We start from the raw sequence: 288358 nt of genomic DNA on the forward strand, positions 1-288358 counted from the left end.
AGCCAAGCAAAGTTGGACCTTACAAAAGAAATTGAAAGCAATAGTAAAAGGTTCTCTAGCCATATAAATAAAAATAAAAGGAGGAATGAAGAAGTGGGACCACCAAGTACTGAGGATGAGGTGGAGATTAAGGATGAGGCATGGCCCAACACTTAAACAAATACTTTGCCTCAGTTTTTAAATAAGGCTAATAAAGATCCTGGAGCTAGTGGCAGGGTGGCTACTTGGAAAGAGGACATGGAAGTAGAAATTACCATACTTCCATTCCATTCCATGGAAAACCTACCTTATGAGAGGACAGTCAAAGAGACTGGTCTTCTAGTCCAGTCCCCTGCACTGGACTGGGTGTAATCAAAAGAAGGCTGAGGGGAGATATGATTACTCTCTATCAATCCATCAGAGGGATAAATAACTCCTCTCCCTCCCTGGTAAGTGCCAATGTGGACACAAGAACAAATGGATATCAACTGGCCATCAACAAGTTTAGGGTTGATATTAGATGAAAGTTTCTGACCATCAGAGGAGTTTATGGAGGGGATGGTATGATGAGCCTGCCTACAATGGCATGTAGCTGATCTGTGACTGCTAGCAGGAAATATCTCCAGTGGCCAGTAATGTTAGACGCTAAATGGGGAGGGCTCTGAGTTACTACAGAGAATTCTTTCTCAGGTGTCTGGCTGGTGGGTCTTGCCCACATGCTCAGGGTCTGACTGATGACCATATTTGGGTTTGGGAAGAAATTTTTCTCTGAGTCAGATTGGCAGAGACCCTTGGTTTCTTTTGTCTGACTCTGTAGCTTGGGGCATGGGTCACTTTCAGGTTTAAACTAGTGTAAATGGTGGAGTCTCTGTACCTTGAAGTCTTTAAACCATGATTTAAGATCTTCAGTAACTCAGCCACAGGTTAGGGGTCTATTACAGCTGTGGGTGCATGGGGTTCTGTAGTCTGCAAGTTGCAGGAGGTCAGACTAGCTGATCATGATGATCCCTTCTGGCCTTAAAGCCCGAGTCCATCAGAAAGGAGGTCCTGATTCAGTTTACACTGTCTTGGGAACCTGATGAACAGGAAGAAATGGGAACTGAGTGTGGTATTTTATAACCTTCCTTATGGTAATAATACGATTATATACTATATTTCAGGGGTGGCCAGTCTTAATGACTCCCCCGATACCTCCTTGCCTGCTGGGCAGAATTCCCTAGCCCTGCCACAGGGCAGAAGCTCTGTGCTCCCTACCCTGGTCTGGTAGGTGGAGAAAGAGGGGAGAGGGGGCAGGCATATGGGGCTCTGCGAGCCACACTTTAACTGTAAAGAGCTGCATGCAGCTCACGAGCCACAGAATGGCCACCCCTGCTATATTTGATCCTTTACCCAGATTATAATAAGGTCAGTAGTTGCCCCTGTCCATATGTGACCTTTGGGGTGTCCATAATTAAGCGTCAAGCATTCATGTTCATAATTTGTATTACTTATTTCTTAATTCCCATGTGTAAATGCAGTCTGACTGCTTAGATGCTGCATAGCAGTCTAATTGCTAAAGCCTCCCCCCCAACTCCTTTCTCGAATCCCATTTGTGGTTACCCATTTGTGTCTCAGAATGAGAGCACAAAATAACCCCAGATCAGATATCTCCCTAGGCCTACACTATTCAGCTAAATCACAGCCTCTGGCATACAACAGGCTGTCAATCATAGGAAGCCTAATGCAAACATGAGACAGACATGAGAGGGCTTTGTAGAAGTCACTGCCTCTTCCAGTGGGGCTTTTTTTTGCAAGGTTGGGACTTCTTAAGGACACTTCTATGAAATGTTTGACTAAAACACAGTTATGTTAAATGTAGTGGTCCTGTTATACACGGATTGTCTAACTCTAGCAAAAGAGATATTAATTTTTTTTGGCAGTATTTATTCTTTATAAACTTATGCTGCTTATTTCTCATGGTTATGTTATCATCAAATGCATCACGAAATCAGTGCTACCTGAGATACAACAATGATATTTTCATCCTCTGGACGCACGACCTAAACTCCCTCATAGATTTCCGCCACAACTTCAACAACCACTGCCCATCCATCAAACTCTCTAGAATGCTCCCACACCAGCATCAACTCCCTGGACAGCACAATTAGCTTTAACAATGGAATCCTACAGACAACTATATACAAGAAATTGACCGATCACCACAGCTACCTTGCAGATCCAGTGATCACCCAAACTTATCAAGAAATCTGTTATCTACAACCAGACATTCAGATACCACAGAATGCAGGCCGGGGAGAAAGTCTGGGATACACACCTTAACACACTTAAACCAAACAAGGACCTTAACACCACTTTCACCACACAAGGACACTTCACCAGAGAAGTAGATTGCATCATGGAATGGATCACCCAAATACCCTGAGAGAACCTGCTTCAATGTGGAGGGGTGGGGGGCCCTCCAACTGCATACCATTAGTTGTCACCTACCACCCTCCGCTAGAACCCATACAGGGCATCGTTAAATAATTACAGCCCATACTTGATGGGGACCACTTATTGAAATAAATCTTTCCCGAATTCCCTTTTCTGGCCTTCAAACAATCCCCCAACCTCACTAAGCTCATCAGAGAGAGTTCCCAACAGACTAAGACCCACCACCTCAAAGTGGCACCAGACCCTGCCATAACAACATATGCAAAACTTGCAGACATATCTGCACTGTTAGGATGATCAGTACCTCCCACAACAGACCTTTCAATATCCATGAGTCCTACACATGCCTATCACGATATGTGGTGTATCTCATCCAATGAATCCAAATGCCCTAATAACTAAGTGGGTGAAACAGGATGATCATTACACTTTTGAATGAACTTACAGAAAATGGATAAAAGACAAATGAGTGAACATTTTTCACCCATGAGTGAACATTTTTCACAAAATGATAACTCCATATCTGACCTCTTAGTACTTGCCCTTAAAGGAAACCTGTACAACACCTACAAAAGACAAGTCTGGGAATTTAAATTCATAACTCTTCTAAACACCAAAATTATGGATTTAAAAAGACACTGGATTTATGGTTCATTACAACAATCTGTCTGTAACTCACTAACCTTTTTTTGTCTTAGGACTTTAGGGGTGTTTAACTGCCCACTTCACCTTGAATGGTCTCTTGCAATGTGTGTTAACTCCTTATCTGTTCTACCTTGTATTTAGCTGTGACATTCTGAGTACCTTTCCCAGACCTGAAGAAGAGCTCTGTGTAAACTTGAAAGCTTGTCTCTTTCACCAACTGAAGCTGGTCTAATAAAAGCTATTACCTCCCCCACCTTGTGTCTCTATTGCCACTTAAACATTTTGGACCAGGTTATCAATATGTAGTGCCCATAATTGGGCCATATTTTACAGTGCTCAGTATTCAACAGCTCCCACTGTGACATTTATGGCCAGATTTTCAGAAGAGCTTTAATAATGTACTGAACTCTTCTGAAAATCTGGCCACTTATTTTGATGCCTAAATGGGAGCTGAACTCTTAGCAAAATGTCCTTTTGTAAATCTGTCCATTTCTTCCTAATTGCATTTTTAGGATGTCTTTTGTTAAAATTAATGCTGATACCTCACTTTGCAATGTATTTGCAAAACATTTCCCATAATAATCATTCTATATTTAAAACTTCAGAGTGTGAACATTTTAATATCAAGCTTTTACATTTGTGAGTGTGCTAGCCGAAGAGCATTTTTCTTTTACATTTTTAAATTTAAAGAGCTTAGGCCAGACAAAGTAAATCTTCTGGCTACTATTGCATCCATATTATGCTTAGTTGAGGTTAGCGCCTTTCTTTCCATATATTCAGTGAATGGGTAGCAGACAGTGAAATGTATCTCCCTATAATTTCTTATGACATATACAATATTTATAACTCCATGAGGCATTGCAAGATTTCACTTGACCATTCCCTCTTTGATGGGGGATTCAGCATCTTTCAAATGTCTGGTTACACCTTTTTTCTGCACAACCTAGCATAATTAAAATAAGGTTTCTGTGTCTCCTCACAATCAGATGTATCTCCTGGGTGATGAAGTATTTTATACAGGTCTAGAAATAATTCAGGATAGGACGTCAACAGAATTTGAGTAGGCTAGTGCCTTTGGCAATATGGGAGTGCCAGAAAATGTTATCTTCTGTATATCTGGAGCTGGGTGAGATTTTTGGGATGAATTTATTTGTTTAAAAAAAAATTAAAAATGCAGTTTTGTATTGACCAAAACTATTTGTGAATTTGGGTTAAATCTGGCAAATAGTTTTGGCCAAAAAATGAAAATTTTTGAAAAAAGTCAAAATGTTTTGTGTTGACATTTTCAAAATAAAATGTTTAATCTTCTAATTCAAACTCACCCCCAAAAAAGTTAGTTTTAGGTTGAGCAGAATGTTTAGACTCAAATTGAAAATTTTCAGTTTTTTTTCTTCATTTCTATGGGAAACTGTAAAATTTCTGGTTTGGGGCTCAATGTGAAATGAGGATTTTTTTTGTTTTTTGTTTTGTTTCTGCATTTTTCAGTTCAGCCATTGAAATGAGAAAACCAGTTATTCACTCAGTTCTTTCTCTATCCCATACACTTTAGTTGACTAACCAAAGGATTCATAAAGACTGTGTTTGAGATGATAATGAAATATATAGTTCTTTCGTTTTTTGAGATGTTTTGTCTGATAGTGGATAGTTCCTTCCTGTGTAGATGGAATTTCAGTCTCTAGCTTAGTGTTTTATATTTTGGTAACTACATTTTCTACACATACATTTTGTGTAGTTTACATGCTACAGTTTGTGGAGTTCGGTACGTTTGGAAGATTAATATTATGAATGAGATTCCAGTTTTAAGAAAATTCTCTAACAGGGATAATTCTGGACCATTTCTGCAATTTAGTGATTTAAGTGGACATATCACTAAAGTTGTGTAAAAATTTTTTAAAGGATTTTAAGAATTATTATTACTCCTATCTCTTTTTAGTCCAAAAATATCACTATAATAGTGTGTCCCATCATGACACAAATTTGCCTTATTCTCTGACTTTATTTCTCTGAGTGTGATTTCTAAGGTATATTTCCTTGCCATCAATTTTGTGACTCATTCTTTATTGATGGAAAAATTTTAAGCTCTTTTACTTAGCCAGAATTCCATTCCTTTTACAAGAGACTGATTGTCAAAATGTTCTTTATTTCCTGCTTTCTATGTTGGTAAGAGTATACAATACTCTGTGACTAGACAGTGGAGAGGAAGGAAGGTGGTCAGAGTGCTAACTTGGGACTTGAAAGATGTAGGTTCAATTCCCTGCTCTGCCACAGACTGTGTAACCTTGGGCAATTCACTCTGGATACATCTATACTGCAGTTAGATACCTGCAGCTGGCCTGTGCCAGCTGATTCCAGCTCATGGGGATCGGGCTAAGGGGCTGTTTCACTGTGGTGAAGACGTTTGGGCTTGGGCTGAAGCTCAGGCTCTAGGACTTTGGGAGGTGGGAGGGTCCCAAAGCTCAGGCTGCAGTCTGAGGCCCAATGTTTACACTTCAGTTAAACTGCCTCTTAGTCCAAACCCCCGAGCCCAAGTTGGCTGGCACACGCCAGCTGTGAGTGCCTAATTAGTGTGTAGACATACCCTGAGTCTCTCTCTGTCTCAGTTCCTCATCAGTAAAATCAGGGTATCTTCTTACCTCTCAGGATTGTGAGGATAAATATAGTAAAGATTGTGAAGTGGTCCCTTATCACAGTAATGGGGCAGGTGAGACTTGTAAGTATCTGAGAAATCCAATTAATACATAAATAAATTACTCTTTTTTTGCTTCATTGACTGAATATAACAGTTTTTATCTTATATTTAAATAGGTGGTTGAATCCTTTATTTGTTACTGGTCACAAACGAAAGCTTGAAGAAGATGATATGTATGAAGTGCTGGCTGAAGATACATCAGAGAGGCTTGGAGAGGAATTGCAATGGTAAGGAAAAAAATCAACACTTGATTTAGTCATGTCTTCACTGTGAAGATGAGCGTTCTGGGATGAAAGGAGGCCATGCAGCCTAACTGAGATCCTGTCTACGCTTCCCTCTGAGATTCGGTGGCAGTCAACGGGAGTTACACAAGCCACGCAAAAAACATGCGTAACTCCCATTGACTTCTCTGCTTCTCTTCTGCACGCTCTCCTCACTGCACTGCGCCGACAGGAACTGCATTCCCGTTGATGCAGTGCTACGCCACTTGTGAAGGTGGTCTTAGTATGTCCATTTCTGGATTGACTGAGCGGGTCTTCACTGACCGCTCAGTCGATCCAGAGAAATCGATCTGATGGTGGCGACTTCGCTGCCGTCAGTGTAGCCATAGCCTGGGTCTTCTCAGCTATTTTGCTAGTGTGATTGTATTATTTTGTTTCCCTCTTGAAGTGCTTGTTTTCCATGCAAGCCTCGTTATTTTTAATGAAAACACATAAAAGGATTTGCATTATTACCTTTTCTTCAAAGGTGTTTCATTTGAATGGCACGCTACAAAATGCTTGGAATTGAAAATTCTGTACTCTCCCATTCCAATAATGATCCATTAATAAAGCAATAAGATTTTCTATGCTATGGTAAAGATATATTACGCAACTTACCTGCTCTCCTTACAGAGAGAGGGGAACAAGTATCTGCTTTCTACCTTTTTGCTTGAAAAACAGAACAAACTGAATTAATAGGGGCAACAACATTCCCTTAGTATAGGTGGAATGTGTCACTGATTGATAGAAGGTTACTTGCCCTGGGCATCTAAGGGCTTATCTATAGTAGGATTTTTTGCACTGGTATAGGTATGGTGGTATAAATAGATTTGGCAGAACTTAATTTTTATTTTTTTTATAACTTGACAATATCAGTGTTTGCTTTTAAATACTTTTTTATTTTTATCCATTTAAATTTTCATAGTTGTGCAGAATTATGGGTATTAAACTTTTTTTCCGTTTTTATTGGTTTTAAATTTTCACAGTTGTGGGAAGTTATGTGAGGATCAGACAATAGGAGGAGTCAGACAATAATTATTTAATGACAGACCCTGAGATTAAAAAAATTAGTTTTATAATCATTAAAACACAAATGGTCAACATCATGTCAAAATGTACAAAGTAAATATACCTAAATCAAACTCTTAAGTTTTCAGACAGCGTGTTTCTTACTCTGCTTATCTGTAGATTTCTGTTGTTGTTGCTGAAAATATTTTTTCATTGGTTTGTGTGTGTAGGGTGAAATTGATTGTTTACTGATGTAAATCTAATCCTTTCAAGCCTAGGTATAAATATCCTATTTCAAGGCAGGCTTAAAGGTAAAGAGAGTCCTTTCCAGTCATGTGCTGGGATCATGAACCAAGAGTGTGTCTTTATTATAACATATCTTAAGAGAATAACAGTTCATGCAAGTAATTTTCTTTCTCAAGGCTGCTGCAGGAGCCTCATAGTACCTCTCCTATAGGTATTTATTATGTTATAACTTATATTCAAACGCTGCTTGTTTCATTTGGGGAGGGCTTTCCTACTGAAAGATCCTCTCCTCTCTACCATAGGAATGATGGCATGGCCTTTCAACCTCCTACAGTTACATGAGGAGAGGCAGCTATGAAGGAGGTGGAGAGAGTCCTCTGAAGGTCTAATCATCATTCTTAACTGGATTGGGAGTAGGGACATTCTATGGAGGAGAAGGAGCAAGGAGTAGTGACAACTTCTTTGATCCTGAGTTAGTTAGAGCAGAAGTATAGTTAAAATGATAATCCCCTTGGAATGCAGCATTTAACATTGATTCAGCAGATCATTGCTGAATTCCAAGAATATTAGCCTAGTAGAACCTAATTATAGTGGAGGTGAATGTCAACATGAGTGAGTCTTCATTATAATCAAAGTGACATGTCTCCAAGAATTCAGGGCTTTCACTATAAAGGAGGGTGAAGTCTTTTCAGTGACTCTTGCAATAATTGAACTTCCTTCCCATGCTTGCACAGACATAGTAGAAAATAGTGGGACATTTAACAGAATCCACGGGTCTATGTGTGCGTTTTCACTTTCTATTCTATGGCAACACACACAAGGAGAGTAATTTGTAAAAATTTACTTAAATTTACTTAAACAAGCAGCGTTCACTACTGCGAGATTCAGGCTTATAGAAACTTAACAACATTCAACAAACTGCACCAGGGAGTCTGACATTTAACTGATAGAGTAAAAGTGGAATCCATAGCATTATTTCCCCCCCTGTAGAGAAGAGAAAAGGCCACAGCAATCAAAGTAATAACCTTCTGGTGGCTACTGCGCATGCTCGAAGTTACTGTGCCATCTTGTAACAAGTTTGACACCTTGGTGTATTCTCAGTTCTCTGACCAGCAGGGTCTGGGAGCACAGCAGAATGCGCTCAACCTCCGGAAACGAGGGAGGCACCTGATGTGAAAATCCTGTGCTTCGAGAATTGTACAGCGGTGCTGGTGTGTTCTTGATCATGTTATATGAACAGAATGATCACTTGTATTCTTATTGTCTTTTGATTGGCTTTGAACAGATTGTGTCTTGCTCACGTGCAGGCACCCAGCAGCACAAGGAGCCCTGCCACTATGCAGAGGTCAAGCACAGTCACAGTCTCTGCACTAGGAAGGAGCACTTGCTGGGGAAGCACAGGTGGTGCCGCTCACCCCATTATGTGTGCCATCATCACATTGTTCATTCTGCTCGTGTGTTATCCTTGTTCCTCCAACCTGAGTCTGTCTTGTCTATTTAGATTGTAGTCACTGCACTGAAGAGCTTATATTTTTGTTCTGTGTTTGTACAGCACCTAGCACAATGGTGTCCTTATTCATGACTGGAGATCCTAGGCAATATGATAATACAAATAATAATAAAATCCACCTCCCCGTCACCTAAGTACATGATGGTGAAGATAAAAGAGCATGCTTCACAACCTAATGAATTGTGGAAGTGCATGCTCCTCTGTTCTTCTTGGAGCTCCAAGAAAGATTATGCCAAAGTGGAGCATCTCCACAGTGCCTCAATGCAGGCTAGTGCCGGGAGGCATATTATATCTTGGCCCTTAACTAAGGTCTAATGCATGGTAAGAACAAAACAAGGACTATGACTTACTAGCTCTGCCTTTGTTGTATGTTTCTATAAATCAGCAGCTAGTCCAAGGTTTGTTGATATCATCAGTGTGTTCTTGAGCACAGAGGAACAAAATGAACCTCTGATGCTAAACATAGGCTTTCATGAGCCGGCCAAAAAAAAAAAAAAGGGGGGGGGTTGTTTTGTGTCAGGTTCTTAAAGAGAAAGTATATGATTGTGTAGGCTGTAGAGTGACTGACCAGATAATTTGCTATTTCTAGCTCTCTGTTTTGCTCCTTTAGCAGATTATGTTCTGTTTCTATTGATTTTTAAGTTAGACTTTTCTTGTCCTCTAGTCTCATTTTACTTTATTTTCTAGGTACTGGGATAAAGAGGTGCAAAAAGCTAAAAAAGAAGCAAGAACGCCACATTTAACAAAAGCAATCATACTTTGTTATTGGAAATCCTATTTCATTTTGGGATTTTTCACATTGATTGAGGTAAGAGATGGAAAAGACAATACAATGTATCTTTGGATATACTTTTTTTTCTACTAGCAATGTAAATCTTGTCCCAGTGGGCATTTGTGATCAATACTGGTGATTTTGTTCTAGAAACCCTCTCTTTCCCCATTTATAATTTTCTATCTGCCCTATAGTAGTAGCTACAAATTCTGTACTTTTGTTTTTCAGAGACTAGAACGTTGCTTCTTAGCCATCTCACTCTCAGAAAAATACAGTCAGGCCATACTCTGATTACTAGAAGTTGAAAACACTGGGCTAGATTCTCCTTTCAGTTACAACTGCATAACAATGGGGTTACACAGGTATAACTAAAAGCACATTATTTCTGTGGCATTGCCAGCCCCATCGGTCAAGGAGTTGTTTCTGAACAGGTATCTGCTGCTGCTGTGTACATTGCAGTATCTATAGGTTTGTGGGATGGATACTAAATATAAAAATCTTTTTGCTAAATATAACTATGTCACAAAAAAGTACCATGTCACCTTCAGAAATTAAAAGATACTTGTATTTGTGTAACTTTTTATGGTAACATGAAAGATTTTATTGGTGGCTTAGAGAACGTTTGAAAGTTTTAAATATTTTAATTTTAACACTATTAAAATACATGTTTCAGTACAAAAGTCCATTTTTTCTGGGTTATATGGCAATAAAAACTGGCCTGGGTATTTAAGGCAAGATAACAAGGGGAAATGGGTGTGCCAGGAAGTTCTTTCTTGCCTTGGAACAAACTTGGATAGAAAACCACAAAATATATTATTTGTATTTGTTTCTTCCCCCCCACCCCTCTTCTTTCTTTCAGGAAACCCTCAAAATAATTCAACCAGTCTTTCTGGGAAAAATCATTAACTATTTTGAAATTTTTGATCCCCTTGATACTGCCGCTTTGAATTTTGCCTACTGCTATGCAGCTGCTTTGTCTGTATGTACACTGATTTTAGCCATAAGTCACCACTTATATTTTTATCATGTACAACGGGCTGGCATGAAGTTGAGAGTAGCGATGTGTCACATGATTTATCGGAAGGTAAGCAACCTTTCATGTTTTCAAATGTTGCATGGGTAGATAAGTTAGCTATTCTAGTAATTAGTTTAAAACTAAGCATTTGCATTATTTGTCACTCTTGCAATAGTTCTGAAGTTATGGCCATTCAAGGAACAGGATATAAGTCAATATTAATGAAAATCAGAGTGTGTGTGTGTATTGGGTTTTTTTTATACTGCACTCAACACGTGGATGCCTATATAATGTTGTAGGCTACTGCCTGGGGTCCAGAGGATGTGGGAACAATCCCAAGGACTGGGAGGAGCTGTTGACTGTTGCCTGTTCCTTCTCCTCCACTCTAGAGATGTATGGGGAGAGAATGCTCCTCCCCCACCCCAATCCCCAAGCCTTTCTGTCTCAGCAGGGGAATGGCCAACTCCTGGAAAGGGAAGAGGAGAGCTCATGTCCAAACATGCTGGAGCGAAGCCCCTCCTTGTGTCTCAAAGTACATGTGGGATTGTGCTTGCGGGAGGGGCTTCTCTGCCTCCCTTTGGCCAGCCTGGGAAGGCATTAGGGGAACTGGTTGGCTCTCACAGCTCCTTCCTTTCTGTTTAAAGCCTCCCTTGGTGTCCATGGGCCACTTGCCTTATTACTGCCCCAGCCTTCCTCCCTAAAGTTAAGGTATATAGAGCTCAGGATGCTGAGAGTCTGACTGATCACCAGTTTCTGGGATCAGGAGGGATTTTTTTCTTGGCAGGTCCAGAGGGTTTTTCACCATTCTTGCAGCCTTGTGCAAGCGGAGTTCAGATGAAAAGGAGTAAGAATAGGAATTTAAAATATTAGGAGGAATACGGAAATGTTAGTTCATTGCAACATGTTCCTGGTGTCCAGGGTGGACAAAGGCTAAAAGGACTAGGTCCCAGAGGTAAATGAGACCTGGGATGTGCCTGGTGAACCTGTTGCTGTGAGAAGGGGAAACCTGAAGTCTTTGCAGACTGAATTCCCCCTTGGTACTCTCTACCTCCCTTGTGGAGGGGAGGGTGAGAGGAATCAGAAATGAGTTGAGTCCTAGGGATTAGACTGCAGAGGGTCTGCCCTGAGTTATTGGTTATAGTGCGAGCCCTGTGACTCTGTACTGGACCCAGTTACATGTCTGGTATGTGAGCGGGGGTGGGCAGATTGAACTCTTCCCCATCGTTCAGTTACTAAAGTTATGGCCTGTCCTTAGATCTACCCCGTGTCTGCACTTCTTTCACCTACATGTCCTGATCAACATGTAGTAGTCACGGTCGAGGGAGAGGAGCCAGCATTGCTGTCAGCTGATGAGTGAAACAGGAGCCAGGCCAGAGCAGGCAGGGGGTGTGTAGCTAGGCAGCTCACAGGATGGAAAGTTACTTTCGTCCACTTCCAGTGTGGCTCTTGAGAAGCTGTAGCCTTACTAGCAGCCTGCAAACCACCAGGCCTCTCTCCAAACCCCCCACATTTGGGGTTCCCTCAGCCCACACCCTCAACTCTACCCCACAATGTGGCTGTCCCACCCCTTCTGAAACATTTGGTCAGATGACACTCCCCATAACAGCAACAGTTGCTTAGAAGCAACACAGGAAAAGGGCACCGAACTGTTGCTACTAACAAGCATCTACTGTATCAGAAAAAGGTGTCATTTCAGAAGAAGACAGCATTGGGAGTATGACTCACCCTAATTTCATTAATGTTCATGAATCATTCATTAATGATTTTACATAATTACAACCTGTCTGTCTCCTTCCCCCCCCTCTCCCCCCCCCAATGTAGCCAAGCCATGTATTTACAAGGAGCTGTAACTATATGGAAAATTCAAACGGTTATTAACCAAACTGTTTTTTGTGCTAGAAAGAGAGAAACATTTATAAAGTATTCAAATCAGGGTTTCTTTTTATTGATCTGTAACTCAAAAACACCTCGGTAAATTTCCTTCCTTCCAGAAGTTCTCTTTTGTCTTTATAGTAAATCTGTCATTTTTGTAGAGGGTGTAAGAGAGCTAAAATGTGTTCGTTTGTTTTTTGGAACGTGGTTACAACCTCAAGGCCATTGCTTGGTGTTTGACATTGCCACTTGCCTAGATTTAGGTCTAGGCTGGTTCTTTTTGTCAGGAAAACGTAAATGTTTCTCTAAGATTTCTTTTATGTCAAACATGTTACTTTGAGAGCAGTTAAGCTGCAAGAGCTGCCAATGACTACAGGAAGGGTTCTACCGCACTCACAACAGTGGCAGGGAATGACAAAGTGAGCAGCAGGAACTGCTATTAATGTGTCCATGTGTGCACCTTCTCTGACCTCTGGGCAGCCTTTAGAAACTATACGATTAATATGGAACATCTGGCCGATTGCTTTCTCAGAAGATATTAGCCTGAATCTTCGTAGGGTGGGCTAGTTGGGGCTGCACTAGTGAGGCAGATTAGCTGGGGTGTCTAGAAAAAGAAGGGGAGAATTGGTGAAACAAAACACAGAAAAATAACTAACAAGACATGTAGTTAAGACCACCTCAGACATTTTACTGGTTGAATGGTAGTTTGTATCTTTCCTCGTTAGGCCCAGATCCTGAAATTAATGAGACTACTTTGCTTAAAGTTGAGCACATGCTCATGTCTTAGCAGGATCAGGGCTTTCAGTTGTAAGTTTTTTGGAGAAGATTACGTGGAAATCACCTACAATATTCTGAGTGTTGATGCAATATAAATAATAACTCCAAGAACTATTTGATCTGCCTCTTAAAGATATATTTCAAGTATACAGTGGGCATCATTAAAAATCTTGGCACCTTTTTCTGTATCTTCATATTTACAGTGCCTGTACTTTGGTATTTGCGGTATTCACTATTTTTATCATTGGAAGATTCTGTGTGTGTTTTCTTTGGCAGTCACATCTTAATCACCAGCCAGTGTTTTACTAAGGCCTTTGAAATGCAGTTTCAAGAATTCTCATGTCTGATATGTCTTCATCTTAAAATACCGCATAATTCATAGCTTAGATGCCAGATTTGTCAATAGTACATCCAAGTTTTAAAAGAGACCATGCATCTATTCTGATATCATACAAAATGGTAGTTAATTTAAAATAATTTAAGAATGCTTGATTTTTCTCCACCTCCTATTTCAGGCACTTCGTCTCAGTAATACAGCTATGGGAAAAACTACCACAGGTCAAATAGTAAATCTTTTATCAAACGATGTGAACAAATTTGATCAGGTAAGACTTATTGTTGGTCTTCTTAGACAATTCTGATAAGGAGATGAGAGATGGGTCCAAACTGCAAAATTTGAGGGGAATGGGATATGAGATTTTGGTTCACAATCATTGTTAAAGTGACAACTTAGGTTCATAATTTAGTATTGTTTCCTTAAAGGTGGCTTTACCAAACATATTAATAACAATATCTTCTTGAAATTGGAAAACAATTTTCTTTTTATGAGTAGACATTCCTGCTGTGTTTATAAACCCCAGCGTAGTGCTGGTAGCATATGAGTGTACTAAGGGCAACTTTCCAGTTGGCTGACTTCCCTGAGAACCCTTTGGTTTTAATTTTTAAAAGGGTGTGATGAGTGAACTGAAAGACATTTAAAACTCTTCCTTTTAGCTTTTAAGATGTAATTCAACCAGGATTATTGTAATAACTGGGAAACACGTCCATGCTTTATAATAAGGTGTTGTGGGCTGAACTGATATCCCAAGGCAGGTTTGCTGTTGAATTAATAGGCAGCACCCCAATGTTCTGTGTGTTATACTAGAATATTTAAACAAAATATTAAACAAAAAAACAACCTACCAAAAACTACATTAAAAGAACATTATTATTAAGGTTGCAAAGTCAAACACTCAAAAGCTAGGAAATGCAGTACAGTCTCTAATTACACCAGCACATACTGTTTTTTCCACACCACCTCTGTCTGTTTGAGTGCACAGGAAGGATGGAGCTCACTGAATGAACAAGTTGTCAGTATTTTGTTTTATCCTCATCATTCAGTTGTGGCCCCAGGCCTTATTTACTGCACCCTATTCAGACTGTGCCCTGTATACAGATTATTCATTTCCTCATGGGCTCTGTGGTGATGGACCATGTAGAGTACGTTCAGCACTAGGAACTGTGGAAGGCTGGAGCATGCTCGGTGAGGATAGAATCTTTAGAGATTTAGCCCTTAAATTCTAGCAAGTCTCTGCTTAGTGTGTGTGGACTGTGGTTTTTTTCAAGGGCTTATCACTTGGCCAGATTTGGGTGGATTTTCCTGGAGACGGCAAAAAGCACATTTCTGATACCAAGCCTACTCCCTGCCACATTTCAAGTCCCTGGTCCAAAAGAAAAGGAGTGCTAGAGCTTTTCAAAGAAAAGGCTGGTGGAATTTTTAACATGGACAAAATATATTTTTCCCCAGCCCCACTCTCAGAAACAGCTGAACTGTTTTGGCTGAATTTTCCCAAAAATATTCAGCCTGGGTCAGAACCTCACCATGGAAAATTTCAGCTCAGTTAAAAGATTATGGTATCAGTCAGGGTACACAGACAGACAGAGACAGATACAATTACCTACATAGTGGTAAGTTTTGTAAATGAAGCAAGAAAATGGCAGGGCATGTGTGGAATACAAGATGCTCTAAAGTTACTAATACATAATTGTACAGTTTTCCCACGTATGCAATTCCCTGTGCTCTAGCTAGCTGAGGATGCTGATTTTTAAAACCATTATCTAGTTCTCATTCAGTAACTGAGCTGTGAATATCCCTCTTTTTCTACTCTGACTGGACGCTATAATCCTTCAGCAGGCTCATTTTTCAAAATATCTGCCAGGAGCAAAGATGGCACCTCAACTTTACATTCCCTTGAGCTGAAAGCAGAAAAAAATGCAAAAATCTACATTTTAAAATGGAAAATGATATATATTTATAGATAACATTTCCCTGCTGATCAGGGTTTTATTGTTGGTTTTTTTGTCTTTTCGATGAATGCTACAAGCTGGGTTTTTTTTGTATCTTCACTAATTGTGCAGGTAACTATTTTCTTACACTTTTTATGGGCTGGACCACTTCAAGCTATAGCAGTAACTGCACTTCTGTGGATTGAAATAGGCCCATCGTGCCTTGCAGGAATGGCAATTCTGATTATTCTGCTTCCTTTGCAAACCTGTATTGGGAGGTTGTTCTCTTCACTAAGGTAAGATAAACTTTTGTGGTGCACATTATCTGTGCAGGTTTTGAAAGTGCATGTGCTTGACACGCCTGATGGCAAAACTGCCATGAGCTATGCCCTTCGTTCAATTTCAAATCGTGGGCCAGTATTTTTAAAACGTAGCACCTAAAATAAGGGACCTGATTTGCAGAAGTGCTGAGTATCCAGCAGGTACCATTAAAGTCACTTGGACCTGCTAGGGTGCCCAACGCTTTTGATTGCTGTGTGGACAATGCAAAAGGAATGAGTACCTTGTTTTTCCACGTTTAACCTCTGAGGATGATAAAGATGTTGCAGACAGAAGCTCTAAAAAGATTCCTCTGCAAGGCTTCTCATCTGCAAGAATGGTACCTGTGACTCAGGATCTTGAAAGTGGGGAGGGGCTGTGAGGAAACAAGGGGGTGGGGGAGGAATTGGAGCCTTTGGACTGCAGTAATGCTGCCAGATTTGTAACAGGAAGAGTTTTTATGTATAATGGCTTTGCAGTAGCTTTCAACCTGATTCAGACCTTACGCCTCTCCCCACCCTGTCAGCTTCCTCCCCAAAAAATCAAATATTGCAGAAAGTCTGATAATTTTTCTTAAACTACAGTATTTTGATTTACTAACTTTCTAACTTCTATAACTACAAAGTTATAGTAATGTGTTAAGTTAATAGATAACTGTTTTTACAAAAGTATTCTGTTTTAATGAAGTATTTGGTAGCTTTGTCTGAGAATGTTATGAAAGCTCTTCAATTTGTGTTTTGAGTGCATATGAGAGCTTGGCCCGGATCATCTTTGTGGCATAACCAGTTAGAGTGTGAATAGTTTCCTGCCTTGTCTTTGTATAATATATATATAATACAAATTGTTTGGCTAGGTACTGATGTTTTTATTTATTTTAAGATTGGTTGATGGTAGAATATTGTGAAAATAGTCAAATTGCAGTTGAATGGCTAAGTCTGGAAATTACCAAATTAGAGTTACCCATAGAATGCTGTTCTTTACGCACGTTCATTATGATACAGTCTTCAGTTACATGGTCACATACTATTTCTAAAATAATGCAGTTCCCCCCCCACAACTTTAGTTACACATACATGTAGCATGTTTTAACAACTTTTTCATTCTATACACTTACACAGCTTTCTTTGTTGTAATGATCCCATGTCGCTTTATTGACTTAGGCTTTTTTTATATTAACAATAATTATAATACTTAGCACTTATATGGTGCTTTTCATTCATAGAGCTCAATGTGCTTTTCCAAGGTGGTAAGCATTATTATCCCCATTTTACAGATGGGGAAACTGAGGCACAGAGCGATTAAGTGATTTGCCCAGGGTCACACAACGTGGTGAGAAATTCTCTTCTCTAAGGTATGTATTCTAATAATTTGTCAGTGGCCATGTAACATTCAATGTTTTTCAACCAGCAGCAAATTCTTGCTTAGGCACAGCACAGGGGAAGGAACCTGTTAATGTGGAAGACATTTATCTGGGCACACGTGCGTAAGTCTCTATTTGCAGCTCAGGGAATGAAGCAGCTAACTGTGAAGGTGAAGCAGACTCCAGTCCTGCAATGAGCTGTGTGGCACTGAAGTCACTGGGGCTCTGCATGGGCACAGGGGTCATCCTGTGTGGAGCTAATTGCAGGATTGGTGCCTCCTCTGCAAATTTAGGTGGACTCTGTATGCCAGCTAACGTTCATTATTATGCAACATTTTATACTTCTGCCCCAGTCTTGCAAACACCTATGTGTATTAGTAACTTTGCTCATGCAAATAGCACCATTGGCTTCAGTACCTATTTTGCAGGATTGGACCCTTATTCTGTCATGTCTTGAGTAAGACTAATTAATGTTCTAGTCATATAAATGATATTTGTCATCTCTGGGACTCTATTATACAATACTACTGGTAGCCGCATATACACATGAACCATTATACAATTTATATATTATACTGTCTTATTTGAGAAACATTTGTGATCATGAAATTGAAGACTGTATTGTAAATATTGTAAATATACAAAAGGGAACTACCTTCAGGTTGTGTGAGTGATCTTAACGTTATAATTTCCTGACTTTTTTCAGGGCTTAGCCGTGTCATAGTAGCATTCTCTTTAAATGTACTTTTTAAAATGTACTTTTCTATGTGCTTTAAAAGAGAAAAAGTTAGAAAAGATTAATTCCACTGTTGGCCTAGGCACCACCAGTAAGCACTATCCCATGCACTGTGGCCTGCATCATTAAAGCCAGTGGGAGTTTTGCCATTGACTTCAATGAGTGTAGGGCCAAGCACTATCTGAGGACCATATTCGGGAACCTCTCTTGTACAGATTAGGATCTCTACAGGAAACCTTCAGTCCATTTCCATGGCACACCTAAATTTGCTGCGAGTGCATGCGTAGCACGGCTAATGTGTGTCTGTGTTGAGCTTAGCTTAAAAATCTGGGGCCAGGTCTTCTTCTGTTATAAATTGTCATAGCTCCATGGAGCTAGTCTGATTTACACCATTGAGAATCTGGCCTCCAATGTGCATGTGCAAATCTGACTTTGTAATGGCTAATAACTCAGCCAAATAAAAAATAATTTTCACTGGAACACTCGAAGGCACTTCCCATTGAGGGCTATTACCACAGGAACATAACTTTCTGTCCCCAGCCCCTCCAAGGATGTCAGCAGCTGCCCATGGCAGCGAGCCTCCAAGCCTGGGTCAACAGTTTCAGGCTCACTGGGCTTGCGCTATAGTGCTTTTAAGTTGTGTCTTGGGCTGGAGCTCGGGTTCTGAAGTCTATCCTTCTCCCTAGGCTTCAGAGCCTGAGCTGCAACGTCTACACAATTGTGTTTAGTGTAGTAGCGCAAGTCCTGTGAACCCGAGTCTCTAGATCCAGCTCGGGAACTCACTGCCAAGGGCTGGGTAAATGTACCCTCAGTGGAAGAATTTAAAAATCATAACAAGGATTATTTTGTTTGTTTCATTCTCCCCTTACTAACCTCCCCCGTCCAAACCTTACAATCTTTCACATACAAAATCTACTCTTGTGTGGAGACTAAGCCTGGAAAATAAGAGTCTGAAAGGTAAAAGTTTCACAGAGTTGCAAGTAAGATTAATGATTACACAAACAAACCACAAATTCCAATTTTTTTGCTATTATGTGGGGGTGGGGAGAGGGTGTTTGTGTTGTGTCTGCTCAGTAGTCCTCTGTGAAAGTTTTTCAGCTTTTGCTTAAAAAGTTTGTAACCATCATGGTGGCAAAGATAATCATCCTGACATGAAAGAAGGGGAACTGATGCTATATTGTTTTCCTGTGTTTTGCTAACAAGCTTACCAGCACAGCTCCACTAACAGCACAGGAACTGTTGGAGCACTAGCATATTCAAGGCACAAGGACCTCAGGGATGAATGACAAATTCCTTGAAATGCCAGCGGTTGCTTGCAGTTCCTTCTATATTGATGCTCCAACCATTGCTACTACTGTTGGAATTGGAAAGAAATTTCAGAGAAAATAGGCTTGTGTAGCACTTTTAAAATAAGGAATCATTTCATACATATGAAAAAATGTGTTAATTTTTCACCAGTTTAAATTGTGACTTTTTACAATTAAGGAGCTGTAGTTTTTTTTCAATTTGTTTGCCATGATAAACTAACATCCTTAGTTAAAAGCAGGGATCCTACTTTTCTGTGATAACCAAAAAAAACCAAACCAAAATTCTCCGATAAAAAACCATAAAAGTCTGCGTTTTTCCACAATTAAAATGAAACTCCGAATTTTAGTTTCCCTAGACACAATATATATATTGGTATCAGTTGAATATATAGGTATCAGTTGAACACAATGTTTTATTGATACAATGGAACCCCATTTATCTAATCTTATTGGGACGGGGGCCAGATTGGATAATCAAACATTTGGATAACCCAGAGAGCTTCAGCCCCGGGTGGTGGGGCTCTCACTATCAGCTGTGGGCGGTGGGGCCCTCTCTTCAGCTGAAGCCCAAGCCCCTCTGTCCGGGGCCGACAGCAGGAGCCCTGGTGCCTGGGGCGTGAGCTGTCAGCCCTGGTTTGATTAATATGGAGAGCCAGATAGTGGAGGCTCTGCTAAGCAGGGTTCTACTGTATGTATTTTTATTTGTTCTCACAATGTAAAAACTATGATTCTCTGTAAAAATGCAAATTCCGGGTTTTTCCGCCACAAATGGAGTTCTAGGATCCCTGTTTATAAGTAATAGGAAATATGGGGTTAGAATAGATTAATGCAACCTAAACAACAAATCCTGCTGTCATATTTTATAAATTATCAAATAAGAGTGACTATTTCTCATGGTCTCCTGTTATCACTCCTGATAACTTTTATACCGATTTTTTTAATATTATTTTTGGAAGCATCCCAGGTGATTTTTAAGTCTTAGAGTGTGGAAATATATTATACGTATTTATAAGAAAATGTCTGTCTTATAATTCTTGCTCTCAGAAGGTGAGAATTATAATAGATATGCACTCTACTTTTCTGTAGAATGAGGTGGTTTCCTTTCCCTCTCGTGTTGTATTACTGCTTTTCAGAGAAACTGCTGATTGGGGTAGTTGTTGGCTGAGTATATACTAGCTGCTCGTGAGGTACCAGTGAAGACTATTATTATATTTAAAACTGGTCAGAAAACAAGAGTTCAGGTCCCCCACCCCCTTCATTTGTCAGAAGAATTTAATCTTAATGAAAATTTTCTCACAAGGTCAAGGTCTAATTATACTTACTTTTAATGCTTAATATCATAGGTTATGTTGTGTTTCAGGCAGAGTTAGCTGCCAAAGTAATGCTCAGGGCAATCCCATTAATTTACATCTTCAGACGAGCCTCTTTCTCCACTTTGTGTTTGCAGAAAAAGCAGTTGCTTCAACATATTGTCTTGGAAAAACTCTTTTATTTGGCTTTTTTTAAATTCGGATTATTGAATGTCCAGTGTTTTCCCTTCCCCTTTTCTTATCTTGTCTTTTAAAATATATTTGGAAAATCTCTATTATACTGTATTTTACACTTTATGGGAGGTATTTTCTTTATAGAGTGTGTTTTTGTTTGTTTGTTTGTTTGTTTTTTTGGGGCAAATGTTCTATGCTCTGGCCAAAATATACTTCAGTTATTTTTGACCATGCAAAAATACATTTTCTTTTTTTTAAAATAAGGAATATAATCATAGAATCATAGAATATTAGAGTTGGAAGGGACCTCAGGAGGTCATCTAGTCCAACCCCCTGCTCAAAGCAGGACTAACCTCTGCTATATCATCCCAACCAGGGCTTTGTCAAGCCGCAGCTTAAAAACCTCTAAGGATGGAGATTCCACCACCTCCCTAGGTAACCCATTCCAGTGCTTCACCACCCTCCTAGTAAAAAACTTTTTCCTAATGTCCAACCTAGACCTCCCTCCCTGCAACTTGAGACCGTTGCTCCTTGTTCTGTCATCTGCCACCACCGAGAACAGCCTAGCCCCATCCTCCCTAGAACCCCCTTTCAGGTAGTTAAAGGCCGCTATCAAATCCCCCCTCACTCTTCTCTTTTGCAGACTAAACAAGCCCAGTTCCCTCAGCCTCTCCTCATAAGTCCTGTGCTCCAGCCCCCTAATCATTTTTGTTGCCCTCCGCTGGACTCTCTCCAACTTGTCCACATCCTTTTTGTATTGGGGGGCCCAAAACTGGACACAATATTCTAAATGCGGCCTCACCAATGCCGAATAGAGGGGAATAATCACTTCCCGTGACCTGCTAGCAATGCCCCTCCTAATGCAGCCCAATATGCCATTGGCCTTCTTGCCAACCAGGGCACACTGCTGACTCATATCCAGCTTTTTATCCACCGTTACCCCCAGGTCCTTTTCTGCAGAGCTGCTGCCCAGCTCGTCAGTCCCCAGTCTATAGCTGTGCATGGGATTCTTTCTTCCTAAGTGGAGGACTCTGCACTTTTCTTTGTTGAACCTCATTAGATTTCTTTTGGCCCAATCCTCCAGTTTGTTTAGGTCACTCTGTATCCTATCCCTACCTTGCAGGGTATCTACCACTCCCCCCAGCTTAGTGTCGTCCGCAAACTTGCTGAGGGTGCAATCTACCCCATCCTCCAGATCATTAATAAAGATGTTGAACAAAACCGGCCCCAGGACCGACCCCTGGGGAACTCCGCTTGTGACCGGTTGCCAGCTAGACATGGAGCCATTGATCACTACTCGTTGAGCCCTATGCTCTAGCCAGTTCACTATCCATTTTATAGTCCTTTCATCCAACCCATACTTCTTTAACTTGCTGATAAGAATACTGTGAGAAACCGTATCAAAAGCTTTGCTAAAGTCAAGGTATATCACATCCACCGCCTTCCCTACATCCACAGAGCCAGTCACCTCATCATAGAAAGCAATCAGGTTGGTCAGGCATGACTTTCCCTTGGTGAATCCGTGTTGACTGTTCCTGATCACCTTCCTCTCTTCCAAGTGCCTTAAAATGGATTCCTTAAGGACCTGCTCCATGATCTTTCCAGGGATTGAGGTGAGGCTGACCGGTCTGTAGTTCCCCGGATCCTCTTTCCTCCCTTTTTTGAAGATGGGCACTATATTTGCTTTTTTCCAGTCCTCAGGGACCTCCCCCTGTTGCCATGAGCTTTCAAAGATAATAGCCAATGGCTCTGAAATCACCTCAGCCAACTCCCTCAGCACCCTCGGGTGCATTGCATCCGGCCCCATGGACTTGTGAATGTCCAATCCTTCTAAATAGTCTTGAACCTGTTCCTTCAGCACTGCGGGATGTTCGCCTCCTTCCCATTCTGTGCCACCCAGTACAGCAGTCTGGGAGCTGATCTTGTCTGTGAAGACAGAGGCAAAAAAGGCATTGAGTACCTCAGCTTTCTCCACATCCTCCGTCACTAGGTCGCCTCCCTCTTTCTTTAAGGGGCCTACACTTTCCCGAATCTTCCTCTTGTTGGCAACATGCCTGTAGAAACCCTTTTTGTTCCCCTTCACGTCCCTTGCTAGCTGCAACTCCAATTGTGCTTTGGCCTTCCTCATTTCATTCCTGCACGTTCGAGCAGTGTTTATATAATCCTCCCTAGTCATCTGACCAAGCTTCCACTTCTTGTAAGCTTCTTTTTTGCGTTTAAGTTCGCCAAAGACTTCTTTGTTAAGCCAAGCTGGACGCCTACCATATTTGCTATTCTTTCTGCACATCGGGATGGTTTGCTCTGTGCCCTCAATAAGGTCTCCTTAAAATACAGCCAGCTCTCTTGGGTTCCTTTCCCCCTCATATTAGCCTCCCAGGGAATCCTGCCCATCAGTTCCCTGAGGGAATCAAAGTCCGCTTTTCTGAAGTCCATGGTCCGTATCCTGCTGTTCCCCTTTCTTCCTTTCATCAGGATCCTGAACTCGACCATCTCATGGTCACTGCTGCCTAGGTTGCCACCCACTTCTACTTCCCCTACCAAATCTTCCCTGTTTGTGAGCAGCAGGTCAAGAGAAGCACGGCCCCTAGTTGGTTGCTCCAGCACTTGCACCAGGAAATTGTCAGCGACACTCTCCAAAAACTTCCTGGATTGTTTGTGCTCTGCTGTATTGCTCTTCCAGCAGATATCAGGGTGATTGAAGTCTCCCATGAGAATCAGGCCCTGTGAACTGGAAACTTTCCCCAGTTGAGTAAAGAAAGCCTCATCTACCTCATCCTCCTGGTCTGGTGGTCTGTAACAGACACCCACCACGACATCACGCTTATTGTTCTTGCTTCTAAGCTTAACCCAGAGACACTCAACTGACTTATCTCCAGTTTCATACTGGAGCTCAGAGCAGTCATAGTGCTCTCTTACATACAGTGCAACTCCTCCCCCTTTCGCCCCTGCCTGTCCTTCCTGAACAGTTTATACCCATCCATGACAGCGCTCCAATCGTGAGAGTTATTCCACCAAGTCTCAGTTATTCCAATCATGTCGTAGTTTCTTGACTGTGCCAGGACTTCCAGTTCCTCCTGCTTGTTTCCCAGGCTTCTTGCATTTGTGTACAGGCACTTGAGATAAGTAGCCGACTGGCCTACTTTCACAGTATGAATCGGGAGGCCTCCCCTGCTGCCCCCTCCTCCTTCTGCTTCCTTGCGGTGTCCCTCTTCCCCACTAACCTTCGGGCTTAGGTCCCCGTCCCCCGTCGAAACTAGTTTAAATCACACAGTGTCTGTATATACTGGTACATGCAATGCCCTGGACGTAGACTCCTGGCATATACAAATGCTATAGTCATTGGAAATGGCATAGATGAGAACACATAACCCAAGTTTTTACTGCATGTCAAAGTTTACTGTGTATATGTGACAATACAGATTGGACAGTCACTTTTGTTGTGAATTTGAGAATTTTCTGTTAATTACAGGAGCAGAACTGCAGCCTTTACAGATGTCAGGATTAGGACAATGAATGAAGTCATAACTGGTATGAGGATAATAAAGATGTATGCCTGGGAAAAATCATTTGCAGACCTAGTTAGCAGTATAAGAAGGTAATCACTGTTCTACTGAAAGTTATGTCATGGTATTTGATCTAAATTCGTTTAAGTTTTTATATGTTAATTTTGGGTTTGAAATGCAGGCATTTCCCAGAACCCTTGTACAGCTTTGTAGTTTTTTCTTCACCTCTGCATAGGGAGTGACAGAATGAGTTTGTCTTGAGGACAGAAAAAAATATTTGATATTTATGAATTATTCATTTAGTTTCTTATACGTGTGAATACAGAATCACCATTTTTCTTGTTTATACATTCTGTTCATTGCCTACCAACCAACATATAAGCGGGGTCCTCTTCATAAAGAATTTCATCCTCGCAATCCTACTTACTGTCTCTCCTGACTTTAAACGGCAAAACTTTTTTCTCTGAGGAATGTCATGGGATTTCTCACCTTAGCTATAAATCTAGAAGGCTGCAGATGCTCTTCTGAGGCTCCTTTGTGTCCCTCTGAAGAGCACCCATCAGGTGCCCAGGCTTGTTGCTGCACCTCTCTCAAAAGTGGAACTTTGCAGTTTGATCAGTCTGGGGCTGAATATCTGGGCTGTGACCCCATTGTTTGGTACCCGTAAGCCTCTTCCTTCAGGGGCCTCTGACTGTGGCTGATTAAGTTACTTCAATCTCTGTGGTGGGAGAAGCAGATTGCCTGTTTGCTGCAGCTTCTGTGTCTCTCCCTGAATTTCTATCAGTGCACTCTCAACCCCCCACTCCTTTTCTAGGTGCAGGGACTTGTAATAGTTTAGTATACTCCTTTGATGCCAGGGTTAGCCTTGGGAAGAGTAAGCCGTTCTAGCTTGGACACAGCCAGGTAGAGAGTATTCCCACTGGTTCCTCAAGGACCTTTGGCCTTCCTTATGATAGCACCTTATCTTTATTGTTGTTTCATTTCCTATTGGTTTCTCTCTTACAGCCTCCTTTGTTTTAATTGTATGCCTTCACGCAGGATAATATTGCACAGATAAAATTCTAGCTCTGGTATCCAACTTTCAAAGAAAATAATCTAACTAATCATTACTTCATTCGACAGCTGAAAAAAGATCTAAGTTTGAAAACAATTAGTAGTAGGTTTAATAGAAGTTAATAGAAGATAAGTTAAAGCAGAAAGTTGATAGAATTAGAACATACAAAGGAGAGGAGTTCTCACATAGTTGGCTAGAGTGTGACCAGTACTGTCCAGAGTAACTACTGTAGCCCTATTATTCAGAGAGAAGAATTGCCACAATGGATGACAACCAGGCTTCTGATCATGAACTGTGGGTCAGATTGAGTGACTAATTTAGAAGTGGAAACTGAAGATTTTAAAAATAAATTTTAGTCTGGAAAACATATGCTCCAGCAACCTTCAGATCACTATGGGGAGATGAATTAGGTGAATGGTCTTGCATTCTGTGGACTGAATCAGTCTACCAAGCACCAGCTAGTGTGATGGCTGGCAGAATAGCTGGTACAGAAATCTCAGGTGTGGGTCATGGCTGTCAGGAATTAGATCTAGAGAGGCAGAAGCTAAGGAATAGGCCCCAAATCTGGTGATGGGTCTGGAACAAGAGCAGGTAGCATTGAGGGGCCTCTGATTCAGCCAGAGCAAGTGGCAACCAACTAGCTACACACGGTAATTTGGACCAGCACTCCATGGGTAAACTCATAGGTTTTGTTCAGAGTTGAATCGGTTTTTAACTCTGCAATATCTGTTGACCGTAACAGGGGTTGCATGGTCAAACAATACTGGACTCCGAGAATGGTGAGGATGAAGAGCTTCTGGATGCTCTGACTATATATGCTCTTAAAGCAAACCTTCGAAGTAAGAAATTAAATGAGTAAAGAATTTATGAAAGTTGTTTACAGATTGTTTACAGTTTCTCAGGGTGATGCTTTGTATCTTGATTAAATTAGATAAAAGAAAACACTTTATTTTGCTGTTCCTCCTTTGGGAAAAAAGTAGTTTGGTTTAGAGCTTCTCTTTCCTATAGCTGTTGGTGAAGAATCTTGCATTTAAATGTTATTTTAACCCTATTTAAAAGCTCCTATGTTATTGTTTTATTTGATACCAGTTGCCAAATGAAATACTGTTTTAGCCATCATCCTTGAGTAGATTATTTTTAACACCACATATCCATGGATAAAAACAATTAAAAATGCCAACAGTTAACAAAAAATTCTGAAACTGGGTGTTTTCCTATTATTGAAAGAAGTTCAGGATGAGAGAGCCTGTGTGAATGCTATAATATAGTGATAGCTTTGAAACTGTATTTTGTTTTGTATTTTTAGGAAGGAGATTTCCATGATTCTTAAAAGCTCCTATCTTCGAGGACTGAACTTGGCATTGTTCTTTGTTGCAAGCAAAATAACAGTTTTTATGACTTTCATGACATATGTGCTACTTGGCAATGTTATTTTTGCCAGTCGGGTGTTTGTGGCAGTGTCACTGTATGGGGCAGTCAGACTGACTGTCACTCTCTTCTTCCCTGCGGCTGTTGAGAGAGCATCTGAGGCAATGATCAGCATACGACGAATCAAGGTACATTGAGAAACTGAGAAGTTTTGGATGTAATGTCTGATGGATATGTACATTCTGTTCCATCAACATTTTAGATCCCCAACAAAGTTTGACTTTATGTTGTAATTTATAGAGTTTTGGAATTCCTATGGCATAACTTTGTTCCAAAATGGAATGTCCCATTTATTTGTATACAGTACTTTGGAAAATATCTGAATTATGCTACAGTACTCTCAAGAAATATTATATAATACAATAGACCTGTATTTCTGGAGGAGGAGGGTGTAACAGCTTCCTTTCTGTTCTATTTCAGGAGAGAATTCATACTAGAGAAGTACTTGCTTTAAGATTCAGTTAGGTCTCTTCAGTTTGCTTTGAGTGATGTAGTAATGTATTGCACTGTGTCTATACCTATATACCTATATATTCATTTTTTCTGGAGATATGATAAGGAGTTGCACAATGTTACTTTATTTAAATATTTCCTGCTAACTGCAAATTCCTGATTTTTCTTAAAGCTGCAACTTTGTTTTTATGACTAAATTCTTTCTTTCACTGCGGAGGCAGCAGTTGCAGCAAGGGTTCAGTGCTAACATATCCTCTTCAAAATGAAAGCACTTAATTTTTTAGTACAGAGTGAATTTTTTGGGAATTTACAAATCTATTAAATAATTTGAGTTAAAATTTAATTAAACTTTGGGTCCGTTAAAGACATTTTAGCCTTCCGTCTCAGACCTTTTTTGGTCCCAAATGGTCTTTGTAACAGAATAACAAAGACTCTTCGAACTTCCCATGTAGTGAAAATTCATTGAAACTTTGTGCATTGGCTAAACTTGAAGAAAAATTTTAGGATTAAGGGTAAATTTTTTTTGGCCAATATTCTTCATCACTGAATGTTTTGTTGCACAGAATTGCACAAACTGCTCTTTCAAAATGGCTGCCACCTTCTATTTTTCTCAATGGGACTGAGGGAATAGGGGGCCTTTGGTGAAGATGGCCTCAGCCTGCATGGCTGGTCCTGTGCTCCTCACAGCCTCCTCTCTACTTTCTGACAACAGAATGGTCCACCAACTTCTCTTGGGATAGCTTGGCTGTTGGAAACTATGTGGGCACTTAGAAAAAAGGCATCTTCGCTGTGCAGCCTTTGGCCTCAGTCCCACTGAAAACAATGGAAAAAGAACACTTTGAAAGAAGGGAATTATCTTTGAATTTCTCCAGAGGAGGATATTTCATTCTTCAGTCTCTGCTTACAGATAAACTTCCAATTTATGAACTTCACCTGAGACCATGTCTATACTGATGGCGGCAAATTCGCCGCCACCAGACCGATCTTTCTGGATCGATTGAGCCTTCAGTGTAGACCCGCTCAATCGATCAGGAAGTTGACGCTGGTAAACCACCCCCTCAAGCAGCATAACGCTGCGTCGCTGGGAACGCTGTGCCCATCGGCACAGTGCAGTGTAGACAGCGCGCAGAAGGGAAGCAGAGCAGTCGACGTGAGTTACCGAAGTTACTCTGCGTAGTTTGTGTAACTCCCGTCGACTGTCGCCAAATCTCCAGGTAAGTGTAGACCAGGGCTAAGTTAATGCTAGGTGATACTACTCTTTCCTTTGATAATGCTACACCACTGCAAAATAAATGTGTAGTTGAACGAATGTGCTGTGGTTGCAAACATAAATTCAGGCAATTATTAGCAGCTCAGTTTCTTTTACTACTTGTGTGGCCAGGTTTTCTAAAAGTTAGCAAGCTGTGTATTCTCATTGGTGTTAAGGGGTGATTGGTTTGGTGCTGCAGAATATGCTGGGGCATGAAAATGACCTGCAATTAGTCTTCTGTTCCCTTCCTATTACTGAGTCTCATAAAACTATAATCATTAAAGGTAGAATTTTCAAAAGTGCCAGGCACTTAGTCTAAACCCCATTGACTTTCAATGAGACTTTGGAACCTAAGTGACAAAATCAGTTTGGAAAATGGTGAAATGTCATCCCATATACAGAAGATACCAGCATCCACTCTCAAGGAAAATATCAAAAGCCCTGTCCTAAATCACTGTCTGCTACTCATACTCCTGTGGATGGTTTTTGACAGCTTAACTTCTCTCAGCATGGTAGATTCTTGAGGCCAGAGGGTGCTGAAGAATATGTTGAGATCCCGGAGTTCTTTAAACCATAAGTCATTGAGACACTTTTGAAAATTTTACCCATTGTGTTTTTCTTATAGTTTTAAATTCCTCAGAGTTAGTCAAATATCTTGTCCCCTATTTGAATAAAAATCATGGAAATAGTCTTTTTCACATGCCCCTATCTGATTTTTGTTCCTTGTCGTCTTTTTCGCTTTCTCCTTAGTTACTGTCACTCTCACTTCTGAAGTGAATCCTCGGTGTCTCTCTCATTTCATCTTCAGCCTCTCATCTTTCAGTCCCGTGTCGTCCCCCCCCCTTCTCTGTCTTGGAATCTGGTGACTTGTTACTGTGGCGTTCCCTATTGGATTGTCGGCAAAAATCTCCTTCTCGTATAGTAATCCCATCTGCATATTTTAAAAGATGGTTGGTTAAAATAGAGGGAAAGCCCTTAACTTGTACAATATAAAATTGTGCAAATGCTAAAACAAGCATCCACTTTCTGCAATCTACCTCTGGACGCCTTACCAAGAATTCAGTGTCTGCTAACCAATCTTGGCTTCAGAATCAACTATTCCAAGAGCTGCCTGATTCTCTTTCAGAATGTTTTCCATCCAAGAGCAGTCATTCTGGGGGTTCCTGGTTTATTGTGTCTCAGTAACTGCAGATCAAATGTGCTTGTTTTATAAGTAAAAAAAAAAAGATACTTTTGGTAACTGTTAACTGTGCACAGTCAATCTGGGATCTGAAAGTCCACTTTTCTTCATCCTAGATTGCACATCAGCTGTTGTTGCCTGGTTAAGTGTGTTGCAGGCTACAGTACAATTGAGGTGTATGCTTCTGTGTACAATATATACAGATATTAGATTCTAGATGTAGAAATATTAGATATAGAGATTCTGTGACTGGAACTTTACAATTCTGTTGAGGAAACATGATCCACGAAAGAATGGCATTCACTTCCTTGTATCCCCAGGACCATAGAGAATGAGTGATTTAACAATACAAATAATGTAATCTGAAGCTTTGTCTTTTTATGCTTAAATTTACTTAGGCTAAAAGGGAGATAATGTTCAACCCCTAGCCTGCCCAGTCTCCAGACAATCCTATACAATTCCATAAAATCCTGGCCCCCATGCTGAGGCCTTCATACATCACAAAGAAGGGGAGTAGTTTTAACTTTATAATTTTATTCATCATACAATTTTTGACAGGTTATCATGCCCCCTTTCCATGATACTGTGCCAAGTGCCTGTTTTACACATTATGCTGCTGCTTTTGTTTTGTTCCCTTTTTGTCCAGTCAGCAGGCTGTATGATTTTAGAAGTCTCTCCTACTCTTGCTTCCTTTTCTGAGGCTTTTAGATATCATGTTGAGGTACAGATACATTTTTTACACCATCAGCTATGTTTGAAAAACGAGTTTAAAAAAAAAAAAAAAAAATTTAAATTAAATTTATGCTTCCTGGAAGCATTAAAATTAAATGACTAGCTATAGCTTCATGCCTTTTCTTCCTTTTAAAAATATATATATGCACTTCAGTGTTAATACATAAATGTATATTAACTGCATTTTTCACATTTTTAGAAAAAAAATCTTTATTTGTAGTTAGAATATTTCTAAATGAAAGCCTTAATGTCAGAAGAATAAAGAAGTGTTAATATATACACAGATATGAATGGTGTATGTATGTGTGTATAAACATTTCTCATTTTTAGAAGAAAATATTTAGTACATTTCTAAATAGTTATCAAATAATAATATAAAGCCTTAATGTTAGAGGACTAAAGGAGTGTTATCTAAAATCATGCCTTTTTAGAGGAAAATATGTTTTTATGCAGGTAGTACAATTTTAAATTGTCTAGTAATAAAAGGTGTACAAAGACTTAATGAGAGATGAATAAAGAAGTGTTAACATGCATTTTTATAGAAAAGTATATTTATGGATTTAGTACTTTCTAAATAAAATCTGTTAAATAGTTGTAGATTGGATTACTAACAGAGGAATACAGCATAAGTGTTAGAGAGAGAGGGTGTGTGTGTGTGTGTGTGTGTGTGTGTGTGTGTGTGTGTGTGTGTAAAATCATGCATATTTATAGGAAAAGGCATAAGGGATCGGTATAGAGCATCTAAAGTTACAGCGAAGTTACACAACACATCTAAAGTTACACAGAAATCCGCTTCCTTTATATACATTTACACATTGCATCACACATTTTGGAATTGACTTGGTCACTTTGTAGGAACCAATCCGTGTATAGCAAGCTCTGTTCACGCACTGTCTGTGCACAACTTACTCTTTACTTCGTCTTACATTCCAGGCTTATCTTGTTCATTGCAAATGATTTCATGGGTGTTCCCTCTTATATTAGCTGGTACAGACATTCTGTTTCCAGCCTGCTGATCCATTTACCTTCCCAAGAAATAAGGCCTCACCCATGTCTAGTTGCTCATGTCAAGCCAGGCCTACACGCACATCATAGAATATCAAATTGCAGTACATTGGGATTATTCACTCTATCCTATTAAAACATAAACTAAAGGGGATCAAACAAAAAAAAGGAGTTATCCAAGTTTTTACAAAAACTGTATAAATTTGGCAGTTAGCCTTATTTGTTTTTTAATTCTGGAACAAGAACAAAATTTTCTTTCTTCCACACAATTCCTTTAGCATTTGTCTTAAAAAAAAAAAAAAAAATCCTGATAGAGAGACTGTAATGGAAACACGTGCCAAACCTGTACTCCAATTCCCCTTGTTCCAATTTTTCAAATTAAGGTATTTCTTCATAACCTTTAATATTTGTTGGAAATTAGCAACTGTTGTCTTCAGCTGTATGAGAGGGCTCTTAATTTTAGTGAAATTTTTGAAGGACAGAAAAATAATTTTTTTTTTTTAGCAAAACATACAACATGCAAACGCAGAGCACCACTCACAAGCACCCTCCGTGCCCTATTTCCCAGAACAGTTAAGTATACATTAAAGTCCACTTTTATACTATTTTATAGATAAACCACTATAAGCATATATTTAGAACAGGATTTCTCAACCTGGGGGTCGGGACCCAAAATGGGGTCATCAAAATGTTTCAAAGGGTCACATGGCAGCTCCTGTGGCCCCTGTCCCATGGGGCTGGCTGGACTTGCCCCCTGCTCCAGGCACTGCAACCTCTGGGGTCCCAGCACCCCTCAAATTTGGCCCAGCCATCATGATGACAGGAGTCTAGGCCAAATGTGAGTGACTAGCACTGCAAACCTATGAGCCAGGTCACAACTCCACTCACACAGATTTGATGCAGTCAGGGGGGACGGGACCAAACCTGAATGACACTGCAACCCTGGAGGTTGCAACACCTGGAGTGGAAAGTCAAGATCAGCCCGCCCCGCAGCACAGGGATTGCAGGATCTGCCACTGTGGGGTGAGTTCTAGGCAGTACTCCACCCCCGCCTTCCCTGTGGGGGCAGAACCCGACTGAAACCATCCCAGGGTCTCCCCCTCAGACTATTTAGTGGGTTGCGACAGGTCATAAACATTTACAAATGGGTCCTGAGCCCAAAAAGATTGAGAACCACTGAGTTAGAAAGCCTTGCTTTGTGATAAAAGGAGGGGATAAAGTGTAAAATGGGCACTCATTGGTGCAATATCCCAGAAAGGGGGTGTGAAAACCTGTCAAATTATGTGATGAGTAAAGGTATAGAATCAAAACTACTGAGAGGTGGGTGAAGTTGCTACAGGTGAGGCAGAGAGAGTGGGGAGATCCTCAAACCTAGGGCCACATATTGTTGTTTAAGCTTTGTCAAAATTTCAGAGTAAAAATTCAGCTGATTTTGAAGTTCAGATTATGGTATAAACTTTTTCATATGAGTTCTTAAGAAAAAAATCTTGAAACCTCAATAGAAGCATTTTTATTCCATGAAATGTACAAGTCTGGGTAGTAGTGCTGTTGGAACAATAGGTACCTGCACAAATATGGTTAGTTAATTATGGCATACTGTTTGAAGGCTACATACATTGCTTTAGAAACATAATTCCTAGGTCAGAGTAGTTTGTCACAGATCTTTTGCATTTTTGTGCAGTATACGCAGAAACACTTTTATTTCTTTAATTCACTTTTTTGTGTCCTGTTTAATCAGTCCCTATTTTTTCTTTTACTACAGAACTTTCTAATACTTGATGAGGTTTCACAGTTCAATCCACAACTGCAGCATGGCGATGAAGATGTTCTACTTCATGTTCAAGACTTGACTTGTTGTTGGGATAAGGTAAATGTCTCTCTGCAAAACCTCATGAATATAGTTTTTTTTTTTTAAATAATTGAATTTGGTGTTTCAAGTATTTTGAGTCTGGTAATGGATATATTGTACAATATGATCAATACACAGTCCTCATATATAACCTTTTTATAATACCTTCAGGTTTTACTCTTTCATATGATTCAGTAAAAAAACTGAGTGCAGATCAGCCATTGATCTAGAAGCAGCATGATGTGCTGCCTCACATATCAAGGTTGAGAGCAGGAGCTCACCATGGCAAACCTGAAGCATTTTGTTCTTTTAAATATAATGGCAGCTCTAGAGTTCATTTACAGATTGGTCTTTATGTAAAAAGGACCAAAAAAGCTTCATAAACTCAAAAGTGGCCTTTTAAAAAGGGTGATAAATCTATTACATGGATTACCTGGGTTTTTTTTTAAAAAAGATGCTAAGGAACATATTTCATTTTAAAACTAAGAATGCTGTGTCAAACAGCTATCTGTTTTGCATTTTGAAAGCTTCAGAGTTTCTTTTATGGAATGCATCCAGCAGTCCACAGTGACCTCTATCTGTAGTTATAAAGAATCTTGAAGTTCTAAAATTATATTCTATATAAATGTATGCCTCTCCTAGTCTGAAATCACCCCCCCGTCCCCAAATAAGTTACTTTATTTTCATGTATAATCATTTATTTCAGTTGTGCAGTTCAACATTAGTCCCTAGTTGGTGTCTATATTCAGTAAAATCAGGGGCATGCACAGGACTAAAAATTTGCCCATTTTTGGAGGCCTCCCCCCACATCTGGAGGAGCTGACTGCCCTCCCCCTGACCCTGCGCATGACCCTGCGCATGGTCAGTGGAGCTGGTTCTTCTCCCTCACCCCCACCCCTGGGGCCGGTGGAACTGGCTTTCCCCGCCACAGCCCTGGGGCTGAAAGAGTTCTGTGACTTCACCAACTGGGGGGGGGGGCCTGCTTGCACACATCCCTCAGTAAAATCAGTTTAATAATATTTTTGATGTGACAAGCTATACAAGCTTTTGTTACTAACATGCTTTAAAGAAATAGATGGAACTTTCAAATCTGTATCAGAAATTGGCACTGTTTTGTTTGAACATGGCTTCACAGTGTGATTTATCATTTTGTCTTACATCTGTTTGTCATCACTAGCCACTTATGATTTGATGACAGATGGCGATGTTGCATGATGCTGTCTCTGCCATCTCCTTCTGCACTCCCACAGACATTTTTAGCTTTTCTGTGTTGTTTTTTGATGAAAAGTCTTCACATTTCTTATAATGGGCCTGATCCAAAGCTCTCTGAAGTCAACAGAAGAAGAATTCCCACCCCCTCACATGCAGAACCTGCCACTTAAATTCCGTTGGTTTTGAATTGGACCCTGTGTGAAGAAATACCATTCCCATACGTCTTCTCCTAGTTTGTTGATATCACAAATTCAGTTTTGGCTTGAGAGAGGTCCAGGACAATGACAGGGGGTCAAGGTTGAAGTGCATTGCCAGAACTCTGTGGGGCGAATCTTACATAGTAACATGTGCCTGAACTTTGCGTGGTTTTGGTCAGTGTTCTCTGTGTCTCACGCTAGGGCCAAATTCAAAATACATTAAGACAACTTTGACTCCTGCTCTATTTGGTTCACTGTAAGTTTTGTCACAGACTTCTGATTTGTCACAAGATTTCTTTGAGAGGAAAAACATGACTTCTAGGGTTTTACATAGTCGTGGGCTCATTCATCCTGGTCTGATGACTACTGAGCAAGACTCTTCCATGAACGTATATACATTTAGCTCTTTTTGCATGTGATTGGCTATCTTTATGGCCTTTAAACTATTAATAATAATGATTTTGTATTTTTTATAATAAACTTAATGTTTATTAAGAGATTGTATGGCTTGAACTTTCCTTTTTATTAGAACTAAAATTAACTTCTGAATTTTTTGCTGTGAGTTTTCCCATATTGTACAATGATGAATCACCAGTTTTGGACAATGGACAGAAAAGGAAAGTTTATTCATTTTATTTAAAAAAAACAAACAAACTAGTTAAATTAACCACCTAGTGATAGGGAATAGCTTTCATGTGTGTCTTTTTAATTTGTGCCCTGTACAGTGCCAGGCACACTGTTGGCACATAACAAATAAAATACATATTGTTTTTGTTAGTGGAAACACTTCTTTAAATAAATGTTTCAATAAATAGAATATTCAACAAGCCATCTGTTGAAATCATGTTGAGTATTTACTGACACTGGTAACATGTTACAAATATTGTAAGTATTGTGTGTGTGTATGTATGTGGGAAATAATCTAGGCTAGATCAAAATGTCCCATGATATAAATGTTATAAATTCATAAGCACTGTACTCTCCTGGTAGGGGGGATTGGTAGTAAGGGGGATTTAGCCCAGTTTTTCTGTTGTGTTTTGCCCTGGAATTTTCTAGACATTAAAATACAGTTGGATTGTGCCAAGCATCCAACAGGGCATATTGTTATCTACACATTATTATTTATCAAGTTTGATTAGTGTTTTACAAGCTGGTACTATTCTGAACAACTAGAACAGTGACCTTAAGTGCATACTCTCCAAATGGCACCAATTTCCTCTGCCTCCTGCTCTTGCCCTGTATCACAGGCAGGGTATTTAGTACTCAAAATATACTGTTTATTACCTGATGTGTAATCCGTAATGCATGTACAGTTGATTATCTGGTAGCCGTATTCTAACAAAAAAGAAAATATATTCCTCAGTTGATGTTTTTTCACCAAGACTTGTGCCACCATTAATAATTCACAGGAAAAGATTACAAAATATTCTTGTAAAACAATTTTTTGCCACTTTTTCAGATGAGTTGCACAGTATTGAAGGCTAACCAATATGAGGACTGGAATTAGTTTTAATATGCTGGCTAAAATTAATCTCTAGTTACAGTTTTTATTTTAATTTTTAATTACAATAAGGAGGTGAGAATAGTCATTTGGAACAAAGTTTTCTGAAGTTTTTATTAATGTTACAAAATAGTTAATTAGAGGAGTTGCTGAAAAGATCATGGGTTCTGTGAGAGACAAATTATAAACACTTGATTTTTTTTTGAGATTACGAGTTTGATTGATAAAGGTAGCAGTATTGGTACTGTGTTGGGTATTGGGTATTCAGCTGGGACTGCTGAAAGGCATTTGACTTGGTACCACATGACATTTTGATTAAAAAAGCTTGAGCAATATAGAATTAACATGGCACACATTAAATGGATTAAAAACCTAGCTAATGGATAGGTCTCAACATATAACTGTAAAAAGTGAATTGAATTGGTTCTTGGCCTGTGCTATTTAACATTTTTATTAATGACCTGGAAGAAAACACAAAATCGTCACTGATATAGTTTGCAGATGACACAAAAGTTGGGGGAGTGGTAAATAATGAAGAGGACAGGTCACTGATACCATAGCGATCTGGATCTCTTGGTAAGCTGTGTTCAAGCAAACAATGTGTGTTTTAATATGGCTAAATGTAAATGTATACATCTAGGAACAAAGAATGTAGTCCATACTTATAAGCTGGGGGATTCTATCCTGGGAAGCATTGACTCTGAAGAAGATTTGGAAGTTGTGGAAGATGATCGACTGAACATGAGCTCCCAGTGCAATGCTGTGGCCAAAAGAGCTAATGCAATGTTTAGCTCATAAACAGGGGAATCTGGGTTAGGAATAGGGAGACTTTTTACCTTTGTTTTTGGCATTGTTGTGACTGCTTCTGGAATACTGTGTCCAGTTCTGGTGTCCACAATTCAAGAAAGATTTGATAAATTGGAGAGGATTCAGAGCCATGAGAATGATGAAATTATTAGAAAACCTTTTTTATAGTGATTGAGCAGTTTGTCTGTCTACATGAGGAAAATATATTTGATAACGGGTTCTTTGATCTAGCAGAGAAAGGTATAAAACAATCTGATCACTGGAAGTTGAACCTAGACAAATTCAGGGTGGAAATAAGGTGTAATTTTTTAGCAGTGGGGGGTATCTAACCATTTGAACAACTTACCAAGTGTCATGATGGATTCTCCGTCACTGAAAGTTTTAAAATCAAGATGGGATGTTTTTCTGAAAGGTGCTCTAGGAATTAATTCAGGGAAGTTCTATGGCCTGTGTTATACAGGAGGTCAGATTAGATGATCACAATGGTCCTTTCTGGTGCTGGAATCTATGAATGGATGAATTTAAAACATGTTGGTTAAGTAATTTTAATTAACCAATTATCGTACTAAGTTTCTCATGATTCTTTGGATCTTTGTTTCTTAGCTGAAGTACAACTGGGGAATTATTGTGGATTTATAAATTTTGTAAGTCAAAATAAAGCAAATAAAATATCACAGAAAGCAAAATAAATATTGTGGGCTTGGAGTGTTTACAATCTTTTAAAAGAAAATCTCAACATGGAATGTTGTAATTTATCCAAAGATAGGCAAAGCCAATTAATTCAAGGTCTTATAATGCTCTTGTTCCAAAGGCACACTTTAGCCTAGTTCTGTGTTATTCAGAGCAGGTTACTTTAGTACCAGCATGGAGCTATGGATCCTTATTAACATGCCAATTAAATTTATATTCTAGTTAAATTAGAATGGCAGTTCAATCAAACAATTCTAAAGTTAGAACTGAGAAATTTAAATAAGCTACTTAATTACTAAGATTATCAATTCAATTCAGAATGATCTTGCCCAGGAGATACTCATACACAAGCTTTTCCCCTTATATATAGGAAATTATAGCACATAAACCCTAAATATAATAGAGGTAATTTAAAACTATGCAAATTTCTCTGGAATTTCAGCAGTACCATAGCATTGCATGCCACTTTCCATATGTTTATACAGCTGTGCAAATATTTTAGCTTTTACCGAAGTTGAAACTTGTCTGTGAAACACCCGTCTTGCCATCTGACCCGTTTAAAGGTTTAAGCCTAAATTATGCCAAGGATACTTTGTGAGTGGGTTTGTGTGGTTTTGCTGTGGGTGCTTCGAGTTTGATATGGTCACTACCTGACTAGTAAAGACTAATAAATGGGTCTTTATAGCTGGTACAATGTATTTCTACTGAATCACCTTTTAAATAAACAAACTAATTTGTTCCAGGTCCCCAGCGGATGTAAACTGGCATAGCTCTATTGAAGTAAACACCATCTGAAAATCTGGACTGTTTTTGCCAGATTGAGAAATTAACCTATAAAAATGTCCTGTTGCTGCCACCCTGTGGGGATTAATTATTGTTCTTAAAAAGATTAATAGTTCCGTAGACCAAAGGAGTTCAAGATAATTATGTATTTAAGGCACCAACCTGATTTGGTGATGATGCAGAAATGCACTATCCCAGTGGGAGCTTTGGGAGGGATCATGTTTTCCTGCGTTTGAAAAGATTGGCTCCCATATCACCTTCTGAGAGTGCGGTGGAGATCTACTAGCTGCCGTGACTGGGGAGTGTGGCCGTTACCATGCCCCTTTCCATCCCATTTGGAAAAACGGATGCTGCTTTAAGTTCTTTGTGCAGTCCCTGAACTCAGTTCCGTTGGTACGTGTGCAAGGGTGCAAAGGAAGTCAGATTCCTTAGCCTAAACTTTGAAAAGGGGCTAGTGATTTTGGGTGCTTCAGTTTTTGGGCTCTCTCCCCTGATGTTCAGAAAGTGCTGAGTGCTTGTCTTTTTCTCCTCTTCCCCTTTGAACAGCAGCATAAGGCTGAATACAGTTTGGTCCTTAATAATGTAGCCACATCCACTTCACATAATATCTTTTATTTGTATTTTAGTCAGTGATGTGTTCAGTGCTATAGAAGATACAGATAAAGGCAGATGCTGATCCAAAGCCCGTTGATTTAATTGGAGTTGGATCATGTTCTTAAGTAGTTTACAATTTAAAATACCTGTTAAGAAAAGAAATGACTCTCCATTTTACTAGAAAATGGAGATATTACAATTAAAGCTTGGAAGGAGAGATGCAAAGCATGTGGACGACAAATGATCTGTATGAACTAAAGAAGATGTAGACTAGGAAGAGAGAAATATCTTTTTTAACAATTTCATGTTTATTAAGTGTGTGGATTTATTACTTGCTAGTTTATGTACATCATTTCACTGTTTTAAAGACATTTTTAATATATTTTTCAGTACTGAGAAAAATTAATTTATTTTTCCCTTAATAAATTCATAGAGTTTGGAAATCCCAACCCTTCAGCAACTTTCTTTTACTGTCAGACCAGGAGAATTATTGGCTGTGATTGGTCCAGTAGGAGCTGGGAAAGTAAGTCTTGATGTGTTGCTGTTTTGCATTGTTTTTCTGCAGTTCTGTTGGACATATGCACTGAAGTTTTTTGAATGTCTTATGTTGTGTTGCATAATACATTTAGATGTGCATGCTGGAATATAGAATACGTAGGCAAATGCCACTTACTGTGAAGAATATGGTTTGAGGTTCAAAATTAAGACCCCTACGTGCTTCGCTTTCAGTATAAATCTGAAGGTTACCAGTACATGTATACCTGTTTGGGTAAATGGGTAAAATAACTTACTTCATCGTGTGTTGGTTGTAGAGTTCGTTTCAAGTTTTGTCCCCTTGTGTTACAATTTTCAGGAGAAGCTTTTAATGCAATAAAAATGGAAAAGTAATTGTATTTTAAAAATGATATAACCAGCTAAGTTAAATGATGAAAATTTCAAAAGTTGCTAGGTGATTTCAAATTTCAGTCCCAGTGAGAGGTAGGTGACTTTGGAACTTACATCTCTTTGACTCTCACTTAGATGCTTTAGAGAATTTTATCCAAAATTTTTTACATATTAAAATGAAAAATTAGTTTCTGAGTCTGCAGAGAAGAGGGCACATATCATTTCATTTCAGCATTTTCTTCGTTATGTTCAAAAACTGAGTTTAACAACTTTTTTTTAACTACTAACCAAACAATAACCTCTCTTGCAGTCATCTCTCTTAAGTGCTGTACTTGGTGAACTGCCTAAAGAAAAAGGTGTGATGGATGTTAGAGGAAGGATAGCCTATGTTTCTCAGCAGCCGTGGGTGTTTGCTGGTACTGTGAGAAGTAATATATTATTTGGCAAAGAATATGAGAAAGAAAAGTATGAAAAAGTTATAAAAGTTTGTGCTCTTAAAAAAGTAAGTGATTTTCTTTTGAGTGTTGTTTTTATTTTAGCAACAGCCAAGTTTGTTTTTCACTTCAATGTTATTGCTGTGGTTTCTAGTATTTGTTGTGATATGTAATCTATAGAATTAGTTACTAATTTACTAGTGAGATCGACGAATCCCATAATTTAACACCATACATACAGTAGTTGTTTTGTGAGATCTAGGTGTAAGAGCAAATTATTGTAATTCATAATAAATTCACTAGAGGGAGATTGATTTTCTGAGAAGCTAGGACAAATTTGACAGGAAAAAGCTAGTTCCGAGTATTTTGTTTCATAATGAGTTTTAGCTTTTATAGGATATACAATTGCTTAGATGAATGTTTGTGTTTCTACCTTGTTAGCTCATCTAAGTAGTTGGTGAGCTAACAATTTAGATGAGCTAACTGCTTAGATGAGCTAACAAGGTAGAAACACAAACATTCTTAACTGACACCACTTGCCACTTCTGTTTTGCAAATAACCTTTACACAATGTACTCACTTTAAGATGCACAGTGTACATTTTGCTAAGCAATATCCATAGCTCCTTATCACTGTAGACTGGAGAACCTGCTGAGCCCTTGTAGCTCTGTGGAAAAATGTTTTTGAAAGGTAAGGGGTGCGTGCGTGCGTGCGCGCGCGCATGCATTGAAGGAGTTTGTGACATGTGATACAGAAGAGGGTTAGGCCTGTTTGTCAAGAAATAGACATTTTACTTGGTAGCTAAAAGGATATTAAGATGCATGTCCTGCTATGCTCTTCCTGTCAACTGTAATACAGGTGAAAAGCAGACTGTTACAGTGATGGGAAATCTCTTTTACAGAGGTTGTTTTTACACACTGTACATAGAACTTCTTTAATCTCTCCTGCTGTTATAGTTCATTGTCTAAAATTCAAGTTTTAGTGAGTTTATACAGAGCATAAACTACGGTTCTTAAAAACAAAATTTTTTGAAGTGCCTGAAGCTTAAAACTGACTTTTCTTTTTATGGCAGATCTGCTTTCTTAGAGGTTTTCCTCAGACTTGTGGAGCATAAAAATGTGGTGAACTTATTGAACCTGTTATATGACCCAGCATAAGACCTCTGCTTTATTCACGAAGGAAATGAAGTAGAATGTATCTATAAAATTATAAATCAGAAGTCATGCTATATGGTATACTATACTCTTGGCATATGTCATAAGAATATTAAACTAGTGTAATTCTTAGGGAAAGTGTTGGTAGAAAGTATTTACTTCCTATGGGTAGTAGATACCTTTCCGTTTTAATGATTTAATGGTTGAAATATTTTTTATTTCAAAATATTAAAATCAATAGTCTATAATATGGACTAATTACTTATTCAATTTTATAATGATTAGCGTACTTTTAGGGGGTAGTCTGAGCTACTAGCTCAACAAGTAGTTGTACGGGCCTTATAGCCTAAAGCTACATGGCATTGAGCGTAACCATGCGCCCTTCAGAAATAAAACAAGGCAACTTATGACCTAATTTTTTTTCTGTGCCACCTCTATCCCTTCTGCTTCTTTCTTGAACATCAGTTCTGATGCATTGTTCAAATATCTTATCTTGTATATCTGTTACCCTCTTTTTTAATACACTGAAGTAGGAAAATAATCAGTATCTTGGTAAAGTAATTAAATAACTACTAAATACTTTGGTAAAGTAATTTTGATTCAGAATTAGGAGGTATTGTTTTTGTAAAGAATTTATACCACTGTGTGTTCTCTCTATTCACAGGACATGGAATTGTTAGAAGATGGTGACCTAACTGCGATAGGAGATCGTGGAGTTACACTGAGTGGTGGACAGAAAGCCCGTGTAAATCTTGCCAGGTAAAAATTGTTGTTTCTCATATCTGTTGGTCTGGGGGTACCTAACATAGACACCAGTAACTAATATAAGCAAGTTAACTATAAGAATGTATTTGGCACTGACTTGACTAACATGTCTTTAAATGTTGTAGAGCAGTGTATCAAGATGCAGACATCTACCTCTTGGATGATCCACTGAGTGCAGTAGATGCAGAAGTTAGCAGACACTTGTTTGAAAAGTATGTTACTACTTTGTTTTTCTTTGCATTTCAATTCAGATTTACAGATTCCAAAAGGGAAAATTTAGAAAAATATTGTTTTTCGATACAATTCTGCTTCTGTAGCTTATATTATCAGTATTTTCTTTCTGAACTTATTCCTTAAGGTATTTGTATGGAAGTAGTTCATCTGTTCATGCTGTTTTATTCCTCACTTGAATCCATAATCTGTTTCTGAGGCCATAATAAATAGGACTATATGTTTTTTAAGGAAAAAAATGCCATTTTTCTGGGAACAAAATGGCAAATTTCATATATCAATATAACATCTCATAAACAAGTTTTAATCCCTACTATCAACCAAACATTAGTGTATGATGTTTCAGTCTATACCTGAAGAAAGAAACAAATACTTTTTATTTATTTTTTAGCTCATTAGAGCTTTATGTTGTTAACTGCTATTTGTCCAAGGGGTTAGGAGAAGGGTCTCCCTTTTCTCTTAAATTCTTGAGTGATTTTCCTCTTCCCTCATTGTTGATAGACTAACCCATCTCAAGCAGATGAAATAAGGAGTCATGTCCTGTAGACTAGACACTTGAGAGCAGTATGAGGAGAAAGGAAAAAGAAAACATAACATTTAACATAGGAGAAAGGGGAATCTGGCCCTTCCCTCATCCCCAAGGAAAATAGAACTCTTCTTTGTGAGAATCAGGTTCCTTTTTCATAAATTACTGTGGGGTTTTTTTCTTTTCGCCCATTTCTGCTTTCAGAGGTCTGCTGTGCAAGCCCAGAAAACAACTCAAGAACAGTCAAGTAGGCTATGTACATGGTATACACTCATCTCTGTTGAAAGCTCTGATTCAAGGTCCATTGCAAGTCAAAGGAAAGATTCCCATTGACTTCAGTGGGCTTTGGATGAGGCCATAAACAAGATTGTTTTTTTTGACTATATGTACATCTATCATGATTTTCTCTATTCATGCTCAGTAAGTGTATTTTTCACCTTAAGCAATAAAGGCCTTGCAAAAGTGTTCTTTAGCGGATACAAATTCAATCTTGCATGCACATCATTAGCTATGTAGAAAAGTAACATTTAAGTTAGATAATTGTACATCTGAATATCTATTGGGGTAGGCAGTTATCTCATTTGCAGCTGCATTTTCAGACCAGTTGAAAATTGGGTACCAAATATATTTTTTTTCACATTCTCATTCCATTAGACTGATTTTGTTGTTTCTTTCAGTAGCTGCAATTCACTTTGGTGAGCCAGCACTACTTGCTTTGGAGGGCTTAAATAAGACTTTAGTGGTGTTTAGCCCGTGTGTGCATTTTGCCTTCTATGATTGATGTGTATCCATGATCACTTCTAAGATTCATGTATTCTGGTGTCCTCCACAGCATTCCCATTTACACTGTCTGAGTTCCACTGTTTCCTTTTTTGCTTCTTGTGGGATGGCTATAACAGCTGCAGTTTCTGCAGTTATGTTAAATATGTGTCATGTCCACAGCCACTTCCAATTTTAGTGTGTTCAATTTTTATTACATAGAGTACAAAGAAAAAAGGAAAGGGCATAAGTACTTCAAATAGAGGTTAATCTTCCCACCTGCTATTTCCAGATCCAATTCTGGAAATCTGCATTCATACTGTGCGTAGCATAGTGGGGTCCAGGTCCATGACTGGGGCAATTAGATGCTACTGTAGTACAAATAATAATGTTTTCCTACCAATAAACACCATAAAGAGGCTAGATGACATTGGTTCAATGGCATGTGATCTCCCTTTGCTGCTAAATGGTGTCAAGCAAGGAAAGACTTTGAGATGAGATATTTTGAAACTGAGAAAAGTAGTAAAAGTTCTTTCCAGTCTTCTTTTCCAAACTCTAGAGCAAAACCTAGATATATTATGGGGGAGGAAAACTTGGAGAACAGCTTTTTCTTTTTTGAGTGATTGCACATGTCCATTCCATTTTTGGTGTGTGTGCATACCCTGAGCTCAGTTGCCGGAAATTTTTCAGTGGCACCTGTTGGGTCGGCTCTGGCACCCTCTGGTGCGATTCATTCTTAGCATTAGTAGAAAGGGTCCAACCAACTCTGTGCCCCCTCAGTTTCTTCTTACTGCCTATGATGGTCACTAGAACTGTTTTAACTTGCTCTTGCAAGCTTTTCTCAGTGGACTTTCTTCTCTCTGATTTTTGTATGCAGTTCTTTTCTAATAGTTGTTCAACTGTTGGTTAAGTTTTAGTTAGTTCGTTCAGGTAGTTTCTCAGTTCCAGTGGCATTTCATCAGCTCCCGGCACCAAGGCATGCCTCGTTCACCAGGTTTTAAGCCTTGCCCCTCTTGCAGCAAGGCTATGCCCCTAAGCGACCCACACTCCAGGTGTTTGAAGTGAGGCTCAGAGTGGAGACCTCAGCAAAATTGGCAGGGTCTTGAAGCCCTGTACTAAGAAGGACCGGGAGGCCATGTTGAAGACCTTGCTGATGGAGGCAGTGTTGAGACCTTATTCAGAGCCATGCCAGTTGGACTTGGCACTGAGCGCCTTGGCGTCAGCGAGGAGGGTGCCTCCCACCATTCGAGAGTCCCAGCACCGTTCGCCAACCCTGGTGCTGAGGAAGAAGCAGAAGAAGCTGCTGGCTGAGAGGGGATGTTCGCCAACTTCGAGGATGGCCAGCCATGGAGAGCAGAGCGCAACCTATATCAGGCCACTCCTCTGCCCTGTCAGCAAGCAGTCGGTGCCCTTGACTCCGGCTCTTACATGGGCATCATTGAGTCTGGTACTGATGAACTGTGCACACTGCAGAGTGGGCGCGGTATCTGTGCTCTTGCAATGCCATCCACGTCGCAGGCATTCACATGCTTTACTGTCAGTGCCCACCTCTCTCTCAGTACAAGATTTGGTGCCAGCAGGCAGGAGGGAGCGTGTGGCCACCAGCTACTGTTTGGTACTGGGGGCCTCGCTGCCTATCAAAGGGAAGCTGGCCATGCTGGCGCAGATTTCCCTGCCTCGGCACTAGTTGCTGGCACCAGTGGGAACCAAACAGTCGCCAGGCAGAGATTCCTTGTCTTCAGAGTCGGAAGGGGGGGGGGGGGGGTTGTACTCCTCCCGTCCGAGAAGTTGACCCCACCATTCCTCAAGTCATCCCTACCTAGCTGTGCACCAAGGCTAGAGAATGTCATCGGGTACTTGGCCTCCTGGTCACTGGCCTGTGCCCATGCCATGACCATTTTGGAACCCGTGGGTGTTTCTCCTGATGCAGGGGCCCAGTCGAGACGTTCCTATTCAGTGACCTCTGAAGGAAGGGAACCACTACCTCTTCGAGTGGCTCCCGATCCAGACTCAGGTAGTGAGGCCAATGCTGAGTACCAGTAGCCAGCACCTTGAGATCCAGTCAATGTTGAAGGTAAGGAAGAGAGCCATCAGCCGGTGCTGGCCGCCTCTTTCTCCTTTTCTGAGGAGACCGTTTTGGGAGCGAGTGCGTCGCCTCTCCTTGATAACTACAAGGATCATTAGGACTTGTTGAAAAGGGTGGCCCAAAATTTGGGCATACAGGTGGAGGTAGTCAAAGAGTCCTCGCATAGTTTGGTCGATATCCTGACTGTGGCGGGCTTGTCAAGAATAACCTCACCTCTGAGTGAGGCCATCACGGATGTCATAAAAGCCTTGTGGCAAAGCCTTGCTTCCCTTCCCCCATAACTAAGAGGTCCAAGAGGAAGTACTTTGTCCTGGCTCAGGAATATGATTTCCTGTACACGCATCCCCCCCACACCCCAGGATCCCTAGTGGGGTCTCCCACCAATGAAAAGAATTGGCAGTATTTGAAGGGGGCAAGGATTCAAAAAAGCTAGACTTATTTTGCAGTGAGGTCTATTCTACTGGGGGTCTCCAGCTCAGGTTTGCTAACCAGCAGGCACTCTTGGGCAGATATGACTTTAATATGTGGAACTCCATGTTGAAGTTTAAGGACTTGCTTCTCTAAGAGGCCAGGCTGGAATTCTCCTCCCTGGTGGGGAAAGTATAAAGAGTGCTTCACTGCAAGTGGCCCTGGATGCAGTGGATTCAGCAGTCAGAACCATGGCTTCTGCAGTGGCCATGCACAGGAGCTAGTGGCTTTAATCCTTAGGCCTCTTGCAGGAGGTAAAGCAAACCCTCCAGGATCTGCTATTTGAGAGTGCATCACTTTTCTCAGAGCAGATTGATGCGAAGCTTCACAGTCTGAAAGACTCCAGGATGACCCTTAAATCCCTGGGTCTGTACACCCTGGTGACTTCAAGAAAGCACTTTAGACCTCAGTAGTCCTTCCGGTACTTCACTCCGTGGACCCATCAGGACTCACAGAAGAGATGGAGTAGGGGTTTTAAGTGTAGACCACCATCTTCTCCTTCCTCGGCGCCTGTGCCTGCCTTGCCCAGACACCCAGGGGGTTCTAAGCAGGCCTTTTGGTGGGATGCTCGAGGGCATTATACCGGTTCCCACGTTTCTGGATCTGGTTTCCCCTTTATTTTCTCAGTGTCTATCCCAGTTCATTGCAGCATGGTCAAGTATCACCACGGACTCTTGGGTGCCGAGCACCATGGAAGTGGGATTTACTTTCCTACTATATATTTCTAACCCACTCTGCCTCCCTGTCCGTTCTCAGGGACTCCTCTCTCGAACAGCTTCTTGTGCAAACTCTCCTCCTGGTGGGAGCTGTGGAAGAGGTTACACAGGACTTAAGAGGGAAGGGTTTCTACTTCTGCTGTTAGCTAATTCTGAAGGCCAAGGGTGGTCTCAGACCTGTTCTAGAGCTGTGCCTACTTAACAGCTACCGCAGGAAGCTAAAGTTTCTCATGGTCTTCCTGGTTTCCATTATCCCCTTCGTGGACCCTGGGGATTGGGACGCCACTCGATTTTTCACATCTTCATCTTCCAAGGCCACAGAAGGTTCCTCAGGTTTGTGGTGAACCAGATAGGCTACCAATTTGCTGTACCCCCTTTTGGCCTGTTGGCAGCCCCATAGGTGTTTACAAAATGGTGCATGGTGGTAGTGGCGGCCTTCCTGAGGAGAGGAGGGAAGGGTGTAAGTCTACTTATATCTGGTGACTGGTTAGTCAGAGGCCAATCCAGGGCTCAGGTAGAAACCAGCCTCCACCTCATTGTCGACTTTCTAGGCCTTAGGCTGCTAATAAATGCACAGAAGTCTACCCTCACTCCCGCACAGAGGATAGAATTTATCGGAGTGGTGCTTGACTCCACTCAGGGCAGAGTCTTCCTCCCGGAAGGTCGGTTTTAGACAATTGTGTCCCTGATAGTACTCTCCATGGACCACCCTATTATAACAGCCCATTCTTGTCTGAGGCTGTTGGATGACGTGGCCTCATGCACATATGTGGTGCAGCAAGCATGACTACACTTCCGGCCCTTTCCATCATGGCTGGCTTTGGTTTACACACTACACCGCCACCATTTGGACGCGGTCCTCATAATATCTTCTCCGGTCCTTGTTTCCCTCAACTGGTGGCTAGATCTGCAGGCAGTTTGCTTGGGAGTTCCCTTCTCATGGCCGAATCCATCAATTTCCCTTGTCTCAGATGCATCAGCGCTAGGCTGGTGAGCTCATCTAGGGCCCCTCAGGACTCAAGGCCTATGGTCTCCAGAAAAGCTCTCACTACACAGCAGCGTCAGAGAGCTCTGGGCAGTTCACCTGGCCTGTCAAGCATTCCTGCCTCACATTTCAGGCAGGAGTGTGCTGGTGTTTACAGATAACTGTGCAGCCATGTTTGACCTCAACAAGCAGGGAGGCGCTCGCTCTTCCCCCATGTATCGGGAAACAGTCCTCTTATGGGAGTACTGTATAGGCCACTCAATTCACTTCACTTCCACCTGCTGGGTGTGCAGAATGAGCTGGCAGATCACCCCAGCAGATCTTTCTCCAGTCTCCATGAGTGGTTCCTAAGACTGGACATAGTGAGGGATGTTTTCCAGCAGTGGGGGACTCCTCAGATAGACCTGTTGCAATCCGGTGCAACAGAGGGTGTCACCAGTTCTGCTCCCTGAGAGGCTACATCTTGAGTTCACTCATGGATGCCTTCTTACTTCCATGGATGGCTGACTTTCCGCCTTATCCTGCTCGTGCACAACGTCTTGCTGAAGATCAAGTGGGATCAGGTGTGGCTCATCCTCAAAACCTCAGCCTGTCTCCGTCAGCACTGGTTCACCACACTAGTAGGCCTTTCCGTGGTGGCTCCAATCCCACTTCCTCTACATCCGGACCTGATCTCCCAGGACCATGATCGCCTGTTCCACCTAAACCTCAGCTCCCTCCATCTGACAGCCTGGAAACTCCATGGGTAAATCCTGGAGAGCTGACTTGCCAAGTTTTATTAGGGAGCAGGAAGCCCTCCACCTGGATTACATACATCTCAAAATGGAAGCAGTTCTCCATACGGGTTTTCCAGCGTGAACTCTCGCCCATACTGTCGTCTCTGCAGGACATTCTCAACTATTTGCTTCACCTGAAGCACCAAGGTTAGGTGTTCCACAGTCACCCTCACCCCCAGTGGAAAGTAGTTCTGTTTTCTCAAACAAGATGTCCATCCATTTCCCCAAGAGCCTGGAAAGACTATGCCCCCAGGTATGGGAACCCATCCCGTTCTGGGACGTAAACCTGGTCTTATCAAAACTCATGGATCCCCATTTGAGCCATTGGCAACATGCACCCTGTTATGTCTTTCCCAGAAGGTGGCTTTCTTAGGGGCCATTTCTTCAGCCAGAAGGGTCTCAGAGATCCATGCCCTCATGTCAGAGCCGTTTTACATGGTTTTCTTTAAAGATAAGTTCCAGCTGCGTCCTCATCCTAGCTTCCTCCCAAAGGTGATTTTCGAATTTCATAGTAATCAGGTAATCTTCCTACCTGTTTCCTACCCAAAACCATATGCAAGTAGGGAGGAGCAATGTTTTCACACTGTGGACATTGAAGGCACCCTAATGCTCTACATAAAGAGGACCAAACCGATCTGTAAATCTACCTAACTCTTTGTAGTGATTACTGAAAGAATGAAAGGTCTTCCTTTCTCTGCTCAGAGACTTTCGTCATGGATCGCATTGTGCATCCACACGTGTTATGATCAGGCAGGTATTCCACCACCAGCTATCCTGACTTCCCACTTCACAAGAGTGCAAGCATCATCAGCAGTATTCCTGGCTCAGGTCTCTATTCAAGACATTTGCAGAGCAGTGACTTGGTCATCTCTACACACATTTTCTACTTATTCTGCCATTGTGCAGCAGGCTAGGGATGATGCCAATTTCTGTCGAGTTGTTTTACAGTTAGTATGTCCTTGAACTCTGACCCCACCTCCTATACAACTGCTTGTGAGTTACCTATCTTGGAATGGATAGGTGTAATCACTTGAAGAAGAAAAAACTACCTACCTTTCCATAACTGTTGTTCTTCAAGACGTGTTTCACATGTCTATTCCAAGACCCTCCCTCCTGCCCGTCCACATCAGAGTTGGCCGGAAAGAAGGAACTGAGGGGGCACAAGGTTGGCCGGGCCCTTTTTACCGGTGCTATGAGCACATGGCAACAGAGAGCTCCAGAGCCAACCCAATGGGTACCACTGAGGGAAAAATTTCTGGCGACTGTGCTCAGGGCGTGCACACACCTACATTGGAATGGACGTGTGCAACATATTTGGAAGAGCAACAGTTATGGAAAGGTTAGTAACCATTTTTTTTTTTCATCCATGGTTTTCAGGGATACCTCTTTGAAAGCAGAAGTTTTCTTCTGAGACCTCTATAGCAGCTGTAGAATTGGGAAAGATCTAAAAATTATTGATGTTCAGCAGCTAGCTGGAATGAGTAACAAATTTTGGTATATGCTTTAAAGTCTTCTGGTTTCCAGCCATGCTAGAGATCTGAAGAACTGAGTTCTGTTTGAGCATGATCTTTTGTATTTATAGAATATCAAGCTGTGGAATGTTTCAAAGGCAGCATTTTTGAGTCCTGGTAATAATTGTGTGAACTGCAAAGAAAAAAGCAATGGATGGGATGGGAAAAGTGGAAGACTTTTTAATGAGAACTTTTAATGAACATATTAGCTTACCCATTCTCACTTGCTCTTCCTTTTCATTTCACAAATTCAGATTTCAATTTATTATTGCTAAATAAAAAACCGTAGCATGTATCCGGACAACCCAAAAACAAGTACAAACCCAATCTTTGAAGTTGTGGTTTGTGGTGAGCTTGCTGGTCATGCTGTGCTGGCTTTCTTCCTTGTTTTCAGATGCTTCATTGTCCTAAATATAGTTAAATGTACGTAAATACTTTCCTAATAGAAAGTAGCATTTGCTTTAGGAATGTTCTACACCAAAGGGAGATTGTCCTCAAGACAGTTAGTGGGCCTATAGGGTAGTCTCACCGCTAAAATGTGGTCCACTGTGCAAAAAGTTATGTGAATTTAGTAAACTACTTTACCCTAAAAATTTTCTATCTATTCTTATTCTCCTTCCTCATAGTTAATACAGTTTATAAAGTATTTCTATAAGGTACATAATTATTTCAGACCGTGCGCATATGTAAATTAAATTGGCAATTCACCAAATGTACTGGCATAACCCAAAGCAGGGTTTTAAAGAGTTAATGTGTGAATGCAATCTTCTTTTTACTTCGTCAGTGCAGTGACAAGTACTTCTTCCTGACGCTCTTCTATCTGCCAAGCTTTACAGTGACTAGAAACATTCGCTGTGCCAGCTGACAAATATCTTAACCTCATTCTTACTTGCCAGAATCTTCCTTCACTTTCTTAGCAACAGACAGCATAAAATTAGAGGACAGGCTGCAGCATCTTTCAAAATATGACCTTATATGTGTTTTATTTTAAATAGGACTTGAAAACACTGTAGTTAGAAAAAAGTATCAGTAATATGCTCAATTCTCCAAATAGTTAGTGTCGGAGGGATATTCAGTATACAAATTATTAAAGGATTTTTTTCCTTTCATAAGCCCCCTTGAAATCAAAGATTGTTGTTAACTCACTTTGTAACTCACATCAGATCTGTGTTCTGTGCTATACTGGTAACGGTACATCATCCATAGTATCCCACTGGAATATAGAGCCAATGTGAGAAGGGACTGGTAAGCGGCTTTTTTACACTGCAGTGGTCACCCTTAAACACTTCTCAGTTTTGGCCTTTACAATTAGAAAATGTAACGCATTCACTCAACTTTTTTAAAGCTTCGTGTAAGGAATACCCAAAAAAGAGTGCAAATATTGCAGTAGCGTTATATAGTTACAAAAGGCAACTGAAAGACTTACGGGTGTCCCCCACATATTGTGCATTTTCACAAAGTGTTTAATACCTCAAAAGATAATTTTTATTTATTTATGTAAAACTGCACAATATAATAACAAAAAAAGCAACTTATGTGACCCTCTGGATTCCAGCTACATGCTCTATTGGTGTTCTGTAGTTCAACTACACCACTAGTACAGAGCATGCTGAAGCATCTCATGAATTGGGAATATATGTAGTAAAATAAGTGTGAAAGGAGAAATAGCGTCATAGAAGTTTGTGCATTCAGCATGTCCTGTCTGTATCCCACAGGTTTTGTTCTTTAGTAAGTTGTAGAGAATTTTGATCTGCATTTGTAAAAGATTTTGTACTTGGTTTCTGAAGATGTACATTTAAATAAAGTTCGTTGAAATTTGCGGAAATATTTTAAGGATCATAGTCCATACCCTTAAAAGGTGACAGGGAAACTCAGAATGAATGAACAAACGAAATATAAATTAGTAACAAAGTCCCAAATCCTGCAAGCATTTGTGCATGTGCTTAACTTCACAACTGTATTTTTATTGAAATCAATAGGACTGACTAGAGTATAGTTAAGCACGTGCATAAGGTGCCAAAAAGAGAATGCTTAGGGGAAAAAGCAAAATGTAATATGTGTGTGTGTGTGTGTGTGTATTGTGATAGATCAAGGGCAGAGGGCGGCAGGAGAGTACATGAAGGGAGGTATATCAGCCCCAGGGTGATCAGGGCTGTATTCCCTGCAGCCTAACCGGAGCCATGAGGGGGCAATTAGGAGCCAGCTGAGGCCAATTAGGGATCAGCCAGGTGCTCCATAAAAGGGCTCTGCCTCAAACACACAGGGCACAAGCTGGAGGGAGCAGAGGTGTTGTGCTGTGTGGAGCGGAGCAAAGCAGCGGACCAGAGTAGCAGAGTGTGGAAGAGCGGAGGAACCCCAAAGAAGGTACTGAGCCCAGCAAGGGGCAACACGGACACAGGGCCTGAGAGGCCAGCAGGACTGAGGGGGGAAAGTAGCCCGGGGAAGAGGCTGTGGCTCCAAAATACAGAGCCAGCAGTCTGCAACTACTGTTCATAGGGCCCCTGAGCTGGGACCCGGAGGAGCGGGTGGGCCCGGGTCCTTCCCCCCCACACCTCCCAGGGAAGACGGGGTGACGGGCACCTTCCTGGCCCCCAATGGGAGCAAAGCATGAGATCCACTAGAGGGAAGCCGGCCATCAGCCATAGTGTTTGTGTGTATATATCTTTTTTTGCAGAAGTGAAAGAATAAAACTAAAACTTGTCTTCAAACAGAATTACATTAATGAGAATGAAGAATCTTTTTGTTGGTGCCGTCAGTGTCCACATAGGGGAGTTACAAGTGCAGCACTTTGTTGCGTGCTGCTATTCATACTCTGTAATCTGAATTGCAGGGCAATGTAGGCACAGTCTTACTTATTAGAGTGCGAGTATATAGGATTTGGAGGGAGAGAACAAAGTTACAGCTAATAAATGTAAAAACACTGACCAATTTAAATGTCATTTCTGAAATTGACTAAACTTAACTGATGTTATGGAGAGGAAAGAGTGAAAAAAAAAAACAAATTACGATCCTTTTTTCCACTCTCATCTTTCAATTATATTAGTAATTTTAGGTGCTATTTAGAACACTAGCAGGTAAAAAAAAATTTAGACCGAAGTGGTGTTTCTTTGAAGCTGGTGTTCTTTAAAAAACTTCCAAAATGACTAAAATAATGTATTTAGAAAATTAGCTTCTAAGATTGTAGTGATGTTATTATCCTGAGTCCTTCCAGGGCCAGAAGCAAGTGTCATGTTTTCCAGTGAAATCTGGGAATCCTCTTTTTCCAGTGGGACAAAGCTCCTATTCCTAGTTTGGCGAGGTTGTGAAATAATGGACTTTAAACATGTCAGTTGTGCAAGACTGGAATATTGCCAAATCTTCACTTCAGAATAATTCAGTGTAATTTTGGAGGGAAATTCCACAATCATCTTCGAGTGCTTGCTTATGTTGATTCCAATTAGGTGTGTGTGCACTTTGTGCACGGTTGCTGTAAGGTTTTTCCCCCCAGTGGTACCCATAGGGTCAGCTCTGGAGCCCCTTGGAGTCACGCGTCCATAACACCCTGTATAGGGCCCTGCTTGACCCTCTGCTTCCTCAGTTCTTTCTTACCATCTGTGACTGTCAGCTGGAATCCATCGGCTCTTGCTCTGCAAGGGTTCTCTTCCCCCAGTGCTTCAATCCTGTTGTACCTGTAAATAGTTCAATTAGTGTTAATGGTTAGCAGTTAAAGCAGTTAAGTAGATAGTTTAGGCAGATCCCTTTAGGGATCAGTCCGTTCTTCCAGTGGCCAGGGCATGCCTCGGTCAAAACCATTCAAACCATGTGAGGAGTGCAAAGCCATGTCAAAGAGTGACCTGCACTCCAAGTGTTTTAAGTGTCTCGGGGAGGTACATCAGAAAGACTGTTGTAAAATTTGCAGGGGGGTCCGCCCTCTCACCCAAAAGGGCAGAAGTCAGAGATTGAAGTTCCTCCTTATGGAGGTGGCTCTTCGACCATCTCCGAGGCTATTGGAGCCGGCGTCAGTGCATCGGCATCAATTAGGAACACTTCAGCCTCTATCTGTGACCTGGTGCCTAGGAAGGACTCAAGTCACCGGAACTGAGAATCGTGAGCGCTCAGCACTGCTCCCACTTGCCTGTCCCCAGGAAGAGGAACAAGAAGACGGATAGGGGTTGCTTGCCCACGCCAAAATCATTGGGGTGTAAGGGAGATAGTGCGGTGTGACCCGCGTTGGGCCAGTTGGGCACTGCCCCTAGATCAGTGGCACTGTTGACTCCGGCCCTGTAGAAGGTCGTGTCAAGTCTGGTGCCAACTATTCCGCCCTCTAGGGATTTGGAGGAGGTGGTGGAGGACATTGTTATCCTCCACTCTGGAGACATTTAAAGTGGACAGGGAGCTCATCGAGAGCACGGTGCCGCAGCAACTGTAGTCTAGGGGAAGACCACTGGAGGTGGTAGGTCCAGTGCCACGCAGGTTGGTGCCGTTCAAGGGGGAAGCCTGCTCTAATGTCCCAGCAGTCACTGGCACCGAGGGGCACTGCGCTGTCATGATTCCCTAGAAGTGGGTCCAAGGCGGAGCATACACCTCACAGAGGAGTTAGCACCGGACAGGAGTTGGCACCAAGTCCAAGAGATGTCTCATCCCTTTGCAGTGCCATGGCTCCCACAGTTGCAGATCCTGTCCCAATGGCCCTTCTGGACCCCGTGGGCTTTTCATCAAGCTCAGTTAGTCCTTGTACTTAGTGTTGGAGAGTAGGTTCTACCAGGCCAGATCAGAGATCCTTTCTTGACACAACACCAATATTGGTATCGAGCAAGACCTCGAACCCGGACACAGCGCTGATTATGGCTCCTACGTCGGTACCGAGTCCGACACTCCTGGCACTGTTGAGGAGTCGGATCGTTCGGTACCGTGGGTGCCTCTAGGTGCTGAAGGACAAGAAATTGTCCCATTAAGAGAATCCTCATCCACCTCACTGGATGAGGCTGTGACAGTGCCGCTCCAGCACCTGTAATAGAGGACAATAGGATGCACCAGGACCTTCTCCGTCATGTTGCACAGAACTTGCGGATCCAGGTCGAGGAGGTTTCTGAAGGGAGAGTGGACCCAATGACAGATATATTATACCCATCGGGCCTGTTGAGGGTGGCCTTGCCTTTGATTAAAAACTACTGATAAAAATATGAAGACAGTGTGGCAAACCCCAACCTCAATTCCCCCAACTGCAAAAAGAGTTGAACGGAAATACTTCGTCCCATATAAGGGTTATGAGTATTCCCTCCTCCCCCCAGCTCCATAGTCGTCGCGGCTGTGAACAAGAGGAAAGGGCAGGGGAGCCAGGACCCTACACCAGAGCCAAGGAGACCAAGAAAATGGACAGGAAGATGTATTCCATCGGGGGCCTGCTAGCTCCAGGTGGCGAATCACCAGGCTATCTTAAGTAGATACTCCTACAACACCTGGGGGTCTGTCCAAAAGTTTGCAGAGTCTGTTCCAGGTGGCTCTAAGAAAGAATTTGTAGTCTTGGTCCTGCACAAGCCGGCACCCCAAAGGAGACATTTCAAGTTGCAGGCTATTCCCCAGTTTTACCAGGCCTATCAAAGACAGGATTTTAATCACAGAAGGGGCAGAAACAACAGAAGAAAACCCTACCAGTCCTCATTGGGCCAAAACGAGGGCCTTGCAAAGCAGCCTCTGGCCCAAAACAAAACTTTTGAGGATGCGCTTGAGGACAGCATAGCAATACAGCACTCAGATCATCCATCCCTGTTGTTTTCGAACTGCTTATCCCATTTTTCCCATGTGTGGGCCCAGAATACATCAGACAAATGGATTCTATGCATGGTGTAACTGGGAGTTCAACTCCCTTCCACCCTTATGCCCCGTCCCTCTTCAGGGATCCCTCTCATGAGCAACTTCTAATTCAAGAATTTCAGTGGCTCCTGGAAGTGGGAGTGGTGGAAGAGGTTCCTCTGGAGTTAAGGGGAAGATTATTTTATTCACGGTATTTCCTAATTTCGAAAGCCTAGGGCAGTCTCAGACCGATTCTGGACCTAAGAAACTTCAACAAGTTGGTAAAGAAGCTGAGGTTCCATATGGTCTCCCTGGTGTCAATCATTCCCTCACTGGATCCAGTAGATTGTATGCCGCCCTCGACCACAAGGATGCATACTTCCATGTGTCAATCATCCCAAGACACAAGCGATTCCTCAGATGCGTGATCAGCAGTCACCACTACCAGCTTACTGTACTTGCGTTTGGCCTCTTGGCTGCTCCCAGAGTCTTTACAAAATGCATGGCGGTGGTTGCCGCTTTCCTCAGGAAGTGGTGGATCCAGGTCTTCCCGTATCTGGATGATTGACTGATCAAGGAGAAATCCAGACAACATGTGGAATCGGACACAGAGTTCATAAAGCTAACTTTTCCAGTCTAGGTCTCTTGGTCAACACACACAAGTCTGTCCTCACCCCTGTGCAGAAGACAGAGTTCATAGGGGCAGTTTTAGATTTGAACAAATCCAGAGCTTTTCTGCTGGAGTCTCAGTTTTGCGACATTTTCTCTATTCCTCTATGATAGATCATCACTCTATGGTCACTGTTGGGACGCCTGGCAGCCTGCACTCAGGTGGTTCAGTATGCCAGACTACATCTCAGGCGTTTGCAGGCGTGGCTGGCTTCAGTTTATCGCCTCTCCTGGGATTGTATAGACAAAGTGGTATTGATCCTGACACCAATGTTAGTTTCGCTTGGGTGGTGGCTAGACCAGGGAATGGTCTGTGCAGGATTCACCTTTCTGAGCCCACATCCCACCATGACCCTGGTAACCGACGCCTTGGACTCAGGTTGGGCGGCCAGTGTGGGCTGGCTGGAAACCCAGGGACAGTAGTCATTCATATCAATGTAAGGGAGTTGAGAGCAGTGCAGTTAGCATGTCAAGCTTTGAAGGATCATCTGGAGGGCAAATGCATTTCAGTAAAAACTGACAACACAACAGTGATGTTTTATATAAACAAACGGAGGATGCTTGCTCCTCTCCCCTGTGCCAGGAAGCCCTCGAGCTCTGACACTTCTACATAACTCACAGAATCCATATAGAAGCGTCATACCTCCCGGGGTCCCAGAATGTGCCAGCGGACTTCCTCAGCAGGTTGATAGCTACCCACAAATGGTCCCTGCGTTCAGATGAACGACATCTGCCAAAAGTGGGGAATTCCCCAAGTAGACCTATTCGTGACAAAGTCCAACAGCAAATCTATGCAGTTTAGCTCTTTCCAGGGCTACAGTCAGGGTTCAATATTGGATGCTTTCCTCATTTCCTGGTCAGGTCACTTGTTTTTTACACCTTTCCGCCGATTCCCTTGATACACAAGATCCTTCTGAAGGTCAAAAGAGACAAGTCAGTGCTGATCCTGATAGCCCTGGTGTAGCCACGCCAGTATAGGTTCTCCACGCTGCTTGAGCTCGCTGTAGAGACCCCCATCAGTCTTCCGTTAGTGTCAGACCTGATCATGCAGGATCAGGGTCACCTTTGTCACCTGAACCTGCAATCCCTTCATCTCATGGCTTGGAAGCTCCATGACTGAACCAGCAGGAGATGGAGTGTTCAGAGCAGGCTACGGAGATCCTCCTGGGAAATAGGAAACCTTCCACAAGGCCTGCCTACGTGGTGAAGTGGAAGAGGTTCTCCCTCTAGTCCTGGCAGAAAGGGTTTCCCCCGAAAGTTTTATCAATATTGCTTATCCTGGACTATCTGTTACACCTCAAGCATCAGAGGTTGTCACTATCCTCGCTAAAGGTCCACCTAGCGGCAATCTCAGTGTTCCATCCGTGGGTGGCGGGCTGTTCAGTTTTCTCGAATCACATAGTGAGTCATTTCCTCCAGGATCTCGACAGAATGTTCCCTCAAACCCGTCAGCCAGTTCCTCAGTGGGACCTTAGCTGTCCACACTGATTAGACTGCCATTTGAACCGTAGGCAACATGTTCTCTTTTGTACCTATCATGGAAGGTGGCCTTCCTAGTAGCCATAACGTAGGCAAGAAGGGACAGGTAGACCACAGCAGGCTAGTGCATGGTAGAGTCACATCCCAGTTTGCTGCAGTCTAATTGTTTGTGTAGATGAGCCCCAGATCTGCAACAAGAGAGATTTAGATTAGATATTAGGAAAAACTTTCCGACTCTAAGGATAGTAAAGTATTGGAATAGGATACCAAAGGACCTCCCTAGACTTCCCATTGTTGGAGCTTTTTAAGAACAGGTTAGACTGGGGTTCTCAACCTTTTTTTGAATCATGCTTTCCCCCCTTATCCTTTTTTTTTTTTTTTTTTTTTAACTTGGAGTGTCCTCATCCCTTCACAAAACGAGACTTTCTAATGTAAAAATCTAGATGGAAATGGGGCCATTAATACATTGGTTTCAATAAAGGCGATTCTACTTTAAATAAATCAGTCCTTTGATCCTGCTGTCTAATTGTGCGTAGGCTGGAAACCTTTTAAAAGCACATAACTTAATATTCTCAAGATTTTCAGGGCAATATTTCTCAGTTTCAGCATCTAAGAATGCTAGTGAGCATTGTGAATGCCACTCACTGATTTTTAGCCCAGTTATCCCTCCATCTGGGGCATGAGAAAGGGATGATATCACATAGACAGGAGAGTCCCCTTTCTGTGAAGGAGGGATAGAAGGGGATGAGCTATGCTTGAAGGATCCCCCTCCATACACACATTTGAGACATGGTCCAGGCCAATAATAATGTTCACTCCTCCTCTTTGTATTAATTACATATTCCACAAACTTTTGGAAATTTAGTTCACAGAAGTTGAATTTTGCCCTTGTTTGTGGGATAATTGTCTATGCTACAAATATGTTGCCTAACTTCCTTCTCTTCTGTGAATTTCATTTTGATTAAATAGGTCTGTGCTGTTCATAGCCCTGTTTATTTTAAGACATGTACATGTATTAATAATAGGCTTAATGCACAATTATAGGATTTCCTTAGTAATCTTTTTTTCTCTAGAATCAGAAATGTTCATTCACAATTTGGTTTATTTCACCTACCTTGTAAACACACAGTAGTTAAATAAGAGATTCCCACAGAGCTCTGTTGTTCAGTGGATTAGAAACATGCCAAGTTAACATGATTTTGACAAGTATATTATTTTGGGTGTCTGCTTATCCTATGGTGGTATTTTTCTTCTTTGAAGACAAAGTAATGAATATATGTGGTTTTATAAATATTTCTATAACATACAAAAATGTTTTAGAATATTAATATGCTGGCAATGTCTTTCCTTCTGTTTGCAGGTGTATTTATCAGGCCTTGCACCGAAAGGTCTCTATTTTAGTGACTCATCAGTTGCAATACCTCCATGCTGTAAACCAGATTTTGATTTTAAAAGAGGTAAGTGACATCACCAGCTAGCTTTTAAAACTCAGATGTTTCTACTACTCGTTCATTCTCTGAAGATGAAAAGGTGAAGAGTTAGGAAAAGTGATTTTCTGTAAAATATTAAAGTATAATTACAGTTTATAAATGTATTTGATGTCTCCTAAAGACATTCGTTAAGTGTATGTAGTTATTAATAAGAAAAGCTGAGAAGAGTTTTCTTAGAATACCTTGCTTGAAAAATCTGAACTGGCATATGATCATGTTGTATATTCTGCCTGTAAGAAAGTGATTTTTATTGAGTGTTTAAAACTTTGTTTGTTGTTAAGATTTATTTTGGTGCCTTAATAAATAGTTGGGGTAGGGGGAGGAGCAGGAGTGGCTGTATTTATTAGAATCAGTACCTGAGTTCCCTTTTTATTAAAGGCTGAGAAAAGGCCATATGCATCTGAGACCAAATAGTCTTCCAGCAAAAGCAGAGAGCCCCAGACTTGATTGTCTTCAATACTCAAGATAAAAAAAAATAAAATTGTAGGATCCTTTCCCTACTTTTTAAGGTGGGGAAAGCAGGATCATTCAACCTTCTTTATACATCATAAAGTTGCAAAAAAGGCCACAACACCCATCTTTTTCCTTGGCAGATCACCTTGAGGATACAGTAATTTCCTGCATAGGTACAAAAGGTTCTATTGTGTTGGGTTTTTTTAGGCTGAAATACACGAAGTGAAATTCTGTGTGGGTACTCTAAGAGCCCCATTAGGAGCAGGGGGCTAGGGTGGCTTTAAACCCTCCCAGTTCTGGGTGGCTATGATATGGCAGCCTGCCTCTGCAGGTGTAAGGCTATCTTCCGCAGGTCCTGCAATGAGGGAGTCCTCCCCCGTCCAGATTCGGGTCCCTTATGACACTTTGGCCCTTTTACCTGGCATGAAGGGGCTGGTGGGGGGGTGGGGGCGCGGCGATCAGGGAAGGATCTTACCAGTAATGTCTTACTCCAAAAAAAGAACAGATAATTGGAAGAATTTATTCTTTCAGCTGTTGTGAGGTGAGGGTTTCTAAGAAATATCTTGAGCTTTTATTTACAGACAGTACATGTGTCAAAAACCATGGGGCTCCAGAAATGAAGATTTATGCAACAGATGGTTAAATTCACCCTTTACAGAATGTGAACAAAGTTTTAAAACTATTTTGCTGTAGGGTAAAATGGTGGGAAAAGGGACCTATTCAGAGTTCCTGAGATCTGGAATCGATTTTGCTTCCCTTTTGAAAAAAAAAATGAAGAGGATGAACAGTCACCAATTCCTGGAACCCCCAATATGAAGTTAACAAGGAACCGTACCTTTTCACAATCCTCTGTCTGGTCACAGGATTCCTTGGTGCAGTCACAGAAAGATGGAGCAACAGAACAGCCACCTGTGAGTATATTAAATATGAATTAGGTAACATATTTACTTGTTAATTTGATTCAAATTATGAGATTCTTTTGGTAAGGGTTTGCATTGTTGTGCTTTTATATCAGTGATTAAATTAGATTTCAGTAGGAGGAGTAGCTCACCAATTTTAGTGGCTGTTACTGTCAGTCTTGACATTATGCGGTGATTTTTGTGTGTGTGTTGCATCATTTCCATGAAAGTAGGAGAAGAAGTAATGGGCTTAATATGCAGCGAGGGAGATTTAGGTTAGATACTGGAAAGTTTTTTTTTTTCTAATTGTAAGGGTAGTTAAGATCTGGAATAAGCTTCCAAGGGAGGTTGTAGAGTCCCCCATAACTGGAAGCTTTTAAAAACAAGTTGGACAAACACCAGTCAGGGATGTGTTAAGTTTACTTGGTCCTGCTGCAGTGCAGAAGGCTGGATTTGATGACCTCTTGAGGGCCCTTCCTGTCCTACATTTCTATGATTCTATAGTCTTGTGGTGACAGGACACAGCCCCGAGAAGGGACTGAAGTCAAGAGGAGAAAAGTGTGTGAGAGAAGTTCATGTTCCCAAGTGGGCCCATAGTTAACTGTGTGAGAGCACGTGTATGTATTATACACACACAGATACACACTCTCTCTTTCTCTGTCCCTTTCTCCCTCTCAAAGGAACATTAAGCTTGCAGACTCAGACACTCAGAAGTTAGGAAATGCCATAATTAAGGTTGTCTGTACATCAATGAATGCATTAAGATAAAGACTTTAATCACATGATCACATACTAGTTTTTCTACAGGATCTCAGCCTCAGTCAGCACACAGGAAAAATGGTGCTCATTGAATGGGGCAATTATCATCCCCATTTTGCAAGTAGGATTCTGAGGAACAGAGACACTTGGGAGACTTTTGACCTTAACTTTGGATGCCCAATTTGAGACACCGAAAAACTGATTTTTTTTTTTCAGAATACTTAACAATACGTAGCACTTTGAATATTAAATAAAAGCTCCCATTGGGCTTTCAGAAAACAGCAAACATACAATTAGTGATCACCTGTGAAAAGTTTGGTTTAAGTAATTTGCCCAGCATCACACAGGAACTCTGTGACAAAGGCTGCATTAGAATCCAGTTCTCCAGGGCAGCATTCAACTGCCTTAGCCATGAGAATATTCAGGGGTGACCCAATGAAATTAATAAGCAGCAGGTTTAAAACAAACATACGGAAGTACTTCTTCACCGACGGACAGTTAACCTGTAGAAGTCATAGCCAGGAGATGTTGTGAAGGCCAAAACTATAACTAGGTTAAAAAAAGAATTAGATAAGTTCATGGAGGATAGGTCCACCAATGACTATTAGCCAAGGTGGTCAGGGATGCAACCCCATGCTCTGGGTGCCCCTAGCCTCTGACCACCGCAAGCTGGGAGTGGACAAGAGAGGATGGATCACTTGATGATGGCCCTGTTCTGTTCATTCTCTCTGAAGCACTTGGCATTGACGAGTATCAGAAGACAGGATACTGTGCTAGATAGACCATTTGTCTGACCCAGTATGCTCGTTCTTATGTTCTCTTCCTACAGTCCCCTGCCTTATTCATTACACACCTTCTGCTTCTGCAAGAAATCAGCTAGGGGGCCTACAGGCGACAACCTCCTTCACTATGCAACCCTGATTCAGTCCCAGAAGCTGGTTCATCCTGAGTACTGAATGAAGCATTTAGTATATAATTATATAATTAAAGACTGTATCGTAATGTATATACACAAGGATGCTGAATTCTGACATTCTGAGTGTTTTACTCTGCAATCTAAAACATTCTTTTAACATAGTTTTGGTGTGCATTAGATATGTTTGTGCAGGAGGCCTGTGTGCTCTCCACTCCTATGCCTATAAATACCATTATTTAGTCTGCTCTAAAAAAGAGAATATGTGCATACATATAAAAACAAATACAAATGGAGGGGGCCAGGGTTCTTCTCTGCAATGTTCTGTATTTTAAGACTTTTCAGAATAAAAATTTTAGACCAAAAAAGCCTGATATTTTACTGGCATTTGTTAGTGATGAGTTACGTTTGTTTAAACTCATTCCCTGCCAACTAGTATTAAAGCCAGTGGGTTCCTTATTTTGATTTCCCATCAAAAGTGCTCATGTCATGCTGTCTGGAATGAGTCATGGCCAAGAGTGCCAACTTCAGGGCAGACTGTCAAGAAGCAGGTCAGAGACATCAAACTGATTGTGTGTGCTATAAGTAGATTTTACCAATCCAGTAACACATGTGAACTCCTAAATCACTGTAACAATCTTACCATGGAGTTATAGACAGTTCTTGGGAATTCCAGGTTGTATTGCCAAGATGGACTTGGTGATAGTTGGTTGTAGAACACCAAAGATCACACAAGATTCAGGTTGCTTCTAGTCCCAAAAAACCAGTCACTTACCCCAGGTCAATTTGTACCTCAGATCTCATATCAAAGACAACGCTTGAAGCCAATCCTATAGTAAACTACTTAAGGATTTATTAATTAGGAAGAAGAAATGAGAGCATTATTACAAGCTTAAAGCAAGTTTCCTAAAGGTGGCATAACTGTAGTAATCTATCAGCTCTGAATGTCTTTTAGGGCTAACTCAGGTTTGCAATGGGGATCACTGCTTCTGTTTTGTAGCTCTGGCCCCGTAAGAGTTTAAACAGAAAAAGAGAGATGAAAACTTTTCTTGTCGGCTATTTTTATTTCCTTCTTCCAGAATTCAAGCTGATGGGATGAGCCATTTTGCAAGTAGTCTGTTCATGGGTGTGAAAGGGCAATTAAAAACATAAGAACCACCACACTGGGTCAGAGCAATGGTTCATCTAGCCCAGGATCCTGTCTTCCAACAGCGGCCAATGCCAGGTGCTTCAGAGGGAATGAATAGAACAAGCAGTCATCAAGTGATCCATCCCATCGGCCATTCCTAGCCTCTGGCAAACTGCAATCCCTGCCTATGCTGGCAAATAGCCATTGATGGACCTATCCTCCATGAACTTACCTAGTTCTTTTTTGAACCCTGTTATAGTCTTGGCCTTCACAACATCCTCTGGCAAGGAGTTCCACAGGTTGACTGTGTGTTGTGTGAAGAAATACTTCCTTTTGTTTGTTTTAAACATGCTGCCTATTAATTTCATTTGGTAACCTCTATTTTTTCTATTATGAGGATTAAATAACATTTCCTTATTTACTTTCTCCACACCAATCATGATTGTATAGACCTATATCATATCTCCCCTTAGTTGTTTCTTTTCCAAGCTGAAAAGTCCCAGTCTTATTAATTTCTCCTCATATGGAAGCTTTTCCACACCCCTAATCATTTAGTTGCCCTTTTCTGTACCTTTTCCAATTCCAGTGTCTCTTTTTTTGAGATGGGGTAACCAGATCTGCATGGATTTAAATATATTTATATAATATTAGTTATAAACCATCCTCTTTTTCTGTTTTTCTGTTTTCCCCACTACAAGTTCCATTGTGGGCACTTATTCTTAGGAGAATTTGTTACAAGAAGTTGGCTGGAATGTTGTGGCTCTTCTGGTCTGAATTGTTTCAAAGCACTTGCTCCTGTTGAATTTGAGCCATTAAAGGGACTAGCTTTTAGTTATAGTTTTTTTTTTTTTTTTTTTTTTTTTAAGGCCTTGATTCAGAAAAGCACATGCTTTAAACTGTTCCTATTCAGGGAAAACACATGCTTAAGCACTCTTTCTTAATATGGATGCTTTCCCAAAGTGTGATCTTGGTCTCTGAAACCTTTATTATGGATGTTGATGCACGAGAGAGAAAAAACTCAGGTTGGCTCTCAGTTGAGGTTTAGTTAGCAGCACTGGCAATTAGAACAAACATCTGGTTACTTGTAAACTGAATACTTTTAACATGGAGTCACTGAGAGACGAAGATGGAACTCTTACCGTTCTGTTTTACAGAGTCAAATTCATGGAGTAGTAACGTGCTGTAAGATTGAGTTCCCTGTCTTCTCTTGTTTTTGTGTCACAATTCTAACGTTTTAAAAATATTTTAATATGTATAATCATTTTATTGCTTTATTTAGTATTTTGCTGATTCATAACTTTGACGTATCAGTAATTTTTTCTGGAACAATGAGTTTAATATGAATTTTAGGATCAGTTTTCTTATCCATTTTATTTTTTTATAGACTGAACCTTTGGTGACTGAGCTGCCAGAAGAGAGCAGGTCTGAGGGGAAAATAAACTTTAAGATTTACAGGAAATATTTTGCTGCTGGAGCAAACTACTTTGTAATTTTTATACTTTTATTTCTAAATATTTTGGCACAGGTAAGATATCCGATGCGTGTTGCAAATAATAAAGAATAGACTTTTGGTTTGTGTTTACATTAACATTGTGTACTGTCTGTTCTGATGGTTAAGTGAAAAGTTTTTGGTACATGATGCTCTTATGTCTAATCCTTTTAATACTTTGCTGTATACCTGATCAAATTTGATAATATCTGAATGTGGTTCCAGTAGTTGAAATTTGTACTCCAATGGGATATTAGGGTAGTAATCTTCAATTCAACAGTCCTACTGATAAATTTAAAGCACTTTTGTGTTGTATAATTTATTTCCTATTGTCATTCATACAAATTGCATCCCACTACCCTTTTCAGATATGCATAATGTAATTACTAAGTTAAATAAAAATAATGGCAGCCATAGATTGCATTTGAGGTATAGGTATGGGAGAAAATGTGTTTTCAGTTCAGAATTGAAATGTGCAGTATAGCTAATGAGGCAGAGTGATAGAGGAAAGCTGTTTTTGATATAAGAGCTACAGAGCAAAAGACTCTCCTGCTAACAGACAGGAGATTATGGAAAGAAATAAGAAACTGTTATTTGCCAAGCAGAGGAAATAGGGAATGGGAAACAGAGGAAGACTATATGTATGAGGCAAGCTGGAGCAAGTTTGTGAAGGATTTTTTACCAAGGAGAACAATTTTGAACTGTATCCTGAAATGAATGGGGAACCAGTGAAGTTATTTTGAGGATGGTATGTTATGCCCATGTTACTCTGTTGTGGTGAGAAGGTTCAAAGGAATTTTGTGGAAATGATTGGTCTTGGATGCAAAGATAATTTTGAGGAAATAAGACAATTTGCACAGGGTCCTTGAATTTAGAGGATCTGTGTTTGGGAAGATGGTGAATATGATCTGATCTTTCTAGGGTAGACCTACAGTATTTTAGTTGAATGAACAGAGGTAGATTTTGAGATAAATTAAGCTCTGTTACAGAGCTTGTAAGATCGTAATCATCTTTGAGGGGGGAAGATGGGCAGAAATTCTTTTAAATTTTTCCTTCTGTTTAACATTGTGTTCCTAATTATGTCTTAAAAAATGAAGTTCTGAACTGAACATCAGGAGTTGGATCTTATGCATATGAGCACATGTACTAAGCAAGAAGCAGTTTTAGATGTCTACAGTAGGGAATTTAGGAACAGAAAGACACAACAATTTGATATACAATTAACATACATTACAGATAATTGTTATATCTGGTTTTTGTTAAATGTCTTGCTTTCCCCTTGTTTCACCATCATACAGGTTTCAGGGTTCCAGCTTCCTAATACGTTCTGCAAATCACTGCTGGTCTTAGAAAAATCAGCTAGTGCACTTTCATGTGGATGCCTAGTATTTGATTTTACTAGATATGCAGTGACGTGTACTACTAATTGGAAAATGAGATTGGGCCCTAAATATATACATCATCTCCGTATCGTGCATGGGAAACAGATTTTTTTAATGACAGATTTTACCAGTGGGCATAGAAGAATGGCTGAGGAAATTTAATTCTCTTGTGTTATATACCTTTCATAAATTAATTCAGATGTTTGCCTTTGTTTATTCCAGGTTGCTTATGTGCTTCAGGATTGGTGGCTTTCGTACTGGTAAGTTGTTTGACTTCTTGCAGAGAAGTGTCAGATAATTAATAGAAATCCGTACTATATAGAGAGGGGGAAAAATCCTGTTCCAAGAAAATTCTGAGTTTGTTCAATCTTCTCTATTAATCCCCTCTTACTTTATTTGTGGGGAAAATAAAATTCTTGCTGTAAAGTGACTCATAATAGTCTGTATCCAGCTGTAATCCAAGACCACGTGAACACAGATAATATTTAGAATTGGAGATCTTGACTGAAGTTCAATTTAAAAGTAGTAAAAGGTACATGTGATTAATATGATAAATATATATGGCAAACTTCAGATATGTTTTCCAGTTTCAGAGTTATTAGCTAATGCCTTGCTTAAGTGATCTTCCTTTTGTATTGATTATTTATCTTTTCCATACATTTCTGTAGGTCAAACCAGCAAGAAAAGCTGAATGTCACATCAAATGGAAATAATGCAGTAAATGAGACTAGACATCTTGATCTTAGTTACTATTTAGGAATTTATGCAGGTAAAAAAATATTTTAATCATTTGCTCCATTATAATAGAGAGTTTTGAAAGGAGCACTTTAAGTAGCAGTGCGGGAAAATAGGATTTCTAACAGTGATTTAGTAATGTCTGAGCAGATTAACAGACTGAGCCTTGTTTCCTGACTAACTTAATTGAAATAATTAAAAAAAACCACCTCTAGTAGAAGAAATAGGTTGAATGCAGACTCTTAATTTGCTTTGTACTGGATTTTGGAAGGTAAACTAATAGATTGTTTCAGCCAAATCTAAATTGTTATATGGGTGGGCAAAAGGGATTAGAAATTGATCCTCATTCTGCAGCTCTCTGTTCCAGTTTGTGTTTATATACAGTGCTTGCTTTTTAAAACTCAGCATGCGTGTGTGGGTTCCTTCTGAAGCTCCATAGCAAAATAACCAATAAAAATGCATCTTTGATAGGTTCACAGGGCCAGATTTTTAAGGGTATTTAGATACCTGCAGATGCAGATAGGTGCCTAGTGGGATTTTTAAAAGTGCCTAGGTGCTTAATTCCCATCAATGTGAGTTGAATGTCTGAATGCTTTTAAAAATCTCACTAGGTGCCGATCTGCATCATCAGGCATCTAAAATACCTTTGAATATCTGATGCATAGTACTTAATTTTTACATACCATTTTGATTAGTCAGAAGATAAAGTGAGCATCGAAAAATCAAGTCTATAGTAAGAAGCTTCTCCCTCCCCCTCCCAAATCTTAACTAGTTGTCATTAACTTCAGTTTGCTTACTGTAGTTGTTTAAAATTTTGTGCACCACAATAATTTCTTGACGGATAACACTCATTTATGTGGCGGACCTGAGGGACAGCAGGGAAACAAACACACACTTCATGTGTTCTGATACAGATTTATTGTTTTCATAGATCCCACATGTACACTAGACATTCACAGAGGGCACAGGGAAGGGCAAATCCATGCCCTGATAACCTTATAATTTAAGGGACAGATAATACCACCTTTACTCACAGAGCATGGTACCTTATTTTATGAGTAGCTTCATAGGGCTGCATGATATGAGTAAGGGTGGCAGAATCTGGCATTTTATGATTATACAATCAAATCATTTTACAAATAATAAAGTAACTGTACAGATTTAAGGCAAGATTTGTGTAAGGTAACAGAACAAAGATAAATTTGATATTGAAATTTTAATATATCTCAAGAATAGGATAAAGCTTTTGTTTGTATTTTGTTTTTAATTGAAAACAGTAGGTTGGTATCATGTTCATTTTACAGAAACCTAATGTAACCCTCCTGCCTCAAAATCTTAAAAAACAATTGCAAAAAGATGTAGCTAATAGTCTGTGATCTATTGCTACCACTCTTGAACATTTGGCAAAAGGCTGTGTTTTGTTTCAGATATTGGGTGATGGGGGGAAAAAATAAATGCTACAGTATTTCTGAACTTTTGAGGTTGTTTAAAACAGAGATTCAGAAAAGTAAAGGATTATTTTACTGATGTAGAATTTTAAAGTAGCAGAAACTCCTGCAAATAGCATGGTTGAATTGATAGACGTGACTATAAAGAGTGGTTAACATTTAAAAACTCATCATTTCCCACTGTTGCCACACAGTGGGATCTAAAATAGAGCCAATTTCTCCCATCCATAGAATAGGAAATAGCTGATCATATGTGGTTAGTATCTGTTTGCAAATATTGACTTTTCAATAGTGACCAACATAAGCCACACTTATGTGTAATACTGTATAATGAATTACATGACAGAATGGATGTGCAAAGGATATTATACAGATTATCAGATAATTAATGAAATTTCATGTGGTTGTATAAAGTAATGCATCTTTGTAAACAGTAATAGCAAAGAAGAAACTGTTTACCTGGCAATTAATTTTAGGATAAATGAAGCTATTAACAAGTTTATAGTAATGCTTCATACTGGAGAGAGCATTTACCCTGAATCTTAAGCTTCAAGATTATGATTTACTTCACATGAACTGTCTGAACAAAATTGATGTAGTTCTAACTAAACTGCTCTCACTGTATCATTAAAGAGATAGATCTATGTACATACTGTGACTATATTTTATTTGTTTAATTTTAGGTTTGACAGTGGTTACAATACTGTTTGGCATAATAAGAAGTCTGTTGGTATTTACAGTTCTTGTGAATGCTGGTCAAACTTTGCACAACAAAATGTTTCAATCACTTTTGAAAGCTCCAGTGTTGTTCTTTGACAGAAACCCTATAGGTAAGATGAACATTTTTTAAAAATCACATGCTACATTAAGTATGATAAGAAAAATGAAACAAATGTATGGTAATCCAAATTAAGTCTTCTGATACACATTTTTGCTTTTTAAAAACTAAAATCTTCATAGTTACTATTACATCATGTCATGGTTAGAAAGCTAGGGTTACATTTTCTTTAAAGCAATACTTCATATTAGTAACTGACTGATCTTATTCTAGATATTTACCTAATCCTGCATTTGCACATGCAGATAGAAAATGTTATGTTGATATTGTACACTGAACTACGAATTGCATTACTAATTACTTGATTTGTGCACATGAGTTTAAGTTTTACTGAGATGTAACCAGTATGCATGCATTTTTATGGGGGCATCTGTAGTGTCTTTCATTGAAAAATTGACCCTAAATGTTATTTATAGATGACAAGGATGTGTACAGAGATGATTTAAAAAAAATCTATTTAAAATATGCTATAACAACAGTTGGGACAGTAGCTGTTAAAACAACTCATTCACACACCCAGAATGGATAGAAAACCAAAACTATGCAATTTAAAAGCTACAATCTAGGTCCTGAGGTTTAGGTGCAAAATACATCTGATAAATTTGTATGAAATGTGATAATGAGACTTAAGGAGGGGGAGAAGCGGTTAAGGCTGTGAAAGGAAAGGAAAAATGAAAGTGAAGCTGAATGAGGAGGAATGGGGAAAAAATACCAAGAGGAGAATCACAGGTCTTTGAGAAATGGAATGAGGATGTGATGTGTTCATATAGAGGCTTTTCTGTTATAAAACATCTTCCAGGATTGTGAGACCAAGGTTAGGTTGTAGGAGAATTATTATTTTTCCTTTGCATAAAAGTTCATGTGAAGTAAAAAACAGTGGATGTGAGATCATTCATATATATATATATATATATATATATATATATATATATATATGTGTGTGTGTGTGTGTGTGTGTGTGTGTGTGTGTGTATGTGTGTGTATATATATATATATATATATATATATATACACATATACACACCAGGTATATAGCCAGGGTACCACTTTTTTAACCTACCTCTGTGCATGTCTGAAATCTGAATGCATGTGATGTCTATGGGATAACATTATGGGTATGTGGCAGTGTAGGCTGGAGGACTATAAGAGAAACTGTATGCTCAGCTAGGGGGCTGGTGAGTGGAGAGCTGGTGCTCAGTGGAGCAGGATATATCTGTTTGTGTGATTCCTGTTGGAGCTGGTCATGAGGAATGGCAGGACCAACCAAGGAGAATATCATCAGATACGCAGCATTTACGCCTTTTGAAGTGTTTAACAAGGTACAGTAACCCCATCTGAGAGGAGATGTAATCATCTTGTAGTAAGGTCAATGAACATAAATTATTATAACAATCTCTAGGTCATATCTATGGGGTAGACTTAAATATCTGCATACAGTATTACTTACAGTCTGCTTTGTAATGTACTTTGAAATCTGTAGATAAAAAGTACTATGTAAAAGATCATTATTGGTTTGTAAACAATAGCTAGGCACAGAACAAATCTTCCAGTATTACCTAGATCTCCCTCTGGCTTTCACGTGTATGTTTCCATTATCAGCTATTATTCTATGATTTAGGAATAATTTTTGTGTACTTCCTTCTCCTACCTCATTTGCTAATGATAGCATATATAGAGATTTTCTTGTATAGGTATTTTTGCCCTTCTTTCTTCTCTCATATGAAACTCTGTTCTTGTTCAGAGTTGCAGCAGTTCTGCAATTTTCTGTTTAGCACCGTATGTGCATCATCTTTCAGTCATCTGGAAAATCTTGTACTGTGTATGCATCTGATTTTAGATCTTCACCCTGAGGATTTCATTTTGCTAATCAATTCCTATGCAGTAGTTTTTGAACTGGAGTGAGGTTTGTGCCTTATTATTTATTATTATTATTATTACAACTACAACTTCATTTTGAAAGTATTGTATTGCTCTTGCAATTCTATATTTACACTGTTATATGCACCAGTAAGGATGAGATTGTAATAACACAAAAGTCAAGGAATTCATTGTTAAACTTCCCACACCAATCTTAGCAATCTCTTCACTTCTCTGTAGTACAGTAGGATCATTCTTTACATGATCACTCAAAATATAAGCAGTAATACTAAATACTGCAGCCAAGATTTTAAAAACAGTGGACTAAATTAGGCTCCTAAATGCAATTAGGCACCTAAAAAGTAGTTTAATTTTGTAAAAGTGCTGAGCACCTAGTAGTTCCTGTTCGGGAAAGAGGCTAGTAAGTGAGGCCGGGGAAGTGGCATTGGAAAATGGAAATAGGTGATGAATCATGACATGTCCATCAGCTCCCACTAATATACATCAAATCCATTAAGATAAGTAATAGGAATAACTTCTTAAAAATAATATTTTACTGGTTAACCTATGACTGAGATATGGGGCCTGATTCTCATTTACACGAAAACCCCTTTGTGCTGCTCTGACAGTTCCAGAAGTGTGTAAAGGTGTCTTGGTATAAATGAGAATTAGGAATGAGTGAGGTAATCTGGAATAATTTTGGAAATTTAGATGTCATGATGTTTTAGGAAATAAAAGAAACAATAGAAAAACGTGTGAAGTATTTTTAAAAATATTACTGATAATGAAAATAAAGGTGTGTAAATTGGCAGATTCTACCATTATGTAATGTGACGCATCTGTAAAAATGCAATTAGGATCCATTGTTCGTATGTTCTTTATTGGTAACGTTATTAGAAAGCATCTAAGTCCTATTTTCGGAAGTGACTTAGGGCATGTGTGCAATACAATTAGACATATCTGGCTGGCCCGTGCCCGCTGACTCAGACTAACAGGCATGAGCTAAGGGGCTGTTTAATTGTGGGGTAGATGTTTGAGCTCAGGCCGGAGCCCTGAGGGTCCCAGAGCGTTTTTAGTTGCAGTGTGGGCGTACCTTGAGGAGCCTAAATCTCATTGCAAATTTCTGAAAATGTTACTCTATATGCAGAATTGATGATTGGAAATCAGGGCACTGAAATTCAGTTTTAGCTGCAGCTCTCAACATGCCCCTAATTATGGAGTCATAATAATATTTGATTAATATATATCACGTTGGGTTTCAGAGATTGTTTTGCTTGTCTATATTGGTTAATAAAATGTCCTTGTATTCTTTTTACGGAATATACACGTTGTCCTTTGCTCTTCAAACTTTACTCTGTTCCTCCATCCAAATACCAATATGGGTGTCACATGCATGTCAGGTTAGCTATTAGGAGGAAAATGTGTACATTTTCCACTTCATAGTGAATACTTCATATGTTCCACTTCATCTGTTCTCTTGCATGAATAAAGGCCTGCTCTCTTTTGCAAGTCCAGCACAAGAGGGCAGCATGATCTATTTTATCCTGGTCTAGTATTACAACAGTTTGGAAAAATAACAAAGATTCATCTGGTCTATTTTTAGAAGCAATCTTTGAGCACTGGACTTTCAATTTTTCAATCTATACATTGGGCAATAATATGGTTCTGTGGTATTATCTTGATTACATACAAGCATAATATTTTCCCTTAATAATTCTCACTGTAAGTTCTCTGCCTGCCTTCTAAGAGATCTGAGTTCACAAACAGTGTAGTCTTGTCACTAGTGACCAAAGGAGGCAGGTAACTTTATGGATTTTACTTATTTCTCTCGTATAAGGAGAACTCTAGCCACGCTTCTGTTAGTTTCTTTTTCCACTTGTCTGTAAAAGAAACATTTGTCATCAAATTTGACAGAACTCTGGGTTAGTCATCAAGATCCCACAAGGAGTAATTGTTTAACGGAGAGCTCCTACTTTGAAATTAGTTTCATAGCTTTTAAATAGTTGTTGGGTTTTTTCCGTTTTTTGGATCTTGGGGGCAGATCTCTCTCTCTCTCTCTCTTCCCCTCCTTGTAGAAGGGATGCTGATGTTTGATGGCAACACTTGAAATAATTTTAGCTTTTGTCCATGGTCTGTTTAAATTTAGAAAACTGAAGCCCCCTACTGCCATGGTGATAAGTGCTATAGGAATGAATAAAATAAATGATTCACATGCCTGGATTTGTTCAGATAAAATAGAACCTATTCTTCCCTCCCCATCCCCCCCCAACACACACCCACCCACCCACCCAAAATTTTGTCTAGAACCAGAACCATTACTGAGATTATGGAAATTTTCTAAATCTTTATAAACAAACAAACACTTACTACTTTTAGCACTTGGTGTTTCTGGCTGGGACTAGAACAAGAGGGGCTACAATACTGTGCACTGTAGCCCTTGCAGCATTTCTGGCCTTCTCAGAAGCAGAAAGTACTGAATGTCATGCAAGAACTGTCCTTTCTGTGGTGACATTTCCAGCCGATTTGTGCCAGAGGTTTGGATAAGCTGTGAATAAGCATTCAGTCTTTTGGGTGCTTCCATATCAAACTTTTTTAGATTCAGCTATCGTTATTATGGAAAGAAATAGTCCCCTACCTTGACAGCCAAACATGATATACTAAACTAACAGCCACTAGCCATGGGGTGGGCTCGCAAAAGAAAATCCCAACAATAAAAGTGGGAGATTAAAAATATAAAAGAAGGAGTGGTTTTATAATGCAGGTTTCTTTCCTATGGCATCGAGTATTTAATTGTGTTCTTTATAAATCAAATGATGAAACACCTATAATTTGACAGAGAAAGTTTCTTTGTAGGATGAAAAGCATGTTCATTAGTTCACAAGTGCCTGTCTTATTTGAAAGCTGAAAGTCACTTCAAATGGGCAATGCTGTTAAAGTATTTAAACATATTATATTTTCAACAAGTATTGTATTTCAGCACTCTGAAAATTACAACACTGATAATGGGGTTAAATTATAGCTCTATCAGTTGGATGATAAGGCTGCTTAAATTAGTGTACTTTAATCAATGCTTGTTCACACAAGTGATTCTGCTGAATAAGTAGCATGTTTAAACAAGAAATACTGGTCTTAAGCCCTATGATTTATGGTAGGTGGTGTTTTGACAAATAAGACAGGGAGTTTACAAGGCAAGGCTTCACGTTAAAATATTTTGCTAGTGTTATCATTTGTTGCTGATAAAATATTCAGTAGCAATGCCAGAAAATTGGTTATATGCCTATATGAGTGAAATTACTCAATTGGTTTCCTTTCATAACAAGATATATTATATACTGGGCTTTTCAAATAGTTTTTTTTTGATGTTTCCTTGTGATCAAGATGAACTTCAAGGAACTGTGAGTAAGGATAATAGTTATTTGACAGCTCACCTAAGTAGAATATTTTTTCTATTGGCTCAAGTACCACAGGGTTTGTTTTTCCTCTGTGTCAACTTTAAGAACATACTCACCTGTACACAGGTTTGTTAGTTTATGCTCAAAGAAAGGAGTTAGTCACTGTAAGGCAACCTTTATTGTAAATTAAAAACACACACCCCTTTTCCTTGTTTGTTTCAACAAATGCAAGTGATTATAAAGATGACAACACAATAGAGTCCATCAATCTTAAAGATCCTGAACAACCACATAACACTCTAAATATTATTTTTGGGTGTTTGAATGAAACTGTTTGTAGCTTAACGTAGGTGTGGTAATTAAAAGCTGTTTGATAGCCGCATGTTTTGTTTTGTTTTTAAAAGCTTTAATGTTTTTTCATATAACAATGGTTATATGTACTTAGTCTAATCAGGGTGTGATATTAAATGATTATATGGGAGTTGCTCGCTTACTGATCATAGTCTCATAGCTTTTGTTACAAATTTAAATAGTCTTACACTCACGTATATTTGATTATTATTGTGATTCTGCCAATAACCTTTGTAAAGTTGATTATGGTGTAGGAGTAGTCTAAGGTTAGTAAATATTACACCATCATTTTGTTTACATTTATTATCTATTAAAATAACCTATTTCATCTTTATTCTTATTTTTCTTTGTAATAATTATTGGCTGAAGCTCAGCCCGAAGTTGATAATGAGACAAGCCCACTATGTTTGCAGTTCGTCAAGTTGCCATTCCCTCTATTTACCCTTAATATGTGAAATAAATTTAAAATGTTATAAAAGTTGTTTAGGAGAAAACTGCACATTATTTGAAATAGAAATAGAGTGACACTTGTGCTTACAGCCACTTTCAAGTGGTTGTGTCCTGCTTTACTAGCACAAGATTTCAAGTCCCTTCACAGAGATTTTCTATCTTCCTCACAGTAAGGCCCCCTGCAGGAAAATGGCCTGCTGCGAATCTCATTTCTGACCATATGCTGACCTGCCCAGATACTGCAATTCCATGCTGCCACTTGCAAAAGCGGTCAGAAAGGCAGCCGCTCCATCTCAATCAGATGTAAAGGGACAGGGAGAGGAGCTGACAAAGGGAAAGGAACCAATTAAAAGTGTTGAATTTAGAAGACTGAATTAAAGTCATTCATGAATGTGGTGTGCAGGAAAATAGAAGGGGAGTTATGCCATGGTTATACATAGATTCAGGACATTTTAACAAGTCACCACAGGTGGGAAGGAAACATTGATGATTCAAGGCACTTTCAAAAGGAAAGAAATGGAGAGAGATAATATCAGTGAAACAATATGTGAGCAGTTTTAAAACAGTAACAATGAATAGCCCAGTTAGTGTGACCCCACCGCAAAATACGGCTTTGGAAACAGAAAAATTGGTAGACAAGTATGGTTTTAAAGCTAGTAATAGATGATCTGAGGGATAGAGAAAGTGTTAGTCTAGCTGCTAAAAAATTGTGGGAAACTGCTAGGATTGTTGTCAATTGGGAACAAAAGAGAGCATGAAAAAGTCATCCTGTCTTGCTGTTTATGGACAGAGACTTTGGTCATGCCTATATGAGTCTTTGAAATATGAAACAAAAAGGCTTCCAGGAAACTGCACCTTGTTTTTAAAGTAGTATGTTGGGAAAATAAAATCTGCTGTCCAAGTTTGATGTAATTTCTAATTGAAATGGACACAATTTAAAGCCTTTGTTTTAAGACATTGCCTGCAGAGAAGTCAACTTACTGAGTGCTGTGAACTGTGTGCTACAAGTTGAAATGAATTGAAGAGCATAAGCAGTGCTTTTCTGTTTTGTACTGCATCACTCTCACAGATGATCCTGGGTAATCAGCACTGCAGCATCTGGATGGGTTAATTAGTCTCATACCAGATTGTAAACATCTAACAGATTATGCAACAGTTGAAGATTGTCTTTTCTGCATATGAGGCTACTGAAGAAGACTGGGAAGAAAAGACACTTCTCAGATTTATAATCCGAAATAAGAAATTCAGTAGAAGATATGAATGAAAATGGGGATGATGCTATATATGAGTGTACCCACTCCAGAAATCCAGATTAAAACCTGAATTATAGAAGTCAGTAGCTGGGGGAGTGACAAGGTTTCTGCAGTTAATAGTATGTAAATGAACACTACTATGTTGCTGTTTAAATAGAAAATGGAAAGGCAACATCTGGAGTTAATTGCCAAATCATTGCAAACAAATCTAGAATAAATTAGGGTTTTTTTCTGAAATTTTTTTTTGCCAGAAGAAGATGTACGTTGGTGCTTCATCAGCTATTTTAATACGGATAGAAGTGCAGGAAGTTTAAAGAGCATCAACACTTAGAAATTTATGACATTTCTTCTACTATATGAACATATTCTAATAATAACATCATTTTGTATTTATGTATGTAGGTGAAGCAACATCTTGATGAGCTAGGTATGGTGACAGATACCAGTATTTAAATAGCTTTTACGTTAGTAAATTATTGCCCTTGTTTCATTTACTTTTTTTAAGAGTAAGAGTAAAAAGTAGATATATGTTGTGTGTCCTTTACAGAGGCTCTGGAAAGCAACTTCATGGGTAGAGTAGTATTCTAAAACAGGAAAATTCTTTTTTCTTTCTTTCTTTCTTTCTTTCTTTCTTTCTCTTAAACATAGGTGTCCATTTGGGGTGAAATTTTACACTGGTTTAATTTTTATCCACCTTTGAATTTTCTATGTATTTTTGCTTGATTTATCATATTTTTAATAGGAAACATTTGAATTTGGTCTCCTGCTGAATTATTTTCCTTTGGCAATTCTGTTTTATATTGTTGACCAATATATTTTTAAAAACATTGTTTATCTATGCAAAACATGGCAGAAAGGTGGCTCCTGAGAACAACTGGTGGAAGGGGAGCTTTTAAGAAATAAAATGGTGAATTGAGGATCATATTTAACCATGTTATAACAAAACGTATGCACTCTGCACACACAACTGATTGCTTGGTGGGAAAGGGTGGTTGGAAGCCCACAGGGCTAATGGGCTTATCTGTGGGGGAGTGTGTCAGGATGTGCATACAAGCCTGATTGGTTGGTTGAAGGGTCTGGATGTGCACTATATCTTCTCAATGATGAGCTATATTTTTCTGTGATATTTTATTCTATAACTAAGAAGCACTTATGCACACCTGATGATGGATAAAATATTTTCCTGTTTTCTTTCTTCTTCCCCATTAAACATTAAAAAAAACCCTATGATGCTAAAAACTTCATTGTGAAGCTGTAAGAGTAGCTATGCACAATGTACGTGACACTGTCCTGTGACCGGGCTGTGGGTGGTTGTGCTAAGTGGTCAGAGCAAGAGTCTGTCCTGATGGTTGAAGGAGGCACCGGGCCTAATGATCGCAGCCTGGGGTCAGAACCGGAGTCAAAGGCTAGATGCCAGACCTAAGGGTCATAGCCAGGGAAAGGAGCTAGGAGTCAGAGCCCAGGGTCAGAACCAGAATAAGGGGCCAAATGCCAGAGCCAAGGGTCAGAGCCACAGTCAAAAGTCAAGAATCGGAGCTGAAGATCAGAAATGGGTACCTGGAGTGAGGCAAGGCAGGGATAGATCCAGGATTGGGACAGGGCTGAAACAAAATGGGAGGAAGGCTGGGAACAAGCAGGCACAGGAGCTACATTTTAATAACTCATCACAGGTAGGAATGAGTGAGTGCTTTGAGTGGCCACTGAATTGCTGCTGGGCTTGAGAGCCATTCTGCAGACTTCCAACCAACCAGATGGTGTAGCCAATTAGGCAGCCTACTGCAGGCCAGATGTGCTTGTTAGGTTGCCTGGAGGCTGTATTTTTGCTGCAGGCCATGGGTTCCTGACAGTGGGCTCCTTGTAGGAAGTGATGCCACCTTAGTAGCCAGTAACTCCTTGTCCCAAATACCACATTTTTTTTCTGCCTGGGCTAGCTTCCAAGAGCACAAGGCACAAGGATGGAGTAGGCTGTAGGGATCCCCATGTTGAGATAGTATAGCACTCATGGTAAAGTTTGAGGCATCTGCCTTGATTGTAAGTGGTTTAGTAGGCTCTGAATGAATCAAGATGGATGCTGAGGTAAATGACCTTCAGTTGATGCCAGGGGCCAGGCCAGCTAGGACCAGCTGCTGACCTGCTTCCTGACTGACTTCACTGCTATGCAATCAGTGAGTCCAGTTGCACTGGCTTGGAACTGATGGAGTAGCTACAGTCACTGATTTGCTGCTGGATCACCAGTCCTATTATAAGCCTGACACCCGCAGCAGAACAGAGGCTGCTCAATGTGTGCCACACCCATAATTGACTTGCCCTGCTCCTGCTTCTGGTTCTTGCTCCTACCTCACCGCAGCCCCAGTCCCTGCCTTCACCTGTTCCTGCCCCAGCCCCGTCCTGGCTTCTGACTCTTGACTATGCCTTCTGACTACAATTCTACTTTACCCCCTAGCTCTGGCATTTGGCTTCTCTTCCTCCAGTCCTGATCCTTGGCTTTTTCCTGGACCTTGCACTGCTAGACCCAGCTCTAACTGGTAGGCCTGGCACCCCCAGCACAGTATCCTATAGTCAATCAAAGGCCAGCTGAGCTTCCATGAACCAGGCAAATCAGACACCCTTTTGCATGAGCACAACCAAGGATAGAGGATCCTTTAATAAATTGCCTGTAGAAATTGGTGAACCCCAGGAATCGCTGTACATCCTTGGGCGAGGCCCAGTTGGACATTGCTACCACTTTACACGGCTACATGGTGAGTCCCTTGGGTGAGATGATGTATTCCAAGAATCCCACTGTGTCCTTATCTAACTTACATTTCTCGAGTTTCACATAGAGGTGGGTCTGGTGGAGTCTCCAAGGCAGTACACACATGATGGTTGTGGAGGTCCTGACTTTCAGAGATGAGGATGTTGTCCATGCAAATTATGTCAAATTTGTACAGTATATTACTAAAGATGTCATTTATGAAATTCTGGAAGGTTGCCAGGCCATTGAACAAGCCAAACAGTATGACCAAATACTCATTGTGCCATACCTGGTATGGAAGGTTGTCTTTCATTTGTGTCCTTCCTGGATCCTCACCAGGTTATAAGCTCTGCTGAAATCCAACTTTGTAAAGACCTTGGCAGAGTGAAGTCTTTTGAACAGCTCCTGAATAAGTAGTAAGGAGTACCAGTTTCGAATTGTAATCTTATTCAGATCTCAGTAGTCCATAGAAGGCTAGAGGGAGCCATCTTTCTTTTCCATGAAGAAGATTGGGGCCCCACTGAGGAATTGGAGGGGTGAATGATCCCCTTCTGCAAGTTTTTCTCAAGATAGCTCCTTTAGTTTGGCTACCGAGAGGGAGTAAATGCACTCAAAGGGAACCTCTGCTCCTTGTTGAAGTTCAATGGGACAGTCATAGCTGCGACGAAGCTTTCTTTTTGTCTAACACATTAGCACAGTGTTGATCTTTAACAAGGATTCCTGTAGCTGTTGAGGAGGTTGTGCGGGTTGCCAGAGTTGTCTTTGGATCCTCTCTTCACAATTTTGAATTTTTTGGAGACCCAAGTAGCCCACAAGAGGTTGCTGGTCCTGGGTCCGCTCTTGGGAAACTGCAAAAGTTGGCAAGAGGGGGAGTCAAAACGTACCATGCCTGACTGCAAGTAGACATGTGGGTCATGGGCAACGAGCCAGGGGATGCCACGTACGACTCATGAACACTCAACTCATGCAGTGCATGAATTAGCCCAAACTGGAGGATTTCTTGATGACCTGGAAGAGTAGTTACCGCTAAGGGAATTCGGTGGGTGGCTGGTCCCTACAAAAGGAATGATCCATATATGGACTTCACTAACTTGGGGGAGTCCTTGCACTGCTGGGGATCCTGTGTGCTTGGGTGAACTCCAGATCCATGAAATTGTTTGAGGCACCTGAGTCCACCGTGCCTCGTGGTTGGTGTCAGGCATCACAGGGTGCCAGAGTTGGAGATGTTTTGGATGCTGATTGGCCATCACCATGATACCATCATTCAAATGTTGGCCTGCGGGGAGAGGAGAAGGGCTCTGTTGGGGCTGGGGCTTGGAGTTTCCCACTTGGCCACAGGTTGGACCTTGACAGGGCCTCTTGATGCAAAGTGTCCTGATTCCCTGCAGTATAGGCATAGGCCTGATGCCTGGAGTTGATTATTTTGCATGTTGGGGAGGCGGGGCTGGTCCTGATTGACTTGTCTGGGTTTGGGCAACAGAGAAAGGACTGGTGTTGGTAGGGGCTGGAACTGGTGGGAGCCAGGAGGACCATATTTTTTCTTGGTGGTGTTCTGTGAGCCAGGCATCAACCTTGATGCATAAGTCAACTAAAACATCCAGGCTGTCATTCCACCCATGCCAGTTCATCTTTAACTTCGTTTGTTGAAGCCGAGCTGGAAATAATGCTGGATGGCCTCATTCCATTCCGTGTCTACTACCAAGTGTTGGAACACCACTGCATATTAGCAACTGGCTGCTGTCCCTGTCACAACACCTGAAGTGCGGCTTTGGCCATACGCTCATAACCTGGGTCATCGATGATCACTGCCATAACTCTAACAAAGTCCTTATATTGTCTCAGAAGCAGGATTGATTGTTCCAGGAGCGGAGATGTCCAAGCCAGGATCTCGCTGGCGGGTAATCAGTCCCACTCAGACTTGGTCAGTGGGATACAATTATGGGCATAGCAGAAATAGGAGCTGACACTGATTTTAGAAACTTACAAAATTTGTCTCAATTGCCATTAAACTTGTCAGGGAGGGAGAGCTTGGGCTCACAAGGAGTGGGAGTTGGATCGTAAGGCAGTACGGCTTGAGCTTGCCAGACCTGCACCTGCAGGTTGGCAGCCTGGGCCTGCAAGGTCTGTAAGGCTCTCACTGTCTCCATCAGAGAGGTATTGGTCTTAGTTGAATTCATGCTTTAATTTCCCTACTGGTTGTGTTTTGGGCTTCTCAGACTGTCATACATCCAGCATGTTGGCTGGAGCAGGAGTCATGCCTAGTAGTTAGAACAGGAGTGAGCTAGGAGTCAGAGCCGGAGGCAGAGGTCAGATGCCTGAACCAAGGGTCCCAGCCAGAGTTGGGAGCCAGGGGTCAAAGCCATGAGGCTGGGAGTCAGAGTTGAGGGTCAGAACCATGTTGACTGGAGTGAGATGAGGCAGAAGTAGGGCTTGGTGCGGAGCAGGGCTAAAACAAGGCTGGAATATGGCAGGAACAGGACTGGAACAAGATGGAAGCAAGACTGGGAATCAGCAGTGCAGGAGTTATTGCAGCCATGGGTGAGTGCTTTGAGCAGCTGCTGAACTGCTGCTGTGCTAAAGAGCTGGTCTGTTGAGTCTTCCAGCCTATCAGGAAGCCTACTACAGGCCAGCTGTGCTTGTTAGGTTACCTGGAGACTGTCGTTGCTGCAGGCCCTGAATCCTGACAGACAGTAATCCATGAAAGAAAGGAAATGAAAAGTTAAGCGACCCAGCTACTCTTCCATCCAAAAGCACGCACCTTACCATTCATGCAGCTACTGTACCTCAGACAATATGTCTCAATCTGTACTTTGTCCATCTAGGAATGCCACCCTTCCATCACCCGCTTTAAACTTCCCTCTGCCCATACTTCTTTACCAGGCTACCCTCTCCCAACAAACCCTATGCTAAACAACTACAAGTGTTGAGGGAAAAAAGAGTCTGGTGAAGAGGTGCATGCAGAAAGGTGAAAATAGGCAATAGTAAAGATTGTGGTGTGGTCTTTTGTGCATGGCAGTTGTGGCAATGATAGTGTGTTGGTGGGTGGAGAAGACGAGGGTATATGTCCTGTGAGATGGTTTAACTTGTCATTTCCTTGTTTTTGTCAGGCACACTAATTCCAAGTGAACTTTTTCTGTATTAAATAATACATATATGATACAATATAGACCCCTGCTAATTAATAATTAGCAAACAAAAGCCTTGTATTGTGGTGAATCTCTTTCTGTCAAAGAGACTTGGCCGCAGCTTCCTCTATAGCCCATCAACATTGTTCCTTGGTCACAAGAAAAAAACACAAAACTACTTTCTCCTCCTCAGCCACAGCACTCTCACTCCATAAATTAAGGACAACATTTAAATCCCAAAGCTGGGTTCCCCAAATGGTAGCATAGTGTACCAGCATTGAGATTAGATCACAATGGTCCCAAAACCTATGCTATTTTAAATATCAGATATTGAGCCTCTTAAAGTAAGTACAGAAACACTACAGTTTGCAAATATTGGGCCTTATAAAGGCCATGAGGAATGCAATTAAATACATATGGTTTCATCTTAACAAACACCAGTATGTTTTTTCTCATGAATCATTAGAACATAAGAACGGCCATACTGGGTCAGACAAATGGTCCATCTAGTCCACTTCTGACACTGGCCAATGCCAGGTGTTTCAGAGGGAATGAACAGAACAGGTAATCATCAAGTGATCCATCCCCTGTCACCCATTTCCAACTTCTGGCAAACAGAAGCTAGAGATACTTCAGAGCACGGTTCTGCATCCCTTCCCATCCTGGCTTATAGCCATTGATAGACCTATCCTCCATGAATTTATCAAGTTCTTTCTTGAACCCTGTTATAGTCTTGGCCTTCACAACCTCCTGTGACAAAGAGTTCCACAGGTTGACTGCATTGTGTGAAGAAATACTTCCTTTTGTTTGTTTTAAACCTGCTGCCTATTAATTTCATCTGTTGACCCCTAGTTTGCATTTATTCAGCAAAACAGCCCATGACACAAAACTTCTGTCTTTGAGTCAAGAGATTTAAAATGTATGGTTACATTATGACTCCTTCTGTTAGAACTGTAGTGTGGGTGGAGAAATGGTAGGAAGCGTGGTGATAATGGGAGGCATTATTGCATAAGGAACAGAAGCAGAAATGATGCCTCTGATGGGGCTGAAGAAGCACACTCCATAGTACCCCTTTGTATAACCAGTGAAAAGATGTAGCATGGATTGCCTCCAGCGGACCTCTCCAAAGGCTTCCAGTACAGAGGAAGCATGCTTACAACATATCCGGACTGTTCAGAGAAGGTGGCAGCATTTCTCTCTCTCTCTCTTTTTTTTATTTTTTCTTCCCTTCTCTCCCTGCTCCAAGAAGGGCAGTCAGCTACATTATGACTGCATTCTCTTCAAGAGAGTACTGGATGGCTGGCAGGGCAAGGCTAGCAGCCTTTCTCTAGCTCCCACAGGGCCCACACTGGAGCAGCAATTATTTGGCTCATAGGTTCATTATTTAAACAGTTTTCCCTTATTAAGATGACGTTAGAACACTTTTAATTAAAATATTTTTATTGCAGGCTAGTAAACTGAAGGTGCCTTTTTGTTGATAGGTAAAACAGGTGTGACTTCTAAATGTCAAGCTGTTAGTTGATTATATAGGGATAGTTTTTCCTCCATAGGAACATTTCAGGTAGGAGAAGAGGAAACTCCAGATTCTCACCCCCTGTCCAAATCCAAATCAGTCTGTGTGGGAGGAGGTTTGCCTCCTCTTCACAGAATGGAAAGGAGATCGGGCCCCCAAAATTCACACGTCACGGGATAGTATTGAATCCCAGGACATCTGGTGGAAGCTAGGGCTGTCTGCATACATAGTGGTTCACAAATCGTACTCTTTCTCCCAGTGGCAGCATGAATATGTTGGTTTTGGCTGCCACTGAGCTACTATCCCATTTTGGGTAATGTGGGAAGGATACTTATTATGGGAAGTACAATCCACTTAGGGAGATCTGCAAAGGATTTTAAAAAAAATTTGGGCTTGTTCCCTGGTCTGCTTCTTTATGAAGTAATGTATAGAGTAAGTCTGAAAAGTGGGTTATAAACCAAAACAATGCAAATCTGCTTGTGTAGTAGCTTAGAAATAGAGTATGGTCTTCCCTGATTTTGCTGGAGGGCTTCTTTGGGCAGCCTAAGTGTATTGCAAGTTCTCACACATTAATATAAAAGTGGCTTAAAGTGCTAAACCTTTGCCAAATGTGTGTTTTCCCAAAATGTTAGTCGCTGAAGTCCAATTTGTGTTAAGGGGGGAAAAAACGCCATAGTCTGACTAAAAGCCATTCCATTTTCAATTGCTCAACTTTCATTCTTTTGCTGTTGTCATTTCTCATTCTCTAATCACCTTATCCTTGTTTACGTGAAAAAAAAAGTTTCCTTTTGGCAATGCTGGTCATCAGCGAGTGCAGTGAAACATCATGGTGAACACTGGAGAACGCAGTTTGTCCTTGGTTACACTTGTAGTTGTAGCACAAGCTGCATCTCTTTGAACCATTGTCAATAATGGATACTTTTCCTAGTGTAGGCAAGGTTATCTAGTCTTCCAGGACAATTGACCTGAATTTCTCATGCAGGAAAACAGCCACCATCCCTTTTTTAGGACCTTCCCTATACATCAGAAAGAAACAAAAGATACCCATTTCCTTTCCTTTCCTTTGCACATCAGCTTTAAGCTTAAAAACACTCCCCCAAAACCCCATCATCTCCCCTGTGAAAAAAATTAGAACATACATTACATTTCTCTGCCAGTGCAGTTATTTTATGTGTATGATTTCTATGGTCTTCCTTGGAGTGGCTGTCACACCTTCTCCTAGTAGTCTATCCCTTCTCCTAGTAGTCTATCCCTTCTGGATAGACGGAGTCCTGACGAGGAGGTTTCTGTTTGCAGGACTTTCTGTAGTGTGTGGGTCAGTATGGAGCATGTCAGAGGAGCACTGGCCTAATTTATGGGTTGGTTGGCTTGTTTGCTTTTTCCTGCTCTTCATGGCAGAAAGGAATATGTGACCTATAATGTTGACTATTTGCAAAATATATTTATATATACTTTTTATTTTCATTATGATTAAGGCTAAGATTTAGTCAGGGGTATTTTTATTAAAAGTCATGGACAGGTCACAGGCAGTAAACAAAAATTCACGGCCCATGACCTGTCCTGTCCATGACTTCTATTATAAATACTCCTGACTAAATCTTAGCAGCTCCCAGGAGTGCTGCTGCTCTGGGGAACCCCAGGGGCCAATGGCTGGCCCCTTCACTTGCAATGGGGGATGATTGCCCGCTGGCTGTGGGGCTGCCCAAACAGGTGGCCCAATGGCCAGCTGCTCAGGAAGTCCTGAAGTCAGCTACTGCAGCTGTGGAAGTCCTGGACGTCACGGAAAGTCATAGAATCCGTGACTTCTGTGACAGACTCGCAGCCTTAATTATTATCTATAAACAATGATCAATCATTGCAGCACCCAATGAGATAGGTACTTTGGTATTTCCAATTTACCAATGGAGATTGATTTAGGTGCTAAGGTTCCCAGTCCTATGTTTAGACCACACTTTTGATATATATAGTTATTTTATAATATATATGGTTAGGAAGATTCCTTGATTGAAAATTAGAAAAACTATTTATGGTATAAGTCAATTGTCCTTTTAACAGTAAAGGCAAGAAATTGACTGGGTAAACATTTATACAAAATCCTCCTGAAGAGGCACTGGCATATAATCTCAGAACTTCTTCTCTATATATTTTGTGAAATGTCCAGATAAAAGAGCCCAATGTGCTAAATTTGCTCATAGGTTTTTGGTTTTTTTTTTTAATTTGGGGAGGGAAAAAAAGAAGCGCATACAAAATTTGTCTTACTCTGGGTAAAAGCTACTATTAATTCTTCAAAGGTAACTCTGGTATTCCTCAACTGAAAGAGACGGCAATTCTGGAAGGTTCCTTAGATGATAATGGGGATACCTTTTTCATCTTGCAAATATTTGCTGTTCAGAAGGAACTTCTTGGTACTTGAATAGAATGGAATGTAATAATATAAGACATTGAAAGTTGAAGGTTATTAGTTATGTAAATCAAATTCTTGTTCGTTTTTCAAAAACATGTTTTCCTTTCTATCGCAATTTTATTGATTATAGAAAATCTCTAATAATCTTTTTAATATTTTCAACAAAAAAGTGGTCATTTTAGACTTGTTCTAATAGGGAGAAATTTATCCAAAGGAATAATTTCAAAAGAGAACCAAATTCATCCTATGAGAGAGTACTGACTTGATGTTTCTTTCTTAAGCATAGGCAGATATACTGGAGACCTTCATTTTTGAACTATGTTACTGATGATGGCAGTACATCTTTTTAGTAATAGGGTAAGTTAGTTACCAATATTGACATATACAATCCAATTTAGCATTGGTTTCAAAGATGTTCACCAAACACTGCTTATATGTGTGTGTAAAAGCAACAATAGCAAACCCACAAAACATAAAAACCCTGCTTTATCTTAATGATTAACCCAGTGATGCTTAGGGGAATTGTTCTCCAGGTGATTATTCTACAACAGGTGTCAGACGCATGAATGGCAGAAGGCAGAAAACTTGCATGTGTTAGCTGGACTTGAGTGTGACTGCCCTGTTATCTGTCACCTTTCAAAAGCACTACATTCACTCATAATATTAGAAATATAGTTGTAATGCAGTCAAAATTATGTTAATGAAATAGTTATGGCTGCACTGTGTTGATATGTTTAGCCAATTGATTTTGTCTACACCTTTGGTTGGACATTAAAAATATTTGAGACACCCAAATATCCAAGCTCAACCAATTTATTGTCTATAGAAAAAGAAATATGGTACACAAAAGAAAGACTTAATATATCATCAGTGCATCTGGGCAGCGGGCTCTGGCAGTGTGTTCAGTTCACATTACACAGAAGGTGTGCTTTGGAAATATGCATTTAAACTAGCTATGTTTATGGTGAGGTTTCACAAGTTACAAAACATTGTGTGTGTCTAAAATTCAACTCCCCAGTTTGTACCAGTTCCTTAACTTATTGTTTTGTACCTTCCTTATCTTTGTTTGGAAAATAGCATTCCAGTTACTGGTCCATGAAGATGCCTCCCAAGCTTGTATTGGAGCAGAACATTAATGTATTTTGCTTTTGACAGTTTTCCTATTCCAGTATGCCAAATGCTGAATTGTCCTGTACCCAGGTATTCTGGGATATACCAGTGAAGAAGAGTGAACAGCATTGTGGGGAAAAAATAAAATTCAATTGGCATAACTGCCCAAATTTATACCTATAATATTCATATTGTGCATTTAATCCATATTAATGTGATGTAAATAATACACATATATATTGACTAACACCTTTAATCTATTGCTGGCAGGGACAAAAAGTTTCATCAAACTAATCTCAGTGATGTTTTCAGCCAGAGATATAGCCCTATGAGATCAGTCTCCATGGTAATAGCCATAGATCAGTGGTCCCCTGTCACTTTGACCATGACATCACTTTCTTTGCACCCCTCCCTTGGATCCTAATTCTCTATGGCAGTAAACATCAGCTCCTTGTTTTCATTTTCAAGGGGAGCAAAAAATCTAACTGGCTTCAAGATAGAGCTTGTTAAGTTTATGAAGGGGATGGTATAATGAGACTGCCTACGATGGCATGTAGCCAATCTATGACTGCTAGTTGCAAATATCTCGTCTGGCTGGTGAGGGGACACTAGATGGGGAGGGCTCTGAGTTATTACAAATAATTCTTTCCCAAGTGTCTGGCTGTAGGTCTTTCCCACATGCCCAGGGTCTAACTGATGGCTATATTTGGGATAAGGAAGGAATTTTTCCCTTTAATGGTGGATTCACTGTAAGCTGAAGTCTTTAAATCATGATTTGAGGACTTGAGTAACTCAGCCAGAGATTATGGGTCTATAACAGGAGTGGATGGGCAAGGTACTGTGGTCTGCAATGTGCAGAGGGTGAGATTAGATGATAATGATGGTTCCTTCTGGCCTTAAAGTCTATGATTCTGTGAGACAGTTAGACTGCTAGTGTGGTGTGACCATTATCACCAATATAGTCTGTTTCCTTCTACACCCTGTCTGTATCTATTCATCTGTTGTCTCGTCTTATACTTAGATTGTAAAGTAGATGGATAAATCCTTCTGGCAGGGACCATCTTTTTGTCTTATGTATTTGTTTAGTGCCTTGCAGAATGAGCTCCTGGTCAATGACTAGGGCTCCTAGGCACTGTGGTAAAATGAATAAAAATAAAAGTCTTTTTATCGCAGCCCCTTGGAGAAAATGTCTTTGGGGTAGGACATTCAAACATTATTTGAATCTGCCGTTTCAGTTGGACTATAAACACCAGAATATCTTAAATAGAGATGTCACATATTTGTTTTTACAATTCAGGGTTCGTGGTCCCATAATGAGAGCAAGCTAACACTACACTTCTTGGGGAATCAGAAAAATATCTCCACTTAGAAACAAAACAAAAGCCCCAGACTTCTCTCTCAGTCACTCCATGGTTAAAGAAGAGAAATGAGAAAATATTATACCAGAAACTAATCCTAACAGATGTATCCAGAATCCTGTGTAAGATAAACATGAGCTCTCAACAACATGTTGGGTACATGAAAAAGAGATTGGTAGATTTCTTAAAAGGCTCTTTGGTGTACAGAAGTCAATCATAAATCATACATCTTTGGCTCTAGTTTTAAAGGGAATAGAGGTTCTGTTGTAATAGACTTCAAATAAGAAAGAAGACACCAAAATGTGCCACTTCTTTAAGAAAGGAAACCTGACTGGTAGATTGCTTGTTCTGCAGACTCTGTTTGCATCTTCCAATGTGTCTTTCTGTTTCTGCTGTAATTCCAAACACAATTCTGGAAGGAAATAGAACAGAGCAAAGAAGCACTTATTTTAAATATTGAACTCTAGACAATCCTCAAAGACCATCCATCTAATTCTGTTTGCAACAGAATTTCTGTTGAGTCTTCCAAGTACTCCAGACTTAGTAAAATAAAGCCCCTTTCTTCACAATTGTCAAATTTCTTTGAATCTCAAATGGTGATAGAGCTTAATTGTCATCAAAATAAGTCTTGGTTTCTGTAAATTGTTTGATCTCCATTGCTTTAGGGTGACAATATATTTTCTTTTATAGAATTTAGATATTGTTTTCATGTGGTGTGTGGAGCAAAGTTTGGACCTACTAAAGAAATTATTTCAATTGTTTGATTTTTGTCAGGAAGGTTTACACAAAAAGCTTAGTCTCAGATCCTTTAAAGTTCAAGCATTTGCCACTAGGGGCAAAACATTTCTTTTCCTGTAGGCAGTCACCCTTTATTATAGATTATAGTGCTTCTCCTTTTTAGCAGATAATCTAATTTAAACCTCAGAGATGAGTCATACCTCCTCAATAGGATTCAAATCTAGTTTAAATTCTCTGATGTCAGTAACTTTCAGTTCTTCCTGTGTCTCTTTTCTAAACATAAAAATGATTTTTTGGTTGTCTGTCTCTGCTGAGGAGAATAGAGGAACTGAGTGTGTGTAGTAGCAACTAATTAACCTTATCTTCAACATATTTTTGTAGGGCTTAAAAACATCCACAGTCCGTTCCTAATGTTAATTTGGATTTCCACATTATAGGCCCTGTTCTGCAATCACTTTTAAAGCACCTAATTTAGGCCCTGATCCTGCAAGATGAGCCATGTGCGCAGACCCCTGTGCCCAGGTGAAGCCTCATTGAAGTCAGTGGGGCTCAGTATAGGTAAAGGGGTCCTTCTGCATGAGTTATGATGTGGTAGTGGAGCCATAGATTGTCAATATAAATTATGTAAATGAAGTTTAATTAATTGATCATGCAGTTTTCCAGAAAATAATTTGATTATGAAACGGTGAACAAAATCTAAATGATGCACACACATGCACAACTGGTAGACTAGGCCAAACCTTGTGACTTGTTTTGTATTCACCTCTTTCCAAAAGCATGAGTGGTTTGGCAGTTTTGAAGTTGACCAGAAATAACTTTAGATGACAGATCCTTCTTATTTGGAATATGGCATGTTTATGGGGTATCCAAGCAGTCCCTTCAAGATTTTAGTCAAGGACTAAGTAGACATTTAGAAAGCTAATGGGTATCTGGCAGGATGCAGTTGAATTACAATGGAAAAAGGTTATTATAAAATGTATACATTCTATGCTTTTCTCTTTTAAAGCTAATAGCACAGCTATTTTCTGAATATTAAAGATTAATATTAAATAGATACAGTATTAACTTGCTATTAAATATGTCTGAGGATATTAACAGACATAACAGATAATGAACATATTTATTTTTTATTTGTAGGGTATTCAATTTTATGTGACAGAACATCTTCAGAGTTTTTAAAAAACACAATAGTGATAGAAAAAAGAACAAACCTGTTTATTTTGGCCTTTTGGTTTCCACGCCCAAGGATGGCTATGTCTGCACTTTGAGCTGGAGGTATAAATCCGGTTCAAGGAGACATACCGGTACTAGCTTGCTAATTCTAAAAATAAAATGTAGCCACAGCAGCACGTGTGGTGGGAGGGGCTAGCTACTTCGAGTACACACCTGTATCATAGATGGAGTTTTTAACAATGTATTTATTAAATGATCCCTAAATAAGGAATCTGAGCATTCCTAAGAACCAAGAATAAGGAAGCCTTTGAAATCTTTCTTTTAAAATGAATGCTTTTCTCACATATTTTGTAGAGATCCTATAGAAGACTCTGAATCCCCCCTTCCAAACTTGAACTAGTAAGTCAGAACCGCTGCACTAAATCTTTTGAGGTAGATTTTCAAAGGCACAAAGAAAAGTTACATGCCCAACTCCCATTGTAAAAGTGCCTTTAAATTCTCAGCCTTATCTAACCAGGGAAGTGATAGATTTTGAATTCATATGGCTGCACATTTCCCTTAGAAATATGTTAACTCCCGTGGAAGTTGTGTGAGCACATCCTAGAGCAGAAGGTAGTCCACCAAGATTTTTCTGCAATAAAATTTGATAAACATACACTATTCCCCTCCAATTTTAATCATGCTTTTTCAGAGATTTAGTATAAATCCTATAGTTTTCGGACAAGAAAATCCCAGAGTGTACATTTATATTAGACTTTCTCTGTAAGATTAATTCTTTTCACATTATAACCAATGCACACTTACAGTAATTTATTTTTTTTACTGCTAATCTGTGGTATAACTTGCAATTTAGACACATTACAGTGTATGATGCACAGTTTTGTATGGAAAATATAGACACATGACAAATCCGGGTTTTCTCACAGTCTTCATGCTGCATCTCTGAATATCCAGTTCTTCTAATCCCTGAACTTTTCTTCCTGCTGTTTTGATATCTAATATTAGCTAGGCAGAGCAGCTTGGTGATGAATAAAGCATCTGAGCAAAAGTGGTTGGTAGAGAAACAAAGTGACACATAGGTAGGTGAAAAGTGAATGATTAAAAGACTGAAAGAGAAGTGCATCTTGAAGGATGGAAGAGAAAAATATTGCACGGAATTCCTTTATTAGTGAAAGTTTTTTGATACCACATCACCTTATGAATACCTTAATTTCCTCACCACTTGGCAGCTTTCTTTCCTAAATGCGATGTCATTTAGAGTAAATTCAAATGTTTTCTTTCTACATGATCATTAGGGTGTTTAGTGTCATCTGATTTGGAACTGTTTCTCCAAAAAAAAAAAAAAAAAAAAAAGGACTTGACTAAGGGATCTTTATTTGCACCCTAAGTGTGTATTTGTTTGCCACTGAAAAATCCTATAAATTATGGGAGAGACCTTCAGTTGGTTGTACTAAAATGGTATTGCTGATAGAATTACAGTGATTTATGTCAACTGAGGATCTGGCGTTCCACAAACATATTGTATATTTCCTTCATGTCTGTAATGGGTTAGTACTTTCCTTTACATTTTATGCTGCTGAATTTTTCTCGACACATAACTAAACTACAGTTCATAACTTGTCTTCAGATTAGAGTTTAAAGAAACATTAAAAAAAAATTTTTTTTTGACACTTGCAGCAGGACAAACCCCACAAATTGTGTGTGTGTGTGTGTGTATATACAAAACATCTAAGAGAGGGTTTGTCTATATGGGGAAGTTATTCCTTAATAAGGGAAAGTGTAAATTTAAAGACCAATAGCTATTCTGGTGTAGCTTCCTAGTGGACACTCTTATTCCAAAATAAGAGTGTGCGCCCGGGGAGCTGTTCTGCAGAAGCTATTCTGGTTAACTTCCCCATGTAGACAAGCCCTAGTTGAGACTATATACTCTTCCTTTTCATCTTCCAGAGTAGCTGTAAAGATCCACCTTTTCCTTTTGCAAATGCCTAGAGCCCTGAGTGCATACAAAATTTGTATCCACATCTGATCCGTGATCTGTAAACATGGTCTGCAGATATAAAGCGGATATCCATAGATTTGCAGGGCTCTACAAATGCCTTGGGTAATATGAGCTCTGTTTGCATGTTGCAGATTTAAAATACAAAAATATAATACAAATTAGGAAGATCCTGTTTATGAATTTTCCATAGCTTGTGCATCACTGAGGTTGCTTCACAGTGAATAATTACATTGCTTTTTGGTATGAGGATGCAAAATACCATGTGGCAGACATTCTATCAGTCTGTAATTTTATTTTCTCATTAGCCCACATCAGCAATATTAAATACAACCATGATTTGTTTCCTGGTAGTGAATGTGTTCAGGCTCACTGATAGGATTGTAGTATCCTTTTGTAGGACTTATTTTTTGTAAGGTATAAGTAGTGTAACTGCATTTATACTGGGGACGAGAGTTTTGTGGCCTTTTTAAGGACACAATTTACAAGGAGCACAGTGATCCTCATAGGATTATCCACATAGACAACACAATGAACTAGAGCTGTGTCTAATTTTCATATATATTTGAGATCAATGGAGTCATTTAGCTTAGAAAAGAAAATGAGAGGATTCTATTTCACTGGCAAAGGCTGCTTTAGACCACACATAAATTTATAGTGTGCAGTGAGCTGAACCAGAACCAGTTCCTTATTTTACAAAGAGTTCATAGATCTCCAGGCCTGCACTAATAATAATAATAATTAATATCAAAGCCCTAAATATTCAAATGTATCCTCACGATGGTCCTGATCTAAAGTTCATTGAAGCCAGTGGAAAGACCCCTTGATTTGAGTGGGCTTTGCATTATGCCCTCTGGAATAATGTCCAGCGGTTTTTGGTTTTGACCAAAAATAGTTTACATGGGAAACTTTTTAAGATAAAATACTAACCTTGATTTTAGGGATAATCTGTGAAAAGATTTGTCCCTTGATATTAACGGTAACCTGTTAATTTGGTTGTTAACAAAGAAATATATATTGTTTCCACTAAAATTGCTCTTTTTGAGCAAACTGGTCAAACTCGTTACTGATTGATTTAGGGAAAATGTATTGTTCCCATGATACTTTATCACCAACTTACGAATTTTTAGGCTTGGTCTACACTTATCCCTGTGATTCGGTGGCAGTCGACGGGAGTTACGCAAACTATGCAGAAAACTTGCATAACTCCCATCAACTGCTGTGCTTCTCTTCTGTGCTCCGTCTTCACTGCACTGCACCACTTGCGGGGGTGGATTAATAGCGTTGACTTCTGGATCCACTGAGCGGGTCTTCACTGACCGCTCAGTTGATCCAGATAAGTTGATCTGACGGCAGCGACTTTGCTGCTGTCAGTGTAGACAGAGCCTTAGTCAGCAAGGAATCAGAAGTATTATCAGGTATTTAATGAAACCAAAACCTTGCCTGTGTTACAGAAGTTAGTCCCATGCTGTTCTGCCCATCTCTTCTGGCATATGATTGCTAGTATGAATTTATGATCCACAGTAATATACCATTATATCGTTTGTCTGAAGCCATACACAGTAGAAATGAAGCAGCAGCAAGCAATGTGAACGTTGATGTCTAAATGTGACAATTTAAATGCCAACATTGTTAACTATTTCACTGCTATTCAAAATGACCTTGGCAAATTGGAGAATTGGTCTTAATTCAGCAAGACGAAATTCAACAAAGTAAGTGCAAAGTACTTCACTTAGGAAGGAAAAAATCAAATGCACAACTACATAATGGGGAATACCTCTCTAGGTGGTAGTGCTGCTGGAAAGGATCTGGGGGTTATAGTGAACCACAAACTGAGTGAGTCATCAACGTGACACAGCTGCAAATAAAGGCTAATGTGATTCCGGAATATATTAATACCCCGAGTGTTGTCAGTAAGACACGGGATAATTGTCCTGCTCTACTTGGCACTGGTGAGGCCCCAACTGAAGTACTGTGTACAATTCAGGGTCCAACAGTTGAGGAAGGCTGTGGACAACTTGGAAAGAGTCCAGAGGAAAGCAACAAAATCGATGGTTTAGAAAACCTGACCTATGAGGAAAAAGTTGAAAAAACTGGGTATGTTTAGAAAAGAAGATGGGCGGGCGGAGGGGCCATCTAATAATGGTCTTCCAATAAGTTCAGGGCTTTATAAAAAAGACGATGACCAATTGCTCTCCATGTCTGCTGAAGGTCAGACAAGAAGGAATGGGCTTAATCTGCAGCAAGAGAGATAGATGTAGGTTAGATATTAGGAAAACTTTCTAACTATAAGAGTAGTTAACCTCTGGAATAGGCTTCCAAGGTGGTCATGGAGCCCCCATCATTGGAAGCTTTTAAAAACAAGTTGTCAGGGATGGTCTAGATTTATTTGGTCCTGCTATGATGCAAGGGGCTGGACTTGATGACTTCTCAAGGTCCCTTCCACCCCTCCATTTCTATGAATCTGTGTTTATTATGGTAGGATCTAAGGACCAACTAGGAATGGGGCTTCATTCTTCTACGAGCTGTACACACAGACTAGCAGACAATCTGTGCCCAAAAGAATTTATGATCTAAATAGAGAAGACAGACGCAGGTTGGGAGAAGATCTGTAACCCACAAGCCGAGTGAACAGTGTATCAACAGCAAACAGTACGTTAGTTCCACAGTATTTTAGGGGTAGAGATTCAGAGGGAATAAACTAAATGAAAAGTGAAGTGAGAGGGGACATTGTAGGGAAGGGGAAGGGGGGGGACTGAAGGGACAGGATGGGGAGATGAGGGTAAGGGGCAAATGTGGAATGAAACCCAGGTGAAGAGACTGTGAAGGAGCAAGGAAGGGGGCGGGATGGAGCAAGCAATCATGCAGCACAGGGCAAAGAAAGTCCAGGAAGAACTGTAGAATGTTCTTTGAATGGCCAAAGGTCCCTGGTTTAGCTATTTTTGCAGTTGCTCATATCAACTGGAGTTTGATTCCTTTATGCAATTTTTCCCCAAAGCTACATGGTGGAGGGGAGATACTGGTGCCCGCAGATTGGAATGTCTCCCTTGCACAGCTCTAGCTCTTGGGGGGAGTGGGGAAAAACTCGAGAGATGTAGTCCTGGCTGAGCTCCATTTTAACCGCTCCCCCACAGTGCTGAGGCTGCTTCTCCTTGCAGTTTTTCTCCCTTCCATCACCACTTTGCTTCTCTCACAAGCTCGTCTCTGTGTTCTTCATGCCGTCTGTGTATGAAATGCTGTCCAGTGGATCCACTTTGTGGATAAACTCAGCTTTATTGTTCTGGAAGTCCATTCTCAAGAGCCATCTCTGCCATGATTCCTGTGGTTAAACTACCAGTGGATAATCGATAAATGTATGGCTTTTTGAAATTCATTAACCTCTCTTTCTTTTTTAAGTTAATTAATTTTTTTCCTTAAAAGCACATAGAGGGTCTTGTGTGCCTATTTACCATGACCCTCTTACCCCTTTTTCTATTAATTCCCCTTGTTGTCTGTTACAATCGTTTGTGTTTTTGTCTTAATCTAAATTGTGAGCCCTTCAGGGCAGAGACTGTCTCTTACTACATGTGTGTCCTACACCCAGCACATTCAATGGGGCTTTGAGTCTCACTGGGCCTGTGAGTGCTACCATAATGCAAATAATTAACAATAGTACCACCATGTGACAGTCCTAAATATTAGACTTTTGCTTCATTTGTTTCTATTTTGTAGGATAACCACCTCAGCAGATTTGCCTTATTGACTTGTTGTTTCAGTGTAAATCAAAGCTTTAAATATACTTTTTTAAAAGTCGATTTGTAATTGTGTAACTTATTTCCAGAGACATGAAAAAAGTTAGAACTTTTATAGGATCATGAGATTTTTTTGCCCTTAGAGTAACTTGCTTTTAATATACATGCATGTGTCAAATTTTACCTACATATTAATGTAAAAAAATTTCAGCTCTCAAAGAATGTAGGTGTACAATTAAATTATGCTTATACATGATAAGCAGTGATCGTTGTGGTGAATGCTGAAGAATGTTCAAAGGTTGTAAAGTTAGCTTTTCCTATGTTTAGTTTCATGTATCACTGCCCTTCTATTTATCACAAGAACAATTGGAATAAATCATAACATTGTTTTCTTAATATTAACTACTTTGTCTTACTGTAGTGACTGGTATTGTTTACATGTTTAAGAAATGCAAATTTCTTATAGATGTCCAGTAGAGGGGGTACATTTATAATAATACCTTTGTCAAGTATTATTACTTAAAATGATGTGGATTTTTCTCTCTTCATGTAATGTATCTAATCTTATATATCACTGTGGATTGCTTAAGGAGAAATTATTAACTTTGTTTGTTTAATTAGAAATATGGGGCATAAGATTTCCCATAGAGTCAAACAGCTTTTGCTGTTAGTGAAAGCTATAGATAAGGCTGTACAATTATTTTTATGATAACTTATTTTTTCAGAAGCTGATGACTCAAAAGAATTTTTTACCAAAAAAAATTCCTTTGCATAATCTCCGTCCATCAGTTTGGGTTATCATTGTGGAAGAAGGGAGGAAAATTGAAGAAAATTTTGTTCAGCCATATCTTAGTTTTAGTCAGGGAGGAAAAAAATACATTTTTCCTCATTCTAAAAGAGACCTCTGTTACATTTCCAAGATTGGGAACAAAGGAGGAAAGATTAGCTACAGATTGGGTCCAGCTGGATTGAGGCCAATCTCAACATCCTGCAAAATTTAAGATGCTGCTTGAATCTGATGGAGGAGTACGCACACTTAGGGTGTCATTGTGCCACTCCTAACCACAATGGGTGAAATCATGGCCCCTTTGAAGGCAATAGCAAAAGTCCCATTGATTTCAGTGGGGCCAAGATTTCTATTCTTTTCTATTTAGATTTTTATATCATGCTCATCATGGTAGTAACTGAGCGCCATCCAGTAGTGCATTCAGCGTTGTGGCTATACATATGCCATGTGTTGTTTGTTCTCTCATCTTCTCCCTAGAGGGAGAAGTGCATGGAGTGGGGTGTCTTATTTTGGGAGGGGTTGTTTGTTTTTGTAAAATATATTCATTGTTCTGTATTTAGATTAGACAAGGCAATGTCAAAGATATGTGCGTGAGTTGAAGGTGGTGAGGTTTGTGATAGTCCTTAGTTCTTTGGGGAGTTGTGGTCCAGGCCTGGAGAAGTTTCTGTCTCCCACACAGACATGCTTTACTCTTATTGTTGAGAGTTCCATCGTGCCAAAGGAGCGAAGTTGTTCCTGGATATTTAAGTGGTCTTTTATTGTGGGCCCAAGTCATGGAGCTCTTTGAAGATAAGGACCAAAATCTTGAACCAGTGTAAAGAACAGAGGACAGTTCTGATGTGCTCATGGTAGTCTGTGTTGTTGAAGAGATGCACTGCAGCCTGTTAACCTCTAACTGTTTGTTAGAGTTCCCTAAGTGTCGAAGGGTTCATACCCAGATATATACTGCATTGCTGTTGTCCATCTGAAAGGTGATGAAGGCATGAATAACTGAAGCCAGCTCTTCATCCACTAGGATGGGATGGAATTTCCTAGCCACCTGGAGATGGTAGAAAGTATTACTTATAGCCATTTGATGTGTTTTCATATAAGATGGGCAAAAGACATGGAATCAGATGGTGCCAACTTTTCCAAACTTTGGGTAGCAAAGTTGGATGCCACTAGTGTGGTATTTTCTTTGACAGTACAAACTGATGGAGAAGAAAGAGCACCTTAGGAATCATACGTGATGTATCATGGCTAAATTGTATGGTAGAATAAACCTTTTATGAATATCAGTTTTCTAGCTATCCTTGCTAGGCACTTTACTGGTTAAAAACAGAGGTCAATTTGGACAAGACTGTAATAGATATAAAGATTAGCAAAGAAAAAGTTGATGTAAAAATCTTCATAAAGGCATGGTCAAAAATAATTTAACAGATAGAAGATGAAGCTCTAGCAAATCAGATGAGGGCATGAAATGTCATAATTATTGGATTTTCTAATGCTCCTGAAGAATTGGTGGGCTACATGGAGTACTTTAATGCCAAAATGCTCTAAATTAAACATTAGGGAAAATCCAGTCCATATAGAATTCCATTGCAGGGTTCTAGGCAGAAAGAAAAAAGAAGCAGCACAGTCATAATTATCTTCTCCAATATGAGAGAGAGGATTTTATAAAAGCTGCTAAAAGTTCTGGAGATCTTGTACATTGTCACATGTTACAGGCAAGAGGAAGGCTGTTTAAATGAGCATTTCAAAAGGAAGGAGTTGTGCATTCCGTGATATTCTATGTCATCATCATCATACCAATCATACCAATTTTTTTTTAAGATGTGCTAGCTTCTGGAAAACATCCTGCATTGTAAATTGTATCCCTGTGTGCTAGTGGGGATTATATTGTTTTGCAATAAATTACAATGCTTTTACTCCTCATGCAGTTAGATATATAAAAGTAGTGGTATACATGAAAAATAAATTAATACTGAAATGTTTTGGCACTGCATTTAAAGTGGTGGGATATTTTATTTCTTGCTTTTATATTCACCCTGTTTGCATTACATCCAGCACTTATTTTTCTCAAATGCAGGGAGATTTGATAATTGAAATACCCCTTCCCCCAACAAAGCTAGTGAAAAACACAAGTCAGGAATCTAGCGTGTAGTCAGTGGTTTTGGTTTTGGATTTTGTTTTTTGTTGATGTTAACAGTATAATAAGAGGGGAAAGATTTAAAGTTATTTCTGAAAAGGAAAGGAGAGAATAAATAAACTGTATCATGAGAAGAAATCTCATTATAAAACTGAAAAAAGATATCGTTTTGTATTTGGTGGATAAAGCTTTGATTTTTAGGTAGGGGCTATTCCAAATTGTTATAAATAATTCTGATCTCTATTTACTGGGTGTAGGAAAACAGTGATTTTGGAAAATATTGATACATGAAGTGAGAGGCAGTGAGTCCAATGATCAATAATTTGAAAATTGCTTGTGAACATGTCATGAAGGAAGGTTAAATCTTTTGTAAAAGAGATTATTTTGGACCTTATTTCATTGCAGCTACTAAATCTTATTCTGTATGGAGAATCCTAGTAAAACTGAAATTGTAGAGAAAGCTGTTAACGCTGTGTTACAGTGGAGTAAGTATTTTGACACTTCAGATTAAAGCAGTTTGAGAGCAAAAAAGTAGTACAGTAGTGGGACTCAAGATACTTTTAAATGTAGTTATTCTTAATGAGTAATTTCCACACAACTTTCTGTGTGGAAATCTTAATTTCAGGAGATCAAATGTTGGATGTTAATAACATGTTTTCCTGACCATAGCCATGTGACACAGGCATGTGGAAAGACCTTTAGATGACCCACTTAAATCCCACTTATGACCTCAAAATAGAGCTTAAGTGAGACTTGAGTGGTGCATAGGCCTTGTGCTGGTCTTTAGCATGGGGTGAATTTAATTAAAAGTTCATGAAAATATAATAGATGATACTAGTTGGAATAAGAAGCTCAAGAACAACAGCAGTAAAGTTTGGGAGCAATAAATCATACCAGATAGTGTATTCATCTTAAGAGTGATAACACTATCAAAATACAGCCCATATGCAGAACAACACTTGCATAAAAATTACCAGCCAATTTTTTAAAGTGTATCTCTTTTTAGCTATTTTCCTCTCATTTTCTTTTTTTTTTCCCCAAATCCTATACTTGAAAGTTAGATCAAATATAAACTGTATTCAGATTTTCTTGCAATTTCTTAACTCTTTTCCCTCTTTTCTTTTTGACAGTCTTGGTGTAACAAGTCTTTTTCAAGTAGTAAATTAATTTGGGTAGCAAGCACCCCATCTGAATTTGTTACATGCTGGCAGTTTAGATAAATGGATATTATGATCTCAGCACATTTCTGCCCAGTACCACTGTGCCCATTTGCAAGAACCTGAGAAAGTGATAATATACCTGTCAGTTTCAGGCGGCTGAGAAAAATATGGGGCAGAATTAATATGTATTTATAGGATGCCTGTAGGGAAGCCATCAATGCTGTGTGGCAGTTTACACGGGCATGTGGTGCTAACTACATATAAAAAAGATAAGAGGCCTATAGACATTTATTTGTGGGAACTGGAAGAAAAGCCAGAATGGCTCAGTAATTGTCATCTACATAAGAGAGAGATTTTCAGATTTTTCTTTAGAGAAATCTGTTAAACTTATGGGACCTTTCAGAGTCTGTCCCTTTTTAATTATTTTGTTGATTGAATGATTGCATTAGGTTGTATTTTACTGGGTTGATGCAGTATGTGCCTCCTGCCAGCATTGGATATGGACAAATCCACTTTTTTCTGCTTTGATAAACTGGAAGACTGCTTATAGTTGGAGTAAAATTTGTTTTGTTAAACTGTGTGTGTACACTCAGTGTGGGTGAAAAAAAATAAATGCTTGTTTGTCATAGTTTGACAGAAAAAGACACACACAGTGTTGATATCAACTTGTACCATTAGCAGAGCAGAATAGTAAGAAACATTTAATGTGGGTAAATTTGAGTGTGTTTCTACCACAGAATATACATCTTTGTGTGTGTGTAAAAATTCAGTTCTGCATAGTTATTTCCATTCATTCCCGTTCTGTGTATAGTGTTGTTGAACTGTATATAAATACACTTTTAAATGATTTGGGATGTTTAATGCATGTGATCTTTTGGGTTTTTGTTTTGTTTGTTTGTTGGGGTTTTTGTTTTGTATACAGTTAGTGATTTCCTCTCCTTATGCCCAATCTGGTGTAAATTAATCTGTTGTTTATATGAAGCTGTAATGCACTCTCTTATGGAAAAAGTCCTTAGAAGCATACCAGCATTGACTCCTCTCCTTTGCTTGCACCTGTCCCTGCTTCATACAGCTTCTGAGGCACAGTGTCAGCATAGCACTAACTTCACTGGGAATTTCCCCCCTAATTTTGCTGAGTAGAATAGATGTCTGCCAGTCACACACTTTCTACTGTGTAGCTGCCCCCATTAAAGTCCTGCCTAAAGCAGGTGGGAAATTGTCTTCCTTGAACAGTTTTCTGTATCAGAGAGAGACACTACCCCCATGTGAGCCTGTTGACCAGCTGTTGGGGCTCTAACTTTATATGTGGGAAACCCAGGTTTAAATCCCTGCTCTGTCTGATTCAGAGCAGGTACTTGAATCCCTGGCCTCCCACATCTCTGGTGCCCACTCCAACTGCTGAACCAAAGTCAGTCTCTATCTTTCCATTTTGTCAAAAAATTCCCAACCGGATCTAGCCCTGATGCAGCTAGGTACTTCAGCACATGCATAACTTTAAGCATACAGTAATCCCAGAAAAGTAAATGCTTGATCTTCAGTTATGTGTGTATGCTTAAGTAGCTTGTTGAGGCAGTTCCTAAATGAACAGAATCCCAACCACTGTTTTAGATGGCTTGCAGGGAGTGAGGGATGATGCTCTTTGGCTCTGTTACCCTTTCTTCAACCTGTTTGCGACCAGTAGAGCAAAGTTTTTGCTTCTTGCAGCCTCTCCATGCAGAGAAGTGGGTAGTAATGGTTCCTAATGTAGTTTGTAGAAAAGCAGATGTCCTTGAGCATTAAACCTGGTGTTCAGGCCCATTCCCATGTAATTGTTCAGGTTACAAAGGAAACCAACATTTTATTAATAAAGTGTGCATTGAATAAAAGTGTGGCATGTTTAAAATGTTCCATAATAAGGATTAGCTTAATCTCTACAGGGAAAGCATTCTAGGCAAAAAAACAAGCATCTCAAAAGCTCTGTCCCCAGCAGTCTTACTAAACCTTTTCTCTTTTGAAAGAAGTGAGTCAGCAGAGCAGTAACAAGAGTAGTTCTGAAATGTCTGATGACCCAAGTGAGCATAGGGCTTTTATAAATTATTTGCAAGACTTTAAAATCAATCCATCCATTTTATTCTGTTGTAAAGGAATGTTTTGATTAATACATTGGCCAGAAAGTAAAGTAGGATAGTAAAATTCATTAAACAAAGACTATTAATCTCTTGATGTTGGGAATTTGGATTGTGTAATACTAAATGCTAATAGTAGCACTTGAAGGTTAATGTGGAGGATACTAACTTGTTACTGGTAGAAGAAAATTCTTTCATTTTCTGGTGTTTATATCATAAATGTTGATTCAGTTTGGATTATATTCCTTTAATCATTTAGCATGAATAAACCTTTTAAATAGGCGTGGTAAATTGTCAAGTATTTTCATTCTTTGGATGAAAAGATTTGAACATCTACTCCAAAGTACCAACAAACACCTGCAGAAGCAAAGTGGATATAGAGCACCTGAACACATTCTGATTCATGAAATTAAAGCCGTTTACAAAGTTAGTAAGAAAAGAATATCGCACTCTGAGGTTTGATGTCTTATTCATGAAGAACAAAAGAGTTTCGATTCTTTCACTTCAAGTTTAGCCTGACCATTGTGTAGAAAGGGAGGTTTAATGAATCATTGTTTAACTTAGATAATACCAAGTATTTGACCGTTAAATAGTCTCAAATGTGTACATAGCACTTTGCTGACAGACCCTTATTTAACTGTGATTAATTGACATTGAATAGTTATTTAATTACTTCAGAAGAAATCTAAGAACAGTGTGTGTTTTGATTAAGTTATTTAATGTAATAACATACATGGAACTGTTGGAGTGAGCACGTTCCCTATTGCAGGTTGCTACTGATATTACACAAAGCATTCGGAAGTTCCATAAAACCAAAAATAGCAGGGTCTTTCAGCAGATTCAAGCACTATTGCGACACTGGCACATTCAAAGATTTCTGAATTGATTTATGGAAAGACTTTTTTATCAGTGTAGTCTATGCATCTCATTACTATATAGGGTCTATATTTTTAATATTTGTGCTTCTTTTAAAATGCTACGTGAAGATGTGATTCCTATTTGAATAATTGAAGGTTGCATACAGTACTTGAGTTTGAAAATTTTGCAAGCTGAAAATGTGGGTGAATTCTAAGGCAGGAATTTTGTGGGGACATACCTACTACATATTCAGTGTTCTGAAAATACCATAGTCCAGATGATCCATCGAACACTCCATCTTATTTAAGGGACTTGAGGAAGCATCAGGGAGCACATAGAGATGGTGATAGGACATGAGGGCTCCAGAGGGGTTAGAGAAAAAGTTTTCTTTGGGCCAGCTTTATAGGTTCTACCCTGCTTAGATATCAGGTGCAACAATCCTTTGAATCTGGGAAGCAGCTCTGGGCAAACTGAGTGTGTGAATGCTAGCAGAAGCTGTGAAATCATGTTTTTGGGAAAAGTTTGAAAATTCTTGCAAGAATGACTAATTTTGCTTTCACATCAAGAATCTCTTCTCTTGCACAGCTACTAGTGCATACCTAAGCAACTAAGCTGTGTGCTGTTACAAAGAAGAATTGAAATTGTGTTTCTTCATATCTTGTGAAACAGTCTTCAGTTTAAATTAGAAAAATGTGGGCTCAGGCTGCAGCCTGGGCTCTGGGACCCTGCGAGGTGGGAGGGTCCTAGAGCTGGGGCTGCAGCCTAAGCTCAAATGTATGCACCGCAGTTGAACAGCTCCTTAACCAGATCCCCACGAGCCCAAGTCACCTGGTACGGACCAGCCACGGGTGTCTAATTGCTATGCACACATACCAATACCGTGGATATACAGTCTCTACTTATGCAGTGTCACAATGGCAAATGCCTGAATGGGGCACTGAGGTTTGGAGGAAGGCTATTCTTTGTGACTGGTGGTGGGCTGTCATAGCCTGAGCTTATTACCATTCAGAGCACAGTTATCCCTTCTGTGTACAGGGTCCTCTGGGCTTGATTCTAATCTCATACAGTCAGTGGAGTAACACTGGTGTAAAATCAGTTTTTGCAAAAGAGGGATCGAGGCCCATTGCTTTGCTTGCTTTTCTTCTGAGCTAGAAATGGTTTGTTTTTGTCTGTGATGCTCCCAGATACAACCCTAATGGGCACTAGAATAACTAATTAGCAATAGGAGAAGGAAACATGAGCCTTCAGAAGAGGGTAAACACTGCCATGAGCTTAATGATCACAGGCATGCTTTACCAAAAGGAGTGTGCACAAATACTCTAAACAATTTTGTGCAATAACTACTGAAGGTTCCAAAATATTAAAACCTGCGATTGTAGATAGACCAGAATATTCTATTTAGGAATTGGTTGATCCAACTCCAGGATATTTAAATTACTTTACATAGGGTGAATTGAAAGAGGCTCCATTGCTTTCAAGTTCAGTCATGTTCATACACCAACTGTTTTTCTTACTCATATTTTAGTCCTTGTCATTCTACAGAATTACTGTATTTACATTTGAATGTGGATTAGGCAGATTAAAAGATTTTTGTTCACATTTTACTGATAATGTCAGATTACTTTCCCACTAGCTGCTCTGTCAAAAACATTCTTTGAAAACATAGAACAATTTTATAAGGCAATCACCAAAATTACATTGGCATTAATTAGCAACTTGATTACCCATGAGAATTAAGTAGGTGTATGTTTGTAATGTGGATATGAGGAGAAGATCGTCATGCCAGAAGAATCTTTGCTTTGGTTTACGCAGCTTGGTTTTAGCTTGGGTCTCTATGCATCAAAGAAGTTTAGCCAAAAGAGATGTTATTGTAAATGAGAATATTCTGGAATTTGTTCTTGGCAGTCATAATGAATTTCAGTATTATTTTACGCAATTTTTTTGTTGTGTATGTTTTATTTTGTTTTAAAGAGCTAGAACTGAACTTAAAACTTTCATCTTTGTCCATCTCTGTGTGGGGGCCGTAGTAGAGCTTTGAAACTTTTTGAGGTAGTGCAAAGGGGTAGTCACAAACCTCAGCAGTAACAAACCTCTTCAAAACTTTTGGAGCAACGCTCACTTGTTAATTGCAATAAAAACCTGTGAGAAAATGGACAGCAAAACTTTAGATGCTGTTGGGATTGAAACTTCAAAGGGATAAACTGCTTTTGTGATAGTTTGTGAGCCATTTCATTATTAATTTGTCTCAGCTCTCTACTTCTTAGTGCCCTGCCTACAAGAGTACAAAGTTAAACTGTTTTCATTACGGTTACTCTATCTGCTCCTGGAATCATGGGAGAAGGTGAAGGTATCCCAGATTTCATGACATTGTTCATACTGACCTGCACTGTACTAATGGTGTGGAAGTAGCCAGTCTGAAAGAACTTGCTCTGTTGCTGCCGTTCTGTTTATTATGGAATTGCCCTTGATGAATGACGAACATCCTTCTGCTGCAAACTGTCACTATTGCACAGAAGCCAGATTAAAGATGAATGGAAAAGGAAAATTTAAAACAGTGATAAACTCAGACTTCTGTGCTGTATGTGCCTGCTAAGCAGGCAACCCGGCCAGTCTGAAGAGAAGGAAGTGTTAAACTTTTTTAAATGATCATTTCCCTTGTGAAATCCTCTTGGTACGACTTGGTTCACTTGAAGATATTGCAGAATGTGATCTTAGAGCTTCCGAGGATCTCACTATAGCACATGCATTTCATGGGCTGAGTTACCCCGCCTGTGTCAAAACCCCCATTAGGAGACCAAGGGGAAAGAAACCTTCAAGAGGGATCCCTTGTTGGCATTTTCCCTGATCTGTCTGTTCCAACATGAAACGATTGGTCGGGCTCATTTCCAAGTCTGGAGGATACCCAGAAACTTCAGGATCCCTGCGCCATGTGCATGGAGGCCCTGTGTATCAGAGCTATCTTGGTGCCCCTAGTGTCCACTTCCTCTGCCTTTACAATGCTTCTGCATGAACAGGGACACCTCCTGATGGCACCTGCCTCAGTGACCATCTTTAAAACGTGATTCCCCGTGATTCAAGGGTACCGCAGAGCAGGTTACTATGCAAGGCTCTATTAACTCTCCTGAATACTCGTGACGAGGCTGAAAGTGGGAATGTGTGTTTCACTTCACTCCCAACCCAATGTGGAGTTTTCCAGTCTCTGTCCAGCCCACACCATGTCAATCCCGAACCAGTGAACAACATTCTGTGAGGCAGTAGGTAAGTGAGGGTAGTGCTGTAGAAGTAGCTGTCCTTTCCCACTGTGTGGTGAGATCTGCATGGGGACCTCAGGGGCACAATCTGGCCACACTCTATTTATGAGGTCACAGAATAAATCATTTTGAGATGTCTCCAGTAAACCTGACATGCCAAGAGGCTGTCTCAGAGGTCTGGTCTACATACAGAGTTAGGTCAACGTAAGGTAGCTTATGTCGTCCTAATTAAGTCAGTGTCTACACTACCACTTTTCTCCCGCTGATGTAAGTGCCCTACTACACCGACTTAATAACTCTCCACCTCCACGAGAGGCGTAGGGCTAATGTTGGTGTAGTTAGGGCGAGGCAGTGTCCCTGTAAACACTGTATCCCTTACAGTTGGCTGTTGACTGTCATTCTTGTCAATTTCACAGCTCCCTGCTGGAGATCTGAAATTGACAAGAAGGGCTGTAAGCCACCCTGTTGTGAACTGTGCACCTAACTCACAGTTTGGTCACCCCAGGGCAGGTAGGAGGCTCCAGCTAGAGCCTGACTGCCCCCGGGGTCCCTGTTCCCGAGCCAGGCTTCCACCCAGACTCTTGGCTCCCTGCTCCAAGCTGGGCTGCACCCCAACTCCCCACTCCCAGCTGGGCTGCTACCCCAGCTCCCTGCTCCAAGCCAGGCTGATGCTGGGCTCCTGGTGGGGAGCAGGGAGCCAAGAGCTGCAGGGGGTGGAGGGTTGGGCTCCCAACAGAGGAGCGGAGATCCGAGAGTCCAGTGGGGAGCCGGGGGGCAGCTGGGCTCCCAGTCGGGAGTTTTGTGCAGAGTTGAGAGCCCAAGCTCTCAGCCCCCCACACTGCCCCTCTTAGGTGAGTGGGGAGTGCTCCTTGTGAGGATGTGCGCCATCGACAGAAGGCAGGTAGTATGGACATGAAAAACAGCAATAATTACTGCAGTGGCTGTAAATCGAGCTCACATAGTTCAACTAAAGTTTGTAGTGTAGACATGCCCAGAGAGAGGAGAGACTGTTGAGAAGGCTGGTTAAAAAAGCGAATGATCTCCTCCCAGCTCATCCTGGCTAATGAGACAGAGGTTCATCACAAAAATCTTGGTTAAACTCTGTTTTCATTTTTGCTCTGCAGTTCACTTTATGCCAAACATTTAAGTTCAGCAGAATGCATTTTCAACTGAAAACCTGATCTTGCCCCTCTGCCAAAGGAGGGATTGGAAAGTACTGATTTTGTCACTTGTCTCAGAACAAAATACATTCCTGGATCCCCTCCCCTCATGATCCACAGTTCAAAAAGAAGGAAAAATCCAAATCTCATCTCAAAATAATCAATAGATACAAACAAACTTGTATGTGTCCACACGCATAAACCCCTTATGAAAGGTAAAATTCTCATCCTTAGGTTGAGTAGTACTTTACTCCATGAGTAGAGCCATCAGTTTGTGGAGTAAAGTACTAATCTTTCTAAGGGTAGCAGAACGGTGATGTTAATAATTAAAGATTTCTTGCTATGACTGAATTTTTTCCAATCAAGTAGAACTTAAGAAAATAGAGAGAATAAATGCTTCAGTGATAACAGATTAAAAATGTTATTAGTTTTAATAAAGATCAGCATTGTCAAGGTTTTGAATAAATATAAAAACATGCTGCATCAACCTAAAAACATGCCGCATCAGCCCAAACCTAAGTAAAATTTGATTTCAGTAACATCTGCAACTTGAATTTAAATATGCTAAGGTTTCTTTACTTTTTTGCAAAATCCAAGTTGGTTAAAAACCACAGAACTAGTAAAAAGGAATGTATTAAGCATTTCAGTAAATGCATACAACTCGGGTAAACGTCAGTGGAACTTGCAAGCCGGGAACAGAGTCAGGCCAGGTTATGGCCCATATTGACTGATTGCATATAAGTATTAAGACTCTAGCCCTGTAACTGCTTATGTACATGGATAATGTTAAGCATGTATGTAAGGGTTTGAAGGATTGGGGTCTTAGGTCCTATCTAAATTACTAGTTTCAGACTCTTAGGAAACATTTGAAATGGTGGTGACCGCACACTATAATTTTTAAACAAACATTTTCCATCTATAGTAAAGAAGCATTAATTCAAAAAGGATCTCTTTATTCTTTTTTAGCAAAATATATTGCACTAGGTGTAAAAAAAAATCTGCTTTTTGTGTTTTGTTTTCAGAAGGTCTCCATTTTGTTTATCTTTTAGATGTCAGCCATTTTCTTCTTGCTTTACTTAAATTGTCTAAAACTAAAGTATAATGGGTTTTTAAAAATATTATTCTGATTTTTTTGTGAATTTTTAAAAATTGTCTTAGAAAAAAACTGCTGCAATTTATTTTGAATCCTGTTTTTATAGGGAGAATCCTAAATCGTTTCTCCAAAGATATTGGCCATCTGGATGATTTGCTTCCACTGACAATTTTGGACTTCATACAGGTAACGTAGTTGCTACTGTTTCAGAATTTTACCTTGTACTATGAATTTCAAGTCCTATATGCTCAGTTGACATACAAAACCCAGTTATTGAGCTGTCAAAATTTTAGTCACGTGAATTTAATGCAAGTGCTTGTTTGTGAAAGAAAGGTGTGGTCAAAGTTTGATGTGCAAGTGAAAAGCTATCATGAGTAATAACTGGCAGGTAGGAGTGGCTATACAGCTTGCTGTCATGTCAAGATTTCAGTTTATAGCAGCTACATGCTTGGTAAATTGCTCCTGATTTGCCTTCAAGCAGTCTGGCAAGTCTAGTGCTGTGTTATGAAATATGTCCTCAGTAAAGAAACAATCAATTCACATGAGAAGATAGCACAGATTAACCTAATTATGTGTGTACTTCCACAAAGAAGCAAATGCTTACCGCACCATTTTGGATTAAAATAGGTGTGGCTATTTACAAAGAAAGGATTAGTAATAATAGGGTGAAAATAATAGTCTTAATAGGAACAAGAGAAAGAAGTTACTGCAAATAGAAAAATGTCTATAAGCACAAAGGATTTTAGTGACAATGAAAGGATTAAATTTATGGCATTACGCTGATTTTGATTGGCATCCCAATTAGACCTTTTCACGATTACTTTCATGAATGCAAAATGTTTACGAAAACAACTACTGTATACTAAAATATATTTAATGCCTGTAGACTTAGAATTCAGAATCTCAGAAATCAGAGATGGAAAAGATTGATTAGGCCATCTGTAGGTTCATCAGCCTACCTATTCAGAAATGTTTCCTACAGTAATATGACTTAGTGCTTTATGCAGTCTGTTTACGGATGACTTCATAGGGATTTCACTTCTATTTTGATTTTGAAATTAAACATACTTCAGGTCTGTAAAAGTTACTTTCATCACACTGTTAACACAACTCTTGAAATGTACTGAAAAACCAATTTAGGAAATTGTTGGCTAAAACTCATTTTACTCTGGTTTTCTTGCCTAGGCAAGGCCCTAAGGTTGGAAGGGCTTTTTGCCCTGGTTTTCAAAGCTCTTCGGTACCATAGACCCCTTAGGGATGGATGTGGGTGGGGTGGCTTTTTTTTTTTTTTAGCTGCTTGCTGGACCTCCATTAGAAATTGTAAACACTTTTTACCATTAGCTGGTGTTTTCCTAATTCTTAAGCTTTTGAATTTGCCCTGTTTCCAAAAGGATACAAGTGATCTGTCCTAGGCATAAAAGGTAAACAATCTTGTTAGAGTGTATTGGCCATATATTTCTATCAGTTATAGGGAATCAAAACTTTGTCTTTCTTTATACATATCATCTACCTTTTATTAGACAGGATGTCTTGCTTCCTTTCAACTGGTTAGGCAATGCGTTTGTGTCCTGCTGTCCTTCTGCATGCCCAGACTGTTCTGCATACTGTCCATTTGCTAGCCGCCTCTCCTGTGTATAGTGTACTTCTGCCATCCCCAGTGTCTACAGGACTGGTTGAGTCCAGGCAGCGGGCAGTAAAATTACATGGCTTTGCTGCTGCTTCAGGTACTCGATTGGCTCCCCCTGCAATCAGCATGAAACTCTTCTCCCCCACAAAGGGCTGCTGGTGGCTGCTGCCAAAGTTGCCACTGCTTCCAAGACCTCAGAGCAGAGGGTTTTGAGGAGGAGATTGGAAAGACTTTAGGGGACAAAAGGAAAGGGGAGGTGTTGAGAAATAGAAGAGGGGAAAGGGAAGAGAGGCAAACAGACAGTTGCAGGGGAAATGATGTTCCACGTAGTATTCCTCAATTTAGGGTTAACTTGTCCCATGTTGTCACTCGTTTGAGAGGGGGGGGAGGGTCTGCGTCCCATTGTGGTGTGTCTGGATGTTGAGAGGTACAGTATGTCTCTCCAGTTAGTGGAGGTAATTCATATTATTACATGCATCTTTCAAGTGCCTGCCACTGTGGTTAGTAGGAGCTCAGATATTACAGGCAAACGAGGGCAGAATCAGTGTATTCTATGCTTACCCAAACTAAACTGTTCTGGGATGAGAGAATAAAGTATTTCATTGTAAATGTGAATTTCTTATTCTTTTGTCTGTTATCAAGCCTCTTATTCATACTGTGAAAACTGCAGTTTGCAAAAGTTTCCTGTCTGAAATCTCTTGTGCTTAGCTACTTAGTTCATCTCTTGTAAACAGGACACTTAAATAGTTGGAAGATAGGCGTTCTAGAATTTGCACTGTAGATGAAAACATACACATTTTGGAAAAGCAATCCAGTGGGGGGAAAAAAGGATTAAAAAAAATACACTAGTTGTATTTGTCCAGAATCTTTACTGAAATTATTTAAATGATTTTTGTTGTACATAGATTTCAGTGCTTCCCTGTTCTGTTGGGCATAAGAAAACAAGCCCTGATTAGTTAAATCTTACTATAGGTTTGTTGTATTTAGCTATTAAACGTCTGAGCATGAGAGGAAAAACATTCCCTCTCTTTGTTAAAATTTACCACCTTTGAACATCAGCAGTGCCTATTAGTTAATACATCTTGAATTAAACAGCAAAGTTATAATACGTTATTTATCGCTAAGGAAGCAGAGATTTCTATAGAGGATAACTGTTATCAGTTATGATAAAGATCTTTTGTCACTTGTTTTGTTTGCAGGTGTCTTTTATAAGACTTCCTATAATCCCTTCAGGAAGAAATATTTTCTTCTTTTAAAGAACAGTATTAGCTAAATATAAAAGCTCTGATCCCTACTATTGTTGTTGATTCTTTGAGGGACATTTCCCAACATTCATTGTTTAAATGGTTGTCAGGAGGAATCAAGTGAAATTTAATAAACAGTGCAGTAACTGGTTCATCTTACTTTGTGTGTAGAAGCTTTTCTTGTGAGGATTTGCATTGAAGAAGTGGTCCTTTTTATGAGTTATCGTTAGGGTAGTATTGAAGCTTTCCAATCTGTTACTATATTACCAAGTATATATTTAATTTCTGCACAAATAAACCTGGACAAATGAATCTGCACAAATAAAATTGGCTGGGCTCAGATACTACAGTGATGAATGCTGTAGAACTACCAATAAATAAATAATAACATTTTGCTAGTTTCAAGAATTTCATAGTTAAAAGGAATATAGATTTTAAGAGAATAGTAAATCCCAATATTACCAAAGACCTTAATAAGATTTAAACACTCCACTACAGTTCTAATGAACATGATTAGTCTGGACAGCTATACTGGATGAGAAATAATTCCTCAAACCAGAATAATTACATTTATTTTATCTTTCATAGGATAAACCAGAAAGAAACAGTTTGTTTATTTTAAAAAGAGAATAGAAATGTTCTGGACACTTACTAAAGAGTTGTTAGAGCTGAAAATGAAATGGGGGGTGAGGAATGCAGCAAGTACAAAAATGCTTAAATAAAGTCTTATTGTATTTGGGCTACACAGCTGCCCATGATTTTCAGAACTGTGGATCTGAAATCTCACCCAAAGTCAGCTCCTCATACTCCAGTACGTGAGGATTAAAGAGCAGAAGAGTGTATAAGTTCTGCTTCCCTTATTTTGTGAAAGGATCTGCTTAACTTCAACATGCAGGTATTCAAAAGAAGATTTTGGCCTTGCAGAATGAGGAAATAATTTTTTGCATGCTATTTTGTAAATCATACATTAACCACATACAGGAAAGGTCATGTTAGCTTGATAACTGTCTGTTGGAATAATTGATTCCATAATTTTATAAATAAAAATTAAAATGCTTTGTCAGAGCACATATTTAAGGCTACATGCTGCTACTTTGGTATCAAATGGAGCTGTATGTGCAGACAGAGGGTAGGTTATTATACTTAACTGAATTTCTTTGAATTGTATATTTAGAGCCTGATTCAAAGCTCATTAAACTAAATGGGAATCTTAATTGACTTCAACAGGTTCTGGATCAGGCCACTAAAGTTCAAGACTCCAATCCTGAAAATAGGTGCACTGGTGTGGACTCTTATGCTTCTGATAGACTGTGTGGGCATAAGTTTCCATGCCAGCTCATCTCTTTGACAATGTATGCCATATCGATTATATGCATAACTGATCATTCACATTTACTGCTAGGTTTGTTATATTCCTAGCTGATTTTTGGAAATGTAGTGACTTAAACTAGTACATGAGTGGAAATAACTTGAAAAACAAAATGAAAATAACAGTGCTTAGTGGATGTAAACCCATATACTTTGTTAGTCAGTTACCTTATAACTTATCCTGTTCTTCATTCCTCTTCCTTTCCTGCTGTTGGTTACATTCATTTGCTACATCTTGTTTTCAATTAGATTATAAGCTCTTCAAAACAGGGACCATGGATAAATGTTCAAAAGTGCACTGATGACTTAGGTGATTGATTCGCGTTGACTTTCAATTGGATTTGGACACTTAAAATTACTTAGGGTACATCTACACTGCAAATACAGTAAAGGGTTAGTTCTTAACTCAGGTTAGCTAACAAGTTAAAATAGTACTTACAGACATGACAACTCTACTATTATCTGAAGCTCAAGGTAAAGCCTGTAGGGGAGGCTGGGGTTGCACTTGAGTGATAACCTGATTAAAAGATGAGTTCCATGTCTTCACTGCTATTGAATTCGAAATTACCTAACACACCTTTTTTGCACTGAAAGACATACCTTTTGATGCGTCTGAATATTTTACTCCACCCCTACTTACATGTTTGTACTGTATCTGGCACAATGGGACATTCATCTTGACTGGGGTCTAAAGGTGCTACCAGACTATAAATAATAGTCACAAATATCCTTGCTATAGTGGATAATAAAACTGTTCAGATTTAAATAAATAAATAAATGGGCATAAGGATGCTAAACCTCTGTTAAAAGTGAATGGGATTTGGGCACTCGCTTCCTTTAGGTTCTTTTGAAAATCCCTGCTAAACTTACTTAATGTCTTAGCCAACCATATTTCCTGACTCTGCCTCTAGCACTGCAGGGGGCACAAGGTTCCCCCATGTGGAGTTCATTGACGAACTGGGCCTTATTATTTAAATACACTGTAGTTAAAATACACTTCTGTATCCAACTTAATATAATAAACTCGTATACTGGATTTTATAATTGGAGAAAGAATCCAGTGGTAGAATACTATAGTACTCATAGTTTAATAGGAAACTTAAGGTATAAAACCTCCATTATATTAAATAATATTGTATACACAGTAGCCATGTGTTCAAAAGTGGCCAGTGATTTATGATGTCTTGATTTCTGCATGCCCAACCTGAGACAGTTTAGGGGCTTATTTACAGAGATGCTGAGAACCCACATCTCGTTAAGTTCAAATGGACTGTTGGTGCTTAGCATCCTTGAAAATCAGCCTTTCAAGTGTGTCAAGTTCGGCACTCAAAATTAGTAGCCACTTGAAAATGTTGGCCTATATGCTCATCTTTATAAAGTTCAGTGGATTCTTCCATTTCCAGTACTTTCACCATTTCATGTTCTTTCTCTTCTTTTTCTTTTTCACATTCCCTTTCTTCTACAGTATCCACTAGTTGTTATTTAAAATTAGCATAATATAGATGTCTTAGTTTGTTGCCCTTTTAATAAAAAAGTGTAAATCTTCTATGATTTCATTATTTATTTCTAGATAAATGAATTGCTGGTTTAGTTTCCAGCAAATTTATAGAAGATCATTTAAAAGCAGTATTTCCCCCTCATTTTGATTTTACCCTGTGCTGGATTTTAAAAAACTCAAGACTTGTTTTGTTTCTGGGGAACATTGTGAACATGTGAACTATCAGCAGCTGCCCTTGGTAAAGGGCGGTGATTTATTGAGGAAAACTGAATTGCAAAACCTTTTTCCTCCCCAAAATCAACAGCTTGACTGAGCTTAAATAACTGACTTTTCATATCCTTTCATCACATACAAAGACCTAATCTTGAGACTACTTGAGCCACCAATGTAGGCTGTGGCTAAGACCACCGCTGAATGTGTCATTCCCTTCTCTCCACACACAAAACACATTGACTGCAGCTTTATGAAGTGAAAATACTGAAGAAAAGGAAAATGTGAAGAAGGTGTCCGCAGTCATTTCTTTAAAAAATAGCTGCTGCATCTGGATATTAAGAACAAAAAGTGCCTAACACTGGAATAATGAGCTAGGGTCACTTGCTTTCATAGGTGCAAAAGAGTGGAACTGCCTTTACTTGTTTCAGTACCACTGATCCTTGCATTTTATTGTTTGGCAATGTCAGGGAAAGTGTGTAGAAGGAATTTCTGCATCTTTTAGCTTCACAATGACTTTGTCATTTTGTGATTCCTATAGTTTGTCCCCCCCAAGTTAGTTTTTTGTATGTCTGAGATGTGCACATTGGATAATTAAATAAAAGTTCTTTGTGTGCTTAAAAGATTATGTAACTTGGTTCAATTTTTCAAGATATTTTAAGACATCAAAATAATGAGGGTATCAAAAAATACTCAAGAACTGGGATCTTTGTTAAATGTCTGTCTGCTCTCTTTGGTGAAACAGGTGGTGCAAATGTGTCTTGAAATGTCTTTTTTGTGCGTCTTGTTGTGGCATTCTGATTTTTTGAGTGATGTTTGGTCCAAAGATTCTGTGATTTTTGCCATGATAAGATGTTTAGCTAAAGGGTTTAGTTTTGGCATGGGGGATCTCTGAACCTTTCTCTGTTTGCATCTGGTGTTCCAATTTCTTTTTTCCAGCATCCATGACACAATGGATCAGTTAGTATTTAACATGAGGCTAATTAAAACTTGTTGGGAAAGGGGGAAGAGCGAAAAGAAGGATGTAATTTTTTTCCGGGGCTAATAGAAGATGTCACAGCATTTAGATAGAAATATGGAATGATTGAAATGCTCATTTAAAAAAAAAGGTGATTCTGTAATTTCTTCTAAAGTCACTTGATTTTTTTTTGCATTTTCATGGTTGCTATTATCTCAGAATAAAAATAATATTATTCACACTGATGTGAAAAAAAGAAGGGGATTGCTGTGGTTTTCTGTCTTGAAGACCAAAAATGCTATAGGTGTGAGATTAACATAGTGTCTCAGCTAAATAATGCAGTCTTTATTCCTTTTTTGAATGCCCCAACTGTTAAATCTCAATAGCCAGCTGGAGTCATCTTGATGGTAACCAGCAATGGAGATAATATATGCCAAAGCCACTGCTGTGTTTTTACACTGTAACTGTCATCCATTTTCCTTTAATATTTTTAAAAAAATATTTCTTGCACTTCAACCAAACATCTGGGGTAGGCTGGTCATCCAAATTTAGGCCAGAGCCATTCAGAACTCAGAGAAGTCTCCAGTTTCCGGGTTTTTTTATATTATGTATTTTCAGCATTATTAGTGATAAAGATCCATTCTATATGTGTGTGTGTGTGTGTGTGTGTGTGTTTTAGGGCTGTCGCATTGTGTGTATGTATTAGGGCTGTCGCAGTTAACTCAAGTGATTAACTCAAAACAAATTAACTTGATTAAAAAAATTAATTGTGATTAATTGCAGTTTTAATTGCACTGTTAAACAATAATAGAATACCAATTTAAATTGATTATAAATATTTTCAGTTTTTCTATATTTTCAAATATATTGATTTCAATTACAACACAGAATACAAAGTGTACAGTGTGCACTTTGTATTATTTTTATTACAAATATTTTCACTGTAAAAAAGATAAACAAAAGAAATAGTATTTTTCAATTTACCTCATGCAAATACTGTACTGTAGAGCAGTCCCTTTATCGTGGAAGTGAAACTTACGAATGTAGAATTTTTTGTTACATAACTGCACTCAAAACCAAAACAATGTAAATATTTAGAGCCTACAAGTCCCCTCAGTCCCACTGCTTGTTTCGCTAATCGCTAAGACAAACAAGTTTGTTTACATATATGAGAGAGAGTGCTGCCTGCTTCTTATTTACAATGTCACCTGAAAGTGAGAACAGGCGTTCACATGGCACTGTTGTAGGTGATATTGCAAGATATTTATGTGTTGGATATGCTAAACATCCATATGCTCCTTCATGCTTCGGCCACCATTCCAGAGGACATGCTTCCAGAGTTATCTCACATAAATGTAAACAAATTTGTTTGTTTTAACGATTGGATGAACAAGAAGTAGGACTGAGTGAACTTGTAGTTGCTGAAGTTTTACCTTATTTTGTTTTTGAGTGCAGTTATGTAAAAAAAAAAAATCTACATTTGTAAGTTGCACTCTCACAATAAAGAGATTGCACTATAATACTTGTGTGAGGTGAATTGAAAAATACTATTTTTTATATTTTTTACTGTGCAAATATTTGTTATAAAAATAATATAAAATGAGCACTGTACACTTTGTATTCTGTGTTGTAATTGAAATCAATATATTTGAAAATGTAGAAAACATCCAAAAATATTTAAATAAATGGTATTCTATTATTGTTTAACAATGCGATTAAACTGCAATTAAGCGTGACTATTTTTTTAATCTCGCGATTAATCGTGAGTTTGATAGCTCTAATATGCTTCTGTGTATGTGTACATGCAATAAAGTTTATTGCAATAGCAAAACAGAAATTTGATATAAAGTATCAAATATGTAGTTAACTATTTCAGTATTTTCTAGGTTTTGTTCTTGTTTTATCAGTTATTTTAAAATAACATTCTTAATGAAGTGTCCCCAATCTATATTTGTATGTGGAAGAAAACAGTACACAAGCACTCTTCTTAATTATTTTGCGTTTATCTTTTGCCCTTAATGACTGTTTCTCTTCCCTCACCCTTTCTTCTTCATTTTCTTGTCTTTTTCTTTGTGTACGTCTCAGCTTACAACAACGTATTGTATCTAAGTTATTTATCTCGTTTTTCTCAATGAATTGGGGAAAAGGAGTGTTTTTAATATAGTATGTCTCATTTCCTTGAAAAATAAAAATTGATTTCATTTAGTAATATGTGAACTCTTTTCTCTGTACCTCTTGGTAGAGCATGGATACCAAAATGTGGATCCTCCTCAGATCTGCATCCATGAGAATCAGCTTCTGTTCAATCTGCAATCCACACTCCCTATTTTAGATCTGTCTGCATCCACAGCCGTCTCCTACACCACTGATCAGCTGTTTGGCCACTGTTCAGCAGCTAGCCTTAGAGCCCCCCCATGGAACAGCTGATCTGCGGCCAGCCTTCGGGGGCCCCTGTCAACAGCTGATGGGCGGTCAGCCCTGAGGGAGATTGGAACTTCCTCTTCCACTGCAAGGAGTGGATCGCGTCAGGTCAGGCCCACCCCTAGAAACCTCCCAAGGCTGCAGGAAGAGCTCTCTCTCCCCCTGCCCCACTTTCTGCCCTCATCAATCCTTGGCTGTGGGGGAAAGGGGTCACTGTATGGGAAGCAGCTCCCCCATCTCTCCAACCCCTGTGCATTCAGACCCCCCCCATACCCAGACTCCACTGCTGAGCCTCACCCCCTGCACCTAGAACCCTGGGGCATGCCCACTGAACAGCTGATTGGTGGCCGGCAAAGGGGTGGGGCTCCTGCTGAACAGCTGATTGGTGGCCAGTCCCCACCACCAGATCTTGAAGGTGGGCAAGCAGCCTCAAAGGCTATGAGCTGTAGACAGTTGCTTCCTCACCTTTGAGATCTGCATCCGATCCACTACCTGCAAAAAATGGTCCGCAAATATAAAGTGGACATCCGTGGATTTGCAGGCTCTACTCTTGGTCTAGAGAGTGCTGGAAGTCTTGTGTAATGCAGTCTTTCTGCAAGATTTTCAGTAGTTTATGGTTTTGACTGGTTGCAAGCAGTGGGAGTATAGCAAGGACAGCTTTTCTAAAAGTATTTGTGTGCCTCTGGGTGAAACCAAAAGGTGCTGAGGTGCACCAAACTATTTTAAAGTCAAATTAATTTTTTTCCTCAACAAAACAACCGAACAAAGGTTCAATTCCTGTTCTGGATAAAGCTTTAAGTCATACCTTACCTTTGCCATTCATATCCCTATTTTCCTTCCCAAATTACTTTGAGCCAATTCTTCAGCTGGTGCAAATCAGCTTAGCTGCATTGAAATCCATTGATCTGTATCACCGTTACACCAGCTGGGGATTTGTCCATCCGGAGGCCAAGGATTTGAGTTCATCCAGAATTCCTAGATGTCTTCCAAGAGACCCTACTGATCCTAGACTTTCCAAGTCTATTAGAAGTGGGGTTTGATGTATTCTACTATGAAGAAACGACAAAGATGTATTCAAAAGGCTAAGCAAATATATTTTCTACAGTTTGTATTTTTGGTCTATCATTGTCAAAATACTAAATTTGCTTTTGGCATGGGGTGGTGCATTTGATTTTGTATTTAGATGACTTTTAAAGCAGTTTTTTTATGACCCTCCCCATTAGTAGCACAACCTGATTATTGAAAAAAAAAGACATATCAAGGTCATTAACATTTCTAACACTTCACAGCAGCTAGAAATCTTTTAATTCTACTGTCAGTCATAGAGTGTAACAATCCTGTTCCAAATGGCGATAAGTACAAATCTTCTAGATTGCCTTAAACTATTGATATACTATAGATATGACTTATGTGCTTACAAACAAAGTAGGATTTCACTGTTTGGCAAAAAGACTGTAGATTTTACTTTTGATTTGTGGGGGAAAAAAACCCAACTTTGAGCATAATTTGAATTACTAAACTGTTTTTACTGGAGTGGATGTTGGATTGTTATGCATATTTATTCTGAAAACAAACATGGGGACAAGAAATTATCTCTAACAAAAAATATATATATATCTCAGAAATGTGCTGCTAGGGTTATATGTGCATATCATGCAGTACTTAAGAACTTTTCTCCTGCTTTTCACAAGATCTGAAATTGATACAGTTGCTGATCAGTGAACCCTCCAGCAGATTAAGGAGTTACATTGATGATTCCAGAGACAGTCTGTCCTCCATGGATTAATTTAAATCAGGGCAATTTAAATCACTGATTTCAATCACCAAGTAGAAATCCTTGATATAAATAATCAATTTTAATCAACTTTTCCATTTGTACTTCAGTTATTTGCTAAAGAAAGGTGCATTCTTATTGGTTGATATAACCATTAAAACATGTTGATCTACAACTAAATAGAGCCTTTACATTAGATTTGGTACATTTTTGTGCTACGTAGGAGGGTACACTATAACTATTAAGCAATTATCTAGCTTTATTTTTTCAGATTCTTATTAATTGTACATTTAGTATGCTAGAAAATGGTGAATGACATATTGCTTATTTACTAGATTACTAAGTCTTTTTCTTCATGATTTGTGTTAAGCTGCATTAGAGTGGGAATTGGAATTTAATTTAACACAAAGCAGCATATGTAATTTTTTTTTAACGTTTTAAATATTTTGGATATGTAAACTTCAATTATCAAAATGTTTCACATTTACAAATAAATGATTTCTTAAACAGCGGGATTAACTGTAGTCAGTAAATTAAACGCTTCTTTCAGGCCAAATTTTTCAAATACATGTAAGTGAAAATGACTAGAGCTTAAGTTTCTACTTGCCTAAGGGCAAGGTCTACACTTAAAAGGCTGCAGTGGCGCAGCTGTAGTGCTTCAGTGAAGACGCTACTAAAGACCTTGATTTTGTATTTAGATGACTTTTAAAGCAGTTTTTTAAAGCAATCTGGGTCTTGGTCTTTCCTGAGGTAGTACAAGCAGTAAATAGTAGCACCCACTCAGTCATTTAGGGTTGTTACAGGGAACCTCCTAAATATGGAAAGGAATATACACACAGGGATAAGAGACAACAGAGAGATACAGATGGGGTGTACAAGGAAATACATTGATAGGGTTCTCTGGATGGCTGCAGGAACTTGTCCATTTCGTAAATCAGGTACCCTGTTAGTTCTGTTCAGGGTCACAGGAAATGGACCAGCGCCATGAAAGCAAGTGACTCATGTTGGTCAGGTTGATTGTAGCAGCTTCCCATTAGACTCTGGCAGAACAAATCATGCAGAAAATATAGAGCAAATTCTGCAATCAATCAATCAGACATATCAGAAGCATTCAATCTAATTATTATGTTGTGGAAATAAATGTGGTCTAGCTATTATATGAGAGTTGTTATGTATCCTTTTAATTGGAGGGTCATCTTTGTCTGAATATTTAACCTTTGAATGTTAAATAGTTTTGCACTTGTTTTAAGTGGAATCCTTCTGAGTAAGGAAGTTACGTTTTCTCTTGCCTTTGTTGTTGCAGATTCTCCTACAGATTTTTGGCGTGGTGGCTGTGGCTGTGGCAGTGATTCCTTGGATACTTATCCCTTTAGTTCCACTTTGTATTATTTTCATTTTTCTTCGACGGTATTTCTTAGACACGGCGAGAGATATTAAACGTCTGGAGTCCACAAGTACGTTGCTTGGATAGAGCTGACGTTAAGTCTGAGCAGCAATTTATTATATGAGATGTTAAAGTTCTTCAGACAATCTGTTAATCAGGAATTTTGCCTCTGGTTCTACAAATTACTTGCTTGTTGGCTTAGGTCTCAACCCAGCAAAATCCTTCAACACTTGCTTAACCCCAGGTTTAAGACCATGATTAATCTCACTGAAGTCAACTGGACTACTCATATGTTTAAAGTTATTTTAGCGATTTGCTGGATCCTGGCCTTAGTGGGCTAGCTGCACATCATAATGTAGGTTTTGACCCAGTATTACCTTCACCATTATTTCTGTGCTTCAAATTGACTGTAGTATTAAATAGCAGTGTGAGTCTTGAGCATCATGAATTTTAAAAAATGGGGGTGTTATCTGATTAGTGAAAGAAACAAAGGAAGAAGTCATGGATGACAACTGTTGAAGACATTTTTTGTGTAAATTAATCTATTTTTCCATCCAAGTGGGTATAATTGAGAAACAGGAAAGTATCTTAAAATACTATGTTTATTCTAAAAGATGTGATTCAGTAGCTTGTGTCAATAAACACAGAAATAGGATTAAAGATTAGCAGAGTGCAAAACATTATCAACAGCTGCGCTTCAACTACAATAAATTAGTCTTATTTACTTTGCAGCTCGAAGTCCAGTGTTCTCCCACTTGTCCTCATCTCTCCAGGGACTTTGGACTATTCGTGCTTTCAAAGCCGAGCAAAGATTCCAAGAATTATTTGATGCTCACCAAGATCTTCACTCAGGTTTGTCATGAATAGACATGGACAGCAAAGTATGTAGCTCTGTAAAAGGGACATACTTTCTCTCCTCAGATACATGTGTGCAACTTACATGCACAGCTCCCACTGACTTCAATATATCTCTGTATAGGGCTAAATCTCTCTATTTATAGATTTCATAGTTGTTTGTTCTGTCTTTCTGTATTTCTAGAATTCACTTTGGATTCTAGTATAGTTTGAGATTCCAAAGCAGGCATCATAACAATATTTAAGATAAACATTTTAAAGTTTACCCAAGAAATATATTTAAAATATCATTTTTGCCAAGTTCCTGTTTTGCATAATGTTTTAAAGCAAAATAAGTTATATTTAGCAATATTTAATATTATGTAGGTGGAATACTAAAACCATACAAAAATATTTAGTGTAAATTGTCCTTCAGGAAAGTATAAAAATCTGATAATCTCTTAATTCTATTGTTTGAGCAACTTTAAGAGCTCCTGGCCATGTTAATACTGTAGATTAGTTTTGATTAAAGTCTATGTGGCTGCAATGTTGGCATTCTGTATGCAAAAATAATTTGAATTATGTTTATACCAAGTATTCTATAGCAGTTTGTCATCTTCTTTTTTAATTGTTAGATTCATAGAGTTTCAGGCAAGAAGAGATCATTTGATTGTCTAATCTGACTCCTGTATATTACAGGCCATTACATTTCCCCCAGTTTCCCCTGTACTGAGTCCAGTAGCTTGCTTAAAGTATATCTCCAAGAAAATCATCCAGTCTTGATCTGAAGAATTTGTCTCTCTTTAGCTTTCAACCATGGGTTCTTGTTATGCCTTTCTCTGTTAGAATAAAGATTCATTTAGTACCTGATATTTTCTCCCCATACAGATATTTATACACTGTAATCAAGTCACCTCTCAATCTTCTTTCTGATAAACTAAACAGATCAAGCTCTTTAAGTGTCACTGGAAGGCATTTTCTCCAGCCCTCCAAATAATTTGTGACTCTTTTCTGCACCTTCTCCAATTTTTTAACATTGAAAAGGTGGACAACTGAAATGTACATAGTATTCTAGTATCAGTCTCGTCAATGCCTTATACACAAGTAAAATTGCCTCCCTGTTCCTACTTACTACTCTCCTGCTTATACATTCAAGGAGCACATTAGCCCATTTTGCCACAGCGTCACACTGAAAGCTCATGTTCAGTTGTTTGACTACTATGACACCTAAATCCTTATCATAATCACTATTTTTCAGAACACGGTCCCTTAGTCTATTGGTATGGCCTGCATTCCTTTTTTCCAAGGCATGTAACTTTGAATTTGGCTGTAGGAAAATACATTTTGTTGAACAGGCCCAAATTACAAAGTGATACAGAATTCTACCTTATGCATACTTGATTTCTGTTGTTGGCTCTAAGTGTATACTTTAATTTTCATCATACAGACTATGCTGCTTTTTTCTGTCATGTATATCATATGACCGCCACTGTTTAGTAATACTTAATTTTGTGAAGCATATTGGGATATACTTTATCTAAAATGTTATATGAAATAAAATTGTAATGGTATTTTACACAGTGTACTAGGAGTTGGATCCAAAGTCCATTGAAGTCAATGAGAGTCTTTTTCTTGGTTTCAGTGGGCTTTGAATTGGGCCCTAGATTTATTTATTTCTGTTTTGAATCCTATTTGATGTACCAGCCTCAGCTGTGTTAAACATTGTGAAAACCTGAAAACTGGTCAGCGTTAGCTAGGAAAACAGGGCATCATCATCATCAACAACAACACATACAAACTCTCTCCAAGACAATGATTTAGACAATGGAATTAGTTCCCACTGATGTTATGTAACAGTCTTATGGGAATCACTATAGAACTTATTTTTTCCAATAACTCATTGTTCTTATTACGACTTTTAAAAAACTCTTTAGAGGCTTGGTTTCTGTTTTTGACTACCTCCCGATGGTTTGCTGTGCGGCTGGATGCCATCTGTGCCATCTTTGTTATAGTGGTTGCCTTTGGTTCCCTGCTTCTCGCGAAGAGTAAGTACAGATATTAGGAATGTTAATGCTATAATTACAATTTATAGCAATGCTTAATTCTTTTTCAGAATTTACTTTCTCTAATTGTTTAAGGATTGCAATTAAGTTAAATGTTTCTTTCTAGATCCTGATCTATCCCTCAGTCCAAGACACTTGGGCTGCACCTCTATTCCCGTAAGTACCAGAGATAGTTCAGACTTGTCCTTTGGGCTCCAGGGTTTGGCCATAAACCTAACATCCTTTCTCCAAATCATCTCCCCCAGTGGTGAAGACAAGCTTGCAGTTCTACAATCTTGCCTTTACTGTTGAAATACTAGCTTTTAAAGCTGTCTTTGGGACAACAACATTTTTTCCCCTTCTTATCATGGCAGACTAGGCCAAACAGAGCAAGCTGAACACTCAGGGATGCAGCTCAAATGTCTTGGATTGAGGGAGAGGCCAATCCCAAAAAAGGAGCTTGCATTGTAAGAAGTTTTATATTCATTTTCATTCTTGTGCTGTTGTTTTGTAAGATCATCCCAGGATATAATTAGGGTAGGTGTGCTAAAAGTAGATTGTCTTCTAAAATACAAAGGAAGCAATTATCTTGAACATGAAAGTTGGGTGCTAATTTGCTGTTCTTTGTTTCCTTTATTTTTTCTTTAGATAAATGATATATAGAACTACATACAATGCATCATAGAGAAGATTTCCAGCTAGATTTAACGTTACTATACTTGAAGACAAATTAAAACATTGGGTTTGGTTCATCTGTCCCCTCAATATAGGGGGTAGCTCTTATGACATCAGTGGAGTTATGCTGATGTAAAATGGCTGTAGTGAGCGGAGAATTAGGTCCAATATTAGGACCAAATCCTGTTTAGCTTACTCACAGAGCTGACCCATTGAGCGTAATGAGCCTGTCCATGTGAGTAGGGTGAGCAGAATTTGGACCTTCAAACTCTTCTTGCCTGATCTTACAGTGCTTTGTACCCATTTATATCAGTACATAGTTTGTGTAAATGCTAACAATGTGTTTTAGTAGCATTTTATGCTCACTTTGCACAGATTTAGGGGCCTGATCCAACTGCTTTTGAAATTAATTGAAAGTTTCTTAATTGCTTAACTGAATAGCCCTGACCCTAAACATGTGCTTAAGAGCTTTTTTGAATCTGGGCTATTTTTAGACAAGATGCCTGGCAGTGGACAACCAGGACCTTATTCTCAAACACAAATTTCGTTTAGAAAGCTTTCAAAAGTAATGTGACAAGGTAGACTTTTTCCATAAAGCTACTATTTAAACTTGTGTGATCAAGAGCCGATCTGGTTCTACCACTTCAGTGGCCTGTTAGTTTGAAAGAGGAATTAACTAGAGGTTTGTGTAATTATACAGATGTGATTTATTTTCTCTTCTCCCCTCTTCCCCCCACCCTACAGCTCTGGATGCAGGACAGGTTGGCTTGGCATTGTCCTATGCAATCACTCTCATGGGAATGTTCCAGTGGGGAGTTAGGCAAAGTGCTGAAGTTGAAAATCTGGTAATATTAATTTGCTCATTTTGGTATTTTTCACATCTCTTCGCTCTTAATTGACATAAAAAACATTAGGAGTGTTATCTTTGCATTAATGGAATTTTAAAGACCCTGTTACTTCTGTCTAAAGTCTTAGATCCTGTTAACTTGTTTAAAGTTAACAAATATTTAAGATGTGTTAAATCTTTATTCAAATCATACTACACAAGATTGGCATATTTTGTATCTTTCCAAATATATTTTTGTTTATGGTAGAACATCTTGCAACAATTAATATAGTTTATAATAATTTACACTATTTAGTAGGATACTGTATGTTGCATATTAAGTTATTTAAAAATTAATGGGTAAGCAAACACAATAAAAAATAATATATCACAAAAATCTACTTATTCATTTGTGTTGATATTTGTGGTTTACTTGTAATTATTTGTAATGAGTCACCATAACATTCTAGTGAATATACCTCGTACACGACATAAAAAGTAACAGAGGCTTATTTAGTGTTAGATTGCACTACAACACTCCTGCTAATAATAATTTTGTACTTAGCATTTATGCTGTATAGCTCATTTAATCTTCAAAGCACATTACAGACATGAATTAACCAAAACTGATAAATCTTTTCTGAGGAGTGGGGAGAGACTGCTAGGCTTTTTGTCTGAATTAGTGAAGTGCAAGTTTGTGAGGCTCTCTCCTATGGGGTGAATTACTCTGTGAGAGGTGAAGGTTCAGAAGTATCATAGAACAAGACTTATCATTTACTAGGTTGACGCTAGTGTGGAATGTGGAGTACTTCATGGAGCTATTGAACATGACTTCCTTTTTCCATGACTCACAAGAATCCCAGGTTTTCAGTTTTTGTCCTACTTAGCTCTCTTTCACGATTAATTTTTTCTTACTGTGTTCTGTATCTTGTGTTTCCAACTGGGGAAGAGGTGTATAATGGAGAACATGCTACCACATGGTTTACTTTCTGAGACTGACTCCCTCCCCAAAACCACTGCAGGCCATGATAAGTCTTTGGGTATCGTTAATATGGTTTCCTTAGGGTTCATATATGAAGTTAACATGGCTGAGTAAAGTGAAATATAATCTAAGAAAGTTACAGTTTTGGATGTAGTAATCTGTTGCAAGGGTGAAACGGTACTCCATGGCCAAAACTGAACTGCCTGACATATTTGCAGGAGGAGAGAGGCAGCCCAAATGTCTCAAATTTGGGGAGAGGTTGGTTAATTAGTTTTTTCCATTTAGAATCCCATAAAACTTCAGTTATCAATAAATCTTGCTGCCCCTTTCATAGTTGTATGTCTGTGGATATGAAAAGTATTCCGCTATCTATCTAGCCAAAACTGTAGTAATCAGCATGCAGATTTGTCTCTTTCACTGAATTATAGATATTCATTCCAAGCACGTGATAACCTTAGCCAGAGCCTCAAGGGACGAGCTCATTGGTGAAACCCCAGACATGGTGGTGTCACAGCACACACAAAAATGGTAATCTTATCAATGATATTACTGATAGGCTGGGTCTTCCTGTAGCTCAGATGTAAATCTTATCTCTAGCACTACTCCCATAGATGCCCAGCAGGAAGACAACCCATCATGTAGAAAGTAAGGGTCCAGTCCTGCAAAGCACTTAAGCATGTGGTAATCCCACTGACTTCAAATTAATGCTTACATTAAATCAATTAAAACGCATAAGTGTTATGCTGGATCGGGACCTACGTCAGGAAGTAAGACTTGCATTCCTATCTAAGAAGAATAGAACAGTGCCACAATTCATCATATCTTTCTCTCATATGATTGAAATAACATTTCTGGTGTCATTTTGTAGATTTTTTAATAATAATAATGTTACCCAAAATATAAATGAATTTGAGTTTATTGCTTGTATGACTTTTTTCTAGATGATCTCAGTAGAAAGAGTAATGGAGTACACAGAACTTGAAAATGAAGCTCCTTGGGAGTCCAGCAAACGTCCACCAGCTGAATGGCCAAGCCAAGGGGTGATAGCCTTTGAAAATGTTAACTTCACATACAGCTTAGATGGACCCTTGGTGCTGAGGCACTTGACTGTTCTAATTAAATCAAAAGAAAAGGTATGCTTTGCATGCTTACTTCAAATATACGTAACATTTTGGTTAAGGAGGTAATACTTTATGGTCTTATTTTTTCCCCCAACTCTATACAGTGCTATAAAATGTACTGTCCTTAGTAAATGAGGCCCGTATTTTTTTAAAAAATGAAGTAATTATATTATTATTATTTACTAAAGGATAGAGTATGTTTACTTACTGTAAGTTATGCAGAAATGTTTGGTAATATGAGCGGTTTTCTGTGTTAGGTAAATAACCTACTTAATAATTTCAGAAACTAGGGGCTTTGTGATTGCCTATTGCATAAATCCCAAAATAAAAAACCACTTAGTATGCAGTTCAAGGCAAGGAATTTCTCTTTGTTATATGTTTGTAAAAGTGCCTATCACAGTGTGACTCTGGCCTTTAGGTGCTACATAATACAAAGAATAATAAACAAATGCAGGCCTTGATCCTGTGATTGGATCCATGTGGGCAGATCTGAATCTTTGTGCCTGTGCAGAACCTTATTGACTTCAATGAGACTCAGCTCAGGCATATGGATCCCCTTGCACAGATCTGATTGCACAGTCATGGCTTTTATTTCAAAATGCAACTAAGGTCACTAATGGACAGTGACATGCATGCCAGTCACCTCGTTACAAAGGCCAGAATTTAAAAGTAAGGAAATTAATAATTAAGGATATGCTAAACTGTTAGCCACCTCATGAACACACTACTCTTATTAAACACAAAGAAATGCTTATTTTGGGAGAATCACACTTCGCTTTAGACCATCTTTTATTTCTGCCACTGAGAAGATAAAGCTACTCTAATGATTCCAAGGACTTGTACCCATTTTGGGGGAAAAAGTTCAAGGACAGATTGAATTCAACTAACTTGTGTTAGCTAACTGCACGTGACCTTTTCCCTAGTGTAGATGCAGGTTTAATACCTTTTCCCTCAGTTAAACTAAACTATAGCAGCTAAACTATTAGGAAGCTAAGTGTGCAGGGAAAGAAGGGAGGCAAGTAGAGCCAAACAAAGGGACTCTGAGGATCCACTAAAGGAAAAACAAAAGGTGCAGGAAAGGCAGACAGGGACAGTAAACAATAAAGGAAGGTGCCCTGCACACACACTAAATCCCAGGATGGGGGAGAGAGAGAGAGAGAGAGAGAGAGGAAAAAAAAAAGGCAACTGCATAATACTAGGATTGTGGGGATTTAATTTCAGTTCCTTTTGGCTACTGATCCAATTAACTCTCAGCATTAATTAGATTGGTAGCCAAAAGAAACAGAAATAAAAACCGTCCCTCTGAAAACTTTTGATTCTTCTCCCTTCCTTCTGTCTCCCCAAACTTTGACATCCTCTCAATTGAAAGTGTGAGATGGGGCAAATTTCCCCCATAGACAAAATGAAATTAGAGTCCTGCAGTGTTAATTCATGTTTTTCTACGTTTCAAATGCACATATACGTTTTTTGATTAAGAACTCTTCCCTCGGAGGTTGGTTCAGCTCAGTGCAATCATTGCCCTTGCTTCATTTGTAACACATGCTTCCATTCAGCCCCAAACTCCATTCCATTCCTCAAGTGAATCATTTTCATAACAAATATGTTACAAGAATTCAGCCCTTCTATTCTGTACAAAGATGATTTCATGGAGAAAGGTAAGTGGGAGTTGAGGGCAGGGAGTTTACAAAGTGTAGCAAAAAAGCTGTTTATCTTCTCTGTACTTTTCTTGCCTTTGGGCCAGCTCTCTATAATATATAATATACCATTGCATTGGATAGTGAATGAGAAGATTTAAATTTCATGGCAAGAAACAGAAATAAAATAAAAGACCAGAAATAAGAGAGGTATTCAGACAGTAGCTAAATACTTGTTGCTGTTTTTTTTATCTGATTGTGCTGTGTGTTTGTCATCCTAAAGCAAGTTTGCCCAGTTTGAAGCTCTTGCAGCTCTGGAGAGAAATTAGTTTTCCTTTTAAGAAGCTACTGTTATTGATAATGTATCACATGGTATGATAGTAGACCATCATCACTATAATGTGTAAAATAATAAGCTCCCAAGTATATGCCCCTGTTCCTTGGATTTTAGTCATAGGGAAGCATTTCTCAAAAAACTAAAAGTTGCTAACATTTCAGGCCATGTCTACACTACAGGAGCTTATATTGGCATAGCTATGGCACCGAAGCTACGCAGTTGCAAACCCATAGTGTAGATGCAGATGACAGTAATGGGAGGGATTTTTCCATTGCTATAGGATTGCCATCTCCCTGTGCAATAGTAGCTAGGTCAAACAAAGCATTCTTCTATCAACCTAACTGCCTCTACACTGGGGGTTAGGTTGACATAGCTACGGTGCATAGGAGTGGGGAGTTTTCAGTCCACTTCCCCTGACCACTGTAGCTATGTTGACCTAAGTTTTAAATAGATTAGGCCAAAAGTATTTTCTCTCTCTCCTCTAAGGCCTCAAACACCACTTAGTACCTAATGTAGATTAAGGCTATGTCTACACTATGGAAGCCAGATCTGCACTGCAAGGGTTAAAAGTTCCAGTGGGTCCTAACCACATCAGCCACACCATAAGGAGCTCATTCACCTGCACATCTACAAATGTAATATATGCCATCATGTGCCAGCAATGCCCCTTTGCCATGTACATTGGCCAAACCGGACTGTCACTACCCAAAAGAATAAATGGACACAAATCAGACATAAAATTAATGGTTGTGAATAGGCCTCATCTACTCTAACTGAATGGACTTTGCTAACACTTACCCTCCCCATTGTTGTTCCTTACCCTTGGATGTATATATATACCCCCTATCTGATTTCTATTTCTTGCATCTGATGAAGTGGGTTGCAGCCCATGAAAGCTTATGCCTGCAGAAATTAAATTTGTTAGCCTTTAAAGTGCTACAGGACTCTCGTTTTTACTACAAAGGTTAATATCAGTCACCTTGTGTTGACCTATTTATGCATGTGTCCACATTCAGATTTGTCTCCTACTGATGTAATTGCCCAACCTCATGCTCTGGATGTTCCTAAGTCTCTGATTGCCAGAAGCTAGGACTGGACAACAGGAGAGGGATCACTCACTAATTGCCCTATTCTGTTCATTCCTCTGAAACATCTAGCATTGGCCACTGTCAGAAGACCGGATATTGGACTTGATAGACCATTGGTCTGACCCAGCATGGCCACTCTTATGTTTTTATTTTCTTATGGTATAAGTTTTAAAGGCAGACCAAGCCAAATACAGTGGTGGCTTTTAAACACTACTGTTTTTGTGAAAGCTAGATGCTAAGTGGTGTTTAAAAACATGTTAACAGATGTTGGCTCATATATTTGCTAACCATATCTTATTTTCTTTGTCTGGACAACCTAAATTTGAGTGACGTGTTCAGTAATCAGGGACCCAATTCTGTTGACAGACCCTTGTATGTATGCAGGAAGCCATTGGCTTCAGTAGGGCTTTACGTAGGCACATGGTTTCTGTCACAGAATGGGGACCCATATTTGCAGGGCAGATTTGGTTATGATATGCATATAGAAAAATAATGTCTTTTGAAGAACACGATTTATAAAAGGGAATAAAATTATGTTTACTGAGAGCCAGTTCAAATTCATGTTGTTTTTAGCGGCCTGTAGTCAATTTAGAGAAATCCATTTGTAGTTTTGGTCAAACACTGAAAAATGGAGTGCTTTAATTTGATGCCTGCCTGAAAGAGATGTTGACAATATATCAAGCAGCTGCATTTTTATTTTAAGGGTCACTTTATTTTTGATAATGTTTTTCTTCATGTTGCTAATACAGTGCCGTATGTCACTGAGGTTTTCAAAAGAAACGCTTTTGAACTTTCGTTTTTATAACACTTCTTTATGTGTATTCTCCATTTAGCTTTTTCTTTCTGATTTATCTTTTTGAAGGAAGAGGAGCTTGGTAGAGTTTCTTCAGAGAGATTTCTGATTTCAGTTGTTTTTTTATTTTACTTCTATATCATTTATTTAAACAGATTTGCTAAAACTATGCTATGTTTTAGGTAACAGTAAAATAATTATTAACATTTACATAGTATTTAGTGTATGTACACACTTACATGAACTAATTATTCAATGAAATCACAGAACTGGAATAATAAGAAGTGGAAAAGACCTTGTAGGTTATCTAGACCATCTTCCAAACTGCTCCTTGCAGTCTATTTTCTTGTGTTTCATGTTGGGTTTTTTGGTTTTGATTTTGTTTTAAATGCAGGTTCTGCCACTCTACCTGGGAGCCTGTTCCATAGCTTAATATCTCTGTTAGGAAGTTTTTCGTGATATTCTTCTTAAGTGTTCCTTTCCTTAATATAATTCCCATATCACACTATATAATTGCCCTTTTTTGTTTGGTGTTGTGCTTCTCAAATATTCTTCTGTTATCATGTGCCCTCTTAATCGCTTACCCATGCTATACTGTAGATATTTAAGTCTTTGTTCATAAATCAGTATCTCCAGTCCATGGTCAGTTTTTTTGCTTATCTCTGAAATCCCTCCCGAGTTTCCCAATATCTCTCTGGAAATGTGGTACCTAGAACTGAATGTAACATATAACAAGTTCTGCTAGAGCAAATCTATATAGAGAGTTATCCTGAACTGTGCTCTGTGAGAGAGTTGATTTAGTGTACATTCCATTTTCTAAGTGATCCTTTACCCACTTCTTGTTGAGGACAGGTTTTTTTTAAAAAAGGTGTTCACGATCTTAGTCATATTTAGTCAGCATTAATTTTGTCCCTTTTTTCATTTTATTAATAGACCTCCTTAAGTGTTTTATTTATATATTTGTAAAAGTTTTTCTTAGGTCTGTTCTATTAGGCTTCTTAGCATTCCCTTATTTTGCATTTTTCCTGTCCTGTCTTCTCCCTGAAAGCCTTACTGACTGAATGTATTAGTTGGGTTGCTTCTCTGTTTTTGTGTTTTGTTTTCTATTGCCAGTATAGCGTTTTTAATCCTCTGGTCTTTGGGTGGAGCCATATTGGCAGATTGTCTTTCTGTGCATTCTTCTTTTTTGAGAGGATCTATAGACTGTGTTGTGCCTTATAGTATCTTCTGTGATTGCTCGGCCTCCTTCCACTTATTGCACTTAACTAGATTTTTTAATTCCCTCAAATTGCCTTCTTCTAGAATGGCCTCTGTAGATCCCTGTTTGAGAGAGATGCGGCTCTGGTGTTCAGTGCTTTATGAGAAAAGCAGCATCTCTGTAAAGTCCTCCTCACTGATCTGAACTTTCAAAGCTAAGTTCTAAAAGGAATCCACTGCCCCAGCCAACCTTGGTTTCTTCTTTACTATAGCTTCTTTCTGGCAAACTTTAGGACCATCTCTTCATGCCCTTTGCTTGGATGCTTTTTCATAGAATCAGAGAGTCATAGGACTGCAAGGGACCTCGAGAGGTCTTCTAGATCAGTTCCTTGCATTCAAGGCAGAACCAAGGATTATCTAGACCAGGGGTGGGGAACCTTTTTTATGTTAAGGGCCTGATGGTGGCCCTGGCGGCGGGGGAGAATTCAGCGGCGGAAGAGAATTCGGCAGCGGTGCAGTTTCACAGCGTTCCGTGAAATCCCCCGCCGCCGAAAAGGGACAAACGGCGGCAGGGTTTTGGCGTCGGGCACTGCCCCTCCCCCCCCCCCGAACCCCGCTGCCGCCGTGAAACCGCGCCCCCGCTGAATTCCCCACCGCCGCCAGGTCCAGACCAAATCATTTTGAGGGCCGTATGCGGCCCACAGGCCGGACGTTCCCCACCCCTGATCTAGACCATCCCTCACAGGTGGTCTAGATAATGCTTTAAGCTACTTTTAAAAATCTCCAATGATGAAGATTCCACAACCTCCCTAGGCAATTTATTCCAGTGCTTAACTACTCTGACAGTTAGGATTTTTTTCCTAATGTCCAACCTAAACCACCCTTGCTGCAATTTAAGCCCATTGCTCTTTGTCCTATCCTCCAAGGTTAACGAGAACAATTTTTCACCTCCGTGTAACAACCTTTTATGCACTTGAAAACTGTTATCATGTCCTGCCTCAGTCTTCTCTTCTCCACACTAAACAAACCCATTTTTTTCAGTCTTCCCTCATAAGTCATGTTTTTTAGACTTTTCATTATTTTTTGTTGCTCTTCTGTGGCCTTTCTGCATTTTGTCCACATATTTCCTGAAATGTGGCACTCAGAACTGAACACAGTACTCCAACTGAGGCATTATCAGTGCAGAGTAAAGCAGAAGAATTACTTCTTGTGTCTTGCTTACAACATGCCTACTAATATAGTCCAGAATGATGTTCACTTTTTTTGAAACAGTGTTACACTGTTGACTCCTATTTACCTTGCGATCTGCTATGGCCCTCAGATCCCTTTCCTCAGTACTCCTTCCTAGGCAGTCATTTTCCATTTTGTATGCGTGCAGCTGCTTGTTTCTTCCTAAGTGGAGTACTTAGCTTTTGTCCTTATTGAATTCCATCCTATTTACTTCAGACCATTTCTCCACTTTGTCCACATCATTTTGAATTTTAATCCTATTCTCCAAAGCACTTGAAATCCCTCCCAGCTTGGTATCGTCCACAAACTTTATAAGTGTAATCTCTATGCCATTATCTAAATCACTGATGAAGTCATTGAACAGAACCGGTCCGTTAGGGACCCCACTCAATATGCCCTTCCAGCTTGACTGTGAACCACTGATAACTACTTTCTGGGAACTGTTTTCCAACCAGTTATGCAACCACCTTATAGTAGCTCCATCTAGATTATATTTACCAAGTTTGTTTATGAGAAGGTCATGTGAGACGGTATCGAAAGCTTTACTAAAATCAAGATATACCACATCTACTGCTTCCCCCAAGCCACAAGGCTTGCTACCCTGTCAAGGAAAGCTTTAGGTTAGTTTGACACAATTTGTTCTTGACAAATCAATGCTGACTGTTACTTATCACCTTACTATATTCTAGATGCTTGCAAATTGATTGCTTAATTAATTGCTTTAATTATCTTTCCGGGTACTGAAGTAAAGCTGACTGGTTTGTAATTTCCTGGGCTGTCCTTATTCCTTTTTTTTAATAGATTGGCACTATATTTGCCTTTTTGGAGTTTTCTGGAATCTCTCCCGTCTTCCATGACTTTTCGAAGATAGCTAATGGCTCAGATATCTCCTCAGTCAGCTCCTTGAGTATTCTAGAATGTATTTCATCAAGCCCTGGTGACTTAAAGACATTTAACTTGTCTAAATAATTTTTTACTTGTTCTTTCCCTAGCCTCTTATCCAACCTCATTTTCACTGGCATTCATTAAGTTAGATGTCCAATCACTACTTAACTTTTTGGTGAAAACTGAAAGAAAAAAATCATTTAGCACTTCTGCCATTTCCACATTTTCTGTTATTGTTTTACCCCCGTCATTGAATAACGAGCCTACCCTATCCTTGGTCTTCCTCTTGCTTCTAATGTATTTGTAGAATGTTTTCTTTTTACCCTTTGTCTCTAGCTAATTTAATCTCATTTCGTGCCTTGGCCTTTCTAATTTTGTCCCTACATACTTGTGTTATTTGTTTATATTCATCCTTTGTAATTTGACCTGGTTTTCACTTTTTTTTTTTTTTTTGGAGCCTTCTTGTTAGTTTTGACTTTATTATGGTTTCTCATCGAGTTAGATACTATTCAACTTGAGTAAGATCTTCAGCATCTGACTCAAAATTAGCTCAAGTGCTGTTAGTAATGCTTGTTTAATAGTGATAATGTTCATACTCAAAGTGCTTTACAAAGGAGTGTTAGTATCATTGCTCGCTTTTTAAAGCAGGGGAAACTGAGGCATAGGGAGGTGATGTGACTAGTGCAAAGTCACCCAATAGGCTAATGTCAGAGCTGGAAATGAAACTCAGAACTGATGCTCTATCCACTAGGCCACATTGCCTCTCATTTAGGAATTCAGCAGCTCATATTAAGGGAGGTCTTTTGTTAAGAAAACGTTAATTACACCTTTGAATGAGATGATCTAGAATATTCTTGAGGCTTCAAATCCCAGGGTGTTTACCGTTTAAAAAAACTAAATAATTTTTAAGGAATGTACCTGTTGCCCTGCCTTTTAATAAGTGGATTCAAAATCTCCTTTTACATTAATGGAAGAATACTACAAATACTACCTGAAAAGCTACTGGGGTTAATCATACTGGCTTCATTGGTTTTGCAGGTTGGAATTGTGGGAAGAACAGGGGCTGGAAAAAGCTCTTTGATGGCAGCCCTCTTTCGATTGGCTGAACCCCAAGGACGAATTTGGATTGATAAGTACTTAATATCAGAACTAGGACTTCATGACTTGCGGAAGAAAATTTCAATCATACCTCAGGTATGAAACTGACTTTGTCCGCCTCATGCATTTTCATTTTAAGGCTATAACATTTCAAAGAACTTTAAGATCGTTTTTATAATATTTTTTTCTTTTTCTCTTCTCTGTTGTTTGCTGTACTCCTAAACCACTGGATTTCATCCTTGTTCATTTTGCAAATATTAGTTTCCCTGCTCCCCCACTGTAGGCTTAGAATGGAACTGAAATAACCACAGCTTTTTTAACAGCTTCTTTATCTTTAGATTCCTGTCATGTTCAAACAGTTGTTTTGTTTGTGTATCAGTGATATCAATATCAACACAATTCTAGAAACAGTTTGAATTAAGTTTGCTGGCTAACTGCTGCTGAAGAGCCAGCAGAGAGCATAAAACATATTTGATAGAGCCAAAAAAAAACAACTAGTGGCTATTGTTTTCCTTAATATCTCAACTATGGACTACTAAATTGAAAACAAGAGTATATAGATTGTGCTTCTCTGTAATCTGATGTATTTGAATGAATTTGAATAAGAGCACATTCTTTCCTACGGACAGCGTTTTCCATAACATATAGAATTAGTTCATTGGGCTTGACTCTCTCCTCTTCTCTTTGTGCTGCTTTGGCAGGAGAATGGGGACATGCAAACAGTATGCCCCACTCCCCCACCAGGAGAAAGTTGCAGAGAAGGCATGGCAGGAGTATGTTGCACACGAGCAACATCCAACTGGCAGATGATCCCTTCGGGACTGTTGTTAGCTGTGCAACCTGCACCCGGGCAGGAGTTGGACAGAGAAACACAGACCTATGGTGGGTTCCCTCATACCCATTTCGCTGCCCCAGCTGGGCCAAATGGAAAGTGGTGCAGCAGAGAATGTGTATGGGGGGGGGGGAGTTAGTATTCTTCTCTTTTTAAAAAAAAGCAAACAAAGAAACCCTGCACCTAACTGAAGTGAATGTTTGGAAAATTTTCTTATTTTACTGACTATATCCATATCATAGTATTATTTGGATGCAAGCACAAAAATTAATAATAAACAATATCAATGGCCAAAGGACAAGACCTCACAACTAAACATCTGTTTGCTCCTCACCCCCTGTCTCCAACATCGGAGGTTCTTTCTAATTTTTAAGCCACTTTCCCCCTTCCTCCTGAACTGACCGTACGTCTCCTGCCAGCTAAAATGCCAGGCTGAAAAGATGCTATTTGTATTGCATCTGAAATGTTAGCATGTTCTGGCTTTGGACTACTGCGGGATCCAACTGCAAAACTGAAAACCTTCCACCAAAATGTCTTGGCTCTTGTCACCCAAAAGATGAGTCTTGTGGCAGACCTCTAGAGCGTTCTTCGTGTGGTATCCCGTGGAAGTTTTCTTTTGAAGCTCATCTGCAAAAGAGATATAAAAAGAGGGAATAATGGAAGAGATCACAAACTGGATGATGGACAGAAACAGTAAAACCAATTGCAGGCCAACAGTTGCAGTTCTTACTGTAAATCACAAAAGAGAAACAAGCCCAAGTAGTGACCCGCTAGCTATGTTCGATAATCCAAGGATGTCAGTCAGGCAGAGAGTGAGTAACAGCCCTTCTCCGTCCAAGATGGGACTGGTGATGCCCACCTCTGATTAGCGACCAAAGTTGTTCAGTGAGGGCAGGTGTTCTGGGCTTTCAATTTATTACTAGAAGGGGTACAAACCATGTGTTAGGATCATCCTCAGCCAGGACTTATCAGCTAGAAGGGCATAAAGCTGCCATCCTAGACCTGATGAGGGGCCTTGGGGAAAAAAGTACCTGCGGTGGTTCTGGGAGAAGCCCTTTTCCTCAGCAGAGCAGCCATACACCTTTACCCTACAGCTGACTGACAGCAAGCTAGAATGTTGGCTGTTGTGGGGACCAATGAAATGCATTGTTCTAGGACAGGTTTAGATACCCTGTCTGGGAGGGTGCAGACTTGGATGCATCAACATCAGAAATTTCTATGCTAACTGAGTGTGTGTGGCACATGGAAGATTATAAGGAGACTGAGCTAGTAGGGATACCACCACGGTCACAGTTGCACCCCAGACCTGATGGTTAGCATGTGCTACAGACTGAGGAACGATCCGTAAGGAACCCAATGGGACTTGAGGACTGATGGGGGAGCTTTTTAAAAGGACACTAGTCCAGTCTCCAGAGAGGTGTGCCCATTCGTTTTATTGTATGTCCTGCTTTTATGAAATAGGGGGTAGACAAAAATTCTGTCCTGTGTTGGAATATGTTTTTTGGAGAGAGAGTTGGGCTGATTGAGGTCACAGCTAGAAAGGACAATCACCCAAACTGTAGGGTAAAACCACCAGCTCCTTCCGTTTGTTTTTTGTAGGGTGCCTGTAGTCATATACAAAAACTTGATTTCTTTTTGGAAGTATGGTGATGGAAAGACATGAGAAAATGGTGGCTGGCCTAGTGGACTTGGGCACCCAGACGTTGTTGCAGCAAAAGAGTTTGGTACAACCCACATGCATTTGGATAGCTGGGCCTAAACAGGTCACCAGCTTTCACAGGGACTCTGACCTATCCTCCGGCCATAATTCCCCTTAGAGAGGGAACATGTCTTTAACAGCCATGACTATAGAGTGCTCCCTTTGCAGTGCCGTATTCCTTTCATGAAGACAAGGCCTAGGAGCCATATGGTTTGCAGATAGCTCATCCTATTTGTTTGTGTGAGGGGAGGAAACACTTGGTTGGACCTCAGTGGCATTTGTTTGGTAAATAGCATTAACTGTTAATTTCCAAGTTTCATTCTGTTTTGTTAAAAATGTTAGATCCAGAGGCCTTTGACCATATTTGTGTCTGAATACTTGTTAGTCCATCAGCAGGGAGGCACTCATTTAAAGTACTGTTTTATATGTTTATATTCTATTATCTCTTGTTTTTAAAAATTGTGAATGTGATAAGAAGGTTAAGCCTCTTTTCATTACCTGGCTTTCTTTTTTCTTTCTTGAGAATAGAAGCCAAACAGAAAGAGGTAGTTATGCTGTTACTAGCAACGAAATACAATTAGATTGCAGACTAATGTGGGCCGTCTTTTGTTTCTGCACATTGAAGGCTTCATTAATGCACAGTGGTGCTACTCACTGGATTTAGTGACCTTTTAGTATCTAAAGAGGACTTTACATAGGCTTAAATTCTTTTTCTTTTGTTTGTGCACAATGTTCTTTTCTCCTGAAAATGGATGATGATCAGTTCATTCAAGGGCTACAGGGTTTTTAAAACTTTAACCACAAGTGTTTCAGGTGATTTCCACATTTGGATAACTGATCTCAGGTAAAAAAAATACAACTTACAGATGGAAAACTGCTGATCAAATGCTATCTCCACACCTTGAGCACTCATAATTTTATTCATGCAGAAGTTTCCTGACCTTGGCATAAAATTATTTTAATAAAGTAAAATGTTATGGCTTTTATCTTGCTAGTTATATAGAAGGTTTTTGTCACGGTCCCTAGGGGTTTTAAGTGTCTGAAGGTTACCAGGTAGAGTTTCTCTTCGAGATAAAGAGAGGTTTGTTTTCTACTAAGTATATGCAAAGGTCTAAGACCAAGGAATCACTTTAACCATTTTGAAGGGTGGGGGAATAATTATACTACGTGAGTGATCAATAGTCACGTTGTACTGTATTACCAATATTTGTATAAGTAATAAAAATAGCTGCATAACATGGGGCAACAGTTTGTAGCCGCAATCCTCAACATTCTGTGGGAAAACTGTGTAGTTTAGCAGTAGGCGTTCAGTAAAATATATTGTATAGCATGCAAACTGAGCCACTCCCCAGAGAGTGGTGAGAGACAAGACTGAACTTTTCTTAAATGTGAGTTTAAATATCTACCCACAGAAATAAAAATGTGCTTAGGCTTCTAATTGTTTGCTTGGATGGAGCTGTGTGAAGATTGTGTCTGTCTGTCTAAATTTTCCCTGTGCAAATATTGTCTGTTTCCCCGATTGCAAGCATTTTTACAACAATTATGCAGGTTTGGCTTATTAACATCCTCTCATAAAACAGGCTATTTTAAATACTAATCTTTGTCAGAAATGATCATTAAAAATTATACTTGTCTAATCTTGCAGTACATGTTCGCTTTTAGATTTTTTATAATAGTTATGAACACTTTATAAATTCAATTTCTTATTTTGCTAACTTATAAAATAGATTGAAATAGAATATAAGCTTAGCAATACCTTCAAAACAGCTAAAATAACTTACTAAAATGTATGTTGTTAAAGAAATTACTCGCCGTGTATTTTTTTTTAAGGATATTGTTCTCTCAACCGTTCTATTACACCCTTTTGCTCATTCAACAGATTTTTATTGATGTTTCCTGATACAGCATATATTTTCAGATACTTGGCACGTGACAAGAATAAAAAAGAAAATATACACATTATCTTATTAAATTTATTGTACCACATTCTGTTGTCATCAATACCTTCATAACGCTCCAGAAGTGGCTTAAAAATTAACATATCATAAAAGGTTTAGGTCCAGACCCTACCCTGACTTTGTACACCCTGCATAGCTCCATTGACACTAGTAGGGTTACATGGGGTCTAAGTCAGGGCAGGATTTTGCCTTTAAGATGTATGATGTTTTCAAAAAAATTGTATAATATAAACAAATATCTACTTAAAAAAAATTGTAGATTTGATTTAGAATTTTTGGTAACAAGCCAGATATTTCACAGTCCTCAACAGCATTATGATGTTTGTTTTGGCTCAGATTATTCTTCTGTATGATGCCAAGAGTTACTGAACCCTAACATTTCCTCCAGTCCATGACTCTCAGACTGTGCTGTCTCTGCTAGGGAATCAGAGGCATTCAGGGCTCTTAGTAGGGAATTCTGGGGCAAAATCATGTCCCTTTTGCTTTTGTTGATCTGAAGATCAGTTTGTGGCATTGGTCTAGAGCTCAGTAGTTCAGCTCTTTCCCACTTCTGTTGCCTTATCCTTTTGATTTCCTTCGGGGCCTTTGGGTAGGAACAAGCTTATTTCCTGATCTTTTCACTCTCACAACCTCTTCTCCCCATCAGAGCAAGGAGGCCTTTGCCTTCTGGGTCTTCCAGTGTAGTGCCTCCCTGCCAAGTTCCTCTACCTCTTTTCTTCATGGCAGAGCTGCCCAGGAGACACCAACCAGAGGCCAAGCAGTGTTCATTTAGTGAGGCAGTTCTGTAGTTTGAGAGGGCCTGCCTCCCATCAAGCCACAGCATCTTCCACACTGAGACAGAGAACGCAAACAGAAGGAGGAGTCCAGGCACCCACACCTGCTCCAGGAATAAATCTATCAAACCCAACCTCTTTCCAACCAGGTATAGTCCCACGCAGAGTGAGTCCTGCCACAAGTCTTTAAATAGGACACTTCTCCTTAGGCAAGGGGCAGGCATACCTTCCAGCTTCCCCTCCTCTCAGGATGAGGCCAAGGAATTTTAGAGAGAGACCCTGAGGATTTCCTTTCCTGGATGAGGATCCACTTCTTTGCAGAAGCTATCTCTATCCTAAGGAGCACAAAAAAGAACACCTGTCCCACCAGCAACTTAACAGTGGTTTTACACACCCACACAGACGTTAAACAGGAAGAATGAAAACCTAACAGGCATGGGTCCCTTCATCAGATTCCAATTCAAGCTCATCACCTGATGTGGCCTGCTCTTGGAATCCGAACAGGACAATCAAAAAAAAGATTGTTGCGGTTTTTTTACCCTCCCCTGCTCAATAACTCCAAAGGCGGAAAAGTGGTGGCCACAACTGAAACCCAAAAGCGGAAAAGCCCAATGTTCATCAGTCCTCAGAATGCAGATCAGAGGCTGCTTTTCCCCTACGTAATAAAGGGAGGAATAGGAACAGTTTTTTACAAGGGCAAAATGCATTAGAAAACAGGGTACAACATTTTAGTACATTCAGGAACCCAAGGATGTCATCACATTCCTTCCTGAGATAGGTACAGTGGTAGTATCCCTAATCAAGGATATGTTTAGTCCCTCCACAGAATGGACTAATAGTATATCCTGACTGTCTTCAGAGGGACTTCAGAGGGGGAATTAGGATACCAGTAGCAGATTTGAGGGGTTCCTACTTCCCCAGCTAGGAGAATAGGCCATAATCATCCTCCTCCCTCCCCCTCGGAGCCCCACCAATGACTCATTTTATTTCATTATATCAAGTTCAAGATTCTTATCCTGCCCTTCAAGGCTCTTCATAATTCTTCCTTCCTTAGTTATTTGCTCATTCTTGTCACCCTGTGCCTTGTGCTCTGCCAATTATGTCACCCTCTAATGCCCATTTGTCTGCTTCTCCAACAAATATCTCCAGACTTTCTTCCACTTTGCCCATAATTTCTGGAATTCCCTCCCTGAGCTAATCCATACTTTCACTCCTCTTCTCATCAAGATCCACTTCTGCTATGACACTTACAAGAAATCAGCCAGCCATAGCTAGATTAAAAAATATTCAGATTTGGAACCATCAACTCGGGCATGTATCTAGCCTGTGTAAGTGTACGTTGTTTTCTTTGCCACCCTTGCCTCAACCTCCTATTCTCTTCTTTGGTTTGTCACACTCGTGTTGAGTCTTGTTTGAAATTAGAGTGTAAACTCTTTGGGGCAGTGATTATGCCTTGCCGTGTGTTTTTCCAGAGATTGCCCCAATCCTGAGTGAGGCCTCTTGGTGCTACTACAGCACAAATATTAGTATTAAGCATCATTAACAGATACGTGCGTAGACGTAAACATTGAAGAAAAGTTGTGAAATATGATTATCTTTCAGATTCTTTAATGTCAAACTTGAAGGATTTTTCCAGTCTGAAATAAAATAAAAAACCCAACACCTTTTATTCTTTTGAGCCCCTTGAGTCTTCTCCTCTGTGTGAGTGTTATATAGGTAGGGGGCAAAATTTCAAAATCACTCTAGTGTCTTAGGAACATAAGTTCATTGACTTGATTTTTGTTGTTGTTGCTTGTTTCACTAACATTGTCAGTGGGTTTAATTGCCTTGCTTGTAACTATATTATAAAGTGTTCGAATATAGCATAGATAAGCCAGTTCAAGTACAGACAGAATAAATTGTTGCATATATATCAGTTTTGTCAAAATATTTGTATCTGGTTCATCTTTTATATTAAAATATCTTCATATAGGCTTATTATGATTTATCTTATTTTTTCTTCAGCATGCTCCTAATCCATCTTAGAAGTTTTGGATTTTTTGTTGTTTTTTAATTTTGTGATATGAAAAGAACCGCAATAGTTTTTTTTCCTTGCATTGCACTAGTTTTAATTTGTTGTTATACTACATGTATATGCCATGTATGCTTCAAGTCAGCTTTACTGTGTTTAAATTCTTTATTGCAGTGTACAAACTAAGTGTATATAAAAAGTAAAATGTAATGTTGCATTGGCCTGTAGGAGCCTGTTTTGTTCACTGGAACGATGAGAAAAAACTTAGATCCTTTCAATGAATACACTGATGAAGAGCTGTGGAATGTCTTGGAAGAGGTAAATCCAAAAATCTGATAATTTGTATTTAATATTTACATATAAAATAACATTGTTCATAGTGCTTATACATACTAGTTTCGATTTGGTTTTGTGGAATTCAGCAAGGATATGGCTCACTGAAAAAACGAAAACAGTTGGGGTGTATGTAAGTGTGTATATATATGGCAGGGGTGGCCTAACTGGCTTGTGAGCCACCTGTGGCTCTTTTACAGTTGAAGTGCTGCTTGCAGAGTCCTCTGTGTGCCTCCCCTCCCCGCATTCTCCACCCACCAGACTGGGGTGGGAGCACGGAGCTTCTGCCCTGCGGTAGAGTGATGGGACTAGAGGATACTGCCCAGTAGGGAGGGAGTTTCGGGAAGTCAGTAAATTTAGCCACCCCTGAAATAACTATTTATAAATTACATTGACCTGCTGGGTTTTGCATTATATTTTTTATCGTTTGGGATGCTGGTTTGATATATATTTATTCATATGTTCATTTTAATAAAAATGAATAGATTTTAAACAGGTTTTTTTAGACTTAATAGCTGTAGAATTGAATTACATAGTGTATGCATGTGAGAGTGAAAGGTAAACCTTACATGCTTATTGTTGTGTAAAGCATAAAAAGAATTGGCAACCTAATCACACCAACAGTTATTTTGTTTAGAAATTAGTTACTCATCTAATACAGGACATTGTTATACCTACAGGTGCAACTGAAGGAGGCTGTGGAAGAACTACCTGATAAAATGGAGACACAGTTGGCAGAATCTGGATCTAATTTTAGTGTTGGTCAGAGACAGCTCGTGTGCCTTGCCAGGGCAGTTCTCAAAAAAAATCGAATTCTGATTATTGATGAAGCAACTGCAAATGTAGACCCAAGGTAAAACACCAAAGGCCATAGTAAAATGAATGATCCTATTTGTACATGATTGGGGTAAGATAGAGGTGAACTGGAAAGCCTCAGCTCTCCTGCAGCCTGTATTGGGATTTGTTTTCATGAAATGCTGATGGCTTCACTAATGCCTAATCAGAACAAATAAACTGAACACTGTACATGGCTTAAGGGGTTTGATCATGAAAGCTGCTGAATGCATCCTGAGAGAGGATAGATACAGGCTCTGTTCTTGGAAAGAGAAAAATATCCTTGACTTTTGTGCGTAAATTAACATTTAAAGCTATTTACCCTGCAGCACCCATAAAAAGACTCGTTTTGGAAATGCAGATCAGTACTGTCAATATAACTTCTTAGAGAGACAAGGTAAGTGAGGTAATATCTTTTATTGGACCAAATTCTATTGGTATCTCTCTAATACCTTAGGTCCTACACAGTTATAGCTACACTGCAAACAAAAGATAACCTCTTGAAAGATTTCCTAGAGTGGAAAGATTCCAATGCCACCACCATCCCACAAAGATGAGGGTTCTCATGATGAAAAAGTTAGGCACAGTGTTGAGGTTTGTTGATCCAGGAAGGGTGTCCTGTGTAGATAGTGACAAAGCCTTGCATGGAAAAACTGACTGTGACAAATAATATATATTAGGTGTCATCCCTTCCAAATGCTGAGGGTACTATTCAATACATACAGTGGGTTACAGATAAAACCCATTACATAGATAACATAGGAACTGCAAAATAAATTAGTCTTTATAGCTTTTTTTAAACACTGGGAATAACTAAAATGGACTATATTTTTTGGAAACACTGCAAACATGCTGCATCAGTCTAAGCTGAACAGATAGTTCTACCAAACTATAGTTTGAGGAAGGCCAAGAAAGACCATAAAACAGCAAGTCCCTGAAATAGATGCATTTAATATTTTGTATGTCATCAAAGCAAATTTTAATTCATTCATTGGTCAAAAAACTGACGCTATATGTTCATACCTGGTCATTGAGTGAGCAAATGTACTGCTTCACTTTTTTGCACCAGCTGCAATCAGTGGAATTGCTTTGATGTTCCAATATAAAGAGTTACAGCAATCAGTTTCGGATATAAGGATCATTAGTGAGAAATCTTGCCTGTAATATTCCTGCATGCTATACTTAATATTATTGTTATTTATTTGTATCACCATAGCATATAGAAGCCCTAATTATGGAACAGGACCCCAGTGTGCTACACACTGTACAAACATAGAACAAAGAGATGGTCCCTGTGTGACCCACTGCACCCCATGTACATCCTTATGGTGTGATTGTGTATCATTCATGTTCACCCTTATAGTGTAACTGTGTATTGTTTAATGCATGTATGAAATGCTCATGACATACTGAATATTATTGTTGTAGTAGTATGTTTCTTGCAATGTCGTATAGGTTATGTCATATGTTTATGAGGCTCTGCTATGTAATATTCCCAAATGAGTGTGTCACATTGCTTGAGGCAGAGCCAGATAAACACTGAAGGCAGGAAGGTAGTTCATGCCTTGCTAAAGCATGCATAAAACAGCCCAGCTCTTCCAGGGACAATGGACTGGCCTAGGCATCTGCTAAGGTGATGATCCTTGACCCCCGGGCGTGGAAAAGACCAGGCAGGAATAATGTTGGTCACCTGACCCTGATGGGGGGGCATGAGGTAGGGGGCATGGAGACATTTGAAATAGGGGGGACATTTTGCTTGCCAGAGCTCTCTCTTGTAATCCATCTACAAGATGATAACAACGCTGTCCACAGGAGGAGAGCCTGGTTGGAGGCCGACCAACCAACCTGTGGTGAGAACCATTTACACTGTAAGGCTACTGAAGTGTTCAATATAATTTAGAATGTGATTTGCTTTTATGTCTTCCTGATCAAATCTGACATATATTCCTCTGGCTCATAAACACTTAAAATCTTTCTGTACTTAATAAACTTGTTTGTTTTATCTAAAGCATGTGGTTTGGGTATGTGTAGAGACCTCATTTAAAGTGACAGAGCAGGTGCATATCAATTTCTTTGATAAATTGATGGATGTAAGCTTGCAGAGTCCAGTGGGCGGCACTGAACTCTGTAAAATGGCAGTTTCTAGGGTTGCATCTGGGACTGGGAGTGTTTGCTGGGTCATTCTATTGCATAATCCCATGAGTGGCTGGCCAGAAGCGCTCATTCACTACATCAGGGACCGCTTACTTGCAGGAGGCCGTGTGTGGACTGACACAGGAGTGGGGCGGAGCAGGGAGTGAAGGGATTCACACAGCTGGAGTGAGTGCAAGACGGTACCCAGGAGTGAGGGATTGGGGTGGCACCGCTATACACCAGTCCAGATTGTAGAGGGGAATGTCACATCCTGTTCCAAGGGGTTTCTAATCTATATACAAGATTAGACAATAGATAGTATAGACAGATGTCAGAGTATAAAGAAACAATGAGACTGTATTGGTCAGCATGATAGGTAGAGTTCTTCGAGTGCTTGCTCATGTCCATTCTGATTTAGGTCTGTTTACACGCCACATGCACCAGTGTCAGAAATTTCTCCTCTATGGTACCCGTAGGGTCGGCTCTAGTGCCCTCTGCAGCAGCGCACATATGCGCTCACATATATGGCGCTGCTGGCCCCCCTCCCTCTCAGTTCCTTCTTACCGCCCATGACAATGCTGAAACAACTGTCTTGCTCTTAAAAGTCTGTTTTCCTTGTGGTTTTTGTTGTTTTTTCTAGTGTATATAGTTGTTAAATTAGTACTTAGAAGTTAGATTGTTAGATAGCGTGTTTACCTAGGGTCAGGGCATGCCCTGGTCCCTGGGTGTTAAATCCTGTGCTTCATGCAAGAAGCCTATGCCATTGAATGACCCTCACTAAAGCTGTTTGAAGTGCTTGTAGGAAACTCACTTCTCTGAAAAGTGTAAGATCTGTAAGGGCTTTCGCCCACGAACTAAGAAGGACCAGGACATTAGGCTTAAGGCCCTTCTGATGGAGTTGGCTCTCCTACCGGCATCGGAACTGAGATTGGATTTGGGACTGAGTACAGCAGCATCGATCAGAAGTGCCTCTCCAGTGTTGGAGTCAGCCTCAGTACTGTTCGACATCCCCGGTGCCGAAGAAGTGCCCCAAGAAAGTGCACTCTGCAAGGGAGCACTTGCCGGACCCGAAGCCGGATAAGAAAAGTTTGGAGAAACTAGAATCAATCCTGAGGAGGTCTCTGCCTGAATGGGCGTCGAGCCCAGCACCTGCACCACCGACTCCAAGGAGTGGCAGAGGCCCACGCTGCCTGTTGGTCCCTTCCATGCATGAAGCATTCCAGGTGGTGAAGGACCTGTTAGCCATGCTGGTGCCGCCTACTCTGCAAGAAAACAGGCGGTTGCACTGAGGAGCAGACATCCCGTCTGGGGATCCGTCAAAGGGGAAGACAGGGTTAGCACAGCCGCAGCGCTCCTCATTAACTGGTCGTCGCTTGCCAGCCCCACAGCAGTTGCCAGATTCTCGGCACTGATCCCTGGAACAGTTATGAGAGAGGTTGGGTTTGCGCCTCCGGTCACCAGACGTTAGGCGCTGACCCTGGAACAATAGCACTGATCTGCCGGGATTTGGCTTCGATCCTAGGAGTGATGCAGTTCCCTGAGCCCACAGCACTGCAAGTCAGCTCATGCAGCAGGTCACTGGAACCCTGGCACTGCTCAAGTCCTTACAGAAAACAAAAGGACAAGTCGCGGTCAAGGCATAGTCAGTGCTCAGGTTCTCAGCATTGCTCCCTGACGCTGGAACTCCAGCAAAGTGAGACTGGGAAACAGGCGGCGCCGGCACTTCTGTGGTTATCAGGGTACACCTCTTCAGACTTGGGAGAGGAGCTCATCGTTCTTGCAAAGAGACATGCTGTGAAGCACCCAATGGGGTTCCCTATGCCACCACAGATGGGGGTGGTCTCAAGGACAATGGGCTGGACCTTGGCAGTTTTGGAACCCTTGGGGCTTCCCTCAGCCCACGGTGCTTTACCCGCTCTTGTCCACGGGAACTTCGGTACTGTGTTCATCCAAAGATCTGACCACATCACCGATCTTATATGTTGACTCAGACCACGAGGAGTCACTCTCGGGCAGCCTCCCGGTGACCTCCCCAACTAGGGAAGAGATTTCAGCTGCTTCCCAGCTACCGGCCTCTTCTCCTTGTCTTCACCAGATGAGGCAGTAGCAGGCCCTTCTCATGCTGCCCCACTGGACAACTACAGGTTGCACCAGAAGCTGTTGAAGCGGGTGGCAGCCAATTTAGCCCTCAAGATTGAGGAACTCACAAAGCCTGTAGATGAACTCTTCGGCATCCTGGCATCTGCAGCTCCTTCCACGGTGGCCCTCCTGGTGCATGAGGGAATAGTGAAACCGATTAAGACTTTGTGGCAGACCCTGGCCTCTCTGTCCCCCACATCCAAGCGGGCAGAGAAAAAATACTATGTGCCTGCTAAGGGGTTTGAGTACTTGTACACACACCCACCCTTAAGCTCGCTGGTAGTCGCGACAGCCAACGAGTGTGACAGATAGGGGCAAATGAGCTCAACACCAAAGAACAAAGACGCCAAAAAATTGGATTTATTTGGTAGTAAAGTCTATTCGACTGCGAGCCTGCAGCTGAGTGTGTCCAACCAACAGGCGTTGTTGGGTCGATACCATTTTAACATATGTCAGTCGCTGGAGAAGTTTATTGATTCCTTTCCACAGTCTTCCAAACAGGAATATGAGGCAATCCTGGAGGGGGGAAGGACAGTGCCTGAGCCTCCTTTCATCAGCATCAGACCCAGCTGACTCTGCGGCATGGTCAATGGCATCCACAGTGTCAATGAGGAGAGTGTTGTGGCTTCAGTCATCTGGTCTCTCGGCAGAAGTACAGCAGTCTATCTAGGACCTTGCATTTGATGGCATGGCCCTGTTTGCGGACCAGACTGACTCCAGGCTGCATGGGTTAAAGGACTCAAGGGCTACACTGTACTACACTCTCTGGGCCTTTTCACCCCGTCTTCATCCAGGAGACGCTTTAAGCCCTCCCAGTAGCATCACTTTGGAGACCAGGTCAAAGGAGAGTCCTACAGAAAGAAAAATAAAGGCTACAAGCATCGCTGAGGCAATTCACCGGCCTCCGCTTCAAAGCCAAGCCTGAGCCACCATTCCTCGGGCAGAAAGCGAAGTTTTTGAAGGTGCATCTGCTGTTCCCGTTGGCGCATCACAGTGTAGACATCGTGCAGGAGGGAAGCACAGCAGTCGACGTGAGTTACGCAAGCTACTCTGCGTAGTTTGCGTAACTCCTGTTGACTGCCGCCGAATCGCCAGGTGAGTGTGGACCAGGGCTAAGATTGTCAAGGCCCTAGCAGAGAGAGTAGCAGGGGATTGATCTGTGAAGTGTCTCTGAGAAGAAGGCAGAAAACCTATCAGTTAAGGAGTGAATGCTTTGATACTACAATGGTCTGGGGTGTGAGCATACCAGAAGCCTTCAGGCTTGCCTGTTACCAGCCCACCTAACAATCAGTCCCCCAACCTCATAAAACAGCTCATGTGGTCCAGGGCTGCTGGGATGGGATTGGTCGAAAAGTCTAGCTCCAGGAGAGATGAAGGATGGGGGAGAAAGAAGCTCATCTGGTCTCCCATAATCTTGCCTGAGTGGTAGTCCTGCTGCTCCTGAGTTTTTCCTTCTGGAGAAGACGGGCCTTCTTAAGAGACAATTACTTCAGGAAACTGCAAAGACAGCTCCGCCTATGCTGGGCTTCTGGGGCCGTGTACCCCAAACTCCTGGGTCCACAGGGAGCCAGTGTCCTGCAATCTTTGTGTCTTGCGTCGCTTGATGATAAACATTTTCACAGGGCTGTCTCCTTTACTGGAGAGAGACTGTGGGTCCTGAATTTCTTTTACATCATATATGGATATTTTTACATTACTGGGTTATTTTCAGTAGGGGAGATTTGCTTATTGTAGATACTTTCATTCAGACTCTATGTAAAAAGTCAGATTGACAGAAAGTGATGTTTTGGACGATGTATATGGTGGGAGATCTTTGGGAGGATGTGATCTAGCTCAGTGATTAAAGCAGTTTGAAACAGAAAAGGAAACATTTACTGCACCAGTTGAGGAGAAGAGGAACCAATAGGAAAGTGCTGATCCCTCAAGTCAGGGAGAGAAAACAGAGCTGTTCTGTCCCCCAGCTCCCTCTTACTTTAACCGCTGAACTTTGCTGCACGTTATAGTGGAGATTCTTTCAAAAAGAAACATTTTTATCCTTAACCTTCAGAATCCTCCTTTTGGATGTGTTTCTTGATGTTCCTGCATCCTGCCAAATCATGTTGAAGGGAGGGCATACTTCTGTAAATTAGTATTTCCTGGTGTTACAATTATTTACAGGACAATCATAGAACTTCTATGCAGTCAGATCATTGTTCATGTATATCTCTCACTTCCATCTGCACTGCTCTTTGTGTTTTAGAACGGATGAGCTGATTCAAAAGACAATACGTGAAAAGTTTGCCCACTGCACTGTGCTCACCATTGCACACAGGTTGAACACCATTATCGACAGTGACAAGATTATGGTAAGAAAGTTAACAGCTTTGGTTCAAGTTACCTCTAAATAAGGTTGAATAGATGTGAGATTTTTTTTTTTTTTTTTTTTTTAAATAATTTTGATCCAGGAATCGAAATTCCTGCAGATGGTTTTGGAAAATATAAATCTATGGAAAACTACCGTGACTAGCAGCTCATGGAAGTTAGGGATGGAAAAGTCCTACTACATCACTCAGTCCCTCTCCCTGCTGATGCAGCATTGTACTCTACAGTCAGGGTCCCATGTCTCCACAGAAATATTAATTTACTAATTGCCTTTCATTGCCATCTCCCTTCTTCTCCCGCTCCTCCCAGCTCATAGCTGAAAAAGACTCAGTGAAGTACAATCTGTTAATTATTTTTCAAGAGGGGATATTTTTGTTGTGCTCTCCAGGCAACTTGGCTGCAGTCCCTAGGTCTTGGTTCCTGCAATGTTGTTTAGCCTGGCTCAGATAATTCTTCTTCCCCTGTGTGCCAAGGAAAAGAGGGAACTCATAGATGACTTAAGCGGGTCCTCTCTTCAGTTTCCCAGAGCTCAGCTGCTTTGCTGTTCTCCAAGCAGCCCCACTTCCCAGCCTATATTTCTGTTACCTGGTCTCCCTCCATCCTCTTATCCTTGCCCTCCCAACCTTGCCCTTCCCTTACTTCCTGGTTGCAAACTGGACATTTTAGGCTCCCAGGATCAAAGGAACAACACATAATAACCACCCTTAGTGGGGAAGGTCGCAGGAAGGGCTTGGTAGGCCAGGGAGACAGAAAACAAAATGTCAGGCTCCTGGCTTTAGTAAAATGATGATTTATACAACAAAAATGCTGAATATTTTTGAAATATGCCGAATTCTGTGTCTATAGAATTGTGGACCCTGACTGTGGACAGTTCACAGCTCTTGGGGTATTGTTTCGGGTTGTCTCAGTTAATTTTTTCAAGGTTATCTTCACAAACATAAGGGCTAATAGCATAATGTGTCTTATAAGGGAACAGATTCTGGAGCATAATTTTGTAGCAAGAATTGAATTCCACAGCCATTGACTGCACATGGCCCTGCCTACTGTACATGAATTAGTGTTTTCCCAAATAAATGTCTTGCGTGGTGGTGGGGTTTGCACCACTTCCCTTGAGGGATTATTCAACAAGCATATCAGAAGAGTTGTATTGATATTTTATATATTTCCTTGTTTGATCACATTATAATATGTACATTTTCCTTCCTTGATGTCTTCAGCATTCAAATGTTTTTATCTCTCCTTTTATAGTCACTAAACCAAACTATAAATACTCTAGTGAGACATTTAAGTCTTTCTTCACAAGTAAGTCCCTCCAAATTCTTAATTATTGATCACTGTTGTTTCTGTTTTCTGAACTTCCTCCAATTTATAAGGATCTTTCTGGCACTGTTGTATACAGAACTGCAAACAATAGTCCATGTGTAGTTGTCTCAGAGCTATATTGACAATGACTGTTGCTTCTCTGCTACGTCATTGTCTCTTTGAGTAGCCTATTTTGCTCCCATATTGTATTGCAGATTTGTGTCTAATTTGGTCCCTTGTTCTTCATTGTCTCCTCTAGCCCTTTATCAGAAGATTATTTCTCCCATTGACTATCTATGTAAATTGTATCTCAGTTTATTTCCTCCCTGTGTTTCTTCAATTTTTTGCACTGTCTTACTATAAGAAACTTGGAAACTGGATGTTGACATAGCATGGAGTTCAGCATGATGTTAAGAGAATGGAATATGGAGCCTTTAATTTCTTGTTGATTGTTTTGCATCTAGCTTGATAGTGGTCAATGAAAGCAACTGGCAGTTGTTTAGTGGTTTACTGGATGTGGCTCTGCCATCTCAGTTCATTTTCTTAGGCCCTGATCATGCAACTGGTAGCTTATAGCAAACTGTTACTCTTAGACAGAACCTCAGTGAAGTTCATGCAACTCTGCATGGGCACAGCTCTCCACCCACATGCTTTCAATTGTGGGATCACGGCCTTTGTGGCACGTACGTTACAAAAAGCAACAATAGAAATGATGCTAGAGGTCACCCTTATGGTTTAACAGAAAGGTCAAGATTTAATGGATCTGAAGACTGAAGTACAGTTGAGGTTGATATTAATAGAACCATATTAACCTTTTTCTCTCATAAAAGCTAAAACGGAGTGCTCTTATTCTCCGTAGTTATTCTTTCCTCTTGGAAACTGTAAACACATTTTAAACCAATAGTCAAGGATTGTAATGGTAATGTGGTGTATACAAAAATGAAGCCGCTGTGCCTATTGGTGTTCTGGAGCATCACAAACATTAGGTTATGAATTGACAAATTGTAGCTTACTGCTGGCTAGTCACCTCATAAGTATTGTCATAAGAAGTCATGTAACTGCAAATGCTTAAGATGTAATTATTAAGTATTTCTTCATTGGTAAATACTTCCCCACAAAGACTAATGGATATGGTTTTGTTTACTGCCACTTCTTATTGCCTGTTAGAAAACAACTGCGATCTAATTAAGAGCTTTGTTTATATGTTGGCTGTGCAAAGGGATTTCCATGGATTTTGGTTCATTAGGCACCATTAACATGTTAGGCTCAGAATGCTGTTTTATAAAGATGTTTTCACTTTATTAAACATGGTGCAGTTTTAATGATAGCTACTTAATTCTTTATTTACTCATTTGCTATAAAACACTGAAGCAAAGTAGACAAATTAAAAATAGTCTTTCTTTCCATACCACTCGCTCTCTTACTGTGAAAGATAGTTCCTTTGTTGTAGATCTAGAGTTAGCTTGCTATTTCTGACATTTCACTGTTCCCTTTTAGCTTATGTTACAGACCCCTTTCCTGTAAAAACCCTTCATGTCCACATCCTATCCAATCTGACTTCTCTTGGAATGGTTTTGCTGTCTTCTCTAGATTATGTTAAGGAGAGGATTTACAAAGTGTCCCATAGGCTCAGCAACCTTTACTAGTCCACATTGTTGGCTTGAGAATTCTGCAAGAATTTGCAAGGGGGGGAGAAACATAATACAGAAAGAATGAGAAATGTAATACCTATTGTGAGACATTAAAAAACCTCTTTTCTTCAAGTCACACAGAGCTTTTCCTGGCTTGGAGCCACGTACTGCTGGTTTCCAGTAGCTATGAGGGAGCCTCACTTAATCTTCTCTCACTACACTAGCAGCAAGAAAGACACCAACATGAAACTATTGGCTTTGCCTCCAAAAAGATCAGAAGTGTTGTACACCCTTGAAAATAGGAACATTAAATGGCTGTACTGAGTCAGACCAATAATGCATCTAGCTCAGTAACCTGTCTTTCAACAGCAGTCAATGCCAGGTTCTTTAGAGGGACAGAACAGGCAATCATCGAGTAATCCATTCCCAGTCATCCGTTCCCAGCTTCTGGCAGTCAGAGGCTAAATGGCAATGTCTGTGAAAGAGATACTTTTCAACGAAACTATACTTTAAAAAAAAATCTGCATTTACATATGCATGTACCTTATGGAAATGGCCTATTAAAGAGGCTGGAAGGATCTTGGAAATGTAAAAACAAAAGAAAACCAAAACAGTGTTCAGTATTCTTAACAACAAGACTGTTCTTCCTTGTGGAAGTAGCACTTCTAGCAGCCCTAAATGAATATATTTCAAGCAAGCGACTAGCCTTAATGAATGATTAAGATTAATAAACACCAATTAATCAAAAGTCAGAGAATTTAAAAAGTTAAGGCTAAATAATTAACCTTAACTGTATTCTCTTTTTGCTTATATTTTCAAATATAGGCTCTCGGTATCACAATATATTATTTCTTAAATACAAATGTGTAATTGTGATGAGGTATATAAAAAGTCTGCACCAGGCAGGAAGGGTTAAGGAGATTCTCTGGTCTGGAGTGGTCCACACTTGCGAGTCATGTCAAAAATGGAGGAGGAGTTTGAGGAACTCTGGGAGGAGAACTGAATGCTCAGACACCTAGCTTCCAGGGAGAGGTCTGGCACAGAGCAGAGCCTACATCCTTGCTGAAAAGAAGGCCCGAGTTGCCTGAGGTAAAGGAGGTTGTATCCTATTCCTTCCACTGTTGGTGAACCAGTGGACTTGGAGCTGGACTGCAATCCATTCAAGGACAGTCACTTTTCCTTTGCTTATGTTGCTACTCCTAAGTTGTTTGTTCCTTGGGACCCTGAAAGGGGTAAGCATCCAAAGGGACTTGGCTGGAGGGCTGTGAATCCAGCCTCTTTGGAGTGCTATTGAGTGCCCCCACTTGAGAGACCGGACCCAGAATAAGCATACAACTCTTACAACACCCCAAAGAGGAGGCGTTGAAGGACCAGAATCCTGACAATAACATGATACAAATTGCAAAAACTGAAACGAGCTATTTATCTTCCAGGACTTATAATTTTCTAAACCTTTTCAGTTTTTCTGCTCTTTAACTGAGGCCTCCTGAAAGAAAACTGCATTCAATTCTAGGCCATCCCAAATTTATGCTGTCTCAAATTATAGGCTTTCAGAAACTTTTCAGGATTCAAATGAAGACTTCAAACATAACTTTAGACCTGCAAAACTGACTTTCTTCAAGCTTGGCTTGTTTTATAAATCTCACCAAGACCTAATAACTAGAGCTAGGCAGGAAATGATTTTCTTGCTTCGTGAAACCCCCTCCACAGAATAGCCCAGTGGGGTTCCATTTTGGATTAAATAATTATTCATTGATCCAGAGAGAGAGAGACTGACTTTATATCCCACTGCTTAGGGCACTGCTCTGGGATGTGGGACACCTAGGTTCAAATTCCTTCTTCAGTTATACAAAGTGGAACAGCTATGACAGAGAGAGAGAGAGCCACCCAGAATACCCAATAGTCTCATAAACTGATAGATGCCAGAAGGGGACCATCATGATCATCTACTCTGATCTCCTGCACACTGTAGGCCTAGAACCTTACCCACCCACTCCTGTAATAGACTTGGAACCTCTGCTGAGTTACTGATGTCCTTAAATCATGATTTAAAGACTTCAAGTTACAGAGAATCCACCATTTACTCTAGTTTAAACCTACAAATGGCCCATGCTGCAGAGGAAGGCAAGAACCTCCATGATGTCTCCAATCTGACCCTGGGGAAAATTCCTTCCCAACCCCAAATATGGCAGTGTGTTGGACCTTGAGCATTTCGGCAAGACCCACCAGCCAGACACCAGGAAAGAATTCTCTGTAGTAATTCAGAGCCCTTCCTATCTAGTGCCCCATCACTGGCCATTGGATGTTTGCTACTAGCAGTCTCAGGTTGACTATATACCATTGTAGGAATTCTCATCATACCATCCCCTCCATAAACTTAACAAGTTCAGTCTTGAAACCAGTTAGGTTTTCTGCCCCCCGCTCCCCCCCTGTTCCCCTTGAAAGGCCATTCCAGAACTTCACGCTTCTGATGGTTAGAAACCTTCGTCTAATTTCAAGCCTAAACTTGTTGATGGCCAGTTTATATCCATTTGTTCTTGTGTCAACATTGGTATTTCACTTAAATAACTCCTTCCACTCCCTGGTATTTATCCTTCTTGTGTATATAAAGAGAGCAGTCATATCTCCCCTCAGCCTTTGTTTTGTTAGGCTAAACAAGCCAAGCTCTTTGAGTCTCCTCTCATAGGGGAGATTTTTCATTCCTCGGATCATCCTACTAGCCCTTTACTGCACCTGTTCCAATTTGAATTAATCTTTCTTGAACATGGGAGATCAGAACTGCCCACAGTATTCCAGATGAGGTCTTACAAGTGCCTTGTGTAATAGTACTAACATTTCCCTGTCTACTGGAAATACCTGATGCATCCTGACTGCATTAGCCTTTTTCATGGCCGTGTCACATTGGCAGCTCATGGTCAGCCTGTGATCAACCAATACAGCCAGGTCTTTCTCCTCCTCTGTTGCTTCTAACTGATAAATCCCCACCTTATAGCAAAAATTCTTGTTGTTTGCCCCTCAGTACATGCCCTTGCACTTTATATTAATAAATTTCATCCCATTTCTATTACTCCAGTCTTCAACATCATCCAGTTCTTTTTGTGTGATCTGGTTCTCCCAACTTTGTGTCCTCCCAACTTTGTGTCATTCACAAATTTTATTAGCACACTCCCACTTTTTGTGCCAAGGTCAGTAATAAAAATGTTAAATAAGATTGGTTCCAAAATCGATCCCTGAGGAACACCACTGGTAACCTCCCTGCTACCTGACAGTTCAGCTTTCAGTATGACACGATGTCTCCCCTTTAACCAATTCCTTATCCAACTTTCAATTCTCATATTATTCCCCATCTTTTCCAATTTAACTAATAATTTCCCCTGTGGAGCTGTATTAAATACGTTACTGAAATCCAGGTAGACTAACTCTACTGCTTTTCCTTTCTCTAAAAAATCAGTTTTCTTTTCAAAGAAAAAGATCAGGTAGATCTGGCACAATCTACTTTTTTGTAAAACCATGTTGTATTTTATCCCAGTTACCATTTACCTCCATGTCCTTAACTACTTTCTCTTTCAAATTGTTCTGAAACCTTGCATGCAATGGAGTTGAAAGTAACAGGCCTGTAGTTAGATGATATTTTTCCTTTCTTAAAAATAGGAACTACATTAGTAATTCTCCAGTCAAAGGATACAACCCCCGAGTTTACATATTCATTACAAATCCTTATTGTTGGCTTGCAATTTCATGTGCCAGTTCCTTTAGTATTCTTGGATGGAGATTATCTGGTCCCCCCGATTTAGTCCCATTAAGTTGTTTGGGTTTGACTTCCACCTCAAATGTAGTAATTTCTACTTCCATATCCTCATTTCCATTAGCCTCTCCCTCCCACCGCCACTACTACTCCTAAATTCCTCATTACTCTTACTGAAAACTGAGGCAAAGTATTTGTTTAGGTGTTGGGCCATGCCCAAATTATCTTTAATCTCCATCCCATCCTCAATGTTTAGCGGTCCCACTTCTTCTTTCCTCCTTTTCTTTTTATTTATATGGCTAGAGAACCTTTTACTATTGATTTTAATTTCCTTTGCCAGGTCCAACTTTGCTTGGCTTTTGGCAGGTCTCACTTTCCCCCAACACTTTCTGACTTCCAAGAGGTAGCTTTCCTTGCTGATCCCTCCCATTTTCCATTCTTCATAGGCTTTCTTTTAATCACCTGTTTAAGAAGCTTGCTCATCCAGCTTGGTCTGCAATCCTTTCCTACGATTTTTTCACTTTGGTTGGCATGCAGGCTTCAGATAGTTTCTGCAACTTTGACATAGTAATTCCAAGCCTCCTCCACATTAGTTCCTTGAGTTCTTCAGTCCAGTCCACTTCTCTAATTCCCTTATTTTTTTAAAGTGTGCCCTTTTGAAATCAGGGATCCTAGTTAAAGATCTTTTTTTGTTTATCTTTTCATTTAGTTCAAACTGAATTAGCTAATAATCATTTGAACCCAGGCTGTCCCCTACAACCCGTTCTTCTGTGGGGTTCTCACTTCTCACCGATACCAAATCTAAAATGGCATCATATCTTGTAGGTTTGGTGACTGGTGAAGAAATCTATCAGCTATCACATCCAGGAGAATATGGGCTCTACTATTATTAGTAGCACTTGTCCTCCAATCTATATCTGGGAAGTTAGTCTCCCGTAATCACACAATTCCCAGTAATATTTATTTCATTAAAGATATTAAAGAGGTCTCTATCCATATGCAAATTGAATTCTGGTGGGTGTGTAGCATATCCTGAGGAGCCTCTGGTAGCTTTCTTCCCCAAAGTGATTTTGACTCAAACTGTCTCTATTTTATCCATTCCAACACTTCTAATTTCTTAACAGTCTACCTCATCAACATACAATACTACTCCACCATCTTTACCTTTATTTCTGTCTTTCCTAAGGAGCACATACACTTCAATACCTGTACTCCAATCTTGACTACTATTCCAACATGTTTCTGTTATCCCTATAATATCTGGTTTCACTTCCTGCACCAGTAGTTCTAGTTCTTCCGTTTTGTTACCGAGGCTTCTTACATTGGTGTATAGACATCTTAGTTGTTTCTGCTTCGCTTTGCCCAGATTCCTCACCCAATTAGTTACAGTCATTCTACTGCCAATATCACCTAGCTGTTAGCTTCATTGGTATTAGCACTATCTTTCCTCTTGATTTCCATTCTCCTATCCTCTGTTATTCCTTTCTCCATTGCAGTATCCTGTCTTGTTTGATTTTCCTCTCACTTAATGTTAGAATCAGGTGTGGAGATTACATAAGCATCTCCCAACTGTCTCCCCTGAGTTCCTAGTTGAAAGCTCTTTTAAGCAAACCTCCAGCCCAGAAGTCTATTTCATAGAATCATAGACTCGTTGTACTAGAAGGGACCTCGAGAGATCATCTCATCCAGTTCCCTGCATTTATGGCAGGACCAATTATTATGTAGACCATTCTTGACAGGTGTTTGTCTAACCTGCTCTTAAACATCTCTACTGATTCCACAACCTCCCTAGGCAGTTTATTCCAGTGGTTAAGAAGTTTTTCTAATGTCCAATCTAAACCACCTGTGTTGCAATTTAAACCCACTCCTGCTTGTCCTCTCCTCAGAGGTTAAAGAGAACAATTTTTCTCCCTCCTCCTTGTAACAACCTTTTATGTACTTGAAAACCGGTACATTTCTGCAAAATATTTAGATTTCAGTGAATCAACAGTATCTGATGAAAAACTGTTCTGTTGAAAAATTCCTGACCACCTCTACTAAAACCAAGCTAAATTAAAAGAAAATCTGCTAATAAATTTCAAGGTGTGACCACTTGTATTCAGTAAATGCACTGAGAATAGGGGATAATCCTAACAAAACAGTTATGCAAAAAGAAATTAGAGAAGAATTCTGACTCTAGTGCTGAACTGGTGACTTGTCCTATTATCATCAAAAATCTGTGCAATCCCATTAGCCTAAAATGAGCATAATTTGAAGATAGTGGGACGCATGCATGTAGTTAGCCTGACTACTTAATATGTCTGGCAGGACTTTAATTGTGATGGTGATGCCAGACTGACTGTCAGAGCCCATCGTGAATTTGTGGGGCTGGCATTAGCAAAAACAGAGTCACTTGCAACCTTAGCAAAATTGACATTAAAATCAGTGTTACTGGTAATGTGGAAACCTACAACTGATATTTTTACAGTTGTTTTTGAACTGAAATCACACTTCAAACACACTTAACTAAAGCAAACAAACAAAACTGTCTTAAACGTCAGATCTAAGTGAAATCTGCAAAACAAAGCAAATTTGAAATTTCTATAATAAATAATTATAGTATTTGATAATGGTGATAATGAAAGTAACTGGACCACAACATTTCTAACTGAAATGGGGGGAGAATTGTTGCTATTTTTTTGTTTTTGTTTAATGCTGAAATAGTTAAATGATTGAGTGTAACTAGATTGAGTTGGCTAAAACTTTTAAAAATATTTGTGTTTAGGCTGAGTCCAAGCATGGAAAATTTTAGATCAATAAATTTTTTGAGAAAGTCATGAGCAAAAATAAAAATTGGATTAGTGTAGGAATTGTAAACTTTCTACTCACACCCACTATAATAATCTGTTCTATTTTGGAAAAGGAAAGAAGTTTAACTGAAAGAGAAAAAGGAAGAGCAGAATGTTTTTTACCCGACTACAGAGAGAGTTGGCCTTAGGAATTGTTTTAATTCTAGTTTGTTCCATCCCCAAAGCCATATTTCTGGTTTCATAATCCAGGTCACGCCTTAAGATTATCTCCACAATATCTTTCTTAATTATAAATATGTTTATCAAAACTTCAAACACTTGAAATAATTGAGAGAAGAGTTGTATTGTGTAAGATGATACTTTTCTAACACAATCACATCAATGAGTAATAATATTTTGCATTTATACAGAACCTTTCATCTGGAAATTTCAAAGCTCTGTACAAACATTAATTAATTAAACCTCCACAACCCCGCAAGGTAGGGAAGTATTCAGAGTTATTGAAACTAGAATTGGAGAAGACTTGTTAGGTCAGGTCATCTAACCCATCTGCTGTAATAATAATACCATAATAATATTATCCCCATGTTACAGAGGGGTAAATTGAGCGACAGAGAGATTAAGGGACATGTCCAAAGTCACAGTGAGTCAACAGCAGAACTAAAAATACTCGAGTCCTGATGCTTTTGTCTGCTCTGAGGCCTAGGTCATGCTACTTTTCTATGAGGAAAACCTTATAGGAATCTTTGAAGTGCTGAGAAATATTTGCCACATTTCTGAATGATCGGGATGTTTCCCACTTGGAGACTTTCATATCATTGGAATGTTTCTTTGAAATACAAACTCTATGTGCAAACAATACTTCATCTTCTAATGTAAAAAAAAAATATAATTCACCATTCTGGTAATTCAGAACTTCAAACTTATGGGAAGTGTTCGTTTGTTGCACAGAAAACATATTTTGATTACATCCTGAAATGACTAATATCCAGAGTGATAGTATTGGAATGCACTTCACAGCCAGACCTCAAGAGTTCAGACAGCCATAAGCCAATAGCCAATATTGTTCTGTTGGGAAATGCTTAGACTCAGTCTGATCCACTCTATTTTATCAGCAGCTATTATATATAACAGTCTGGTCTTACGTCTGTCTGTAAGTACCAAGCAGAGGTAACAAAATATAACATCACTTATTCTACAAAGGCCATGGAGTATTTAGAAGCATGAGAATCAAGAAATGATATTCTTGAAGTAGGAAGAAAGAGTGACACATGCTCTATGTTCGCGTATTTTCTTTAAAATGGTGGGTCCAATGTGTAGAATTGTTGTTTGTCTATTTAAATTGAAAGTATTTGCCAGATTATATTGAGACACCATTGAAATTTCTCATTACTCATGCAATTTACAACTGATTCTTTTTAATCTATTATTCATAGAGTTGTGTTCTCTGTCAATAAAAATAATTTCCCAACTTCTCTGATGAACCTCTTTCATTCCACGTATCCCCATGGTTCTTGTTTTAATTTTTTGTGCCCTGGTTCCTATGTATTGTTATGTTTATCTTGCATTTATAGATGAGTTTACCAGTTTGAACTGGGGGAGGGGAAGCTTGTAGATTAGAATAAAAGCTGTGTTAGCATCACTCTTAACACAATGGTTTACAGGCTCGTCTTTTGTTTTTGTATTAATGGAAATCACTGGATGTTGTTGTTATAGATAATCTTTCAAGTTCTTTTAGCTGACTGTATAGGCAGTTTGATCTTGTAGAAAAGTGTGCAGTTAGTTGCAATGCATTTCCTTATAGAAGCTGAGCGTATTGCCAGTAAAGTTGATTCTCTCTGCCTTAGTGTTTCTGTCTAGAATAATTTCTTTGGTGGAGAGCTACTGCCTAAAGAATATACCAATTCCTGCAAGCATTACATGAGTCACAAGTCCTGCATGTGCAACAGCTGGCTTAGATAGATCATCTGGCCAAGGCTATAGATTTCGCTGGAGCCCAGCATGAACTGGGAAAGCATGAAACATCCTGAGGAGCAGAAGTTGTTCAATTTGCGTGCACAGCTTGAAATCCAGAAGTGGGAAGAACTGCAGTGAGGGTGTAAAATGTATACAGTTTTATATAGTAAAGCTCAGAAACCCAAGAAGTATCTGATCTTATAGTGATCCTAGATCATGAAATGATCAACTGGGTAATGTCAGTAGGAAACATCACACTTCTAGTGCCATTGACATGTATCAAAACAGATAACTTACTGAAAGAACACAAAGATGTTTTTTAATGGATTACAGCAATTACCTGGGGGCAAAATTTTCAAAACTAGAACTATAGAGTTAGACTCCTTAATTAATATTTCGGCACCTAAATAAATTGCCCTGTTGTTCAAAATTCATAAGCATCAGCAGCTTCTGTGGAGGTTAGGTTTCTAATTTTGAAAATATTGGCCAAGGAGCACCAGATTAAAGTCTAGATTCCGGTAAGTCTCATAGTATGTAACATAGTCCAAGAAAAATCCCAGTTGTACTGTGAGACCAAAATCAGTCAATCAGCTAACAAAATATTGAAACTGGAACATGTAGAGATAATTGTCAAAGTAGGTGATTCTACAGAGAAGGTGGCTGAACTCCACAGTCATAGAGAAGAATCTGCACCCGGGAGCTGTGGCAGTGCTTAGTTCCATGACACCTGAGCAAGGGAATCATATGGGATCATTACCAGACATATATATTTGCTGAAGTGACAACTCAATTCTTGGGATACCCAGTTTTCCAGTGTCTGAAAGGCCAGGTTGGAAAAACTGGAAAAGAAATATAATACAAATCACTGGTCAGAGAAACGTTGACAAAACATTTTTTCATCAGAATTTGCCATACATCAAAATCTAAACATTTTGCAGAAACTGTTCAATTCTGACACAATCCTGCTGGAAACCAGGCACGATTCCAGCCAGGTTTCCTGCCTATCTCCTCGGCAGTCATTCTGGTGGGCTTCTGGGTAGTATGGACTTCCAGGCTCCCAGTTCCTTCACAACCCACCTGAGACCTGGGAAGCCTTGGGCGCCCTGGCTCCCAGGTTCATGAATCCTTGGCAGCCTGGGCTTTTTAGGTTCCCAGCTCCTCAGCAGCCCACCAAATGGGCTGTCCTGAAGCTGGAACTTCCAATAGAGCTGGGGCTGAAAATTGGAACAAAACCAAATTTTGAAACCTTAAAATTCTCCACAAAATGGAATTACCATTCTCTAGCCAGGTTTACTAACCGTGTTTACTATTCCACAAGGGAGAGACTTATTTACCTGCTTACTCTTGGTATTCATTTACTTCAAGGAATATTTCAAAAGAGACTGGATTAAATCTATGCCTTGGTAAATCTATACCTTGACTTTAGCAAAGCTTTTGATACTGTCTCACACAGTATTCTTATCAGCAAGTTAAAGAAGTATGGGTTGGATAAATGGACTATAAAATGGATAGAGAACTGGCTAGAGCATAGGGCTCAACGAGTAGTGATCAATGGCTCCATGTCTAGCTGGCAACCGGTACAAGCGGAGTGCCCCAGGGGTCGGTCCTGGGGCCGGTTTTGTTCAACATCTTTATTAATGATCTGGAGGATGGGGTAGATTGCACCCTCAGCAAGTTTGCGGACGACACTAAGCTGGGGGGAGTGGTAGATACCCTGGAGGGTAGGGATAGGATACAGAATGACCTAAACAAACTGGAGGATTGGGCCAAAAGAAATCTAATGAGGTTCAACAAGGACAAGTGCAGAGTCCTCCACTTAGGAAGGAAGAATCCCATGCACAGCTATAGACTGGGGACCGACGAGCTGGGCAGCAGGTCTGCAGAAAAGGACCTGGGGGTAACGGTGGATAAAAAGCTGGATATGAGTCAGCAGTGTGCCCTGGTTGTCAAGAAGGCTAATGGCATATTGGGCTGCATTAGGAGGGGCATTGCCAGCAGGTCACGGGAAGTGATTATTCCCCTCTATTCGGCATTGGTGAGGCCGCATTTAGAATATTGTGTCCAGTTTTGGGCCCCCCACTACAAAAAGGATGTGGAGAAGTTGGAGAGAGTCCAGTGGAGGGCAACAAAAATGATTAGGGGACTGGAGCACAAGACTTATGAGGAGAGGCTGAGGGAACTGGGCTTGTTTAGTCTGCAAAAGAGAAGAGTGAGGGGGATTTGATAGCGGCCTTTAACTACCTGAAAGGGGGTTCCAGGGAGGATGGGGCTAGGCTGTTCTCGGTGGTGGCAGATGACCGAACAAGGAGCAACGGTCTCAAGTTGCAGGGCGGGCGGTCTAAGTTGGACATTAGGAAAAAGTTTTTTACTAGGAGGGTGGTGAAGCACTGGAATGGGTTACCTAGGGAGGTGGTGGAATCTCCATCCTTAGAGGTTTTTAAGGTGAGGCTTGACAAAGCCCTGGTTGGGATGATATAGCTGAGGTTAGTCCTGCTTTGAGCAGGGGGTTGGACTAGATGACTTCCTGAGGTCCCTTCCAACTCTAATATTCTGTGATTCTATGATTCTATGCAGGGCTTTGTGAGATTGCAGTCATTGAGGAGGATATACAGATGTTTGTGTTTTGTGTTGAAGAAAATTATGCTGAATTATGTGCTATGCTCCCGATATCTGGACAAATATATTCTCAAAACAACTGAAATAAAGTATGTCAGTCACATTCCTTCAGCTGAAGATGTTAGGCCTGGCCCAGCAAACTCAGCAGCAATCTCTAAAATGAGATAGTCAGAATCCTGCTGAGCTGGAAAAGAAAATTGTTGATTTGCCTTGCCAAGTTCAAACCATACCTCTCAGATGAGTTGGCACCACTGAGAGACCTCCTAAAGAAAGAGTCCGACTAAGTTTCAGTGGGATGCTCAGCAAGATTCTGCTGTCACCTAAATGAAACAATTGCTAATGCAAGAACATTGGGCGAAAGCAGTGTGTTCAGGTGGAAGCATCCAAGTGAGGACTTGGATTTGAGTTACTACAAGAAGTGAAGACAGTTTGATGCATTCAACTCTCTCATTTCCACAGAAATAAACTATGCCCAGCTAGAAAAAGAAATGCATGCAGTTGTGTTAGTTGTGGGCACTTCCATCAATAAAATTATGGGGGAAATGGAAAATAGAGTCAGATCCTTTGGAGGCAACAAAACCCTCAGAGCAGCAGCACCAGACTAAAAACGAATGACTTTCTTGCACCTGCAGAAATCCATCATTATTGTTAAACCCAATCCATAAAAGGACATACCAATTACTGAAAGCTTAAGCAGATAGTTTCTAACATAACATGGCAATTTGCAACAGTCATTTGAACCACAAGTTCATAGTTCAGCCATTTTCATGCTTGACAAAGGGTTACAATGAAGCCAGGTCTCCAGTTATCTACATTGAAGAAAGCAATCATTGCTGGTTGGTCAAAAGGAAAATGTTTGTCAGAGTTGTTGGAGTTCTGGACATTCTTTGAGGAGCTAGTAGTTATGTATGATCTGACTCTTACATGTGAAATATTTGAGGTTTCATGGTCAGTGAGATTGGAAAGGACATGGATAATTCTTTCAGAACACACTGTAGTGAAGTAGTGCAGGGCGTGAGGTTTGCTGCTTTGGTCTCTTAAGAATGGACAAATAGAAGAGGTCCTAAAGTTTGTGAGGAACCTGCAAGTGAAACTCTTGAGAGCATGTAATCCCTTAACATACCATTTTGCCCATGGAGGTGGTACCAGACCTTTGCATTCTGTACCTGCCTTATCCCCTGAATAAGACCCTGCTGTTTATTTCATGAGTATAACATTTGTTTGGCTACTTTCATTGTCGAAAGCTAGAAAGTAATAAATACAATGTTTTAAAAAACTGTTTACCTTTTGTTTTATCTGTTGGATAGTCACAGTTACACAATATTTGTTAGATGACTTTCAAAGGCTATATGCTTTAACTTAATCTGTGGGTTGTGATACGTTATCTTGATGAGGTAATGCAGATAACACATCACGTAAGAAGAATTAATTTCAAAATTAGTATTTATATAGGGTATGATAAGTGTATGGCATTTGAATTCACAGTCCTGCATAACTCAGTAATGTGGGATACATACAGGAATATATAAACAGAAATACTGCACATTCATGTACTTTGTCTCTTTCAATTCTATGCATAAGTTCAGTTTGTTTGTTTTTTATAGTATTTGCTTTCTTTGTCTTCAGAGTCTTTTAAATCCCTTTTTCTCTTTGCCAAAAAAGACCTTTGGATTTAATAACTTTTTTTATCATGTATTTTATACTTTGACTTATGTTTTTCTACATTCATTAAGTGATCTGCAAAAGTAAGCAGGAATACAGAGATAACAACTGAAACGTGCCGAATGTCCAAAGTAACCAGGCTGTGAGAGGAATTCTTTAGCTTTTTCTTTGTAATCTAAAAGAAGTAACAAACTTTGCTTTTCCCTGTCCTTGCTTGCTCTCTTTTGTACTGTAAAATTAGGTGCTTGCTTGCTCCTGAGACATATATATAGTTTGGTATATTGTTAAAATATAAACCTTGTTTTTCAGGGTACTTGTGTATACACTCACTTCATCTATTGCTGTTTTCCTTCGGTTGATTTTGCCAGTTTAACATTTATAATGAAAATCATTGAGCAAAATTCCCCCCATCCCACACATACAACTGGAGGAGACACAATGGCTCACTTTATTGTTGCTGATTTGTTTTTTGTAATGTTCACAAAGTTTTTTGTAGCTTTAGCAGAATCTGTATTCCATCATAGTATAAAACAGCATGTTACATTCATTTTATCTACATGATTCTTCACATGAGAGAGAGAGAGAGCGCATCCTATATTTAGAGAACATGCTTTGTCTTTGATTTCATAAGGAGAGGTTACATAATAAAGTGCTATACTTTAAAAAAAAATTGTATATTCATATAGCACCAAACTGGAAATGCCAAATTATAGATCATCTTAATTATTATGTAGGTACTGTATATATGATAGATTCAATTATCCTTAAACGTTTAAGAAATTTGCATTTAACTATGATTTACTGTAGTAAATAAAAGATTGCAATGAAAATTTGTAATTTATCCTTAAATATGCAAATTAATAATGATGGGTCTAAGAATATTGAAATATCTGCATGTGTAATTAATACCTGCCCAGGTGACATAGTTTGAGCATTTATTATATAGTAAGAATGATTTATGTGCTGTGTAATATAACTTGAGCTTGCTAAAGTTTTCCATTAACACTTTGTACATCCATACACATAACAGTATTGAATATATATTGTTCTCTATAGGAATTCATTGTGTATACTTGGCATTTTTCTTTAGTATCGGAGCTTTTTAAAATGGAAAAAAAAAGTTCTTTGCCAACTGTTTGTGTAATAACAGCTACATATTGTCTTGATTACCATATATAGAAATATAATGCACCATATTATACTTTTAAATGTATAATAACTGGTACATTATAATTTAACTAGTAGGTTAGAGCTGGGAGTTTGAATTTCCCAGTGATAGATCCAAGTTTTGAAAACACATCAATTGAAGGCATCAACAATACCTAATTCTTACATGGGACTGCCATATGGATCAGTCCATTGGTCCAGTTAGTCCTGTTTTCTGTCACTGACAGAAACTCCACAGTTCTGGGATCATCTATTTCATGGGACAGTTTCCTCCTAACCCCTACCTGTAAGAATTGGATTTACAATCTGAAATATGACAGCTTATATCACTTCCTACTTTTTTTTTTTTTTTTTTTTTCTTTTTTTTTTTTTTTTTAAGCTTTTACTGTTATTCTTTATGTTCTTGTTATCCATATAAACATCCAGTCCCTTCTTGAACCCTCTTAAGCTCTTGGTCTCAATAATATCTTGTCACAAGGAATTCTGTAGGCAGTTTGGGCATTGTCAGAACCAGTTTCCTCTTATCGTTTTGAATTTATCACCCTTCAGTTCCATTGAGTGTTCCCTTGTTTTGTTTATGAGACAAGTAGAGCAGGTCTTTGAGCTACCTTCTTCATACCACTTCCAATTTTAAAGTAAATAATTCCAGTTTCTTTAACATCTCTCCATATGAGTTTTTGTCTCCCTAATCATTCTGGTCATCTGTCCCTGAGCCCTCTTTCTTTCTGTTATATCCTTTTTGAGGACTGAATACAATATTCCAGGTGAGGGCATATTTTAGGATTTTCCAAATTATTTTCCATATTATTTTCCACTCAATTCCCTTCTGCATCCTAACATTTTTTTGATATCTTGACTGCTACTGCACTTAGAATAGTCATCTTGCTATTGTTTGTACACCATGATACCTAAGTCTCTTTCTTAGTCATACAGTTAATTTAGAACTCAGTAGAGTATATGAGTAGTTAATAGTGTTCCCTCCAATATTCATTACTTTATATTTGTCAGAATTGATTTTCATCTACCATAGTGTTGTTTGTTCACTTAGTTTGGGCCCTCTGAAGTTGTTGACAGTCTTCTCTGGTCTAGATTTACCTGAATAATTTTGTGTCATCTGCAAGTTTTGCCACCTCACTGCTCACCTCTTTTCCAGATGACAAATAAATATATTGAACATCGGTCTTTGTATGGAACTTTGTGGTATCTTGCTCTTAAGCTTTTGCCCTGGTGAAAATGGACCATTTATTTCTACTCTGTTTTCTGTCTCTTAGTGAATTCCTGATCAATGAACATTCTTTGTCTCTTGTAGTATGGCTACTTAGTTATTTCAGTAGCCTTTTGAAAGTCCAAATTGTCAACTGGTTCTCCTTTATCTACTGTGTTATTGATATATTTTAATAAATTTGTGAGGCATAATTTTCCTTTGCAAAAGCCATGATGGTTAGATCCTATTGTATCATGATTTACTAAGTGTTGTTTTATAATTCTATTTTTAATTATAATTGTGATCAAATTACAAAGTAAATTACAGTCGTACTGGTCCGTAATTCCCCAGATCTCCCCTTAAGTCTCTCTTAAATATATATACAATATTTGCTACTTTCCAGTCCTTTGGTAAAGTGTCTGATTGTAATGAGAGACTGCACATTTTTCCCAGCAGCTCAACCACTTCTTTCTTAATTTTTTTCAAAATGCTTGAGCGTATACTGTTGGTCTAATGACTTATTGCTTTTTAATTTATAAATTTGTTCTAGCACGTCTTCTTTTGACACCTCTATCTCTGATAGCATGTCATCTTTACTACAAGAAAAGAATAGATTCAGCATAGGTATCTTCCCAACATACTCCATGATGAAGACTGATGAAAGAAATCATTTAGTTTCTCAGCAATGTCCTTATCTTCTTTAAATACACATTTTACGCGCAAAAGACCCACCTATTCCTGAAATACTTTAGAAATCAATTGTTGCTTGTTTTATATCTTTAGCTATCGAGTCCTGAAATTCCATCTTAACCCTCCCAATGTCCTTCTTATATGATGAACACTGTAATGGACATTCCTCTTTATTGGCTTCACTAGTGTTGGATTTCCATATTCTGAAGTATCTCCGTTTGGATCCAGATATTTAAAATTACTTTAGAGCACTATAAAATAGTACATGTAGTCTACAAACTGAAAATATATCATGCTCCCACTAAAAGGATATTAGAATATCCAATTTTCAATCCTTAAAATGCATTTTAACACTAAATCAAAGAATACTCACTTACCATCCCTAGTATTATCGTGAATATTGTTTCAGAATTTCGTGTGTTAATAAGTGTGTTGCTGCTGATTAACAGGTTTTAGATGCAGGAAGACTAAAAGAATATGATGAGCCATACATTTTGCTACAAGAAAAAGAAAGCCTGTTCTACAAGATGGTGCAACAAGTGGGCAAGGCTGAAGCTACTGCTCTGTTTGAAACAGCAAAACAGGTACTTTTAAAAGAAGTTGTAATTAAGTTTGTCTCTGTAGTCTTATTTTTCACATTAGCATATTCAGTATTATAGCAGGCCCCATTCACTCCTATAATTAAGGGTCTATCAACTTTTCAATTCTAAACCCTTAATTTCAGTGCTTTATGAATTTAAAGTAATATACATCCAGAGCTCAAAATGATATATCCTGAGTTGAAAGATTATGCTTGGGATTGTTTGCATCTATATGTGTCTGTGCATATATGCATGTATAAATAATATAGTGTGTAACAGTGTGTTACATACATACACTACCTACAAAAAACAACCCTGAAACAATGTTAAGGTTGTGAGGGCAAGCACTCAGATGTTAGCATATGCCAAAATTAAAGTTGCCTGTGCAATCTTAATTCAGACCCCTTTGTGACACAGCTATTATTTATATGATCACATATTATTTCTGCCTTGCTCAGTGCACAAGATGAATGGTGTTCATTGAATGAGTGGTTATTTTGCTTTCTCTTCATTGTTCAGTGTATGGCCCCAAGCCTTATTCATTGCACACTATTCAAACTAGCTCTGGATGAAGAATTATTAATTTCCTTATGAGCTTTTCAATGGCGCTCAACACTATAGTGTCTGAATGCTTCACAAACATTACCTGATTTATTTTCACAACACCCTTGTGAGATGAGGTGGTGTTATTATCCCTATTTTAGAGATGGGAAGCTGAGATACAGACATTGAGATCAAGTGTCCACTAATTTGAAGTGCCCAATTTGATAAGCCTACTGCCTGATTTTTTTTAGAGAATTTAATATTTTATAGTACTTTTTGTTCTGAACACAGCTCCCACTGATTTCTGTTGCAGCTGTAAATGCTTAGCATGCAACAAATCAAAGTCCAGTTCTCTCAAATTGGGCACCTGGGAAGTGAGGAACATGCAGATAGTGACCACCTGTGACAAGTTTGGTTTAAGTGGCTTGCTTAGCATCACATAGGATCTCTGTGGCGGAGGCAGGGATAGAATCCCATACACCAGAGTGGTAGTCAACTGTCTTAACCATGAGACTGTCCCCTTTTTCTGCAATACCTGCCTCATCCACTATACATCTTCCAGCTTCTGTAATAAACAAGGCAGGAGTGCTACAGACAACAGCTTCCTTCATTACACAGCTCTGCTTTGTTCTCAAAACAGGCCCATCTTTTGCACTGAATGAGGCAGGGAACCGGTGGAACAAACAATATGTGATCGTGTACTTAAAGAGTGTACTATAATGCATATGTCCATGGGGGTGAATTAAGATTGCACAGGTCACTTTATTATGATATTTCCTAATTTCTTATTGCTTGACTTTGCAATCTTAACATTACTTTAAGATAATTTTTGTGTGTGTGACTGCCTAGATTTTAAAAAAAGCAAACTGAAAAACCAAATTCCATCACGTGGAATTGTATGGACTCCTACATGGTGATTCGGCAGTTCTAGAACCTTTAGATCCACCATGCAGATCTCTGCTACTTGAGCTAAAGATGTATCTAATCATAGTAGAAGCTTAACTTGGGGATTCCTTTATTAGTGTCCTCTGTGCGTCTTACACACAAGTGCTGGAACAATTTTTACAGTGGGGGTGCTGAGAGCCATTGAACTAAACTGTAAACCTTGCATATGATGGAAACCACTTTAAGCTGGGGGTGTGGGAGCACCCATAATTCCAGCACCTGTGCCTGCACAGTAGCACAGGATTTGTTAGAAGAGCTGGTCCAAATGGCTCCTCTTTCTGTTGTGATATATTTGTTACAATGTCTTGTCGGTGCTCTCATACGTTCCTACTGTGGTTCCTAAGGTGGTGTTATACACAAAACCAGCTGCATCTTAAATAATGGTAATAATCGGATTGTAATGTCTTTCAAAGTGTATACTTATTTGCCAGTGGTTTGCCTGACCAAAATGGTTCAGAATGTGGCGTTGTTGACTGATAGGTATTTCTGAGTTTTGCATTGACCTTGCTTGAATCCTTCAGCAGAGCATGGCCCAGTGAAAGGTTGCTGCGGGATGAGTTCCAGTCACTTTTATGGAGCAATAAGGCAGCTATACATCTTATTGAAATGCATGGAATGCACACTTATGCATCAGGGCCAAGATTTTCATAAGTCACTAGTGATGGTGTGTCTCTAATTTTGACTGCCCATCTTGAGACAACTTAAAGGAGGCTAATTTTCAGAAAGTGCCCCTCTTTAGTATTTCAGGTTAGGCGTCCAAAGATGCAGGCACTCAAGATTAGTAGTGGCTTTTGAAACTTGGCTCAGCTTCTAATACCTCCCTCCCCCAACTCTGCCCATTTCAGCCACTCAGCATTCCTTATTATTTTTGTGCAGCTGTAAAGGCAGCAACCCATAGTATGATGCAGCTCAAGGGGCACCCTGCTGAGCATGCTCAGAGTTGCTGTGAGTCGGAATGCTATGCGGCAGTGCTTAACCACCTACAAACCTCTCTGCAAGACGGAGCCCTAAGTGAATATTGTTACTATCTATGTTCAATTTAAAAAGCTGTTAGGAGATAACCATAAGAAAATGAGAAGTAATTATCAGACAGAATAATGTGTTCATTGAGTTTAGCTTATTTTACCCCGCACCTGTGCACTCAACAATAATTTATTCAAATAAACAAAATTTTCCATTTGGACTCCAATCCTGATGTCAAGGGAAGCTTTGCTGCTGACTTCAGTGGCAGCAGGCATGGGCCTTTGCTGTATTAACAGCCTTTGGATGTATTGCTAAAAGTAAGATTTTTGCTTACAAATAGATATAGATTAAAATAGCAGATATTGTGCATTTTTAGAACTTTTAATGCCGTGACGGTCCTATTCATGTTCGTGGAAGAACCCTGTCATAAGGACCTGCCTTATGTGAGGTCCTATACACTTTCAACACTTGAACTGTGGGCGCTTAGCATCTTGCAGTCTCAGGTCAAAGGGAAGGATTCCCATACATTTCCAGTGAAATATTTGAAAAGCTACTGCCATTTCATTATATCCCTGGTAATGTGCTGAGGTTTTCTATTACCTTTCCTTAAGAAAATTCACTTTCAAAAGGTACAGTAAAAGTATGTTAAAATTATGTCTTAAATCAATAAAAAAATGGAAATGTACTACCAAGACTCCAACCTCCAATACGTAGATGCAGCTAGACACCAGATTAATTTTTCTCTATGTCACCGTATTGTGGCTGGTTACTGGAGAGCGGTTGACTTCCAGTCGATTCAAATCATTACCTTAATGCTCTTTGAAATTGTACAAATACACTGCACTAGTGTGTGTACACAAAGGGAAACATTCATACATACAGGAGGTTTTGTATAATATGACTATTTCTTTTTATATCATATGTCTTATACATTTATTCATATCTGAAAGGAACATAATTATCAGGCCAACCTAACTTTGTTGACAGTGCCCCCAAATATAAATAGGAGAAATTCAGGACAGTGTGAATATGAGACCTAACTTGTGACACGTCAGCTTCAGAAAGATAATGTATTTTCTGTTTTTTAAAGACTCAAACAAAACTTTTCACATTCTTCTTTGAAAAAAAAAATTACATTTGAAGCCCTTTTTCACCCAAACACATTTTCAGATAAGAGCACGCAAGTCTTGACATTATTTCATTTTGTTATGCGCATCTGTCAAGAAACAGAGATATGATACAGCTACTAAAAACTGATGATTGTGGAACAGTGAAACTTGACAGCATTTCATTTCCTTTATGTTCTGATTATACATTTATCAGGAAACCTGTATCTCTTCTAGTTCAGCTAGAAATTGGTAGAATTCAAGAACTCAAAGGCTTGGCAAAGAACTGTCCTATTATTTGGTATCATCTTACATTTTAGAGAAGTTGCTTGGTTGAGGCATTGTTAAAGCTTTTGCTTCTCCTTTCATTATTGTGGTACACTATCCCGAGATCACATTTCTATAGGCCCTATAACTGCTCTGCAGCACAAATTAAACGCTGGGATATTTCATACATATACTGTGAGGTTTCAATGGTTGTCAATCATAGTTTGTAAAATATAAGGATTACAACCTGATATTAACATCCAAATCCATTTTGTTCATTTTATGTGTGAAAATGAGAAACCCTTGTGCAGACGCTAGATTTCACAGCTGCTTTGTCACCCTGTTTTTAATTTATCTCCATGTTTTGAGCCTGTAAAATAATTTTGCTTATCTGTTTAATGTAAAATGATAAAATATATATATTGATCTGAATTATCAGAACTTAAGTAGATCTACAGTTCATATGAGGATTCAGTTATACTTTATTCTGATCGGAGAGCAAGATCAGAGAGTAATTTTACTAATTCCTCAATGAATGAGGAGCTATTTCTTGAATTCCGTTAAACTAAAGTTCCTGTTCAGTTTCTTTAAGGAAATTAATTTTTGTACTTACATTGCATTAATCTGGAGAACTATGTCTTTTGAAACTAGTAATTGTGGGTAAAATTAATCATGTATGGATATTTTCTTTTTCTAGGTCTACTTCAGTAAAAATTACCCAGAAGTTATTCAGAATGGTCAAGTTGTCACAGATTCTTCAGTAGATGTTTCCTCAGGATTAATCATTTCTGAAACTGCACTGTGATCCAGCATATAGAAAGCAATCATGTCTAAAATGTAAACCTGAAACCGTCTAAACTGGATGACTGACAATGTTTAGGGGACAGCTTTTTGCACTAGACAACAATCATATTGAATCTTAAGAAAAATGCTTCATCTCCCTTTTTTTTTTTAATTTCAGTGCAATACATTTTCATTTTCATCTAAATAAATTTCCATTACTAAAGGAATTAGGCAGGCCTAGATTTTATTTGAAGGTTACATTGTGGAGACTTTGATTTTTAAATCATAGGTGCAGGACACCTACCCATTCTGAGGCAATTTTAGAGATTATTAAAAATCCTGGGGTTTCTCTATTTTCCTATTTGGAAAGCATGAAAAATCTATTTGTTTAATGTCACTTTAAAATGATGAGTTTGTCTTATAGCAGTCTTGATAATATAACACACCATTTTCTAATGCAGTACTTTTTATATACTCCGTCTTTTTAAATCAGTTTTGTAAATTGGCAGAAACAAGATCTGAACCAGCCAAAAATACATTTTTATAGAGATAAGTTAACATATTGTTATAAATATTAATGTTTTAATTAAAATTTGATATAGGTATGCTGTCTAGAAATGAATGTAAAAATTGCAGTTTTCTTTGCTGAGATCCAAATACTGAAAAATCAATATCAATCTACTGTATTTTAGAAGAAAATGTTTGCAATTTTGCATATATTTTGCACTGCACAAATATTTAAATAATTTGATACACATTCTCTTTTTATCCAGGTAATCAAAGAAAAAAAATATTTAAAAAATTAGAGGAGATACTTGATGGAAAGACTTGTCATCAGTAAATACTATGTAGTAAAAAGTTACCTTCAGCAAAACACATTGTGAAATGTATACATTTCATGTATTGCATTTATTGTGCCTTAATACTGTTCAAACCAAATCTCCACCTACAGGGTATACAGCAAATTCATTAAATATACTTTTTTATTTTACCATTTTAAATTAGTGTATTTAAAAAATTTGCATCAGGAATTCTGTTTAAATGAAGCTTTGTGAAGTTGTCATTTCAGTTCTCATGGGTAGAAAAGTATCACTTGTAATTTTGAATGCCCCTACTGATGCTGACAAGTATTTAGGGAAAGACATCTATGTTCCGTGTTCATAAGTTAGGTCCTCATCCAGCAAAGCACTTAAGCATGTAGCACTATTCACATGCTTAAAAAATTAAGCAAGTTCTTTGCTGCATCAGGTCCTTAGTTTTTGGTAGAGATACCTACAATCTGAGTTCAATCAGTCTAAACCTATTGTACATCTTAAAGGACATTTCCCCAGCAATTAAGAGCAGAGACTGAAGAGCAGCAAATCATGAAAAACATTGAAAAGAAAGTTGTGATTTTTAAAATCCTATCCAAGATGACTGTTACATTGTATGATAGATATTTATTTTCCCAGTGAATTAAGTGAATAAATTAAGGCAAACTCACACTTTTAATCTTATTTCAAGCAGCTCTTAAAGCCAATATCTGATTTAAATAAAAAAATTCCCCTCTGTCCATAAGTAAGTTAACTATGGTCAAACCCTTTGCCACGGAACAAAGGGTGAATAGAAGGGCTTTGCCCTATACAGCAACCCAGTCCAATACTGGCAAGGCTGAAGGACAAAATTTTCATTCCCAACCCACAGTAGCATTCATGCAACAGGGTTTGTTGTCGGAGAAAAGGAGAGATTGTGGATATGTCCTGCCAGTCACCACATATGCCCACATATACTAAGGTTCAAAATAGAGAGCAGCTGCTACAGAACTCTGCTCTGTGACATGCAAAGGGTTGCAGCATCCCTGCATGTGGGTCTTTATGGCTTGGGCCATCTGCATAGCAGAAATGATTCATTTCTGCTGCATTTGGTTCTAATTTGCCCATCTACACAGGTGTGGCATCTGATTCCTAGTAAAACTCATTGTTGTCATGAAGTTCCAAAATGAAATATTTTGCTGCTTGGGCAGATTCTGATACCCTTTCTCTCGATGAGCAGCACCTTACTCCACGATTACGCCCATTAAAGTCAGTAGGACGACACTTGATATGGTGCTATTTAATATAAGGTTCTCACATTCTGGACCTTTTTTAAGGCTGAATCTAATCTCGCCTAACCCTGTTTTACAATGGTGCAATTCCATTGACTTCCATGGATTTACTTCTTGGGTTTACAGCAGGATAAGAGGAGAGTCATGCTTACTGTGTGTAATATGCTGGAGTTTTTCAAAAACTAAAAAATTGAAGTCATCTGGCCCTATTGTACTGTAAATCTATGCCCATAATTTCCATCAATATTCAGGAGAATTATGAGCATGGATCAAGGGCATAATGTGACGATAGGCCATTTCAGCCAAAAATACTTCTAAGGTAGTTATATTCGAGAGAAGAATCTAAAGTTTTTGACTTCTACAGGCTCACTGGCAAGAAAGCCAGACATATCTTGCTATATCAGGCCCTAAACTAGCATGCTTTACTAACCAGAATTAATTTTATACTGTAGCTTTTTGAATGCACACAAAAATGTTAGGCATCTACGAGAATGCTGATTATGGTGTATAACATGTTTTGACAGGACAATGCCGGCTATATGTATCAAATGTCAATGTAATAGAAATCAAGCTAAATTGTTGAATGGGACAAGTGGTACTGGTATGTTCATGTTCTAGTAACATCTCTCAATGCCATTAAATTCATATTTTACTCTTCAAAAAATTGTTAAGCTAAGTAATGCAAAAGTTAGATTTAATCAATAAATCATTATTCAGTTTTTTCTTAACATCTGTAGCTGTTTTGTTTGAACAATTCTGGAGGGTAATATTGGCTGATCTCTTTATTTTCAGAGGAATAAAAATGTGTCAGTGCCCTTATTGTTAACAGTCAAATGTGTAATTTATTGTTTAAGTAAGGTCTGGGAGGGAATTGGCTTTCCATTTGCTGGGTCTCTTGATGATGCTGTTCCAGGCAAGCCTTTTACATATCCTTTTCAGAATTCAAACAGTTCTCAGCATCCACATTTGAAAATATTCTTAATTTATTTACAGCCAACAAAGTTGGGTCATTCTGATCTATATTCCTTAATAGGAATTGCTTGGAAATGAATTCAGTCTTATGAGTTATTTAAGCCTTTTAAAATAATTTCTTCACCCTCAGTTGCCTTAAAATTCTCTAGAATCTTCATTCTATTTAATAGAACAACAGCTCCGAAAGCCACCAGTTCATAACTTTGTTTGTTAGGAAAGAGACTAAGCGCAGCCCTTGGTTGTGATCTAAATAATTGTAATTTAGACAAATGACAGTCATGGTATATCTGATAGCTGTTTGTATGAAATAGACAAACTGTGGAATAATAAACACCTTCAGGAGGAAGATTGCACAGAATTCTTTAAAATAGTCTTTGTCCCTGGATCCGGTGGGACCTCGTGGCAAATTTCTGTTGAATTTGCTGAACCAATATCTCACTTTTAGGGTAGCTATAGGCTAAAGTGCAGAAATACCAGCATGCCTAGTCCTTGAAAGAGACCATGCCTTTCTTTGATCAAGACGAGTTTTTCTGGTTGTCTGAGTGACTGTTGACTGGTTCCAGTAAACTTTCCAGCCTGTGGTTAGAAAAATAGTGGCATGCTGTGAATGGATTAAAAGGTGGGGAAATAGAAGATCCTCAGGACTCCAAGAGAGGTGTTGCTTTTCAAAACATCCGGTCTCCCTCCCCCCAAAAAATCTGATCTTTTCATATCTGTTTTCCCTCTTCTTATTTAAGAAGACTAATTATTTCCTGTGATGAGGATGAGTTTCTGACATTTTATCAGAAAAACGTGGATTTCTATATACCCTTTAGTTTCGGTAATATGGCATTGTTTGAGAACTTTCACTCTGTTTTCCTTGGTATTCATATGATGACTTTGGATTGTTACTATCACAGAAGGGCTTTTAGATGACTGTATTGTATGACATGTTGCTGTGTGAAGAAAGCGTGATGATAAAATCCTCAAAAGTATGTGCAACCCTGTTGTAATCATCACACAGATCGACCATGGAAAGGCACAGATGCAGTACTGCACTTGAAATAATTTGTCTTATGACAGTGCCCGGAAGCCTCAACCAAGATCAGGGCCCCTTTCTTCTATTGCCAAGCCAACTGTTCAAAATCCAGAGGGCAGACTTTTAAAAAAATCATGACATTTTTAAAAAGTATTTCTTTTTAGTAGCCTCCTCGGTTTGGGGCCTTTAGAGGTCATGCTTTCAAGCTTTTCTCTACAACCAAGAGGTCTAGAAACTAAATTATTAATAAATAAATAAATATGAAGAATTATTCTCACACAATTATGAATGGGGCTTTAAGAAAAATACCTAATATCATGAGAGTTGGCAACACTGTTGTTGTGTCTGATGTTATAAAAACACTTGGTAAGAAACAGTCCCTGCCCCAGAGGGCTTACAGCCTAAACAGACCAGACAGACAAAGGGTAGGAGGAAAAACAGATATTTGCAATATCTGTCATAGCCTGGACTCTAGAGGAGTGCCCTGGGTCAAGAGGGGTCTTGCTGGTAAGGAGCCTGGATGGATGGGGGATGATGGACTGAGGTTTACTCTGCCCTCTTCCCCTGCTGGCTAGGATGCTGGGGTGGAGGCTTATTTGTGCAACATGTTCTCCTTTGGAATGAATAAAGTAGACCCCTGAAGAGGGAGAGTTCACTGAACTTATGGAAAGCACACTAATGGGAACCAAGGTTCCTCCACAGCCGGCCAGAGATTGCTCCAGAAATGAGTGCCCGCCATTGCACCTGTTTGTTTGGATGTTTACTATATTAATATATTGATTTAGCTTACTAGCAGGCTTCAAGTAAACAAGCAGGAAGAAAGGAATGAATTCAAGATGATCTCAACAAATTGGTCTGAAATCAGCACGATGACATTCATTAAAGACAAGTGCAAAGTACTATACTTAGGAAGGAAAAATATCAAATGTACAAATGCAACACGGGGAATAACTGGCAAGGCAGTAATACTGCTGAAAAGGATCTGGAGGCTTTGGTAGATCAGATAGATTGAGTCAGCAATGTAATGCAGGTTTGGAAAAGGGTGTTGTCATGATCAAGATCCAGACACCCTAAGGGGAGAACAGGAGGGTCCGAAGCCCCCAAAATAAGCCATTGAATCAACTGGTTGTAGACAGTGTTATTGTGTATATAAAATATACTAAGTAAGGTCTTTTATGCAACCTTGTAATGTCCTGAACTTGATGGTCATTAGGAGACGTATCCAGGTTATGGTTATGACTGTATGCATGTATATATGTGTGGAAAATGTAACTGTCAGTGCAACTGCCACATCACCTCACATTAGTATAGTGATATAATCAGGCAGGTAGGGCACCTCCCAGGGCAGGTGTTTACACAAAACCAGCTCTTGAGCACCTAGCATTGTCCAGGCAGGAACAGACAATGGTTGACCATTAAAGTTAATGAGAAAACACTGAAACAACTTGAAACTGGAAAGAAAACCCTACTTTGGGAAACCCCACCCTGTGTAATCATGAATCACCATAGTCTTGGAAAAAGGAAGAAAACCCTGTTAAAAGGGATGGATTTGAAGTGAAGGCTATCCAGAAACAGAAAGCCAGCATCTAAGCACTGGATCCTGTTTAGGACAGAGGGCATGCTGGGAAACTCTTCAGAGGCAATAGGTAACTTGTATTAATAAAGGGAATTTAGCTAATATAGTGTCTTTATGTTCTGTATAACTTTTATGTGTTTGCTTCGCCTTATTATTTCATCTTTGAATCTATTATTTGCTTCTATTAAATAAATGTTTTGTTTATTTTTGTCTCAAGCATGTCTCTACTGTGCAAGCTATATGGAGTGTGTGCACCAACGTGAAACTTCTAAATGGGGGCAGGTTTCACGTCTTTTTGGGTGATGAACCAGAGGGGAAAAATCTGAGTGTCTGGTAGTTAAAAACTCAGGGAGACAGATTTGGGGGGATTCGGGACCAGAAGGGATTTTTGCAATAACCTTGTAAGAAGTAACTAGGCTGGTGGAAGCTAGGATGTGACCTTGCTCTGGCAGGCTGGTTACTGGGGACAGAGCCATGAAGAATATCCAGGCCTGCTGACAGCAATTCTGGGCCCCAGGGCAAAACAGTCAATGGGCCCCCTAAAAAAGGGATGGCTGAAGTTTCCGACACTACTTTTTATCCTATTGGTCACTCTTTAGAACACACTATGCATAAATTGTGGTGTTGCTTGATGTAGTTACCTTCCCCCTTCCCCCCAGTTTTTTCCAGTTACAGCACCAGTATTAAATATAAGATGTAGAATTTGTTGTTGTGAATTATATATTGAAATTAAATAAATACATTATGGCATGAAATTAATTAATATATAAAACATTTAAATAAGCACAAAGTAAGAAAACACCTGAAGTATGAAGTGGGCTAATTAAACACCTAATCATGTTTCATGTGTAATCTAAAGACAAAGAAAAAACTGATATACAAGATGTAACTGAATATGAACAACAAAATTTAAATATATAATAATAAAACAAGTATTTTAAAAGAATTAAAAAAATAAATACTCTCAATATCTGAATGCGGAAGAGGTCCTAAAATGCAACTGTTTTGGATATTTTTGCCGCAAAATCATCGATTATATCTTCAAAGTTCAATGACCTGGCAAGATCATGCTCAATAGCAAGAAGAGCAAGACCATTCAGTCTTTCTTGTCCGATTGTTGATCCTTGTAAGCTTTTGATTTGTTTCCTTTTGCTAAAAGATCTTTTGGCTTCATAAACAGTGACAGGTATGGTGCAGAACATCACAGAGCTACAGTGACGTAAGGAATAAGACATTCCAACATAAGCTCATGATTTTATTTAACAGCTCTAGTGGTTTGAGAGGAGCACTTCTAAAGTTTGCCGTATAAATTGCTTTCATGTGTTTCATCTAATACATGGTTGTCATATTCTCTGCAGAAAGCAGAACACGGGTTTTCAATTTGAGTATCAATGAATTCCAAATATAACCTCAAAAAGCTGAACTAATTATTGCTATCTCTGACCATGACAAACCGCTCTATTAGCCTCCTAATTACACAGTCAACAAGCTTGTAAAAAACATAGACTCATAGACTATAAGGTCAGAAGGGACCATTATGATCAGCTAGTCTGACCTCCTGCACAACGCAGGCCACAGAATTCACCCACCCACTCCTGTAATAGACCCCTAACCTAAGACTAAGTTATTCAAGTCTTCAAATAATGATTTAAAGACTTCAAGGTACAGAGAATTCACCAGCAAGAGACCTGTGCCCCACGCTGCAGAGGAAGGTGAACAGTCACTTTAAAATCTGTCTCATCATTCTTTTTTCCCAGTTGGGCTTCTGGTGTTTCATTGTGAAACAGCTTTCTCTTTTTTTGTGCATTTTTCAGGGTTTTCAGTTGGCAGATCTGTTGACATGGCTTCGGCTGCCCACTTGGCTTCTGATAGAAGAGTTTTCCACTTACCATGTAACTCTTTAAACTCTTCAATCAAGTTATCAATGTTTTGTACTTCCAAGAGTTGCCTCTCTTGATTAAAGAACCTTATTGTGTTGATCTGAGGCAACTAATATTTTGAGCCATATTGTTGCCATCAAAGTACATTTAAATGACAATATGTCACGTTGAATTTCCTTTAGCTCGGTTTTGCACTCAGAAGACAGTTTTAGTTCCTCGCACTTGTACATTCATGTTTTAATAGTGATAAATGTTTTAACACTTTCACCGCGAACTGACCATCTAGTTGGGACAGATTATGCAATGAATATCCAATCTTTGTTTGCAGTTGAGGTCTGTGAGCAAAAAAATTGTAGATTGTTTGATACCTAAAAATGTGATTACATCATCAGAGCTGCATTTGAGCCACAAATTTAAGCTGTGAGCGCCACATTTAGAAAATTTGGTGAGAGGATTAATTCCAATATTTGCTAGCCATATTCAAACCATTGTTGTACCCTGGCACCTACAGTCTTGCAATGGGATATTGTGTTTTTCCAATGCAGTTATAATGAAGTTAGCAATGTTTTGTCCAGTTTTTTTGTTGCAGTCAACAAACTCCAGAAATCATTCTTTGATAGCAAAACCTGTATTGTTGTGCAAAACGTATTTTAGGATGATTGTCGTTTGCTCTGTGTGAGAAGAATCAGGGGTCTCATCGACAAGCATAGCAAAATATTTAGATTGTCATCTTTCCAATAATATTTCTTGAACTACTTTTGTGCTGCATGGCTGGATAAACTCATTCTGACTGTCTGCAGAAAGATAACGAGCTTGAAGTCATTTTCCATTGTCTTGAGATTGCCTCACTTTAGTAACATGATCCCGAAGAACTGGATCGTATTTGGCAAGCAATTCAACAATTCCAAGAAAAGTACTGTTATGGAAGTCTCCAATTGTGTTTGAAGTTCCCCCTGAAAGCAAGTCCTCTCTCACCCAGGAACAAAGTAACTGACAGAATTCAGTTAAGCAAATCCCTTCAGTACTTCACTTTAGCTTCTATTTCTTCGTCAAGCTTTGAATTTATATCAGTTCCTTGGGCAAGTCTTCTCTCTAAATCGCGCCATTTCAAATCACATGGCTTGTGATGATCACTGACTTCATGAGCAGGCAATTTATCATACAATTTGTGCCATGACAATTCCTTTTTCCAGCCGTTGTCACTTGCCAAAACCGATTTGCAAGAAAAGGCCTCTGAACTGAATAATCTACAAGGAAAACAAAAGAGCAATTCTACACTTTCACACCACACAAGCCAATCCCTGTCAGAAACCTCTCCAGTTTTGTTTTTTGGTTGATTTTAATACAGAATTCGGAAACTTTCTTTTTCTGTCACCGGGAAATGTGTCTGGACGCTTAGATGGTGCTTTTTGAACAACAATTTTGATCAGAGTTGCAGATAGTGCAGTATTTGATAAAAGTCCAGTATCAAATCCACATCCTTCATTCTCTTGGAGTGCAATATTACTTTCAGTGGTGCTTGGTTTTTTAGTCTTATTTGTATCAAGTGTTTCTTCCTGTGCAAGAACACTACTTTGGACTGTTTTTGTACTTAAATCACACATTTTAACAGAAACTTCACTGGCTTTTTCATCACAGGCATGCTCTGAACTATTAGACCCACTACTAGTGGTTCTGCCTGATCTTCTTTAGGCCTAACCCCACAATCAAAGTACGATTACCTTTCTTACTTTTTCAAGTTGGGCTGCTTTGTCTTGTTTTTCTCTCTGTTTCTGAGCTCCAGACTTATGTTTGTACTCCATAATGAACAGCAAGGACTGATGTGAAATACCACACTCCACAGCTGAGACATCACTCACTCACTCAAACTGCTGTTGCTGCCACTCTGCCAGAGTCAATTCTGGAGAATGCAGCAGTGATCTGGCAAACTATTACTGCCCAAGCATGCTAATTTGTAGCCCAACTGGGCTGTTTTTAACCAACAGTTTAGGGGTTATTTTAGCAGTTGTGAATTGTGGTGTTCTGGGCTGTTTTGCTGATCTTCACTCCAAAATACAGTTTCTACCTGAGAAGTTCTGCACTTCCGCCTTTCACCAACCAGAGGTGGCTGTGTCTTGGCACCAAATACAGCTGGCACTGTGCGGGAGGGACGTGTGCATAAGGGCGGGGAGGTGCTGGGCAGGCTGGAGCCTGCCCCATGTGGCGGCTGCCTGGTGCACGAGCCACGTGGTCCACATCATGTACTCATCGTGGTGCTGGTGCCCAGTGAGCTGCTGGCTGCACAGCGGGGCACACTCTTCCTGCACAGCTAGGGCTTCCAAAGTGTGCCCAGCTGCCTTTGTTGCAGATACCACCCCATGTATACCTGGGAGCTCTGCAGGGGGGCCCTGCCTACAAGGCTTCCTGGTGTGCGGGGGGGAAGTACCTGTGGTGAAGGTGGCTGGGGTTCCTGGGCCTTTTTAAATCTTCTGGGCCCCTGGGCAATTGCCCACTTGTTCCCCCCTGTCGGCGGGCCTGAGAATAGCAACATAACATTAAGGCACCCAAGTTATACAGCAGGCAGTGACAAAACCCCTTTTTGGTCTGGGTGATCTCCAAAATATTCTGGCTGTACAGCAGTAAAAACCTGTATATAGAAGGCAAACGCAACAGAAACATTATGCTTTGTTGGGAAGAGAGTATAGAGACAGATGGCTCAAGAAAGATCAGCTAGTGGAGTTGTGCAAAGAAAGGAAGCCAAAATCTAAAAGCTTCAGAAAGTCAGAGCTGGTGTCTTTGCTGTATGAAGATGACCAGGGGCAGAAGGGGGTACCAGACCAGGACCTAGAAAACGTCCACGTTCTCTTGTAGTGAGTGCAGGAGCCCAAGGAGGCAAAGGCCAGAACAGACCAGCAGGATGAGGAAGCTGCAGAGCCAATGATTGCCCAGAAAGAGGCATGAAGGAGGAAATCTCTGTCCTTCATCCTCACTCAGAGCTCATGTGACGCTACAAGCCAAAATATATATACTCTGTCTCGAATAGGATAACTGTCATTTTAGAAAACTGGTAACTATTTTTCTTTCATTACATGTCTTCTAAAATATGTACATTGTAACCGATACTGACTTGTAGGGATTTATTCTGCCAGATATTTCCATCTTTTCACTTTTTCATTCTGCACATAGATTGTTAAAATGTAGGGCAGGCTTGTTCTAAAATTCAGTTGTGAGGCTAGCTCTTTAAGGTCAGTGTCCAACTTCCAGTAGCACTAAATCACACTGCATATAATTAGTATAGACTTTATCCTCGTATCAAATACTGTTAGTATAGCACACAAATGAAGCAATACCCAGGAGAAGTCTTGCAGAGGTGGCATAATTTCTGTGTATGTATTCAGTATCAGTCTTTAGTATCAGTAACCTGCATGAGGATTCCAGTGTACTTTACAGGGGACACTATTATTTGTGAAGAACTGGAGTCCATGTTTTCTTCCATTGTCTGAATGGCATTTTCATCTTTTTTTTTTAAATATATATATAATTTAGGCTTAAGTTTAAGATGGAAAGACTTCTCAGGCCTTGTCTACACTAAAAAAATAAGTCGACATATTTATGTTGACTTTCAGCTACCGTTATAATTTTAGTGGTGGCTCATGTCCACTCAGCTCTCCTTGGGTCGGTGGAGTGCGTCTTCCCTCCATCCCCATCCTGGTCCCAGCCGGGAGTCGGGGCAGCCGCATGGGGACTTCTCCCTGTGTCCTGCCCGGTCTGGCTCTGAGCTGGGAGTGGGCTGCAGCAGCTCGCTTTCAGGTTGGGGCTGGAGCCTTCTGCACCCCAATTTGCAGCTGGGTGGCAGCTGCCCACAGGTTGCTGGCATCTGGGGCTTTCAGCGGGGCTCCGTTCCACCTGGTCCCAGCTGGGAGGCGAGCGGCAGCTGCCCATGCCCCAGCTCACAGCCCCGGTTTGAAAACTCGCGGCAGCCTATTGCACCCGCCAGCCGAGTGGGAGCCGCTAGAGCCCTGGCTCTCAACCAGGAGCCTGGGGCAGCTTCCCTGTTCCCTGGGCTCACAGCTGGGTGGCAACTGCCCGCGGCTTGTTTGAATCCTGGTCTCTGGCTCCAGCTTGCACTGGTAGCTGGGGAGCAGCCTCCCGCGACCCACAGCTGGGAGCCCAGTAGCTTATGGAGCTGGGCTCCAGGCCCTCCCACCCCCACTTACTTCTCAATTGCTCTGCTAGAGCAGTGACAAGTATGACAGCCCCTCCACCACTCTAAAGGGACACGGTGTCTACACTAACACTGTGTCGCCCTAGCTCTGCTGACAAAAGCCCTACGTCTCTCGTAGAGACGGTTTTATTTTGTCGGAAAAACGGCAGTTTCTGCAGCGGGGAGGTGACTGCAGTGTGTACACTGGCACTGTTTTGTCAACAAAAGCTGACTTTTGTCAATAAAACTCTCTAGTGTAGACCAGGCCTCAGTTGTCTCATTTTATTCATGACTTCATGAAATCCAAGTGGGGGAAATAAGAAATAGAGCTTCAAATGTACTGATTTATTTGAAAAATATATATCGTTGCTTTAGGACACAGTATTTTGTAGACAAAAAAGGTGTTTTAATGCTGCTTCTGAAAAAGGAGAAAAGGCTACTATGATATATTTTCTGTTTTATCTTTGACTGAAATCCTAGACTCTGGGATGAAACTGTCTGTCTTTGCTGCCATACATCTTATTAGCGAGACACGGCGGTGAGGCAATATCTTTTATTGGACCAACATCTGTTGGTGAGAAAGACAAACTTTTGAGCTACATAGGGCTCTTCCTCAGATATGGGCACTCTACAGTCAGAATAATCATACCAAGCATTTATACAAAATATTTCTTAGCAATCTGGTATTCCACAAACAATGCCATGAGTGCTTCTCTCTCTAAGTGTGCATAGGAAAGTTTCTTTGTCAAAACCACACATTTGGAGTAGTGACTAATTTTCCTGGAATTTGGACTATTATAGATTCTGTAAGACTCTGAAGGTCAGATCCTTAGCTGGTGTAAATCAGCATAACTCCACTGAATTCAATCACCCCTGCTGAGATCTGGGTCTGAACATCTCTATTATGATTATATTAATGATATTTGTTGCTGCCATAGTCTAACCTAGTGGTCTTCACTGAGGCTAGGAGCAGGCCCTTAGCCACGTTTCCACACCATCAGAAAATGCAGTATCGGCTAAAGAGAAACGACATACAGGACTAAATCCAATCCTCCATAAGTGGACACAAATCCCACTGAAGTAATTTGCTCTGCCAACTAACACCAAAGATATCTATGGTCTAAAAGTTTGAGTAACACTTAAAGTTAGGTTCAACTTGTTTTGAAGATTCAGAAAATACACTAGACCTGACCCCCTCAGCTTGTGTAAGTGGGCATAGCTATGGGGTCAGATTTCTAAAGAAATGTACCTTTTTTTAGATGCCTCAAAATAGTATGCCATTTTCATCACCTGGACCCATGGAAAAGAGTCCCTTGAAGAATTCCACTGGGATTTCAACAATTTTCACCCCCACCATCAACCTTAGCCTGGACCAGTCCACACAAGAAATCCACTTCCTGGACACTACAGTGCAAATAAGTGATGGCCACATAAACAGCACCTTATATCAAAAACCCACTGACTGCTGTACGTACCTACATGTCTCCAGCTTCCACCCAGGACACACTACACAATCCATTGTCTACAGCCAAGCTGTAAGATACAGCCACGTTTGCTCCAATCCATTAGACAGAGACAAACACTTACAGGATCTCTATCAAGCATTCTTAAAACTACAATACCTACCTAGGGAAGTGAAGAAACAGATTGACAGAGCCAGACATGTACCCAGAAGTCACCTACTACAGGACAGACCCAACAAGGAAAACAACAGAATGCCACTGGCCATCACCTACAGCCCCCAGCTAAAACCTTTCCAACACATCATCATGGATCTGCAACCTATTGTGAAAGACGATTCCTCACTCTCACAAACCTTGGGAGGCAGGCCAGCCCTTGCTTACAGACAGCCCCCCAACCTGAAGCAAATACTCACCGGCAACTGCAGACCATACAATAACACTAACCCAGGAACATATCCTTGCAACAAACCCCATTGCCAACTCTGCTCACATATCTACTCAAGTGACACCATCACAGGTCCTAACCACATCAACCACACCATCAGAAGCTTGTTCACCTGCACATCTACTAATGTGATATACACCATCATGTGCCAACAATGCCCCTCTGCCATGTACATTGGCCAAACCGGACTGTCTCTACGCAAAACAACAAATGGACACAAATCAGACATCAGGAATTGTAACATTCAAAAACCAATAGGAGAGCACTTCAATCTCCCTGGACACTCACTAACAGACTTGAAAGTTGCCTTACTTCAACAAGAAAACTTCACAATCAAACTCCAGCACCAAACTGCAGAGCTGGAACTCATATGCAAACTTGACACTATCAGACTAGGTCTGAATAGAGTCTGGGAGCGGTTAGCCCACTACAAAAAATAAATGTTCCCTCTTTTGACATTCACACCTTCTCATCAACTGTTGTGAATGGCCTCATCCCACCTGATTATATTAACCACATTAACACTCATCCTTCTCACTGTGATGTAACTCGCCCATCCTTGCTTGTGTATATATACCTACCAAACTGAAGTTTCCACTTCATGCATCTGACGAAGGGAGTTTCTGCCCACAAAAGCTTATGCCCAAATAAATTTGTTAGTCTTTAAGGTGCCATAGAACTCTCGCTGTTCAACTCAGCTATGTACTAGCAACCTCTGGGTGAAGGGACATGGAGTGAGGGAGAGGGGGGGTCTGGGAGTTAATTGTTTGTTACTGATGTTTGTAAAGTGAGAAAGATGGTCACTGGAACGGGAATCAAAGGATCAATGTTCCCTGGAGGGAATGTTATAGATAGGACCCTAATGGAACAGGGAATTCAGGAAATGCGGCTGGAAGCAGCTCAGCCCCATGGACAGAGCAGTGCACAGAGTTTTTAATGAAGTTTCACTTGTTGAACCTAAACTGCATTCAGCTTCACACTTCATAAATGAACCAGACAGGAATTTCTTGGATTATTTAAGGTAGAAAGTTTGTGAGCTTTATTTGAAGTTAAAATATATTTTTATTTTACCTCATTTATATTTTGCAGTCTATATGCATATAGGACTCAAAGATGCATTGATTCATTTACTGGATGAATGTACAGGTGTAGAGATGAAGCACTGAGCTTCAGCGTTTCCTTGGTGAATGATCTAGTTCATGGTAAAGGGTTGTTCGCTGAAATTAGAATTAGCTAAAATAAAGTGAGTGTAAAGTTGAATTTTTTAAAGTGAGGCACTTTTATTATGATAACCATATTTACAGTCCCAGTCTGCAAACACTTATGCAGGGGGTGGGACTGTTTCCATGAGTAAAGTTACATCCAGTTAACTGGAATAGTTATGAACCAGTGACATATAATCTAAGTAACATAAATGAGTTTATAAATTTGCTCACGCCTTAGAAAAGGAAAAACTGGAAGGGGAACAGAATAGGAATCAAGACTATTAACTATACGGAAGAAAAGCAGCAGCAGCAAACAGCCAGCTAAAAATGGCTAATTCAGGGCTATAGTTACGTGACTGCAAAATTTAAAGGTACCAAGAAGGTAGGCTGGGAAAGGCAGTAATATAAGAACGCCACCTGGCAGTAGGAGAGAACAGCTAGGAACCAGGGAGTTAAGGAAGAAGGTGCTCCTGAGGGAGATGCTGCTCTTGAATATTAACATATTTTTGGAGTGCTTAACACAATTGGTTTTTGTTATTATTCTAGTCATATTTGACACAGAAATCAGAAAATGCAATAAAATAACAATGACATGCTCTGCCAAGAGAATTCAAACCAGAGCACACAGACACGTACAAGGACTGACAAATTACACCACTCCAACTTAGCACCTTTAAGTGAGCAGCCCAAACACGGAACAAAAATAAAGAAGAAAGGAAACAGAAAATAAAAGGCTGCTCATCTCCTAACTGTGACAGCCAATGAACATATTTACCCAGAGAACAAGGGACGAGGGAGATAGTTCCCCGTACGGAATCAATCCAAAAACTGATTGCCCCTGAGATCATGGTTAGCCATTTTACCCTTTATAAAGGGAGTCCTCTCCCACCTCCAGCTCAGTCAATACACAGTCTCTTGTTTTGGTTTTCTGGTTCACCAAAATTATCTTTTTTTGTAATCATCATCAGAACACCAAGTATTCTTTCATTGCTTCAGAGTTTTCAAAGAGTTAGGGCAGACTGGAATTAAGGCTGATTCGTCTTTCTCCAGGACCTGTCTAGAATAAGGCCAGTACTTTTCAGAGCTGCATTACAACAGTGGGCTGCTATTGCAGGGTAAACCCAAATCACATGAAGAACCTTATCCAGTTATGCTACAGTGGCAGTCTAAGGTGCCATATGACACAACCTGGTGAGAGTCCAGAACATCTAACTTAGGTTAGGTGTCTCTAGTTCTCTGCTCCATATAATATTTTTGGCTCACCTGGGTAATATTAATCCAGTCAATGAGAGATACTTACTTGTGTTATGAGGGTTGCATCCATCCAAAATATATATACTGCCTGTATGGCTCTGAGGATATCACATGGGTCACATCTGTGTGCTGATTGGGCTGCAGATTGAGAACCACTGATATAAACATGGAATATGAATAGGACAGAAGACAGCTGAGAGGAACCTGATCTTGAGAAGACTTGTGTGTATTTGCCAGGTTATAGTACAGGTAAGGCCCAAGAGGGGATATGTGTATCTAAGCAGCTCACTGCCATGATGAGGATTGCACTTAAGTTGCTGTCCTTTGGGATATATCCAGTAGCCATTCATGCTCCATCTCTTTACCTGTGAAACTGTAAGGTAAGGGAGCAGGCATGTAGGTGACTGCTGAGTGTGGAGGAATGTGCCTTGTACTTAAACTTACTTGAAAATACACACAGTGCACTAACCCTTGCACTGAAATAGAGCAACCTCACACTCAGTACTGTGCATAACACCAAAACTTGCAGGAATAAGGCTTAAGACAAATGCTGATTTACTGAAATTATTTCAAAATCTATATCAGAAGTTTTGGATTGTTTTAGCTGCCTGTGTTCTCTGAAGTTTGCAGTGAGCTATAGAGGCTACTAGAGAGGAAAGATACTTATGGCAGTATAAGCTATTTGCCCGTAGCAAGTGTACATTTAAGAATCCAGGAAGTGCTTTTGCAGGGGAATATTGTGGGTTTCCTAGATCACAAAAGCATACCAGCACCAGCTGTTGCTGAGGATTTCCCCGGGGAAGATGTTTCCCTGAGGTTCCTGTCTCAAGATGAGACAGCATCAATCATTTTTTCACTGGAGCTATTGCTTTGGTGATGTTTTATCACTCATTTTGTGTTAATTTGCCTACATGTTTGTGGAATTTCTGCAAGGTTCAGTTTATCTTCGTGAACAGGAACTCTTTGGCCAGATGGAATCATTTGTTGCTTTGGACCATTCCTGATGCTGCTTCTTATTATTTATTAGTTGTATTATTGTAGTATCATGGACCAGGAACCTTTTGTGCTAGTGCTGTACAAACATGTACATCTTTAAATGATTTATCTTGCATCAGGGGCTTTGTAAGTAACACTAATGCCTATTATTAAACCAGTCACACCTGCCCCTGCTATTTCTTCTTGGTTGAAGAAACCTCTATTTGATTTAAAGTAGCATTAGCAAGGATGGAGGGTTTTTTTTTCCTCCAGTAATACAACATACTTTTTTTTAAAAAAGGGAATGCAAAGGAATTGCATTGTTGGGGGCAGACAAAGGAGTCGGGCTGGTGAGCGCTCTATTCTGTTATTGCTCTTTGCTTTGCCAAGGTGTCGTATCTTTCTGCAGAGATGTGGGCCCAGATCCTGGACTGCAGCCAAGGAGTGCACAGTGAAATACAGGAGGGCTGGTTGCAAATATGGTTTGAAGACATCTTTGAGCTCTTCTGATCTTCAGCTGGCTGTGCTGGTCCCATTTCATAGCTTCGTTGCCTGAACTTTGCTTTAAGTTACATTGATTGCCAAGAGTCTCAAGGGGACATTTTAGTAACTGAGGATCAGCAAATTTCAGGAAGGTTCATGTCTCAACTCTTTTTCCCTGGCCATGCCCCATACACTGCCAACCAAGAAGACAGCTGGCATAAATGCAGCTTTGCTGGCATCACATCCCTGGAGAATCCTCCTTGAGTGGGGTGATTCTGCCATGTTGGCTTTCCAGTAACAGCAATGTAATAGCAATGTTAGCTCTATGGTCACTTTGTGTTTGCGGAGTATTGCAAAAAGGCTACGCCACACTCAAGGACATGGGCTATGATGTGGTTTGGCTGATTTAACATTTGTGAGCTTTTGGAGAAGTAGTGATTGCTGCAATGGAGCTGAGCAGGTAATTCACAAAGAGTCACTTATCCAGCTTCATTCTACGCCTGCCCCTCTAAACCCTGGCTCCTCTGCCCTGTCCTCCTCACCCATCTTCACTTTTCTTTTCTTTCCATTTAGCTGATCCCCTCCTAGGTAACCTCCAATCTCAAATCATCATCCTCATTAGGAACTAACATGCTGTTTGCTGCCATCATATAATTCACTCTGATTGTGTGTTTACCCCTTCCTCCACCCAGTGTTTGTCTTGTCTAATTAGATTGTAAGCTATTCAGGGCAGGGACTGTCTACTACTCTGTTTTTGTACAGCGCCTAGCACAGTGAGGATCCATTCTTTGTTGGCCTTCAGGCTCTACTGTGATAAACATGATTAATAATAACAATGAATTTGATGCCCCCCTTTGCATACTCAAATTGTGATTTCCTCACAGTCATTCTTTATTTGAATTACTCAATAAAGCTTTTTGCAGTTTTTTTTAACTCTTTGGATTGATTACAAACAGCTGGTTGTGAGTATTTGCTTTAATGACTCCTGATATTTGAGCTGTGGTGGTTATTTGTGAATGATCAGAGAAGTGACATGGTATTGTCTCTGGTCCATGATTGCTCAGACTTGTGAAGTTAAAATTTTGGTTTCTATGAATACTTGGGCACATGACTTTGAATGTCAATTTCTATGAGCCTACAGTGGAGTCGATTGTTAGTGGTCTGTTGTGGACAATCTCTTGTGGTAGGTGATTTATTCTGAATACACTAAGTTCTTCTTCACGTGCTGGTCCCTATGTGGATTCCATACGTGGGTGTGTATGCACCGGAGCCAGAACTGTTTTGAAGTAGTTTCAGTTGACCTGCGTGTGTGTTGTGTGTCATCCACATGATGCATCCGAGGTCTTATGGGACCTCACAGGTTGATACCCCTCAGTTCACCCTTACTGCCACATGGCCAGATTTGGAACACTCCTCCTCTTCACCTTTAGAGCTGTGTAGTGGGGAAAAAAAAGGATTAGTAGTTAGTAGTTTTATTAGTTTTAATAGTTGTAATAGTTTGTAGGAAATCCAAAACTTCCACCCCAGCACAGACCTCCATCGGGGTATACTGCCCATCCCTCAGTTTATAATGAACCACGTGGCTCTATTTGCCCCTGGCACTGTTGGTATCGCCAAAACCATTGGGACTGCCGATTCTGACTGGGGCATTATCATGTCTGGATGAAGCACTCATCTCCCTGTTACTTTCCTCACCAGCCATCCACGGTCAATATCAAGACCTCCTACAATAGATGGCAGTGGCCCTCAATCTCCGGCAGAGAATGTCAGACCCCCAAGACGAGTTCCTGGACATCTTACAACCAGTTGGTCCTTCACTTATTGCACTACTAATCCACAGTGCAGTCCTCCAACCAGCACAAGCAATCGGGCATACTCCGGCATCATTCACCCCAATACCTAGGTGGGCAGAGAAACTTTGTTTCGGCTAAAGGCAAAGACTTTCTCTTCATGCACCCACCACTGAACTCACTAGTGGTGCAAACGGCAATCAGAATTCAAGGTCTTCATTGAGGAGGATAAGCTAGTAACCAAGGTCTCCCTCCAAGTGGCAGTAGATGCCGCAGATGCAGGAGCATGCTCCCTTGCCTTGGGAGTGGTGCTTTGAAGGGACTCCTGGCTTCTTCAAATATCTGGCTTCCCTAAAGAAGTACACCTTGGAAGACCTCCTCCCCTTCAACATCCACAGATTGTTCAGTAACAAGACCGACGAGAATCTACATTCACTCAGACTCTTGGACCACACTTCAGTCATTGGGACAATACACTCTAGCCCTTGCCTGCAACCAAAACCATCTATCCTTCTGACCCTGATACCCCACCTACCAACCCTACCCTCTACGTCCACAGGAAGAACCCCGCCACTGCTAATGCTCCCAAAAACCCAGATTCTCTGCTGCCTCCACCTCTACCAACTACACCTTTCAGGCTCTACCTCCCTCAAGACAGCCCTTTTGACTCCTCAGAGAAATATGAACCACACCCCAACCCTCTCCCAACTTCCCTGATCATTTTGTGGGTCGTCTTGCTCTCTTTGCTCACAATTGAAGCAAGATTACCACCGATTGATGGGTATTGGACATCATACACTGGGGATATCTTATAGATTTCCATGCCTTCCCCCGCCCCCCCCCCCCCATCCCTTCATCCCCCCAGAGCAGCTACATGGACCCAACTCAACTAGACATTCTACAGAAAGCTGTGGAACTGCTCTGGAAGGCTGTGGAACTTGTGCATGCATCACAACATCACGCTGCATGCAGTCCACTTACCGGGCACAGACAAAGCCCTGGTGGACACTGTCAGCCATTCCTTCCATTGCAGTCACAAGTGGGAGATCCACAATCCCATTTTCCTTCAGTGGGGACCTATTCGTGACAGCCACCAACCACACGCTCCCCCTCTTCTGCTCCAGTGGTATCTTTGGGCCAGGCTCACAAGGGGGTGCTTTTCTCCTCCTATGGACACCAGGACTACGTTATGCCATCCCACTCCTCCCACAAGTACTCCGGAAAATGAGATGGGACTGGGCAGTCCTCATACTCATAGCTCCCTTCTGATCCTGCCAATATTGATTCACAGATCTTCTTCATCTCTCAACCTATCCTCTGATCTGCCTTCCCCCTCTCCTGAACCTCCTAACACAGCAACAGGGACAAATCTGGCACCCCAACTCGCACCCTCTACACCTCATGGCCTGTATTTGGATGGGGCTCGCGGATAGACAATGAATGCTGCACACAGGTAAAGAATGTACTCACACAGTCAATTCCTTGCAACCAGGGCTTGCTACCAAGACAAATGGAAACGCTTCATGCAGTGAGCATCCAATAGCCATCACTCCATAAACACTGTGTCCATACCGACCATTCTGAACTATCTACTTAACCTTCACTGCTCAGGCCGTGTCCACTCCTCCATTCGAATATACCTGGTGGTGATCAGTGTCTTCCTCCTGCCTGTAGATGGCTTCTCTGCCTTCAACAATCCCACCATTACTCGGTTCCGCTGCAGCCTCTTTAGCACTTTCTCTTCAGTCAGGAAGCCTACCCCCCCCCCTTGGGACCTTAATCTCATTCTCTCAGCCCTCACTAAACTGCCCTTTGAGCCCCTGGCCACTTGTTTGCTCACCTACCAATCTATGAAGGTGATCTTTTTAGTGACCATCACTTCAGCCCAACGAGTCGGTGAACTGTCAGCCATGATGGCAGATCCACCCTTTGCAGTGTTGCATAGAGACAAGGTCTCTCTATTACTCCACCCCAAGTTTCTCCCCAAAGTGGCCTCATGATTCCACCTCAACCAGGTTATCCATTTCCCATCCTTTTACCCTAAACCACATACCTCCAACAGGGAATGCACACTACATTCCCTCAACGTCTGTCATGCACTGGCCTTTTATCTCCAATGCACCCACATTTTCTGAGATCACCCAGACTTTTCTTCACAATAGCAGAACACTGCCAAGGCTGCACCCTCTCTTCCCAGCACCTCTCCAAATGGATTGCCTGCTGCATCATGGAGTGTTACTCCCTTTCCTGAGTCACTCCATTACCAGGCATCACCGTTCCTTCTACAAGAGCACAGGCCATCAAGTCTGCCCTCCTCGCAGACATCTCATGGCAGGACATTTGCAGAGAAACAGCGTGGCCCTCTGTACCCATGTTCACTGTTCATTACTCCATAGCCAATTCTGCAACTGATGCAGCAGTTGGCCACTCAGTCTTACTAACTCTCACATCTGCTGAGCCTTTCCACCCACCTCCATGCTGATTACTGCTCACTATGCTACCCGTGTGTGGAATCCACACAGGGACCAGCACTCAAAGAAGAAAAACAGAGATTACTTACTGTCACTGATGGTTCTTTGAGATGTGTGGTCCCTATCTGGATTCCAATCCTCACCCCATCTCCTTTGCTGTGGGTTTGTTGCCTCTTAGTAAACAGGAACTGAGGATGTGTCGATCTGCGCGGCCCCAAAAGACCTTGGACGCACCATGTGGACGATACGCAATGCGCACGCGGGTCGACAGAAACTACTTCAAAACAGTTCTGGCTTCAGTGCATGGTACACATGCACATCCATGTATGGAATTCAGATAGTGCCTCAAGATTTGTGGTTCCTATCAGTTACAGTAAGTAACCTCTCTTTTTTTTTTCGGTGATTATACTGTACCATTTTCTGTCATTGGGCAAATTGTAAATATATTTGTAAGTTTGCAAGAAGTTGTAACAAAAGACTAAGGCTTTGTAGAACCAGTTACAATTGTTGAAAGCAAAAAATTAAAGACTAAATGCTCCCTGGAGAGAGATCACAGGTTCATTCTCTTGAAGCCCAGGGGAAGGGAAGGGATTCAAGCACATTCCCCGAAGATTACAGTCTCGTCCTCATGAGAACTGTAGGTAGAGCAAGGGCTCTGTCTGCTCCCTGCAGAAAGATCTCAGACTTGTTCCTACAAGGTCTTGGGAGAAGGGCCCTTTGAAGGGAGGTCACTGGGTCATTCTCATGACCCCTCTAGAAGTTAGAACCCCTCCCAGGGAAAGTTTGCTTGTTTATAGGGGTAGTGACAGAAGTAACAGCATGAAGAGTCTCCTGCAGGGGCCCCAGAGATATAAACCAAATGTTCAGTTTTTCCTATTTTAAGAGAGGGATCAGACACTTCAGAGGAGGGTATGGAGTGACCAGCTGTTGTGAAGCTTCAGAGTGCCCTATGAGGGACATTTAACAATAGACAATGATTTAAAAGGCTTCCTAATTATTAGGTTAATTGGCTGATAGGAAAACCTTAGCTATAGCCCGATGAATGTGAATGCTTATTGGCTATACTCCACTGACTATTTAACAGAGAAACTTGTGGGCCCCTGGGAGGGGCCTTTTCTGTGTTGCCAACAATATGATTGATAAGAAACTGGTTGGAATTGCTGACACTGCTGCCAAGGATCCACTGGAAAGGTTGCTTTTCCCTCCAGTTTCTTGTTCTGGGAGGGAAAGTATCAGTCACCCTTTCCCTGGAGCTATTATTGAGGCAAACTTATATCACTGCATATTAATGTTTGTAAAGTAATTTTATTATCTGGAGTGAATGTTTCACACTCAGGAAGGGCTTTTTGCCCAAGTGATATTAAATGTTTGCTTTGGATGACTTAGCTACTTGCTTGCTTTGTATATATCTGCTAATGCTTCATCTTGCACCAGTGGCTTTGTAATGAAGACCATTATTTGTAGTGAAGACGATTCCTTCTTGGTTGAGGAAGCTGGTCTTAGATTTGAAAGACGATTAGTTGGGCTACAGGTCTCCCACCTAACAAATACAGTAATAAAGACTAGGAAATGATGTAGCTAGTTATAGGCTGAGTGTCTTACTCTTCCCTATTCCACCAAAATATAGGAGAGCCTGATTTTATCTTTCTATCTGCAATGACTTTAATACTTGTTTTTACTGATGTTATGAGGGGTTTGTTTGTTGTTGATCTAATACCTGATACCATGTAAACTGTCATAATTCCCTTAATGCCACCCAAGCCCCACCACCCAAAAAGTAAAAAAAAAAAAAAAACACTCCCTTGCTTTGTATACACTACAGACAAACTTTCTTAACAAATTCAAACTGGTAGATCCAAGCAAAAATACTGGAAAGCCTTGTTGGAAAGACAGTTGAGCACTTAATATATGGAGACCAGAAAAGAACATAAGAACAGCCATATGGGGTCAGACCAATGGTCCATCTAGCTCAGTGTCCTGTCTTCTGACAGTGGCCAATGCCAGGTACTTCAGAGGGAATGAATAGAACAGGTAATCATCAAGTGATCCATCCCGTCGGCCATTCTCAGCCTCTGGCAACAGTGATTCTTGCCTATCCTGGCTAGTAGCCATTGATGGACCAATCCTCCATTAACTTATCTAGTTCTTTTTTAAACTCTGTTATAATCTTCACAACATCCTCTGGCAAGGAGTTCCACAGGTTGACTGTGCGTTGTGTGAAGAAATACTTCCTTTTATTTGTTTTAAACTTGCTGCCAATTAATTTCATTTGGTGACTTCTAGTATTTGTGTTATGAGAAGGAGTAAATCCCTTTTTTACTTTCTCCACACCAGTCATGATTGTATAGATCTCAATCACGTCACCCCTTAGTTGTGTCTTTTCCACGCTGAAAAGTCCCAGTCTTATTAATCTCTTCTCACATGGAAGCTTTTCCATACCCCTAATAATTTTTGTTATCCTTTTCTGTACCTTTTCCAATTCCAATATATCTTTTTTGAGATGGAGCAACCAGATCTGTATATGGTATTCAAGATGTGGGCATACCATGGATTTGTAAAGAGGCATTATGATATTTTCTGTCTTATTATCTATCCCTTAATGATTCCCAACATTCTGTTAGCTTTTTTGACTGCTGCTGCCCACTGAGTGGATGTTTTCAGAGAAAATAGTTGGGATTATGTTTTTAAATGTGTATTATTTTGCATTTATCAACACTGAATTTCATCTGGAAAGGATCCACTGTAAAGGCCGCTTTTCCCTCCAGCTTCTTGTTCTGAGAGGGAAAGTATCAGTCACCCTTTCCCTGGAGCTATTATTGAGGCAAACTTATATCACTGCATATTAATGTTTGTAAAGTAACCCAGTTTTGTGAGATCCCTTTGTAACTCTTCACAGTTTGCTTTGGACTTGATTATCTTGAGTAGTTTTGTATCATTGGCTTGCCACCTTGCTGTTTACCCCTTTTTCCAGATCATTTATGAATATGTTGAATAGTACTGGTCCCAGTACAGACTTCTGGGGGACACCACTATTTACCTCTCTCCATTCTGAAAACCATTTATTCCTATCCTTTATTTCCTATCTTTTAACCAGTGACTGATCCATGAGAGACCTTCCCTCTATCCCGAGCACTTACTTTGCTTAAGAGTCTTTGGTGAGGGACCTTGTCAAAGGCTTTCTGAAACTCTAAGTACACTATATCCCCTGGATTCCCCTTGTCCATATGCTTATTGACCATCTCAAAGAATTTTAGTAGATTGGTGAGGCATGATTTCCCTTTACAAAAACCATGTTGACTCTTCCCCAACAAATGGTATTTATCTGTGTCTGATAATTGCACAAAGAGCCTTAAGACTGAGAGACGGTTAAATAAAAATAACACAACCCTCCCATCATTGCAGTCTGTGAAAAGTCAATTGAAATAAAATATTGATTTTCTTTGCTATTTAATTTAGGTAGCATTGCACCATTGTCACTATTTTGGCTGTATGTAGCAGAACCCAAACAGTCAGTCTCAGAAGTCTCTGACGCTGCATGAATCACCGCATGGAGGTCCAAACAGCTGAATTCCTGGTTGCTGTGATCAGTGAGATTTAGGCAAGCAAAATGTTCTCTGACCAAGGCAAAAGAGGCCATTGCTTCCTAAAATGAGGATATTCTGCAGCTGCTATGGACATTGTGCCTGTAAATCAACTAATTAACAAATTAATATAAATGTATGTTTACATTTATTCCTTGGCTGGCTAAATTAAATAGAAAATTAGTTTTATTTTGTCCCTAAAGATTTTTATATAGCCCATTTAAAAAGGTCCAGCTATTGAAATTTACTATTTTCTCTTCCTAGTCTAGGCAGAAGCAGTGACCCCTTCCAGATGATGTCAGGATTGGATCTGGCTGTAGAAGGAGCATCTTAGCAGATGGTAAAATATTCTGGGTATTTTTTTCCAGCAGATGCTATAATTCAAAGGAGATCAAGCAACCAGAATGAAGAAAGGAATTCTCTCAATATCCCTTCTTCCAGCAATCACCCCTCCTACACTCTTGCCAACAGATTTAATTCAATCCTAGGAGTCTGAGACGGATCCACTAGAATAAAACCCCTTCCCACATCTCTGCATCTTCACTGGTTGTTAGAGCAGCTATCATTGCCTACAAGTATCAGGACAGATGGTCTCAGTCTCAGCCCCATTCATTTCATCACATTTCCTCCTTAAGCAATTTCCCATCACCACCATTTCTCCTTTCAGGAAGTGGAGACAGTACCACCACCATCAGTGACCTCTTGCAGGGATAGATGAGCCATCAGTGTCTGCCTTCCCCGTCTCCCTCTCTAAGATGTGGGCTAGGGAGAAAATGACTGTTGGTGGCACTAAGTGGGGTGTATTAACAGAAGTGTCATTTTTAAGACATGGGAGGTAATTGTCCTGTTCTGCTTGGCACTGGTGACACCTCAGCTGGAGTATTATGTCAAGTTCTGGGCACCACACCTTAGGGAAAATGTGAACAAATTGGACAGAGTTCAAAGAAGAGCAACAAGGTTTAGAGAACATGACCTATGAGGAAAGGTTGAAAGACTTGAAAATGTTTACTCTTGAGAAGGGGGACATGACATTCTTCAATTTATGTAAAAATTTCTTCTAAAGAGGATGGTGATCAATTGTTCTGCATGTCCGCTGAGGATAGGACAGGAAGTAATGGGTTTAGTTTGCAACAAGAAAGATTCAGATTAAGTATTAGGGAAAAACTGTCTAACTATAAGGATAGTTAAGCACTGGAACAAGTTATGGAATCCCTGTCATTGGTGGTTTTTAACAACAGGTTAGATTAAAAACCTGTTCGGTTTGGTCTAGGTATGCTTAATCCTGTCTCTGCATGGAGGGATGAATTAGATGACCTATCGGGATTCCTTCCTGCCCTATGTTTCTAAAAGGGAACTGAAATATAAATACTTCTTATCCAGGTACTTACAAGGAACTGTCCTGATAGTAGGTAGTGTGTGAGAAAGCTGGTAGCAAAACTCCAGGCTACCCCCAAGTAGAGAGATGGTGGCATATGGAGAAAGATGAGTGGTGATATCCTCAATATTCAGCAGCTGCAACAACAAGAACAACAGTTTTTGTCATCCACTATGCTATGGCATCTTCAGCTTGATGCAGCCCTGGTGTCACCAGGAGATGCTGAGCAAAGTCAAAAAAGGAAGAGGACATTGCAGTGTGTCATTTAAATATACAGTACTCTTAAACCTGATTAATTTGTTTGTTTAAGATAAGGGTGAGGGTTTTCTGATAGTTAAATTGTTCCTCAAGTATATTTGCATTTGCAAAGAACAGAGATACTTCGATAGGATGTAGAAAAAGAGATCTACTATAAATTGCATCGTGGCTTCTTTGTTAACCTCACTTTGATTCTCATCTCCAATATACACAGAATACTGGGTTTCATATTATCTTTAGTTCTGTCAATCCACTTGAACACACCCTGTGTCTAAGTCTAAGAAAATTCAGCCATACTCACACATCTGAGCAAATGGGTCGCCTCACTGACTGAAAGAGAGAGCGCTCAAATGGTGTGTTCTTATGGATATCCTTATTTTGTGTCTGATATTCACAACAAGGTAACACTGATACTTGATTCTACTGTAAACAATACTGATATATAAGTGTCAACCTATGTTGCATAGACCCACAAACATTATGGTATAACCACTCAAAGGGGGATAGGTATTTCTGAAACTCAACTGAAAATCCACTCTTCCCACTGACCCCATGTAGATGCTAAAAGGAGGGCCTAACTCTTATAGCAACTATGAGATAGTGTCTTTAGCCATGAAGGGGGCTTGAGCATGACATCATCTTGGGATAAATACTAACGCCTTTCTGTCTTCAATGAAGGATTTTAGAGAGTTAGGGGCTGATCTGAAGTGCAAAAGACATAGATAATAATTTTAATGGAAGATCAGCTAGTGTTAACCATCTTTAACTTGATGGTAAATGAACATTTCCACAGGGTAATAGTGTATGTCAAAAGAAATATAGAGTAACAATGTGGTGACAGTGAAATGTGTTAATTGTAATTCCATGATGAAAAGTTCAGATTGCAGTGCTGGTATAATGGAACTACTTGAGTTATCTGCTGCCAAACCAATCACTAACCAGTACATTTGTTTCAAACGTCTTCATTTTGTGACACTTCTTGAGTTCCCTTTGAAGTTTGGATTTGTATGGGGTTCCCTAGGAGTGAGGCCTACATGTAATTCCTGCAATACAACCCTTCATTTAGTGGATGAATATGTACAAATCATTGTTTTACACACTTGGTTCTTGAAAACTGAGGTACTGCCTTTGAAACCTCTCTTTGGCCTCAGGAAAAATATGGTTGCATCAACTATTTCCTGGAGCTTTGTTGCTATTAGCAAAGCCACCTTGTCAAGTTTTCATGTTCTGGTGAAATGCAGGAACATGACAGCACTTATCTAGGTGAGCCAACAGATGGTGTTAGAGGTGATAGCTGGAGTGGCCTCCTTTTTTCAGAAGCAGTTCTACTCTCAACTTGAGCAGAGTCATGGCTGTGCATCTCAGGTATATAGTTGGGAAAAGAGAAAATGGGGCCTCTGAAAGTCTCAGCAGACATGACCCTACTCCCCAGGGAATGGAGCCTACACTCAGAAGACATGTTCTAGAAAATTTGCCATTACCTAAGCCAGAGGTTCCCAAACTGTGGAAATTTTAATATAGAGGTAGCTTTGTGCACACCTCTCTTCCCATTCATAGCAGACTTCTGTCCCACTGGTGATCATATTACATCCTGGTGGCAGCTAAAGTTATCGGTTACATGGAAATTACTACGTGTAACAGGGTGGCTCACCTCTTAAAAGCTGGAGGGCCTGAGGCTGGCAAACCCTGATTACTAAAGAGACACATCTGGGTTGAATATGGGGCTTCCTTATAAGGAGCAACAGGAAGCTGCAGAGTGTGGTTGACAAGAAAAAGAAGCCAGGGCCAGGGCTCCTGCCAGAAAGGGTTGGGACTGGTGGCTTTGGGTGGAGTGGATTGGGACAAAGGAAGAGCTCTGAGTGTGGCAAAAGAACCGGGGTTGATTATTAACTGAGGTTTTATGGTTATGGACTTTATATTAGGAACTTGAGGATTGTTTGAATAATTTCTTTTCTTAAGACAGCCCCAGGCGGGGGTGCTATTAACCAAGTGAAAGATTGTGTGGAATCTTTAAAGGGCCTGCAAGAGGGGGCTAATAGGGGCAAGGTACCTGCAAAGCAACCTCTGGCCACGAGGAGGTGCTCAGCAAACAACAACCCTGCTACATCAGGAAATGTATTAGGACAGTATTTACTAGTATTCCTAGCTGTTTTTTTAATGCAATGAGGAGAAGGTGCCAGCACTATGAATTAGGAAGTGAAGGAATTTACACATAAAACAACAAAAAACAAATTGGCCTTAAGCATGTCTCTTATTAAACAAATCAGCCAATGTAGCAGATTTGTGAACAAGTACTACCCAAATAACATTTGTATTCAATTTATTCTTCATCTTCGAGGGGGTGGTCCTCTCAGTCAAGGCTGGAATACTGGACTTAGTCCAATTTTTGGCTTATAAGTGTTAGAGCCCAGTCCTGAGGAATGGCATCTTCTCATCAAGAAGTCCCATTGAAGTGAAATATGAGTCCCCTGAGTCAACAGGGCTCCCCATGGAGTGATGTGTGAGTAAAACAATCAGAACCTGGCCCTTAAGGATTGGCCTTTGCAAAAAAGAAAATGATGAGCCCGTCTCTAAATATTTGAAGCCCCATAAGCAGTTTCCTTCATGAGTAATGAAGAACTGCAGGGATGAAATCCTGGCCCCACTGAAGTGACTAGAATTCCAGATAGTCAGACAGGGTTCCAAATACTCCGATGTTCTGAATTACCTTACTGCTGTTGGGATATATTTCATTCCTGTGTAGCATATGGTATGATTAATTCTATTGCATTGCATTGCATTGTAACTATGTTACATACGAGGAGCTGTGCCCTTTCATCCTTTTATTTCTGTTTTTTGGGGGGTGGGTTTTGGTAACACTGTAGCGAAAAGGGTATTTTTTGGAAGCAGGTGTGTTATCCCACAATGAGATTTAGGATTAGTGCTAAGGGTTTTAATGGATTCCCTTTTCTGAGCTTTTATGGGGAGTTTCCCTTCAACTTTTCCTCAAAGGGTAACATTTTTGTGAGCTGGTTCTTCTCCCTAAAGGATGACTGAACTGAGGTTAGCAATCATTGTATTTCATCTCCTCCATCCCCTCTACAAGTTTTTTTCCCCAAATAGAGTAGTTTATTCCTAACTCCAGTTTTCACCTTAATCATCCTATTGTGTTACCTGCCTTTTTTCTGACTTTCTTTACTCCTCTCCAGCAGACACTCACAACTCAGAGAATGTTAATATTTTATTTGTCTAAATTCCCATTGATGGGAAAATTAAGCCCCCTGCTTGCCTTTTCTTGTTGCCATGGTCACAGAAAGGGAATTAAAGCATCAAAGCTTTCTATTTCCTGATGATGGATTAAGGAAATTATTCTTTTGTCTTATGAAAAGACAGGTTGTGTCTCTCCAATTAATGTTAGAGAGCCCTTCATGAACAGAATTTCAGCCTCCTGGGCAGAGAAGGCTAAGGCTTCTGCTTATTCACCAGCTAAATAGGTAAGGCTGCGATGAGATCTATTCTCTACCTCCTGCTTCCATTAGGCCTTGCAGATAGGACTTGGCTGCTTAGATAGTGGTTTCCTTGGGGCAGAGGATTAAAAATTGAAGTTCTCCTATAAGGTAAGCCCTCTTCCTCATCTGTATTGCATGTTACATCCACTTCAGAATTTTGAACAGAAAAAGTTACTTACCTATAATTGTCTTTGTCATGTTCTTCCTTTTTCCCCAGTCAGCTTCTCTCCCTTCATGACACCCACCCTCTGTGGGAGCTATTTATACATAAATTATCCGTGTACATAGTTCAGGGATTGGGTATAATGGGAATCCTTGCTCTCAGGGGCTACAAGGATTCTCAGTGCTAGTGCAGCACTCGGACTAGCCTTTGAAATTGAGCGAGGTGCCACAAACTCCATCACCAGTTGGCTAGATGCAGAAAGGAGAGCATGCTATAACCTTTCTGAGGGTGATGTAGCAACCACCATGTGTCCCCAAGAGACCCAGAAGCATTGTCCAGAGTGTCCCTCTGCTGTAATCATTCCTGAAGAGTACGTCTTGCATTTATTTGATGTTTTCCTAGCCTCCTTCATTATACTAACTGCTTCAGTCCTGATTGTGGATTTATTTTCCCCTTTATAAAGACTCAAATTTTCTCCTCTGTGTCAAACTCTAAGTAAACAGGGCTTGTGCGCAAGATCTCCATAAGGATCAGAAGTTGGGAATCCACCCATTGAGGCAGCAGAGTCAATCACATGTTTGCTACTACAACCAATGGACTGCACCAGCTGCCATTGTCCCTACCTCCTATGCAGGGGGTATGGTTAGATGGTGCATCCGCATCCCTTGGCACCTTTCCCTACTTTATCCCACCAAATATCCATAAGCTACTATGAATGGAGTCCTCCAGAGCATGGCTCTGCAGCAGAACCACACTAGTTCTGTTGTCTTTCAAAGCTGTATGTGTTCACAAGACAGGATTTCAGTGAAAATATGTTACTGTACTTTCTGCTGCTACGTGCAGTTTTTCCCACTGTTTTTGGTCCATCTTTTCTTTTTAATTTCCATTTCCCCCCACAAAAACTACATAAAATAGTTTTTGTTTTATTATGGTGGTTGTGATTATAAAAGTTGCTTGCAAATTGAGAGAGCACCAGCTTCATGGTGTTTCCTACCTTGATAAATCTAGAGAACATATTTCTCAAATGTGATAGAACCTTTCAGACCTGAAGAGACTTTTTAGGTGAGACCAATTTTGTCGGTTTATCTTTTATCTCTCTGTTCAATCAACCTGGCCACTTCTATTCACCTGAGTCCTTTTTGCTGAAAGATGATACTACTCAACACACAGGACTAAGGTGTCTCTCAACAGTCTAACCCCACTGAATATGATGGATTTACTCCTGATGCACATCAGGGTAGGTAAGATCAGAATCACACTCCTAGCATATAGATGTAAATCATTCTGCTTTCATGTTTTGTTCTGTTGCTCTAAATGCCTTGCATGCATAGTGTTTTACCCAGCTTGCCATGGGATCCATAGAGACTTTTTCTACTTGTCCTGCAATGAAAAGACATTCAGAAGGAAGATTGTCTTCTGAAGTGGTTAGTTCCCTTCTCTCCTTTGATCCACCTCATACCAGGCCTTTGCCTCTTTGGAGCAAAAGATGGTAACTCCACTTACTGGAAAGAATGAATTCATTTTAAAAATTCAACAGAAGTTTTCATCCGCAGAAGTTTTTGCCACCAGTACAGTGCTGCTCTTCCACTGACTGCCTGAAGCTCTCATATCCTTCCTGGAGACATTACTGCAGTTAGAAAGGTGCATTTTTAAATGATACAAAAGCTAGAAAGCTGATAGACTCAAAAGGATCTTTATTTAAAAGCTTCAAAATCAAATTTAAACTCCATGAAGGATACTTGGTTAGCCTTGGAGACTTTAAAAGATATGCGGCTCTCAGAAACACAGTTACGTTCCTTAGATTGTAAATGCTTCAGGACAGGAACCAGGTCTACCTCTGTACAGTGGTCACTGCAATGGGTCCTAATACTGATGGGGGGATCTCTGGGTCCTACCGTGATACTAATATATGTGAATAACTGGACTGACAAATAAGTGGTTAAGGCTGAAAACCTACTGAGTCTAAAAAAGAATTTAAAGCTTTTTATTATCTGCACCTTGAGTGTATTTATGCTGAAAATGTATGCAAACCAGGAGTTCTTCTATGATCAACTCTGTGTTCTGGAGATAGCCTCTGAGAGTGTAAATTTACCAGTCCCACTCTGTCTGCCTTATTTCCCTTTCAGCAATCAAGCTGAATCCTGGGGTTAGACTGGCTGCCTAGGAGACAGCTTATTCCATAATATCTCCACAATCTCAATGCCAAGTTCTAATTGGCCAACATGGAGCCAGTCTAAATTACAATGCCTTGATGATCACTAGTTTCTAATGATTCAAAGAAGATGGAGGGAAGGGACCAAGAGATAAGTTATGGCCAGTATTATCTTCAGTTCCATTGTGTGTTGCCTGTTGGAAAAGTTTTATATGGAAAAACATAAAATATCTGGTAAATTCTTGGAATATAGTTGGGACAATTTCTTTTTTCAGAAGGTGGAGGAAGTGATCATGGGAACAGCCATTTTTAGACTTGATTCTGACAGACAGAGAGGAATTGGTTGTGAACCTGATCATGGAAGGCAATTTGAGTGAAGGTGATAATGAAATAGTAGATTTTATTAATCTAAGGAAATGAAGGAGTGAGAGCAGCAGAATAAGGACTATATAATTAAAGTCTTTTTTTTTTTAAAACAAACTTAGAGAACTGGAAGGTAAGGTCTAATGGGAAGAAAATCTAAGGGAAAAAGAAGTGCTGGAGAGTTTACTGCTGAAAAGTGACTGCTGTATTTCAATTGTTCCTTTTAATTAAGAAAAACTCTCCCTCCACAAACATATAGAGTTTGTATGGCTCTTGCTTCTTTCAGTGTCTACTCACTGCTTAGTAAAGACACTACATCTGGTGCTTAGCAATGTTTAACCTTGCAGAGAGAAAGAGAGAAAAAAATTCCTTTGCCCAGTGCTTCATTTTCCAGCCCAACACACTGGGCCTCAAGTGCAAATATTATAAATTGTTTGGTTACACAGGAAGAATGGCAGGTGCACATGGGAAAAATTGATACCTTTGATACGTCTATAAGGGACTGGCCAACATACATAGAAAGTCTGGAGTAACATTTTTAAATGAATATGAGAGAGCCAGAGAAAAGAATCCAAGCTTGATGAAATTTAATGTGAGGCAAAAAAAAAAAAAACCCCAACCAAAAAAACCCTCTATACAGTTTACTGCTCTGTTTGCCTGCTCCAGAGAGTGCAGCTGTTAAAATAATGACAAAATTATAAATATTCTGAAAGAACATTTATCAGCCATGCCACCAGTTATAAAAGTTCAGGTTTCATAAATGAAATCAACATGCGGGCAAATCTTTTTCCTTTCTTGCACTGCAGCAGAATTAACGTAATTGTCAGAAAACTCGCAGTTTCATGATGGTTTGAATGAAGCATTGAAAGATAGATTAGGGTGTGGAATCTATCCTGAAAGTTCACAGACAGGGATTTTGACTGAGGCAGACCTCAAATTTCACCATGCCATTGAAACTTCTGTGTCTATGGAAACTGCAGTAAGAGATGCAATCGAGTTTCAGCCTTGTGTTAAGACACAAAGCAAGCAGCATAAAATAATCACAAACCCAAATGTTAAGTGGAAGAATTCTAAGCAGTCAAAACGTTACTGTTGTAGGGGAACGTTCTGAATGTAGATTTAAATGTGAATGTTTGAGAAGGTATAATAGAAAAGGGAACATCCCAAAGAGTTTGCTGCTTAAGGAAGGGGAAGGAAAAATTATTCTTGAAGGACAGGATACTAAATAAAAATATGCATGCTGTGTATACAGATAGTGATGCAGTCTGTGGGAATGGGACAGTCAATTTAGAAATATTCAGCTTTGCACAAGATTGATAGAAATATAATCTGGTTAACACCCTGGGTAGTGGGAGAGAGACTGAAGATGAAGCTGTATACAGGATCAGCACTGTCCGTCATCTTACTTTAAAAATCCTTCATAAAGTGTCAGACTGATGCAGGCGCCACCATTACTATAGACTTAGAGAGAGAGAGCCCAGGAGATGGCAAAAGCAGGACTGAGCTCTGTGTATCTGAATGTCCTTGAGAAGGGAAGCCACAAATGGCTTACTAAAGTTCAGCTAGGCTGAAATTCGATTAACGTCCTCAGACCCCTCACTGACCATCACCCAAGCAACTGAGCTGGTGCTAAATGTGTTGCTTGTTTAGGTGTCTAAAATATTCAAGGACAGGGAATTAAAACATTTAAATACATGAGTCTCTGGTTCACATCGTGCTGCTCCCTTGCTCATCATGAAAGCATCTTCCCCAAATGACAGAGAAGCTTTCATGTCTCATGTTCTGACAGGTAATGGATGTTACCCCGATAGCAAATTCTGCCCTCAACAAGATGGTTGGTTCTGAAATGGGTTATCGCAATAATTTACCCTGCTGCAACCTAGTCTTTTAGTTTTGAACCTCTTCAGAGCAGAGTTGAAAAATGATGTTTAATCCGTATTATTTAACAAGGCAGAAAGCAAAGGGGTACAGTGGCAGACTACTTTTTACAAAATATATCTCATTACAGATGCAGGGTAAGAGTACTTTATTTCTATACATAAAATCAAGTATAAAGAAACAGGCAAAATAATAACATTTCCTGCCCCTGGAATACTAATCACTTAATAGAGCAAGGAATAACATACCATACTAAATGCACAAGAAAGGCTAAAAACTAATATTAATTATATGAAAAAAAATTACCTTACACCTTCCATATTTACAATTCATTGTTTTCATTGTCTTAGCACGTTACATGTAACAGCCAGATTTTTTTCAGCTATAGCCTTTGCTCACTAACTTGTTCTCCTTGTCTTATATTTGGGTGTAATTGAATTTCTCTGGGTCTTGGTGTAAGGTTCCTAAATTGCTAGAATCCAACTCTCTGAGGACCAGTTCCTGCTCCTATTGAAGTAATTGACAAACTCCATTAACATCAGTTTCTCAAATTATAATCCCATCATGCTATTTTGAGTTATATGGGTCTGATCCCAAAGCCCATTAAAGTAAATGGGAAGACTCCCATTTTAATGCTAAGAAAGCTATTCTAATATTGACACGACATAGTTGCAATCTGAGTTCTCTTCATAGCTTTTCCTGTCTTTGTGACAATAAAGGCACCTCTTTCTGACCATTGGCATTAAGAAGATGCTACAGAGTGAGATTCTTATATATGTTTAATAAATCCCAATTTGAAGACTGGTTTTAACAAGTGCTGTCATACAGAGAGAAATCAAAAAAGATCACTTATCAGCTCGGATGAATAGCTACCCTCAGTGGCCAGAAACAAATAAACAGAAAAATCTCAGTCCATTCTATGCACAAATGGATGATCTCACTATCTATCAATAAAGAGAGTTATATAATACTCAACAAACTTCAATTTAGGGTGCTTAGAAGGTCTTCTAAGCATGGAAAAATTAAAAGTACCTCCCTGGAATGTTGTTTGCTGGCCAGGCATTGACCAACAAATAGATGCGTTCTAGTGGGTATTCTCATGTCAACATATGCAGCATCCACCTACTTAATACAAGCCATGCCTATGCCCTTGTCTGTCACTCCCCAGGCAAAGTGCTCACAATGACTTAGCAGCTTCATTTATGAGACTTATGCTGTATATTTAATAATTGTGGATGCTTATTCAAAATGGCTGGAGGACTTCTTTTTAACAACCACAGCTTAAGCAGACTCCTGAAACTCTGATGTCTGGTTGTATTCTGGAAAGTGACATTGGCGGCTTCTGGTGAGCTAATATTTTTTATTGGCCCAACTTCTGTTGGTGAGAGTGATATGCTTTTGAGCTTACACAGAGCTCTTCTTCAGGTCCGGGTGACTTTGTCTCACTAATATCCTCTTGACTGACATGGCTACAACCACCTTCTGGTCTTGTAATCCATGATTCTACATGCCATCACAAACCCAAAGGCCTGTGATGTCTTTATGGAGTTGGGCTCTTATTTTTGTTATACCACACAGACAGCACAACTTCCAATTTTAGATATTAACCACATTTTGATCCAATTTTTATTAACTTTGGACATAGTGGAGATTTTTAAAATTAAGTGCTAAAAGGTACTGCTATACTAGACTCTATTTTGTACAGATGTTTGACGTATTGTAGCCACCACGTATTGTAGCAGAGACCTGAGCATTTGGAGGTCTTTTTTTATATTTTATATTTTAGACAAACTTGTATAGCTTGTCATGTTACTAAAGTATTTTTAATGAAAATGAAATGTATCTATGTGGAGACAGACAGATTTTACAGGGGGCAAATGGAGCCAGTCCTGGATGTCAACAGGGGAGTTCAGGACTGAATGGGAGGTTATTGAGCCAGGCTGATAGAAGAATTCTGTGCTGTCTATGTGGAGATTTAGGTCAGCTTAACTATGTCGCTCAGGGGTGTGGATTTTTCACACCCCAACTGACGTAGTAAAACTGACCTAATTTTCTAGTGTAAATCAGGTTTTGGCTTTGTTGTCTAGAGGCTTCTATTGCTTTCTTCTCCTCTCTGGTTTCCATTGTGTCTCCTGGGATTCCTTTTCCCCAACCTGGGATTCCTTATATCAGCTTGTGTCCCTATTGGGAAGGGGCACCAGTCCAATACAACAGGATAAGGAAGCCTCTCCACTACCCCATCCTGTTTCCAATAAACTCCACCCCCGCACCTGGGCCAGAAGGTGGCATCTCTTATCTACATGAATACACTCTGTGTTCATAGTTCTTCCTGGAATCAAGCCGTGAAGCTTCATCAGCTCCCACAGGACTAAAGAGCAAGCTGAGGCCATATCCGCAAGGTCCCACTGGATTTTCCTCCTCACCATTATGGTGGACAATGTCTGTCCCTATTTCTTCCCTCTAGTTTCAGTCCAGCTGCAAAACTCAGCAAAACCACATTCTGTGTACGGACAAGCCCTTCTTATGTGTCCCTGTCACCTGCACTGATAGTATATTACATTATATTATGGTATATTACAAGGTCAAACTTCAGCCAGAGCCCCTTCCCACTGTGGGTTCTCCCAGACTAAGAGCTCTATATGGTCGGCCTTCTTTCCTGGGGAAACCGGGCTTGGTTGATGCCACCTGACCCACACTCATATATTCTTGGGGAGACCCTGAAGGAACTGTTCTAGTGACAAAGCACTGGGTGTTTGGTTTCAACCTTTTGGCGAATTCCTGAGGCCACAAACCCTCACTCCACCTTGCGGATCAGAACTTTTAGCAGGTACTTCTCAGTGGACAGACCCACCCGATCCAGGAGGCCCACCCTTACTGCCTCGTCATTTCTGGTTTGCTCCTGACTCAGAACCAGATAGGCCACTGGGGCATTCTTGGACAGACAGGGAGCCAGTATTTGGGGTCAAGTTCCCCTGTCCCAACCTGTGTCCATAGCTACCCTCTCAAAGTCGCCCAGGAATGCATCAGGTCATCTTCACGGCCCATCTTACATAGTTCTTGGCCCTGTGCCCGCTTCCATCCCCCCCACCGTGGGACTCACCACCTTCTGTAGGAGCTGCTTCTGTGCGTTGGCTTGTTCCCTTATGAAATTCTGTGGGCTCTTTGGCTGCTATCTGCCAGGCAAGCAAAGCCTGCCTCTCCCTGTGCTGGGATTGTTGGAAACTTTTCAGGGCCTTCTGCATGTCTTCTTGCTGTTTTCCCAGCCATTGCAGGGTCTCCTCCATTGTATAGGCCGCTGAACCCTGGCACTGGCTAAGCTCCTGGCTAAGCCTCCAATGTGTGGCAGAGCTGGATCTCTCCTGCCTCTGATCAAGCCCATGAACAGCTCAGAGACCTTTTTTCTGATAAAACCCCCTCTGCGGTTAATTTACAATATCAGTTTCCACCACCCTTATACACTGTACAGCCTTACGCCTACAGTGATCCCACTGCTGACTCAGCTGCCATTGCCCAGCACTCTGCCACACATATATTTCCTTTTAGCAGTTTAAATGTGATGTTTTCATTTTAGTCCAATTTTCCCTTGTTTTCATATTGAGAGAGAGAGAGTAAATAAAAGAATCCAGTTTACTTTCTGAACACCATTCTTCTCTTTTTTTTTTTTTTTTTAACCTCCACCATATTCCTCCTTATTTGTTTCCTCTGGAAATTAAACAGTCCTAATTTTTCAGTCTGGCTCCAAACAGAAGACATTCCTTTCCTCTGCTCATTTTTCTCAGAGTCCTTTCCATATTTGTTTTGAAATAAGAGCACCAGAACTGAGCACCGTATTACGTCTGAGGGACTCCCATTGACTTATCTAATGACATTTCCAATGGCCTTTTCTATACCATTCTTGATACATCCTAACATTTTGTTTACATTAAACACTGTTGCCACACATTAAGCAGAGATTTCCAATGAGTTGGCCGATTCACCATGTCCTGAAAATACAAACTTTTGATAGCACACTGAATATTTCTTGGTTATTTTGTAATGCAAGATATAAAGACTATCCCCAATAACCCCACCATCAGCAAGTTACTTGTAGGTAATACTGTCTTCAGATGGGTCTGAGGAAAGAGCATGCTTTCCCCCTACTCTCACTCCCTTCAGCAGAGCTCACACCCCAGTGATCTTCCACACCTATCTCTGGGCAGAAACTTCAACATAATGTTACTTTCCATTTTTTCAAGACTACAGGCTATAGAGAGCACAATCACTTTCTGTTTTCCCTGGGAAACTTCCCATGTGACAACCACTCCCTCCCCCATGCAAAGCCCATTGATGAATTTCCCCACCTTGTGTACAGATTCTGGATGGTGTCACGCTCTTCATGTGTTCCTGACATGCTTTCTCCTTCCCTCCTTATAAGGACCTCTAATGTGCAACTCACTCCCCTGCTACCCACTGAGTTCTAAATCCCCTGATAGGAACTCCTGACATTCTTCTAAATCTTCCCTACTCTTCATACACAGACCCCTAACCTCTCCTAATCCTTGCATTTGATTAGAATTTCAGCCCAATTTTAGATTCTTCTTTGTGTGAGACAGAACCTTTATCATCAAGGGACTATGAGTCTTGCGTTCAACCAAAATGAAACAAACTCACCCAAATAATAGATTTTGATATTATTATAAAATGTTTGTTTTCTTCTCTATTTCCAACCTTTAGGTTTTGGGTAATGATGGAAAGTACGGTAATGTCTATTCATCTCATTGTTAGACAGATTTTTAAAGAGAAAGTGGAAGAACACCAGCTCATAAATAGTTCTTAGGTAGCCACAATGAATTTGCTTGGCTTAAGAACATTACACTCTTGTTACAAGAAAAAAGTTATAATGAAGATAAAGCTGGCATTTTTCATTGTGTGGGGTATGTGCAATTAGCTTGTCTACCATACTGAGACTTATCCAGTTGGATGAGGGTAAAGACAGAGTGCTGGCTTGAATCTGAATTCACTTGCTTGTTTAAACTCCTTTAAAAAGACATTTTAATATGGTTTTTATATTTATTATACATGGTTTTTTCTATTAGTGTTAAAGGTCTGTAAGTGTTTCCATCTTAAATAAATTTTTCAAAGACTTATAACAGCCATAAAAAGTGCTCATTCTGCAAAAATTTAACCTACAAAGTCACTGCTCAGGAATGGATTTTTTCCCCCCCAAATTAAATTTTGCAAAACCCCATTCAGGGATTTTTAAATTATTAGAAGTTGTTTACTTTTTTCTGGTCTGCTATGATTCCAAACTTTAAAACTGAACATGCTCCAGCTATTAGACAATAATATCCACAAAAGTCTTCAGATAGTTTGGGGAAAGAAATGTAAAGCACCCTAAAAAAGGTTTCTTTTCCATTTAGAAAAGCATTTTATGCACATGCACACTTTTTTTTTCAACTACCTCCCCACAGAACAATCAGACAGATTTTCAGCATATGGATCAGCTAAGAGAGGTATAGTCTGAACCTGGATTTGGGTGGCTAAAGCGCAGTGCATCGAGTGGAGTATAATCCTCTCTAGTGCATATGCATGGCAACTGAGTAATTTGTGGATTTAAAAGTCTCTAAGTGCTCATTGACATGATGGATCATAACAGCTCTGAGGCGGCTATCGCAACCAATAAGGTAAATAATATTCATTTGAAAATTCTCTAGATACGTTCTCCCCTCCACCCCAAATCCAAGAGATCTTAATAATGTCCATTGAAGGATAACAGGTCCGTTTTAAATGTTATCTGGACTCTCCTGAACTTCCATAAAAGAATTTAAATATAGGCAAAATGAAAGGAACTGCACACAGACACACACGTACACAGGGTCTTCATGTTACAGTGATGGTCTGACAAACTGAAATAAGGGAAGGACAAAGTAAATAATGTAATCCCTTTTACTTGATCTGGATTAACAACTAAATTACAATGTGCAGGTTCTGAGTTAAAAATGTTTCCTCTTTTCAATCTATATAAATATGATTTACACTGCATAACATGGTGACAGTAATGACCAATATAAACCTATTCTTATTCCATACCTTAGTGCCCAGGTACTTCAGATGATAGCGACTTCCATCAGGGGTCTCTGAACAGCAGATGATTTTAAATACTATATCATGTGCAATACACTGGGACAAAGGGTAGTTTAAGGAAGGAATTTACGGCTTAATTTATTGGGGTTTGTGTGTACAAGGGACAAATTTTTAGCTAGCCTCAAAATATGTGCCTGGAATGTCTATGCACACACAAGTTTGCATGTGCAGCTACCACATTTAAATATGCATGAATCCATAATGGTGTGTCTACTGTAATTATCCCACTTGGATGTGCAAAATTTAAATGACACCTTTAGAAAATTTGGCTCTAAAATAATGTGTTTGTTGGGTACACAATTTTTGTTAAGTTGCTGGAAATTACAATGAATGACTGATGTGACAATCCCTATGATAATGCATCTGAAATAAATATGTGACCTTCAGTAGCTTTAGTTATATTAATTTTGTGGAAAATTTGCCAGCTAGCTAATACTGTGGGGGGCACAGAAAAAGAATATGCAAAAATGCAAGCTGCTGCTGCTGAGCCATCACAGTTTGCAAAAGGCTTTGCTCAGAGGATCTCGGCTGTTTCTTTTCTAGACAAGCTTTGACAAGTCAGATGGTGAATAGATACACAGGAAAAGCACAGATCTAATAATATTTTTTGGACACTCAGAAAAGTAGCAGCAGCAGCAGGACAGGTAAGAAAAGGGGGTGATGAAGGAGGCATGAAATCAAAGTGACAAAGAAACAAACCCTGCTGGAAGGAAGATCTGCTTTTCATAAGCAGCGTTTACCACACAGAATCAAGAAGAGAAGAAATAACTTGCAGGGACTGTTCAGCAATGTGTTTTCCTCTGCCAGCAAAACGGGTCTCCTTGTAGGCTAGCAAAAAACCAATTAAAGATCCTAAAGCCCCAACCTTTCACACAATGGGGCTCCTTTCAATATATCTTATAGCATTAAATACCCTGAAATAATGAGCTTCATTTTCCATTTACAGAATTTACTTCCAGTTTTTTAATAAATGTACAGTGTATATGTAAAAATATATGTAATGTGTGTATTTAGTATATATTCATGTACCACAGTGACAGGTGTGATAGAAAACCCTATGGCACAGTAGCGAGATGTATATCCAGAGTGCAATGTGTGTAATGTATCAGTGTATGCTTAGAGATACAGATTTTATGTAGACTGTAATTTTATATATAGCTATGTCTGTCTTTCTCTACTAGCATTGAGATCATATATTTCATATTATACAGTGTGTGTGGATGTATGTATATTTATATAGTGTGAGCAATGGGGTAGAAGTTTGTTTTAGATCATTTTACAGTCATTAAGATTGGATAAAAATGTTAAAGCACCTAGATTGTTTGGTAGCTTAAGTCCCATTTTCAGAAGTGACTTAGGAAGCTAAATCTCATTGGCTTTCAGTGAGCTTCAGGGTACGTCTACACTGCAAAAATATCCTGTGGCAGGGAGTCTTAGAGCTCAGGTCAGCTGACTCGGGCTTGTAGGGCTCATGCTACAGGGCTAAAAATAGCAGTGTCGATGTTCCTACTCAGGCTGAAGGGAGCCGGGGCTCTGAGACCCATGGGAACCCGGCCCAGCGGGAGTGTCCACACTGCTATTTTTAGTCCCATAATGAGCTTCCAAGTCAGTTGGCCCCGGGCTCTGATACTCCCTGCCATGGGTTGGTTGTTTGTTCCTTTTTAAAGGGTAGACATAGCCTAAGGTTCCTGAGCACCTAAGGGTACGGCTGTGCTGCAAGCAAACACCCGTGGCTGGGCCATATCAGCTCCCTGACTGCAGAGCTACAAAATGGCAGTGTAGCTGTCCCCTCTCATGGGCATGGGTGGAGACTGGGGCATGTAGGGGCGTTGCCACCCCAAACTGTATTCCTAGTGGGGCATGGAGGAACACTCAGGGGAACGGGGGAAGTGGGGACATACCCCATAGCTTGAAAACCTCTCGTATGTGTTTGGGAGGGCGAGTGAGCAGCTTGGGCCAGCTCCGCGGTGGGGGTGGAGTTCGGGGAGGGAGCACCACCTCCACCCCCTGACTCACTTGGTAAGTACACTGTAATTTAAGTACCACTAACAATCAGTACATCTGGAAGTTTGACCTATACCTATTATTAATATTATTAAGGCCCCTACCCCACCAAATATAGAAGTCACACTATACCTATGTTTGCTACACCTATGTTTTTAAGAAACTTTAAAAAAAAATGTTACCCTTTCTTCTTATCTAATTTCAATGGCCTGGATTTTTGGTAAATCTGAATTGTATGTCTTCAGTGGAAATACGAATATTAGTTCTACCCCCAATGAGTGAAAAAAGTAAAGTTTGCCAAATTTGAATTCATTATCAGAATTCAGTTTAGTTCTGAAGTGTATAGGACCATGGTTCTTAACCAGGGATACAGGTACCCCTCCGGGTACGCAGAGGTCTTTCAGGGGGTACATCAACTCATCTAGACATTTGCCTAGTTTTACAACAGGCTATGGAAAAAGCACTAGCAAAGTCAGTACAAACTAAAATTTCATACAGCCAATGACTTGTTTATGCTGCTTTATATAGTATACACTGAATTGTAAGTACAATATGTGTTTTATAATTATATGGTAAAAATGAGAAAGTAAGCAATTTTTCAGTAGTAGTGTGCTGTGACACTTTTGCATTTTTATGGATATTTGGAAAGCAAGTAGTTTTTAAGTGAGGTAAAACTTGGGGTGTGTAAGACAGATCAAACTCTTGAAAGGGCTACAGTAGTCTAGAAAGGGTGAGAGCCACTGGTGTAGTATATATATGTTGTGATATTTGCTAAAGTTTGCAAAGTGCTTTGAGATCTATGGATAAAATGGGCTATTTAAGAGCTAACTAATTATTATTATGAAAATATGTCCATATGCATGCACACAAACATGTACAGTGTCTTTATGTGTGTACTATATACCTTATGGTGTGCTGTAATCATAGAAATATAGTGCAAAAGAGACCTCAAAAGGTCATCAAGCCCAGCTGCCTGTGCTGAGGCAGGATCCAGTAAACCTAGACCATCCCTGACAGGTGTTTGTCCAACCTGTTTTTTAAAACTTCCAATGATGATAATGGTTTTATTATCATAAGTTTGCATCCCATGCATTTCTCATGAGTGGCAAAACCACAGGCTATGTATCTCATCCCAAACAAGTGCCTGTGAAACCTTTATATTATACTGAAACATCATGTACTTAATATATGCCATATTTTATAGAAAATTTGTTCTGGAAATATTTTAGAGAGCGTCTAAAATAATATTGGCAATATAACTTTCAGCCAAGAAAGCCAGTTGACTTAGGGTCGCATAAACATTTACGTACTTGGCTAACTTGATCATGGGAATAGTCCCATTGACTTCAACTGTACAGTACTTGGAGCAAGAGGAAGAGTGTAACTCCTTATTATTAAAATCATCTAAAAATTAACTAAAATAGCTTTTCCATACACCATACAGTTACAACTTTATGGTGGAAAACCTCTCAATTTTCCAAGGCTACAAGCAAGTATCATGGCTTTTTACATAAAAGTCAGGATTCTCTTCACTGATTAGTATAAAGCTACCATTTCTAATCCTAACGAACTGTGTAATAGCAAATCTTAAAGCTGTCACTAGTTCAGAATCTATTTTGGGTCTTGGACCACAGTAATTTTGGGGAAGTGAGAGAATTTGGGGTTTTAGGCCCCAAACCTGTAAACATGCAAGCATTTGAGTAATTTAATACACAATTCCTGATTTAATGCTCATTGACGTAAATGGGTGTATCTCCATTGACTTCAGTGGGCCTGATGCAATACTCATTGAAGTTAATGTGAGACTGCTGGTGGGTATAAAGTTATTCACATCCATAAATGTCTGTAAAATAAGGGCCCTAGCAGGAAAAAAGGAAATTTTTATCTGACAGAATGATTTTTTTAAACAATAAATGGCAGCTGTTTGAAGTTGCTCAGAGTCTTGGAATGTTAGAAGTAATGAGGGCAGAGAAGGATGGGCGCGGGGGTGGGGGGACAGAGAATGCAGGTGACTGTCTAGAGGGCATAAAAATGTAATTTATCACATGCCTATCTCCATATATGTCATGTATAAGTGTGTATACATGTAAAAAACATAGTACATATGTGTTTACAAATGCACATGCTGTATATATATGGAGAATGTGTGTACACCCAATATATATTGCCGTAGTAACTGTGTCTTTTATATCATGTATTGTACATTTTGTATCTAGATTTGGCTTTTATAGACATAGGCATGCAGGCTTGGGACAAAATTCTTCTTGAGGTCTTCTGTCATGTTTGTGACAGGTGCTCAGCTTTGCTGGTTGCGCAAAGGGAGGGGCTAAGCCAAAAGTCATTAGAACATAAGAACGGCCATACTGGGTCAGACCAATGTCCATCTAGCCCAGTATGCTGTCTTCTGACAGTGGCCAATGCCAGATGCTTCAGAGGTAATGAGTAGAATAGGTAATCATCAAGTGATCCATCCGGTCGGCCCATTCATCCTTTTTGGTGTAGTTAGTGCTACAGGGAGCAGTGCGTGCATTCCCTAAAGCGTTGGTCATGGTTGGGCCTGCACAGGAGAGCAAGGAAAAAACTTCTTGCACCACTGCCGTCCACGTCTACTAAAGACTGCTCACAATTTAGCCCATTGTGCATATATGCAACATTCTGTGTTATTTAAGCTAGGAGAAGTTGATGCCTGAGCTGCCGTTTTTCTTTGTACAACAAATGTCTCCAAAAACTCAGGCTCACATCCTCAGTCGGTGTAAATTGGCAAAGCTTCAATGACTTCAGCTGAAATCATAGAATTATAAAGGATTAGGGTTGGAAGAGACCTCAGCAGGTCATCTAGTCCAATCTCCTGCTCAAAGCAGGACCAGCCCCAACTAATCATTCTAGCCAGGGCTCTGTCAAGCTGGCTTTAAAAAACTCTAAGGATGGAGATTCTACCACCTTCCTAAGTAACCTATTCCAGTGCTTCACCACCCTCCTAGGGAGAAAGTTTTTCCTAATATTCAACCTAGATCTCCCCCTCTGCAACATGAGAACATTGCTCCTTGTTCTGTTATCTGCCACCACTGAGAACAGCCTAGCTCCATCCTCTTTGGAACCCACCTTCAGGTAGTTGAAGGCTGCTATCAAATCCTCTCTCATTCTTCTCTTTTGCAGACTAAATAAGCCCTGGTTCCTCAGCCTCTCCTCATAAGTCATGTGCTCCAGCCTCCTAATCATTTTCATTGCCCTGCACTGGACTCTCTCCAATTTGTCCACATCCTTCCTGTAGTAGGGGCTCCAACTGGACACACTACTCCAGATGTGGCCTCACCAGTGTCGAACAGAGGGGAAATATCACTTTCCTCGATCTGCTGGCAATGCTTTACTAATGCAGCCAAATATGCTATTAGCTTTCTTGGCTAATAAGGGCACACTGTTGACTCTCATCCAGCTTCTTGTTCACTGTAACCCTCAGGTCATTTCTGCAGAACTGCTGCTTAGCCAGGCAGTTCCCAGTCTGTAGCAGTGCCGGGATTCTTCCCTTCTAAGTGCAGGACTCTGCACTTGTCCTTGTTGAACCTCATCAGATTTATTTTGGTCCAATCCTCCAATTTGTCTAGGTCACTCTGTATCCTATCCCTACCTTCCAGGGTATCTACCACTCCCCCCAGCTTAGAGCTGTCTGCAAACTTGCTGAGGGTGCAATCCACTCAGATCATTAAAGAAGATGTTGAACAAAACTGGCCCCAGGACCAACTCCGGGGGCACTCCGCTTGATACTGGTTGCCAGCTAGACATTGAGCCACTGATCACTAGCCATTGAGCTTGATGATCTAGTCAGCTTTCCATCCACCTTAAAGTCAGAGCAACTATGCTGATTTATGCTAGCTGATGATATGGCCCACAAAGTTTGCAGAAGCTCCAGGGAGTGTTGCTTGTGTCCAGTGGGAGCAGGTGATAGGTTCAGTACGGAAAAGCCACTCCCTGCATCTAGTAGTATTCTTGCCTGTGGTGTATTGAGGCCTAAGTTGGAATTGCAAGTTATCACTTTAGGAGTAGGGGGGGTTTCTGTGTCTGTTTGCAGATTAAGGGGCTCTGTAGGGAAGCATGCAATTAGAGATGGTGTGGAAAGAATAAGATGGGGTAAGTCTCTGCCTTACAGAGCAGCCTGCTTTTTCTCTCTCTGTTTGTATTTCTTATGTATTAGTGTCCTGGAGTCTTAGAAATAAAGTAGTGTTATGCTGCAATCTTCTGGAAAGAGTATAGAATATTATCAAACTTCTCAGTGTGCATGTTGTGAACATAACTTTGGTTTAACCCTGCAACAGGAGGGGCATACAGACATGCTGGGAGTTGTTGCTGAGGCTCCAAAGTAACACAACATGTTGGTGAGAGAGACATCCCCTGGCATGTTGTTTCATTCTGCCCCACCACCACTTCTCCCACCTCCCCTCCATCATGCTGAGTAAACACCACCTGGCAGCTGCTAGCGCTCCTGCTGCTGCTACAAGGGAGAGAGTCTCCCAAGTCCTGTTCGGCAGGAGGAGCTGGCGGCCCTGGCTGGTGGTATGGGCTCTATAAGTACCTATTAAAAGATAATTAGAGAGGTCCTGGGCTGCTTTAATAATAGGCCTACTCTTTGTTCAGTTCAATCATAATAAAAGGCGTTGTCATCAGTCTGAAGTGAAAAAGTTTGCAAGGAACTGGCTAAATAATAGAGCGCCGCCACCCTCTCAGAAAAAACAAAACAAAACAAAACACAAGCACACCTCCTCATGTGTGTCATTGTAACAGGACAGGATCCCTCAGGCAAGGCTGTTTCTGTTTCACCTGCCCTACATAGTGATTTTGGGAGGCATCTTTTGAAGCCTTAATTGTAAACAGCTACCTGAGCATTTTTCTAATGTGAGTCACCTCTTGACTTTCCTTTCTGTTGCGGAGATTTAGGCAAATCTGCTAAACAAAGTCCTCCTGGTACCGCAAGCCCTTTTGTCATGAGGTTTTGGGGAAAAATCTGTCAATGTTTAGGAAGAGAACCCTTGTTGAAAACTAGATCACAAGCTTGAAAGATAATTGAAGTTTAAACAATGGCCAAAATCTTCTCAAATCCTTATTAAAAATAGAATAAGAATGCCATGAAGCTGCAACCTCAGAACCTTCTTAGATGTGTCAATAATTTCCATCTACTACAAAGAATTTATTTTAGCTTGGGAGTTCAATGTAAAGTGTTTCGAATACGGTAAGTAAGGGCACTTTATTGCTGTTCACAAATTCACATGCATTTATTCTGCTTAAAATTTGATATAGGGCATTTTTTTGTATTCCCATTTATCGCTTGCCAAGAAATAATTAAGAATAGGAGCTAGAAGATTAATTTTAAATAAAAAATCTTCTCAAATGAAAATGTCAGGTCATAAAAATTCCTTTTAAATCATAACAGCATATAAATCTTTGAAATTAACCATGTAATTACAATGTCTATCAACTTTTACCTTGAGCTTTGAGCCTCTCTTTTTAATCTTCCATTCTTTTTTAATGAATAGCTATTTTGAAATTAAAAAGTACTGTTCATTACACATGCCCCACTATAATAGGGTTTTTATCATATTTGCTCTATTTAAAAATACTTGCTACTGTGTAATTATTCACACGCCGATCCCTTCCTATATTGAGTAGAAAATAAAAAATGAAATAGAAGTCAAAGGTGCTTTAGAGCTGAATGATTTACACAATTCATTAAGGACGGTGATTTTTCAGTTAGCATCAGATTAAATGGTTACTTACTCTCAAATAGCCCTTGGGGAGTTGAATTGCTGGGTAGCAAACAGATTAAAGTTTGCATTGAAAGAAAAATTGAATTCAGAGGTAATCAATAGCATAATAGGGGCAGTGAGTGGTGCCTGCTGCCTGAAATGAAATTACCATATTTTTAATCTTAATTTTCCACTCTGTTTATCTGACAGTGTGGATGTGCAATCCAAACAGATAATGAGAGAGTGGGATATTGACACTGCTGTCCTCTGGAGTGCTTGTTTTCAGTGATTAAATGCTGTGATCTGTGATTACTTTGTGCAGGGATGTCAGAGCTGCTGGCCAGAACTATGGGAGGGACACTAACTCGGCAGCTGTAGCTCTCCAGTCTCTCAGGTCCAATGTCTGAAATTCATTTTCTACTGACTATATTGGGGGGGGATGCGGGGGGGAAATTACCTATTTATGTATATACTTCTGCAGCACACATTACAATAATTAATCCTATTATTATTGTTGTCTTGATTCAAAAGCATTTTATTAGATCAATAAGTAGTGCACCTTCTCTGTAATCCCTACATTAATGAACCACCAAACTTGCAAGTGATGGTAAGACATGAGTTATTACACAAAACATGTCTAGAAAAGTTTGGAGGTAAAGTGAATGATCTTGTAGCAGAAGAAGAAGAGTAATAGAAAGTGATAGTATGATTGTATCAGAGATCCAGGAAAGCTGGTTGCTGTATATATGAGAGAACCGGAAATGTAAATAATAGCCAATCTATTGTCAGCATAAGGTCCAAATTCTTTTAAAATGCAAATGTAATAGTAGAGATGTTATTGTTCAACATACAGAGTGCTATGGGGACAAAACAGGACTTTAAAAAAGTACAATACATTAACGTAGCCAATAAAACTGGAACACAGAGAACTATAATTATGCATTCTTGTCCTGGCAAATATTACTGTAATATTATTTAATTCCACATAACGTGAGATCTCATAAATAAGATATCCCCAGTGTTTTTCTTAAAATAAACACTGCATATGCCATTTAAACCTTGATTAGATTAAAACCATCTATATGTTAAATTCATTATCAGGGCCTGATTCTGCAAAATCTTCTCATGGGCCTCGTATCATGGGCGAGGTTTCTTGTGTGTAAGGCTTGCAAGAAAACAGAATGTATGAAGCTTTGCTATTATCTATCTATCTATCTATCTATCTACCTATCTATAATAGAGGTAGCATTTCAATCTGGATGTGTCAACTCTTGGGAATTTATTTATAGAGGACAGCTACCAACTGTCTTTAATGAAGTAGCCTCTCTACATGATACAGTTTCCATTTTAGATTATGATAATAATTAGACTTTTCATTTATAATGCTTCCCATTGGAGGACACTTGTACATCTTTCCAGAAATGTAAAGTATTAAGTCTTCTAACACCCCTGGAAATAGGTAAGTATTATTACGAATTTTCCTATAATATACCTACGGACAGGTGGAGAAACCAGGGCCTGACTTTCAGAGGTCTTGAGCTCCCACAGCTGCTATTAAAGTCATTAGTTGTGGTGAGTGGCCAACTCCTCTGAAAATCAGGGCCTAAATACAGTGTTGAAAATGGAGGCACTCAAAATGTGAGCAAAAGTGACCTTCTTAAGAGAGTCTATGGCAGAATCAGCAATAGAACCTAGATCCCCGGAGTCCAGTCTTGTGCCTTAAACATAAGACTGCCCTTCCTCATATGTCTATTATCCTCATCTGAATAGGCTTGCATGCTGCCCTCTATTTGGTGTGGGTACCTCTGATATTGGCTAGTTTAACAATTCCACAGGGTCAAATTCAGTCCACCTCACCCCTTACCCCCACATACACACTGACAAATGGATATGAAAACAAGGAGGAAAAATACGGTATATCTTCATTGTGCTCGGACTTTGTCCCAGAGTAATTCTTTCTACAAGTTGGGGCAATAACACAATGTGAAGCTATGCCTTATTCAGTCATTCTTTAATAGGAGCAGCTAAGAAGAGTCTCTTTCTGCTCCCCCACTAGAAACGGATGTATTTCCTTCAAACACATGTAATAATATTTGGTTTTCTCCTTCAGTTTTTATGTTTCCCTTTACTCTTTGGAACAGTGATACAGGACATTGCTTGAATGCTCAGGCAAAGGCAAGCCAAAACAACTTCCTGATACAGAGGAATGAAGACTCAGAAAGGTGAGTACATTAAATTCCTGCTATTCCTATAGAAATCCTCTGAGTGTAAAAATGGACAACAGCAGCTTTGGAGGTTCATAAAGAAAACTGCAAAGAATGTTCCACCCTTGAATTGCCAGAGATATTTCCCATACACAGAATGTCTAAATAAGAAAAGGAAAGGAAATATCTATAAATATAAAATACATTTAAGATATGATTTTGAGGTTTCTGAAATGGGATTTATAAAGGGCGAATTTGGAATAAACATTATTAGTAATGAGGCATGCTGTCTGGGTCCTGCTCCCGGTGCTATAAACTTCAACGGGAAGAAAAGAAAGCCTATAAGCTCAAGATGATATCCAGATGTGAGGCTGAAATCTACCCTCTGTTATACACACTCATGTAACATCTCTATTCACTTTATTGTCATGACAGTGTGAAATTCAGAATTTGGCCCCACAGTCTATAATATAGCACAATGTGGCCTAATATAGAATAATACTAGCTAAGCACCTCATCTCAAATAGGGCAATGTAAATGTCATATATACCGGTAAGAATTAACATTGAGTGGATCATTTGCAATGAATGATTTAACTGATAAATCTAGTCTCCTTTTCTGCTAGTGGAATATCTACAAGCCTTCAATTATCTTGAAATTATTTGTTATTTGAAAAGGTTCAACTAGCTATTACTGTAATGTTTTAACTATTGATTGATCACAAGTGGGACTCTGCTATTGGAGCTGTGTTGGTTAATTGTGGTTGGTCATGTAAGTCGCATGGTATGGTTCAGTTCACTGACTGGATGAGTGTGTAAATACAAGTCCTGATGCTGAACCACTAAGTGAAGTGAGAGTTTTGCCATTGACTTCAATAGGAGCAGGATTGGGAATAGAATGCACATTAGCACACTGAGGGTTTTCATTTCCTTTCAGGGGCCAGTCCACCATAGGAAGATATTAAAGTAGTATACCTGCCAGCTAAAGAGTTGCTTTTTTTAGCTAAACAGTAGAGGCTAGTGTTTTTAGCATTGAAGGTTCTGGGTTCAAACCCACTGTTGGCTCAAGCAGGGTCATTGTACAAGCATTTCTCATATGAATACTCATGCATGCTGATTTTAAATACTGTTTCTGTGAATACTTGGGCATGTGGCCTTGAAATTTGGTTTCTGCAAACTCAAATGCACTAAAATGCTTGGAAAGTTGCATGGTATGGGTGGGAGCATAGCTGAAGCAAATCCAGTTAAAAATATGATCAAATTTTCAGGAAATAGTTTTGCAATATTTACCCACCTCTAGTAAGAATATGGTACCTAAATATCTGCATAATTATAATGTGTGCTTTTAGCAGGCTTTTAAAATGACACCATTTTCTTAGAGACAAGATAGATAAGGTAATATCTTTTACTGGACCAAATTTTGCTGATGGAAGGTACAACATTTAGAACTATACAGAGTTCTTCTTCATGTCATTTTCCCCCCTATTTTCTTGTTAATTTAACCTTCAGACAATGCACTGAAGTGGTACTTCGTCACATCTGTATGGTCAGTGGTATAATGGTCCCTTCAGATTCACTGATATCCCACTGAGACACTTGGTTTGTCAGATCTTTGAAAATGTTTATAGTTGAAATGAGAATATTAGTCTATATTTTTCATACCTATTAATATAAAATACAATGAATTAGTATTAATATACGTGGACATAAGATACACCCTTGATTTATGACTATTTGATCTTCTTTACCTATTTTGTGAATTACTTTAGATAAAGATGACATCCAAATAAAGGAATGTTCCAAAATGATAGAGGATTGATGTTTCTACTGCAGTTCAGAAGCTTGTTAGGGACAGTTTAAATAAGTAATTAACTAGAATACCCATCAGTTGGATTAGTATAGCTTCTATTGCTGTCATATATAAACACACAATTTTATTGCCAAAATTATTCAGCATTCAGAAAATTATAAATTCAGACAGTCGTCTGTTCTTCTTTACAACAGGTTCATTTATATTCATTATAACTCTTGAATTGTGTTATCTGTAAGTTCTTCAAACTTTTTATCAGAACTTAAAATGCTGATCTTTAAAACCCTTGAATATTGCTGATAAACACCCATTGAAATGGAAAGTGGTTAAAGAACTGTTTGAACTTCTTTCCTGCCTTCTGACTACCTCTATAGTTCAACTGAAAGTTGGGGTTTATAAGAGCACAAAAGCTTTCTTCTCCCATGTACCTGCAGTCAGCACTTTAAGTATATTGAGCTTTAGGACACACAAAGAAAGGGGAGAAAATCCAAACCAATCTCTTTCCTTTCACTCTTTAAATCCTGCCATGCTCCATCACCTTTTTAAAATAGTGAGCTGCCCTTCCCCAAAATGGAGAAAAGAAACAAAATCAAATGGAAAACAATGGAGGAAGGATAATCTGATCTTTAAATAAGGAGACATGTTGCTTGGAGCTTAAGCAGGGTAAAGTTTCACAGTGATGTCACCTTCTTCTGAAAATGTGAACCCCACAGGAGGTTAGGAGTAAACTATAAATACCACTAATCCATTGCGTTTGTATATCTCTTAAATATGTGGCATGTTTGGTATGGTTGAATCCACAAACTGTCTGGTAGACTAGTAAATCTTCACTTCAGGCATCGAAGGGGAAAGTGTTCATGTAAAGCAAATTTCTGTCATAACCACTGGAATCAGAAGATTCTGCCCCTTGCCATATGACAGGAGTATAACTTTTTGTCGTGTGACTAGGTCAGGAAATGAGGATGAGGCCCTTACCAGCACCATTTATTTTACATTTATTTTGTCAGAAGACAACTAAATCTTTGGCAAAAATGTTCTACATCAGCATGTCTGTACAAACAGAATTTAAAATTATTGAACAGGTGTGCTTGGGCTGAAAAGCAGTCTGGCAATGCAGATGGGTGTATAACTTGTCTACTAAACAAAATGCAAATTATGTTTGTAAAGAATTTGATAGGGCTGTATTAACTATCACACTGATATAGATCCAGTGTGCCACAAAACATACATGAAGCAGATGTCCGTCTTGTCCATTTAGACTGTAAACACTTCAAGCTTGGGACTGTCTCTTGCTGCACCTATGTATAGTGCTTGGCACAAGGGGGCCCTGATTTTGATTGATGCCAAATCAAGTTTCATTTGCTCTGAAAAACTAAGTAAAAGCTGAAATTGACCAAATGATAAAATTGAATGTTACTGAGTGAATATAAATACCAGCTAATTAGGTCAACAGAATGGTTATTGTAATAAAGCCAAACAGGTAAAGAATTTGTGTAGCTCCAGATGATGTGAATAAGGCCACCAAACATGAATGCTTCCCATGAGAAAAGCTGAGGAGGTCACATCTCCATACAGAAAGTGCAGACCTCTATATCTTCAGTTCCCCTTTAAGCTGATACATATTTAAGTAACTTCTCAGCATCTGAGGTATACAAAGCACTATGTCTCTGATGTCCCAAATGATCACTTGGTGGCATATGCTTCCAGAGCACTGATTAACACACAACAGACTATATCCTGGTTTAAAACGTTACACAGGATGGGGCTTGAATATTGAAATAGATACCTCCCTCTGGACTTTGTATTCATGGGGAAGGCTGGGGCAGAGAGCAGAACACCAGAAAGATGTAGCATGTGACCCGTATGGCTAAGCGGATGGGCTGCTTCTTCCGTACCACTGTTGTGTAGCTTCACTCTTGATATAAAAATGACTTGCAGTAACTAAATCCAGAGCTTCAGAATGCCAAACAGTTACCCTCATTGCAAGTGGCAGAGAATGTTAGATCTCAAAATAATAATCATAATTTTAAAAAAAAGGCTGGCAACCTGGCAGGGTTACAACTATCTCCATTGCACAAAGGTCAAATGCCTTAACTCCTCCTGAAGGTCAGTCCTACAGAAAAGCAGAAGACACATAAACAAAACCAATGAGGATGCACTGGCTCTCTGTTTATTGAGACTATCCAGAATGCTGCTGTCAGAAGTAACACATGCCTGCCTAGTCACTGAAAATGACTGGAAATACCAGGCGAACCCAGGCTCTAGGTGTCCATCTCAGTGGTCAAACAAGATATTTGGAAGAAACTGTTTTGAGAACAAGTAGTGGCCATGTGATCAGACAGTCAATGAAGTTCAGCAATAGTGGTTACTAACAGATGTCCAATTATTAATCTATGGTGGATATTGATGCCCCACTGCCATGCAGTAGCAGAGGTCAGAGCCTTGCAGGTCAGCTCCCCAGTGGAAGACAAATCAGTGATGTAGATTCTGGGTGTATTCTCAGGTTATGTCTACGCTATGGAACCTATGCCAGTATAGATATGGCACAGCTGTGCTGGCATAGTGCCCTAGTATAGATGCAGCATACACTGACAGAGTTTTTCTGGTAGTGTAGGAACACTACCTCCCCCAAACAACGTTAGGTGTGTCGATAGGTGCACTCTTCCATCAACACAGCTGCATCTAAAACTGGGAGTTTTATCAACATAGGTATGTTGGCCAGAGGTGTGGGGTTTTATTTTACACCACTGCCTGATGGTAAGCTCTGCCAATATAACTTTTAAGTGTAGATCAAGCCTAACTGTAACCTGTTTTATTTACACATATACCCCAGTCCTAGAACAGATGTGGTCAAACTGCATACAAGCATTTAGCCTGCTTTCAAGAATCTCAACCAGTACCAATGCCCAGTTCCCAAGGGCAATTCTACTTGATCTTAATCAGAGACCACAGCAGACAAACTGTCTTGCTGTTTGAACAGCTTTGTCTACCTAGAACATTGTATAATCAAAAACTAACAACAAGACAAGCATTTCTTCCAAGACTAAAAACTTGTTCAGACGCTAAGAAATAGAATTTGGGACAGTGCCACAACACTATTTTCATCTGATATTGTGTTTTATTTTAATTTGATTTGAAAAGAAAAAAAGATGTGGCTGTAGCAACTAAAGTAGGTGGTTACTGACTTTTAGCATGTGGGAGGAATATAATCTTTTTGTAAATATGAACCATGCCATATAATGGGGGTCAGAGCAGAAAATAAAGATCAGTTTCTTGCCAATCTTTGAATCGCACCTTTATTACAGAAAGGATTTACATAGGATCCATCCTGCATGTTCTCCAGAGACCAAGCTCTAAATGAAGTGAATGAGAATGCTGCTTGTAGAGGACTTGCAAGATCAAATCTATAATTTCTATCTTAATGGTGAGTGCCCCTTTAAAATGAAAATTATTTTCACAAAGTAGGGGACTTAAGCTACTGCATATCTTGAGCAGTAGTGACATAGGTCCTGATCCTGGAAAGTGATGAGCAGCAACACTTAATGTGGAAGTTAAAAGGAGTTGTAGGTGCTCAGTAGCTCTGCACAATAGCAGTTTGTGTATTTTTACCAGACTCAGGTCTTGGAATGTTTTACCAGTTATACTGGTGTATACGATCCCCCCATGTGGATACACTTGTTACGGTAAAGAAGTGGCTTTTTTCAGTTTAGCTTAGATCACTTCCCAAGTGACATAAACTAAACTAAAATAGGGCACTCTTATACCGGAATTAGAGTATCTACGTGGAGAGGTGTGGGTGGGGGTGTTATTTGGGTATAAATTCATATGTTAGGTTGTACTGGAAATGTTTTCCTCATAGACAAGGCCTAATGGCCTGATCTTGCACCTGCTGAAATGAATGGGAGTTCTGATTTCAGTGTGAGAAGAAGGCCCTATTTTAATATAAAAGAGGTATGCTGTATGCTGTGACATTTCCTGGATTACACAGTGTTTGTAACTTCAGAGAAAATTCCCTATCCTCAAGATTATTATTAGTGGTAGATATTTATATTGTAGTCGTTTCCAAAGGTCCCAGTCTTGTGGTTAGGACTGTACAAAGAAAGAAAAGATACAGTTCCTGCCCTGGAGGGCTTGCCTTCTTTAAAAAAAAAAAAAAAAAAAAAAAAAAAAAAAACCCAAGTAAACCATGGGAAGGAAGGATAACATACATGCACGCACATGATTATAGTCTAGTATTGACAGAACTTTGTTAGTATTACATGTAGTGGTGGCAGTGTTGCTTTAAACTGGAGGTTAAGATGCACAGTAATTTACCAACAAATCAGTGAAATTTTGTAACTGATATTTTCAGGGAACAGAGTACTGTATGTGTTTCAACTGATTAGATTTTTTCCGAATTTTCTGTTGTTATTTTGGTTTTGGTTTGGGGTTTTTTTTGAAGATGAGGGAGGATCTTTAAAAGAGGATACAATACAGTTACATGTTTAGGCTCCTAGTGAAGCACAAGGTATTAAGGACCAAACAACCATCTTAACTTTGGTTGCTATTCATTATGTCAAGGGATCAGTCATATTTCCCAAATCCTACGTACACCAGCCCAAGTCGCCTACCAGAGTTCACGGTTAGTAACAGTCTGTATCTTGCTTTGGTGCAAGACTCCCACCTGGGACCTTCAGGAATAAGGGAGCTTTTGCTTGTGAGGCTATTGTGGAATGCAACATTATGTACACACACAAGTATTAAAAGCACTTCCTGTCTCCTAAAAACCACACAGCTAAATTATGGCTACCCTATCCAGATGCATTAGAGTGGGAAGAGGGTACAGGGATCCCTTTTCCTCCCACTAACACATTCGAACAAGGGGCAGGAGAGGCATCTCCCCTACTGCTGGGGAGTGCAATTGAGTGAGGTCAACTGCCTGATCCCAGAGGAGATATTCCTGGCCCCACTTGTGGGCATGGCTCCATGCCTCTGTGTGCCCCAGTGACTGCTCTAAGAGAACTTGCTATACCATGTCCCCCTTCCCAAAATACCTAGAAGACACTATGCTTTAAGGCATACACTAATGCCTATTGACACTGAGGCATTGTGCTGTTACCCACCCTTAGCACAGCTCAGCCTCATAAGATGTATGAACATAGGTTATCTCTGTGTCAAGAATGTCTCTGTCTTTGATGACACCAATATCACCATGGTGATGGGTGTGGTCTAAGAACGTAAATAGAATAGAACATTTGGTGTGGCAGGTTATTTACCTTCTTAGTTTTGCTCTGCTGAAGTGTTGATCATTTACCAAAAAAACTGGAGTTCTTTGGGTGGATATTAGCAAAGAAGGAATCAATTAGGCAATTTTAGTAAATCCTGCCAACAAGGCTCTCATCTGCTAGTACAAGCTGAGACATGAAAATCTCTCTCATTCTGAGCATTTTCCAGGTAGAAGTGAAGTCAGGCATCCTGAGAAGAAGGCCTTTCGGCAGCTACATCTCTATAACTTAGCTTTAGAGTGGAGTAAAACTGCTTTTTCTTAAATGGTAATATTGTACCTTCAAATCATTTCTGTTGTTCATAACAGCCACTATCCCTTGTGCTGACCCAGTGTTGCCTTAGTTTGCATACCTTTGTGTCTCACTATGTATATTTCTTACCAGTTTCCAGGATAAAGATGTAACTTTAACAGATTTAGGGGCAAAAGGAAGTTTTAAAGATGTACTAACTTTTTTTTTTAAAAAAAAAAAGCTTAAACAGTAAGGTATTAAAAATTCTTGGAAAATTTAAATGCTGTAGAGTGCTGTTTATCCATTTTTTTGGAGAAGGAGGAGCTGGAGTCCTGTGGTTTTTCTAGTTAGAATTCAACACATGAAACATGAACAGTGAGCTTCCGGGCTACAATGCTGTTGGCACTGGATAATGTTTGTCAGTCAGACCTTTGGGATAAATGGGTGAAAGGAGGGTGGCAAAGATCACTATCACTTTTGAGTGTGTTAATTTCTTAAGAATCAGGCTTTGTCTATTGTTGCTTGTCCTTCGCCTACTTCACAACAGCAATTTGCATCAAAGGAAGGGGGAATGATCAGAAAAATAGAGAACACACACACTAATTATAAAGACTGGCAACTCAAATGTCCTTAACTAAATTCTCCTCTGAATAGAAAATAAGTACATATTTTCCCTCTAGGAATTCAAACAGAAATTCATTGTTGGTTTGGGTTTTTTGGTCCTCTTAGTATTGTCATGAAACTCCCTGTCATCAGAAAAAAGAAACGATCAGAGTCTTTGTTTTGGGAGTTGTTTAAGTATAAGAGAGCTGATAAAAATTCACTCTCTACAATTAGAAGAATAGATGTTATTATCTGTCCTGTTCCTAAAGGCTTGCTTTTTTAATTATTGTTATTTTTGGTAGGTTACAGTGAATTAATCCCTTGAAGAAGGCTGTCACAAGGCTGCCACTTGTGGGTTACGGTCTTCTGCCAAATGACCAACTGGGACTATCTTTTCAATAAACAGGGTGAGTGTTTATAAGGGAGCCTCGTCCTCATTCTCAGCCTTTTACTGCTGATTCTGCTCGTGTAGTAAAACCAGTTTTTCTCCTATCAGTAGATTTTATTTATATCTGTATTTTGCATATTCACTGTGGTAAACTTGGATATTTTAAAAGGTTCTTTTTGTGTGTTTGTTTCCTGTTTGGTTTGATAGAGTGAATGTAAACAAAAATCCTGTGTTGGAAGACTCACCCTCATAGCTGAGAGGATTATGAATAACCAAGAAATCTTTTATTTTCCAGATCTACACAAAATACTACTGGAATAAGTACCGGTGTGTTTGGATATGTTAAATGAAGAAAACCAATAGTTGTAAATGGTAAAGAAAATAGCAGTATTAGAAAAGTGGATACTGTAGCTTATTCATATGAGACCAGATAGCTTTAACGCATTATTTTGACATAGCTGAGCCAGTGAGATCAAATTTAATCTAGGAGGTTTACTCTTCTTTTGCTGTAAAAGATCACTGATTCTCTGTAATGGCTCAATCTGAGAGCTCTTCTGTATAGTCCTGTACTAAGGACCTGGTTCAGAGCCCACAAAGTCAACAGGACTCTGAATTTGAATAGATACTAAAGTGCAGTTTTCCGTCTAACCATGTTTTATTACTAGACTTCTTCTGTGAGGAAAAGATTTTATTGGCACTGTTTCTTTTGCACACTTGACTTTTATAATTGTTACCGTTTATAAACTCTTCATTAGTCCTTGTCCAGGAGAAGTAGCGATACATTTTATTCCAGAAAAATGTGGACTTTTAATATGATTTTAGGTGTAATTACATTTATAAAAAGGTATTTACAGAAGGGGTGGATTTTAAGGTCAATGTAAATATGATTTTTAATTTTAAAAAGTGTTGAAGTGTTTAATTGTCTCTATTCAAAATCTCAGCCTGAATCCAAACATCCAAACAGGAGTCCAAACATGCAATACAAAGAGCAGGGAGTTTCTAGATTGTGAAAAACTAAATAGGAGAAGGAAGTTGAGAGAAAAGTGTATCATATCAGAAAAGTCTGAACAGAAATACTTAAAAATATCCAATCCCAGAATGAGTATTGGAATGCTGAGGAGTTTTCAGTGAATAGTCCTGTTTGTTAAGGAAATAGAAACAGGAGTCTGTTATTTTGCCCACATACCAGGTGCAGTACAAATAAAGGCTCTTAGTGTGGCCACAAACTGAGAGGAGGGAAAACACAATATCACAGTACAAACTCTGAGAGTTCTGCCAGCTCTGCCCTATCTACAAACTGTAGTTAATAGTGAAAATGTGCCGAGTAGTGCACATGTCCCTTAGCAGATATGCAGAGAGTCGTTCCTGCTTTAATCAGGGGAGAAACACAAAAATCCTCAAAGCCAACACTACATATTCTCAAGGATGTATTCAGGCAATTTAATCTATTTGATTGCTTATTCACAGTGCGTGCCAAGGAGAGGATGCAAGTTATACATGTACGCCTGCATAAATGGTGGTTGTGGATATTAGACTAGCATGTGATAGAGTCAGAGCTGTGATCGGATACAACGCTAGTTTTATTTACGGAAGAAGTAGGTGGGAAAGAGGCAGATATCCACTAATCCACTGAGTGTTTTTTAAGGTTTACTATGTCATTTTTGACATTTAAAGTATCATTTTTTTTTTAATGCTATGACTCCCTCCTCCCAGGCACACCCATCTTCCTCCTCTTCCCTCTGCTAGCCTTTTGCCAGTATTTTAAAAGGCGTATTGACACTATCTGGCAGGAGCTGTGCTACTCACTCTGTCATTTGCCTCTATCCTCCCCTCTTTTAATTCTAACTTCTTGCCCTTCACTCCAGTCTAGAGTTACCAGATGTCCCAATTTTATAGGGACAGTCCCGATATTCGGGGCTTTGTCTTATATAGATGCCTATTACTCCCCACTCTCATCCCAATTTTTCATATTTGCTATCTGGTCACCCTACTCTAGTCTCTAACTCAGAAGTGTCTCTTATACTCTGCACCTCTCGTTCCTGCCATCTAGGCCTATCCTTAACAACCTCTTTTCCTGCTGAAGACTCCCAAATTTACCTCCTGACCTCCACTTTCACATCTCTAATGATATCCAGAACAATTTCAAACTCAGGAAGTTCAAAACTGAATTTATTTTTCCTCATAATCCGTCTCTATCATCTTCCTTCTCTATTAACACTGATAACTCTCCTCTCCTCCACTTTTCCAGACTCTGGGGTCATCTTTGATGCCAGCTTTCCTTCTCTCCTCATATCCAGCCTCTCACTAAATCCTGCCATTTCATTCTCTGACTGAACAAAATATGACCTTTCCCCATCATCTCTACTTTTTTAAACCATTTATCTATGACTTAGATATATCTCACCTAAGCTATCCTAACCTCTTCCTTTCTAATCTTCCCACATCATAGTTCTTCCTCCTATTGTCCATCCGAACTACCACTCTTAAAGTCATTTCCCACTTCCACTGCTCCAAATATATCATTCACCTCTTCAAACCCTCCACTACATCCTTTTACATTACATCAATTCTAGCTCCTTGTCCTCACCTGCCAATCCTGTATAATCTCACCTCTACCAACATTTCTGCTTTTATTACCTCCTAATCTTACAGTCTATGCTCTCCCTCTGAATTCCAATCTACAATGTACACATCCTACCTACTCATATCCTCACCAATGTTGTCTACACATTGTTGTCTATCCTCTTGTGACTGAACCACTGCTCTAGATTTTGGTTTCTGCTTGAATTAGATCTAAACTTTTTTGGGGAAGGGGCCTGTTTTGTAAATGCATTTTATTTGTTTGGTAAAGTGTCGGCTATATTTATGGTACTAAATAACATAATTAATATTGATGAATAAAAGTATTTTTAACTAGAGACATACAGTCTACTTACCTTTAGATATGGGTCCTTTCCAACATGGGTTGCTTGCTTATCCTTGAGTTTTCTGCCTGTAATGTCACTAGCTGCTACATATACATAATTGCCATTAATTTATAGTGGAATCCCACTACATATGCCACATTAATTCTGGAGGTTAAAATCATATTAAACAATGAGGAATTATGTCAAATCACAGCAAGTGGATGTTCTCATAGACCTCTGGGCAGGGTGGCGGTTAGCAGGTATTTCCTACACTTGCTTCTTTCAGACTGGAGTTAGGGAGTTTTGATTTAGAATTAGATTTCAAAAGTTCAGGTGAATCAGAGATTAGCAAGTATTAGTACAGCCTTTGTACACATTAGCTAATGATTTAAATGCCCTTTGTTTTACATTAGCTAATGATTTAAGTAAAATAGATATCTTTGACAACCAATATGAAATAATCAACTAGCTTAACATTGATTCCATCAATCAAGTTGCCTATTCCTTCTACAATACGGTTAACAAAATGTTGAAAATAAAGCCCAGAGATCTTGTCTACATCAACAAGAATAAAGAGGGTGCACTATGGCATTTTAATATTCATATAGAAACTCTAGCTGCTTCAATTGCCACCCTTATTTGAAACAATTTTGAGGTGAAAATTTGAACCCTCTGTGAGAATGATTAAAGCTTTTCTAACTCCCCTCTAAATTGTGTTGTACTCAGAATGCTCTCAGTGTTTGCAGGGAGTAGGAAAATTCCTTGTTGTCCTGTAATGAAACCTTTTATGTCATTGAGAGATCAGGATTGAATTATTGTTAATATAGGGAAGAGATAAATTAATTTCATTTGCAGGAACGGAGAACACTTATGCTATTCTTCCTAATATCACCTAAATTACACAAAGTGTGAAACAAAGACTGATCTCATTAAAGACTGATGGTTTCAGATATTCACTGGCGCAAATGCTGCAGGAGAAAGAGCAGAAATGTCCAATGCAATACTTTGTCTTAGCAGAGCACGGTGGGATTTGCAACTTAATTTAAGCATCTTCTGTGGGAAGACTTGATATTGTTGTTCTCCTCTCTGTGAAGATCTGAGTGCAAAAATACACCTTTTTTGCTAATGATGAAGAGAGACACCTTTAATATGTTCCACACTTCAGACGTCTCATGAAAGTTCAGGCCAGGTAGAAGTGAGACACCAAATTCTGAAAAAGATTTAATTAATAACTCTATTGTGCCAGCCTTCCCTAGTACAGAACTTACTTAGCTTATGAACTATAACACCAAACAGAACTATTGATATGTTAATTGTATATGATTATAAGTGATTATTTATGGCACTAGGTCTCATTGCTAAACCAGTTATGCTCTATTTATAAGATTGGCATTATAGTGCAGCCATAGCAGTTAATTAAACTTTCTGTTTCTCTTTGTTGTTGTTGCCCTCTTCCAGCCTTAGATTTGGTATGCACTGCACTAGCCACTTCATAGTTGAGGTTGAAATTAGCTTCTCATCATATAAGATTGATTTTCTTCCCTCATACGTTACCCCATTTATACTGTCCACCCACTCCTAACATTGACCCCATCAATTTAGAATAAGATAAGTAAAAGTAAGAATAACAAGTTACTAGATTATAAAATCCCATTTCTTGTTTAAGGGATCCATTTCTAATTTTATACTACAAAATACTACATACCACTATGTTCATTGCTATACAATATAGTTTAAAAATACCAACATTCAATCTTTACATATGCTTGTATACATGGTATAAACACCACATTTCATAACATCAGACAGGTCTCTCATTCTAGCTGTGATCATAATCTTCAACTCGTTACACTAGGGGAAGGTGTACAGAAGTCTAGTGACACAACTTGTATGCTGGAAGAATCTATATTCTTTTTCACATCTTTCCTGCACCTTTAATAAACAATATGTAAAACCAATAGTATACATTCCATGGCCTTGTTCAGAACAAATCAAAAAGTTGGATCAGTAAAGTAAATCAGGAGAAATAGTGACTGATGAGGGATTATATGGTAGTGACGAACCAGCCGGTTCCCTTACCTGTTAATTCCCAGACTTTTTAATGTGTGGGTTGTTTTCATATGGTACAATTTTTGTAAAGATGGTGTAATATTTTGGGTGAGTCTTAGCTGAATTCCATTGAAACACCCTTTCATCATGAACTATGTTTTACCAAATATTTTGTTTGGAAATCAGATCTTACATTTTTACCTCCCCCATCATCTGCTTCGTACAATTTTTCTTTAGTGTTTCATCTTGAACTGAAATAAGGGTTTACAGGTGGTGAAGTAGCATCTTTCTGACAAACTTACCAATGTCAAGATAAGTGCTTTATTATGTATGGAACAATGTACAGCAGCAAGGTAACAAAACTTCCTACTGCTTTGTGTAGCTGCAGCCAGTGATTACCTTGTACTGGACTTCTTTGTTTCTACCCCATCAGGAAATGTCACTGGAAAACAAGGACTGCCTCTAGAGTTTTCAGGAAGTCTGGGAGGAAGTTTACACCTCCTGGAAGACTTACTCTATAGCACATCTTTCCTTTTTTAATCCCTCTTCTAAATTTACTGACTGAATCTAAACACTATTAAATTAAACTATCAAACTATTATAAATACAATAACTCATTTAGCTCTTCAGGTTGCTGAAACACAACCCTAACAAGTCTCGATCAGGTTGTTAGGGAGTTTCACCAATCTTCCCGGTCTGCTGTATTGCAAACCCTCATTAGGCAAATCCTTGTCTGTAACAGACAGTTCAGTCTCATCGTCCATAACAGAGTAAGTGTGTGAATTGTTTTCAACTTGTATGTCTGCTCTCACTTCACTTGTCTTGTCCAAGATGTCAGGTATCTTGAGTAGATGCTTACGATTCTGTCATGAGATTTGGCCTTTGTCTGTAATCACTGACTATGAGCGAGATGACTTTTGTTTGATCACTATAGCTTTGATTGGTCAGTGCCCATCTTGACAAATTCTCACCAAGTCTTTGTTTTTTAACTCTGGAAGAGTTCTTTCTCCTTTATGGCAATATTTTAGCTGATTATACTTTCTCAGACTTGTCCTCACTATCAGACACCTTCATCATCCTTTTGTTCTTGTCCCATCTCTGGTAACTGAATTCATATATCTGTTGTAGAGAAGTTTAGTAGGTGACTTTTCTACATTGCTGTATAGTTGAGTACTGCCAAATACAGATCTTTTGTTTCATCCATTGCTTTGTTTGTGTAAATTCTTTACTATACGTATTCCACATTCAGCTAATCCATTGGCTTGAAGATATCTGGGAAGCTCAAGAATCCCCTATTCTTGAACTGTGGTCCATTTTCAGTTTATTACTGTTCTTGGAATTTCATGATGTGCAAGTACGGATTAATGTGCCTAGCAACTGGTCCTACTGTGGTATCTTAAAGTGTAACTTCATGGAAATTGGTTAAATAATCCATTATAATCAGGTGATCAGTCTTCCCATATCAGTTCCACCTTTGTCCCACAGAATTGTGAGTTGTTCGTTGGCTGGATATCATTGGTTATTTCTGGTGTGAATCTCTGTGCTTATGTTATGTTCCTCACCTGCACACCATTTCTTCAATGTCACTATTCATCTGTGGCCAGAACACAGCTTCCCTGGCTCTCCTTTTTGATTTAGTCATTCCCAGATTTCCTTCCAATATTTTCCTTCTCATTACTGTGGAAACCCAATCTATGTTCCCTTCAAAAGCACTCCTGAGATCACTGAAAGTTTATTTTTGTAGTGTGAATATGCAAGTGGGAAATGCTGATATTTTCCTCCTTATCGTTTGTATCACTGCTCTCAGTGTTTCATCTTTCGCTGTTTCTGTCTATCCAGTTCATCCCATATTCTTGGAGATACAGCATATGGCACTTAAATCATGTTCACATGTATGTTTACTGATTGTTCCAGATCATCAGGCTGTGTATTGTCAGATGGAGCATATGCTTTTGAGAGTGTCTGCCATTATTAAGTAGCATCCAAGGTGGAACTCCAGGGTTCCATCATACTTCTGTATTTTGCTGTCATATTTTGCATATTTCATAGGTAGTTGCTGTATCCTTTGTGATACTTTGCCAAGTCCCTTTTTGTGTATTTCAATCAGTGGTTTGTGATCAGTTTCTGCTTTGAAGCTGCGACCACAGAGAAAGTCATGAAATCATGTACATCCATACACCAGACCTAGAGTCTCTTTTTTTCAATTTGTACATACATCATCTCTGCTACTGTCATAGCTCTACATGTATATGAGACTGGCAGTTGATCAGTTCTTTTTTTCAAGGCATCTGTGGAAAGTTTTGATGTCTTTCAATATTACAGCAGTGGAGCTGATGTCAGAATGTGCTTTAAATAATTGAACTCTATTTTTTATGCTCTGGCATTCATGCCCAGTTGGTGACCTTGTGGAGAAGATGTCTTAGGTGAATTGTGCAAGCTGTATAGTTAGATATGAATTTGCTGACATAATACAAAGTGTCTAGCAGTCTTTGAATTCCCTTTTAATCTTCATGTTTTGGCAAGAACAGTGTTGCTTGAATCTTTGATTCAGCAGGCAAAATTTCCCTTGGAGGCCAGTCTCTCTTCCAAACATGCTATTTCCATTGTTTGAAATTGACATTTGTCCTCATGCAGTTGAAGGTTATTAGCTCTCACAATTTCCAGGACTCTCCTTAGTCATTCCTGATGTTCAGTGGTCATGCTGCCCCAAATTATTATGTCATCAATGTACTTTCATACCAGCAAGCATCTGGATTATTGTATGGTAAAATACTTCTGGAGCTGAATATGTTCTGAAAGACAGTCTTAGAAAGCAGTATCTTCCAAATAGTGTGTTGAAAGTGCAGATCTTGCAGCTTTCAGTGTCCAAGAGGATCTACCAGAATGAAGGCAATGCATTTAATTTGCTGCTGCCATTTTACATGACACTTCACTTCCTGTGGGTAAGTGGAAATGTTCTCTTCTTATGTTTTTGTTCAGCTTCTCAGGGTCTGTAGTCCCCACACATCTCAGCCATAGTCCCTTCTTTTTTTTCTCTACAATTACTAAGGAACCTAATCCATTGGTCCTTCTGTTCTCTGAATTACACCATTTGCTGGCATATTTTGCAGCTTTTCTCCTAGCCTCCTCCTTAAAGTTTATGGAACTTTTTGTGTAGTATGTATCAATGATTCTGCATCTTCTCATAACAATATGTTGTATGTTGCTAGGAGGCACCCATTTCCTATGAATACATTTTCATGTAATACTGTTAATACTTTCATATCTGGTTCTATGTTGTCTTTCTGTCTCTTTGTGGTATACCGAGACCAAGCACCTCAACCGTGTATAGGCCCAAGACTGGTTCCTTGCCTCTGTGTGCACCACAAACTCTTGTTTTATCATTTTCTCTTTGTATTAAAGTGTTAATTTAGTACAATCCTGGAATTGTTCCTCCATTGTAGTCTTTCACAGACACCTTTGACTCTTACCTTTTTATGTTCTTCTTACAGCTCTCTATTTCAGTTTCTATTATATTGAATTGTTCCCAGTGTCTATCTTGTATGTCACATAAGTGCAATTTGTGCACATTTTAATTAGTCAATCTTCTGAGTTTTCAGTCTCTTTCACTATTGTCCTTATTGTCCTCTTTACTTGAGAAATCCCTTTCTGCACTTAATGTATGTACTGTCATGCTTTCTCTGTACATTTTAGCATAATATTTGGGCTTATTGCAGTTTCTATATACTTGCCTGAATGCTGGGTATTTCCTATACTCATGCAGCTTGCCTCATTCCTGACACTGTTTCTACTTTTCATGTTTCTGTCCTTGGCCAACTTAATTTCTGTGAACTTTTCCCTTGTTGGTCTAGCTATAGTACTCAGTCATGTGCTTTGTGCCTTTCCTCCAGGCTTTTGTGTTTTTGTTTGTTCTGCTGCTTAGCATATACATTTTGCCCTTTCTAGTTCCTTAGTAACAGTTCCCGGACTTTTTTATTGTTACACCTCATGAAAATCTGGTGTTTAATATTCCATATTCACAGGACTGACTATTTAGTTTTAAGTCTGTGACAATCTCCTCTATTGTTGCCCCTTCTCCATTCTTATCCTGAACATATATCCTTCATAAGTAATATTTTTCTAAAGACCCCGTGATACTCAAACATTTTCATTATTTCTGCAAATCTTTCTTCTTTCCCCATCATCATCTTCCTGGAATGCATTGTATACACCTAGAGCACCTGGGCCTGCCACAGTTAAGCACAGAGCAATCTTTTGCTCATCCTCCAGTTTATGCGGCCCTGTGGCTATACTAGCTTGTATTGCTGTTTGAACCTTTTCTAGGCATATTCAGAATTTTCCCTGATTCTCGGGCTGATGGAGTTACCTGCAGTTCACAGGCTTTGTAGCAGCCATGGCAATGTTCCCTCTCTCACTGGGCCTTTAGCACACTGCCTTTTACTTCTGGTACTATGTAATATCTTACTGACAAGCACACCAGTGTAAGGATAAACTCTTTATTATGAACAGGAACTATGTACAGCAATGAGGTAACATGCTTCTTACTAGTCTCTTTATAGCTGCAGCCTGCAACTCTCCTGTCCTAGACTTCTTTGTTTCTGCCCCAACAGGAAGTGTCACAGGAAACCAAGGATTGCCTTTAGAGTGTACAGGAAGCGCAACATCTCTACCTTTCCTGGAAGACATACTGTATAGCACAGGTGGTTGGCAGAGAAAGCGTTTAAATTAATGTACACGATATTCTCCTTTTTTACATGAAACTTCCCAGCTGACTTGCCTTGCCTCTGAGTTATTGCATCAGTCCTAAAATGTTCCAGGCTTTACCTGGATACGCATGCAAGGGTTGAAATGAAGAGAAATCCTCCCCCTCTGCAATCACTACTGCAGCACATGGGCCAAAACTGTGTGCGCAAACACCTGCATCACTTGCATGGAACTTTAAGGCAATTGGATCTGAAGTACTTAGTTTGTATTCAGTGTTTGCTCAGGCAAACTCCCATGGACAAGATTCACCTCAATGACTTTTACTCTGTGAGGACCTAAGCACCCTCAATTTCAGTTAGTCGTGGGCACTGAGGAGACTCAGCACCTCCCAGGAGTATCCAGCACCTCGCAAGATCAAGTAATAAGCGTGAAATGTAAAAGTTTTAAAAAATCAATTTAAAACTTTTTCCCATGTGCCATTACTGGAATGGCGGCAGAACCATTGGATAGTTACATCATAGGGGGTCTATTTAATTATATCCTCTGTAGTTTACATATTAGATAATTAAGTGAAAAAATTGTTGGTCATTTATTTAGTCTGTTTTATGAGGCAAGAACTGAAATGTTATGTGTCAATAGTTACAGGAGCCTAGCTTGATATAATTAGAAAAAAAAGTTAGTTCCTCATATTAAAAACAAGAATTACAGTTTGCAAAGACCAAAATCTCAGTGTTGGTTGTTTTTTTTTTAAGTGTCTGTCTTGTGACATAGAACCTATAGTTAGCACTCCCCAAATGTTCCCTTTTCATAATTATCTAAAGCAGAGACAAATCTTGAAAAGACAATTGTATACTTTCTTGTGTTGCTTCATGGGCTTTAAGTGCACACAAAAAAAGATTCCTTATGCTTTAATTTCTCTTTATTTTTCTGACTGTAAAGACTCATGGGGTAAATGCCAGTCCCACAATCCTGAAGTTATATGGTTACTGTCAGCCTGCTCAAATGATGCTTCCTGTTCATTAGCCTTCCTTTCATCTGACAACAATGTACTGGCTTTGCTGCAATTCTTAGTCAACGCCCATCTCTTCAATAGCCTGTGAATAGTATTAAATAGTGTTTATGCTAGCTATTGTTGTCTTTTGTGTGGTTTGTCTAATTCACAGAGAAAAGTCTGCTTTTGTGGTTTAAGACTGGCTACGTCATGGCACACCATGTGCCTTCTGATGGGATCCATTCCTGCTGAGTGATAACATTACAGGCCTGAACTCCTTTGCAATACAATCCAGCATTCTTAATGCAGTCAATACATTCACAGGCAAACTAGTTTACTCTTTATATTATGAGGTTTAGGGAGGTAAAGCTCATCTAAATACCTACTCATGAAACAAATCAGATGGATTCAACTGATTTGCAAATTATTCAAAAATTCCCACACTCCAAAACAGATCAAGCACAACAACAATGAAAAATCACTGAAAATATATTAGAAGCATTCAAACGTCCCAGGTGTACTGATTCTCGTAGCAAATGCTGCCCTTTTGACAACTAAGGGTGCATTATTGTTTCTACGTATTGTTCAAGATGACACTTAATACTGGAGTGAGTGCTGCTTCTTTTCTTTGCCTAAAGTGAAAGAGAAAGGATATTGTACCAATGATTACATTATCCTCTAGTTCAGGAGCCTTTGCACGGCAGGTATATTGCTGTGTCTTGAAAGGGCTTTTGATGTAAGAAGATCATTAGAGGCTCAGTGTGTAACTGATCCTTAGCCGTCCCTGGCTTTTGGAGTATATGGGTTATTCTGGTCTAACTACAGATTCCCTGTTCTGGATATCTAAAATCTTTTTTTCATTTTACTGCACAGTTAATGTTTTTTTTTACCTTAGGAAGAATGGAGTTTCTTGTGCAAAGAACCAAACACAACAAGAGAATAAGACTTACACTGATAGTGTCATGTGTTTGTACTGAAATTTGTTACAATGAATTGCTGCATTTGGGTAAGCAATTCATCACCAAATGACTGTGATTTAGGAATCAGAAAATCAACTGAACATGATCAAGACCTGCCTCTGAAAAAGTTCTAATACAAAGAAAGGGCCAAATCTTGAAGCCTTTACATAATGTTTACTCATTTGCTACTGGACCAATAATATTCTCCACTGCCAGAAGCAAGTGGGTGGGTGGGGCAGGGAGCAGGTGGGGCCATCGGTCTGTCCTCTGCATCATAAAGCAGTGTTGAAAAGGAGCTGTGCCTCTCTAAAGCAGAGTGTCTTCTACTGTCCCCCTGGGCATTGTGCCTACACACCGATACTTACTAAGGGCAGCATGCAAATAACATACACAAAGTTACTTACTAATTATGTATTTCAAAACATTTGAAAGTTTGCATACATTATGGAAGACAGTCCTTTCAATCTAAGAGCTGAAAATAAAAGAATGCTTGACTGCTATAACAACATAAAAACATTTTTCGGAATTACAGTTCCCACTCCTGAATGAGGATTTTGGATTAGAATGGGGTGGGACAAAATGATTTAGTTGGGGTTGGTCCTGCTTTAAGCAGGGGGTTGGACTAGATGACCTCCTGAGGTCCATACCAACCCTAATCTTCTATGTTTCTATGATTCTAAGAAAAACTGCACTTGTTTAAATCTTCACAGCTGAGCCTGAAGAACTGGAGAAGTTGGCAGATAAGGATTTTTCCTCCTGTTTTCCTAATTCGTAAGGAAATGAGCAGATCAAAAGCTCATCTAAAACAATCATGTAGGCAGTGTGACTTTGTCAATGTCAATTAAACAGAGCTCATGCCCTGCGCAAAGTTGTTGCCTTATTTTGCTCAAAAGAATGAGTAAGGTAGGGTTTGACTTGGGCTTTTACCAAGAGACATGGAAATGAACTAGAGTTGTCAGAAAAGCTCATTGATTTTGCAGAACCTCTCCAAGTTGTACATTATCATTTGGAGAAATAGCACACCCTTTTAAAAGTTAATTTTTCAATGTACTATCCATGTTTATGTTTTTGTGCTAGCAGTAATGTTTTCATAAACATTTCATGTGACCAACCCTTAGCAATAGTTGGAAAGTGGGCAATTCTGACTAGGCTTTACGGACAACAACTTTTTTTTTGCCATTAATTCTTTTTATCTTTCTGTTTATTTTCCTAAATTGATTTCCAATAGCTAAAATTTAAACAATAAAGGCAATCTGAGTATTTGAGTCTGCAGATAAGAGAGATACTTTATGCAACCTTCTCATTGATTGACTCTTCTGTTTTTATAGATTCATCCTCTTGGAGGAATCATTAATACCAGAGAAAATGATTTGTTGCCATTGATTACATGACATATTGCTCTGACATACACAGTTTTTATATATAAGTTATTAATTATATCATTATTGTAATTTGCAGACTGAAAGATAAATCATTCAGGATCTGACTGGATATTACTAGATACATTGCATATATAAACACATCTTTAGGTAGGAAAGAATTCGCTACCAAGAATAATAGTTGTAAAGATCACTAGCTCAGTTTATAAATCATTAAGAGCAAGGGAAAACATCCTCTGCCTTTCATTTTATTATCTTTGAACAGCTGGATTTCTTGACATCTCCGTTATTTTCCTGCTGTAATAATGCATATTATCACCATTCACTTTTAGTAGACGAAAGTCTTGCAATTGTTTCATTTTAAATTCTGTTCTCATTCTCTCAAGAATTTCACAGCTTAAGGTTAATAAACTACAAGGCATAGTAAAGCCAAGCTTAATTTGGGTCTCCCCAAAGGCTTCACTAAACTCTGTTTTCTGTACTGATGGAGGGTACTTTGTGCTTGCTTAATTCTCTGTAACTTTTTCCAGCAATGATTGCCAAGAAATTAATTATAGCAAGTGGTGTGGTGACGGTGCACTGTTGCAGTCCACTGCAGCTGCTGACTGACTACAAACCTCCTGCTTCAAAGTGGAGGGCTGTACATTTTAAGAAATCATTTTAAGAAAGTTCTTCCTATATTGTGTTTCATTTCAACGGGTCTAGTGCGTTCCTTTGTTTCTGAGGGGTTTAGTAGCAGCTATACAACAGTTACTCTGGGAGCACACTGCAGATTATGCATGCCTGCCTGACATTTGACGGATGCCCTTAAAAGGCCCAGCTTCCTTTTCACAGGGGCCAGGGGGCTGGAGAGAGTGGAGGGCTAGACACATGTGTGAAATGAGTGACATATGTTTAAATGTCAAGGTGGTCCTCCTGAATCAATAAGTCCAGCCCTTATATACTGCAACCGTCTAGTTATGAAATGTCCTTTTTATCTATAACCGTGAATTCATATCTGTTAATGTTGTTAAATTCTAAATTCATATAGTCCATAATTTGAAGGGCATTTTGAATGCTGAAGATTAAATTTTATTGATTATATAGGCTAAGGTTTCTTAGGAAGTCTCTCCACATAGGAATAGTGAATAATGCTTTTTTTTAAGTAGGCACTCTTGAATATATGAAATTATATTAAACATATTTCTCCCTTTTCCTCTGAAGCTCTGTCCACACTATGGTTGAAACCATGCATTGACACAGTTGTTGCTAGCGTGGTTTTAGAGGTAGTTTGGATAATTGGGAACTGTTGAGAGGGGACGAATATTTTTTTACCTACCTAAAGAACCTAAAATGGCTGGAGTCAAAGATCAGTCTGGATTTCTGCATCTTTTATTCCGGTAACCTTTCCATTTTAGAAAATATTTAATATCTGCAGGGCCCAAGCATAATTTTTTCAGGCCCAGTACAAACTTGTAACACAGGCCCCCTCCTACACACATACCACAGTCCCTCATCCCATGCATACAATCTCATGAACCATGAAAAATGTTTTCCTCATGGTAATGGGGGTTGCAGCCTGGGCTGGGCCACCAAGGGCCTCCGGGCCCTGGTAAAGTGTACTCCCCCTCCCCCCGATGTGGGGGCCCTGAACATCTGAAAACAAGCTGTTGGCCATACTGAAAAGAGAGACCCATTTTAACACTTGACACTCCTGGGCGTAGATATTAAAGTCAAAAGCTTCAATATGGGGTATCAAACTCGAGATACACAGATATCTCAAGTCAGACATCCCCACATTTGAGGCACTTAAAATGAGTGGCCCTTTCGAAAATGTTGGCTTAAATACAGATTTAAATAGATATTCAGGTGATATTAAAGTCAATTGTTGTTTGCAGTGTTGTAGTTGTGTGGGTTCCAGGATATGAGAAAGACAAGATGGGAAAGGTAATATCTTCTATTGGACCAACTTCTGTTAGTGAGAGAAACAAGATTTCGAATATCACAGAGCTCTTCAGGTCCTTTATGCTTAACAGTTTTGTATTTATCTATGGCATTTTAGTTACCATTTCTAGACCTGAAGAAGAGCTCTGTGTAAGCTTAAAAGCTTGTCCCTTCCACCAACAGAAGTTGGTCCAACAAAAGATATTACCTCACCTATGTTGTGTCTCCGTTAAAGTAAATGGCTAAATTTGCATTGTCTTTAATGGGGAAGGATCAAGCCCTCAATGCAGATTCTTTTTTAAAGCTATTATGTGGGAATGTAATGCTGTTAAGGGACTAACAGCACGGGCCAGGGTGAAGAAAAATACAAGCAGATGATGGTCAAGCTTCATCACTCAGCAATCCCAAAGTACCTCAGTCCTGATCTGCAAGTCCTTTGCTATTTCTCCTAAGTCAAGACATTGGTAATTATGCCAGGACATTTGGAGGTAGATAAATATCTGTTTGAGATAAAAGTAAAGCCACCATCATTTTTACTTGTCACCTAAATTGGATTTGAACTCAGCTTTCTAGAGAAACAATTAGAGTGCATTAACCCACTGCGGCAACTAATACCAGCATTGATCTTATTCCTTAGCTAGAGTGGGTGTTTCTACATCCAGGAGAGTCAAAATGTAAACATGAGGGGTCAGATTTTGTCATCTTTATCAGTGTACATCCACAATAACTTCATTGTCTGCAATGCAGTTGCTCTGGATTCACACCAGTGAGAATAAAAGATAGCAGAATTTGGCTCAAGAATGAAATGCTGAAATTGATGCCTTTTATGAGTCCTAGTATCTTATTTTACTGAGGTAAGTACAAAAATGAATTGACTGTGTTAAATACATAAGGATTTCACCACATAAGAATGTTTAATGTACACAATATATTAGTATGGTGTGGGTTTTCTAAGAAAGGCTACGTAATTCATAGGTAGCCATTGTCCAAAGTCATATGACAGTGGTATCTTATGAGGTGGCAGTAGACACTCCATCATTAAAGATGAAACCAGCTCCTTGCTATGAACCCACTTTTCACCCCCCACCCCACCCCAATTCTGATCTTCCTAAAATAAATTGATCTTCCTGAAATTTTGCATGCTGCATCTCATCCCAGAAAAAGGAGTTTTCTGGGAAGTTTGATTAAAAACCCAAGACTTTCAAAGGGTGAAGCCCTGGCTAATTGAAGCCAATGGCAAAATTCCCATTGACTTCAGTGGAGCCAGGATTTCAGCCATCCATGGTGTTTTGAAAATTTAGTTGCATCTTATTTAAAAAATACTCTCCAGTGATTTGGCTTAGACACTCCATCTTTGTTATGTTTTGCTAGCCCTTCAAAGAAGAAATGTCTTTGAATAGTTTCTGGGGATGGGTGATGATAGGCTGAAAAGTTATAATGAGCTTTGTTTCAGAATATAAAAAGCAATACATATCTCTCTATATATCTATATCTATATTTATATATAGCATGATTGTTTATACATTTAAATTGACCTTCTTCTGTGCAGCGCGAGAGGTGAAGTGGGCAGCAGGTAGGACCTATAGGAACACATAGGAACTCTCGGGCTTGGCCAGGAATAGAATTCAGTTGATTAGTCTGTGGCCTTAACCACAAACAATCTCTTGTGTCTTGCAATTCTCTGTCATTTTCACAGTCCCTCCTATGCACTGAATGAGGCAGGGGTCTTGTAGAATCATAGAATCACTGAAGTGTAGACCGGAAGGGACCTCGAAAGGTCTTCTAGTCCAGTCCCCTGCATTCAAGCCAAGGACTACATAATAACTAGACCATTCCTGACAGGTGTTTGTCTTAAAAAACCTTCAATTTCAAAAAACCAACATCCGTCTTAGGCAATTTGTTCCAATGCTTAAATATCCTGAGTTAAGAAGTTTTTCCTAATGTCCAATCTAAATCTCCCTTGCTGCAGTTTAAGCCCATTGCTTCTTGTCCTATCCTCAGAGGTTAACGAGAACAATTTTTCTCCCTCCTTCTTATAATAACCTTTTATTTACTTGAAAATTTGTATCATGTCGCCTCCGCCCCTACCCCACCTGCTGTTTGAGTTTGTCTTCTACTTCAGATGTGGTAATTTCTACCTTCATATCCTCGTTCCCATTAGCCACCCTACCACTATCCCCCAAGATCATCATTAGCCTCATTAATAACGGAGGCAAAGTATTTGTTTAAATATTCGGCCATGCCTAGATTATCCTTAACATTGACCACATTCTCAATGCTTAGCAGTCCCACTTCTTCTTTCTTGGTTTTCTTCCTATTTATATGGTTATAGAACCGTTTACTATCAGTTTTAATTCTCTTTGCAAGATCCAACGCCGCTTGACTTTTGGCCTTTTTCACTTTATCTCTACATGTTCTGACCTCCAAAAGGTAGCTTTCCTTGCTGATCCCTGCCATCTTCCACTCCTTGTAAGCTTTCTGCTTTCTCTTAATCACCTGTATGAGATGCCTACTCATCCAGGTTTGTCTACAACTCTTGCCTATGAATTTTTTCCTTTTCCTTGGGATGCAGGTTTCAGATAGTTCCTGCAACTTTCATTTGAAGTAATTCCAAGCCTCCATCCACCTTTAGATCCATGAGTTCTTCAGTCCAGTCCACTTCCCTAACTGATTTCCTTAATTTTTAAGTTAGCCCTTTTAAAGTCTAAGACCCTAGTCACAGATCTATTTTTGTTTATCCTTCCATTTAGTTTGAACTGAATTAGCTCATGGTCGCTTGAACCAAGGTTGTCCCCTACAACCAGTTCTTCTAGGAGGTCCTCACTACTCACCAATACCAATTCTAAAATGGCATCCCCTCTTATTGGTTCAGTAACTATTTGGTGAAGGAATCTGTCAGCTATCATATCCAGGAAAATCTGGGAAGTTAAAGTCTCCCATAATCACACAGTTCCCGGTAGTATTTACTTCATTAAAAGCCTTAAAGTGGTCTCTATCCATGTCCAAATCAGATCCCGGTGGTCTATAGCACACTCCAAACACTATCCCAGGAGAAACTCTAGTAGTTTTCTTTCCCAATGTGATTTTTACCCAGACAGACTCTGTCTTATCCACTGAATCACTTCTAATTTCTTTACAGTCTACTTCATCATTGATATACAATGCTACTGGACCACGTTTGCCTTTATATCTGTCTTTCCTAAACAGCACATATACTTCAATACTTGTACACCAGTCGTGACTACTATTCCACCATGTTTCAGTTATTCTTATAATATCTGGTTTCACTTCCTCTACCAGTAGCTCTATTTCCTCCATTTTGTTACCCAGTCTCCTTGCATTGGTATACAAACATCTTAATTTTTGCTGTTTGGCTTTGCTCATGTTTCTTACCTGATTTGGCATAGTCATCCTACTGCCAATATCACCTATTAGACTGGTATTTACGCTACCCTTTCTTTTAATGTCCATTCTGCTCCCCATTGCTGTGTCCTTTCTTACTTCATTTTGTTCCCTCTCAGTGCTAAAATCAGGTGTGGAGATTACTTGGACATCTCCCAACCATCTCCCCCAACTCCCTAGTTTAAAGCTCTCTTAATCAGTTGTGCCAGCCTCCATCCTAGAAGTGCATTTCTGTCCCTACTCAGGTGAAGTCCATCCCAAGAGAACAGTCCTCTGTCCATGAATGCCTCCCAGTGACCAGACATCCCAAAGCCCTCCTTATAGCACCGCTACCTGAGCCATCTGTTGATCATCAGCATCTTGTCACACCTTTGTTGTCCTTCTCTAGGGACAGGGAAAAATCACCTGAGACTCGATTTCCTTACGAGTCTTCCCCAGCCTGGCATAGTCTCCTTTGATACATTCTAGTGAGAATCTAGCTATATCATTTGTACCCTCATGAAGGACAATCAGTGGATCCTTTCCTGCTCCTGTTAGGATCCTCTTCAGCCTTAGGTCCACATCCTGTATCTTAGCACTCAGCAGACAGCACACCCTTCTGTTCTCCGGATCAGCTCTGGTTACAGGCCTTTCTGTTCTCAGCAGGGAGTCTCCAATCACGTAGACCTGCCTTTTCCTGGTGACGGTGCAATTCTCCAGCGTATCCCCTGTTCTTTCTTGCTGCAAGTCATCTCGTCTACTATTCTCTTTTGCAATCCTGTGCAATCATTCCTGTATCTTCCTGGGGCTCTTATTTGGTAGTATCTCCATTGATTCATCCACTCTTTGTATAGGACTAGCTGCTCTTCTCTTCTTCCTTGCCCTTCCCTCCTTCAGCAACCACCTGCTGTGCCCCTTCTTCATTTTCCAACTCTGCAAACCTGTTTCTGAGCTCTATTTGTCCTTCACTAGCCCATTTTTCCTCTGCTGGATTATCGCAGTCACATGCTTCCACTGGCCACTTTCTTCTCCCAGCATTCTCCCCTCAGAGTTCGTTGGTCCTGCTTCAATTTGCAGGTCTGGGTTTTTTCCTTCAGCCTCCTCATTCCTTTGCTCCATCATCTGCTCCAACCCCCTTCTAGACTCAACAAGAGTTTCCACCTGCATATCCAACCCTCGAATCTTCTCTTCCCTGATCTCTATGAGGCGGCACTTCATACAAACAAAGCTCTTTTGAGGTACTTCCTCCAGGATCACGTACATCCCGCAGCTTCCACATCCAGTCATCTTCATTGTCTCTTCCACTGCTTGAGTGACTATCATTATCGCCTCTGTATCTGTCATAGCCTTTTCCCCCTACTTCCTGTTAGTGAGAGACACAAAAACAAACACAACCCACCAAAATAACCCCCAACAATACCAGAACACCACACACTCCCTCCTCAAACTCCCCTGTTTGCTGGATCCTGTGCTGCTGCCTTATTGAGTGGCTACCTTTATAGGCCCCCTAATTAGGGAAAACCCATCCCTTATTACCAGTACCAGCTCCTGCAAACTGAAGGAATAAACAAAACAAAAAACAAAAACATAGACACACAACTTCACAAAACTCATCCCCGCTCTCTTCCTCTCCTCTGAAATTTCTCCAATTTGTCCACGTCTTTCCCGAAATGCGGAATCTAGAACTGGACACAATACCACAGCTGAGACCTTATCAGCATGGAGTTGAGTAGAAGAATTATTTCTCGTGTCTTGTCTACAACAGTCCTGCTAATACATCCCAGTATAATTTTCACCATTTTTTTTTTTTTTTTTTTTTTTTTTTTTTTTTGCGCGCAACAGTGTTATACTATTGACTCATTGGCCCCCAGGTCTTTTTTTACAGTACTCCATCCTAGGGAGTCATGTCCCATTTTGCATGTGTGCAGTTGATTATTCCTTCTTAAGTGGAGTACTTTGCATTTGTCCTTATTGAATCTCATCCTATTTACTTCAGACCATTGCTCCAGTTTGTCCAGATCATTTTGAATTTTAATCCTATCCTCCAAAGCACTTGCAATCCCTTCCAACTTGGTATCATCCGCAAACTTTATAAGTGTACTCGCTACGTCATTATCTAAATCATGATGAAGATAATGAACAGAACAGAACCGGACACAAGATTGATCCCCGCGGGACCCCGAGGCGACGTGAGGGGGCATGCAGGGTCACGTGCCCCCTCTCCCCCCCCCGATTTCTGCGAGTGCTGAGCTGCCCTTGCAGTGTTTGCTCTACTTGGCCTGCTGGTGGGGGCGTGGAGCTCTGTCCTTCGCCTGCTGTGCCTCCCTTCCCACCTGCACTCCCCCCCCCCCCCCCGGCATATTTCTGGCTCGCTTGACCTCTTCTCGGACAGGTAAGCCTGGGTAGGGAGTGGAGGGGGCGGGATGGAGCTGCTTCTTATGCAGGCTGATTCCGCTCAGGGTCACTGCCTCTGTGCAGTGCAGTGGCTGAGTGAAAGCCTGACTGGGGAGGTGGTGGTGGTCCATCCCCTCTGCTCCTTGCCTGGGTCCAGTTGCCAGGGACAGGGGCCAAAGAAGCCAGAAATGTGCTGGCGGGGGGGGGGGGGGGGTGTCTCCAGCTCACTTTGCCCCTGTCCCCAGTAGCTGGGCCAGGCAGGGAGTGGAGGGGCGGGCCGCCGCCACCTCCTTAGCTAGGCTTTCCCAGGCAGCTGCCATGCTGCCCAGAGGCAGTGACCCTAAACAGCCACCCTCAGCCGGCATAAGAAGCAACTCTGTCCTATCCCCTCTGCTACCAGGGACAGGGCCCGAGCGACCTGGAAACATGCTGGGGGGGGAGGGGGCGGGGGGAGGCACAGCAAGAGGAGGACAGAGCCCACGCCCCGCAGGTAACTCTGGTGAGGAGAGAGTGGCAGACCTGGGACAGGTGCAGGATGGAGGGTCACTGAGGAAGGCATAGGGTCTCTCTGCCAGAGGTGATACATAAGGCAGTCACGTGGTCCATCCTTTATATTGTGCCCCCCCCACTATCAGCAGGCACAAGTCATCTCTGATGGTACCCCAGTCAATATGCCCTTCCAGCTTGACTGTGAACCACTGATAACTACTCTCTGGGAATGGTTTCCACTCTGTCTACGTTGTATTTCCCTAGTTTGTTTATGAGAAAGCCATGCGAGACAGTATCAAAAATCTTACTAAAGTCAAGATATGCCACAACTACCGCTTCCTCCCATCAACAAGACTTGTTATCCTGACTAAGAAAGTGATTAGGCTGGCTTGACATGATTTGTTCTTCACAAATCCATGCTGACTGTTACTTATCACCTTATTATCTTCTAAATGTTTGCAACCTGATTATTTGCTCCATTATCTTTCTGGATTTTGAAGGTAAGATGAATGGTCTGTAATTCCCCAGGTTGTCCCCTTTTTATAGATTGGCACTATATTTGCCCTTTTCAAGTCCTCTGCAATCTATCCTGTCTTCTGTTAGTTTTAGAAGATAATCTCTAATGGCTCAAATATCTCCTCAGTCAGCTCCTTGAGTATTCTAGGATGTATTTCTTCAGACCCTGGTGACTTGAAGACATATAACTTGTGTAAGTGTAATTTCTAACTTGTTTTTTCTCCTGATTTTAGCCTCAGATCCTACCTCATTTTCACTGGCATTCACTATGTTAGATCTCCAATTACTTCTAAACCATTTGGTGAGAACTGAAATTAAAAATGTTATGCAACACTTCTGCTATTTCCACATTTTCTGTTATTGTCTCTCCCCCTCCCCAACTGATTAACAGGCCTCCCCTGCCGTTGGTCTTCCTCTTGCTTTTAATGTATTTGTAGAGTGTTTTCTTGTTACAAATAGTATACGAGCATGTAATTAGAGTGTATCATAATGCATATGCACAAGGAGGTTGAAGGTGTGTAAGTGCCTTTAGAATCACACTAGACATCTGTCAGCATCGTTAGGCACCTAAATACCCTTTTAAAAATCTGGCTCTTGGCCCTCTGTCTATATCCCATTAACAGTCTGCTGAGCCACCTAGCTCCTCTGCCACATTTAGCCCATTCAACTTCCTTTTAAAAACATTACAGAGTGGTTAGCAGTCCACCGTATCCAAAGCTACAGCTCTTTGATGAACTGTTGACATTGCTAATGTTTATGGATAAGAAAATGTTACTTTCATGCAAATTATACTTAATTACTGTTATAAGTTAATAATTATTTTCCATTAATAGAGTCCTAAATCTTTAAAAGCCCTAAATACTATATATCTCATTATGTTACACAGTACAAAAATGATGAAAACCTTTCATTAATTCATTAATGATTAGTTGGAAAAGCAATGTAACAGATTATTATACATGCTATCAAGTACTATTAGTACACTGATATACACAGTTTAATTTAGAACTTTAATATTAGAGTTTTAGTTCTTCAACCATGGAAATTGAATAGAAAATAACTATGAAGATAAATTCTCATTTGATTTTTTCCTAACCACATTTTCCACTATGTACTCATTTTTTTCCAAAATCAAAACAATAAGAAATACATTTATAGAAAATCTTTAGTATTGAAATAAAAATGAATATGTGTAACATGGAGGAGTACATTTTCAAAGAATTGTGTGGTGTTTAAATTGTGTGCCTGCCCCGGAAGCTAATGGACTAAATTCAAAAGTGGCATAGGATAAACATCAGGTGAAAGTGGTAAATTAATTAATTTGTATCATTGCTTACATCCCCACTGAATTTGGCCCAGAGACATCCACAGAAGTTTCACTCCCTGCCTTGGGTTTTCACAACAGAAGGCATTTTCTTTCTATCTTTCTCTCCCTTGTGCCTGGTGTCTTGGTCTATATTAAGTATAGAGCTGGTCAAACCATGGAATTTCCATACTGTGGGACATTCTAACATTTTGAAATTTCCTTTTATCTCAGATCAGAATGAAAAGTCCAAATTTTGAAATTTCTGGTAAAATAAAATTTCTAAAAAAAATTGTTTTGGAAATATTGAAATGATTTTATGGAAACATTTTGTTTCAATAAGGTCAAAAAGCTTTGTTTCAATTTTTATCATTTAGATTATTATATTTTATATAATTATATTATATATATTTCTTATTTTTATATAAAATTGTCAAAATGATGTTCAAAATAAAGCACTTTGACTTTAATGAAACTTTCTGATCATTTTTCACCAAAAATTTAGACAAAATCGGTATGTTACTGCAAAATGTTTCAATTTAGTTGACCCACCATTTTCTGATAGAAAATGGTTCAGTCAGAAAATTTTCAACAAGCTCTCTGCATAAGGTTGTGCTGCTCAGCCAGTTTCACATGTAATAGTGAATTGCATGCTACAATGGAAAACATGCACTTAATGGACAAACGATGTCCTCTCTCCTAAATGTGTACAACTCTAGCCCCACCCACCCACAATATGAAGTAAAATGTATTGCATTAATTGCCTCAGTCTCGTCTTTGAGGAACAGTAATCCATGGTATTAAAATATAAGGGATCTACAGAGGAAATCTGTACTGAAACCAGGACTTTATATTACCCCACCTTGGGAAAACTAATCCTAGGCTCCAGTTAAGAACAATGTCAGAAAAGAGTGAGGACATCCCCAACAGATCAGCAAGGCTATGAAGATAGTTTTATGCTCACTGTACCTCCTCAGAATACACAGGAGACGTCAGTTTCCTTGCCATTTTATAAAGCTTTCTCTACAGGGATATATTTAACACATTAAAATAAAATAAAATCCCTAGAAAAAAACCAGTTCCTGTCATCTGTGTTGATTTTTCACTTAGTAGACTTCTTTACGGATTAAAACAACTTTTCTCTTCTTCTTGTAAAGCACTGTTCATTGAAGCTTGGCCAATAGATGGTATCATCCATTCCCGAGTCTATGTTATGGGAGGCCTATGGAAGCATATCTGCTCAAGGCATTCATGCAAATTATTACTTACTGCCCCATATGCTCATAAATTAATAGCTTCTCTGTGGATGAAAAACAGAAATTAGACAACCATTTAGGTTGAACAATGTATAAAGAATATTAAATATTAATATATGAAATGAAAAAATATTTCATAAGATATGAATAGATATGCCAAGAGCATAACAAGCCAAACCCAAGAATATAAATAATAAAAACATGTTTTGAGCTAGATATTCTGGATGGTTTATTATTCAAATTAAAGATTGTTTTCCCCAGTCAATAAAAACAAAACACAAAGTATTTACTGTCATTGTCCTGTTTGCATGGGAGTTCATTTTCATCCTGTGAACAAAAACAAATTTAAGCTGGAGAAAATCAGAATGTCAAGGGCACTTTTTTAATTTGTGTGCTTTTTAAAGAGTTTTTTGTGCACTACCAGTTACAGCTACTGTAAGTTTGAGAAAGAAAATACTTTTTATGAGTTTAAGTGTTTGTCAGAATCAGTGTTTTTGACTGAATAATCGTGTAGCGAGCTCATGCATTTTAATTACTTATGTCGGCACTTGCTATAAAATTGAAATGGAAATTGGATGTAGAGTTTATTTAATAATAGGATAAAGTTGCCTGTTACATCTATACTGGCTCACTGGCATTTGGCACTTGCCAATGACGACTTTTGTTAGAACTCCTTCCTAACAAGAGGGCATGTAATTTCATATGGAGCAGCAGCAGTAAAGGGCAAAGTTAAAAAGAGCTGGACCCAAGTCCACTTTACAAAACCATTACACTCTGGTCTGCTTCACCATAATTTATATTAGTTCTGAACTGAACACTATTGTTGAGGTAATTGTGAGGAATAGGTATTGTATAGTTTGACCTTGAACATAGACTCTTTCAGACCAAAATAATTTTGATGTATTCAGTCTCCCATTATGTATATCAAGGTAACAAGTGTATGACATATAAATACATGTAGAGACACACTGTCAAAATCTGGCCTCTATTTGTAGGTTCAACTTTATGTACTATCATTGAATGATTATTTAGTTATGAACTGGATTCAAAACTAATTGAAATCAACGGGAATCTTTTCAAGGACTTCAGATCGGGTCCTATGTAAGTGCTTTAATATTCACCAGAATACAAAAACCACCAGTGACTGAGGATATTGTAGCACTCCGTTTATCTGTACATTTGTCTCTTGTAGAACTTTTCTAAATATTAGACATTCTGCACAGACTCCACAACAATCAGCTGGGCTTCATATCTCCCACTACTGCTTATACAAAATGCATTAGTTAAGAAGGAGGTGGCCCAGAGTTTCATCCTGTTAAACCCTTTGACTGGTATTGTGCATAGGAATGATCTCAGTAAATAGAAATCTGGAAGGAATTTTGGAGGAAATTTGGAGGAAGCCAAAATTGTTTCTCAGGACCACACAAAAGAACTATGACCAGCTCTGGGCTCTGAGGCTCTTCAGATCCAGGCTTTTTGTCTGAGTCTATATTATAATTTAATAATAATAATAATACCCAGCTCTTATATAGTGCTTTTAATCAGTGGAACTCCAGGCACTTTACAAAGCAGAAAAGCATCATTAGTCCCATTTTACAGAAGTACATATATTTACATGCCACACACAAATGAGCCCCATCAGAGGGCAAAACATAGCCACTAGGATGATTCATTAATGAAAGCTTTTGATCAGTGACTATCAGAAATATCACTGATGGGAGATGAGGGGGGGAAACAAGACAAAACTTAGCCATGTAGCCATGACCAACGTATTTTTCCAGTGCATAATAACCTGCACCAGAACAAAATATTTATCCTCATGTACCTATGTTAAAACAAAATCCGAACTGTAAAAGTGGTCAGGGTTGTATCCAAAGTTGCAAAAAGCCAAAGGAATGTTGTATAAATGTACTATCAGATATGTGGTCCATTCAGCTCACAGCCTTCATTTTAAGGGAGGTAGCATCTGGTACCTAACTCATGTTTTAGTAAATAATCTGCTTTTTATATGACAAATGAAAACACAGATACAAATTAATGAAAGAAGAAAAGCCCCAATTGTCCATTTGTGTTGCATTGCAAACTGCTGAGTAAAAGCAGCCCAGCATGGTTTAATCATCCTGTTTTCCCTTTCCTTTTTCACTCATTACATTCATTATTGGTCACAAAAGACTGCTCACAAAACAGCTAGTGATTTTAATTTAATGCATCCTTTCTAAAACCTGCAGGGAAATTAAAGGAGGGAGCAACCTGGAGAGGGCTGGGGAATGGGAGGGGGAAATGGGGCTTGGCACATCTGAGGCTTTAAATGCTAATAGTCAAACATTTCCCAAATAGATCAGAGCTGACCCTAAACACATTCGGAGGGCTTTACTCATTAGTTTGCAAATTGAGTCAAATTGACACAAGGCGTTTCCTAGCACTGCCTTTAAATCTCTGATCAAGGCTGGTGAGTGACCTCTCAATCTGACAGACCAACAATTGCCAAACCATCTAACTATAAGAAAAAGCAATAAAACAAAAACATCCAGTGAGATCATGAGAAGCTGCTTTATTTTGTAACATTTTACTGTCTCTACCTGCATGTGCACTTGATGGCATTGGTGGTTTATGACAGATAATTAACTAAGATAGTAGTAACCAAAAATCTATTCAGAACATGCTATAGTATTTGGGAAACAAGATAAAATATGGTTAGGTCAAGACGATCACAGAAAAAGAGAAGCCTACATGGGATGTTGGTCTAGCAAAAAGGTGCACTTACAAGTTAACAGTATATGGTTTAAAAATAAATCCACCCTAGCGCTTGATTCAAAACTCTTTGAAATCAGTGTCATGAATCTCACTGGCTTTGGAGCAGGCCTCTAGCGCTGTGGGGGAGGGAAGCGGGTAGAGAAATATGCTGCCATGAGGAAGACCCAGATTCAGTGTGGCGACATGATGGCTTTGGGTCTCTTACTTCTTGGGCCAGCAGGGAGTGATGTGCATGGACGCTGAAGCAGAGGGATGGCAACGGTTCTTAGTGCTCTACCGGTATCCCTATTGGCCATTTCCCTGGCTTCCACAATGTTGAAAAGGTGCTGCTATAGCAATATCCTGTCACAGAATGGAAGCCAAGAGGCCATGTGGGGCAGGAAAAATGGCGTGCTCAAAATGAACAGGGAGGGGGAAACTCCATGGCTGTGTTAAGAACAGACTGTGGGAAATGAGCAGCATTCAGCTCTATCTGGGGGGGGGGGGTGTCTACAATGGCACATGTTGAATGTATCACAACCAAAATGATGATGTAGTAATGAAATTTTAAAAATTATAGCGTGAATGTGAAAAAATATCGAAACTGTAAATGTTTAAAAAGAATGTATGAGCTTGGTTTCTGTTTAAAATAAAAATATAATAATGGCCACCTTGTCTGAAATGTTTAACGTAAAATCCCCTGAGAAACACAATAACACTGCAGGATTGAGGGAGGCCATCTGAGTCATTCCATACAGTGCTTGTGCACTGGAGTGTATTTTCTCTCTTAGGGCCTGATCCAAAGCCCACTGAAATGATTGGAAAGACTCCCATTGAAATCAATGGGTTGGATATGACCCTTAGTTTTTGCCTTTCTTTTTTTTGTGACAAAGATGTGCTGCTGATATTCATCTAGGGGAGCTCACAAAAGATTTCATCCTTAGCCTCTTATAAAACCCCAGTGCCAAAAATGTGTATGTAGCAGAGGGGCTGTGACAGACTGATCAGAGTATTGAAATGTATCACATTTAAGCAACAATAATGTTTTATTATAACCATCATCAAGGAAAAAGGTAAATACCTATAGAAAGCCAATTTATCCATGCAATATGTTTGGCAGGCCCCGTTCTAAAGTACAATCTCTTGCTGTCATAAAAATGTTCTTCAGAAATATTTCTATGAACCCCACTATAAGACTAGCAGGGTTGATTTTGTAGCAGCCGTAAAGCAGTTGACATCCAAAAGCAGGGAAATCACACAAGCCTCTCCTCAGTTTGGTGTGAGAATCTTAGTAAGGGGTTTCCAGAAGCCCTTCACAGCTCCACTTTCTTGTAGATGTATTCATGGCTGCAACTAGTATAACTGACCACAGTGTATAATTCCCTTCTTCAGACTAGATACCCTCTGCATAAAGAAATATTGCAGACACTTCCTTAAAAGTGCCCTTCAATTTGTGCTTTATTGTTCTCAAGCATATCACCCTCAAACATGTTCGTAGCATCCAACTTTTCTTTACTGCTCAGAATTTTATACATTGCACACACATCCTTTCTCTCAGTCTCCTCTTTTCTAATGAATGCAAAGCTAATTTTCCTAATCTCTCCACATTGCTGTAACATCTGAGAGCCCTTCTTGTCCTTGTTGCTCTCATCTATACCTTTTCTAATTCTCCAGTGTTGTCATTATAAAACAGCACCTGGGTTTAGGCACAGTGTTTCAGGTGTGCTCTGTTGCTTTGCCAACAACTGCCAGATAAAAACTTTATTTCCAAGTTCAAAGCTATTCAGTTGGTAGATGTGGACCATGTGCGGCACTGCAGTGGACTCTTTTGGAGCTTCATTCATCCAGGCTGTACGGGTAAACTCAAGGGACTATTTTCCAATATGTGCAAATGTGACCAATCAGCACTTCACTTGCATGCTGTCCCCCTTTCACAGCCTTTGTTTGACTGTCTTTTTAGAGTGTAAGCTCTTGATTATAGCATTCTGTATGTCTGTAACAGCACTGAGCACATTAGAGGTTCTGTGGTAATGTATAATAATAATATATCATTTGCTGAGGACATGAGCTAGAAGAATTGCTTTATGTCTGTGATTCAGAAAGACACATTCTTGATATTTCAAAGCCCACCTCGCAGTATGAACAAAGTGAAAGCGACACTAACAATATTTTGTACCTGCTTTTACAATGTCAGACCTCTGAGATGAACCAGTGGCCCGGTCCTGGAGTCCTTATTGAAGTAAAACTCCCGTTGACTTCAGCCCTGTTTGGGCCTGGATCAGTGCCACTGAACCAAATGCATATCTAAGTGTCCATCTGCGTCCAGACCTTGAACTTCTGTTTGTAATAGGCTGAACTCAAACACCGAATCTGAGCACCCCAGACGGTAGGAATGATTTTCTTTGGCTCCTGAGTTGGAGCCCTGAAGTTTGGGACCATTCAGTTGCAGAGTTTGATTTTTTTTGCTCATTAGAGAAATAAGCATTTCATATTTAGATCCAGAGTTTGGATCAGGGGTTTTGATTCATGACCATCTTTAATTTCATTGTCGTTGTCGAACTCCTGGTGAGTAAAATAGCATACTAATGGGAGTTATGCCTAAATAAAGATTGCAGGTTTGGGCTCCATGTGAGTGCACTTTTCTCATTCTTGTTTAACAGTACTGTGTCTGAGAAAACACAGCAGAGTGAAAATTGCTGATACAAAACATAAGAGGAAGAGGTGTCGTGTTTTATGATTTGCGGCAGGTATTTAAAATTAAACATAATTTAAAAAAGTAATCCATTATTGCCTTTCTAATCCTTTAAATCCCTTATTTGAAGCCAACTTTGTTTAAATAGTTATCCACTGCTTTTGGGGGCAAATTCATTTCAATCCCAACTATATGACAACTAGTTGATGATACCGTATATATATGGCATATAATCAAGAATAAAAACTATAATACCCAAAATAAAAGTTTCATATGATTGCAGCAGCTAGGGAATTAGAAATTAGATTTAAATGGGGCCAAGGGGCAAATTCAAAGACTTCAAACATCTTTTTTAAAACAAAGGCAATGGTTTAAAAAAAAAAAAGATTTAAAAAAAAATGAATTTGCCAATGAGCTCTCCTCCAGACAAACCCTATCACTTCATCGGGCTTATTTATTTATTTACACTGCCTTTGAAGCTTTTTTGATTAAACAAATTCTTGAGTTCAATTGCATATATTACACAGGGGCAAAATAAACACCCCTGTTAAAAAACAAAATGGGAATTTCTCCTTTATTATATTAAAAAAGTAAGCATTTCCCCAAAGCTGTATTTAGGTTTTGTGCTAAAATGAACCTCCTAGCTCAACCCGTTTTACAAGGAATTAAATGCTTGGACTGACACATGCTACTAGTCAGGAGAAAATACAGAATAACTTTTTTATTCCTTGAGCTCCTTTAATGCTTACACCTTAAGGCCTCAGTTCAGCAAGGTGGTTAAGCAAGTGTCCAGTCCCATTGACCTCAGAGGGGACTTCTCATTAAAATTAAACACATGTTTACAAGCACCTTGCTGAATCAGGGCCCATTAGCTTGTTCCAAAACTCATGGAAGAGAGTGGGAGCCTTTCTATAGACTTCTGTGGCCTTTGAATCAGGCCATAACTCCCCAGTGCAGATCCTGACAGTTCATTGCAGGTTTGGGTCCTTAAGGTGCTGAGTGCCCTTGACTCCCACAGAAATCAGTAAAGTTAAAGATGCTGAGCACCTTTCCAGAATGAGGCTCATACTTTAATAAAGCAAAATAAGCTGTAAATCATAAATAATGGAGACTATAAATATGATGGCATTGCTTCACATTCTGTGAAATCACCTCATCATCATAAGTTCTGCATAGATTTGATTTTACCTTCACTTTCACCTTAATTTGTCTCTATAATTTTACTTTTTTAGAAATGTAAGGCTAAATCAAGTAATCATGGCACTTATTACGCTGCTGGATCTGTCCAGCCTATTTTATGGTCCGTGTTGGAGATAACACCTATTGATACATACCATAACTCTGAATCATCTGATACTGTTCACTGTCAGAGACAGGCTACCAAACCAGATGGATTACCAGTCTGATCCAGCATGGCAATTCCTACGTTCCATTAGGGTTAACAGTCAATACATTAAGATATCATGAATGTGTTGTGGCCACAGAGCACAACAGATTCACTCTGCAAAATCCAACTAGAGGCTAGTAGATGAAAGAAAAATAGACTCTGGTGAGCTATTTTGTCACTGGTTCTTCAGCCGTTTTTTATTTCCTTTCCCAGGTTGTTAATGATAGGGCCTGATCCTATGGGATGATCAGTATCTCCAAAAAGATGCTGATCACTTACAATTCCCATTGACTTCAATGGCAGTTGAGAGTACTTGGCACTTTTCCGAGATGCTCAACAGGATGGGACCATTGCTGTATACACTCTTTTCTTTCCCCTGTCAGTTTTCTTTTCCCTTGTCTAGGATATTGGGCCTCAAAACAAACTTAACAAAGTTCTGACTCTCAATGTAAGGTCAAATATTTCCTTCCCACTGAAAATCACACAGAAAAGTGCTAGGAAGAACTCTGCACAGTTACCTGAGTGAAGAAACCGTAGTGATTCTTCCCACCAGGGCAAGAATTATTGGCTGCAGAGGAGCAAAGATATGCCATGAGGCCTAAATGACATGATGAGAATTGACTACGAAATTAGGTCCAATGCCACAGGTCCCAGGGCATGCATGCAATGTGCCAGTCCTCTGTGTGGCTCTGCACTCCTGCCCCATCTTGCAGCACAGCTCACTGAAGAGTCATGCTACCATTGGTCCCCCCAGAGTAGTAGTGCGCTACCCTCTACAAGGGAGCTGGAAGCCATGGAGAGGGAGTTAATTCTATGGCTAGCAGCATCAATTTCCATGTGGATTTTGACATGGAAATCTACTTGTTTTTGAGTGGGAGAATGTGGCAGAGAAGGATGATCCCTGGCTCCTCCCTGTGACACTGTATGAAGTATGGATGACCATTTGTAAAATTATTAATACCAATATGACAAAATTTCAACGATTCTTACAGGATATGCCATGTAAGGAATCAATAGTATAATTTGCTAAATATGAGAAGCCTATCTATATACATGTATCATCTTTGTATAGTAAGTTATGAATATGTGTGATATCTAAAACTTTGTGCTATGTTATGGGGTGACACCCCCCAAACAGATTAGCTTGATGGCCCATCAGGGCGATCAGCTATACAATGACCCAGAGAAAGAAGCCAGGACTATGCCTATGAGTCAGCAGGATATGCCTGTGGACGGGACTCTAAGTGCTTTTCCCTGCTCATGTGCTGTGAGCTTGTGTTTGGGACAAGCCACGTGGCAAATATAAAAGGCAGTTTCACCACCTCCATTTCGTCTTCTGCTTCTTTCCTCTGGATCAACTTCTCTATATCTGAAGCTTTGAACAAAGGACTGACAGACCTATCCAGATACTGGATGTATTCCAGAGGAAATTTACAAGCCAGCAAACTCACCAGTTCTGCTAAGAATCTGATATATGGTCTGTAAAGTCATATGTATGTATCTTGCTTTGATCATTTAACATCTCTCTTCTTGTTTGTTTGTTTTTTCTTTTATAATAAACCTTTAGTTTTAAATACTAAAGGATTGGCTGGCAGTGTGGTATTTTGGGTAAGATCCAAACTAATATTGATCTGGTAATGTGGCTGGTCCTTTGGGGATCAGATGAACATTTTGTAAAGGGAATAGAGTTTTAAATAACTTAACTCTTTACTGGACCTAGTGGCTGATTGGGTGCCAGAGACTGAAATGCAATAAAGGAGGCTGTGTGATTTCTTTTTGGGCTTCTTGATAACCATTTTGGGGAATCAGGAGCATTGTTTGTGGCTGGTTGGTGAATCTAATGTCAGTGTTAGCCACCAGTTTTGGGATAATCTGCTCTCCTTTTTGCAGCCTTCCCTGACCTTGGCATTTTCAGGTAGGCTACCTTAGGCACATCGGTCACACTCCCCATGACCCGACTCTAGCTCACTATGCCATTCTGCAACCTACAAAGCCCCACCAGTGTGGTGTTTGTTTGGAAAGGCTTAAATGAGGGCCACAGAGATAGGGAAACATTTCACATAGCTACCACTCACTGGGCTTTTTATTGGACCTTTCCACCTGTGTGCAAAGTTAGACCTGACAGCTATAGGCGGATGGTGGATGGCAAGTATATCAGCCCTAGAATGGTTAAAGACCCTTTTCCCTCTGAGCTGAAAAGAGATTACCTCAAGTTAACTAGAGACATCTGAATCCAATTAAGGGCTGCCTATGACCTTTAGCCTTCTCCCCTTTAATTTTTTCTGGTGAGGGAGAATGAGAGAGGGAGGAGAGATGAGCTGTAGCAGAGTTAATGGTAGCAGGGAGAAAAGGCCGACTAGGTGAAGAAGGTGCCCTGCTACACACCCTTTTTTGTTTTACTCCTTCTGCATAAAACACTGAAGAGGGGAGCTCTTCGCACAAAGATCTGACTGTATGAGAAACACCAGTGGACAGAAATGGATGCACAGTGGATCAGTCATTTATATATCTTTAAACACACATTCAACCATCATTTAGAATTCTATTTTACAAAAGCAAACCTAGTCTTAGCTGCAGTGTACTGAATGGAAAAGACTGGAGAGTCATTGACTCTAAGGGTTTCTTTTTTAATATTTTGATTGACACTTTGAAGATTTTAAAAAACTATAATTAGAAAATTTATGGTTTTCTTTCCTGCCCGGTGCATCTTCCTCTATCTAAAAATAAATTCAACAGAGGTGACATGGGCTCCTAAAAACTTCACCGGCAAAGTTTAAGAAGCCATTGGATTCAAAAGAATTCTGTGTTATCATCTACAAGAGTAAAAATGTTATCATCTATTTAAGCACTGCTGACTGATGTGTATGCAAAAGCAAATCAACACCGTCTCACCTACTCTTCAAGCTTGAGGGAAACCAGATGAGACCAGTGTCTCAGAGATACGGTGTCAATAGATTTTTTTTTAAGAAGGGGGATAGAAGGAGAGAATCACATTAAAATGTAATGTTTGTCAATGGCAGTGATAAAAAAAGAAAAAGAAAACTTCCCCAGCCATTGCTGGCTACAGCAGGCAGCAATCTGAATATATTGGTAATGTGGGGGACTGATTAGTCCTGGAAGGCTGCCTACAGGTTAGCAGGCCTCATTTCAAATCTCTGACAGCAATATGTGTCGTTTCATGCTTCATCCTCATTCCCCATGTTCAACACAAACTGGGGTCACTCTATATATGGAAATCACTGTCTTCAGGGCAAAAAAATTAAAAAAGGTGAGATTGCCGCTTTAACCTCACTGGCCTCAGAAAATATGTTTTAGTCTGATACATTATACTAGTAGGAATTATTTATCAAGAGATACAAGCTTGATATTTCAGAAATAATGAGATGTTCTGGTTTTGCAGCTGAAATTTTATGGTCCAGAGAGCATCAGCTATGAATCCAGAGGACTGAAGTAAACTTGCAATGAATGATATACACCATGCAGCTGAAGTAGAATGGCTGTGCAAAGAGTAATATGAAAATTAGAACACAGTACAAAGCTCTCTATGGTGAAAGTGCCTTTGTTGCAAAAAAGAGCAAGGCAGTTTGAAGAAGGTCCAGTCATGAGATCCTCTGAACATCTGCTTATGGAGGTTTTTGTTGGGGAAGATATTTCATGATGAGGAACCATAATCTTTAATCCTTACATCGCATCATTTATGAAAACTATTAAAAAATTCATAGCAAATTAACCTGACAGCAGAAATATAACATTCACATCTTAGTTGGGGAGAGATATGAGTCACTTTGCAGTGAAGGTTGAAGCTTCACTTTCACAAGTGTCTTCATATGTCAGGGTAGAATTTTTCTAGAAAGTTTGAGGTGAATGGGATAAGCTATTTAGAGATATATTAGGGTTCAAATAACTCCAGTTTGAACATATTTATCAATTTTTTGTTTTGGCTTATCATAACTAGTTTAACTAAGGAACTCCAGTCTTTCTCTGTTGGTCTTTTACTCATTTTGGGTTGGGCTTAAATAATACAAGTGGTTGGGATTTCTACATTCATTATGCACTCCACCGTGTTTATTCAAGGCCCTGTGTGGGCGTTTATAAACTCTGTGACTTGATGTGAACAAACAGGGGCTTATGTGGATGAAGTATGGAATCAATCTAAGAGACAGGGAGTAGGAAAGACATTGAGCTTTTGGAGAGGAAATGATTTAGAGGAAAGGCACCAATACCCTAGAGAGTGTTCCCCAAATAAATCTAGTGAGCATGGATTCCAGGATGTCAAGTGAGAAACGGGAGGGCACAATGGGGAACAGAGTATTCAGTCAAAGGAATGTCATGGTACCATTTATTTATTTTCTCCCATCCTTTGTCTTTTCTATTTAATTTGTAAGCTCTTATGAGCATGGACTGTCTTTCATTATGTGCTTGTACAGCACCTAGCACAAAGGGGCTTTAATCTCACTTGACGCATCTAGGTGCTACTGTTCTAATAAAAATAATTTAAACAACTGGGAGCAATGCCAGTCTGAGGAAAAGCAGCATCCACCCCTGCTGTTTCCACGATCTCCTGGCACCCTGGTATATCTGTCACTAAGCAATTCTTGAATATTTAATCACTACTTTCTAATGGTTTTACTTTTTGTTTATTTGCTAAGTAGTGCCTTAACTTTGAGGAAACTACAGTGTTTTTAAGGTTTTTCTGTACTAATTGATAGATATTTACAATCTTAGGTCCTGTTTAATTTATGTTTTGACTCAAACTGTCTTCTGCAACACAAATCAAGTGGCTTTGAAGACCATCATATGTATTAATTATTAGTTTAGGAACACACCTTTCCAAATACTATAGACTCAGTCCGGCTCTCTGTTTTGTTGATGTGTCATGGGGAAGGGGATGTAGGAGCCTCCTTCCAGCCCTCTCTTCCTGTTTCCCCTAAAACAAGCATTCAGGCAGGATGTCTTCCACCATCACTAGTAGATAGGGTCAAAAACCCTCTGTCAGACTGTATGCAAGAGATGCAGTCTGATAGTTAGGGGATCTTATCAGATCCACAGCCAGGTAGTCTGTACATTGCAGGAGTAGCCTGAGTTAGCCAGGGACACTTGCTGTTTTGAGTAGCAGTAAACTGTGTCTTGTCATGCATCCACTAAAACTACTCTCTTGACCTTTGTCATATTTATCAGGATTTCTGCACCAAAGGACACACACACCAGCATCCCTGTTTTTCCTTATTACATTGACCAGGGCAGGATCTGACCCTACTATGATGCAGGCCATGTCAAGGTCCCCTTGCCTCAACTGCACAATGACAAATACATAGCTGGAATCAGTTTGGCTCACCTGAGTTTTAGTATTTTTAAAATAGGTATTAGAATTATAAGAATGTGTTTAAGAACATAAGAACAGTCAGAGTGGGTCAGATCAGTGGTGTGTCTAACTCAGTATCCTGTCTTCTGACAGCGGCCAATGCCAGATGCTTCAGAGGGAATGAATAGAACAGGTAATCTTCAAGTGCTCCATCTAGTTGGCCATTCCCAGTCTCTGGCAAACAGCAATCCCTGAATATTTTAGCTAATAGCCATTGATGGACCTATCTTCCATTAACTTATCTAGTTCTTTTTTGAACCCCGTTATAGTCTTGGCCTTCACAACATCCTCTGGCAAGGAGTTTCACAGGTTGACTGTTCATTGTGTGAATACTTACTTTTGTTTGTTTAAACCTGCTGCCTATTAATTTCAGTTGGTGATCCCTAGTTTTTGTTATAAGAAAGAGTAAATAACACTTCCCTATTACTTTCTCCACACCAGTCATGATTTTATAGATCTCTCTACCGTATACCCTCTTAGACATCTCTTTTCCAAGCTGAAAAGTCCCAGTTTTATTAATCTCTCCTCATATGGAAGCTTTTCCATACCCCTAATCATTTTAATTGCCCTATTCTGTAACTTTTCCATTTCCAATATATCTTTTTTGAGATGGGGTGACCAGATCTGCACGCAGTATTCAAGATGTGGGTATACCATGGATTTATAAAGAGGCAATATGATATTTTCTGTCTAAGTAGCTATCCCTTTCCTAATGATTCCCAACATTCTGTTAGCTTTTTTGACTGCCACTGCACATGGAGTGGCCGTTTTCAGAGAACTATCCACAATGATTCCAAGATCGCGTTCTTGAGTGGTACCTGCTAATTTAGACTCCATCATTTTGTATATAGTTGGGATTATGTTTTCCAATGTGCATTACTTCGCATTTAGCAACATTGAATTTTATCTGCCATTTTTGTTGCCCAGTCACCCAGTTTTGTGAGATCCCTTTGTAGCTCTTCGCAGTCTGCTTTGGACTTAACTATCTTGAGTAGTTTTGTATCATATGCAAATTTTGCCACCTCACTGTTTACCCCTTTTCCCAGATCATGTATGAATAAGTTGAACAGTATTGGTCCCAATACTGACCCCTGGGGGACATCACTATTTACCTCTCTCCATTCTGAAAACTGACCATTTAGTCTTCCCGTTTGTTTCTTGTCTTTTAACCAGTTATTGATCTATAAGAGGACCTTCCCTCTTATGTCATGACTGCTTACTTTGCTTAAGTGGTAAGGGACCTTGTCAAAAGCTTTCTGAAAATCTAAGTACACGATATCCCCTGGATCACCCATATGCTTGTTGACCCCGCTCAAAGAATTCTAGCAGGTTGGTGAGGTATAATATCCCTTTACAAAAAACATGTTTAGTGTTTAGACTTTATGGAATGCTTGTGAGTTGCTGCATGCATTAATCTCACTTGTAATATCTGTATCCCACATTGTTAAGTAATATTTGATCAGTTGTGAGCCACTGTGACTGTGTAAATCACCAGACAGGAGAGAGACATTAACTAGTGTGAAGTGCTGATCTCCAACAGAAGGTGTTACATCCTGTTCAATAGGAAAGGTCCATTGACACCAGACAGATTATTGTGGGATGATAAAGAGGACAAAAGACGTTTGTTGTTTTGCCTTCCCACCTTCATCCCATCTCCCCCGGGGAGATGAGCCATGCAAGTGGATTCCTCCCATCAGCTGAGCTTGCATCTCAGAGCACAAGGGAGGAGGAGAATAAAACCCTCCAGCAAGACAGAACTGTATCTCTATACAGCTTGGACTCTAGGGAATAAGGTTTCTAGGCATAAGCAAGAGATCCCCAGTGTGCAGCCTGGGTTAGCCCTAAAGGTCATACAGAGCTTGCTTATTATAGAAGCTATTATTACTTTTTGAAACTTGAGATTGTAACTCATTAGTGCATGCATTTACTTGCTTTAACCTTTTTAATAACTCTCCTGTTTCCTTAATAAAACTTTATATGGTTTATTATAGGATTAGCTAAAAGCATTGTCTTTGGTGTAAGATCTAAGGTGCAACTGACCTGGGGTAAGTGACTGGTCCTTTGGGACTGGGAATAACGTGAATATTGCTGTGATTCTTGGTGTAAGAGATCATCTATCACAAAGGTAGCTCATCTGGGTGGCGAGATAGATCAGAGTACCCAAGGGAACTGTCTGTGACTTCATGTTAAGGCTGTTATAGTGCCTGAGGAGTTTACACTTGATAATTGGTTGGTGAAATCTAAGTATAGAACTTACAAACTATTTGGGGTTTCTGCCCTGCTTCCTAACCGTCTCTCCTGAGGTTGGTACCCATGCTCTCGAGTCACTGCAGGCAGCTTTAAACCTATAAAAATATGATGGAAAAGATCCGTTGACTTCAACAGAGCTATGTTAATTTACACTAGCTGAGGATCTGTATAACAGTTAATTTCAGAACTTAAAAATACCTACAATGAATAATCATTTTGAAATATATCTATGAAACACACTGCAGTGTATATAAGTGATATGTTCAAATCAGCTTTCTTGCAGAGCTTATGGTAGGCAGGAATTTTCCCATTGATATCCATCAGGACTACCACAAAATTATTTCTTCTTGGGCTGGAAGGGGCGGGGAGACAAGAAGCCTGAAACAAGTCTGCTGTCAGGTGACACAAACTAAAGGGGTAAATTCTGCTTCTCTTGAATGGGTCCACTAAAATCATACAGCAGTGGAACCACAGGAGACCAGGCCAGGAAACCAGGTTCCATGACCCATATGGCAGGACTCTGTTCTGGTTGCCTGTCACTGAGAACGTCATTGCACAATAGAGGAGGTTTGGGAGGGCAGAGCAGGGCCGTGATCATTGGGCTCGCAAACTACATGGCTCCATTGGCCAAAACTAGAGCCCCTACCACAGCCTAATGCTGTAACTCGAAGGTTTCAACTGATTTTGAGCCATCACCATTTTCTGAAATGAAATTCAAGGACTTCACATCCATTTAACAGAAACAAAGCACTGCTCACTGAAACAGGAAGAAAAAAGGATTTAAAAACGTAATCAATATTTTTTTTAAATTGACTTTGAAATTGTTTAATAAGTAGTTTGAGCCCCACTGTTTCTCTTAAACAGGGGCAGATTAAACCCAGAGTAAAATGTATGTATCGTTTGTCTGTCGATCTAATCTATTCAAACCTAGGTATTTGTAACAGAGGGGAGAAACTTTCTTATTAGAGATCATCAAAACATTTTTTATTTAGAAAAATGGCTTTTTGAACAAAATCAATTTTTTTTGTGTACAATTTTGATTTGGTGGGGATTTTCTGTTTTTTCAATGAAAAAACCCAAAACCTGAACATTTTCCAATACAATTTTTCAGTTTGGTTACTGGTCAAAATGTTCAGGTGCTGCTTTTCAAACCAAAAAAAAGTACAGAAATCTCAATGTCTCTACTAAAAGTTTCTGAAAACTGAAAAACTGGGTGGTGGGGACAGTCGGTTTCACTTTTTGATGAAAAATAAAAAATATTCATTGACAATATAGGAAAAAACAAAGATTCTCCCTCACGCCAAAAGAAAGTCACCTGACAAATAATTAGCATTTTTGGACCCGCTCTATCTATGACTTTCCCCCAAACTGGAGGGAGGATGTTGTTGTCTCCCACAGTGATCCAGAGCAGTTCAGCCTCTGAGTTCCACTGATCACTGAACTCCTACAGAGCTCTGGGGCTCCCTAGCCCAACCTAACTCCATGGCAGCACTACTACTGACCCAGAGCATCTCCATATTGTTTCCAGTCTGAATGTACTTACAGTAAGCAGAAGTAGAATCTTAGATGGCTCGTGGATCTTGAATTAAATCTAAAATAAGTTAAGGACATGCTTTTGGATACAATTAAAAAAAAAAGAACATTCACAAAGGTATTATTGAATGACTACAGCTAATGCTATTTTATACTGTATTAATTAATGAACTGAATAGCAGGCCAATAGTACTCAAGATGGAGTGATTTGTCTTAGAGGACAAGCCACAGTACACCGCTGATTCCATACAATATACAGAATTCTTCATCAGCTGTTCTAGCAACAGTAAAAAAAAAAAAGTTGTGTTACTGCTTTGACTTTCACACTAATGGCGTGTGAGACATGTTTGTTCTGCTCAAAGAAAGACTTAACTGAATATCAGATACTGTAAGCTATTTAGGTAGGCCTGAAAGACCAAATTAAAAAGTAGCCTATTGCAAGTCAGTGGCTATATAGAAAATACCTTAAGGAACAAGCCCCATTTCTGACTTCTTATTAATAAAGTGTATCCCCAATGTAGAGATGGATTTGTTTCCTAATTTAACAATCATGTACTGGGTACCCAATTCTGTCCTCCATTATATCCCTGCTACTCGATTTCTGTCATCTGGGTTGCTGGAATGTAATGAAGGACAGGATTTGGCATGGGCATTTAAAATAGATCTCTCTTTCTATGCTAACAATGGCCTTGACCCTGCATCATTAACTTCAATAGGAGAAGAATCTGGCCCACTGTGCTTCTCTTGACTGAGTAGTCTATTCATTGTTCAATGTAAAAGGGCACTTCTGTGAGCAGAGCCCCAGTACGTATTTCCAACAAGAGATGAGGATAGCACTTTTCTTTCTTTTATAAAAACAGGCTTCTTCCAATGGTGAAATGCAGGTCCTACTGAAATCAATGGCAGACCGCCTATTGACATCAAGAGAACCTTTACTCTTTCACTCAGACAAGCAAAAAAAAAAGTGTTGCAAAAACTGGAGTAAAATTGAAATGTGAAATAAAAAAATACGGCAAAAATACAAGAAGAGAAGAGTTAATTTGAGGATGTGTTTGGATGCAGTTTCAGCATTGCTCCCTGTTCCATGATCAGATCTGTGCTTTAGCATTACATGATTTTCCTTGTTTTTTTGACATTATCTTCCCATTTTGAGCACTGAGTCTATGCAACATTTCTGCAGGAAAAAAAATGCATTTGTGATTATTGGCAACTTCTTTCTGATTTTTTCAAATTTGTCCTTCACTCCAGGGCTTTTGAGACTCCCTTGAGCAGCATTTTTGAGAGGCTATGGGAAAAAAGAAAAGGAAAAAAAAATCCTCACAAAACAAAAACAGTATTTTCAGAATTCCACTCTGCTGCTTTCAGACTATTTCCATCAACCCTCTTATTCATTTTGATTTATTTCCATCCATAAGCAGACTAACGCTTTTCTATGCTTTTATTGTTCTTCAAGAATAGGCCTTCTATTGGAGAAAAATAATGTCTCTATGACCACCACTTTGCTCAATGCAGATCTTCATTAATCTGCAGCCACAGTACAGGCTTTTAGCAGCAAGCACTTTTGATGGGAATTGAATTTGATACTGCATTATGGTTGTAGGGCTTCTCACAATAGACTGTGTTCTTTTCTGTGTCTGTGCACAATCAGAGAGACCCAATTAAATAATTTGGTGCAATAATGGAGAACAAAAGCATATGAGGGCTTAAAGTGAGGGCTTCAGCATTTGTATTCTTCCTTTTCTGTATCATGTTAATTAATTTGCCTCAAAACCAAAAGAAAGAACATAATGTGAAACAGCATAGCTCATCTACAACATGAAGACACTTTAAATGCAGATACCATACCAAATCAACTCTTAACAAAAGGACAGACTTTGCATTTCCATAAGGAAAAGAAAAAGTTGCCAGTAATGTTAATGAATGATCCTGGGACTGGTCATTGGGGATAACTATTGTTGTTTGGAAGAAGGGTGGTTAGGATGGGAGAATATTTCATGCCTGTGTGATAGCATCTAAAAATAAATAATTTAGTTTTGAAGCCAAATTGGTGACTATAAAACAACTAGGCTTAATAGCCCAGGAGATCACAGGCTGCTTTTTTTTTTTCTTTTCAAATCTGCGGGCTGGGTTGAGTGTAAGATAGCTCAAAGCAGACACCCCAAGAGACCTCCATCAGTACTCATCCATTTGATTTGGAAACACCAACAGTCTCTCCCTGGGCAACAGGGTAATCTATGCTCCACTGTTATTCAGGTTTGTGGCTGTTTATCAGGTGGAAATGATCAGTTTTCCCAAAAATGGATGTTGTGGACTCCAGGGGCCCAATCCGTATACAGTACTTACTCAGGAAAATCTCTCACTGAAACCAGGTGTCTCTGGAAGTTGAAGTCAGCCAGCTGAGTTTATTTGCAGCCTGAATGAGAGGAACGCCATTGCACTCTGCATGAGTTTTCTCCTGTAGTCTCCCTGTAAGGTGAGGGTTCTAAATGAAATCACCAAGTCCTATAAAACAGTAATTTTTTTTCTATAATAAACAATTGCGACTTTCAGATGCTCAGATTCCTGAAAGATGCCAACCCCATGGTTATTCTATTGTCTGGTATCAGCAAGTGGAAAATGAGCATTAATGGTGAAGGTGAATGAACGCCTTCATTATAATTTTTACCTGTTAAGCAGTATTTTAGGGATATTATGGAGATCAATTTATTTAAAAGATATAAATCTTATTTCACAGCATATTAATAAAAGCATCCACGACTGAGTGAAAATACGACCACAAATTTTAACTTCCAGTTGGCTTAGAAAGTTATGCAATTACATTTTTTTTTAAATAGCAGTAGATACATTTTATCTTCAAATGCAGTTTTCCCTGTAAAGAAAACGAACAGTACAGTTTTGTCTTTGAGCTCTTCAGCAGCTTCATGACAGGCATATCACACCCCATTTTTCAAATCACACCACATGCACCAGAACTGATTACCAAATCATAGCTCATCAAGTTATATTACATACCTTTATTGCTAAGGCTCCCTACTTCCCAGTAGAGATGTCCATTTCTATCAGCATTCCTCTTAAAGTCATGTCCTCCTGAATATTACTTGTGTTGACAAGTTTCTAGAATAAAACTTGGACGGGAGGAATTATGGGTATCACAAATGGCTCAGATATTTCTGGTTTTTAATCATTAATATAATCTGCAAAGTTCCAACCCTCCTCCTTTGCAGAAACCTAGAATCTCTTCCCTTGTCTCCCTTTACTCATTCCATTTATTACCGCAATAGTTTGTTTTGTTAACGCCAGTTCATTCTTTGATATCAACTATCCTGCCATGCATTGGCAAACATCATCAACAGCAACCTGGGTTAACTACAACATGAAAGGATGCAGCCACACTTATCAGCCCAGTTGGTAGTGTTTGCAAGCTACCATGGTAGGTGGTGTCCATTTTGGTAGGTCTTCAGCCCATAATTGAAATAAATGAGGCATACAGTTGTTATATTTCTGCTTTCCTCATGAGGATATGAAAAGAGAATGGCTTCTTTGGGACTTAAATGTGTATAACTAGCTCTGATTAAAAAAAAAAAAGAGAGAGAGACTATGTATATCTTCATATTCTCAGTTAATTCAGTCTAAAAGTATCACTTATTCAGCAGCAGTTAAAATAGGCTGTGATGAGAGCATGACAATTTCCAGCTAAACTAGAGGATAATTAGAAATGCCCCGTAGCAGGCAAGTCAGTGCTTCAATTTATTTGCTGTTTATTACCAAGTCTCTGCCCCTTGGGTGTAATGACTGTAAAGCAGCACCTGCAGCTTCCCAGTGTTTGATTTAGTGCTGTAAATGGTGCTCAGAGAGTAGATTAAGCTGGAATGTGATCAAACCTTATTTGCAATCCGATTATACAAACTGCTCCTTGCACTGACCAGATTGAAGTAATTTCCCTATAGAAACGTTACACTCACTTTGGTGTAAAAATGATTAACATTTGCTGACTGTAGGTCAGCCTTTCACTTCCAGTGTAATTCTCTATCAGGCAACGTGCCCATCTTTTTCTTATGTTTGCCACATTTGTGTACTGTGCAGTATTTAACCAGTGGATATAATCAACCCCCTCTTTTTTTTCCCAGTCTTGTTGATGAATGATTATAATAAATAAGTACTCCAGCATAAGCAGATTAAACCATTTCCCCCCTGTTTGATTGTTCAGCAGTATTGACATGCTTAATGATCTAACAGAGAACAGCTACAGAATGAAGGAATTTCCATATTTTACTGAAAAAGGCTATTGAGGTGTTTATAAACAAGCAGTCAGTATACATGTGGTGCTTTACCTTCAGCATTAGTTATGATTTATGGGCACCAGCATCAATCACAGAGCTAACTTGCATTTCTTTCAAAAAGTGCCTAAATACCCACTGACACTACTAATCCTTTGACTTTTAAATAATTATCAACATAAGGCTTCTATATTCCCAGTAGTCATTTTTTGCACCATATCAGGAATTCTGGATGTGAAAACAGTTTCTCAGACAGTTAGCCTGTGGTAATGAAATGCAACCAAATATATTCTGAACACTGAAAGCTAATACTTGGCTCGCCACATATTTCTGTGACAATCAAAGAAATATTTTAGCCTGAAATTAATTATAAAGCCTGACTCAAATTCCCGCAATAACACGTTTTATTGTATAACATTTTTAAGCTGATTTTCTGGAGACATTTTAGTTGTAACCCTTTAAAGACTGTACACACATACACACACACTTATTCATATACTCATTTTCCTAAGAATTCCCTCAGTTCAGTCTGAAAAATGCTACTGCTGTATGGGTTAATAGTCTTTGGAATAGATTTCTCAAATAGTTTGAAATATGCACTAGACGTTATAGTACAAATGCCATTTGAAAGTATCTTCCAGAATTCCTTGCATATTCCATGCAGTCTTTTGTTGTAAAATATCCATGTGCCCAAATGGTTAGTTACAGTGATCAACTGGTTCCGCAGAATTCCTATTGTCATTAGTAAAGATTTTTGCCACAATACAGATGACATGTGTGGGCCCAAAAAGTCCACATGGAGATTTGTCTGACATTCCATTTGCAGATTATTGTGTTACATTGATAGTTGCACTGGAATTAGTCAGTGTCATAAATGAGCAGGGCAATAAAATCATTCTCTTTAACTTTAAAATGTTTTTTTGAATTTGCAATGCAGTGATTGTTCAGTTAGCAGCCACCCACAACACAGTGGGCCAAATTCTGCCTTCACTTTGCAACCCAAGTGCAGTTAACAAGTGTAAACCTTGGCAAATTTTGTTCTGACATGTCCACTGATCTGTATGGGCTCAAACCAAATCCCATTGAAGTTAAGGGAAATCCCTCCTTTGACTTTGGGGGCATTGGATCAGGCCTTATCACTGCAATCACAAGGCTCGCACTTTCTTTTGTTGTTGCTAAGAGAGCATCTTTTAAGTATTCTTAACAGATTAAATGAACAACCAAGTGTCACAGCATTTAAGCGACAACTCACATCTTTTCCACAAGAGCAGTTGGCGGGCTTATAGAGTATGTCACAACATATGTCGTTCAAAAGGCCTGGTTTACACTAGAGACTTTTGTTGACCAAAGTTATCTTTTTGTGCCAAAACAATGATGGTGTACACATCGCAATCCCACACCTCACCCCGCCAACCCAACTCCCCTGATTTTGTGACAAAATAAAACCAGCTCAACAAGAGGCGTAGAGCTTTTTGCACCAAACTTTTAGTGACAACGCTGCAGTGTAGATACCGTGCTTGGTTATGTTGTGGTAAATGGCATCCAGGAAGCATCCCACAATGCCCATCCTGACCACTCTGGCCATCAGTTTGAACTCCACTGCCCTGCAGCCATCTGCCCCTCTTCCTTGAAATTCCACTTCCTGCTTGGGCATGGAGATCTCACATCTCATCTTCCCAACTGACCATGGCGGCTCCACGCACCAAACGCTTTCCTGCTTGGAGCACACTGGAGCTTCTGGATCTGATTGGCATTTGGGGAGAGGAGACTGTGCAGTCCCAGCTCCACTCCACTCCAGCTGAAGGAACTTTGATACATATGGTAAAATTTCTCATTTAATGTCAGAGAAGGGCTTTGAATGGGACACATTGCAGTTCCATGTGAAAATCAAGGAGCTGCAGCAGGGGTACTAAAAGACTAGGGAGTCAAACAGTCACTCTGGTGCAGAGCCAAAGACATGCCACTTCTATAAGGATCTGGCAGTGATCCTCAGTGGTGACCCCATCTTCACTGTCAAGAGATCCGTGGATACCTCTGCGGGCCCAGAGGCAACGGACACCAGAGTCAGCCCCAAAAAAGAAGCCGTGGACAAGGAGATTGATTTAGAGGACATTGCAGAGCAGGGGACTGGGTCATTTGCTAACTTGGGGAACCAGGACCTCTTCTCTACCCAGGAGGGTTTGAGCCAGACCCAGCCCTCTAGCTCTGGCGTGCAGGATGCAGGGGATAGGAGCTCAGATAAATGATTTTTTTTATCTGATGCTGCTAGGTTACATGAGGTACTGCTGTCCTTTGCTTTGTTGCATTATACAGCTGGCTGAAGAGATAGAAATGCACAAGAGTAGCTGTTCAGCTAAGCAGTGTACTGGAGGTACTCACCAATCATCTGCTGGAGATTCCTCAGCAGAGCTGCTTTGTTTCTTCCCTCATTGTAGGAAACTGTCCCATGCCAGTCAGGAATTACTTGTGCAAGGACCAAAGTAGCACACAGGAGAGCAGCATAGGGACCTGGTTTGAAGCTGCTCACATGGAGGAGATGCACCCTAACATCCCTGTTTACTCTCAGAAATGAGATATCGGCTTCTATGCCCCCTGCCTGTGGAAAATGTTTGCACAATCCGACATTTTGTCCCTGTCTACCTGCATCAGTACCCCAAACAATCACCCAGAACTTTTCCCCAGCTTGAGTGCCCCCTCTCCCTGGGCACAACTCATCATGCCATGGTTGATCATCAAGCTGTGCGCTTGCCAGGGGACAGAGAGAAATAGGTGTATTTTACAGTAATGCATCAATGCTGTTATTGCACTCATAGTCATGCTTCTGTTCATTGTTTGTTGTGCTTCTACAGATGTGCCCTTGAGAAGAAACCCCTCAACATCTGCCAAGCACTTGCAGCAGATAAGAAAATGACCACGGAGAAGCAAAGAGGAGATGTTCCAAGAACTCCTCCAGTCCTCTGAGGCAGAAAATAAAAAGAGGCACAGAGACACACTGTGTCCAAAAATCAGAAAATTGATAGGCAGGAGAGGAGGGAAAACAAGGAGTGAGTGATAGCAGGTCACGAGCACATGATGAAAGCCATGGAGGAGCAAATGGAGCTGCTAAAGTCACTCATAATGCTGCAGACTGAATTCATGCATGCTTGTCCCTCTTGTGGACAATACAGAACTGTTTTCCATGCCCTCCCCAAACTCTACACACACATTCCTACCAAACTCCTGACCCATCTCAGCAGCCTGTTCACTCCACCCCTTCAGACAACTTCCAGAATGATAGCTGGACTTACACCTAGCTGTGATAGCTCACACTGTCCCTCGACTGCTTTCTCCCCTCCAGCACAGTTTTCCATGTGTGTTGTGAATAATTGTTATTTAATAAAGACATCCTCTCTTAAAAATAAGCAATCTTTATTTGTCTCTTGCACACAGTGGTTTCACCTCACATTGATACACAGTGCAAGCTGGATAGCAGTCATCGAATGGCACAGTGCTGTTTACAAAGACACCTTATTGGTGCTCATTGTCAAAATGATTCCTCAAGGCCTGCCTGATTTGAATGCCCCCTGTTGTGCCCCTATAATAGCCTTAATATCTGGTTGTTCACATTCAATAACAAGGCACTCCACCCAGTGGGAAGCTTTTCACCCTTATCTTCACAAATATGGAGCACACAGCAGGCGGCTATAACTATGGGAATATTTTCCTCATTTAGGTCTAACCTTCCATAAAGGCATCACCAGCAAGCTTTTAATCTGCCAAATATACGTACAATGGTCATTTGGCACCTGCTCAGCCTGTTATTGAAATGCTCCTTGCTGCTATCCAGGTTGCCCGTATATGACTGCCATGGCAGTAAGGGGTAGGCTGGGTCTCCCAGGATCACTATGGTCATTTCAACATCCCCCATTGGAATCTTTTGATCTGGAAAGAAAGTCCCTGCTTGCAGCTTTCTGTACAGGCCAGTGTTCCTGAAGATGAGTGCATCATGCACTTTCCCTCACCAACCCACACTGATGTCAGTGAAACACGCACGGTGATCCACAAGCACCTGCAATACCATAGAGAAGTACCCCTTTCTATTTATGTTCTCTGTCACAAGACAGTCCAGGGCCAAAATTGGGACATGCGTACCATCTATCTCACTGCACAGTTAAGGAATCCCATCACTGTGAAGCCATCTACTATTTCATGCACATTTCCAAGGCTCACAGTCCTTTGTAGCAGAATGTGATTAATGGCCCTGCACACTTGCAATAACACAGCTCCAAAGGTAGACTTCCTGGTTGCAAACTGATCAGCAACCGACCAGGAGCAGTCTAGAGTTGCCAACTTCCACATGGTGATCGCCAGGCTCTTCTCCACTGAGATGGCAGTTCTCACTGTGGTGTCCTTGCACTGCAGGGCAGCAGCAGCAAGCTCCGCTCAGAGTTCCTTGAACGTGGCTTTGCGCATTTGAAAGCTCTGCAACCATTGCGCGCCATCCCAGACCAGCATGATGATGTGATCCCACCACTCAGTGCTTGTTTCACGCGCCCAAAAGTGGTGGTGCACCATGTGCAGATGCTTTGTGAATGCAAACAGTAATCCGGCACAGTTCGTTTGTGTACAGCAAGTCAGGAGCCTCAGATTCCAGTTCGGATTGGGAGCTCATGATATACTGCATGATGTATTCAGAACACTAACAACAACAGTGGAGAACAGTGCAGGATCCATCCTTTCACATAGAGATGGGGGGTACTCAGGAAATGAGCCGTCGAAAAATGCTGTGAAACACAGTTGGAAAACTATGGAAAGGCAGGACAGAAATCAATGCATCATGGGATGTTGAGCCTGCACCCATGATGCACCATGGTCCTCTCTGTCTTCCTACAACTCCTAGAGGAACAAGGTGGTGAGTTGCACTGCTCTCACTGTTAATGTTAGAGCACCAACTGTGGATGCGCTTCGGCGACACAATGAATGCTGTATGGACAGGCACAAGTGTTGTAATTACAGTGCTTTTTGCTCATTGCTGTAATTTGCGTTGACAAAACTTTCTAGTGTAGACAAGGCCAAAGAAAACTCCTAATTGTTTTGCTTTATGGCAAATTCATTTATATGTGGATACCGCTAGGATGCTGCTGGCAGACATACAAAGAACCATTAGTGAACATTTACTTCATGAAGGTAGCTCCATATCATAAAGCCGAAGAGAGAGGCAGTTGAAAACAAGTACACTGCTGAACACTTGCTGAATAAAACAAGTTCTGCCTGTGTCATGTTTGAAAAAGAAACTGTGATATTTGCTTTTGAATCCTTACAAAAGAAAATCACCTGAAAGATTGTGACTGCAAATTTGTGTTACAATTACACCTAGATTCCCAAAGCCTTCTACCTAATGGGTGAACAAAGACCTCTTTTGTTTCCTTTGAAACTATATTCTGTGCTGCAGTTATGATTTGAATCCCTGACTGCTTGTAAACCTAGTCCAATGGCAAGAAATGCATCTGAAAAGCAAAAGGTGAGCTTATAGAGCTCCTCTGTAGAGTAACACAATAGAACCAGTATTTGGATATAAAGAAGACCCTGCACTTGTGTTCCTGTACCAAACAACGATATCAAGTGCTCAGTTGTATTTCTCTTATAGTGCACAGTATGAAGTAAAAGTATTCATAGTTCAAGAAGATTTCAATAAAAATAGTTCTAGCATGCTCCTGCGGATAATTTTAGGTTGGTTGGCACCTACACTTTTTCTTTTTGCTGATTCCTTTATTACAGTTCTTTTCCTGCTCTTTTTTTGTGTGTGTTTAGTAAATTTGGCTTATCTATTGTTGTTATTTTTGACCATAGTTATTTCTTTGCCCCGAGAGATGTACAGTACTGAGTTAATTCCATGGGAGTTGTGTGGCTAAATCTCTTGGTCAGCTTTGAAAATTTCAATCTGTGAGCATGCCTTGTACTAATGTTAATGAGAATGATGTAATGGTGCAGGAGGAGGTGATAAATCTCCAAAAGATCAAAGGTTGGATGGTTCTTATTTGGAAATAGTAGTTTTTCTGTGTTTAAAAAAAATTTTATTCTAAGCAAAATCTTCTTTTGTCTGGTGTAGCTTAGAAATCTGACTGCCATGGTGGATTCTTCCCATGGGCTTGTGAAGCAGACAGGATCTTTCAAGGTGAAAGGGCTTTCCTGGAATTGGGACTTAACCAAGGAAAAAGACTGACCCTAGTTTGTACCCAAACAGCTAGTTGGGATCTCCAAAGCCTATGAACATTGTGTCCTTGAGAGGATACTGCTCTACCCAGAACACATCCTCCTCCATTACTGTCTTTATATGAGAACTAGATATGAGTAAAACTCAGTAATGGGCTCCCTCACCCCAAACTGGTGGCATGCTCCAACTCTTGCTCTATTCCCCACTTCCTTTCTACAGCCAACAGCAATGAGAAATGAAGGTACAGCATAACAAGCTATGGATGGTTTGAAATGAAGTGGTAGCTTGCTGTCTATTTGACCGGACATTAGACTTAATAAGTACAATGCTATCTATTTTGTAATATTCTATAAACATATCTCTAATAGAATATTTACCTCTACTGTTGACACCATTAAAATTGTAAGTGTTACGGTACCACTGTGTTTATTTTACAATATCACTGCCACACTAGGCTGACTTCTGATACGCTAGTTACGTAATGTAACTAGTGTATCTCATGTCGACGTGTTTACATCTATGCAGTGTGGTGTCTTCACAATGCTACATCATCAGGAGTCTGCCATCAATGCTATCTTCCACCTTTTGGGGAGGTGGACTAATTCAGTCGACAGGAGAGTGCTTTCCCATCAACTGAGCGGGTCTACACAGACCCGCTCAGTTGATGCCACTGCATTGATGCCTGCCACCATGGCAGTGTAGACATGTCCTTAAAAAGTAAAATATCAAGAATACTGAGGTACATTTGTCCTGCTCTTCTCATCACTGGTGAGACCTCAGCTGGAGTACTGTGTCCAGTTCTGGGCCTCACAGTTTAGGAAGGATGTGGACAAACTGGAAAGAGTCCAGAGGAAAGCAACAAAAATGATAAAAGGTTTAGAAAACCTGACCTGTGAGGAAAGGCTGAAAAAACTGGGCATGGTTAGATTTGAGAAAAGAAGACTGAGGGCCGACATGATAACAGTCTTCCAATATGTTAATGGCTGTTACAAAGAGGATGGGGATCAATTGTTCTCCATATCCACTGAAGATAGGACAGGAAGTAATGGGCTTAGGTTAGATGCTAGGAAAACCTTTCTAATTATAAGGGTGTGTAGGAAGGTGAAGTGGCCTTCCTCAGAGCCTGGGCCCAAGGAAGGGCCGCAATGACAGGGGCAGACAGTGATAGGGCCGGCAGCCCAGTCTGCCCTGCAACAAAGGAGCCGGACAGTGGTGCATCCGACAGCCCAGTCTGCCTGGCAACAAGGGAATCGGGCAGTGATAGGTCTGGCCAGACAGCCAACCCGGCAACAGAGGGGCGGAGCTTCTGCCAGGGGAGGAGGTATAAAAGGAAGGCCCTGCAGCTCATTGAGAGACAGGCTGCTGCCGGAGGCAGACTGCTGTTCCACCAGCAGCTGCATAGGCTTGAACCCTGCCAGGCCACCGCCCCAAGCAAACACCTCCCTGAGCGGGGGCACCGGGAATGGCCCAACCTACCTGGCCCCAAGGACTGGATAGGGCCCCCGGGCCCAGTGACTAGGCCGGGCCACAGAGCCACAAGGACTGGGTAGGACCCCCAGGCCCCAGTGACTGGGCCCAGTCCCCTGAGACCCAGGAGTGGGAGATACCCTCGGAGGCCGGCCCTGACCTAGAGGAGCTGCTGGACGCCGAACCCCCAGAGCCCTGTGACCTGGAGGAGTTGTCCTCGGCCGAGGAACCCCAGGAACCCTGCTACCTGGAGGAGCTGCCCTCTGCAGAGGAGCTCCCTGACTTGCCGCCGGTGGATGAGGAGGGACTGGTGAGCCTGCCGTGGGCCGAGTACCCCACCGACCCCGAGGACTCAGAGGAGACAGGTACCTGGGAATAAGGGGAGGAAGTGGCCCAGGGACAGCCATAGCTAGTGGCTGAGTCAGGGGCAAGACCCTGTCAGTGTGTTGCAGTGGGAGCCCCGCCAACTCAGTGGCAAATGTTCTTGCCCTTGTTAGGGCCCTGGGCTGGGACACAGTAGAAACGGGTGGGCCTGCATCCCCCTCCCCCCTTCTCTAGCCACCCCGGGAGGAAGTGTTCTCCCCTACCCCTACTGACAGCGGATCCACTGCACACCGGTCTCACCCCACCTGGGAGTTGGAGTCCCCTAGACTGCTTATCTGCCTCGCCCTGCCTAAGGGCCGGGGCTAAGGCACGGGCACAGACACTACCACCTTCCCCTTTTAGGAAGGTGCAGTGGCCTTCCTCGGAGCCTGGGCTCGAGGAAGGGCTGCAACGACCAGGCCGGAAAGGACCCCTAGCCTACAGGGTGGTTAAGCACTGGAATAAGCTTCCAAGGGAGGCTATGGAGTCCCCATCACTGTAAATGTTTAAAAACAAGTTGAACAAACATCTGTCATAGACGGTCTAGGTTTATTTTGTCCTGCCACAGTGTGGAGGGCTGGACTTGATGACTTTCTGAGGTCCCTTCCAGCCCTATGTTTCTATAATTCTTTGAAATTTAATCATTGGAAGCGACAAATGTTACAGCCAAGTTTTCAAAAGTAACTAGCAATTTCAGGTGCCTCAATTTTTGAGCACCTGAGACACCTAAAAGAGGTGTGGTTTTCAGAAAGTACCAAGTTCCTACCCCCTGAAAGTCAGGTCCATTTAAGGCC

General features: G+C 39.8%; 1 protein-coding gene across 1 annotated transcript; it reads left to right on the forward strand.

The window, feature by feature from the left end:
- Positions 1 to 5867: 5867 nt before the first annotated feature.
- Positions 5868 to 181505, forward strand: ABCC4 (ATP binding cassette subfamily C member 4 (PEL blood group)). Its single transcript, XM_067536920.1, is given in 31 exon segments — positions 5868 to 5973; positions 9458 to 9578; positions 10402 to 10626; positions 13722 to 13811; positions 15604 to 15767; positions 24146 to 24271; positions 26540 to 26789; positions 33043 to 33147; positions 39347 to 39436; positions 40109 to 40300; positions 42051 to 42145; positions 42277 to 42363; positions 59490 to 59586; positions 60766 to 60838; positions 60841 to 60983; positions 65157 to 65297; positions 66866 to 66903; positions 67312 to 67412; positions 69510 to 69656; positions 109498 to 109577; positions 121795 to 121945; positions 122608 to 122727; positions 124644 to 124754; positions 126171 to 126271; positions 128176 to 128367; positions 136558 to 136713; positions 144119 to 144208; positions 144904 to 145076; positions 151569 to 151674; positions 170902 to 171036; positions 175555 to 181505. Coding segments are annotated over 31 exon segments (3864 nt in total). The 5' UTR covers positions 5868 to 5917; the 3' UTR covers positions 175663 to 181505.
- Positions 181506 to 288358: the final 106853 nt, after the last annotated feature.

Source organism: Emydura macquarii, unplaced genomic scaffold (assembly GCF_026122565.2).
Source record: "Emydura macquarii macquarii isolate MOO-44397 ecotype Brisbane River unplaced genomic scaffold, CSIRO-AGI_Emac_v2 contig_3671, whole genome shotgun sequence".
Lineage (NCBI taxonomy): Eukaryota > Metazoa > Chordata > Testudines > Chelidae > Emydura > Emydura macquarii.